The sequence below is a fragment of the Thermobia domestica genome, chromosome 9, assembly GCF_964235325.1.
Source record: "Thermobia domestica chromosome 9, izTheDome1.hap1.1, whole genome shotgun sequence".
Taxonomy (NCBI): Eukaryota; Metazoa; Arthropoda; class Insecta; order Zygentoma; family Lepismatidae; genus Thermobia; species Thermobia domestica.
Genome location: NC_137462.1, coordinates 99120920 through 99357240, shown reverse-complemented (window position 1 = coordinate 99357240; position 236321 = coordinate 99120920). Strand labels below are relative to the sequence as shown.

General features: G+C 36.6%; 2 protein-coding genes across 4 annotated transcripts; both read right to left on the bottom strand.

Moving 5' to 3' along the window:
• Positions 1–12607: 12607 nt before the first annotated feature.
• LOC145694881 (uncharacterized) lies at positions 12608–60951 on the bottom strand. Of its 2 annotated transcripts, XM_081771596.1 has the most exons (4): positions 60731–60951; positions 25752–26192; positions 21323–21373; positions 12608–14708 (listed from the first exon to the last, which is right to left on the bottom strand). In XM_081771596.1, coding segments are annotated over exons 1-3 (468 nt in total). In that variant the 5' UTR covers positions 60756–60951; the 3' UTR covers positions 12608–14708; positions 21323–21371. The 2 variants fall into 2 exon arrangements, with proteins under 2 accessions (XP_081627722.1, XP_081627720.1); XM_081771594.1 differs by lacking the exon at positions 21323–21373 and having other exon boundaries at positions 60731–60950.
• Positions 60952–118362: 57411 nt separating this feature from the next.
• ksr (kinase suppressor of ras) lies at positions 118363–234584 on the bottom strand. 2 transcript variants are annotated; one of them, XM_081771592.1, is made up of 17 exons: positions 234262–234584; positions 215126–215266; positions 212647–212791; positions 209422–209763; positions 205240–205402; positions 199651–199853; positions 191158–191289; positions 185066–185191; positions 179892–180016; positions 177921–178041; positions 176376–176602; positions 166327–166500; positions 162028–162213; positions 159292–159425; positions 145723–145860; positions 132650–132779; positions 118363–131119 (listed from the first exon to the last, which is right to left on the bottom strand). In XM_081771592.1, exons 1-17 carry the CDS (start codon positions 234418–234420, stop codon positions 130967–130969), a joined length of 2799 nt encoding a protein of 932 aa, XP_081627718.1. In that variant the 5' UTR covers positions 234421–234584; the 3' UTR covers positions 118363–130966. The 2 variants fall into 2 exon arrangements, with proteins under 2 accessions (XP_081627718.1, XP_081627719.1); XM_081771593.1 differs by having other exon boundaries at positions 199651–199805; positions 234262–234583.
• Between the last annotated feature and the right edge of the window lie 1737 nt (positions 234585–236321).

Genomic DNA, 236321 nt, shown 5'->3' with positions numbered 1-236321 from the left:
ACCGGAATAATATTCTTGCGCATCGTGTACTTATAGTATGGGGTTGCGCCACTAGTGCGATGTGGGAAGACCTCTCCTGAGTCAGTATGCCAAGTGGCGTCAACCAACAACGACGCGTGTGTTTTTTCTGGTAGTTCTTTGTGTGTGTCTATAGTGCACTCATGACACGAAGAAATGGCAGATTCTCATGAACAACGTGCGACTGTGAAGTTTTATTTTGCCATGGTGCAAACAGCGTACAAAGAACATATTCTCAATAAAACGCAAGTGTATAAATGGTTTGCTCGGTGTAAAAGGGAGGAAATGGCCAGTGAAAATTAGACCCGTTCCGGTCATTCTTCAGGTGCGCGAGCCGAGAACAACATAGCCAAAATCCGTGATCTCATCAGGAAAGATCGACGCAGAATAATCGACCAACTTAAAGACTTATTCTGGTTATCCTCCAGCTCCGGTCAACACTTTTTGCTCGACAATTTGGGAATGCGACTAGTGGCTGCTAAGTTTTTGCCCAGACTTCGTACCGAAAAGAAATTAGATCGTCGCGTGGAAGCCTTTCGTATAGTGAAGGACGCAGTGACAGGGGATCCAGAGTTTTTCAACAAAATCATCGCAGGTAACGAGTCATGGTGCTATGGGTACGATCCCGAAAATAACAACATTCAAGTCAATGGAAGTCATATGTCCCACCTCGTCTAAAAAAAAGCTCGTAAAGTTAAGTCGAACGTGACGATTTTTTTTAATACTTCAAAGGGATCGTACATTCAGATTTTGTACTTCAAAACCAACAATTCTACTTAGAGGTGTTGAAATGGCTGCGCAGATGTATGGCACGAAACGTCTGGAATTCTGGAATTCCGGCGAATGGTTCCTGGAACATATCAATGCTCCCGCGCACACGGCTCTCAGTGGTAGCCAGTTTTTGGCCTCGACGCAGACGATTACTTGACCCACACGCAGTATTCGCCAGATTTCACTCTCCCGCACTTCTTCCTGTTCCGTCGGATGAAAACGAACTTGAAAGGCACGCGTTCTGCGGATGTCAACGAAGTCAAACGTAATGTCACGACGGCACTAGCAGGTATCAGAGGCCGAATTTTCAAAGTGCTTCCAACAATGAAATGAACATTTAGACAAATGCAATAGTACCAACGGAAAGTACTTTGAGGGCGATTACTGTTTTATTGGAAAAAGGTGTATTAAAAATAAAATAAAATTCATGCTCTTTATCGAGAAATCCCTATTATTTTTAGGTTTTCCTCGAATAATCATCATACTTCCGGTACCTCCACGGTAATCTTATCTGTACCTTAGAAGGAAAAGGTCTGATGTCGACTCTTTTTGAAAAATGGGTTTTTTATTGTGTGTGTAATTTTACGCGCTCTTATCAGTGGTAAGAAGCATGAAATCCAAAACCTTGTGGTCATATAGATAGTGGGTGATAAAAGATCGGATGCCCTGATACTAGGCTCCTGAAAAGAACCATGTGTTTGTTGTGTAAAAATTACAAATATGACAGTTGACCTTATACCTCTGAGATACGGATAGGTAGATATACAAGGTCTGTCCAGAAACTAATGTCAGTGAATTTATTGTGACGTGACTGTACGTCGGAGCGCGGTCTAACCGGTTGAAACTGGCAGTGGGAGAACCCAGCTAAGCACCGCTCCGTCTCTTAGTGTGCTCCGAGCATCCGGAGAGTGAGGACGGGCCTGTCCATGAGGGTTGTTTTTTGATCTTGTGCAAGTGAAAATGTAGCGCTCGTTAGAACAAAGATTTTCGGTCAAGTTTTACGTGAAACTTGGCAAGACCGCTACGGAAACTGTTAGTATGATCAAGACTGCGGCGTGACTTTCAACACGGCATGAGTTTTGGTCTTCAGTGAGCACTTTTGGAACCATTTTTCCGCACACCTTCCGCATGCAGATATGGTTTGTAACAATTTTCATGAACTTGAGTTTTCTCCCTCATCGCGCCACATTGTCAACTGTAGTGGTCGTGGATGGCTGTCCGGCGCGGTCCTCGGCGTCGACCTCTTCCCGGCCTTCGAAAAAGGCCTTGTGCCACTGAAACATTTGCCGATCTGACAAGACATGTTCTTTGCACGCAAATCTTTGTTCTAACGAGCGCTGCATTTTCACTTGCACAAGATCAAAAAACATTCGACATTAAAAACAGAAACATTCGACAATAAAAGGGTACGTTCGGGTTACCAGCGAAAGAATCACTGAGGTGCTTTGTAGAATTCGTCGACTGGCAGGCTACCACCTCAACGTTGCATAGTCCAGAGATTAAATCTGGCGCAGTCCACTGTGAACCACAAACTCCCAAAGTGCTACATTGCCGAACATAAAACAAGCAGTAGGAAATTCAGTTGTTGAACCGAAGTTGAGGGGATCAGAATGGAATATTGTTGTAACATTGGATGCCTAAATTTATCTTGGGTAAGAGTACCATTCGGGTAGTGTCGTACCGTGACACTTCTGGCAAAAGGATGCATTGAGCTTTACCGCTAGTGCAGAGAAAGTTTCTCGCAGGGAATTGTGATTGTCATCGGATACGGTTATGAGGGGAAGTTGAGGCACCTCGGTGTACAAAAATATGAAGCGAATGCTGGCTACTTCCAGCAATCCATCATGACGCCAGTCTATCAGAAAGACGTCTTTCGTTTGTGCGAAGCCAACAAAAGCCAAATGGACAAAGCGTCCACTCATCCCCTTCGATTTTATTATGACATTCTTATCAAAAATCCTGACGCCAGCTCGTCTCCGTTTCATCAATTGATTTCTGCGCATTTGGACTGTTAGAACGACGTCTACAACATAGTCCTCACCACCTATGGAAAACCTGTAGAGGAATGGGATGCCTGTGCTTCATTATAGTTTGTTGCAGTGGAAATTGTGATGTCGGGCATCAATCCATATGCTGGTGGTACCATAAAACAGAACTGCTGGCGACGGCATGACTTTCCATAGTGTAAGTACACTTTAAAAGTCTGTCGGATACAAACCGAACAAACTTATGTACGATCCTGTTTTGGGAGTTAAAGGTTAAATTTAGTATTTATTTGTTTCTTTTGAACAAAAATAAAATCACAAACTCTCACTATGCAAAAGAATAACATCATGCGTGGGCGCCCGCAGAAGGGAGCAATTGCCCCTCCCTGGATTTTCGAAACAGGTTAACATATATGGGCTCTTCTGGTTTGCTTTTAAAATCAACATTTAAATAAATGATTAGAAGTAACAAAATTTTGTTGAGCCCATTCCCAAGATTTTAACCTACTCCCCTCCCCCGTGTGATGTTCTGAATTTTTCTCAGTAATGATTATAATCACCCTGATGAATGCAATGGCAAGTATTTTGAATGATAGTATCCGTCAGTTGAGTTGAAAAGATAACTTCGCTCTTTGTTGTTTCTTTTATAGACGTGACGTTATACTATGTGCTTAAATATTTGATCAGTTTGACATGAAAGATTATGTGCACACGTCTCTTAAGATGATTGTGTGTGAGAGAGTGGAATATATCTAGACCTCGGGTGTATAAGGCAATAACCCACAGTTTCCTTATTTTTGGAAAAATGAAGTTGAATGTTTAAGTACGCTGCATGTACAAAATCTGCTGCAGGAAGTACTCAGTTTACAGTTTCATCAAGAACATATATCTCTTGTTCTTATTTTATTTGATTTTATTTTTATTTATTTATTTATTTTTGTCAATTTAGCATTCGAATTATAAATGATACAAAAGGCAAATTAAAATACGTAGTTTGTTACTAGCTATTGATGGTTAGCACCATTTACGTGCATATGCATAGTAAGGTATCACCTTCTACAAGAAATGTATAGTTGTAGACGTTTCAATTCGAATTTTTATTTAACATCTGTAAACACATGTGGTACAGACCGGGATAGAGAGGGGAAAAGAATCGGCCCTGATCTATTTGAAGGTCCATCCCAGCATTTACTTGGTGTAACCAACGAAAAAATAGTATTATGAATAGTACAGATTACATTGTTTTGTACACACCGCGTGCGTGGGTTTTCTCGGGGTTCTCCCGTTTCCTCCCACTTTCTTCATTCCACCATTTCATCCATTACTCATCATCACCGTCTCCTTTAGCCTAACCGGCATAACCATGGGACGTAAAACTCAAAGATTTCATTGTTTTGTACGTTTGATGTCAAAGCAATGGTGTAGTTTCCGACTGAAGAATTAGATTTGCCAGATACTAGTTAGCAATCCTTAATCTAGAACTAATGGAAAAGAGACACTTTACATATTCTAATCTCTATTATAGTACTACCCTGAGATACAGAATCTGACAAGTTTTCACTTCAAATTAATACTATAAGCACATTTGCACTTGTGATAGTGTATTTTCAGTACGCATCTACGTTCATAACTAACGTTTGTATACGATTCAGAATAACAAAAATCTAATGTTTTTATATGTGAATAACTGAGACATAGCTAGCTAAATATTCTGCATGTACAAGGAAATAACCAACAGAATTCGTGCATGTATAATGTGATAATCCACATTATAAAGATTTTTCAATAACATTTAGTGAATCGTTTGAGATGATGCTGATGATTCCGCTTCCACCTCAGGAGCATAATCCGGATCGTCTGGATCACTGACAGCGCTAATATCGCTTAAAATGTCCATCATATCAGCAATTTCTTCCGATAGAACAGCATGCTGCTTGAAGTACAACGCCATATTCCACTACATATTGTCACCTTATACGTGTGTAAACCTCGAAAGAGTGGTTTTTCTTTCCCTACCATCTATATATGAAATTCAAAAATGTTTCACCTTGAACAGACGGAGAAGAGGCTTGTCGCCTTGTTCATTCATAGAACTAAAATTTTCGTGATTTGTGGTTTATCACCTTTTACACCTGAGGTGTATGTGTATATATATATATATATATATATATATATACACCTCAGGTGACAGAGGTCATATATATACAGAGGGGGAGAGATGTGTGCATGTTTTCCCCCCACCCCACCCTTGGAAGAAATCCAGCGGGCGCCCAGGACATCATGACATCTACTTCTATCACTCACATGGGAACTTTTTCTGGTGTCACACGAAATGTGGAATGAGACTATGATCAATCGATTTGTGTTAGTGAACAAGAAAATCCATAGACGGGAAATCCCTCGATCGCAACATTCTGTATTTATAGGGGGGAGGAGTAGGGGCGTTGTGGATAATGAGACGAAATATGGCGCGAGTTCGATGAAAATATGCGTAGAAGCGCAGTTCAACATATACTATAATGTACATTACACTCGACAATATTCTTTCGAGTGAGGACAGAGGCATAACACGTAACGACAGAAGAGAAGGGCGGGTAGCGTGGAGTATAGCGTAGGGGAAATGTTCCATAGAAGGTATGAACATATACGAGCCGGATGTGAGGGGAATAGCATAATAATATATCATGGGCATGGTCAAGTGCATGGGTGGAGAGTAGAAAGGCAAGGGGGCAACGGCCCCAACTTTCCTGAACTGATCTTTCAATGTATAGTGGTGTATTGGACTTCGCAGTTCATTCACACAGGGGCGTATATTGTTGTCTTACTTTTATGTCAACATCATCATCATCATAAACTTATGCAATAAAATGAAATTTTTGAGTTCTACGTCCCACGGCTAGGCTAAAGGAGACGGTGATGATGAGCAATGAATGAAATGGTGGAATGAAGAAAGTGGGAGGAAACGGGAGAACCCCGAAGAAACCCACGCACACGGTTTGTCCACCACAAAGTTCACTTGATGGGAGCAGGGTTTGAGCCACCGCGGACCCCTCATAAACATATGAAAATGAATGCCTACATGTATACAACAGTGTATACACATAAGACGTTACGAGGGGAGGGGGTCCGGACCCTACGGACAATCCCCTCCATAGCTCTCTTTCATATCTACTTCACGGTGTTGTCTACAAGCTGTCTATAGTTTGTGATTGATTACTTGACCCTGTATTATTACTGTAACATTTCCCTGACGTCTTGCTTCTCCGTTTTCCTCAATTATATGACCATTTTTACTTGCGCCGTTTCGTGTTACTTGCCACGGTGTTACTTGCCACTATTGGAATTTCGTGTTACTTGCCACGGTTACCTTATCGCATATTTATCTATCTATGACAGCGTGTCCGTTGCCACGCACCTGCATCTAGATATGACCTTGAGGGGGTGGAATTAATTTCCCTGTGTTGTTTTATCTTGGCTGGAAAGCTCATTATAGTTTCTTATAACAGCGAAACACACTTCCTTCCACAATTTCTTCTTTATATATATATTTCTTCTTTAATGAGGCGTTTCTCTATTCCCTCAATTAATTTTTCATAGTCTTTATCACTAATTAAAGACATGCTAGTCACAAATCAAAGAATGTATTTCCATTACGAACACTTCTTTTCACGCGCTACACACGGAACGAACTGTTACGTGAAAAAGCTTGTAGAAAACGTTTATTTCTTACCTTTCTATTTGGAGATATCTCGACAACTCTTCTGTTGCCGCCGCCTCAGTGAGCGGACTCCCATAAGATTCAATGCATTTTTAGATGTTGCGCAACTGTTCCGTCGCCGAGCTGTTGCCCTGCTGTCCCCTGCTTAGCAACACCTCGGCAACTTTTCTGTCGCCGTCGTCTCAGTGAGCGGACTCCCATATGACTCAATGCATTTAGCCCGAGCAACAAGATAGTTGCCCGACAAAATGTTGCCAGTGAACGGTAGGCCTAAGGCAACAGCATGACGACGAAACAGTTGGGCAACATCTAAAAATGCATTGAGTCTTATGGGAGTCCGCGCACTGCGGCGACGGCGACAAAAAAGTTGCCGAGGTACATCCAAGCAGAGAGATAAAAAAAAATAGATGTTTCGAATTACTGAAGAACTTCAATTGTTTGTGTAGATTTGCAAGAATATTCCTTTCATCAGAATCTTGTTTTGTTTCTTTTATTTCGTGCGAGTTTTATGAGTTTTGGGACACGCATAAATGTAACAAGGTTCCTATTTCTTAAATCAGAAATTTGCTTTGTTTCTTGTGTTTCAGGTGATTGCCTTGCTTTGAAAATTGCTTGGGAAACTACTCCTACTCCCTCAAGGTCAAATATAGATGCAGATGCGTGGCAACGGACACGCTGTCATAGACAGATAAGTATGCGATAAGATAACCGTGGCAAGTAACACGAAATTCCAATAGTGGCAAGTAACACGCAAACTACTTGCGCTTATCCGCCCCCTCCTCTGTCGTTATGTGCAACGCCCTTGCCCTCACTTGTCAAAGTATTGTTGAACATAATGTCACATTTTGCTTCTATGCATATTTTCACCGAACTCGCTCCATATTTTGTCTCATTATCTATAACGTGTTATGTTGCCAATGTCCCTACTCCCCACATAAGTGCGGAACGATTGTGATCGAGGATTTTTCCCGCCTATGGATTTTCTTGTTCACTAACACAAATCGATTCACCATAGTCTCGTTCCACATTTCGTGTGACACCAGAAAAAGTTCCCTAGTGAAAAGAAAACCTGTCCAGGGTCCTTACAGATCCGAAAATCAGAGAGAGTGGGAAAGTAAGGCAAAACGAAATGGTATTTAAAAAATAGGAAAAAATGATACTTAAACTGGAAATAAGGAAATTGGGGACTTTTGCTTACGAAATGAAGAATTTTGATTATTTGTTGAGTTAAGCCAATGATTTTTGATATACAGTTTACTTTGGTTAGTTTATGTGTTGCTTATCCACTGTTAACCAAGCCTTTATTTAGCTCGTACAGACATTCTTCATTAGTTTACCTTTATATTATTAAATGCCACGGGTCAAAGAAAATGGTTTAAAAAAAAGATAAAGAAATATTTTGTATAAACCCTGTCTATGGAGTCTTAGTTCAAAAGGCGACTTTGAACAAGAATCTAAGTACATAAGCCTTTGGTGGAATCTTTTAACATTATTAAGTGAGCCAAAAGTAGCCTTACAGGTGTTTCACGTTTTATATATATATATATTTTCTAAACAGTAATTCCAAGCCAATGTTTTATATCCTTTATTTACATATAAACTAATTATTTGCTGAGCAAAACTATATATTTTCGTTAAAATTCAACACGTGTTACAGTTTCGCCAACTAACTCTTTGCTTCATCAGACACTATGTGATACAGGATAACTGTACAACAGGATAACAATGGTTGTATGTATATACGATTGTACAGTTATCCTGGATCACATAGTGTCTGATGAAGCCAAAGAGTTAGTTGGCGAAACTGTAACACGTGTTGAATTTTAACGAAAATATATAGTTTTGCTCAGCAAATAATTAGTTTATAAAGCAAAGCTTCTACTTATGGGAAATATCACCTTTATTTACGTTTTAGAAATGTTATTAAGCTATTTGGAAGATGACTCCGATCACTGATTGCAGTTTTGCTAACTGATGCGTGAACAAATCGGTTTGGAGCCAGACTTTCTGGATGAGATTGTCTGCTTAGATAAGACTTATTTCAAATTTTCACGTGAACAGTCATAACTGCTTGTACTAGCCCGATGACAATCCTCATGTTACCATCATTTCTCAGCTGAACAAGCCTGGTATCACAGAGTGGAGTATATTGTTCAGTGGAAGTTTTGTCAAGCCAGTTTTCTTTCATGGTACTGTGGAGAGGCGAATTACCCAGAAATGCTTCATGACTGATAATGCCACAATTCAGAACCAGAACTAACTTCTTGAACTGTTCTTTCTAATGGAGAAAGGTAAAGCCATTAATGTTTATAATTTCGTTGATTCAATGAACAAATTTTCAGCACATACGTCAGGGATAATTAAGAGTAGGAAACACGCATAAAATGACCTACATTGGTATACAATAATTGTTTAATTCTTTACATAAAATGGTAATATGGGATTTATAACAAAATACTTTGGATTGAGTAATAATTACCTGTACCTTGGGCAGAAAGTGCTCATACATGTGCACTATACTTAGTAGAATGTTAATATCATATTAACAGAAGAAGAATGTTTTTAAGATATGTAAAGTATTATTATGGGATAGTTGTTGCTATGTACATGTTTATGGATACCTAGTCAGCAAGTTTGTGTGCTTGACAGTTTTAAGGAAAAGATATTATAAAGTATATCAACTAATAAACCATTTTTAGCACCGTTCATAGACGTTATCATTCTTATTAAAAAGGTGAGATTAATAGTATATAATTATTGAAGCTAATTTTTACATGCTAAAGGAATACTACCACTCGAAATTTGTATATCTTACTTAACCGAACCAGGTTAACGACTATCCAGTGATAAGTCGTTGTAAAAATTTTGGTTTACCTCACCCGGGATATACTGTAAATTCTCATCCCGAAGCATAGTAGGAGCGAATTTACTTTTTTAGTTAATGAATACAAATTTGACCGTATTGAGAAGTGGTAGAATAATTGTAAGAAAAATGGTCAACGAAACAACGGAGCATGAATTAAATAATAGTGACAACGGTGAAACTAGTGTAACCCCAGGATTGACATCGGAAGACCGAATCTTGTTAGCTTTACAGCGACAATTGATTCAGATGTCTACCGAGATAAAGCAGACCATAGAACAGAACTCCGAAAAATCCAATAAGCAATACGAAGAATTAAAGCATACGATAGAACATAACTCTGAAGAATTAAGTAGACGAATAGAACAGAAGTCTGATGAATCTAACAAGCAATATGAAGAATTAAGTAGACGAATGGAACAGAAGTTCGACGAATCTAACAGGCAATATGAAGAATTAAGTAGACGGATAGAACAGAAGTCAGATGAAACGAGACAGACAATTGTCCAGGTGGTGAATGACATATCCTCACAGTTCGAGGAAAGGTTAAAAAGAATATCCGAAGATTGTCAGGAGAAGCACAATCACCAAAACCAAGAAATCAGTGCTGTAAAAAAAGATTTAGAAGTAATAGAATCTTCCGTTCAACAGCAAAAGATCCAGGTCTTCAACAATTCTAACAATATACGTGTAAATACGCAATTGTTAGCTACTATACAGGAAGAGATTAGAACGCTACAGGTTAAGGACAACACATACCGTAATAACTTGGGTAGTGATCGCTTGGAGTTTCCCCACTCACCAGTGATGAACTCACCTTCGCCGGTGTCTGATGAGGATATTATATTGGAAGAAATACATCCGAAGAGTACAGATGGGCGAAACATAGATGGTGTAACAACACATCACGTAATGGATAGGAACTATCACTCAACAAGTACACGGAATGATAAAAGGAAGGTAAAGCTAAGTGTTAAGATGAGTGAAATACGAGCTATGAGCAAATTCAGTGGTAAGTGTAACGAGAATGCTACTTCTTTCTTAGAAAAATTCCAGGATGAGTGCAATATTATGTGTATAGATAGATCACAATATATGAAATTAATCCCTCATGTATTACTCCCACCTTGTTCATTATGGTTTAAAGCAGTACGTGATCACATCAGTACATATGATGAATTCAAAGCGGCACTGATCGCAAATTATGAAAATGACTTTTTGCTGGCAAATAGAGATGCCACTATTAGAAATCAACACTTCAATCCTCGATTGCATAAATCTGTTGTAGAGTTTGTTGTAAATACATACAACGAATTAAAGGTCGTTAATCCATTGCAATCGGAATCGAGAATAATAGCATCGATTCGAAATTTGCTTCCATTTAAGTTACAACAGATCTTATTTTCCACACAGTGTATGAGTTTCAACCATTTATTAATGCTTGTCCAATGCTATGAAACTCAATACCATGCCATGAATCAACAAACAGGAATGGGTAAAAATAAGAATAATTCAGATCATTTTGTGCCTGTTCGGAATTTAGATATCCGAAGTGTGAATAATACGAAACCTAACCTAAGCCGAGTATATTCTAGCAATCAAAACGCGCAAAATAGGCAAAGTTATGTAGGGAATCCGCCTAACCTAACTAATCATGGTAATCATGATGTCAGATCACCCAACAGCAGTAGATATAAAAACAATCGAAGTACTGAGCGAAATTACAGGAATACAACGAACTACGTGGATAGACGTAATTGGAGAACAAGAGATGGCATTTCATATCAAAATCAGAATCACGACGTAATACATGTACAAAATAGTACGGAACCTAATCATGATTGCGCAGTACAATGTACTTTATTAGAATCGTATGCAAGTACGAATGTAACCTGATTACCGTTAATGAAATTTGGTTAAACCCATATCAGCTATAGATTTTCATGAACATTTATTTTATTTTTATTCAATTTAATTCTCTTTAATTCTCATTAATCAATGATAATTCTCAAATGTTTTTAATATATGTAAGAATTATAATTTAATTCATAAATGATTAAAAGCAAAGATTATTTATATTAGATTGATTTGTGTTGAAAACTTAATTGTCAAAGATTATGTTAAGAATAAGATCCATTCTATAAAACTAATTATTCAACGACTATCTTGAATGAGATTCTTCTATGTTTTGATACCTTAGGAATCCAATGTTTATTTTAAAACATCTAACTTATTTATTATATAATGCGCCCTGACTATTTGTAACTCATGTTTGTCCCTTACGATTTTTGAATTCGCACCCTTCAACGATTAATTAAATGAGCGACGATATTTTTTAATAAGAAAATATAATAATAATATAGTGAATAATAATGAAATAAATATAATTATTGTAATAAAAGATAAGTATTGATGAAGTGTAAGATTTGTTAATATATATATGTGAAATGTAATGAAGAGATATACGAGGTGCGATCAAAATGTGATGGACATATGCAATGTAAGAACACTATTGTAAACGGACCAGTGGTTCTTGAAGATAAAAGCCAAGCTCACTCATGACTTTTATATTCAGTCCAATTGTCGGGCGACATTTTATATAACAAAATACTTTGGATTGAGTAATAATTACCTGTACCTTGGGCAGAAAGTGCTCATACATGTGCACTATACTTAGTAGAATATCATATTAACAGAAGAAGAATGTTTTTAAGATATGTAAAGTATTATTATGGGATAGTTGTTGCTATGTACATGTTTATGGATACCTAGTCAGCAAGTTTGTGTGCTTGACAGTTTTAAGGAAAAGATATTATAAAGTATATCAACTAATAAACCATTTTTAGCACCGTTCATAGACGTTATCATTCTTATTAAAAAGGTGAGATTAATAGTATATAATTATTGAAGCTAATTTTTACATGCTAAAGGAATACTACCACTCGAAATTTGTATATCTTACTTAGCCGAACCAGGTTAACGACTATCCACGATAAGTCGTTATAGATTATGTAAAGAATTATTTATTGCATATCAATTTAGAAATACAAACATTTCCGATGCAGAACACAGAAAAATCAGTATTTGCGTCAGCGTTCTTTCGCGACCAGAGAAGCAGGTTCTCAATACTTTTGTACAAACAGTTGTAATCTATTGGGAACCCTGACTCCAACTCATGGAATTGAAAATACTGCATACGTCTTCTCTCATGTAATTTTTGTGGGTTGCAAAATCCAGTAATTATATTCAATATTCTGTTTTCTTTGGTTTTTAATTCTCATTCTGTACTTCAACTACAGTTTATCTCACTTTGACAGATCAATGGACATAATACTTTGTATCATAAGATAATATACTTCAAAAGCGAAATAGAGGCTAACACAAGATGTAACTCACATTAATAACAATTTTAAACAATAAAACAAAATTCTTCAATACTAAAATACATATGACAACATTCTTCTCAATTGAACGAATTTTATTGCATATTTATATTTCAATCATAGAGCTTCATCTTTCTATGATGGCGCAAATAACAATTTTATAAAGAAATAATAATTTAGGCTACATATCACAGCAACATCTTGATTATTTATTGTTAAACTCTTATTAATCATTCTGTCAACAATTTTGTTAACTTCTCATCTTAAAATTTCGAACCACTAAAATCAGTAAACAATGTACAACAGCTTTACAATATGTCTTCAACATTTTTATGCATTTGCTTTGATATACACAAATATAGATTTTCAAAAATACATTTATGTAATATCTTTCTACAGAACTATTATCTTGTGTATTGTACGGCAGAAGAGGAACACATGTTGTGCATTATTCTTAAGATAACAGAAACTTTTGCTGTGCCTGAATCTGTATCCTTAAGGATTCTGAAGGCCCAACTGTTGTTGTGCGTGGCCACCAAGACATTATAAGAGGGCAGAATGGTACAGATTCAACCGCAGCTTTTGCTAAGGATTCTTACTTTATAATTGCTATGTGGACCATACTTATAGCGTATTAATTTTATTTAAAATAAATCTTCCAAAGAAGTTAAAAATGAGTGTTTTCTAACAAATTTCATTTTTGTATATTGAAAAATTGAGTTCTGCAGACGTTAATACTGCAACTAACATGAGTATTAATTTCAAACATAAAGATTTAGCAAAATATGAACATTGTAGGAAAGATTTCTGAAATAAAATTCTTTGTCGTTTGTGAAAAATAAATTTAAATTTGCCAGCATTTAATATAGTAGCTTCATTTCTTAGTAAGAACTAAAAAGAACTCTTGCTCTGTTGGTAAATAAATAGACGAGTAGTGGAATTTAAATTAAGATGAGCATTATAAAAACAAACCTGTTCCTGTATCAATCTATTTGTTCGTGGCACATGTTTGATTGTACTAATTTTTATAAGCATTAACACAGTTCATTATTACGTGACATTAAACATTCCAATGCTTAAATATTACTGCAATTGAGGAATATATAAAAATATTAAGTACAATTTCTTAGTAATTGTCACGTGGCAAACATTCTATATAAATGGTAAAATTGCTGGTGTTGAAACTATATCTGTATGGTAGGAAAGGTATTAGAGTTATAACAGAAAAAAGTAGAAATTCTCAATTTTGGATCCTAGACAACTTTCTCAGCTTTGCATGGCTAGAATATCACAGTATATGGAATATAAATAATAATAATTTGTGATAATTATAACAATCATAAAACTTACATAAATTGTTTGTTCTAGTGCTGAATAAATTTTACAAGTAACAGAAACTTGAGATTAAAAAATATTACATTTTTTTTCTCTCTATATATAAAGTAGATTTAAAGAATATAAACAAGCAACACCATTTTATCATAGTAATCGTATTCTTTGTTCTAATGTAATCAATAACTTAATTAAAAAATCATTGAAACAAGTATTCCTCGTTTTAATCAACGCATCTAATTGTAGTATCATCAACTATCATGGGAGTATCATAAAAAAAGGACATATTTTTCAAACTGTATTAATAAAAATATTAATTAATAAGGCATATAGCGTAATTGACTTGCCATTTCTTAAACATTTCTCACCATGTTTCAGGATAATATAACTGGTTAATTGCATAGACGGTTCTTCTTCTTCTTGCATTTTATATACAAACAAAATCAAGTATGTTTTTGTTACTTAAGTACCATGTTCTGAGGACAGAGTATTCTAATTTATAACACCTCGAAATCATAATTGGCTGGCAGCAAAATAAAGTAAGAAAGAAGCAACGAATTGGTGCACAGATGTCTTCAAGCTTCGCCATATTGGGCAGAGTAAATACATGGTTCTTCTAAAAACATCATCTTTTTAAACTGGAAAAAAAGAAATTAATATGAAATATCAATATAATATTCTTTTAAATTTTACGTTTATTAAATTATTTTTAACGATACTCTATAATATTATTAGCGTTTAACTTTTAAAAAAAAGTGTTCAAAAGATGAAACATACGCCACTCGATAGATCTTTCTGAACTGAACAAGGTGATATGCATGCATATTTTCGAAATACACTCAGCCCTAGCCAGAAGGCATTAGGTTTGGCAACATCGCACGGAAACGAATGCTGAATTGCATTCTAATCCGTTCCTATTATTATTATTATTACTATTATTATTATTATTATTATTATTATTATTATTATTATTATTATTATTTGTTTTATTATTATTATTATTACCGGTACTACTTCTGCTATGGTCTGTATAAGTACAAGGGCAAACTTATTTTAATGAAAGAAGTTTAATGAAAATTTTAAAAAATAATCGTTAAATCACTTTTTGAATATTATTTTAATCTTATTTTAACGAAAGAAGTATTATAAAAATTTTTAAAAATAATAACAAAAACTTTCCTAACGCAAGACTTGAACCCACGCCAACAACGATATTCCTTACTAGTATGTTGCACTAGGCCACTCGGCTATAGGGCCGACAGCAGCTAGCGTTTACTTTGTGCTATATGTAGGTCATGACTCGTGATCGCGATATAAACGTCGTTCATTTTTCCTACATTGTTGCCAAGCGTAACCCCATTCACAATGCCTTATGGCTAGAGTTCAGTGTATTTCGAAAATATGCGATATGCATGAATGTAATAGCTCAGGCGTAGTTTACGAGAACCATGTCACTTATTGAGGTGAAGCATACTTAAATAACATTATTAAACTCTTCATTATAACAGTAGCAAGACAACAGTAAATAGTATGATTAATGAGATTTACTCTAAAAATTACACAGTCAGAAAAAATAAATAAATAAATAAAATAAAGTTCTGTGCAGCGAACCTCAGAGTATGAATTCGATATATTTTGTTAAAAATCCAAATTTCGAATCCCCAGGACGATTGACCGTGCCAATATTTTGAGCAATTTTGGATAGGGAGATACAGGACCACAGCCATACAAAAAAAAAGTGCAGTGGACCCCAAGGTATGTATGGATTCGATGTATTTTATTACAGAGAATCCAAATTTCGAATTTTTTGGGCGATTTTGAATAGGGAAGAGATACGTTTCTCGCCCATAAAACAAAATTGACGCGGTCAATCGTCCTAAGGTTTCGAAATTTGGATTCCATGTAACAAAATACATCGAATTCATACCCTGGGGTCCGGTGCACTGAACTTTTTTTTAATGGCTGTGTTACATGTATACTTCCTATTTAAAATTGCTCCAGTTTTTCACTCATTAAAAAATTGACACGGTCAATCGTCCTGGCCGGCCTTCAGGTTGGTTTAAAGGGATGAGTTTTGCCGATAGATGTCACTACAGTCTTCATATCTCGTGTATTTTTTTACCTTTCACGAAAATTTACAATTTCTCTTACAAATTTCAACCTAGAGACTTCAAACTTTTCCCTAATAGCATGTTGGTTTGCAGCAAGTCTTTCACTATATTTGATTTTAACTTCGTAGACTTTCCGTGAACTGTACACCTGCTGCAGACGTTATGAAAGAGTTACCCGCAAATGTCGTAAGTTGATTTTCACTTGCTAGATTTTACTTGACTCGGAGGCTTGCTGCAACTTTGTAGCAAGTGTGTCAGTTCTAGTTTTTACCAATAGGTGGCACAAAAGTCTAATCTTAGAAATCTTCCCGCCAGGCCGCCATTTGTAGTAGGTGCGAAGTGTGTAAAATATTAAAACAAGTGGATAATGAAGATAATTACGTAAGTATCCAGTATGTAGAAATAATATATATTTTAAACGTGTATTCTTTGACAAAGTGGTTGAGAAAAATATACTGTGTCATTGTTCGTATACAGTAAATGTTCGGTTTGTAAAAGGCATGCAATGCAATGCAAGTATATACCTGCAGAAGACTTACTACACTCACTTGCTGAAGACCTGCTATAGACTTGCAATGCAAGTATATACTTGCAGAAGACTTACTACAAAATTGCTGTTGATTTGCAGTGCAAGTGGTATCCTTGCAGACTTGAGTCAAACCTGCACTAACTTTCGGACGACTTGCTGTGCACTTGCAGTAGGCTTGATGTGCAAGTAAACCTCTCGCAGTAACTTGCTTTGCAAACTTACCATATACTTGCAATGCAGGCCTGCTGCAAGTTCGAAGAACGTCAACTAGGAAGTTTGCATTAAACTTGCATCAAACTTGCAGAGTTGCATCACAAGTCCGCTGCAATTTTGCCAGATTTGAATTGCAAATGTGCTGCAAGTTTGCTGCAAGTCATTTTTGCTATCTGGGTTAGAGAAGGAACTTCACAACTTATTGAAGGCAACAATCCGTGCCGATTTTTTATTTAGAATTTTCTTCATTGTTGAAACAGTATATTGTTAAAGATTTGGATATCCAATTTCAACAATAAAACCATTTCAACAATGAAGAAAATTTTAAAAAATCGGGACGGATTGTTGCCTTCGACAGGTAATGAAGTTCCTTCTTTAAAAGTTTGAAGTCTGTAGTTTGAAATTTGTAAGAGAAATCGTGAATTTTCGTGAAAGGTTAAAAATACACGAGAGATATACGAGGACTGTAGTAACATCTATCGGCAAAACTTGTTCCTTTAAACCAACCTTAAGCCGATTGGACCGATTGCTCCCAATCGGACGCCGCGCAAGTGCCGTCTAGTCTACTGTCTAGTCTAATCTACTCTCCAATGTCGTTTTAACAGCATAATAGCTCCAGAGTAAACAAGTATGTTGTGATCCCTATGACTAAATTTTGCTCCTAATATATGTAATTAACACATGCCATTCTGTTCGCGACTCCCCCAATGCTTGCGGGGCCCCCGGCCAAGTGGCTATGGTACCGTTAAGATGGCTCTGCTACTCTCAGTTGTCAAGTACACACAACAACATATTGCAATACAGGTACGTCGTACGTCTATGGATTCCACAAGAGAGGGTATGGTCTCTCCCGAATAAGTAAATAAATAATTTGTATTAAGTTTCCGGGCATAAGCAAATATTTTCTGAATTTAATGCTGCAGTAGTTTCTTTCTTTATTTACGATTACAACTTCAGTTGTAAAAATAAATATTATGTCCAGCGAGTTTCTGCACACCAGTTACACTCCCTCAAATTTCCTTACACCCACCCCTGGGAGTAAAAATATTGTTTTCTTTGAGTTTCTGTAAAAATGTACATCATTATTTTGGGTGTACACCCTCTTTTATTTTGAACACCCTATTAAGTAAAAGTTCCTGTCGTTCTTACTGATTATGCCATATGATACTACCATGAATACCGAAATGGTATCAAATAAATCATAATCAGAGCGACTTTGCATATTCTTTCTTATTATAGCTATATTAAAAATACAAAACCAGAGGAAAAACTGCCCTCTCCTGCGAAAAATCCCGTGGATGTATTCTTTTTTTTAAAAAAAAAAATCAAGTCAGGGAAACCAAATGTATGCCAGTACGTACTGAATAGGTAGCTGCTTATGAAGGTTTCTCTTCTAACTCGAATATTCCAAGAGCTCTTTCGTGGCTAAGCGGTTAGCGTAGTGCCTTTGGCGTGGATGACCCGGGTTCCGTTCCCGGCAGAGCTCATGTAATTCGGATTCCACGTTACTCAGTAGTTCCTGTCTCATATTGCTTGGCTGCTGAAAGGGACGTTAGCTTAAACTTAAAATCGACTCAACTCAACTAGAATAATCCAATGGAAAATGTCATCCATCTTCCATCAGTTCCTTAATGTTTGTGATCGTCCCATCACCATTTCATGTCGTCTGTAGTTGGTAATGATTTCAAGGTATCTTTCATAAGCGTATCTACCTACGATGTTCTCACTAGCGTATATTAGGTTTTCCTTTCAAAAAGATACAGCTGCCGAAACAGCTAAAGATACCGAATCAGCATTTCGGTTGACATATTCGAAATATTAATTATTATTATTATAAAAATATTGCCCGAGTAGAGACAGAACCCAGTACCGTTACAGAAATGGCGCCCGAACAGGGACATACAAGGATCGAACCTGATCACGTTACAGAAATGGCTACCCAAACAGGAACAAACCAGAACCCAAAACCATTCGCGTTACAAACGTTAACAGTGATCAGTGGAGTATTTAAGGGAGGGCTTCCGGGCTTGCTCCTATATATTGTCAATATCTTGAAAAAACGCAAACAAAATTTGACGGTGAATGGGGTCTTAGTCACACACTTGTCGGAATAACGTTGCTTGATTGAGTGCCAGTGATACTTTAAATTTCTTTGTTTTACTCTGTTAGCACTACTTCCTCGCGTCATCCCTTTACTCACTGCAAATAGTGAGTCAGGCCTTGTGTTGTACCTCGCTGTCAATCAAATTCTAGCAGTTTATTGCATATATGTAATGTCTCCTGAGTAAAGTTAATAATTTATGTAAGAAAATATGAATGTATACCACGTCATGACAATAATAACATAGTTTCTTTTTATATCAAATTTTATTGGTAATTCCTGGAAGAATAACTCACTGTAACAAAATAGTTGATCATACAGCATAAAGTAACGTTTTCTTTCGTTACTCTTTCCGGCCGCTGTGCAATTTGTAAAGTTTAAGTTATAATTGTGCTATTAGTTTAAGTGCACATCTTGATAGATATGGACGATATAATGTTAGCGTGTAACAGTTGTTTCTGTTCTAAATAAAAACTTGAATGAAGTTTATCAACCTCTCTTCTTTGTACACATACGAAAATTCTTAAAAGTGATAAATGCAGAATGGCAGTATATAATGTAAACTACAATAACTTGATCAGAGTTAGCAACCTTGCTTACAATGTTAAGGCTTACGAAACAAGTCTATACGTAATAAATAGTGTGTGACCAGGATGTGGAAAAGTGGGATAGGAGAGAGGATAAAACGGTGCTGTGTTGAGGAGTGTGGTATTTAGAAGTGTCAATTTTAAAGGAAATGACCAGTTACGTTTTCCTTGGTACCTAGCAAACAAATAATATGAACAAAGCAAATAATTTTGTATTCATAAAGTTTCAATGTATGTGTAAAATAATTAAAAATCAGTAACCGGATGTTCTTTCCTATGTATAAATATATCATGTAAATTCTCAGAAATTACTAACACTTCTAAAATATGAAGTATTTTATCAACATACCGTACACCCGGTGGAAGTGTTACAACTCAAGAAATGTAAATTTTGAGTTTCATCGCTCAAAAGAGAATAGAGAGAGAAAAGCGAGCTCTACCTAGTGGTATTTTCGCATAAACGTAAAACTCTTAGATGGAGGGAGCGCTTTTGATATAGTCGTGTTCCACAAATGTGTAATTTTGATTTGTAACCGTCTTCCACCGGGTGTGCGATATAATAATAGTTAGTATGTTAGTATTACTAAGAAACTAATATAGCAAATAGCTCAGGTACTTAGTTACCACTAATCCCTTACAAGAAAATCTTGGTTTACCTGTACTTGATCTTATTACGAAAAAGCAAGACAATATTCTGTAAATAATAATAATTTTAACGTTCAACGTTCGTTAAAGATCGAATTTTTGCTCTAACGATGACTTTTTACGTAGTTTTAATGTACATGAAATACTTCTCAATATAATATAATCCAAACTATTGCAGATTTTATTTATTTATTGTTTAATGGACTATCTTATAATTTATACCAGTAAGTTAAAGGTGTTCTAGTGCACACACAGCACTTCAGTACGATAGATCTAATTCACCTCAAACCCGAACCGCAAAGCATATCAGTTATTTTATTGTGTTCCTCAGTCCTAGATGACTCCCTTATCCTGTATTTTGCTGCAAAATGATGGTAAACGACAGTGATAACTTTTATTTTCATTAGTTAAATCAGGCAATAAGCTTTTTTCTTTTATATATATATATATATATATATATATATATATATATATATATATATATATATATATATATATATATATATATAGGGTGTTTCAAAACAACACCGACAACATTTGGGAGGTGATTCCTGACACCAAGATAAGACAAAAAGTATAGACCAACCTGGATGCACAAATGCTTCCTTTCGGAGTTATAGGCTGCCGAAAACATGAAAAAATGAACTTTAGAAGTCCATAGCTCCAATACTATAGGATCTACCGTAGTCGGGTCAAGACTGCACTTAGAAACTATGTGCGCTATCCAAAACTATGTTTCAGAATCCTAAGGTACTCACGCAACAATTTTTATAGAGGCAGTTTGACTACGGGCATATAATTTGAAGTACTCACTAAGTATCTGTATAAAAGTTGTTACGAAAGTATCGCAGGATTTCGAAACATGGATATTTGAATAGGCAGGTTGGTCTATACTTTTTATTTTATCTTGGTGTCAGAAATCACCTCCTACATGTTGTTGGTGTTGGTGTTGTTTTTTCCTTATTAAAAAGAACAAACTGTAAATAGTGGGAGCACCTCTATGTATTACGTTAATTTGTTAAGTAATAGTATTAATCAATCCTAGTTAAATACCAAATACTCTTACCGTTGTTGCTGTAATAATAATCTTGGAAAAGATGAATCTCAAAAGAAAATCCTTTGAAAATAAAGAGATAAATTAAAGATAACGTTATTAAATAAACTAAAATACCAACATAATAAAAGTTATAAAATTAACAAAATATATGTAGAAGAAGAATCAAAATTATATATAAAAAGTAGCGCATTCACTTGACAAAAGTAAAAAAATGAGAAAAATAAGGAATCAAGAGTTGTTAATGTAATTAACATGTTGCTGATAGATTAGTATTTGTCGGTAGAACGAATATTTCCATTATTCTAATCAGGAAATGTGCAGAAAAACTGAAGTGTGTAGGAGGACGTGGAAATAGGGTTAATATGAAAATTAATTATTGTGTAGAGAAGGAAACGCTCCGTAATGTAGCTACAGCTTTTAGTGTGAATGCGTCTCAGATAAGGGAAACATTAATATTGCGCATCTTATTTCGGGAAACACTGCAGTACCAAATTTATGTGAGAGAGTAATTGTAAAATGTTTTCTTTTCTTTGTTTTTTTCACCCTTGAGTATGTAGAGTTGCAAATTTTATTTGTATTTATATATTGGTCAACTTGTACGTACCAGTTGAGACGCTGTCTATCCTTGCAAATTAGCAGAAGATAGTTTTTGAATTTTCTGTTAATAAGAATCAGTATACATTTCTCGTTAAATCGTAGAAAAATGTCAAACTAATATGCTTGATGTATAATAAAAATGGTTTAACAAATTTGAAAAATAATTTTGTTTTTCAAAACTGGTAAAGAAAAGTTGTCTCTCTGTCAAACACCCTACAGAGAAGCATGTGCCAGTGCACATGGCTTTGTAGTGTTCCCACTCACTGAAACAAACTGGCAGAGATTCAGAAAGTTACTTGGAAAATGTTTCAGCAGTGATACCATACTTAGCGCAATTGTACTATTTTAAACACGGCATACACTTCACTCTTTCTTTTAGATGTTCATACATGTTTCAAGTTACATTATTAAAGGAATAACAAAATTTTAAATTAATAAATAGCTTTAATTCATATAAATCTTCCACTATTTAGGTTTGGCTTCCCGTTAACTGCAATACCGGAGTATGATAACACTGTGCGGAAGACTAAAGCGAGAGCGAGAGGTTTTATAGTCTGCCGTTTTTTTTTTAAACCGTTAGCAAAATTTGCGTGTGTGTTTATTATGTATTATACGGAAATCATACCATTAGATGAGTTCAACCCGATTTTATTGAACAACATGTCTAAACTGGTGGATAAAAATTAGTATTGAGTTGGAAAAATAGCCAGTTTTTAAAGTTTGCTTTTACAATGAGGGACGTGCAAATACTCCCGGTAAGAAATAGCATTTTCTACTTTAAGGGGTGTAGCAAGTTGAAAGATACAAAGGAAGTAAATTATTAATTTAATCCAAAAATATTCAACGTATTTACTGTATGTACCAGACTGGTTTAATCATTAAGAATTTGGTTGATACAAATTAAGTCTTCACACGTTATATACAATAGTGCATTCTTGGTAAAATAGCAATTTCAAACGAAATTTTGTTAGTCAGCAAGAACTTAACTTACGAACATCGAGGCTATATGAGCAATGGATGTACAGTTTAATATTGGTTCCGATCCAAAGGCACTCCCACACAGGGGAATTAAGCCAGGTAGTCCTGTACCAAAGACAAAACGCTAAGCACGTTTGTTGGAGAAAGTTCGCTCTGACGAAATTATTGCCTTTAATTCAAACCTATTATTGCTCGGACTATCTATGGCGTACGCTAATTCAAAGAAGACATCGACAGTTGCATCAAACGTAAGAAGCGCGTAAAATCATTTTATGAAATAAGAAGTTACAACTGTCAATTTTAATGGCTGTTAAAAAATCCATATTCGAAGTCGTTCTAAGAAAATTATGTTTCAAACTTCCAGAAATGTCAATTAATACAGAGCTTCTAGAATTTTGTTCGCCCTGACATTTACGTAAGAAAGTGAAAGCATCAAGCTCATACATAGATAGGTTCTGGATGTCAATGCGATATTTTACAAACTATGTGATAGTTAATTTTCATATAGTGAAATCGCGGTGACAGTTAACACGTGAATTTCAAGTTAGTTGTATGCCCACATTTTCGTAACATGAATACTGATAAAAGACTGTTAAATACAAATAATTCCAAATAAAATAAATAAGTAAAATAAACATGTTAGTCAGAAAACTGAAATATATTATTATAAACTGTAAATTGATGTTTTTGTAATAAAGATTTAAATAATTGTAAATTAAATTCTAACTCTAATAATTGAGGTTTACAAGGAGCAGAAAGCAGAATTTTAGTTGCGAAACTTAATGCCACTCTACTTATGCTTACTACATCAAAATTGCTTGTATGTATATTGTGTTAGGAATGTTTATGCTCTTGTGAACTACAGAGTGTACATCCTTATTTGATTAGAGCATTGAGAGAGGGGGGATGTACTAAATACTATAAAATTGGGCTTAAAGAACACACTAACAAGGTGAAATTGACTGAGAGTTAAAGCAAATAGTCGTAGCTTTTCGTCGACCACTTTCTCTGCTTTCCAAAACTTCGTTGTGACCAGGAGGCTAGTAAGCACACACATTTTTTGTGAGGATGATTCCAGGTTCGGTTCTTGATTAACCCTTTCCGGATCCTGGCTTTTTGGGCTATTTTTTAGACTTTCAGTCAAGCAGGTACTGTATCGTCACTATTTATCCTAGGATCATGTTTCATACCTCATTCTCTTCAGAATAGAGCTGGCTTTCAAATGGTACTACTTGCATGCTCATACCATATACCAGAAGCTGAAAAAAATGTCAAAGTGAAAATTTCGGAGGGAAAATTTTTTCTCGAACTTTGCCCCCCCCTAGAGCCACCCTGTGTGATCGTAGCCATCTAAAAAAAAATCTGAGAAATAGTACTTGATATACTGAATGTGTGTGCCAAATTTCAAGTTTCTATCTTGAATAGTAAGGGCGGGAGAATTTTTATCAAAAATTCCCACAATGCCCCAAATTACCATAAAACACTATGATCTCAGGGAAAAAATCCTGAGACATCCCTAATTACCCTAGGACTATAATCCGCCAATCATTCTCTTCAGAATAGAACTGTCTTTCAGGCGGTACCATTCACATGTCTCCATCATGTATCTAAGGCGGGAAATTCCTGAAAAAAGGGATTTTTGGGGGCTAAATTTCCTTTTTTTCAACTTTTAGCCCCTCTGGACCCCCCTGTTTTAACGCAGAAATCTAAAAAAAATGTTAAATACTACTCGGTGGACTGAATGTTTGTGCATAATTTCAATCTTCTAGGTGCAAAAATAAGCCCGCCAAAAAAAAAAATCAGAAAATTCCCCCATGTTACCCTATACAGAAGTATATTTTGAAAAAAATTCACTGAGACGTCCCTAATTACCCTAGAATAATAATTCGACCGTCATTCTCTTCAGAATGGAACTGCCTTTCAAACGGTATGACTCACGTGTCTTCATCATGTATGTAAGGCGGGAAAATGACGAAAAACGAGATTTGGGGGGGAAAAATCCCTTTTTTCAATTTTTCCCCCTCTGGACCCCCTGTTTTATTGCAGAGATCTGAAAAAACTGAGAAATACTACTAGATGGGCTGAATTTTTGTGCACAATTTCAATCTTCTAGGTGCAAAAGTAAGCCCGCCAAAAAAAATATATACCCACCATGTCCCATTTTTCCCTATATAGAAGTATATTTTTTCAAAAAAACCCTGAGACGTCCCTAATTACCCTAGAATAATAATTCGACCGTCATTCTCTTCAGAATGGAACTGCCTTTCAGACGGTATGACTCACGTGTCCCCATCATGTATGTAAGGCGGGAAAATGACGAAAAACGGGATTTTGGAGTAAAAAATCCTTTTTTTTTTTTTTACTCTTTGCCCCTCTGGTTCCTTCCTGTTTTAGCACTGACATCGGAACAAAAAATCTGGTAAATACTACTCGGAGGACTGAATGTTTGTGCAAAATTTCAATCTTCTACGTAGAAAAATAAGCCCGCCAAAAAATATTGAACATAGGCTTAGAAAATGAGAAAAAATTTTGACTTATGACGTTGTCACCTCCTATGTCTGGACGCAGGACGGTCTGAAACCATACGTAATGTCTTCTACAAGGCCTCTGGACTTGGAAAACAAACAAAAAAAAAAAAAAAAACGGACGAAAAAGCTCAAATAGAAGAGAAATAACGCAATGTACTATGAAAAACGCGTATGGTACAAAATTGTACCATAGGATTCCCAAGGGGTTAAGATACTTTGCCTCAAGTAGTAATTCGGATGCATCGTACTTTAAACAGTAAGTCCCGTCTCATATGACTTCAGTGCTAAAGAAAAGAAAAAGTACCAGTACATAGAATGGCTTTTAATATACTTACAGTTCAGAAGACCTTTTGCCTTCCCAAAGATAGAACTTTGTGTTTCTTTCGTGCCCTCTGCCACTTTCTCTGCGGTGCTCTTAACAGCCTGCTGGGCCGCTTCTCTCTTCTCGTCGACGAACTTATCAGCTTTCTCCACTGTTTCATTAACTGTCTTTTCTGCCTCGGACAGCTTTTCGTCGACCACTTTTTCTGCCTTCTCCATTTGTTCGTTAACTGCCTGCTCTGCTGCTAATTCAGCGTCAGCTGCGGCCATCAACGCCGCTTTCTCCGCCTCGTCCTTTGTTTCCAGGAGAGTGCTCTGAGCTTTCTTTGCCTGCTCTTCCAGAAGCTTCTGTCCTTTATCCTTGGTGTCTACCGCCAATTCCTCTGCTTCTTGTTTTTTACGGTCGAAAAGGGACTCTGCCTTCTGGGTGATCCCCTGGCCAAGACCCTTCAAAGCTGTTAAGATACAAAAATTTTAAATTAATATAATTGCCTGTTGTCATATATAACAAAACAAATTTAACAATAGTATCAGATACACAGTGTGTAGTGTGTATGTGTATGTATGTTTTAATAAATCCCAGAATTAATGGCAAAGTAATAAAAATCGTAGGATGTTTGAGAAACAACTTTAAATTCAAAAGTAGTATAATTAATAATTGAACAAGTATCTTAACACGCTTGTAATAATTAGAAACCGGATGTTTCGGCACAAAACGAATGGAAAATGGGCAGGCAAATAGCCACTTATAATTTAATAAAAAAGGCTCTAAAATCGAACTTGAACTAATAAATACTTAAATTAAGCTATGTATAATGTTAAAAGAATTAGAAACACATCCGACCGTTGTTTCTTGAGAACATCTTTTTCTAAAGTAAGAAGCATGAATTTTTTTCCATGTATATTTAATAAAGAAACTATTTACAGCATTTTTATCTTTTATATGGCGAGGCGAAACTATTTACAGCGAGGCTATACGAGACGTGGAACCACAATATGGCGGATCTAGAAGGTAAAAACTGGGGGGAACAGCCAGAACACCCCCCAAACCGAAAGTTTATTTTACACTTTGCTGAGAAGTGCCTAGTTTCGAAGATAAAGGTAAGTTTTTAGACAATTTTGTGATAATGACGCCAGATTTGCTACTCCTTGATCATCAACAAACAAACGCAGTCAATGTGTTAATTACATCGAAACAAGAGAAAATTTTATTTTGTACTTTACTGAGATAAATACATGCATTTTCCTTGTTTCAATGTAAGGAACACGTTGACTTGAGTTTGATTGTTGATACTCGCAGTATACCCAATCTGACGTCATTATCCCTAAATTGACTAAATCTACTGTATCTCTGAAACTAGACATTTTTCAGCAAAGTGCAAAATAAACTTTTCTCTTGTTTTGATATGAGGAACATGACTGTGAGGTATGCTGTTTTATATATATCCTACCCCCGAAAAGTTTCCGTACAAAGTAGGTTTATGTATACTTTACGTGTATTCGAGAAAAAGCAAAGATATATCAATGGAATTTATTTTTTATCTGGAACCTACAATATGTATTTGAGAGGAAAATACAGAAATTTAACAGAAATTGACCATTGTTTTGTCAAAAAAAAAATCTTTGATTCACCAAAGTAGCCTTCATGTGCTGTGATAACAGCTTTACAGATTTGGGCATTCGGCGTATTAGTTTCTGTAGTTTCGGGCTTGATTGCTGTCCAGGCTTTGCGAAAACAAACAAATAAGTGTTTCTCGCTAGAGGGACGCATCTTTCGAACTGCCCTATCAAGCTCATCCCACAGTAGCTCAATTGGATTACAATCCGGTGATTGTGGGGGCCACCATCTCCCTGTTGCTCTTTTGCTGACAAATACCCAGTAGCGTCATTTTAGATTTGGCTTGGGGAGGCAAGACCCCTTGATATAGAGGCTAAGTAAAATTTTGCGTTTTTTACTGACACTACTATTCTATTGATAAAATCTATATAAATCTCAAACTCAGGGGGGAATGCTCCTCCCTGACCCCCCTAAATGACGCCCCTGCAAATACCCTCTACAACGTCGGGATGTGTTTTTTGAGTCATTTTCTTGCTGCATGATGAACCCACGACCAATGAGCCTCTTCCCAGATGGCACTGCGTGTCTGATCAAAATCTGATGGTACTGTTCTTTCTGCATTGTACCCTGTATTTGCACTAAATCCCCCACCAAAGTAACCCCACACCATCACAGAACTACTCCCGTGCTTTACCGTTGACAAAATACACGATGGAAGCAGTCTTTCGCCCTTGGAGCGACGCGCGAAAACCCTGCGTCTATGACTGAAGAGTTCAAACTTTGATTCATCAGTAAATAAGCACTTGTTCCAGTGCTCTGGCCCCCAGCTTGCAAATTTTCTTGCCCACAGCAATATCTTCTTTTTGTTTTGAGGGCGCAAGAGCGGTTTCCTAGTTGCCACACGACCGTTTAGTCCCGCATTAACTAACCGCGTCCGGACAGTTTCATAGCTGCTCGGCGTTTCGCAAGTTTCGTTCACTTCAGCTTGTATTTGGGGCACTGTTTTCAACCTGTCGCGTTTGCTTGTCACTATAATGTACTTGTCCTCCCTTGTAGTAGTAGCTCTACGACTTCCAGATCTTGCTCGAGAGCGATTTTCCCCTGTTTCAGCAAATCGTTTTAAGGTATCACGCACTGTAGTATGGGGTATTTTCACTTTTGCGGCTATAGCCTTTTTCACGTAAAGTAACTATTTTTAATTTCCTTTCAATGCCCAATTCTCTTTTCGTACGGGGCATTATGCTGACTAATAGGGAACACTTTACATCTCACTTCAACACACACATAACAACTAGCGTGCAATAGACAACTCCCAAGAGTGAGATCTGAGAGAGAAGTAGACAGAGCAGCTTGAGAGATGCCTATGAGGCATTTATTGTGTGTTCGACCTTCAATTTGCAGTGTAATGGCCGTTTTGTATCGCACGCGTACGTAATGCATCACAACGGCGCGATATTTAAGTTTATTTTTAATTCATCCACAACAGGCCAAGACCTTTTCTCCCGTCGGGTTCTAATGTTTCACCTTTCATTTGTGAGCAAATTGTCATGCATTCTTATGTTACATTTTGAAAATTTCTTTATTTCGTGTTTGTCCGGAAACTTTTCGGGGGTAGTATATATATATATATATATATATATATATATATATATATATATATATATATATATATATATATATATATATATATATTATTTTAAAAAATGAAAAAGATCTTGTTTGTGTTTGCACCACGGGGAACTGTTTGAAATGAATCTATGGATTTATACCCAAATAAGAAAATTGCCTTCCACTAGAAACTTTTATATGCATGTCAATACAATTTTGAAGAAGTGCTGATTTCCCAATTAGCAAAAAACAGAGAGATGAGCGCCTATTTTCTTCCCTTCTGGAGAGAAATCGCAGTGTATATATATATATATATATATATATATATATATATATATATATATATATATATATATATATATATATATATATACAAAATCGTACCTAAACCATAGTCTGAGAGGTAAACCATAAATTCAATGCTCACCCACAGGAAATCGAATTTAGGAAACTGTGCGCTAGTTCACAAAAACTACTTGAAATAGTTTAAACAGTTGGTAACTTTAAGAAGTTGTATGCACGGAAGTCATGTTTTATCAAAGGTTGCACCCAGCAACTGCAGGAAGTAAATCTTGGAGGTTACAATCATTGAGAAGGATGGATACCCCAGGTATAGCATAAATTCGTAGGGAAAATAAAGTTGCAAATGGATTCTGTGAATATGATTTATGTGTGTGTGTGTGTGTGTGTGTGTGTGTGTGTGTGTGTGTGTGTGTGTGTGTGTGTGTGTGTGTGTGTGTGTGTGTGTTAAACTATCATTGAAAATCTTGCCGATTGTATTTTTTCATTCCTCTCTCTCTTTCAAACGATTTTTTTTACCTATTCTTAATAGAACCAACCATTGTTGCTTCTTGCTTGTTCTTTACGTTCTGCATAGGCATTGGGTTATCGGGCGTTCTAAAAATGGCGCTCACGGACCATTTTTCTACAAGTTAAAATAAAGCCAAAAATATTTGTATACTTTTCAAGCCCTCGTCTGGAGACACAATTTGCACTATGTGGCAACGTCGCAAATAAAGAACCACAGATCAAATAATTATATCGATTCCTTCCAGATGGCAGCTAAAGTCGATATTGATTGACACTAGCATCACTTATTAGTGTAGCAATCGATTCAAATGCTTATTGTATTCGTATAGGGATGCTAATGGCTCCAAGTTAATCTGCGATGTTGCCATATTGTGAAATTTTGATTTCCCATAGCGGCTGAAAGAGGCGCCGCAGGACACACCATCATATAACATTTTCGCTTTATTTAGTGTAGAATAGTGTTCTGTGGTCCGTGGGCGCATTTCTAGAACACCCGATATATATGTATGTATGTTAACAATTTTAAACGATATCAGAAAAAGCTGCAATTAGATGAATATTAAATGGCTTGCACAAGTGAATATTTCGCTAATGTGTTCTTCATTACTCAGTTCTTTCCAATGGCGAAGCGTACTATAAGGCTCTGAGGCTTACCCTGTTTTCTGCCGTATATTTTCTTTATCTTTGATTTCTTATTAAATAAAGTCAATATTTCAAATTTCGGGTTTTTCGGTAAAATAAATAGTAGGTTGGAAACACTTGGAGACTCTTCTGTTTGAGCCTCACCACCTCGCTAGACAGGCTTACAGGCTATGCTGCTCAGGGAGCGAAGCTATTATTGCTAGGCATTGCACGCATTCTTGGGAAGGTGTGAAGGCTCGCCTCTGGGAATTTACTTTTAGCGTTGAAGGTATCTTTCAATACTCGTATGTTATAAAATGACTTCCTTAATATAGAGTAAGAAGTTTCTGTGTAGAATTATGTATTTCTATTAGTGATAACTTGTAGGTTTATACTCTCAGGAGTTATTCAGAGTAGCTGTTTTCTTTTCTACATGGGGCCTCCTGGTCCATAATATCTTGTAAAATATGTCTTTTACATTAAACATAAATGTATATATTTAACAAACGCTACCATACAGAATAAAATAATAATATTTGTGTGTAATTTTAGTGGAGTTTTCCATTTCATAGAATCAGTGGGGTATTTACGATTTTGTTTCGAGAGGCTTTGCAATTTCGGGAGGGGCATGGCTAACTGTATTCCTGGAAATTTGAAAATTCTGCGCAATAAAATTTCGGTGAGTTCTTGAGCTCTGAGGCCACTCCCTTAAATATACTACTGCATAGAGTATACTATTAAGTACCTTACGTTGATTCAAATGAAGTTCCTTCTGAGCATTAACATTTCTAGTGCAGTCATTACCACGTGATGCATTAATTAAATGCAGGATTGTACTTACTTTAAAGTGGGAGATGCAAGTAACAAATGCTTATCCAAGAAATTTGACAGTTAACTGTAAGAATGTACTTACTTTTTCTCTCCCTCCTTTTTCAAATATGCAGGAAATGAAAACTTTCAAGTGAGGAGGAAATTCCCTTCATCTCTCCCCTGCAAATCCCAGACAAAAGACAATATGAACTGCACTTCAAACTATTTGTAGTGGAGCTAAAGGGAAATATTAGTTTATCGGGCCTACCTTACTTGTGAGATTACGCTTCGCCACTGGTTCTTTTATACTAATTCAAAATCTATCCTTTATTTGAACTCAATATTTTAAATCCAATCCATATACTCTTAACTAGAGGGGAAAGAAAAGAAACTAGCCATGCTGCATTACTTATTGATCCCCCTTAACTAGTTCTGTTAGCCAAATAGGCTTTAACATACGTTGAGATAGAATATAAAAATGAAATGAAATATTTAAGTTTAACGTCCCACGGTTATGCCGGTTAGGCTAAAGGAGACGGTGATGATGAGAAATGAGTGAAATGGTGGAATGAAGAAAGTGGGAGGAAACGGGAGAACCCCGAGAAAACCCACGAGCACGGTGTTTGTCCACCACAAAATCCATACGGCGCAAGCTGGGATCGAACCAGGGACCCCAAGCACCGGAGGTGAACACTCTACCACTGAGCCCCACACCCCCGTTGAGATAGAATACTTACATGTACACTACATATGTCTCTTTAAATAAAATTAATGAAATCTTTCAGTTTAACGCTCCACGATTATGTCATTTAGGTTAAGAGAAACGGATGATTAAGGCAAGTGAATGATGATGAAGAATTGGTGGAGTAAGAATATGGGAAGAAACGGGAGAACCTCGAGAAAACCCTCGGACACGATGTTGTCCACCGCAAACTTGGCTGAGGATCAAATCAGGAACCCCATGCACCAGAGTTAAGCGTTCTACCATTGAGCTTCCGTGCCCTCCTTTATTATTATTATTATTATTATTATTATTATTATTATTATTATTATTATTATTATTATTTTGCGTTTTGCGACATGAGGATTCAAGCCCCATTTCAGTCGGTCTCGAACACGTGAGTAAAACAAAGGAATCAATAACTGAATAAAGCTGTTGAGACTCAACTACCAATGTCTTGCAATGTAGAATATGAATGGAACCGATTTATTCATACACTCACCAACAAAAGACGTATGAAGGAATTAACAATATCTTCGTCCGCTCTATTTTTGGAGAATTTACTCTCAATGAATATAAACTTTCCCCCCCCCCCCCCTCTTTGCTTTATTGATGGGAAACATACAAGATTTCTAAGAATTGAAAGAAAAAATAGGTCACCACAATCGAATGAGTAGGCAGACAGATATAAATTCAACATCAACAACATAGGAATAACATTGTTTAAATATGGACAGAACTACAGAAGTTTCCAATATAGGTAGGTGGCCAACTTGCCGAATAATAAATACTCTGGTGAAATGCAAGTTATGTAAAAGTGAGCTCAAATTATTACTTAGGAGATACAATACGTCTCAGACAGGAGTTTAATAGACGTCCTTTGAAACACCCTGCTATTGCTTTACTGAAAAATCTGAGCATGCTTTCGCACTTCCGTTAACTGTTGACAAATTGTACTAAACATGCATACATTATAAACACGCAATGCACAAAACCAAAAGACCTCAAGGTCAAAGATTCCTTTGTACTCATAGGGCTACAAAGAGAACATGGCTATTGATTGGTGAGGGACTTGTGCGCACTAACCCAATTCTCCTAAGTACGTGCCAAGCTTTATTGACTGCGCTACAAGTTGCTCACAGCCGGACACCGTATTTATGTTTACAAAAGGTGTCATATGTACAGGGTTAATTTCCTTTTGTCACGCTAATTCTAATTCTGTCAAAAAAAAAAAAAAAAAAAAAACGCTACAAACAGTTTGAAGTATGCAACGGATTTGTGATTCAATGATAAAACTCTCGTGCAACTAACTGCACGACAGATTTTGGTAGCGTTCAAATGACCAATTGATTTGAACGTAGATTACGGTAATTTTCAAGGACTAAATATTTTTATAATTTCTCGTTAATTTATAATAAAGAATATAGACAGCCTTGTAAGAAAGTTACGTTTAATTTGTGTTTAAGACTAAATATTATAAGATTACTATTTAACAACCCCTAAAACATTTAGAACATTAATAAGTATAAATGTGTTTTGTAAAATTGTAGCATTAATATTTTTCCGATATTCCAAACTCCCTAAGTAGTGCCATGCAAATCAGATATTTTAATGACAATTGGCTTCTGTCGTAACTTTAGTGACGATCGTCTTCTTATTCCTTGCCACAATTCGTTTTAATAACCTTCTGTCTCAGTCTGACAGGGGGGTGTTCGATATGGCTGATGACTTATCGAACTTCGGGAGTGAAAATTTATCGAATTGTCATCGGTTACTCGAAAGCGTTCGAGTATTTGAAATAATTGAAGTTTCGGGTATTATTAAAATTTCGAGTACTACCGAAGTTTTGGGTATTATCGAAATTTCGAGTATTATCGAAAATTCGAGTATTATCGAAGTTTCGGGTATTATCGAAAGTTCGAATATTATCGAAGTTTCGGGTATTATCGAAAATTCGGGTATCGAGTTTGTGGGAAGAAACTTTTCTCACTTCATTCAAGAGAGACATCTTTTAAAATAAACACCCTGCATATATATAGTACATGTACATCTATGATAACCTCGATTGCATTGTTTCTTCTAAACACTCCGATAATACTGAACTTTTCAAAATATTCAAACAACTCGATAAATTGCGATCATACTGGGACACAACGCAATCGTATTTGCTGGTTTCAAACAATTCGAGACACACGAACAGTTCGACTGTCTCAAACTCGTCGAATGTTTCTAACATTTCGAATGTCTCGAATACTTCGAGTGCAATGAAAGTTTCGAGTGTCTCGAATATTTTGAGAGTCTCGATCACTTCGGGTGTCTCGAACACCTAGAGAATCTCAAACATTTCGAGAATCTCGAAAGATCGATAATTCGATAAAATCAAAATTCTTTATCGACGAAACGGTTTTGAAATTTTATCGAATTGTGATCGATTACTCGATTACCGGAACAGCCCTAGTCTGACAGTGTTGTCTTTCAATCACTGTAATGTTTCGCAGACGTTGTTTTCTCACAACTCTCTGCCAACATAACATTCGAGACAGTGGCTCTCGATACCCTCATAACACTTGTCACTTTCGTTACAAACGCTCCCACAAATCAGGTACCAACAGTCTGTGTTCGTTGAAAGTAGTGGCGTACGCAAGGAGGATTTTTCGGTATTTAAATCTCCTCTGTGAGCAAGAAATGGGAAAATAAACGTGTATTATACTTAGATAGTCCCTCCATTTGTATTTAGATAGGCCCTCCAAGAGTGCAATTTATTCTAAAATTTTAGCTGCTAATGGGCATAAATGATGAAATTATGGCATAATAAAGATTTGGGAAAAGTGAACCCACACAATGGTAACGTATTTAAGCAATCTACAAGATATTTTAGTAAAATTATACACACTACGGAGTCTATTGAAAGGCATTATCATAAATACTGTAAGTAATGCAGTGTTACCAACTTGGTATGCACTTTTTAAATTTTCAAATTTCATTACGTCATGTTATTATGGTCAACAAAAATATGTCTATTGCATAGCAGTATTACAAACATTAAGAGTTATTTGAGAAAATGGATTGTTACAACTTTTGATCCATAAATTGTAAAATACGTCAAAACAAGAATTTCTTTTTCACAATAGTTTTTCAAAATATTGAAACTAAAATATTGAAACTATTTTTTCAAAATAGTTTCACAAGAGGAGTGTTGTAACTTCAAGTACAGTAATATGTACACAACAGTGTTGTCGGAATAAAACATTAATTTTCAATAGTTTTGTGAAGAATACTTCGTACGAAAAAGTTTTCAAACTCATATAACACATTTCACATGTCAAAATATTTCAGGCATACAGCAAAACTCGTAGAATATAATAGTAAATGAAACAAAATAATCATCAAAGAATCAGGCCAAGGAGAGAGAGTAATGTGAAAATCTGTTTACCAGTTCTCGCCGTGGTCTGGAGATTAACGTACCGGATTTCCACATAGCAGATTAGGGTTCAAATTTTATCCCATTCTTTTTTTTTTTTTTTTTTTTTTTTTTTTAACATTCGGTTTTTCGTTTCATAAAAACACTGTAGAAAAATAGGAAACTTGATACTTACGTGAAATGTCGCCAAATACTACAATTGAACAAGTTATGTTAAATTGAAGTAATAACTTTGCTACGTTGTAATATAAGTAAAAGCATGGGCGGCGATTAGGGGGCAAAGGGGGCAGTCGGAATAAAACATTAATTTTCAATAGTTTTGTGAAGAATACTTCGTACGAAAAAGTTTTCAAACTCATATAACACATTTCACATGTCAAAATATTTCAGGCATACAGCAAAACTCGTAGAATATAATAGTAAATGAAACAAAATAATCATCAAAGAATCAGGCCAAGGAGAGAGAGTAATGTGAAAATCTGTTTACCAGTTCTCGCCGTGGTCTGGAGATTAACGTACCGGATTTCCACATAGCAGATTAGGGTTCAAATTTTATCCCATTCTTTTTTTTTTTTTTTTAACATTCGGTTTTTCGTTTCATAAAAACACTGTAGAAAAATAGGAAACTTGATACTTACGTGAAATGTCGCCAAATACTACAATTGAACAAGTTATGTTAAATTGAAGTAATAACTTTGCTACGTTGTAATATAAGTAAAAGCATGGGCGGCGATTAGGGGGCAAAGGGGGCAGTTGCCCCCTACTTTTTTGAAGTAACCCATTAATGTATATAATTTCATTTGGAAATTAAAGTTTTCGTATGTATTACTGTTTCATAGAAAAAACATAGTGCCATATAATATTTGCCGTTGCGTGAGTACGTATTGGTTTTCTTCCTGTGAAGTTAAGAAAGCTACAAGAATTGTGTTTTAATTGCCACGGAAAATAACCCAAAAATTGACCTATTGGAGCACAACAATTCCAGCATTCATGGATATAGAAGCAAAACTTGTTAAATCCATTTTTCAATTTTCTCAGAAAATGAAGAAGTGACGCCCTTTTGTTTCAGAATTGTTGAACAGTTTTTTTTTTTTTTTTTTTTTTTTTTTGTTTAGTGGTCACTACTTAATACAAATGAGTGAAATCAACCACTAAACAAAACAAAACAAAAAAAAGTTGTTCAACAATTCTGAAAACACGAGGGCGTTACTTTTTCTTCGTTCCCAGATAAAATTAGAAATTGGATTTAGCAGGGTTTGCTTCTATACCCCTTTCTTACAAGGGCTTGATATGTTAGTCAGCCGCTTTAAAACTAACTGAGAGAACGTTTCGCAAAAAAAAAAAAAAAAAAAGTATTTCACAAGGTATTCTTTAATTGCACATAAACTGACAGTTCCTAAAATGTCTTTTCGTCTTTGTAAAGTAAGGAATATTGATTAAAAAGAGCGTAATAAGAAACAACTACCTTTTTCATTGTTTTGTAGTGTAATATACGAGTGAGTGGTGTGTTTAGGTGTGCACGAGTGTATATACAATGAAATTTAGTGAATTCAACACAATTCTAGGTTTTAGGATTATTTTCTAGTGGAGTGATTCTAAGTATTATTGTGTTTTAATGTGTTCCAAGAAAGTGAAAACTGCACCTAATGGCAACGAACATATTTCGGGAAGCTACAAAAGCAAATATTGCTTTAAATGTCGCAGCATATGCTTGTAGTATTTACTGTCTTTCATTTTCTAAGAGTAATAACATAAATTTAATAGCATGTGTGGAATTAAAAATTAAGTTGTTCATTAATCCCCAGTTTCAATATAACTTCTACAAAACAAGACTCGTTATTCATTACTATGTTTAATATTATTTTTCTGTTTATTTGTTTTGTAAATTTGTTATTAAATAATCTGATTACACAATTTTCCAGACAAAATTTTAAGATGTTCATGAGCATGGAACCAAATCCCTTCTTACACCTTCGTTGTTTAAGAGTACAAAGGGATAGTACCTACTTACGTTGCTCTTGTCTATTTACTTAATAAAATATGAAATGCGATATACGGTATTTTAACCAAAAAAGATAGTATCCTATTAGTTATACAACCTTTCGTCAAACAGTGTTAGAAATAACCAGGGAAACTAACAATGATATACAAATATTCAGATCATGTCTTCCCCCCCACTTTTAACTCCAATCGCCGCCACTGAGTAAAAGTACCATGTATGTGTAAGTTTTGAACAAGGTACAAAACAAAGTATCTTCACAGTAATTAGAGTGTTCAAATGACAAAGTGAAAAATATCCAGAAATGTTACGTAGGACATTCTTAGGTGCCAACAGTGAAGTAATTCACAGTTGTGAAGTTTGGGTGCATAAAGGAACAGGAAAAGATTCGATGTAACCCAATGTAACAACTTTCTTTTAAGTTGTTACACCTTATATGGAATTTCTTTAAAGTAAGTAATCAGCAAGGCCGTATTGGCCAGGCGGGAAACCGGGAAATTTCCCGGTGGGCCTTGGATGGTGAATTTTTAGTGGGCCCTCCGCCTTGTAGGCACACGTTCAGTCAGCTAATCCTAGACCAGCGTTGCCAGCCCATGACGTTGGAAACAGCCTTTCACATTTTTCGTTATTCAGCCCTTGAAAGGTTGCTGATTTTTCACTCTGCTTTATAATTTTGCTAATATTGAAGTATTCAGCTAAATTGAAATCTCAAATGATGCCATAATTTGAAACTAAATAATAATTTACATTTTACAGCAACAATATTTTCTGTACAGAAAATGTACAGGACCGGATTAAGACTATTGGAGGCCCTGGAGCGGGAAAATACCAGTGGCCCATCAAATCCTTTATGATGACCCTCTTTCAACAAGTTCAAAAGGGTCCATGTATTATATATAAGCGACTCATGTCGTATTTAATCTTTTATGGTTAAAATGTTTTCAGTAATTTTTAAAATTTTTCGGGACAATTTTGGTCACGGAGTCCTGGAGCAAAAAATAAAAACAATTCAATTTTTTTTAAAGAGGAAAATATTTATATCTTTAGAGGAAAATCACAAGAGCAACCACTATGTTACAGGTAAGTAGCTTCTTAAACGATGTATTTTAAAACGCATGTTAAGGGCCTTATGCAGGTGCAAATTTAACTAAGCTTTCTTTCCTTTCCGCCAAAGTGCTTAAAGGAAATAAATAAAATTCATTCATTCATACGTTACTTTAAAATGATCTACCTACGTATGGGTTTTCCTACTTAGGACTGTGTCGTTCAGTGTGAAATAAGTCCTTCATGCGTCCATGATTTTAGCTTATGCGAAATAAGTACAATATACTATACTGTGTTGGGAAACAGATTTTTTGGGAAAAAATGGACAAGATAATTTGTGCTTAAGTGAATTTTAAGAAGACGAACTATTAAAATGTTTTTGTTAGAATAACTTGGCCTAAGAGACAAGATTACCAAATGAACAAGATCCTTAATTATTTAAAGCGTGATAAAGTGGGGAATATAAAGAGGATCCAGGCTGGCGAAAGGAGGAACGGAGGCAGCCATAACAAGTGGAAAAGTTAATCAGCCATGTGGGTAAGAGGACTCCACACACTCATGTAAAATAATTTCCTATTTGTAAAACTTAGCTAAAAAAAAAAAAAAAAAAAAAAAAAAAACTCTAAACAAAGAAAGTTAGATCTCCTTGCAAAATCAGTTTGGTAACCAAAATTTATATTTTGTTAATATTCTCTCATTTTTTGTATATCTTAATAAATTCATTCTGTGTAAATAAAATTAAAAATTAAATATTTTTTTGCTAAAATTAAATTCTTTTACTAACTTCCATTAAAAAAAATTAAAACAAATCCTCAATAATTATATAACAGCATAGGATACTGTCTACCAATACCTCAAAAAGTTTATACTATCATTTTTATTAATAAATACATTTGCTTTGAGTCGTGCGCACCAGTATCAGAATTTTGTGTGTCCTTTTTTATACCTGTGTTAAATGGGCCTCTACTGCGTGAAACAGGAAGATTCTAAGATTATGAGTTAAAACACTGCAACAAGGTAAGGAACGATTCTCAATCGTTCAATGATTCTGTGACATTTATAAGTTTCCAGAATATATAAACTATTTTTTTTTTTTTTTTAATGTACGTTGTACAGTATAACATGTGATTCGGAACTGTGACTTCGATTAATTCGAATCACAGATTTCCCTCAGCAAATACGTTAATCTAATTTATTCATGTCGACACGATGACACAGACGCTTAACGCTTTCATTGTTATGAGCGACGAACAATTTTAATCATTATTGTGACATTGGTGAAAGAGTGCTAGGACCAGTTTTTTGAAGACAAGGTGATTCTAAGAACTTTGGAGAATATTTGAATAGAGTGAGTTTTAGTGAAGCGCGTGGTTTCAGAGACGTTTATTTTGAAGTTTTACAAATGTCAGGTATCTACTGTCAATACAGGACAATGGAGAAGTGTTGCATTTGTGTAAATTATAAATTACTTCTGATGATTCATATATCCTGTATGTGTATATGCAACAAGAGCGCCTATAACAGGTTCATAGCACAGGTGCGCCACTATTATTTTAGGGGGAGATGTAAAGTAATGGAGCTTGTGCAGATGATTGTATAGTTGCAAGAGAAGATTGGGGTTTGGGCATTACGTCAGATAAATCAGTGTCAAGGAAGAAGTAACTGCCTAATTAAATCTGCATTTTAAGACTTTTCAGCATACTTGACCCGAGTGACACTCAAGGATACCCTTTCATTGTTAGGGGGAGGGAAGCATTACGTACATGTGATTGTGGCTCCTAGAAAGTACCTTCCCGGTGGGTCCTTGGGTTGCAGTACGGCCCAGGTAGTCAGTAATGCGCTTCAAGATATATTTCATATGGCACTAAAACCCACATGTAATAAAAGTATGGGTAGGTTCCCAGACGTCTTCATTCCACTGTATTCATCATGCGTCAAGAAGAAGATACTTTTATGCTTTCCCCTGACACAGTAATTGGAGAAGACATTATGTAATTAAAATACAAATCAATGCGTCGGTAATTTTTTCGGATGTGATACGTACGATGTGTCCGAATATTCCAGTTGGATTCTTTAGTTACACAAGAAAGATGACTAGTAATGGTGAATAAGAATATATGTATAGTATGTAATAGTGTTGCAGACTTTAAGAGTAATTTGGAAAAAACGAAACGATCTAGCCTTGATTCTTGATTGGAATGGATCGGATCTGAAATCTTTACAAAATTACTGAAATATAATTTTATACTTGTTTTGTCAGCCGACATATTTTCGCATTTGAAATTAGGACTGGGAGAGTCCCCTTTAGAACGACTTTAATCGGAACAACTACCATGCTGCTGAAACCTTCCGCGAATGCTTCCGCATCCGGCAAATAGTACTAACTTCCACATATCTTTTCTCGTATTAAACATAACTCTCCTGCCGAACTTACATTCCTAAACATCAAATAAAAACTTCAAATTATCATTTCTTACCTCATTCCTCCTGTAAATTTTCCTGATTTTTTTAAAAAGCGGAGGGGTAACTCTAAACTTAACCCAAAAAAAGAAAGAAATACTAGAAATGGGTAAGGTTCGAACCATAGCTTACCGCGAAACGTTAGAACGTTAACCCCCAGACACGGCAAGAAGTAATAAATGTTGGTCATTTTAGTGATTTTCACGTCATCCTCTAACTTTAGTATGATTCGTTCATGATTGTTTTATTTAATTCACGATACTGCATTTTTTACACTTGAAATATTTTGACATGAAAAATGGTTATATTAGCCTGGAAACTATTCCGTTCGAAATATTCAATACAAACTTCTTTTTTTTTTTTTTTTTAATTCTGACAACGCTGTTAAGTCAGTGTACATAATGTTGTACTTGAGATTAGAATAGTCCTCTTTGAAACTACTTTTGTGAAAACCAATTACTTGTTTTGGTGTATTTTGCATTTATGATTCAAAGCTGTAGCAGTCCATCTCCTCAAATAACTCTTGAAGTTTGCAACGTTGCTACACATTAGATATATATTTTTGTTCGCCATTATGTAGTCATCTTACATACCAAGTGACATAACGTAGTGCCATTTGAAAATGGAAAATGAATACCAACTTGGCAACAACTGCATTACTTGCAGCATTTGTAATAATGTTTTTGGATAGCCCTTTTAGTACTTTATAACGTTACTGAAATTTCTTGTCAATTGCTTAAATACATTTGAAATTATTTGAACTTATCTTAAAATGTTTCTTTGTAAGGGAACACTTTTCTCAAATCTTTATTGTGCCATATGTTCATTATATATGCCCATTGGCAGGTACAACTTTGGAATATGTAATACCTTTGGAGAGGTTATCTAAATCTGTTTTCAGATTATGTAAAACCTTTTTCAGAGTTGGGAAGCATTCCTTGGTTAGCCGTATTTTGAGTGTCGCGTAACTAAAAAACTTATTTCACAACCAGCTGAGCTCGAGGCTCTATAGGAACATATGTGGGATTATCACCGCAGTGACAGAGTACTCACCTCTGATGCAAAGGGTCTGTGGTTCGATCCCAGCTCGCGTCAGTGGGCTCCTTTGTGATGGACAATCATCGTGTTCGTGAGTTTTCTCGGAGCGGTCATGATTCTTTCCATTTTTTCCCTAAGCCTCCGTGAATGAACGTGCGATGTTAAACTTTTTTTAAAAAAAATAGGGTGAATTCCTACTCGGCTGATTTAATGTTCCCCAACCGATCTCCATGCTTTAAAAAATCTTTAAGATCTACAATTTCATCCTGTGATCTCCCTTCCCTCTAGTTACGCCTATGTTTGTCACATGAAAGAGTACATTTCGAATTTTGTACTTTCGTTGACCGTACTTGAACTTGAGTTGACAATACCGTACCTAACATTCTCCTCACGTATTAAAACTGTGGAAACCATGTAATAAACACATATGGTAATGTAAAATAAAGTAAAAGGTTAATCTCCTTACGAGCAAGTCAAGCATTACATACTGATGATTAGAAACGAGAAAAAAAAAGCAACAAAAAAATCAAGTTTTCCTCCATCAGAGTCCTGTAAGTTGTAACCAGTGTGTTTCGAAATTACTACTGTACATACACAACAATTTTTCCAGTGCATATTTTACTTGAACAAAGCAGATAGCATTTGCAGCTGGAGGCAAGATATCCAAGAAAGTTCGTTGATGCTATCACGTCATACGGCCGTCAAAAAATATTAAGACTCAGACGAAATTCGATCGAATGACTAGGTTGCCTACGCATGACCTTAATGAGAGTTTTTCGTGCGGTACACCACCACAAGTATAGGTTTTTAAATCCCACCCATATGTATGCATTACGTAAATTGCTTTCTTTCATCTTTAGCTCTTATGCAGTTGGCGCTTCGAATATGAAGAATGCCCAGAGTCCAAATATATGTATATAAACTTTTAACCGAATTTTACAGAATAGAAAAATAAATCAAATTTATATAAGATATAGCGTTAGATTGCTTTGCATGTGTTATGCTTTCGAAATACATACTTCAAATATAAAGTTTGTGGCAAGACTATATATAAAGAAAACTATTTTGACACCAGTGACAAGTCTCTTACACGAACTAGAAAGTTCCTAGATAACTACTCCCCTCTCATATTTTTATTGTTCTGTTAATATTGTTTTGGTATATCCATTGATTAAGTATAAAACTAATATTCTAACTTTTCTGAACTTATTAATTTCAAAATAAATTTTCTTTTAAAAGAAAATAATATAATAAATTGTTTTCAGTCAAAATGTGTATAAAAAGATTTTCTCTGAAAATCTTCCTGCACATAATTCGTCGAAGGAATTCCAGTGCAGACATAGATACGTGCAACTTTTTAATGACTTTCAGATCTTTAATTTCCTGATTTAATTTTCTATCCTAACTTGTTTGATGAATAAATTACTCTCTCTAACTTACTCTTTCTACTTTATTTCCCAGAATACATTCTTCACAAATAATGCTTATTTACAATAGTGTACGCAAGGGGGATCAGCGTTTCTTTTTTTTTTAAAAAAAAAAAAAGAAAAAAACTTGAGCAAGATGATATGCAAAAATATACACTTATCATATCAAAGTATACATACAAACGCATGAAATGATATGAACTTAGGAGCTTGAAGGATCTTCTCCCTTGATGAACGTTACTTACTGCTTGTTTAATATCCTATTTAAAAAAAAAAAAAACTAATATTGCTTTTCTTTTCGTCAAGTTTTCCAAAACTTCATTTCCGTTCCAACTTCCTAATTTCCTCTGTTATTCTCTATATCCAGATTAGAAAGTTTTGCATTAGATTTCTTTTCATATCTTTTCTTTTCCTTTTCGCAGAAACATTAACTTAGCACAGTTATTAGCAAACAATAGTGGACACCTACCTTTCTCCTAACTTTAGGTTAGTTGATTTGGAGTTCAGCACCGAGATTATATAAGACATAGCTTAACGTAGGATCCGAACGACACAAGCTTGCGCTGAAGGCAAGTACCCTAGTCATATAGCCACAAAAGAGTTATTTAATTGTTCATATGACAATAACTGCATTGACAAATTTCAGTACAATTTTCAAGAGACGAATTGACCTATGTTATCTCAACGTCAAAGTTAACCACTGTACACCCACTTGAATTTGTTTGCTCCGAAGCTATCGGCATCGAAATATTGAGGACATAGTGGGAGTATTCATTTTTGTTGACAAGTTTACAATAGAATATTTGATAAAACATTTTCTTACTTTTTATTCAAGAAACTTGAAATTTTTTTTCCTTTGAAAATGTTCCTCTCATCAATCATATTATTGCTTTTATTTCTTGTTTATGTTTCATAGACATAAAATTAGAAGTATTCCATTTTACTGTAATACACTACCGTGGGGGACACGATGGTTCAGTGGCAGAGCGCTTATCTCTGATGCTAGGGGTCTGTGACTCGATTTTAGGCCGTGGGGTTTGTAGTTGACAATATCCTGGTTTCATGGGTTTTCTCAGGATTCTGCAATTTCCTTCAATATTTTCATTCAACCAATTCTTTCATAATGATTCACCTTCACTAAGCGCCCGTTTCTTTCAATCTAAATTAACGGCATAACCGTAGGGTGTTAAAAGATTTCAATGCTTCTTTGTAATACATTCCCACCCTTGAAGCTCTATATGACCGGCACGATTCGTTTCCAATTCTCATTGCAACATATATATAATAAAAAAAAAAGTTAAAAGAATAAGTTATAGAACTATTGGGCTAAATTTCTGACCTTGTTCTTTATCTTTGTCCTTAGTAAACGTAAAAACCACATTTACCAATCACTTATGATTTAATAGTAGATTTTCTCTAGTGTCCTTTCTACGTATAAATGATTACAACAAAGGAAATAATAGGGTAATTTTATAATGATTTTCATCCAGATATTAGTATTTCTATTTTCCTGATCGTTCTCCTTCCAAACTTATTTCCCACTCACTAATTTAACTTCTATTGTTATCTTAGATGTTATTAAGCTTGTAATTTTTTCTATACCTACAATACTTGATAATCAGTTTTATTATTGTAACCAACACGCTCTGCAGAGCAGATCTTCCTTCTAGTGTGTTCCCTTTTAATTTTTCTTTCTCCTGAAACTCTTTTTACATTGATTCGACTAGTTATTCTTTACTTATCCCTTCATCCAATATAACAAACTTTTTTATTGTCTGTTTCGCATTTTCTTCCTTTTTATTCAACTTAAATATGTGCTTCTGATGCGGAACCACTAATGATCGAAAATCCTGATATATATATACAAGATGTCTCAACAGTCCCCTGACATACGGTAATTCTGTTATTATCAGAGTTACAACAAAATGTAAGAGGGGAAACCGTTTCCAAATATAATGCTTTCAATCTAAAATGAAGGATTTTTTAAAATGGCCAGCCTCCATTTTAAGCATGCCCCCATTCACCATACTTTTACAAAATATATTCACCTCTCGGTAAATGACAGAGTTGCATTTTCATTTAACATTGGGCGCATAAAGAGTGTACAGCCCAAACGGCTTCCCCGATTTAAAAAAAAAAAAAATCCTTCACTTTAGATTGAAAACATCATATTTGGAGATGGTTTCCCCGTTACATTTTGTTGTAACTCTCATAATAACAGTTACCCTACGTGAGGCGTCTTTCGAGACACCCTGTATTTTAAAATATTTTTATGTAGGTTCAACACAAGATAACTACGCAATTAGGCTATATATAAAGGGTCTGTAGTTATTAGAGCCTTCTAAATAGCCTTAGTTATTAATTAATTTAGCCTTCTTATTTAATATTAACCTAAATATTACTATATATTGGGGACTGTATAATATGTTCAATAATATACAACTGATGAAAAGAGCATTCTTATTGATATTTGGTTAGTACAAATGCATATTATGTTCAGCACAACAGCAATATGCATATGTTCTGGATTTCATGTGGGAAGGAGATCAGTGTTTTCAACATGCATGAATAGTTGCTATAAAAATCGAAGTACACTGTAACATTTCCAAAGAGGGCACAAGATCATAAAGACCACTCTTTTAGCTTTATTTCCTTGCTCTCCCTATGTCTAGAATTTCCCATTAGGAACATATACTATTTACCTCATATGACATACCACATTTTGTACGCATTTACTATTACTCATCTTCTTCTTTGTTTTATCCTAACTAAAATCAGTAATGTTTTCTTGAAACATTCCGGAAGAGCACAAATGCTGGTAAAGCAATGAATATAAAGAGCCAAGTGTTGTGCTGTAAATGAATCTCGCGTATTCAATGACCTTCTCAAGTGTTCCGCATGGCTCTGTGATGAGCTGATGTGATAGGCAACTCAGTTAACTCAGTTAAATGCCGCCAACACATCGTCCCGGTTGATATGTTGTCCTTGCGACTGCTATTTAGCACGCACTTAACTAAATTTCCGTACGCAAAGCTAAAGGAAAAAATGCGCACACCCCATGTTGTGTCATATTTTCTATGTAGGCAACACATCAATACAACTACATTACAAGGAGTAGTCTAATATTTAAGGATATTCGCCAAACGCTTCGTTACTGTGCGTGATTTATACAATACATGAAACTATAAATTCCTTATTTAGTCATAGGAACAATAGCTTTTCAAACGGCGTGCGTTTAACAGATGATGCATGGTCAGCATGTCAATTCTGGAAACCGTTTTCTTTTCTCTGTATCTAGACTGGAGTTCACTACTCCCCTCTCTCGGTCTCCACGGAAATCAAACCGAAAATTATATATCAAAAACGACATTATATATATATATATATATATATATATATATATATATATATATATATATATATATATATATATATATGTGTGTGTGTGTGTGTGTGTGTGTGTGTGTGTGTCGAGATAGTTACTGCATAATAATGGAAGGCGCGTTCAACATTCTACGAATTATTTCTCATTTTATTGTCAACATATTATGAACAATAAGAATAATTGCTTTGTTTGTTTTCTCAGAAACCCAAACTAGTTCCATTTCGTTACGAACTGTCTTGATTCGCGGAAATTGTGAAGATCGGTAGCCCTAATGGATACGATCAGCGCTCAAAAAAGATTGTAAGAAAGATTGAATCCGGAATAATGAATTCATTGCATTATTTCTTTATTCTCGTTCACTGCCCTTTATTTCAAATCGTCTTCAAGACGATATAACAAACGATAAGCTATATGTTGATTTTAAATGAATATATGAAATCATAAGATTATTTTCAAAACGATTCCTGTACATAGAAATAATTAAATTTAATTTCTCCTTTGAAATATATAAGTTATATTAGGGTGGTCCTTATTTTATGAATTTCGACCTTTTTTGAGTCGCCCCCTAAAACTGTTCCATATCAAATCAAAGGCTCATGAGAAAAATTAGCTTAATTGAATAATTTTAATGCAATACACTATATTGGGAAAAGGTGCCTTGTATGTTCAGAACGGGTAGACGAAGTGACACCGTATCTTAGATAGGAGTAATGGAGATAGGACCGGATCTATTACTCTATAACCATCATGGAGGCCATCTTGTCCGCCACCTTGGATTCAAGTTTAAAATTTTTAATAGAAGGAGGGTCATAAGACATAACATTTTGGAGTCGCTTTTCACAATAAACAGATATCTTATCTTACTTCCAAGTCATTTTTAATCATTTAATAGTTATTACCTTCACAATAACTTGCATGTTTCTTCATTTATAACTATCTTTTTTCAAACTTACCAGTTACCTTTGCTTTATATTGTACGGTATATGTAAATGCATTCAAAACTTAAGATCGCTTGGGGCACCATTTAATATTATTTAACTGAGCTATCGTTTCTCATGGATTACTTTGGTCTAATATGGAGACATTTTAGGGGAGTGAAACTTTAAAAACTCGAAGTTAAAAATAAGGGCGCCAGGCGTGGACTAGTAGTTAGCGGCCGGCCATCCTGAATTAAATTTTATAGCGAGGTTCCAGTTTCAAACCTGCAACCAACTATCTTGAACTGAAATTCTACAGCGAGGTTCCAATTTCAAACCCGTGGCCGGCTATCCTGATTACAATTTTTCGGCAAGATTCCATTCTCACACCTGCCGCCGGCCATCCTGATTAAAGCTTTTCAGCGGAGTTTTCAACTTCAAACCCGCATCCAACGATCCTAAATGAAGTTTTTCAGCGAGGTTCCAGCTTTACATCTGCGGCCAGCCATCTTGACTGAAATTTTCCAATTTCTTACAGCTGGCCAATCTGATTGAAGCTTTGCAAAGGTTTTGCTCGGTTTCACCACAGAAATGTCGGCTGGTGCCTTTAAATATATGTTCTGGTAAACTTCTACTTTATTTTTCATTGTACGTTAATTTTCCAGTGGAAACTGGTCTTGAACGATTGATGTTTCTGGGAATTTATTTAACACATAAGTATCGAGCAAGGTCTCTTTTTCCTTCTTTTTTACTGGTCCTTTTATTGATTAATTTGCTTCTTATAATTTATCGACCTATTCACTTCCTGTTAATCCACTTCCATGACACACTTATATTCATATATATATATGCATGTATTGTTTTATTCGCTAATTCACCAGTATTCATGCTGCGCGTAAATGTAAAATCAATCATATATTGCCTTCGATTCAAAGGGAATAGTTTGTCACGTGCAGTAAAATTGGACACTGTGACTCGTAATAGATGCACTACAATGTACAGGTACTGTAAGTCTTTGCTGAAAACTTCACTCCCACCATTACCTAAGTTTACATGAATTTCTCTTGACCAAACTTACATATCGGATTCGCCCATAACAATGACAACAATAAGAAGAAGGGGGAGTAATTTGATTGTAACCATTTTGTTTTCAACAGAACAATAGCGTAATGATATCAGAATGCATGGATCCTTATTTCCGGTTACGTCATCGTAATTACAGAGTACAGCAAACGAGTTGGCTTGCGGCGTCTGTTTCAAGGTGAACAAGACTGGCTGGAACATCCAAATACGTGCTTGTCTCATACTTTCCCACTCATCGTGTTCGCCAGTCATGGCGCGAAGCGTTTCAGTATTCAGTATGAGTTATGTACGCAGTATCTTTTTTTGGAGTTGGGAACGAGTAAGGTTTATACTGGAATCTAAAAAACAGTAGAATCGTTTTTTTTCCTTCTGTGTTGCCTAGGGGTACGCTGGAACGGGCTGTTTATATTTGTTTCGGATCCTTTGTTAAAGTAATTTTCATATGGAAATAAATAACTTATTTGTCTCCTATGTCGCTTCTACAATTTAAAGGCTGCTTAAAGTGTTTGTGCGTTATAATATTGAATTACCTTTGAAATATTTGGCGCATGCCCAACGATATTCTGATTCGTTAGGTTTTTTTCCGTATTTTGTTTATTGTCGTACCGGCAATACTTTCTGATACAAAGCGAGTTTCATTCCACACACTTGACTTCATCAACAGAATTAGTGCGAGTCATATTTCGTTTTTTTTAATTGTTTTTACTTTTCCTTATGATAAAGAAGGATTTTTCTTATAATGACAATTATTGGTAATATAAGTATTGTGTGTAAGTTGATTTAAGTAGTCATAAAAGTAGTTTGTTTATTATTTATAGAAGGAGTCGGGGACTTAAAAAATATATATCATGGTCAGGATTTTATTAAAAGAACTTACACAGCAAAAATTGTTGGTATTAATACAATTCAGTTTTGGAACAGGTCAGTGGTTCCAGAATGAATAACACTTCAGCACATTATTACAACACTAAGGCCCGATGTTGCAGTTAACACTGGTCCGGTTTAGCCGGATTGATAGACCCGGTGTTGAACAGTGTGTGAAAATAACGAATTTATTTTTACTTTGAAAATTAAAAAGCTGTAGTATTTTGTTTCTGTTATCATATACTTTCATTTGTTTTTATCTGATACTATTACCATACTGAGGAAAAAACGTATATGGCGTACGTAAAAACGTAGATTATATGTGTAAATCCTGCAGTTTTTAGACTTAAGCTGGATCACTAGGTATTCTCAGTACTATGCTAAACGCTTCTTGAATAGTGCGGCGTTGCCAGATAGTGTCGCATGATTACTGATCCCAGGTAATAAAGGGAGTAATCATGGAATTCTGCTTAGGTACTTACTGGAAAAAATATTTTTCGATCCTTACCGCGATTCCCCTTCTCGAACTGCAACGCTAGAATCCAGGAATTTTCTTATTGTGACTAATACAGTAAACGTACAAATTTGGCAACAACGCATTATGGCGTTCTGCGCAAGTTTCGTCTCAAAATCTATTTCCTTAAATGTAAATTCATATTTAAATAAAATATGAAACATAACGCGAAAAACGATCAAACAATATATTTCGTGATAAGATTGTTACTTTAAAATACTTTACACATACAAATAAGCATTTCATGAAACGGAGCACTTCTAGTAAGATCTAACAGCAAGTGCCATCTTGTGTGCTCATTGTAAATTGAATCAAATATTTTCTTTCATTTGTTACATTTTTCGATATCAGGAAACAACCAAATGAATCAGTGTCTTGTGCTGTAGCTGAAACAATACTCTATCTTATAGTACGATATTTATAATATGTAACGTTTCATTGCGCAGTAGTTAAGGGAATGAGCTAAAATATATACTGATTTCCGGGTGGTGATCTACCTTAACGTACAGCAAACGTGTAACTGAAAAAGTATATTTCATACGTTCTTTCCGTACAAGTGTTCCGAATAAACGTACTTTCCGTACGAATGAAAGAACTGTAGATAGGTGGTCAGGATCTCACATACAAATGGACGTATGAAACATACATATATGTATCTAATACGGAAGACTGTTAGATGCCATACATCCTGCAACAACATGATGTAACATCTAAGCGGGAAAGGTATGTAGCATATGGATAACATACGCTTCGTACTGACTTCCGCAGTAAACATAAGAATTCCATATATTTGTACAATATACCGTTATTCGGATTACATATTTTTCTCAGCGCACCTGTGAATAATGTATGTAATTATAATATTCAGTATATCGGTCATGTCTTAGTTATTGTATTTGTCATTGATAGGTTGGAAAAGAGCTCCAAGAATGAGCTCGAAATGTACCGAATTATTAAACAATTGTTTTGAGGACGAATACTGTCTATTTTATTATTATTATTATCATAATATCTGTCCTCTCACGCCCGTTCAATATTAGTGAACAGGCACTAATATCTTTGAGAGAAATGTAGGAGCAAATGATCAATTTTGACATGAAACATTATATTCTTTATTGATAACAACGAAGCAAAAAAAAAAAAAACTTTCTACGAAATGTTATAGTCGAGAGTAGCGATGGCCACATTTTTTCGAAAAATACTTTTTCGAATAATGGCTTTTTCGAAAACGAAAACGAAAAACGAAAAATTCTTCGAAAAACAAAAAAATTTCGAAAAAACGAAAAACGAAAAATTTTTCAAAAAAACGAAAATTTTTCGAAAAAAAAATCGAAAAAGCGAAAAACGAAAAAACGAAAAATGAAATTTCCGAAAATCGAAAAAGAGATTTTTCGAAAAAGGCCATCCCTGGTCAAGAGTATGGTTGCCCTCAAAACGGGACGAGATAGCGTTCTTCCTATAGAAACATATTTTTCGGGGCGAAACATCGCTTTCACGACACTATTTCGAGACAAGAAATTCTTCACTTTTGTCTCGTAAAACATCAGAAAGGACATCTTTAACATGCCTATTAGATGACAACATAAAGCATTTCTTATGAGATTCTGTTTAAATTTTGGGAAGAAATTTTATTAAACAAAATCCCTTAAGAACTCCTTATTAAACAAACTTCCTTATAAAAAGTTTTCCAAAATATGTTTATAGATTTAATTATGTAATCCGATAAAATCTTTCTTTATATATATATATATATTCATGTAACGTGGGTTCCTGTCACCACGGCATGGCGCGTCCTCAGGTTGCGGATCGAGGAGAAGGCCTCTAGATATAGAGGTTAGCTGCGAATATACTGAATAAGCAGTCGCGGACAGCCGACTAGGAGTCGTCCTCCAGCTTGGGGGTTTAGGTAAGGCTAACAACCTCATCCTGTAAAAAAAAAAAAAAAAGTTCAGAAATATTCACAAAAGCCTCGGACAAGGACTGATAACTTGGCACGACCTCAGCAAAAGAAAATGGACATGAGATTCGGAACATGGAATACTAGAAGTCTTTATAGGGCAGACGCGTTAAAATCCGTAACGAGTGAGTTAGAGAAATAAAGGATGGACCTAGTAGGAGTTCAGGAAATCAGATGAGAAGGAAATGGATCTGTGAATTCCGGAAATTTTACGTTCTTTTACGGGGAAGGAAATAAAAATCACCAGTTAGGAACAGAGTTTTTCGTTCATAAACGTATATTACCAGCAATTAAACGGGTTGAATTTGTCACTGACAGACTTTATTACTCTTAAAGGACGGTGGTGTGATATTATTGTTTTAAATGTACATGCCCAACTGAAGATAAGGATAACGATATAAAAGACAATTTTTCCGAAGAAGTGGAACGAATATTTGACCAACTCCCGCGATACCATATGAAAATTCTATTAGGAGATTTCAATGCGAAGGTAGGATGAGAGGATATTTTCAAACCGATTATAGGGAACGAAAGTCTGCATAAGGAAAGTAATGACAACGGTGTTAGACTTGTGAACTTTGCAACATACAAAAACCTAATCGTGAAGAGTACAAAATTCCCACATCGCGACGTTCATAAATACACTTGGACATCACCAGACGGGAAAACACATAATCAAATTGATCACGTTTTAATAGATAGAAGAAGATAATCTAGCATAATTGATGTCCGATCGTTTAGAGGGGCTGATTGTGACACTGACCACTACCTGGTAGCAGCGATAATACGAGAGAGGTTATCGCTGAATAAAGGTAATATTCATTGTCCGAAAACGGAGAGATTCAATTTAAAGAAATTAGAAGAGAGCCAGGTAAGAGAGAAATACCAGATTGAAGTTTCGAATAGATTCTCGGCTTTAGAAGATTCGGAGTGCACTAGTGTTGAGGATACCTGGATTGAAATTAAGAGATAGCATTAAAATTTCAGCAAAAGAAAAATCGGGACACGCGGAAATATGTAGGAACAAACCATTGTTCGACCAGGAATGCATAAAACTAGCAGAGAAGAGAAAACGGGCAAAATTACGCTGGCTACAAAATCCGAATGAAATAACTACACAAAATTTCGCAGATATCAGGCGGGGAACTTCCAAAACTTTTAGAACAAAGAAACGCGATTTTTTGAAAGCTAAAATTAAGGAACTTGAAGATAATAGTAAAAATAAAAACACCCGGGACATGTATAAGGGAATCGACGAATTTAAGAAAGGCTATCAACCTCGTGCTTATATATTAAAGAAATCTAACGGTACAGTTCTCACTGACACGGATAGCATCTTAAATAGATGGAAAGATTTCTTTGACGATTTGCTTGGAGAAAACTAGTGTGCGTGGAGAAAAGGAGATACACACCGCAGAACCTTATATTCCAGAACCCAACGAATAAAAGTAGAAACGGCTATAAAGAAATTAAAGAAACACAATTCCGGTGTAGATGAAATTCCGGCTGAGTTAATTTTAGCTGAAGGCGAAAAATTGTGGAACAAGATACACAAACTCATTCTCCTTATCTGGAACAAGGAAGAATTGCCACAAGAGTGGAAAGAATCAATCATTGTTCCAATTTATAAGAAAGGCGACAAAACTGACTGTAATAATTATCGAAGCATTTCTCTTCTGTCAACATCCTATAAAATCCTTTCAAATATTTTATTAGCAAGACTGACCCCATACGCAGATGAAATTATTGGAGATTATCAGTGCGGATTCAGACGAAATCGATCAACTATCGACCAAATATTTACCATTCGCCAAATACTCGTAAAAAAGTGGGAATACAATACCCCGGTACATCAACTATTTATTGATTTTAGAAAGGCGTACGACTCGGTTAGGAGAGAAACATTATACAACGTTCTTACAGAACTCGGAATACCGAGAAAGCTAATTAGATTAATTAAGATATGTTTAAATGAATCCCAAAGTAAAGTCCGGGTAGGAAATTTTTTGTCCACGAGCTTTCACGTCGAAAATGGTCTGAAACAAGGATGTGCGTTGTCGCCATTATTATTTAACTTCGTTCTGGAATACGCTATAAGGAAAATCAAAGATAGCAACCAGGGCCTACAGTTGAACGGTATTCACCAGGTTATGGCATATGCTGATGATGTAAATTTAATAGGGGAAGATAGGAGAGCAATAGAAAGAAATGCAGAGATCTTATTAAACGCTTGCAGGGACATGGGTTTAGAAGTAAATGCAGAGAAAACTAAATACATGGAAGTGCGTCGGGACCGGAATACAGCAAATTATGGATGCGTTAAAATATTAAGTAATACTTTTGATAAAGTGGATAGTTTCAAATATCCAGGATCAATATTAACAGACGAAAATCATATTCATGGAGAAATTAAATTTCGACTAAAAGCAGGGAATTCGTGTTACTATTCAGTTCAAAATCTCTTGTCGTCGCGAATTCTGTCGAGGAATTTGAAGCTTAAAATATATAAAACGATAATCATGCCTGTTGTTCTGTATGTCTGCGAAACATGGTCACTTAGTCTGAGGGAAGAACATAGACTGAAAGTATTTGAGAACAAGATCCTGAGACGAATATTCGGACCCAAGAGGAACGGAAATGGGGAATGGCGGAAACTTCATAACGAGGAACTACATAATTTATACGGTTCACCCAACATTGTTAGAGTCGTCAAGTCTAGGAGGCTTAGGTGGGCGGGTCATGTAGCTAGAATGGAAGAAAGTAGAAACGCTTTAAAGTCTTGACTGGAAGACCAATCGGAAAACGACCATTAGGAAGACCTCGGCGCAGATGGGAGGACAATATTAAGATTGATCTCGCAGATATTGGAATACAAAGTAGAAACTGGATGCAGTTAGCTAAGGATAGAAGTCAGTGGAGAGCTTTTGTGAACGCGGCATTGAACCTCCGGGTTCCATAGGCCATAGAGTTATATAGGCCTAATGAATGTATGTGTGTGTGTTATATTCACGCCTGGAGCAATTTTAACCAACTTTGTAAACATATTACTAACAGTCTAGAAAAGAGTACTATCGGGGTAAGACCCACCTAGCACGCCTAAGAGGAAGGGGAAGAGGGAAATATAAAAATGATGGTGTGCAACACGTGTATTTGAACGGAGCGGCAAAAAAAGCATAAATTATGCAAAATTAAAGTAGTACTTAATATTGGAACCTGATTTCAGAATGATGATTAGACTTAATAATTTGACCTGCCTATCAGGGGCGTATGCAGGAATTTATTTCGGGACGGGTCTAAAGCGTTTTAGGGGGTCCAAATACAATTTGAGGCTAAATTATATGAAAATTTCTACAATTGCCCCTAAAAGTAGACTACATTTACAAAAAAGTCGGGATTTCGGGGGGGGGGGGGGTCCGGACCCCCAGGACCCACTCCCTGCGTACACCCATGCTGCCTATGGCATAGTACATTGTATTGCATTATTACTGTCACTGTCTGTATTAGTTGCAAGCGGAGAGCGTAGATTTTTAAAACTAAGTATTATTAAAACTTATTTTCGCTTTATCACGGCTGCAACTGGATTGGAAAGATTTGGCATTAGTTCAATTGAACATATGTGGGCACGATGACTCATTGGTACAGCGCTTACCTCTGATGCATTGGGTCACTGGTTCGATTCTGGCCAAGTAAATTTGTGGTGGATAATATCGTGTCTGTGTTTTTTCGGGTACTCCCGTTTCCTTCCACATTCTCATTACACCAAAATTCCCATCATCATTCACTTGCCTTAATCATCCGTCTCCTTTAGCCTAAAGGGCATGTGCGTGGGACGTTAAACAGAGAAATTCCATTTCACTTTTTTTTTTTCAATTGAGCGTGAATTGGGACAACGTTTGGACTACTCTGGCCTTATTTGTGTAATGCATTTCCTTATTTTGTAAGTATGAAAGCAAGAAAAGTTCCTATTTTAAAACAATACAGTAATGATTCACTTATACGACACTGTAATTAAGAATATGTGCTTTTATGAATTTTATTTCACAGGATGAGAAATCAACACGAGGCTGGAACTCTTTGTATTCAATTGGCAGCTTCGACGAGAACTTGATGTGATGTGATTGACGTAGCATACTTCTCATAAGCTTTACGATGACTTTATACGTTCTCACCGATACTAACAACTTATTATTATTATTATTATTATTATTATTATTATTATTATTATTATTATTATTATTATTATTATTATTATTATTATTCGGTGTATTCTATATTTTCGTTAAAGGGCTAAAATTATGAGGAGGTGATGAGAGGTACTTGAGAATTGTGGGTTTTGAGATGTGTTTTTTCTGGAAGAAGAGGGATGGCAAATGATACTACAGAACAGGGCGGCAAATTACCTAGGGCTGGCAATGTCTTTTGGCTCTAAATAAGAAATCAACAAGATTGTGAAAATATTTAAAACTTGTTAATAGTCAACATTCTTGGTGCCAATAAAGTTAACTCGCGAAAAATGGATGAATATTTTTCCTCATTAAAATGGTTCGACAAGAGAAAAGGAGTAAACTAGGGTGACTAGATGTCCTGCTCTTGGCCGGACAGTCCGGCTTTTGGAGGTCCTGTCCTGAGTCCGGCTTAGTAGTCTAACCGGACACCCATTTGTCCTGCTTTTCAGTTGTCTCATTATAAATGTTTAACTTTTCATTATTCAGAATTCAAGGTATTTCAGGAAGTAGCAGCTTCAGATATGTTCAAGAACTGTATAACTGTTAAAAAAAAGGTATATAAAACTCATCGAACATGCGAAAACACCAAGCAAAAAAGGTTTTTAGGATTTGAAGAAAGTCGGTTCACGTAGATATTCTTTCCATGCATAGTAGTAAAGCTTACTGCGAAAGAGTATTTTCATTAATGAATACTGCTTGGACAAAAGAACGTAACCGACTTAATGTACCCACAGTTAAGTCCGAACTTCAAGTTTGTTTCAACTTTGAAGAAGAAAGTAAGAATGGAACATGCAGTGATTGAATTGCCATATGTGGGGAAAATGTTTACAAATTCATAAAGTTCGGCTTTCCAGTCAATGTGTCCGGCCTTTTAATTATTGCCTTCTAGCCACCCTAGAGTAAACTGAAGACTACATCGAAACGAAGAGAATTGGCCATCAGGACCGAGAGAATGGGTGTGGTTGACACATTATGACCAAATAATATTACAAGATATAGAGAGAAAAAATTGCAAGGAAGTAAAAATGGATAGGGAAGAATGAAAAGCTGTATGAATCAAATTGAGGGATTGTTGACCTAAGAAAAAGAAGAGAAAAAAGAAGAAGAAGAAAAGGACATTAAGATTAAATTAATACAAAACGGTGCATCGGATAATATATAAAATGAAGATTTTTATGCACTGATTACATATCATATGGCTAATTATTTACATATTTTAATTTTGTACCAATTAACATGCTGATCGAGTTTCCGTAGCATTATGCTTCGTTTCTCTTCTTCGCGGCCTTTTTTTTTTTTTTTTTTTTTTTACAACGTTTGTAAAGGGCGATGACTTCAATCCTTGACGTCTGTATCTTGAGAATTGTAATCGATTTTTTGGTTTTATTTAAACAAACTCGGAATCGTGGCGGAGAATTTGTTCGTTATTTAAACGATCAACAAAAGCTTTGTCAATAATAACTGAAGTTTACATCTGCCATACATTAATATCAATGTAACAAACATATTATTAAAAGTATGTATATATAAAAATTAATTATAAAAAGATATTTTGATCAAAAAGGTAATAATTGTATAATTGTTGCAAGTAATATTGTATATACAGAAAAAAATGAGTTCTTTTACGGTTTAACCCCCCCACAATTATGACCGTTAAGCTAAGGGAGACGATTGTAACGGAAGTGAATGATGATGGAAGCATTGGTGGAATGATAATGTGAGAGGAAACGGACCCGAGAAAACCCACAGACGCGATGTTGTCCACCACAAACTTACTTGACCGGGAATCGAATCAGGAACCCCATGCACCAGAGTTAAGAACTCTACCACTGAACTATCGCGTCCCCTTGTATATATTGAATCTGAGTTTCTGGGTTTTATTTATGTAATACAATACCAAGGTTATGAAGGAGTGTTGATTCCGAACCACGACCGAGGCTTAACTCGCTAACAGCGGCTGCGACGACCTTTCTGCAAGACCAAAATCTCATATACCTTCCCCACCACACAATATCGCCTTTAACAGAGCTGGAATGTAGGACCATACTACTAGTCCCAGCATGCATTGTATTTATTAATACAATTCCTGGCGGAGCTCATGTGGTTCGGATTCCACGTTAGTCAGTAGGTCCACGTCTCATATAACCTCGATGTTGAACGAGACGTTAAACTCCAACTCAACTCAACTCAACTTATTATTACAATTAAAATAAAATTCATTGAACACATTTCAAATAATAAAAAGAGAAACAGTTCATTAGTTAAAATATGCTGATGAAGTTTAGTTTCATGGTGTTCAGTTCAGAATTATTATTTACCCTTGATTATAAGGTTTTGATAGTAATAATTTTAAAAAGTATAGTATGAAAATTGCTCACATTGTCACAGCAAAATAGAAATCATTAATATAATCTTTACAAACATTATATGATGCTTTACTAGCTTTTCCAGATCGCTGCCAGATCTTAATTGAGAATCTGAATAAAAAGAAAGGATATATAATGCCTTAAAGAATTTCTCCACAACAATTTCATTGACCGGGCATTTATCCTTTGCCATTACGTAAACCCACATAACACAGTCGTATTGCGGGTTGCATACAAGCAAAGCCTTAGAAATAACCCAATAAGAAAGTTGTATAACGTTTGATCTCTCCGATCCTCTTCCATTCCAACCACAAATCGAAAAAAAAAAACTGCTTCATATACGCTTGGTATAATTACGTACTTTTGTTGCAATTGATCTTGGGTTCGATTCCTGGTAAAAGCCTAGAAATTTCGGTGTTGTCTCAGCATCATGAGGAAATTGGAGAATCTCTGTAATTACGAGGCCAATGATTCACTATCTAAAAAGTCCGAAATAGCGTTGATTAGAGTACTGAAAGCCAACTAACTAGTTATAACCATTTGTCGATTCTAACTAAGAAACTTACTTTTATTACATAAATCCGTAAAGTCTATGAGTTTCATTCAACAGTTCATTTGCATGTTTAGTCTCGGGACTCATATGCATTTCCTTCGTATATACTACATATGATATAATTTTTTGCATGAGGAAAAAGTAACATATACACATATGTTACTTTTGACACAAAATATTAATGAGTTTTCCAGTTACAAATTTCGTGTAGAGCACTTTGCCTTGCGTGTATTTGAGCTGTCACGAAGCATATATAGCCTAGTTGTATTAAATTATAAGAAGGTAACAATTTTAAGTGTTTTTTTTTTTAAAAAAAAAAGTATGCCACAAGGTTTTTCAGTGACTTGCAAGGAAAAATCATAAAATATATTTGAGGTACTGTGCAATAATGGAGTTGAACAAGCATGTTACGTCCTTCTTTCGAAATGGAACTTCGCCCAGTGTTTATTTCAGAAACAATATTCCGGGGAACACACTTGGTATTCCAGGAGGGCACTGCTGATACTATTCTATTTATTGTTATATTATAGACGTATTATTTTGGTCTTCTCCGGGGGACACTCTCAGAGCTCCAGGGGGCAATGCCTCCCAAAAAACAGGTCTGGAAGAAACACTGACTTCGCCAATGCGATAATAGAGAATGTAAATGGAGGACCTATGTGCATGCGCGTCCGAAGGGGGGCGGCCCCCCTGGCTCATGAAACTGTATTCGTAACATACCAAACCACGTATATTAAATACCAGAAATATCAGACGTAAGCAACCATGGAGATGCCCTCCTAGAAAATTTTCTTCGGGCACCACTGTCTATATATGAATCGAGCTTCTAACTTTCGAATTTTGTTTCTTCCTAATTAAATACACCTTCTTTACAAGTACATTGTCTGATATCCAAATATTACTGTAAAGCTTAAGTTACAAATTAGAAATGACTTGCATGTCTAGAAAAGAATTTAAATATTTTAAATAAAAGTTAACCGAAATATCTTAAAAAGAAAGCAGGAAATGTCCATCTAGTCATCAGTTTGAAATTCAATGGAATTTTCGAGCTTTGTGCCCTTATCCAACACTGAGATTATGAAGGACAGAACCTACTATTGACGAGGGCTCCACACCATGACCGGGACTTAAATTTGGCAGTAGGCGGGTGGGCAGACCATCATCGTAGACCACTTCCCATCGCACAATATCACCAGCAAGTGACCACGCCACCGGCCCTATCTTCATCAGTTTGCAGTGTTTGGATAGCACTCTATTCTTACAAGTGGTCAGCTTTAAATAAATGTTTTAAAGCGATAGTTCTCTTCAAATAACATCAAATAGTAAGTTTTGGCACCAGTTCTCAATTAAAAAAAAAAAAAAAAAAAAAAATACCATCGACATGTAATGCTAAACTGTACCTGATACAAATAGAGAACACGCCCATTTATGAGAAAAAGAATAAAATATAAGTCGTCACTACCGATCTTTGACATTACAAAGCAACATGCAAAATGCAAAATTTAAGTGCTTTAATTTTGTACTTTAAAGACAATGCAAGTATTTCTTTGTTATATAGTTGTTCTTTTTTAAAATAAAAGTAACAATTAAAAAAATAGAAAACAAACATACCGCCAAATCCGCCTGATCCAAACATTTTGGTTTTCTTGTTGAGTAATTCAAGAACAAGTTATTTGTAATTGAAATAAATGCGAATGCAATTATGCAAACACTTTTTTTTCTTTTTTTTATAAAATGCGCGTTGACGTCCCTTTTCTTCGTAGACCAAAGACTTCCTGCAATGCACAACTGCAATATTCGTTTTCTTGCACTTTTCCCACCGATTGTAAAATTTGTCTGCGCAGGCGCAGCATGTAAGGGGAAGCCAAAATTCCCCTTCACAACCTTGGAAACATTGATCTGTTGCAGATTTTTTCTTTCTTTTTTTTATTTTTTTTTAAAGTTTTGGTATTTCGATATAAAGATAGTATTATTACTTTTTTTCTTTCAATTTTTTTCTGACCCGTTCCGCCTTGAAGAGGGATAGGTTACACAAAGAATAGTATACAAATTCCTTAAGCATTACATTTTTAAGACGAATAACCTATATAAGCGCCACCTTTCTCTTGAGCGGTTTAAAGCAAATGGTTACATTGAAGTATGAACTCTTTATTATAATCCACCGTAATTTTACAGTTGAGTTACTGTGATGATACAACAGCTGGTATGATTAATGAACAAGAACTTAGTCAAGCGTTTAATACAAGTGTGTGGATTCTGCAATTGACGCTGCTAAGCACATGGATTATATATTCCTCCCACGTACTCAAATCCTCCAGCTTAAGCATGTAAAGTGCATAAACAGCCTTAGAGCCTCACGCAAATTTGTTCAGATAAGGAAACTCTTATTGCTTACTAATCCATATTCAAATTATTTGTGCACGAATATTGAATTTTGCGTTTCGTGGCGCAGGCAGGATTTTTGTACTCATATCTCTTTCGAATTTGTCAGACATCTCATGAAGGACACTCTTGAGATCAGTGGCGTAGGCAGAATTTTGTCTAAGAGGTATTAAAGTACAAAATTTCATTTCATTTTAGGATACGTATGATCTTTTATATTTATCCTAATATAGCAAATGTTTGTTTTTTTTTCCATAATTTCTTGCTCAAGTGGGATTAAAGTCTCAAAACCCTCCCTTGTGTAGGCCACTGCTTGAAATGCTATATTTAGCTCATTCTTTCAATCATCGGAAGTGAAGATTCTAAAATTTAGCTCTTAACTAGTGAAGCTATATTGCGGAAATGAGGTTCTCTTGCAATGAACATGTTATCATTCATTCATTGGTGTGGGAGTCCTGCCTTCGATTTCTGATGGCAACTGAGTTGTAGCTCCACGTTTCATCCAGCTTCGATGCTAAAAATGGTGTCTAAATTGCAAAATAATTAACTAAGTAGTAATATATTCATAAGCTTGAAAGTTTATTGCAGTCTTTTTTTTTAAGTTTTTTCTGGGGGGATGGGGGATAACTTGTTATAATCCTGCAAGTATACAATACAGCTTTGTCACAGTTAAGCAATCCTGAGGAATTATTTTCCCAAATGAAGTAGGGTAATCACTGGGAACTCAAGTGAAGGTTATTAACATAATTCACAACCTCTTCCAGCACAAATTCATATTTCTTGTGACCTCATTTTTTACTCATAAAATTTTCTTCGATGAATTATTCATATAGAATACATAGGTAGTATCAGTATTATTTATATATACAGAGTACTAAGATGATAGTGTGCAAACAATGTGTAATGAACATGAGCCGTAAGCAATTTCTCTGTAACTATGGGGGGGGAGGCATTCAGATGTCTGTTTGGATACAGACAAGGATCTAAGACGGCATGTATGATGATCTTAAGGTAAATTGAATTATTGCATATTTATAAAAAAATACATGTAACAATATACATATAACAAACGATACATATAAAAATACATATTCATAAAAATACATGGGGGCCCACATGAGTATTGGTAATTAAATGTGGGGGCCTTATTTCTATACCTCATTGACCGATCAAAGAATATGCTATGACAAGTAGCGTAACTAACAAGCCCGCAAGACACGCAAGGCGAGGGGACCAGAGCAAAAAGGGGAGCCGTTTTAGTTTCGAACTAGCCTTTGGCCAGCTAGGGGCTCCGCCCCCAGACCCCCGAGTTTCTCGGCCTACGGCCTCGCATTTCCTATCTATCGTCCTTTGCATCAACAGTGAATTTCGTGAATTTGCTCTTCATATTTCCTGAATTTGCCCATCTGGGGGCTTTGCTCCAACACGTTGTCTTTGCTCGGCCTACGGCCTCGCACCACTTGAACCCACAATTCTATCGCTTGTTTTCCTATTTCAACTATCTAAAAGATAAGATTTTGTATCCCAAGAAAACGTCCATTTAAATAGCATGGGAATTTCTTCATCCCCCTTTAGACCCCTAAAAAATTAAAAATATTCAGTTTTGGCAATTTTCCTGTTGGTTAGTCCTGGAGGGCTATAATCATACCAAATTTCATGATTCTAATCCTGCCGGAAGTACCTTAACATTTTGGGGTGTAGAAGACGTCCCTTATAAATAATATTGGAAAGATTTTTCAGTTCCCCATAAAACCACTCTATGGTTGGAAATTTTTATTTCTGATGATTCATTCAGGCAACGCTAACGAAAACGTACAAGCATACCGAATTTAAACTTTTTATTCCAATTCTAAGTACCTAAAACATGAAATTATAGGTCCCAAAACAGACCCATTTAAATAACATGGGGACATTCTTCGTTACCTCTTTAGACTCTCTAAAAATTAAAAATATTCACTTTTGGCAATTTTCCCGTGGGTTTGTCCCGAAAAGCTATAATCATGTCAAATTTAATCATTGTAGTCCTACAGGAAGTGCCCAATAATTTGGGGCTGTAAAGATGACCCAAATAAATAACATGGGGAAGATTTTTCAGTTCCCTATAAAACTACTCTAAAGTTGATTTTTTTAATTTTTACTGATTTACTTAGGTAGTGCTAACGAAAACGTACAAGCATACCAAATTTCAACTTTTTATTCCAATCCTAAGTACCTAACACATGAGATTACAGGTCCAAAAAAGGCCCATTCAAATAGCGTGGGGAAATTCTTCATCCGCTCTTTAGACCCCCTAAAAATTAAAAATATTCACTTTTGGCAATTTTCCTGTGGGTTTTTCCCGAAAAGCTATAACCATGTCAAATTTAATCATTGTAGCCCTGCAGTAGGTGCTCAATAATTTGAGGGTGTAAAAGGTGTCCCATATAAATAACATGGGAAAGATTTTTCAGTTCCCTATAAAACCACTCTAAAGTTGGAATTTTTTACTTTTGGCAATTTTTCTGTCGGTTAGTCCTGGAAGGCTACAATCATGCCAAATTTCATTATTCTAATCTTGCCGGAAGTGCCTAAACATTTTGAGGTATAGAAGACGTCCCATATAAATAACATTGGAAAGATTTTCAGTTCCCCATGAAACCACTTTACGGTTAGAAATTTTCATTTCTGATGATTCACTTAGATAAAACTAACGAAAACGTACAAGCATACCGAATTTGAAGTTTTTATTCCAATTCTAAGTACCTAAAACATGAGATTATAGGTCCAGAAAAAGTCTCATTTACATAACATGGGGAAATTCTTCATCCCCTCTTTAGACCCCCTAAAAATTAAAAATATTCACTTTTGGCAATTTTCCTGTGGGTTTGTCCCGAAAATCTATAATCATGTCAAATTTAATCATTGTAGCCCTGCAGTAAGTGCTCAATAATTTGAGGGTGTAAAAGGTGTCCCATATAAATAACATGGGAAAGATTTTTCAGTTCCCTATAAAACCACTCTAAAGTTGGAATTTTTTACTTTTGGCAATTTTTCTGTCGGTTAGTCCTGGAAGGCTACAATCATGCCAAATTTCATCATTCTAATCTTGCCGGAAGTGCCTAAACATTTTGGGGTATAGAAGACGTCCCATATAAATAACATTGGAAAGATTTTTCAGTTCCCCATGAAACCACTTTACGGTTAGAAATTTTCATTTCTGATGATTCACTTAGGTAAAGTTAACGAAAACGTACAAGCATACCGAATTTGAAGTTTTTATTCCAATTCTAAGTACCTAAAACGTGAGATTATAGGTTTAGAAAAAGTCTCATTTAAATAACATGGGGAAATTCTTCATCCCCTCTTTAGACCCCCTAAAAATTAAAAATATTCACTTTTGGCAATTTTCCTGTGGGTTTGTCCCGAAAAGCTATAACCATGTCAAATTTAATTATTGTTGCCCTGCAGGAAGTGCTCAATAATTTGAGGGTGTAAAAGGTGTCCCATATAAATAACATGGGAAAGATTTTTCAGTTCCCTATAAAACCACTCTAAAGTTGGAATTTTTTACTTTTGGCAATTTTTCTGTCGGTTAGTCCTGGAAGGCTACAATCATGCCAAATTTCATCATTCTAATCTTGCCGGAAGTGCCTAAACATTTTGGGGTATAGAAGACGTCCCATATAAATAACATTGGAAAGATTTTTCAGTTCCCCATGAAACCACTTTACGGTTAGAAATTTTCATTTCTGATGATTCACTTAGGTAAAGTTAACGAAAACATACAAGCATACCGAATTTGAAGTTTTTATTCCAATTCTAAGTACCTAAAACGTGAGATTATAGGTTTAGAAAAAGTCTCATTTAAATTACATGGGGAAATTCTTCATCCCCTCTTTAGACCCCCCTAAAAATTAAAAATATTCACTTTTGGCAATTTTCCTGTGGGTTTGTCCCGAAAATCTATAATCATGTCAAATTTAATCATTGTAGCCCTGCAGTAAGTGCTCAATAATTTGAGGGTGTAAAAGGTGTCCCATATAAATAACATGGGAAAGATTTTTCAGTTCCCTATAAAACCACTCTAAGGTCGGAATTTTTTACTTGTACTCATTTACTTAGGTAGTGCTAACGAAAATGTGTAAGTATACCGAATTTCAAGTTTCTATTCCAATTCTAAGTACCTAAAACATGAGATTATAAGTAAAAAAAAAGGTTCATTTTTATAACGTGGGGAAATTTTTCATCCCCTCTTTAGTCCCCCTAAAAATTAAAAATATTCACTTTTGACAATTTTCCTGTGGGTTAGTTCCGGAAAGCTACAATCATGCCAAATTTAATCATTGTAGCCCTACAGGAAGTGCTCAATAATTTATGTCAGCTCATGTAGTTTTATATATAGTTAGGATATTAACTTTATGATGTTAGAATGTTAAAATTATGTTATATATATATATATATATATATATATATATATATATATATATATATATATAAAATGTGATGTTGCAACTACATCTCATTTTTGCTTGTGAAGACTGCAACGTCTGACCCATTATTCAATAAACTAAAAGCCGAGAAAACATACACTGACCAATAAAAACGTTACAATCACTCCAGAGGTAAGGAAAGTCACATCGGTAAACGTATGTATTTTCGACACGATGTAGGGGTTCAAAAGTTACGAATCCATATCGTTGACAGAGGTAATCTATCCACAGGAAAAGTTAGAAATCAACCATTTCCGGTTTTCACGTTGATCACTGTAGAAAAAACATCGGAAATGGATAGCGAGAACCGTTTTTCTGCGTTCCAAGAATACAGTCCATTTCAGCTTTAATCTCTCTCTCTCTCTCTCTCTCTAAAAGCAGAAGTGGTAGAAATATACCACTTCCGTTTCCAATATTAATTATTGAGTAAATATCACGCCATACAAACCAACGTAACACTGCTACTTTTTAAACATTATATAGTGTTCTATAGTAAGTATTCTTAGTGTCCTTTCGAAGTCCGGAGATTAACGCGAGTGTTTTCTTTAAGATTGAGTCTGAGCTCAGTTCCTAATGGAAACACAAAACCCCGAATAAAAAAAAGTATAACTCGGTAGTAGGTCCCGTAGCATACAGCCTCGATGTTCAAACTCCATTTAATCAATGTATTAAGCCTAATTTTTCATATATTTTTGTAGTAATAATATTCCTTGCATCTTTTAAAGCATGCTTACTTCCAAGTGAACACTATATTAAAGTAAAAGAAAAAAGAAAACAAAATGGAGGAATTCCAATGGCGGTTAAGAAATGCCAAATCAAATATTTTTTCTAGACTTGATGCCAAGTCTCCTTGATAGGAATTTAGATGCATTTTTTTTTCGTTGCGAATCCTTTAGTGTCAGACACATGTGTAATACAATTTTCCTCACCCCTTTATACATTCTGTACGGTGGAATCAACGAAATCTTGACTGACATTGATATATGTTAGTTGGCAAGCTATCTTGATAAGTGGCAAGCATTATATATATATATATATATATATATATATATATATATATATATATATATATATATATATATATATATATATATATATATATATATATATATATATATATATATATAATTAGGTACTACATCCAATTCGGAAGATATTTTGCTCTGAGTAAAAGGATGTCTTTTTTTGCTGAACAATGTAGTGTACACTTTATATTAAAAGTAGTTTTTTTTTCTTTGTTGATAATATTTTTAGAGTATGTTCTATATTGTTCATAATCTTATTAAATAACAATAAAATAATATATTCTTTTCATGTTTTAAATAATTTATATTCTGTAGAACAATTTTGTTTAGATGTCACTTGCAGATTCAAAACTCTTGTCTATATGTGCTAGCCCGCTGAACAAATTTCTTTAACTTAAGATGTATACTTGTGTTCTTCGGAAGCAGATGTTTCATAGCTTTATGGTTTAATCATTGATATTTTCTGTTGGTTCAGTGCAGTTTACTTCAGCAGTAGTCCAGTAAACCATACTATCTAACAAATTCTACAGCTTCATCGTTGTAGAACCAAAATAATAATAATAATAATAATAATAATAATAATAATAATAATAATAATAATAATAATAATAATAATAATAATAATAATAATAATAACTTGATCCTACCCCGGATCAGTCTGAGCAATCTCGCACTAGTTTTGCACAACCTACTTTTAGGAGATAATCAAGTTTTATGTTATCTTTCTGTCCTTTTCTAGGCCTACCTAGAGATATCTCACCCAAAACTTCCCAACAAGAACTCAATACACCTCACGCAACGAGCGACCTGTACAGACTACCTTAAATTAGTGACGTATTTTGTGAACTACCGAGACAACTGACGGCAACCCTGCAACATTAATAAAGAAATTTAATATGACCGTATAAACTAATTCAAATTAATAACTTTACAGTTTATTTATCTTCTTTCAGTGGTGCAAGTATTTCTGTGTTATTTGCAAACGTCAATATGCAGGGGTGCCCACAAGGGGGGGCTATGACGCAAACTGCGTCATTGAAATATTTGGGGGGGGTAAAAATCTATATAAATATGCTTGAGGGTGTGTAAAAATTAATCGAAAAGATTTTTTTTTTTCATGGAAGAACATCTACGGATAGACAATTGAGGGGGGTGCGTCATGGACATGAGGGGGGGGTGGGCACCATTGCAATATGTATTAAGTAAGAGTTTTGTACACAATCCCTCTCGCTTTCTTAGAAATTGACGACTAGGGGTGTTCGGAATTGTGATATCAATTTCGAAATTTAGAATATCCATAATTCCGAAATTTTTCGTAATTTCGAAGTTCCGCAATTATGACATTCTGAGATTCCGGAATTCCGACCTTCCGAAATTTCGGATGAATTTTCGAGTTTCCGGAACTCCGAGTTTTCGAAATTCTGAAGTTCCAGGCTAAAGCTTCTCTGATTACAGAATGAAAATTTCCATTCCTGAATCTGGAACACCCTACTTAGAATTTCTAGGCCTAGGAGTAAGTACCGAAAAAAAAAAACTCGTATCAATAAATTGAATTACAGACTTGTACCCTCTTTCTTTTTCTTTGTGCCTGTATTTTAAAAATTTTCATATATGTATATTATTGGTAGGATAATCTAATATGGGAAACAAAATAACAATGTTCCTTCAAGTAAACTGCCATGTGCCTCTCATTTAGACGGTAAAATTTAAGACAACATTATAAAAGATCGAAACTGAACGGTAGTGACACGAAACATTAAACTCAAATTAATCAATATTCACATGACTGTTGCTAGCCTACATGAACACGTGAAAAGGAAATTAATTATATTTGAAGATCAATAATCACATTAAATTTTGACAACTTGACTTCATAAAATACTTTCAACAACAGAATGCCTGGAAACGAAGTAGTAAGAAGAATACGTGTGATTTGCCATTTCGATTTACTCAACTAACTACAGAACGTGAAAGATAGAATTTAGATTATCTTCACAAAGATTTAATTAAATATTTGTCTGGTTTATATGTTGTGTAATTTGGCTGGTTTCAGATAAAAAAAATATATATATATATATATATATATATGCATAAAATAAAAATAAAGCATAAAATTTGTAGATACTGCCATGCCACGGCTGTAAATTTCCGTCACAATAAAATGAATCGCTGTTTGATGGCTGGAAAATGGTAAAAATAAAAACTTTAAGTTTTACGACCCATGGTCATGTCGGCTAGGCTAAAGGAGAAGGTGATGATGAGAAATGAATGAAATGGTGGAATGAAGAAAGTGAGAAGGAACTGGAGAACCCCGAGAAAATCCACGCACACGGTGTTTGTCCATCACAAAGCCCACATGGCGCGAACTGGATCAAAGTAAGAACCCCATGCACCAGAGGTGAACGCTCTACCACTGAGTCATCGCGACCTCCTGGCTTGAAGGTGGTATTAACTCTTCGTGGGCATGTGGCTAATGTATATGGTCCTAGGTTTGATGCCCAGTGAAGACAAAATCTCGGATACAATCCTAAGAAGTTGTTGGACTCAAGCTGAAAACAGTAAGCCTCGTTTCATATAACATCGGGGCTGAAGTGAAACGTTAAATTCTAAGGAATCAATTAATTAATCAATGGACGATTGTAGATTTGGTGGTAATGCTCTCTACACAGTTAAAAAAAAAAAAAAAAAAAAAAAAAAAAAACTGCACTTTCTAATTGAACACAATGACGGTGCTACCCGAGTTGTTTTAAATTTTGAGACATATCTAGTGCTACTTCAACTCAATCGGATTTTAGAGTAAATTGTTAAAATTGTGGTGGTTAAATGAACTATCTGAAATGATGATTGGTAGTCCCGTTTTTAGTTCCATACAATTTATTTCGAAATTATCGAGATCAGATCGAAATTTGGTTCCTCGAGGCCGAGGCCGAGGCCGAGATTATAGACTATTATTTCTTGATTGAGACGAGACCGAGACGATGATTTTGGACTCAAAACGAGACCGAAACTGCTATTTGTCGACCGAGATTGTGTGTAGTCTCGTCTCGTCTTGTCACCATCCCTACTACCATTTCTGTTGTAATAGAATAATAAAGACGGAGATGTAAAGGTCTTAAATCCATATCAAAAACCTTCTCGATTTGTATTACTCTTTTTCGTCTATGTGGATCGGTGTTGAAATTGGAAATCTTAAATTTCCCCACTTTTAATTTGTGTTCGTGCTTATCTAAAGTATTCTCTGGATTTATAGATTCTATTTTATGTGCCAGATCTTCCAAACGCATCCAACCCGTTTCATATGGGTAAAAATACAATATCGATCCAACGGGCAAGCGTTCAGAATCGATTCCATTTTGTGAATACTGGTCTACATTGTCTGTTGAGGAGCACCATTTTGGAAGAATTACATCAAAACGATATTCAGTATTTCATTGATAGTGTACGATATCTTTCACGGTCATTCAAGAGCTAGTTCAATGATTTCGGTCAATTTTACCTTGAACTTGAACCTTTTACGTTTTTTGAAACTGTTGATCAGGTTTTATTGGATTCTCTAAGGATAGCATATGATTAGCTGACAATCGTGTTTTGTACCTATGATCGTACCCAAAGGGTACATATTGGCGAGCCAAAATCCCTTCCTTGAACTTCCAAGTTTACCTAGCATAAGATAGCATATCGATTTGACTCGTCACTTTCCCCCAAATTTTTGTGGGCATCATCTTATGTAAATTGTCGCTCTAATTTTGAAACTCTGCTTTGCGAAACCGGCAAGGGAAAAGCTACACGATCCATTCTCTATCCTTTGATTTCTACTTCTTTTCCGCAAGACGCTGCTGTAGTAGAAGTTATTCCTATGAGCTAAGAAAATATTCTTAGGAAAGATTATTTCTAACAGGGGTCAGGAACGGGAGTACAACACGGATATGTTGTACTACAACTACAACTTTGACGAAGTGGTGCAGAGTACACATTTAATTTCTTGATTTTTTAAAAATATATCTTTCCCAAAATGAGGAACATTCCTTCGCCTTTGAAAACAGTTACTATTAATTTCTTCTATTCCAACTCCAATGGATACTACATATCTACCTACAGAAGAACAGCAACTTTTGAAAGCAAACAATGAGACAAGAATTCACTCATTATTGCAATCTTCTTCTGTAATTTTACTTTACTCAGTTATTTTATGGCGCATAATCTCTCTCGTTGACATGATTCACCTGTGAAATGGACTATGATCTATAGATGATTGATTTAAAAAAAAAAAAAAAAAGACTTCGTTTTCACTTCGTACTGGCATTTTCTGTAAGTTATGTTATAATGAAATGCCCTTTATAACATACACATTAACACAACTAAATGCAGGATTGGCTAGAAAATTAAGTTTACACTACATTTGAGAGAAACGATCAAGCGGAACAGACTTGCAGAATCAATAAGACTGCTTCTCTACTTCTCTATAAAGTTCTCTCGCTCTTGGCGTAATAAACGTCAGTCCTTAAGCTGAGACCCTGTTTACGGTTCAAGATCCGCGAGGAGGATTTTTGATGTGCAAAGTAGACGGAGTTTGCTGCTCACATCGATCCAGCCAAGAATGTAGGTCGTTGGGATTGGCAACAAAATGGTACGAGAATATGTTTCTTTTCGAGAAAAGAAGGAACTTTTATTCCATAGAGTTTTCACAAAGAAGTCAAAACTATGTATTGATGTGAAAACTTCCAACAGAGAATAGCGAATATCTAAATTATTTATGGTAGTATATTGAGCAATATCACATTTTCATATTTAGTATGTAGGTTTTATCACCCAATTTAAGCAGTGTAATCCTATGTATTAGGGAAAAAACTTTCGACCCCGACTATGACTATTATACTCCATTATCCAATGTGTGAATTGAATACACAGTGCGGTCCATAAGTTCCCGGACTACGGCCATTGAGAGAAAAATAAAAAAGGATGGTATAATTTTTGTAGTTTGCTTATTTAAAATAGGCTCCATTTGAAGCAATACTCTGCTGAGCACGTATTTCCAATTTTTTTTCATGGCTTTCAAAAAATATTCTGCGGGAATCTTGTTTAGCTGGTCGGTCACTGTATTTTTTAAATCTCCTTAATGGTACCGAATATTTCACCCTTTAGTTGCAACTTCACCTTGGGGAACAGAAGATAATCGGGTGAAGACAGGTCTGGAGAGTAAGAGGGATGGTGCAAGATTACGATTTGTTTTTGAACCAGAAACTGTTCAATCGTTGTTGCCGAATGAGCTGGACCCTTTGGGGCCGTTCACATATTACGTAACGCAATTTTACTCTCTCCCTCCCCCTTGTCACACTTCGTAACGATAGGTTGAATCCTCCTCCTTTGTTACATAACACTTTTTGATTTTTTTTACCAATTTGCTCATTTTGCTCATTACAATAAAAATATATTTAATGGTAGTATTTTTTACTACAAAATGCTTGTATTCTGAATATACGGGGTGATCCAAAAGTATGTATACAGTTCCGTACTGATCAACTCATTGCTTTTGATATAATTTCTTACTGATATCCATCAGGAAAACTTAGTTTCTTTATTATTTGTTCTTAATGTATTTTTACTTTTAACTTAAACTCCGAACAGCCGAAGCAAAGAAAACTTTAAACTAAAATGTTGTACTTGATCAATGCAGGGGTGTATACCTACTTTTGGGCCATCCTGTATTTGTAGTATTTTTTTCGCCAACCAATCAAAGTATTAGAAAATGGTAGTAGCGTAATAACATTTTGTACAAGGATGTTTTACCTAAAGGTTGTTTAATTAATTAGTCTGCATACTGTCCTTTTCTCAAGGAGATCACACCCATCCTTTTAGGTCACCGATGATTGGCAAGGAGGAAATACAGGTAAAACAGGATCTAAAGAACTTACATCAACTTCTTTTTCCGAGATCCAGGATCCTTCGTGTATTTGAAGTTCGCCAATGTTGACGATGCAAAGAAGTTTTCTTCCTTGTCGACCACAGATTCGAAGTGGCTGCATACGTGAAAGAGCAAGGACACATCGTTTGTGAACAAGTTTCCAAGCATCTTCTTTGGACTTCACATTACCCCTTTTCAAATTTTGCTTGTTCTAAATCAGTGCCAGAATGCGAATAAACTCGAATTCTCCAGAAATATTCAAATCCGAAAATAACAATAATAATAAATCAGTACGAGATGAATACCCAACGAATTAGATTTTTAATATCTTATTTGGCTATGCAAATCGTGGATCGTTCCGTCGCGGAAAATATTTTTTCACGAAAAAGAGTTTCTTCTGTTTCACATGCGAAACCCCGTAGAAGAATAGAGTGGGTAATGATTAAAATCAAAAGTTTTAAATAATATTTCCAGAAATAGAGATACGAGTGGGAACGTGAGGGCATTTTCAAGCGGGGGTTACAATCACTAACAACTAACTCCAGAAAATGCAATGCTGTGATAGCCACAAAATGGAGGAGTTTTATTGTATTGTAATACACATAGGCTTCGTATTATGCATGATGCAATTTATATAGACTAAAGGTTCGCAATTTCCGAAAACAATAGAAAGGTTTATTTATAAAAAAGAAAAGACATGTTAAATTTGTTACATCATTACATCATATTCATACATCGTTATTATTTGCAAATTTCTGAACTGAATAATATGCTTTAGAAAGTTACAGAGCACGAATTTTGTTTTGAGTATTAAAATTTATCTCTTTATAATATGATGATAACATATTATAAAGTCTCGTTACAGTTTAAATATACATTTTTTTGGTATTTGGAGTAATTTTGTTGTACTACGTAAATGTCGTTTAATTGCCGCGTGTTGTATGCATGAATATTTCTTGTTTGTATAAACATCTGTTTGTTTTGTTTCACAAAGTGTATAGATTTATATATGTATAGGCTTGGAAGGGTTAAAATTTTTTGTGATCTAAATATTTGTTTACAGGATGTTCTTTGATTTAGTCTTATTATTATTCGTAGTTTTTTTTTTTTTTTGTATCCGAAATGTTTCCTGACTTCATGCGGCTGATCCCCCCAAAATAATTCCATAACTGAGGAGTGATTGAACTTTTGCATAGTATATCGATAATAAACTATTTCGTGAAACTGTTTCACGTAACCTAAAGAACGCAAAACATAAAGCAGTCAATTTTTTATTTAATGTTTTAACATGGGTTTGCCAAGACAAATCATCATCGATATAAACACCAAGTAATTTTGTTGCATTATAATACTCAATTTGTTTTTCATTAATGTTTAGCGAAGGGAAGGATGGATTATTTCCTGGAAAACGAAAGTTTATTGCGACTGTTTTATCTGTATTTAGGAGAAGGTTATTTGCATTCAACCAAGTAACTATTTTGCTTATAACCTTTGCTGCCTTTACCAATACTAAATTTGGGTCTTGATCAGTAATAACTATAATTATATCATCAGCATATAACATGCATTATGTGGGGTGTAAAGTTTTTATCAGATCATTTATGTAAATTATGAATAGAGTAGGGCCTAAAATAGAGCTCCGAGGGACACCTCTGGTAATTTTTGTTGATTTTGAGAAGAAAGTGCGGGATCGATTTGATTCAACTTTTGTAATTTGAACAGTTTGGCATCTATTTGTTAGGTAGGATAAAAACCACTGGTTTGCAACGCACAATTTATTTAGCATAATATTGTGACCAATTTTGTCAAATCCTAATAACAAACGACAAACGTCTCAAATCTGTCATGCTAATCCTAATTATAAGCAGTCACGCTTATAGATGTCGCTGTCTGTGGTATCGAGTGTTAAACTGTGCAAGCAAATTGCCAATTTAAAACTATTGTGACAGTTTACTATAATTGTAACTTAAAACTGTATTGTTTCAGTTTAACTATTTCAAAAATAACTATAGTAAATACTGTGAAACCTAATTAATTAAAGCCTTTTAATTAAGCTCGATTTTAACATATAGCTCGAAAGCTCAAGGAAACAACCATTTTTCGTGATGAGATTAGGAAGTGATTTTTCTAACACAAGTCCTCAAAACACTAACATTGCCTATGTAAGGTCTAAGGTTGAATATGCAGGCATAATATGAGTCAACCAGGATTTTATTTCGGGAGGGACCAAGACTACCTAGTACAGTAGTCTGCAAACGACGTGCTATATCATCTGATATGGACAAAATTGAAAGTTTGAAATCTCATCATTACAGAAAATGTAATTATCCCTATCATTAACATGCTAAAAGGCTTAAAATAAATATTCAAGTTCACAATTATTACGACGATATTTCGCACGTTATGTTTCATGCCCTAACGCAGATTAAGAGCACTCTTCACGCACATTGCGTGTATGTGTGTGAGTTTGTATATTTTTAAAGATACTGGATAAATGACAAGCAATAACGATTGTTTGAAATTTCACCAAAATTTGTCTGCAGCGCTGCTGTATAAGATAGGCCAGATTAGTTTTGCAGGGGGGCTGGGCCCCTCAAGCTCATAACTGGTTGCGTTACTGGTTCCAATAGTAAGAAATATATATAAACAAAATCGAAAACATTCAAAATAAATTTGTGCGGTTTTTGACATATAAAGAATCAGGAATATATCTGAAATTTGTGAGATATGAAGATCTTCGAAGTAAATATTCATTACAATCACTTGAAAGTAGGAGAACTCATTGCATTTTATCTTTCTTATCTACATAAAATAATTCATAGTGCAATAGATTCAGAATATTTGTTATCAGAAATTAAACTTCACGTCCAAATAGAGTAACGAGACCCCATAACGGAATATTCCATCTCTCAGGGCAAAGGAGTAATGCATTGAATGTATCGCCTGTCATAAAAATGTTTTTATTGTATAGTAAGATGCCATGAGGGCACCCAGGTATAGACATTTTCAGTTAAAGTCAGAATTTTATTCTAAATAAATGAGCTTCTATATTGTGCTATATGTATTTTAAAGTATTTTGCAATCGTATTATTATGTTATCTATGTGTATTTTAAAGTATATTATTATGATGGAAAATTGTAATTAGGCATTTGCCTGTTGTTTTCTGAAATAAATAAATAACATCTAGATTAGAGCTTTCCTTGTTAAAATATGACCGCTACGCCACTACTCATAGTCTATCTGCATATTATCTATAAAAAATCCCAATAAGAGGTGTCACCGGTTATTACATAATACAGCGCGGACTGGGAGGCTTTGCCTAATTTAAATCTATTTTTTTTAAAGAGCAAAACAGGAATCATTTGATATCAAGTACGTACTATATGAATAAAATGTGGAGACATACAAATATGTATATATAATTGATTTCATTTTGAGTTTAACGTTCCGTTCAGCAGCGAGGCTATATGAGACGTGGATCTACAGTTTAACGTGGGACGTGGGACGTCAGCTTCCGCCGGGAATCGAACCCGGGTCTTCCACGCCTATATACACAGAAGATACAACTTTGGCCAAAAGCATTTCAAATAAAAATAAATAATTTAGAAACATACGTACTTACCTGTTACTGGAGCCTTCAAACAGTTGATATCTTGATCTGCATCCGCACAGGAGGACGATTTCTTTCCAAATGTGGACAGTGGTCAACCACAACCCGTAGTTGTATTAAAGAATAAATTCTCCTAATGGAAAATGTACACTTCTTTAAACTCGTGCTGTTGAGTAATATTTTGTCCACAGTTATTTGCTATACAAGTCATTTGACGACCTCCTTCAGATATGCTAATTACGAGACAGCTCCTACACGGTGATTAGTGGAAGCGGGAAAATTGATTTTAATGATCTGTTAACTTTTTCTGTCCTTTTCATTTATAATGCATCAGTCACACCTCGCCTTCTACGTTCCATACAAAATCCGAAAAATGCAACTAACAATTAACAATATTGGTGCAAGGGGATAAAAGTTACGTAATGTAATTTACACAATGTCCAATAGTGGAAAGTTTTAGTGGTCCTGTGAGGGTCAGAGGAAAAGACTGACGAAATTCATTAGGAACATATTTTTTTCAATATATAATGTAAATAGTAAATTATATCTTGAATAGCAAGTCGGCCAATAACTGATACAAGCTTTTTTCCAATAGTATACGTAGGCCTGCTCTTTATTTCATACCAAATAGTATTAAGGTAGGTTACGTTTTATTTTCCGGTCCACAAATATTTAGATTGTTTGGTGACACTTCTATTTGCATCATATGTTTCTTTAAGAGAATTTCTGTACGTGTGTGTTGTATTTAAGACTAAACTCTTGATATGTGGTGCATTTACCCTGGGCATGATTTTACTGCTTGCGTACATTGAACAAAAACTTAATAAGCAAGGTGAAAAGAATTTGTGAAAGTGAATAATAATAATAAACATGATTAAAATCAGAGTAATCGATCTCCAAGCTTTCAGTATGATGATGTAATAGACACATTCGCTCAAAAAGAAGAAAATAAAAAAAGAGGAAGTAATTTAAATTTATTTTATACAGAAATCTGTTTTTGGACAATAACAACACATTTTCTTACACTGTTTCATAATTTTTTTCTTCTTACTTTACATTTATAATTTTAGTGAAGATAATATTTTTTTAAAGTGGTTTTACTTCTTGTAATCAAAATCATCATTTTAGGCTATTTTACAGCAGAAAACACAAATTTCAACAATAAAAACAATTATTATAACCCGTGTGAAGTTGGCCTCTTACTTTCAAATTTCGACTCCAAACCAAAATCAATTGTTTGTTATATTCGTTTTAGTGACAATTTTAGTGTTTGAATATTCATACTATTACGGACCAACGGACGAGAACTCAAAACGAATTTATATTATGTTCATATTACATTAGTGTATGTTGTAAATATAAAACTGATCATTCTCTGTAACTTTATTAGGAAAAAAAGAAAAACGTAAATTTATAACAATTTATATCTTATCTTACACGAGATTAAAACTGAAAATTCGTTAAGATTTATACGAAGACGCTTAAACAAAGGTATCCATAATATACTGTATATACGAAATTCGGGATAGCGGTAAATGTAGGCTTACCGCTGAGTATCCTATTGGTATCAAGTATTGTATTATGTGGGTTATTATACGACTCTTCCTATTATTGCTAACTTTGACTGTGTTGCGACTTTTAAATGCATTATTTTTATCGTTAGCATGGTAACGAGAGTTGATCAGTTATCAAGGATTCTCTTAATAATATACAATTCAACATGCTCCTTCGATAGCGGCACTTTGCACTTTTTTTAAAAATCTATTGTGTTAAAATTTTGTATATAGAGGTGAAGGATGGCAAACACCTTTCGGCCAAGGGAAGGTAAAATATAAAATCGGACACATACCATAATGCAGCATTTACTGAAAAACAGTTATTTCTTTTACATGCTTTTCTTTCCCCACAGTGGTTCAACCGAGAGATTAAATCTTGCAACCTTAATTGAACTCATTTCCCGACGTCATACAATCAGGCCTATATCCACCGAGACCCCCTAAATTTTTACTACCTCACATAAATTCCCGATGCACGATGCCGCCAGCAGTCCACCGAACACAAAGGATGACCTGGTGCAGTGCTGGTTTGAAACCGGTTCATGGGATGCTAACCAATGATGACGGCGTCATGGAGCTTCGTTCAGGACCCACTTCTCATCACATGTCAACACACAGCCCACAAATGGCTCCTTCCTCAGACGAGACAGTAAAGAAACATAGGTGTCTGCTCGCGTTGCCTTCTGGCCCGCAGTCAAATATGTGGGACCCATCAACCCAACTTGTAGTGCTTCCCAAATTGATGGAGGTTTCTCCACTCACACTGAATTGTAGTCCCAGTTCTTCACATGTCTGGCCATTGTTCGCCTCAATTGCTGCCTAAAGATCTTTATTTTGTACATGTGTTGGTCTTCCGGCACGTGATGCCTCTTCGAGTGTCGCCGTCCGTAACCGTCTTTAAACTTGTTAAATCACCGCTGCACTGTCCGCGTAGTCACAACATCCTCACCAAATGTCTGGCATATCTTCTGCCCCGCTGCAGCGGCGTTTGATTCCAGTTGGAACTCGTACAGCATACACAGATCTCACAAAAAGCGACAGAACTTTGTTGATTACCTTTATACCTTTGTGCCGAATTCAATTTTCCATGTCTATGGGAAATTCCGTATCGGCTTTTGAATCGTGACGTAATGTTGATCTTGTTACCTAATTTTCCTCCTTCCAGGAAGAAATTTCCAGATTTCGGATGTTTTCATTTACTTGTATCACAAATCCTACATTTGTATCAAATTTTACTCTAGCAAACAAACAGAAAAGTAAACTAATAAAAACAGTGTAAAAAAAGTAAAATAAAATAAATATTTTAAAAAAAAACATACTTTCCTTAAAATATATGTCCCTAAAAAGTAAAAAAAAAATAGTTTAAAAAATAGTTTAATTTTCCTTTTAGTAATATCCGTAACAGCAGTGCTAGAGACTTATAGGTCAAAAATATCCGTTATGTAACATTGTAGAAGCATGTTATGCCCATTGCCGGACTAGCCAAGTTAAGGGCCCTTGGCGCGAATCCTTAAAGTGGCGGCGATGGACGTTAAAAGTGGGGGGGCAAGACATGATCTGAATATTTTTGTATCAATCTGTTTCCCTGGTTGTTTCTAACATTTTGTTTGCCGAAAGGTTGTATAACTAATAGGATACTATCTTCTTCAGTTAAAATACTGTATATCGTATTTCATAAAATTGACAAGAGCAACGCAAGTAAGTACTAGCCCTTTGTACTCTTAAACAACGAAGCGTAAGAAGAAATTTGATTCCTTGCTCATGAACATCTTAAAATTCTGTCTGGAAAATTATGTAATCAGATTATTTAATAACAAAATTTGCAAAACAAATAAATAGAAAGGGTAATATTAATCATAGTAATGAATAATGAGGCTTATTTTGTAGAAGTTACATTGACTGGGGATTAATGAACAACTTAATTTTTAATTCCACACGTGCTATTAAATGTATGTTATTACTCTCAGAAAATGAAAGACAGTAATACTACAAGCATATGCTACATTCAAAGAAATATTTACTTTTGCTAACTAACTAACTCTATGGCCTATGGAACCCGCAGATTCAATGCCGCGTTCACAAAAGCTCTCCACTGACTTCTATCCTTAGCCAACTGGATCCAGTTTCTATTTTGTATTCCTATTTCTGCGAGATCCATCTTAATATTATCCTCCCATCTTCGCCTAGGTCTTCCAGATGGTCGTTTTCCGTTTGGTTTTCCAGTCAAGACTTTGAAAGCGTTTCTACTTTCTTCCATCCTAGCTATATGACCGGCCCACCTAAGCCTCCTAGACTTGATGACCCTAACAATGTTTGGTAAACCGTATAGATTATGTAGTTCCTCGGTATGAAGTTTCCGCCATTCCCCATTCCCGTTCCTCTTCGGTGCGAATATTCGTCTCAGGATTTTGTTCTCAAATACTTTCAGTCTGTTCTTCTCTCAGAGTGAGCGACCATGTTTCGCAACCATACAGAACAATAGGCATGATTATCATTTTATATATTTTAAGCTTCAAATTCCTCGACAGATATATACTTTTGCAGCTTTCCGAAACATGTTCGTTGCCATTAGGTGCAGTTTTCACTTTTTTGGACCACATCAAAACACGATGCTTAGAATCACTCCACACTCTAGTTATACAAAATAATCCTAAAACCTAGATTTATGTTGAATTCACTAAATTTAATTGTATATACTCTCGTACACCCCTAAACACACCACTTCACTTGTATATTACACTGCAAAACTACAGAAAAGATAGAAGTTGTTTCATATTACTCTCTTTTTAATTAATATTCTTTACTATTAGGAAGAAGAAAACGCATTTTAGGAACTGTCAGATTTGTGCAATTAAAGAACAACTTTATTTTATTTTATTTTATTTTTTATTTTTATTTTTATTTTTATTTATTTATTTTATTATTATTATTATTATTATTATTATTATTATTATTATTATTTATTTTATTTATTTATTTATTTATTTATTTATTTTTTTGCGAAATTTTCTCTTAACTAGTTTTAAAGCGGCTGACTAACATATCGAGCCCTTGTCAGAAGAAGGGAAAGTATGCTGGAATTGTTGTGCTCCAATAGGTTAATTTTTGGGTTATTTTCGGTGGCAATTAAAACCCAATTCCTGTAGCTTTCCTAACTCCATGGAAAGACAACCAATATGTACTCACGCAACGGCAAATATTATATGGCACCATTTTTTCTATGAACTAGTAATACATACAAAAACTTTACATTTCCATATATATAAACTTAACACGTCAGTTGCAAAATATGATAAGTTACAAAATCATATTTTCTGTATTAAATGAATATGTACTACAAAAACAGATCGCAAAAAAGGTTACAATAATACTGAGATAATCAAACGCAATCCTGAAGTTATTTCAGTTACTTTGACAGTTTTAACGTACTTCTTCACTTGATGATGCAATCAAATCAATTACTTTTTCTTTGTCTACATTCTGGAATAAATCTTTTTATGTAAACATAAAACGTAAAGGAGACAAATTGTTTTGACTTATCGGTGTACGCATGAGACAACAGCTGAAAGTGAATAAGCGCAAGGATCCGTTACGGACTAGAGGGGTCCTTTGCTAAGTATGAAGTTTTACTGAATTTCTTTGACGATTTGTTTAACGCGCAGCCAAAAACTAATAGACCCTATGTGTGGAGAAAGGAAAATGCACCCGCAGAACTGTGTATTCTAGAACCTAACCGAATAGAAGTAGAAATCGCTATAAAGAAATTAAAGAAACTCAAATCTCCGGGTGTAGACGAAATTCCGGCTGAATTAATTTTAGCTTTAGGCAAAAAATTGTGGAACAAGATACACAAACTCATTCTCCTTATCTGGAACAAGAAAGAATTTCCGCAAGAGTGGAAAGAATTGTTCCAACCAAAGAAAGGCGACAAAACTGACTAATAATTATCGAGGCATTTCTCTTCTGTCAACATTCTATAAAATTCTCTCAAAAATTCTATTAGCAAAATTGACCCAATACGCAGATGAAATTATTGGAGAATATCAGTGCGGATTTAGACGAAATCGATCAACTATCCACCAAATATTTACCACTCGACAAATACTCGAAAGGAAGTGGGAATTAGGGGTGCTCGGAATTCGATTTCGTATTCCGGAATTCATCTAATTCCGGAATACTCCGAAAATTCCGGAACATTCCAAAATTTTGGAATTGTGGAATGCTCAAAAGTATGAATTTCGGAACTGTTTTCAAGACTGAAATTTTGAAGCTCACTGTTGATTTCGGAATCGTAATATTAATATTAGTTCGAAGTTTAAATATAAAAGTTCGAAACAGTCCTGCGGCAGTGGTTCTCAAACGTTGTTACAAGGCTTTAATTCCACAAATTTACTCGCAAATACTTTCTCGTTTTCACTTTGGTATAAGTTATGCATTCTCTTATTTACAGTTATTGGAATATCGTACAGCTTTCATCAAACGAAGTTATTTTATCTTTAGCTTTTACAATTTCTTTTCAATGATTACCATTTTGTATTTTGCAATACCAACAACGAAACAATTTACACGTTTGGCATTACAAAATATTTGTTTTACTATTAAGCAAACAATACAAGCGCACACGAAACATTTGTAGTCATCTCATTTGAAATTATATTAATGAACTTTTAATCTAAAGTACAAGGAGTACACATGAATAATACATATTCACGAAAATTTTGACAACTGAAACCCTGAAATGGTATAACTGATGCTACTCGAGATGTCATCAAATAATGCAACAAAAATGTAAATGTAAATTACTATTGAAAGAAAGAGCAAAATTTCTGTGCTACAAAATAATACTGTTAGAGAACAATGATGTCGATAGAATGTTATAAGAGCATGTATTAAATGTCAATTTTCATATAAATGCCCAGATGATTTTTTTTAATTAGAGGAAAGTAGACTTAAGACGATATTAGACAAGGCAATTTTTTTATGCAATCTTGCATGCTAGGAGCCATGCATTTAAATTATTTCTTGTAATAAAAATTAGAATTCAACTTTCCATGGTAGATTGCACATGTTCTATCTCCGAACAAAGTAAAACATGTGCCATTTACCATGGAAAGTAGAATGTTAATTATTATTACACGAAATAATTTGAACGCATGACTCTTAGCATGCAAAATTGCATAGAAAATTGCATCGCATAAAATGGGCTTTAGGGACTTATAGCATAACAAACTTCTTTTATATCATTGATCTTTTTTATCTGATTTATCTGAGAAATCAGGAGAAAGAAAGTTTTCGCCAACTTTTCTACTCAAGGAAAGTAAGACATCAATTTTTGTAAAGATCGATTTACGCGAAGTACGAATAGTTTTTGATACAAATTAATTATTTCGTAAGGGCGAAATATAAACATTAGGCTAATGCTTTTAATATGAATATTAACATTTACAAAATGATTTCTTTCATTTTTAACGTTTACCATCGCTACTCACAATTTCGGATATACTAATAGTACATTTACCTTTCTTGTTGTTAGTCGTTGGTGCAGACCCTTTCATTTGAATGCATAACTACCCTTCATATTGCAGTTTTGTATGAAAATGTACATATTCTGTTGGCTTGTATCAATGTAATTGTTTAAAGAAAGTAACATGCTTTTATATATATATAAAAAAGATACTTTTTTGAAAGATTAACCAAACTAAAGGGAAGAACTAACTCGAATTTCTAAGTTCCAATTTCTGCACCAAAATCACGGGATTTGCACTGAATCACTTATGATTGAGACTTTAAAGATAACCAGACAAAGTTCCAAATCTTATGCGCAATCGTTCACAGTGAACGGATCTAGAGAATGAAACAAATCAGTTGCCGTGGACTAAAGCTCCTTCCTTCGGCACAGCGGAATCAATATCCAGTTTCAAAGCTAAGCTTTGCGCACAGGTCTCAGTTCGGGGTAACAGCAAAAAATATTTTTTCAATAAGAAGTTCCGAAATTCCGAAACGTTCCGGTATTGCGGAATGTTCCGGAATTCCGGAACGTCTTGCAACTGTTCCGATTCCGGAATTGGAATTTCCGTTCCGAAAAATTCCGGAATTACGAACAGCCCTAGTGGGAATACAATATCCCGGTACATAATTATTTATTGATTTTAGAAAGGCGTACGACTCGGTTAAGAGATAAACATTGTACAACATTCTTACAGAATTTGGAATACCAAAAAAGGTAATTAGATTAATTAAGATATGTTTAAATGAATCCCAAAGTAAAGTCCGGGTAGGAAAATTTTTATCCACGAGCTTTTACGTCGAGAATGGCCTGAAACAAGGCTGTGTGTTGTTGTCACTATTATTCAACTTTGTCCTGGAATACGCTATAAGGAAAATCAAAGATAGCAACCAGGGCCTAGAGTTGAACGTTGTGCACCAGGTTATGGCGTATGCTGCTGATGTAAATTTAATAGGGTATGATAGGAGAACAATAGAAAGAAATGCAGAGATCTTATTAAACGCTTGCAGGGACATGGGTTTAGAAGTAGATGCAGAAAAAACTAAATACATGGAAGTTGTTCTATATGGTTGCGAAACATGGTCGCTTATTCTGAGGGACGAACGTAGACTGAAAGTATTTGAGAACAAGATCCTGAGACGAATATTCGAACCCAAGAGAAACGGGAATTGGGATGGCGGAAACTTCATAACGAGGAACTACATAATTTATATGTTTTACCAAACACTGTTAGAGTCATCAAGTCTAGGAGGCTTAGGTGGGCAGGTCATGTGGCCAGGATGGAAAGAAGCAGGTCCGTATCCACGGGGGGGGCTGCCCCTCTAAATTTTTCTTGGCCCCCTAAAATTTTCATGGAAGGCTTGCAAAATAACTTGATTAATTCTATGTGTAAACACTAAGAATAAAATGCAATATAAAAGAGATTATTCCAAGAATTTTTCCATTTTAACTATTTGATGAACACTTCTAAACGTAAAGGAGTTAAAAAGTAAAGTTTATCAGTCTTCTCGAATCTCGATATGAAATGATAATACTTATTGAAGCAAGTTTTTACGAAAAGAAGGAATATGTTCATAATACTCCATGCCACAGTTGTAATAGCGATCTGGAAGGTAGGAGACGAAGTGTGAAGTGCTTGCTGCAAGCCAAATCATAAAAACAGGAGCAGGAACAAAGCGTTTATCTTTTGTCGATTGCAGTAACGGCGGTAAGTTATTGTTATTCTATTGTGTAGTTGTAGTACATACATGCATTGTAAAATCCTCATCAACAGCAAACCTTAGATTAACTGTGGAACAATTAGTTGTGAATTGAATTAAGAGCTCCGAGTCCGTTAAAGGCGATTGATTCTAGTAGGGTCCAAATTATTGTGCTGTGATATGTAAAACAAGAACTGTGGTGGAACATTCACCGAAAAAGTAATGGTTGCAAAGACTTTCATATTTGTTCTTGTAGAAGAATAAAGTTAAGCTAAATTACCTTAATTAGATGAGTAACTGAGCAAGTGCACATATTTAACGTTTAAGTTTAAGAATTAAACTCCGGGTTGTGGAGCCAGGACTAGTAAAAATTTGCAAGATTGAGAGGAGAAATTAAGCAGCAAAATGTTTTGTATTGTACTTGGAGTGGGGGATCCCGTGGAAGTAGCTAGTTTTCATATAAAAACGTAAATTGGAACTATTTCTTAGTCGCGTACGCGTAATAATGTTATAATTCAACATGAAAGAAGCAGTGATGCCTTTACTCGATACTAGATGAGTGTAGCGTTTTGCTTACGTTGAGAAAAATCCGTTCTCTGGACAGTGGTATATTGTACAAATATACGGAATCCTCTTGCTTACTACAAAAATCAGAACGGAGCATACGTTATCCGTATGCTACATAGGCACTGCCCTTAAGTGTTACATCATGCCGTTGCAGGATGTTTGATGTCTAACAGTACATACATATATGTATGTTACCTTCGTCAGCTGTATGTTATATACACGTCCATTTGTATGTGAGATCCTGACCGCCTATATTGTTTCATACGGAAAGTATGTATAGATGGAGCACTTGTACAGAAAGTATGCGTCTAAAGTTATACGCTTGCTATACATTAAGTCCAAAAACTACAGGATTTACAAATGTAATCTACGATATTACGTATGCCGCATACATTTTTTCCCAGTGTAGCTTTGAATAACATTATAGTATTTTTTGAAGCTGTTTTGGTATGTGTCTTCTTGGTATAGTGTGCAGGTGGTTCATTTATATAAAACGAGTTTAATTTAAGATTTTAAACAAGAACTTAGTATAAATATTAAAAAAAAATACAACAGTAATTGTAACCAAGGGAATTACTTCAAAGTTACCCTTCCACCTAATTTCCAACAAAAAACATAATAAAATCTACAATTATCAATTTCTACTTAAACTTTACGGGGGAGGAACCACAATTACATATGGAAATCCATTGTTAACTTAAAGGGGAGACTGGCGGGCCGCGTGGAGCACGGTTGAGGGTAGTTAATGGGGAGTTCGGAGTTGAGAGGGAAGAACGAGTGCAGCGAGAAGCCGAAGTAAGGTGGGATAACGCACTACTAGGTTACTTAGGTTAGGTTATGTCTACTTCGCACTTACCTTAGTACGTACTTAGGATTGCAGAGCTCTCCTATCTCAAGCAGAAACTCGTGAACGATTGTTGGTGGTCTTTGTTCTTTCATTCATTAAGCCATGAATATTCAAAAGATTAACCCTTGTTCGGGCAAGATATTTTTATAACGTAGACGGGCAACTGGGGCCTCACCAACTCTATTAGCCTTACCAACTCGATATGTTCATGACTTTAACACACTTGCAGGCATGTTTACTCGAAAATTATCCACAATCCAACCGTCCTGAACCTAGAGACAAGTAGTTCCCTCTACTTGCGAATTAGTCCCGTCTTTATAACCGCTTATCAAAAGGTATTACACATAAATTACGCTTAACTTACATGTTATCAAGCACACAAGCAATCAAATTATCAAATTCTTCTAGGTAAATTTTCAAAATTTTGATAAAAATGAAAGGGCAACTTTGCAATTTAACCCTAAACAAGTGCCTAAGTAAAGTTGAATTTCCTTATTTCACAATAGATCATCTCTGGTTCTTAATCCTAATGTTAGTATTACATGTAGGACTATTAAAACATTTATATTTTAATTCTAATTCGTGTAGTTAGTAATACCCATTTAATAAAATTCACGTTTTTTTTTTTATGTAGGCCTAGATTACAGAATGTTAACTTAAAGTTTGTGTGTAGAGGGAATAATAGAATTAAGTAAAAGTAAAATACTTAAACATTCAAGAGCAGATACGATGAATTGCTGATGTTACTATTTGATTAACTATAATATGGTTGGTTCGGGCCCCCTCTACATTTTTGAGCTGGCTACGGGCCTGGAAGAAAGTAGGAATGCTTTCAAAGTTTTAACTGGAAGACCAATCGGAAAACAACCATTGGGAAGTCCTAGGCGCAGATGAGAGGTCAATATTAAGATGGATCTCGCAGAAATAGGAATACAGAGTAAAAACTAGATCCAGTTAGCTAAGGATAGAAGTCAGTGGAGAGCTTTTCTGAACGCGGCATTGAACCAGGCACGTAGCCAAGGGGGGGGGTCCGGGGGGTCCGGACCCCCCCTTCGAGACGAGAAATTAAAAAAATAAGGAAGGATGAAAAAATAAAATGAGAAAAAGAAGGATCGCGTTAAAACTTTTTTAAAAAATCAGGAAGCTTTTGGTTACTTTTTCTTAAAACACAATAACACGGTGAGCAAGGCTATGTGATAATATGTATATAAAAAAAATATCGCGTAACAGTTTCAACACAATAACTGTCTTCATCAGACTTCCACTCCTACTGGCTGCTTGGGAGTTGGTCATTACATATATACTCTCCGGATAATTAAGTTGATCTCCGGAAAGTATATAAGTGATGACCAACTCCCAAGCAACCAGAAGGAGTGGAAGTATGATGAAGATACAGTTATTGTGTTTAAACTGTTACGTGATAGTGTTTTTTACATATTATCACACAGCCTTGCTCAGTGTGTTATTTGTATTAGTACAAAATGGAAACAAGGCCTGATAGAATAGTTACTCTTTCTTATGAGGAGATTTGTATTACTTGGCGAGGTGATCGAGATATCCTGGAAGAGTCAGGAAATTTGAAATTTCTAGAAAAGTTACGGAATTCTCAGAATTTCTATAAGAGTTACGGAATTCTCAGAATTTCTGCTACTAGTCAGGGGAATTTGAAGGGAGATTTCAAGCTTCCGAAAGTATAGTAACGTGGACATTTTTTATCATAAATTTTCGTCATCGCAACTTTGCAGTATCAAACATGATATTTCAAAAACAATTTGCTACTGCTCCTTTAACCTGTCATTGGAACAGACAATAGTTGACGGAATAATTAAAACAAACATTTATATGTAAAGAAAGTTCCGTTAACATTTGATTCAACAGAAAAAGGAACGCAGATGATGTAAAATATTGTACAAGACATTATCGAGTATGCACTTTTTATAATAGTGAATATGTACTTTTTATAATAGTTGAGGTCATAATGAAAGGAAAATTGTTATATTTGAATGAACAGAGGAAGGATGTAAATATTGTAAAATCTTTTTCAGCACGTTTATTATTATTATTATTATTATTATTATTATTATTATTATTATTATTATTATTATTATTATTATTATTATTATTATTATTATTATTATTATTATTATTATTTTACTCGAGATTACTCATAGTTTGTTATTAAAATACTTACTAACATATTCTAATTTTATTTTCCTAACAAACCAATATATGTTGATAGTAAAGTAGTTTAGATTGCTCGAGCTCCTGGGCATTCAGAATTTCATGTCACGCTTCCCCCCAGGGGCGGATCCAGGACCGACTTCTGGGAGGGGCGGTGGGTTGTCATACTGCTACTTTTAAGGGCTTCAAACTTTGGGATGGGTTTTATTTATATATGTAAAATAAGAAAGTTTCCTCTTTTGGGGGGGCGATCGCCCCGATCGCCCCCCCTGGATCCGCCCCTGCTTCCCCCCGTTACGAAATCCTGGCTGAACGAACCAATATATGTTCCAGTAAAATAGTTTAGAATGATCGAGCCCCTGTTGTGATGACCACAATATCTCATGTCACGGACCCCCCCCCTTCACGAAATCCTGGCTACGTGCCTGATTGAACCTCCAGGTTCCGTAGGCCATTGAGTTAGAAGTTTTACTGACTCGAGGGTCCGTTCTGATATAAGCGAGGGAGTCCCGAGAAAACTTCTTACGGAATCACGAACTTAGGCTTCTGCAACCTTTTTGATAGGAAGATTCAAGAAAGCATTCGCGATCGCAAAAAAATTAGACCAAGGTCTAGGTACAGGTCCTGCGCCTCGTGATCCCTGCGATGGCCCCGTGGGCCTCGGTCTCTTGGCGATCGCCAAGTAGCCAACGTGGCCAGTCTGGCACTGGTTATGCCAAGGAAGGAAAATTGATAGTTTAGGAGAGCATGGCAGCGGCCATCTTGGATTCAGATTCTTTTTCTCAATGAGAACGGGGATATGTGAAACGTCATTTTGGTCTAGAATTCTACGATCCTTTATTCGGTAAATCTTATTGACTCGATGTTGATAATTTATGATTTACCACAACTTATAATATTAATTCATAATTTCAGTTTTATTGCCTTGAGAAAAATACACCTGAAAGACGATTTTTGGTAGGGTAAAATGAAGAAATGTCGAATCAATAGTTTTCGGAGTCGCTAAGCTAATTGGTGACAATCTCGATGCGGTTTAAGCCATTCAGCCCCAGTAGAGGTAAGGAGCACTAGCGCCCGTAGAGGGTGTGGGAAAGAAGAGCGTGTAAAAATATTTTTTTGAGAAATTATCGATATTAATGTAAAATCCATATTTTGGGTGACGCTGAAATGAATAGTAAAACTTCAGATGATGTTTATGTGCACGTTCAGCCCCATTAGCGCCATATGGGGGAAAACGGTGATATGTAAAAATAATTGAAACCGACCGATATTAGTGTCGAATTCATAGTTTTGCGGGTCGCTCAGATCAACAGTCACACTTCTGATACCGTGAAAGTCTGAATTCAGCTCTCATCCGCATGGGGTGAGAATGCGTGAAAAATATAATATCTAAGATGACCGACATTATTGTCAAATCCATCGTCAGATAGGGACCGGAGGGCATTAAAACGGATTGTAGCAGCTAAAAAGAAGACCACTGCAATGAAAAGTATGTCTGAACTCAATTCCGGCCTACAGAACCCGGTTTCATCGAAAACAGTGCGACGAGAACTACATAAAATGAAAATTCATGGCAGGGCCGCTATCGCCAAACCCCTGGTCACAGCAGTAAATCCGAAGAGACGCATCCAGTGGTGCAAGGACCACAAGACGTGGAATCATGAGCAGTGGAAACATGTAATGTGGTCCGATGAATCGACCTTCACCTTGTTTCCAACAACCGGTCGTGTTTACGTATGGAGAACACCGTCGCAGGCCTGTGATACAGACTGTCTGCTCCCAACTGTAAAGCATGGAGTGGTTCTGTTGCAGTATGGGCAGTGGTGTCGTGGTTTTCTGCAGGTCCCATCATAGCCCTGCATAGAATGATGAATGCTAAGGTGTATGAGGCCATTTTGGGGGATCAGGTTCTACCCATGGCCCAAATATTGTTCCCTGATGGTGATGGCATCTACCAAGATGATTTGGCACCCTGTCACGCTGCAAAAACGGTGAAATTGTTTTTTGAGGAGCATGAACAAGAGCTATCACACCTCCCCTGGGTCCCACAATAACCAGATCTGAACATCATTGAGCTATTGTGGTCTGAGTTAGAAAGGCATGTTCGGTCTCATTACCCTCCACCAGCATCCCTTAAGGAACTGGAGCATGTTTTGGAGGAACAATGGTACAAAATTCCACACACCACGATTCAGAAGCTGTATACGTCCATTCCACGTCGGATCCAAGCTGTTTTGGACGCAAAAGGAGATCCCACACCATACTAGGTATGATTTTCACACTTTTGCAAATGTTTTAGATTTTTTGTTCAACCCCTGTATAATATATATATATATGATGTATACCAAATCAAACCACTTGGCGTAACAAATCATTTGAGGGCCTGAGTCCCTCCAACGCCATCTATCAGCGACTAGCTGGACTACATCCAACCTAGCGACGAGCGCGTCGGGTTCTTTCTAGACCTAGTGGCCGTCACGTCTTTTGTTCACGTGAATCGAATCCGGGATCACGTGGATGTGAGTTCAACGCTCTAACTACTAGCCTACGGTGTCCCCATATAATTACAGTATATGATTATACTGGGTGTTAATATGCACAGCTAACAACGCTTGAGAGGTGAATCTACTCATAGAAACAACAAAAAAATGCCAGTAAATTCCTGGGAATGCTTAGTTTTGGTTATAGGTTGCCCAAAGCATGGAAAAATGAACTTTAGACATGAATATCTCCAACACTGCTAACTACTTGTCTTAGATTTGTTATCTGCTCTATCCAAAAATGTATGATTGAAAATCTTAGTGGCAGCGCAAGGGATTCCCCTATATGATGTCGGATATTCCGTTAAGAAAAGTGGATCCTATTTACAACGAATCGAACAGCGTCCCAGCAAGTAACGAAATTTCGTTGACAGAACATCGATATCTTGATCATAATTAAGACGGTGAAGAGGTTTTGGTGTGTTGTGCATAGCTGCATAACTACAGAAAAAATTATTGTATTTGATAAAGCGAAATTAAATAAAATCTTCAGTGTAATGTCTCACTATCATACCCTGTGAATTAAAGGAGACAGACATTTATAATATTTAATGATTATGAAAGAATTGGCTCAATTATATGCGAGAAGATGGGAGCATCCCCCCAAAAAAACGGGCACATTATTCTCCACCACAAACTCACTTGGCCTGGGTTTGAAAGGGGAACCCCTTTGTGAACGGGGGGAAGAATTAATGTATGTGATGCATAATTTTGAATAATAATTAATTTACGAGAATGCTAATGTGGGAGGAAACATCACACACAAGCGAATAATTACTATGATAATGCACACCCTTCCACTCACAAAGTTTAAACTAGGTCAGTCGGTAGAGTCTGAATTATTAATAACAAAATTTTGAAAAGTTAATCTAGAAAATATGTAGCATGAAACTCTTGATTTCAGGGATGCGCAGTTTTAACATCCACCCTGAGTGTGAAAATTACCAACAGTTATATGAAACATGCTCATCGCATTCACGGTTTAGGTATAATCCCGGCATCTGGCCTGAAAAGAAGACATAAGGACAGGAAATTGTAACACATACCTGACGGCCAAGCTGTCTGAAGAAAAAGAGAATCCAAAATTTTCGCTCCAATCCTTTTAATGCGTAGAACGAACATTCCAATTATGCACATATAATTTGATACAACGCACTCGCGCGCAGCCTCGAAAATGAGACAAGAAAAAAAATTTAATTCTGAATAACACTTATAGGGAAGCGGAGCTCTCGCTTATCGTACTGTTCGTGCACATAGTTAAACTACTTTCACTGTTGTCTTCATTCTTGAAGTGTCCATCTGAGTTCATTCCGACTTTACTGCACTACGACGTCGATTCCTTCGGCTCCCTATCGTTGACGGCCAAGGTTGTCTTGGGTTACCATATCCCCTCTTCTTCTGGATTTCTGGATCTCAGCTATTCTCCTTCCGCCGGTGTTGGTCAGCAATAGCAGCTGGGTCTCGTTACTCCAGTGGCGGCTGTGAAGGCTGTCCTGCTCACGTTACTATTAATCTCTTATTCGCAGCATCACGAAAGCACTTAAAATATCAAAACTATTTACACGAAAGATTAGTACAAGGCTATTGGCTTAGTCTCTTGTACGCGTGTACTATCTGATCGACACAAGCTGCGAAGTATAGACGCACGAGCCTAAAATGACTGGCGCACTAAGTTTGTCAGGACCAATAAATTAGTACTTTTTTAAATATTCACTACGAATAAAATAAGAACATGCTCTCCTGAGCTTGGAATATGAATCTCATGTATAGTTTCGGCAAAGCACTTCACAGGTTAAGATAAAAGCTGTCACTTCAAAACTGAATTCGCCACACATGCTCTCAACACCACCAAAACTATCAAACGACCATCTTCGAAAACCGAATTAGTCGCGACCGATGCGTATGCTTCTAAAACTATCAAACAACTGTCCAGAACCGAATTTGTAGCAAAACGATGTGTATGCTCTCGAAACTATCTATCAACTGTCACTAGTGTTCTCCACTCTTTGGTTTTATTCCAACGGCAGTTCATTGTCTGTTTGAACTCCGCGTCGGGTCAAACCACTTTCAATCACTTCTACCAAAATAGGTAGGGTCGGTATTACCCTCACAGGAAGCCTTCCTGTGACCTACTTAACTTTTAAAATCAACAGGTTGGTTTACTTTTATGCGTTTTTTAGCTTACACCAATTAAACTGTTTTATGTCACTATATGCATTCGCTAGCTTATTTAATAAGCTTTTATTTGATGTATATCACTCACAAGCACTATATCCTGTTAACTTGCAATGTTTAGTTAAACACAAAAAAAATAATATTAAACTTGTCACTAGTCATGTTCGTGGACCTGTCGTGACGTGTGCTGCCATCTAGTTATGAATTACTTAAACTCTTGTCCAAGTGACGTTTAGAATGGCATAAACCTGGAATGTTTATTTTTAATGTTTTTAACTTTAGAATGGTTCTCGGCGTAAATGACATAATATAAACAAACTACACATATTATATAATTTTAGAACAGTTCATATAGGCTGTCATGATCTGGCACCTGAAAACAAGGATTGATTCTTGGTTTGAGGGTTCCCTTCTCTAACATCCAGCATTGGTATATGATCGAGGTTTAAAAAAAACTAGGTTTGTGTTTGCCCATAGGTCACCTCTCAAAACCATCAACCAGGCTTATGATTGCTATTAGAACAAGCCATTAATATTATAACAAATAAAATATCGATTTAAATATATCTAAATACTACGGATTCATCCAGAAAGTTTATTTACACATTACTAAAACATACTCTTGTAGCAGACCATGCAGGGGAAGGCAGACGAAAATTACCACACACCAGAGACATCTGACGGATGTTTCTGAATTATTACAACTAGGACCAAAGTGGACTCTTCCAAAATTTCAAATTTTTCAAACTTCTCCTCTCAGGCAGAAGTTCGTTGGTAAAGCGACGCATCTTGTATCTGGGACGTGAAAAAGAGGTGTGGCTTGCAAAGTTCACACTCTATTGTATCGTCAATTTGCCACGGATACGCTAAAATTTTTGCTTGCCTCGAACTCATTGTGACCATCGACTTGCCGTCTCCACAGTACAATACACTAAACCAATAATATATATACATAAAATACTAATATGTCGTCTGCTCCCGCTGCTACATATGCAAATCATATAGAATTAATATGCTAATTTTACTAATTAAAAGATTAAATATTCCCACAATATAGCAAAAATTTAATATGCAAATAATATATAAAAACACTGTTAATGTGCTGTTCACATTATTCCCCTCCTAAGGAAATGCAACCGTTAATTGCTTAATCGATGCATTTTCTCTGAAGTGGAGACAATACATTTTACGCAAATATCATACATGATCCGTATATTCCTAACATTAAACAAAATATTCCTAACCTACGTAAATATATTCGCACAATAATGAAAAAGAAAGAAAAAAAACTAGTTATCAATACTACATAAACAATACACAACCTATTTATATACAAAACACCATTCAGCGCAACAACTCTCTTGTGCCAGCGGTGAAAAGGTGCGACTGTGAATGATGGGATCATTCAGCTTTCCTTCCTGTATGACGCGTTTTGTTTACATTTCCTCTTCTACGACGTCATCGGGTCAGCTGGTTCCTGCTGAGGCGCGGCTTCGCGCTGTACATACCTCTTCAAGTGGAACACGTTTCTTTTCATTTTTATTTCTTTCGTCTCAGGATCACCGAGAGTAAACACATTGTTATTGGATGTGGCAGGGATCGTGCAAGGTCCCGTGTAAAGGAGGAGCATCTTCTTAGTTATGCCCGAGAAAGCGTCAGACTTTGGAAAAGCTCTGACCAGTACTAGTTCTCCAACCTCGAAACGCGCTGGCTCGCGACGTTTATCAAAGGCCTTTTTTTCTTCTCAGTGCAGACTTTCGTGCTGCTAACTCCGCGTAGTACTGTAATGACTTGTGTCTCTCTACTTCTGGGATCTCAAATATCTTGGTCAATTCTCTTGATGGTGATTCTCCCAGGTGCACTTGGTATGGACTCAAACCAGTCGACAGATGTATACTTGAATTGAGACACTTTTCTATTTTCTCTAGGTGTTTGGGCCATTCTTTCTGCTTGTCATGGCACAGTTTTCTTAACATTCTCACTGTCGATTTCACACCCACCTCGGCCATGTTTCCTTGAGAATAGTACGGGGTACTATAGATGGGCTTAAGGTTTAATTCCGAGAGTTCCTTCTTCCACTTAGCACTTGAGAACTGCGTCCCATTGTCTGTCAAAATAATCTCGGCGGACGGGCACAGTTTCAGGAACTCCTTCAGCTTCTTCAACGCTGTATCTGTGGTGGCTCTTCTGCAAGCGTATAATCCAATCAATTTCGGGAAAGCATCCACGCACACCAGAATGTAGCTCACGTTGCCTACCCCCAAGGGGAAATGCCCCAACCAGTCCAGGCATATCATATACCCAGGACTGCGCACTAAAACTGGGTTCAGAGGTCCTGAACGATACATGTGGGGGGGGGGCTGCTTTCTGGCACAAACCACATGAAGCTGAGAATTTCTTGATGGCACTTCTCATCTTCGGCCATACGAAGTACTCTGTTAGCATTGTCACGAGTTTACTAGCAGACAGGTGTCCTCGCTCATTGTGGTAGTATTCCAACAATGGCTGCACAAGTACTTCCGGTATGCAAATCCGTAGACCAGACCGGTCACGTTTACATAGCCGTCCATTTGACAGTAAGTACTGGTGATGTTCACTGGCGGTTTTCCCAGAGTTTTCCTGACTCTGCAGCTTTCTCTTGACGTCGCCAAATACAGGGTCAGATGTTTGCAGCTCTGGCAACACTGCAATCAATTCTCTCATCTGACTAGGAATGTGTGTCAGAATAGTCATGAGAGATTCGTTCAAAACAAGCTTCTTTGCCTTATCAAATTGCACACCTGTATTTGGTGGGTACCTAGATTGATAATCGCTCAAGTTGTCCTTTGAATTCACATACTGAAACTCGAATGATAACATACTCAAAGTAAGCACCCAACGCATGCGACGCTGTGAAGTTAACCTACATAACAGCAAGAAACGAATAGATTGATGGTCGCTGCGAATTTTGAAATGGTTTCCAACTAAATAGTGTTTGAACTTGTTGACCCCATCTATTACTCCTGTCATTTCCTTCTCAGAAATTCCATAGTTCCTTTCTGCCGCATTGAAGATGCGTGACGTCATCCCAATTACACGGACCTCACCATCATCATCCAATTGATAAAGATGTGACGAACAGCTGACGTCGGATGCATCGCATTCCAAGATCAGCTGTCTGTCAGGGAGTGGCTTCTTTAGCACTACTTTTTCTGTAAAGACTTCACGTATCCTTTGAAACGCTTCGTCGTGACAGGGAAGCCATTTAAATTTCACTCCCTTCTTTAGCAACTGAAATAAGGGATACAATATTTCTGAATACTGCGTACTGAATATTCTATAAAATTGGCAGTACCCAATAAAACTTCTTAATTCTTTTACATTTCTGGGCTTTCTGAACTTCATGACCTTCTCTAGTTTCTCCTGCGACTTCTCAATTCCAGCAGGCGAAAGATCATAACCTAAAATTGAAATCCTACGGCGTGCAAACTGACACTTTTTAAGTCTTAGTGTGAGACCTCCTAACTTCAACTTTCCTAAGACTACATCTAGGTGGCGCATGTGTTCTTCAAAAGAAAATGACGATATCGTCACGTCGTCCACATAGTGGCCGCAGAAATCACGACACTCTTCTCCGAGAATGGTATTGATCGCACGCACACATGAAGCTAAGCTCTGCTTCGTGCCAAATAGTAATTTCTTAAAAACATACGTTATTCCACCGTGAAGGAAACCTAAATATTTCTGGCTATTTTCTTCTACGAGGATTTGTTGGAAGGAATCCACTACATCTAGGCTGCTGAAGCAGCGCCATTCACAAAGATCCTGAAGAGTACTAAGTGCAGGGATTGGCTGATCGAATTCGCAACGCGTAATTGATCCGAGCTTGCGCGCATCCAGGCATATACGTAATGACCCATTCTTCTTCGGTACTATGACCAGCGGACTTAGATAAGAAGTGGGATGCTTCTTTATGATTCCCCACGCCATCCATCGATTAATAGTGTTCGTAACGGCAGTTCTGTGACGTAACGGGTACGGGTACATTCGGGTCTTCATTGGTCGGTCATCGGTCACTTCTATTGTGTGGTGGTAGTCCTTTACTGTACCGGGCTTCTCATCAAAGATCTCCCTATGTTTGTAGAGCACGGCGTACAACTTCTGTTTCTCATCCCCACTCAAATAAGTATACATTTCGACGTGGTCTCTAATGTCATTGGGTGTAGCCAGGGTTCGAACCTTCGCCCACTCCTGTAGCGAGTACACAACATTTGCAAGTTCGGCTGCGGTTGGGAATTTCCCATCGTCCAACCGGCTGCGCAGAGTAGCCAACTCTTGCTGGTGGCATCCATCTGCCGATGCTAGCGCGAACTGCGGCGTAGTCAGCGGTCCTATCCTTGACGCGCACATACTACTTACAGTGGGATTATATAAATCAACCACATCATCTTCGAACTCCCAGGATAATTTTCTTATAACTAGTTCTTCTTCGACCTCTATGTCACGAAAAGAAACTTCTATGTGGTGGGGGTGATTCAACAAAAGGACCTTCCTTTCATAGTCTAATATTGCCCTACTTTCTACAAAGAACTGTGAACCCAAAATGAGTTCACGGTTGAGCCCTTTCACAATTATTGCTGAAGTATAGAACTCCTTTCCCGCAATAATTAGTTCTAATAACACTTGACCAATGATCGACGCAACGGAACGACCGAACGCAGAACTGACACGTATATGGGATGATTTAATAAACGCTGGTGGGGGGTCACGCTGTCTTATTGTTTCACAACATTGGAGCGAGATCGCAGAAATACTTGCTCCGCTATCCAATAATGCCAGAATTTTGTTTTCAAACAAACCTACTTCTACTTCTGGTAGTGTCACTAAATTATCTGTAGGTAGTTTCTCATTTGACGTATCTAAAAGGTCCCTAAAAATCGCATTCGTCTCATCGAACAAATTCCTATCAATTTTAATTTTGTCCCCAATTCTTTTCAAAGACATAATTTCAGAATGACGAATGTCGTCGTTTCCTCCACGATTGAAATGTGTGGTGCATATAATTCTTTTACAAGTATCACAGTCCTCATTCTCTAGTGTCTCTATAATTTTCACATAAGTCTCACAACTATCTTCTTCCTTTTCTTCTAATGCATGACTATGTTCCACTACACTATTACGCATATTCCCAGTATTAAAGTTCGCCGGTTCTCCAAGAATATTCAACACGCTAGTATTCATGGTACCGTTCTGAGAACATGCGGACAGTTCTCAGTTTCTCTGATTGCTCCCTGGGCTATTCGCACGGGAATTGCCACGAGATGAGACTTGTCTCGTTGACTGAGTAGCCCTCTGGTCGTGAACACGGAGCTGGTTCACCTCCGCAGCATAGTCACTATTTCGATTGTTGTCTCGTTGCAGCAGGTTACCACGACCCCGGTTCCTACCTCGCCTTTGCCCTCTGTTGCTTTGGTTCCCAGTTCGAGACCCTCCATCGTCACGAGACTGACCATTGGAGTTTCTCGAACGCCAATTGCAGTTTTGATTGCTGTCTCGATTACTATAGCCTCTCCTGTTACCCCTAGTCTGATAAGGTTCAGTGTCCCTATGGAACCTCCTGTTTTTCGTGGGGTTACTCGGCCTACTGTTCCTTGGTAGGGGGAAGAGCGCCCTGTTTCTTCTTCAATTGTGAGGGCACTGATTCCCCTCCTGTTATTTGAAATCGGTGGCTGGTAGGTGGACTGCAGCTCACCTACTATACTTAGCAACTCGTCTATAGGGCGCGGTTTCGAAGAAACTATGCACCTATAGATCGAAAACGGCAACTGTCGCGGTAATACCCTCAATAATACTTGGGGAGGCAAAGGGGGGTCGAGAATACTGTTAGTGTGCAGTAACTCCAACAAGTATTCTGTGGGTTTCTTGCTGCCCCGTGTCTCGAATCTCGAAGTGAGGATGGAAGCACGGAGGTTTGCTAGTTTCTCTTCGCTTAAATAGGCCACCTTGAAATGCTTCACGAGGTCTTGATAGCTCCGGCACTTCCCTAATGTGACCTGCACCCACTGTCTCGATATCCCACGAAAACAGTGGGATGAAAATGCAAGACGCCTCTCTTCAGGCACACCAGTCAAGTCAAAGTAATTTTCTAATTCGACCAAAAAGTGGTGGGCCTGCACTTCTGATTCTGAACCAGAAAAAGTGGGAAGAGATAAATCTCTATGCAGTAGCCCTAACGCAGATGCTACTTGACACGTAGAGACATTACCACTACTATTGTTGGTGTTATTGTTGTTGATGGGAGGGGCAACCTGCTCATCTGAACTCTCACGTCTTGAGAGCTCAGGGGACTGTCTCGCATGGCTCGGTCCAGCGACCGGCGTGTCAACTCCTTCATGTGAAACAGAGGCTGTGTTTTGCCAGCTGGAACTGCTCTCTCGCACCGACTCCCTTAACAGTTCCAACTGTTCCTCCCATCTCATTTCCGCACGTCTTAATTTTGACTGTAAGTGCCCTACGGAGCTCTCCACGGTGGCCTTGACACGGTCTACCTCGCTCGAGAGAGCGGTAAGATTCTCGCCCACTCTCTTCATGTCACCACGTAAATGGTTGACATCACGAGAGACCTGCGCTAGATCCGAACCAAGGACCTCGGATATTTCACCTATCCTACTCTCAGTATTGACCTCCAGTTGGTTCACTCTTTCTTCAGTAGCCTCTACAGAAGTTTTCAGCTCCTGGCAGGATGCTGCGATCCGTGACTCAAGAGCTTCCGCTGAGGAATCAATCCTGGCCTCCAGCTCTGAGACATTTTGAAGCATTTCCTGCCTGAAACTGGCAGTAATGTGCTTCTCGACAGCTTCTAACCTCTCTAGCATAACTCTACTAGAGTTCTCCTGCCTGTGCGCTATCTCTACTAACGTCTTCTCCTGTGCCCTTTCTTGCTTCTCTAGTTTCTTCTCGTGTTTTTCTAATTTCTCGGCAATTTCTAACAGTGACCTTTCCTGGGTTTTTTCTTGCTTTTCTAATTTATCTGAAATTTCTAAAAGTGACTTTTCTTGCTTCCCTGAAATTTCTAATAACGTCTTCTCTTGTTTCTCTGCCATCTCTCTAATCATAGTAAATAGCGACGCGAGACACGGGTCAGTACCGGTGTTAGTGACTTGCGCTGAGGTGGACGGAATCGGTTCCCTAACCTGCTCCGGTTCGTTTACTCTTTCAGTGTGTACTGTACTTTCTCCAGGCGGAACTACTTCCTGGAGAGAAGTATTTACAACGTTAATTGCAACACCTACGGTGTCCTGATACTCCGACGGGAACTCCATAACCTGCGCAAATTGATCTTGTACTAAACTGTTGTCAGCGGAACCCTCCATTTCTCTAGCTTTTCTACGCGTTAAAACCATAAATGTGTTATACCACTAATAGTAACACTAAACAAAAATATTCTCTAATGTGCCTAGCTATTCTCTAATTCTCTAATAAATTATTCCCCTCCAAAAGCTCTAAAGATTTCAACACACTTTAAAAGAAATGCACATATAACACAAAAGCAATAACACAAATAACGCACCAATAAGCTAACACAAATATATTATAAACTTTCTGGATGGCTTCCCGCGACAACCTGAAAGAAAACATATACTGACTCGCGTCTGGCTTGTCCTAATAACCGTGAATCCGTTGGGTAATTTTCTCCTCTCGTTGTGGCATCATATTTCAAATAAACAGACAAATGAAAACTTTAAACTTAACTTTCTTGCCACAACGTTAACTATCCAAAACAACTTTACAAGGGACATAGATACCAAAGTTACACTCAGGATGGTGTGCGCCGTGCCCCACGCGAACGGCAGCCAAGTTCTTTGTGAACGGGGGGAAGAATTAATGTATGTGATGCATAATTTTGAATAATAATTAATTTACGAGAATGCTAATGTGGGAGGAAACATCACACACAAGCGAATAATTACTATGATAATGCTCACCCTTCCACTCACAAAGTTTAAACTAGGTCAGTCGGTAGAGTCTGAATTATTAATAACAAAATTTTGAAAAGTTAATCTAGAAAATATGTAGCATGAAACTCTTGATTTCAGGGATGCGCAGTTTTAACATCAACCTGAGTGTGAAAATTACCAACAGTTATATGAAACATGCTCATCGCATTCACGATTTAGGTATAATCCCGGCATCTGGCCTGAAAAGAAGACATAAGGACAGGAAATTGTAACACATACCTGACGGCCAAGCTGTCTGAAGAAAAAGAGAATCCAAAATTTTCGCTCCAATCCTTTTAATGCGTAGAACGAACATTCCAATTATGCACATATAATTTGATACAACGCACTCGCGCGCAGCCTCGAAAATGAGACAAGAAAAAAATTTTTAATTCTGAATAACACTTATAGGGAAGCGGAGCTCTCGCTTATCGTACTGTTCGTGCACATAGTTAAACTACTTTCACTGTTGTCTTCATTCTTGAAGTGTCCATCTGAGTTCATTCCGACTTTACTGCACTACGACGTCGATTCCTTCGGCTCCCTATCGTTGACGGCCAAGGTTGTCTTGGGTTACCATATCCCCTCTTCTTCTGGATTTCTGGATCTCAGCTATTCTCCTTCCGCCGGTGTCGGTCAGCAATAGCAGCTGGGTCTCGTTACTCCAGTGGCGGCTGTGAAGGCTGTCCTGCTCACGTTACTATTAATCTCTTATTCGCAGCATCACGAAAGCACTTAAAATATCAAAACTATTTACACGAAAGATTAGTACAAGGCTATTGGCTTAGTCTCTTGTACGCGTGTACTATCTGATCGACACAAGCTGCGAAGTATAGACGCACGGGCCTAAAATGACTGGCGCACTAAGTTTGTCAGGACCAATAAATTAGTACTTTTTTAAATATTCACTACGAATAAAATAAGAACATGCTCTCCTGAGCTTGGAATATGAATCTCATGTATAGTTTCGGCAAAGCACTTCACAGGTTAAGATAAAAGCTGTCACTTCAAAACTGAATTCGCCACACATGCTCTCAACACCACCAAAACTATCAAACGACCATCTTCGAAAACCGAATTAGTCGCGACCGATGCGTATGCTTCTAAAACTATCAAACAACTGTCCAGAACCGAATTTGTAGCAAAACGATGTGTATGCTCTCGAAACTATCTATCAACTGTCACTAGTGTTCTCCACTCTTTGGTTTTATTAAAACCACTTTCAATCACTTCTACCAAAATAGGTAGGGTCGGTATTACCCTCACAGGAAGCCCTCACAGGAACTTTTAAAATCAACAGGTTGGTTTACTTTTATGCGTTTTTTAGCTTACACCAATTAAACTGTTTTATGTCACTATATGCATTCGCTAGCTTATTTAATAAGCTTTTATTTGATGTATATCACTCACAAGCACTATATCCTGTTAACTTGCAATGTTTAGTTAAACACAAAAAAATAATATTAAACTTGTCACTAGTCATGTTCGTGGACCTGTCGTGACGTGTGCTGCCATCTAGTTATGAATTACTTAAACTCTTGTCCAAGTGACGTTTAGAATGGCATAAACCTGGAATGTTTATTTTTAATGTTTTTAACTTTAGAATGGTTCTCGGCGTAAATGACATAATATAAACAAACTACACATATTATATAATTTTAGAACAGTTCCTATAGGCTGTCATGATCTGGCACCTGAAAACAAGGATTGATTCTTGGTTTGAGGGTTCCCTTCTCTAACATCCAGCATTGGTATATGATCGAGGTTTAAAAAAAAACTAGGTTTGTGTTCGCCCATAGGTCACCTCTCAAAACCATCAACCAGGCTTATGATTGCTATTAGAACAAGCCATTAATATTATAACAAATAAAATATCGATTTAAATATATCTAAATACTACGGATTCATCCAGAAAGTTTATTTACACATTACTAAAACATACTCTTGTAGCAGACCATGCAGGGGAAGGCAGACGAAAATTACCACACACCAGAGACATCTGACGGATGTTTCTGAATTATTACAACTAGGACCAAAGTGGACTCTTCCAAAATTTCAAATTTTTCAAACTTCTCCTCTCAGGCAGAAGTTCGTTGGTAAAGCGACGCATCTTGTATCTGGGACGTGAAAAAGAGGTGTGGCTTGCAAAGTTCACACTCTATTGTATCGTCAATTTGCCACGGATACGCTAAAATTTTTGCTTGCCTCGAACTCATTGTGACCATCGACTTGCCGTCTCCACAGTATCAGTGTATGTTCCTCACAAATAACACACTAGGAAGTGTGACTATCTCTGCTTATAGACGAGGTTTGGAGCTCATGTTTACTATATCAAAATAGGGTGGCTACAATGGATAACTGTACATATCCAAGCTGCATTAGAACAAAGCCCCAACAGAGAAGCAAGCTTTCTTAAAGTTTTTTTTTCTGAGGGCTTCTCTGCCTCTACGAAAAGCAAACTAGCGTATATGAAGCTCAAATGTTCTATCTTGTCCATTATAATATGTAAATCATATTAAAATATCTCTGTCCCAGTGTCATGTCCAGTCCTGTTGTTAATCTACATATAATCAAATACACTAAACCAATAATATATATACATAAAATACTAATATGTCGTCTGCTCCCGCTGCTACATATGCAAATCATATAGAATTAATATGCTAATTTTACTAATTAAAAGATTAAATATTCCCACAATATAGCAAAAATTTAATATGCAAATAATATATAAAAACACTGTTAATGTGCTGTTCACACCTTGCAGTAGAGATGAACACTACCACTGACTCATCTCATGCATCTCTTCTTCCCCTTCTCCGTAGAGAACAAAAAGTTATTGGCAACGAATGGCAGGCATAGGCGCCGGAACCTGGGGGCTCAGACCCTTCAGCCCCCCCCCAATATTACCGATGAGGGGGCTGAGCCCCCCAATATTTCAGTTATGTTTTCGTGTCCTTATTTCTTCAAAATTCTTTCTCCAGACAGTTTTAGAAAATAACTTCTGAGGTGCGTTTTCTTTTTCAGAATATAATTTTTAGTTTTCTTTAGTAAACTTACAAGGGAACCTATCCAAGTGCAACTCTGACTTCGAGTCGAGACTATGACCGTTGGATACCTTGTCCCAAAAGAACATAACACGAAAAGGGATACATCCTCGATCGCAACCGTTGCGGAGATATAAACGTGAAAAGTTAGAAATTGAGCTCCATACTATACATTACAAAGTGAGAGCCCAGCACCATTTGAATGAAAAATTTGTGTCCCAAGAGCACTCGAAGGGTCCCAGGCGGGGTCCAACTCAAAATTTGCAAATGGAACCTGTGGTCAAGTAGCATATTGTATGAAAGCTATTGTTAAATAAAAGAAGATAGAACAAATCTCAACTCTGTACGATAACCCTGTGCAAACGGGCAAGTGGTCAAAATGTCAATACAACCTACATCAGAAAATCTATGGCCACGCTTCTAAATCCGTTAAGTTGCGACAATAACAAAACAGAAAAACACATTTAAAAGTGCAAGGTATTGAAGTAAAGCAAATTGCTGCAGTTTCTCACAGAGTCGCACAACGGACCTTATTCAAGTATAAGTGTGACTTCTAATGACCAATGGACCATAGAGTAACCACCATCATTGATTTCGTGTCCTAGAAGAGAAAGGATATATTGTCAATCGCAACCGTCGTGAAGGGTGAGGTCAAAAGGCAACGGTATATGCTAGGGGCAATCGGGACCCCAGATTCACAGATTGCACCGTGAAATTTCTAGCGGAGGATTTGCTGAACGAGAAACATGATGGTACAGACGAATAGGAGTGACCTTGAAACTGTGAGGCAACTTGGAGAGGAGTGGGGTTGGAGAAAACTGGAATAATGGTGCAGAAATAAAATATATCGGAGGATGCGTTTGAGAGAGAGACTCTGCAGCAATTTGCTTTACTGCTACCTTGCACTTTTAAACGTATTTTCTTTTTTGTTATTGTCGCAACTTAACGGATTTAGAAGCGTGGCCATAGATATTCTGATGTAGGTTGTATTGACATTTTGACCACTTGCCCGTTTGCACAGGGTTATCGTACAGAGTTGAGATTTGTTCTATCTTCTTTTATTTAACAATAGCTTTCATACAATATGCTACTTGACCACAGGTTCCATTTGCAAATTTTGAGTTGGACCCCGCCTGGGACCCTTCGAGTGCTCTTGGGACACAAATTTTTCATTCAAATGGTGCTGGGCTCTCACGCTAATTTGATATGTATTTGCTGAGTTTCCTTACCCGACCGTTTCCGAAAAATCTGACCGGGAATCCGACTTTGTAATGTATAGTATGGAGATCAATTTATAACTTTTCACGCTTATATCCTCGCAACGGTTGCGATCGAGGATGTATCCCTTTTCGTGTTATGTTCTTTTGGGACAAGGTATCCAACGGCCATAGTCTCGACTCGAAGTCAGAGTTACACTTGGATAGGTTCCCTCGTTAGTGTCGCCAAACAACATTTTTTCCGTTTCAGAACTTTTATTGAAAAGAGGAAAGAGAATACTATTTTTCTCCCGCTCCCAGCTTCAATTCTTACTGGTGACTGTATTGGTGAACATTGTCCTCCTGGAGCATCAAAACAGAGAGAGAGAGAAAAAAAAATTGCCGTCGTTTTATTACTATATCAGCGGATGTAAAGGACAAGTATAGTGGGCCTTTCTTTCTAGGAATTCTGGAAGCCCTCTGAACTTTCCCTGTTAGCAGTTGCAACACATGGTGGTTTATATAGGGTTTATGAACACTAGTTGCAGAAAATCAACCCTGCTTCCCTTTCTTCTGATTTTTTTCTTTCTATATTTTCAAATATTGAGTTTTTGTCATTTTGTGGAGATAACGCAGTCAGTAATAACGTACTCCGATGTGTTTTCTTCCAAAGATTTCATGTTGTGTCGGAGTGTTAGTTTATCGATAGTGTTGACAGAAAAAATAAAACATTATTGTGGTGACGTGTTATGGTTTCATTTTTCTGGAAGAGGAAGAGTGTGAATTTTAGTGAAGTGTTTATTTTATTTATTCACTCATTCATTATTTGCGGGTAAATAGTGTTAATTGAACATTTGAAAAATGGATCGTTTTATAGTGAGAATGAAAAAAAAAGTGCAAAATGAATCTTCTATTTCAGTAATTGTCAATATTGATAGTAGTGCTTCTGTTGTTGAGGAAGAGAGAGAGGAAATTTCAATGCCGTCTTCATCTACAGACAGATCTATACCAAATAAAAGAACCTTTCAGGTACATTGGGGTGAGAAGTTTCCTTGGTTGTTTTATGACGCTAAAGTAGACGCGGAATTTTGTAAAATTTGCAAAGACGCATATGAGAAAAAACTTTTGAGGTCTTCATCAAAAATGGAGTTAAGCTTTATTGAAACTGGCTTCCGCAATTGGAAGAAAGCGCTGGAAAGAATTAGAAAACATGAAAGCTCTGATTGTCATCGAGAATCGTTTTCAAAGCTTCATGTTCTGGATAGCAAGATCAATGTATCTTCCCAGCTCTCTGATGGTAAAAGAATTCAGATGGAAGAGAGTAGAATGGCCCTACTGAAGATACTTTCTCCTTTGCGTTATTTGGCTGTTCAGGGACTAGCTATAAGAGGTCATACTGACGAGAAAAACAATTTCAATCAATCATTTGCTCCGATTCAGAAGTGAAGACAGCCCTATCCTTAAATTGTGGTTTGACCGAGAGAGAGAGAGAATGGATATCACACGATATATGTAACGAAATGTTTTCAATCATGAGTAATGCTGTAGTGATGCAACTTGTTCCACTATAAAATCCACAAAGTATTACGCTTTGATTATTGACGAAACAGCAGATATCTCAGTGAAAGAACAGATTTCCTTTTGCTTTAGAATGGTCACCAACGATCTTGAAATCGATTAAATTTTTCTAGGCTTTTACTCAACAAATGACACACATTGAGAAACTCTTTTCAAAATAATTCAAGATGTTCTTCTACGTTTCAGTCTGGAAATAACGTATTGTAGAGGCCAATGTTATGATGGCGCTTCCAATATGGCTGACGTACGTGGAGGTCTTCAAGCAAAAATTTCTCAATTAGAATCGAGGGCTCCTTATGTACATTGCGTTGCTCACTCTCTTAGCTTGGTTGTTCAAGATACTTTAAGAAATGTGACAGGCTGTCGAAATGTCCTCAATCTGGTTAAGGAAATAATTGTTTTTGTAAAACATTTCCCTAAGAGACTAGCTTTCTTTCATCAACTACAAAGTGAAAATGATAAGTCGATTAATTTACGACCGTTTTGTCCAACAAGAATGACAGTACGCCATGTCTCTCTTCAGTCGTGTTACCTTAACTACCATGAGCTTATGGATTTCATGTCAGAGCAATCTTAATCAGGTAAGTCAGATGCTGGTGCCAAAGCACATGGCTTCCTGGTTCAAATGCACTCGTTCGATTTCTGTTTTCATCTCGCATTGCTAATGAAGCTGTTTTGTTACATAGATAGCACAAACACAGCATTACAAAAAAAAAAAAAAAAAACTTTATGTATTCAAGATGCTGTAAATATGATTTCAAGCCTACAGCTCACATTGCAGAATTTCCGAACAGATACTGAATTTGACAAGTTCTGGGCAGATGTAGTAGGAAAAGCAAACGAACTTGGGCTTTCAGAACCAGCTCTCCCGCAACCAAGAAAACTTTCAAAACGGATCAATCAAGGTGATAATCCCCATGAATATAAAAACCCACAGCAGCTATATTGTCAACAATATTTTGAAACTATTGCCACAGCAGTACAGTGTTTAGAATAACGGCTTGATACTAAAATAAAACATTTTCTAGGACTCTGTGAACGGTTTATCATTGGTGAAACAAATGATGTTAGTGCTCTAGACGAATTTTACAAAGACGATATAGATATAAAACGGCTCAAGCTGCATCGTGATATGTTACTTGATCTTCGCAAAACACAAATTAGCTCCCAACCTTTCCGAAGTTTCGCGTGTGTTCTTGGCTTCTTAAAGCAAAACACTTATCTTCAAACCATGTTGCCAGAAATCGTTAAGTTCGTTCGATTATTTTTTACGCTACCATCCACTTGTTGCACAGCGGAGAGATCCTTTTCTTCTTTAAGACGACTAAAGTCCTATCTACGATCTACCATGGGACAAAAACTGCTCAACGCGTTAGCAATTTTAAATTGTCATCAAGAACTTTCTGCAGCACTCGATCTTGATCTTATTGCAGACGAATTTATAATTAACACTGAAATTCGCAGGCAAACCTTTGCTATGAAAAAGAAGTACCCTCCGTTTGCCACCTACAAATCTAAACCTGGATGGAAGAAAATCAACTAAATACAAGTAAGTTAATATTAACACAATATTACAATTTAATAAGAGATTTAAAATTTGGTAGTCGTATCTTTTCCTACATCTATTTTATTGTCTCATTGTATCACTCAAACATTGGAAATATTCAAACATTTTTTTTTTTTTTTTTTGGTATCTCTCTCCCAGCAAAAATGTGTGTATTGTTACGGGAGAGAACACTCCCTTTTACAGACACCTTTCATATATGAACAAATAGTCGTGTCCCATTGATGTCCGTTATTAAGAGGTTTAACTGAACCTATTATGAGATAAAAGGCTAAACAGTTTATTGGTTATAGCGAATTCTTAGCCATTGTCGTTTCTGAATTGTTGCAACTGTATTGCTGAATTGACTTATCATTCATCGTATCTTTTCAGCAGCAAGGCTATATGAGACGTGGATCTACAATTTAAGCTGAAATCCGACCCACTGTAGTTCAATGCTCTCACCGGGAATCGAACCCGGGACTCCGTGTACCAAATGCACGCGCTATCACTAGACCAAAGGGGAGGGCTGAAACTGCATTGTGGCGAGCTGTCAGTAGTCCATTATTTTCGCACCGGGGGAGGAGGGTGCTTAGGCTACAATGTGTCTAAATCCACTCTGATTAAAACCAACTAACCCTACATCCATTGTTCCTATTTAGAGTAGTTGAGCCCCCTCAATGTTTTCTTCGTGTCGGCGCCTATGATGGCAGGTGATGACACATGAAAGCAACAAAACTAATTGTGGAACAAACAGTTGAAATGGATGTGTTATGAGGGTGGACATCTCGAAAAGGAAGTATGCAATGTTTATGAACGGTATACCAGGTAAACAAGGTTGGGAACCACTGTTTTTTAAACTTATAGATAAAAAATGCTGAAATTTTGTGTCGTGCAAATATTGGTAGGAGGGGACATAGTTTTGGCATACTCTATGTTATATGTAAAACGTAAACCTACAATATCACACTTATTAAGCAGTGTTACAAACTTAAGAACCCTGCAAATCACAAACATTAAATTTTGGAGGCTTCTACAACAGCAATAGGGACACAAATGGGTTAATGCACATCCAAACTACATGGGTGTCGAATACTACGGTCATTAACGTATTCATTCATTAACGTATTCAAACAAGTAGGAAGAAAGTTTTAAAGCACTGAAAATTTGACTTTTTTCAAATAACTTTATTTCGATGAGTATCAAATCCAATTTCGTAAATAGTTTTCAGTAAACATAAAAGTCATGATGCCGTTTATGGCAATTTTATTTCTTAAACTATTCCGGAGATACGAAAAAAGTGGTTCAACTTGATAAATTGCTTTAAAATGGCATATCAGCGGGAGCTTTTAAAAACAATTTTTGATTTACTTTGCTTAACATTACAAGAATCCCGCTGAAAGATGTAATTACGACGAATTTTCGGAATTACATAACTTTGGGCAGTCTGCGAACTTTACCGTTATTTGGGATACAGAGCCAGTTCTACCGTATGTGCAACACGTACATTTTCAAGGGACGTCAAAATTTATCATAACTATATTATTTAAAATAAGTATTTCTTGTTGGAAATAGACTTAATGATGACGGTAATCAAAGGACCCGCTCAGAGCTTATGAAAATCCAGTTTCTGTTAAATTGGCTGGTTTTGCAGTATGTTGCGTATTTTGGTCCCCTGATGAAAAGTCTCAATGGGCACAAAGCCCAAAAACTCCACATTTTTTATATATCCGCTGATTATTATCGTCACTTAAAAGCATACACTCTCTCGTAAACTGAAAATAATAATTAAGTCGACATGTTATCTATGAAGTATGAACGAGTCTCAGTAGGGTATACTAGAGCGTTTGGGGTCGCTGATTCCGAATCCGAGCTCGGTTAACCTCCATCACATCTGGTTCACGGTCATTTGAAGGTCAAATCGAGAGGGAAACGTTGCAAAAATCTGAACAAAAAGTTTTTTTTTTTTTTTGAGTCCCTGGATCCAATAGTCATTTTCCTGACACAACAAGGTCATTTCAAGGTCACTGCGGGATCATTTTTACCATCAACTTGAAAAAACACCGGAAAAATATGAAAAAATCATAGATAAGGTTTTAGGGTAAATGAAAAAACTTTATTTAGATCATGAAAGTACTGGTATTTTTGAATTAGATAGAAATAAGTTTGAGCAAGGATAGTTACGTTTTAGAATTTTTTAAAGATTTATAAATGGTACTCGATATTAGCTTTGGATACGCTTTGCAGTGAATGATGATTATCAGCCATGGAAGCAGATAATCCGATATTAGGGTTTTATTGCACTTGTAAGCCTGGTGCTAGGACATTAGGTTGTTGTGCATACGTAGTCAGTATCCTATGGCTTTTAGGATGGGCTCACATCAATAATAAATCAAATACCCTAGTCGAGGTGTACTGGAAGCATACAAGATGCTGGTAATCGTCATGTGAACAACGATCGAAATGAAGGTGAAATACTGTAAGTTAAGTTCAAGAATAATGAGATGTAGAATAAATCTTTATTGGGGAAGACGACACTACAAATGACTGACTGGAAAACTACATGTAAATGGACAATATTACTGGTTCGATTAACGCCGGCCTCGAACCTATAATTTTTGAACCTATATATAGCTACCCTAAAAACCTATCTATATTTTTTTCAGATTTTTTCGACAGTTTTTCTAGTTTGAGCTTGAAATAACCCTAAAATGGCATCGAAATGACCTTATCGATTCAAGAAAATGGCATAATCGGATCCAGGGACTCAAAAAACATTTTTGTTCAGATTTTAGCAACGTTCCCTCTCTATTTTGACCTTCAAACGGCCTTGAACTTGATGTGATGGAAATTAACCAGCCTCGGATTCGAAATCAGCGACCCCAAAAATCCTACTATGCCAGAGTGAGACTAGTTCATACTTCATGGATAAAATGTCGACTTAATTAGTAGTTTTAATTTACATGGGAGCGCGTGCCTTTAAGTAACGGTAATAATCAGCGGATATCTGAAAAACGTGGGGGGGTGGAGGGTTTGAGCTTCGTGTCCATTGAGACTTTTCATCAGGAGACCAAAATACACAACATACTGCAATACAAGCCAATTTAACGGAAACCCGATTTACATAACCTCTGAGCGGGATCCTTTACTAAGCAGACATATTTGAATACAAGAACTCAGTTCTCGAACAGTAGCGAAAACCTGTTCCATTTAGTTAATTATCACAGTTTTGATGTTAAAACTAGGCTTGTCTTTTGTCACAAAAAGTTCCTTACCATTAAAGGAGGAAACATTTTTTTAAATCAACAGATATAGAAGGAAAATCAAGAAATGAAGGTAAATGTGCCAATTACACTGGAATTGCAAACTGATATATTGAGATTGAATTCTATAGAAAGGATTACAATCTTTCCTCTGCAGGTGTGTTTGCTTTATCTTTCACTAACATAATAAATTATTATTTAAAGAAAAAACAGACACAACAAGAATGTATTTGTAGTGTTTATGCCTTTCTGAGTGCGAGTGCCTTTCCCGCCCCTTCGTTGTTCATGATGGGGTAGTACTTAAAATCGTGGCTTTTAAGACTTGTTCTTTCTGGAGAAAGGATGGCAGCAATGTCGTCATTGCACGTGGCGGCAAATTGCCTAGGACCGGCCCTGTTACTATATCTCCAGGACAATTTTAGGTATCGAATTGCTTTTAAACGGTATTATGATCTTCATACCTATTGAAAAAAAAAACTAAAAAAGAAAAAAAATGACCTATTGAAAGTCATCTATACAATTGGATGAGATACTTGTCCAAGCAGTTTTTCGAAATAAAGGCTTTAGGGGGAAAAAAGTGTAATTTTCAATCCCTTCATTCAAAATTCGGGATGATATAACCATATTATTAGGCATTAAAATACTTTGGAAGTGCATTGTACCGCTGTCTCACTTGTATTATTACTGTTATAGAGGAGATCAGAATTTGAATGTTTGTGGTACTGTAGCGTCCTTAGTCTGCAACACTGAATATCAAAGATGGTATTACATGTTTTCGTTTATCATGTAGATTTGATATATGTAGTAGTAACCTGACGCAGTGCCCATAACTTTATATTGGGTTGGCAAGACTTAATCTGGTGATATCATAGGGTAATCCAAATTACAGTATGTTCCCCTACCGATATCTGTATGTTACGAAATTTCAGCGTTTTGCATCCACTAGTTTAAAAAGTTACAAGAGCACATCAAAGATGGTCTACCCTGTACATACTAGCTGAAATGGACGCCCTTCGCACGGAGAGGATAGTTTATTCAATGTATTATATTTGAAAATAAAGAAATTAAAATAAATACATAAGGAAGAGCAACCCCTTCGGCGTTGTCCGTCGATACGACTTAAATAAATAAAAAAAGAGCACCCCCCTTTGGTGTTCAATTCGCCTGTCAATTCCCAGGCCAGCTGACATGTTCCTTTTCACCAAAACTTGGGCTTACATGACATCAGCACTGTCACTAATCAGCATGGCGATCCCAAAAACTATGGATTCAACACTGATATCGGTCGGTGATCGGTGGATTCGACTGATCGGTCATCATTTTTGACATCTTTCCCCCACCGATAAGGATACAGGCTAACGTTGGACTTGAATGACGTCAGAGTGTCTCAATAACTTCTAACCCGAAAATCGAAAAAGTGGGTGAAGAAATTAGTGAAATAATTAACGAAGAGCACGCCTTTGGGGTTTCTGTTAATTCCCGGGTCAGTTGATGTATCTGTTTTTGCCTGAACTTGGGCTTAAATGTCATCATGAGTCACCAAACAGTTTAGCGACCCCGAAAACTATGGATTCGACACTAATATCCGTCGGGAGCACCCTCGTGGCTATATGGTTAGTGTACGGACTTTTGGTGCGGCTCGATTCCCGGGGGAAGTACATGTGATTTGAATCCCCCGTTAATCTGTAGGTTCAGGTCCCGTTAACTACAATCTTTCACACTAATATGAATACACTTTTACCACTCCCAATCTCCCCTGACCCGATTCGAAAATCGAAAAAAAAAAATGCTTCGTACATATTAGATCTGTCCGTGTACCAAACTTGATGGCTCTAGGTTACTTCCTCGTATGCAAACAACTTTAATGACAAACATATTACTTCATATATCGAATCTGCTACCCTGAATATCCATGAGAGATTTAGCAACACAGCGTAAGTCACGATGTTTGATGTTACTTTGTTCTGACTTGCCTTTTTCTGGTGTTCTCATTGTTTCACAGGACAGTCCCTTTAAGCGCCTGATCTTACGTACAATGTAATCACTCTCTCGCCAAGACTGAATAAATATTCCGCTTTCTACCTTCTTGCGGCTAGTGGTTGAGGAGGAAATAGGGTTAAGCCTCTAAGCTCTGTGGTGATGCGTGCTGCACACGAGCAAGCTGGGTGAGCTTCTTCGTAGCTAGGTGGTTAGCGTGAGAGACCCGAGTTCGATTCCCGGCGGGAGCTCATGTGGTTATAACCGCTACCAGGTTATAGAAGGATTTTTTGTGGACACACTGTATATTTCGTAAAGACAGTGATTATTATTTTCGATTTGTACTTTATTCTGCAACGCACATAAGTTCTTTCTTTGGTGGGAATTGCTTCTTTCCCACACAATTGGACAAAGAAGTCTTTCATAATTTTTTCATATATATATTTAAAACATTGCTTTTGCTGAGAACATTTCAGTTAGTGACTAACCATTTCAGTGTTTCTCCCTGACTTATTATATGCACAGTATATATTCTATAGTTATTGGGAACTGAATTAAGTGCTTTCTTTAATCACTTATGGAAACATTATAATAGATTAGAGAAATACGGGCTGACCAGATGTTCCAGCAACCAAAGTGGCACCAACTGCGTTGTTTCGTAGTCCCTTATCTGTACTTTCTCACGCCAGTGTTATCGCCGTGTCTAGTGCATTATAGGCAGTTGACTAAAATTTAACATAAATTGTTTTCTATATTTTGTTTGTATGTGCATACAGGTGAGTTAACTGAGTGATTTTTGAAATGAACTGCCAACACTTTTCCGTTGACCATTGCAACCCGTAGCTTGAGCTTGGATGCTCGAGGAGTTCGACTCCGGTGTTGTACGCAGCCACCACGCACGTTGCGTGGGTTAAGTTTTGTGAAGGGGCACAAGCTATTTAGCCGGTGAAGGACGATTTCTTACGGCTAGCCCCAACTAGTGAAATCCCAGGTCCGCAGACCTTGTGCGTTTAAAAAGTTATATACGCGCCCTCCAATATCAGTATTCCACTGTGGAGATCTTCTTTTCATTTATTTGCTGAAGATTCACCTTTACGCTGCAGGACTGTTCAGCGTAACAACGGGATTCATCGTGGGACGATCCAGACGACTTTTCCCCAGTGCTAATCCCCCAAGTGTGTCAATGGTGTGAGAGAAGAATTTGTAGTGATATCTGAATCGTAATCATATATATATATAAAGGGCTATATTACCCGAAAAGGGCAAAGTGTGATTTCAGCAACGAAAATTGTTATATTTCCTCAGTGTTCAGTGTTGTGTCCATTCCTCTTTGCTATTTTTTTTAATAGTGTTCTAATAAATAAGTATAGTGTTGTTTAATCCAGTGTGTTTTCGTTGTTTGTATGAGTGATGTTTGTGTGCGTTATGGTCTGGATGACCGTCTGATTGTCCGTGAGGTTTTCGAGACGAGACACCCGAACCTCTCGGCGCCTAATGCTCATCTCATTATTGAGACCGACGAGCTTTTTGGAAACAGTTTGTAACCTTTCTTGGAGAGGTCCTTCATCGTCCTGTCCAGGTAAGTTAAAGTATCAGGAGTATACTTATTGGTAGTACCACGAGCCACGGACAGCGAACAGAATACGGAGCGGTTACAAATAAATGTTCGCTCGAACAGTGACTCGAACTGAGGACGGTTACAAATAAAAAGCCGCCCGAACAGCGACACGAACATCCTTCCGATTACAAATAAATGGCCGCCCGAACAGCGACACGAACTCAGGGCAACTACAGTTGGTTATAAATAAATTCCGCCCGAACAGTGACTACAACTGAGATTGGTTACATGGTTCGGATTCCATTTAATAAGTAGGTCCCGTCTGACATAACCTCGCTGCTGAAAGGGACGTTAAACTCAAAATCAACTCAACTCAACGAGCAAGCTGGGAGAGATTCGTTCTGCGAGTAGCAGAAAAAAAGACAGACTCTCAGAAACGAGAGAGCACCGCAGTACATTTTTGAAGCAAAAATGTTTGCTTGCTGTGGAAGGGCTCGCTTTCATTAATTATGGGTACTTTTGGCACATAATAGCATACATCTGTTCGAATTGCTCGGAGCAAAGTTCGGTACTAATGATTTCACCATCCGAAGCGAACTTATGGTGAATTAACCCACCAAAATTCCACCAGATGCAGTGTGTCATCTTGTGTTCAAAACATATGTGTTTCCATCACAGATTACTGTTCTATTCAGGAAACGATTTTTCATAATTACTGCACACATCCACTCGCTTCAGAGTTTGAGTTGAAGTCAATTGGTAAGAGACAATTCGCCAGGTAAGGATACTTTTGTCGATAAGCTGAAGTTGACGATCTTCACTAAACAGTGAGATAACTAGCTCTCCTGATATCCTTAGTGTGTTAATACAGAGGTTGATTCATTTATATTGAGCCGAAGTTAATGAGCAACTGTACTGTGCATAAGCAACTCATCGCCGTAAGATCAGCCACGAGGCAACCAATAGTATCTCGCTAGTCACGCAGTAGAACAGTGTTTTCGAGCGTAATCTGATGCCGCCAAAACTGATATTTGACATTTTCCGATGCTAAGTTCACGGCGTCGCACATTTAAAAAATTGTAAGGTGCGTAATTTTCATGTTACAGAGCCCTGAGCCCACCACTCCGACGCGAGCAGCTAGAAACCGGCCTCCCGTGAAGAGTACCCCACCACTATTGAGTGTGATTTGGCGTATGGCGACCTCCGAAAATCCCTACACAGCATGGGATAGCCAGCAAATACCGCACATCACAGGCGACAATCAACTGCGCCATTCACAGGAATTTACGCCTTATGGTCGTTCGCAAGAGCAGTTTGCACGCCCTGAAACTATGCCATGTGGCTGAGCGAAAAAGGAATTGCACGAGGCTGTATGAACGTCATCTCGCAGGTGATCGGTGGAAGTTTGCTCTTACCCTTGATGAAGCGTCGATACTGTGGTAAAGTTCTTATCATTACATACGGAACTGTTGACGTCAAGGGCCGAAGCAGGTTCTTCCGCCAGTGTGCAGAGAGTTTGCCAAAAGGGTTCGTGATTGTAGCTAGTTTCTCGTACAAGGGCAAATTGCGTCTCCGAAACATAGAGAAAAACGTCAAAATCATTGCTGCGCACTACCAGATTCATATTCTGACTGAAATGTACTAGCATGAATTGTACGGACAAGAGGTGAACCAGTTTGAATTCCATCAAGACAAGGCATACAGTCTCATATCAAAAACATCGCTGCAATCTATCGCCGTATGGAACAGGTAATTTGAATTTTATCAATTTCCTTTTCAGTCAAAATGCCAGCCCAATGGACGATTGTGCCTTCGAAGTCCTCAAGCAGCACCTGTCCCCTCATCAAATTACACCTTCATCGGCCTATGGAAAGCCTGTAAAGAGGAGTGGGATGCAATGCCCATGGTCCAGCTGCAATGGACACTTCGATGTTGGTCAAGTCTGTAGAGATGGCCTGCAAATCAAAAACAGCCGCTAGTTGAGACTTAGATTTCGGCTCTGAAACTAATATCCCTAAAATTTAGTTTCAGTTATTTACCAGCTGAAATAAATGTACCGGTATTTTAAATTACTAGGATGAGCTGGTATACTAGCTCTGCCACACTAGCGACTGGCCGAACTGGAAATTTTTGTACGCCTTCCGACGGTCACAACGCAAGATCCATTACTATAAAGAAATGAAATTTTTGAGTTTTACACCCCACGGTTATGCCGGTTAGGCTAAAGGAGACGGTGATGATGAGATGAATGAAATGGTGGAATAAAGAAAGTGGGAGGAAACGGGAGAACCCCGAGAAAACCCACGCACACGGTGTTTGTCCGCCACAAAGTTCACTTGGTGGGAGCAGGATATGAACCCGGGACCCCAAGCACCAGAAGTGAACGCTCTACCACTGAGCCACCGCGGCCCCTCATTACTACAAAGAACTTAGGTATTTAAAAAAACTTCGCATTAAAAAGAAAGAAGTTTCGTTTTCTAATTGCTAACGTTGAGTGGAACATAAACAAATCAGATACAAATATCACTTACGCAGTCATACAGTGAAACAGGTATTCTTTGTTCATATCAAATATACATATATACGAGTAAATTGTGTACAGATTTTCTGGAAAAGGATATTTAAATAATACATCCAAGGTAAATTACGTTTAAAATAAATAATATTTAGCATTGATACAACGGTATATCTAACGATGTCCACCATTATCATCCCACTGGAAAAACTGAAACAACACAATAGTACAAAAAGAGGAATGGATAAGGTGGTACAAATACAATAACATATTTTTTTTCCATATACATACACATAATAATAATAATAATAGTTTTAAAGCCATATGATTGTAACTTGTACTTGAAAAAATATTTTCAAAATTTGATAAACGATTAAATAAGCCATTTACAAGAAACAAGGTTTTTGTATGCAGGAGAATTACTAGTATCATTAAAAAGCTTCAACAACGTCTCGTAAAACAAGATCTTTACGAGAAAAAAATAATAATCATAAAGCAGAACAATTAATTTATAAATACAAAATAAATTAGGAAAGTTGCAACATCATAATAAAACAAACTGGTTGTCCATGACAAATGATTTTAAAAATGTATACAGCAAATACAAATTGTAAACACATTTTAACCGTTATGAGGATAACACTACGTACTCTTTCGACATTGTAATCAGGTAAATATTCTTTCACTTACTGAATGAATATACAATTATATTCTAACAACTGAAAAATCACTGTCAACAACAATTTATATAGTATATGTTTGCATCAAATACTTTCATTAATAATATTTCTATCATCACAAGATATCACTGTGAGAACGACGAAGACTGTAGTAGTGTGAAATATTTAGCTGAACATTTATGTTAACTACAGGAAGGAAAATAGAAATTACTAATGCAATTATGGCACTTCTGGTTGCTTACATTCTTTCATTGGTTTAACTTCGAGTATGGGAAGAAATAGAATTACGAATACATATTTTTTTTTCTAAACACACAAAGTCTAAAAAGCATTCTTTTCTAATCCCACCCAGATACTTTTTCTTTTAAATTTCTTATTCACTCAGAACTGAGTAAATAGAAAATTAATCCCAACTGCTTCGTGCGTGGCTACCAGTACTGATTTTAGTTTTAAAATATGACTTTTGAAACCGCCATTTAGTGTGTTCGTAATAATGTTAATTGATTTTGTAGATTTGATATTTTGTCATTATCAGATATGTAACTTACAGCACTTGGAAAGGTGATACAATTTGCCATATCAAAACGCCTAACATCCTAAATCCACGCCTGATTCCTGCTTATACATATGTCCATAAAGTCTACGGCTAATGGAGATGCTTTCTGGTAGTTTGATTTCCAAAAACTGGCTTGGAAGAAGGGATCTGTGAAGTAAGCACAATAGCCGTCTGTACTAAATCAATGTCCTCTGCCCTATTAGGAATTTTGAAATCTTAGGTGTTAGCTGTGAAAATCTGAATTATTTCTGAAAAAACACGGGTCCTCACATGTTGAAACTGCATTCAGTGGTATAGGCTTCAGCTGGCGATGATATTAGATTAAGGAGATACTAATACATGAAGAAAATTAAGAAAATTTGATATATATAAAATTTAACAAACAATAAATTGAAAATTAGTGTTAATGTCTTTGTTATTTTTTTCTTTAAATATATACTAACAAAAAATGTACATGATTGGTATATTTTGATGATTAATAGTTGGTTTGTTTTGGTTATTTATTCATTAACAGAACTTCAAATGTTTTTTTATGAACTTCAACAACAAATGTTTTTTATCTTTTTAAATAGCAATAAGTTGTTCTCTAATCCTCCCACTGGTTAAACTTTACTGTACAGTCGCCAGCAAAATAATATTTTCACTTATGCACCCTAACTTTGTCAGTACTTTCATAAGCGGTTCGGCATTTTCAGTAGACTGTGTTCTATCTGTGCCAAATAAATATGAATTCGTTTGAAAGTAACTGACACGAATTATACAAGTGGGGTGAATATTTTTTTCTCACGATGACTATACGGTCAGCAGAATTCATTCATTTTTTTAAAGTGCTGTTAATACCTCTGGCATCCACTCAACAATAGAAAATTATTTTTTTTCTGTATTGTGCAGTATATTATTATATAATTTACATAAAATAACGGACTTATAATAATATATTCTCCATGTTAATTATATTCGCTATTCTGGAGAAGTGAAGAAAGTAATCTGTTAATTAAGACACCTAGTATATAAAAAAAAATGTCGAAATAACTCAACGTTCCGGAGTTGTGATTCCAGAATAAATATTATAACAATCGAGTCTGTCTTCTATATAAAGATTTTCAGCCCGCGATCAGTGTTATAACTCACAAATGTGATTAAAGCAGTACTTTTTCTTTCGAAAAAAAAAAGCGCATTATATTTTACCTTCAGCATTAACTGAAGCTTTCGTCTCAGGATGATGGCAATAGGCAAGAAACTTTAACCGTGTTTTGAGCGTGGACGATCAAAACGACCCATATATATTTTTAAAGACTAGTATCAAGTGGTCAAATTATCGTTGTTAGAAACTATTAACATTATTTTTTCTAGTTGTGCTGAAACTTAATACATTATACCTTCGATTATAATCTATATTAATCATAACACGTGAATAAAATATGAAATGGGCTTCATACTTGTGTATTTGCAGATTCAGTATCAGTCAAATAAGGACGTGGACACGACGGTGAGATATGATCTCGTTGTTGGTTTACCAAGCCTTTGTATCATTACGCTATGCTTGTACACGATGCCTGTCTTAATTCTTAATATGAGCAAGTATATTATTCGACAAGCATATTATTTGAGCCAAATTCAAGGAAAATTATAATAGGTAGTAATACAAGTTTATTATGGAAAATTTACATAGTACAAACTTTCCTTCTCGAAAAAAAATATATTATGCACTAGTACCGTGATATGGCGAAGAAGAAACATACATAGACAGCATGACTACTGCACCCTGTTTTCTCGTCATGGGATGGGTAAGTACCCTACTATTGGTCTTGGGATTGCCACGACTTGTTTATTTGGATCTTCTGAATTTGCTTTACAGATAAGATTGGATTAAACCAAACATGCCTAGTATTTGAAGCCCCATGTAATAGGTTAAGCCAATCAGACTCTACCAGGGGCGGATCCAGGACCGACTTCTGAGGGGGCGGTGGGTTGTCATACTGCTACTTTTAAGGGCTCCAAACTTAGGGATGGGTTTTATTTATATATATAAAATAAGAAAGTTTCCTCTTCTGGGGGGGGGGGAGAATGCCCCGATCGCTCCCACCCTGGATCCGCCCCTGGACTCTACAGCCCTAGTATCCGAACCACCAGACTCTAGATTGGCCTTAGTGTCTCCCATTTCTACCTACTGGTTGAGGAAGCCTCTCTAGCGAGTACTGGTCTACCAACAAGCAGTGTTGTCCACCAAGCGTTATAAGGCAAGTTCACTTCCAGCTTGGAGTACAAGATCTCCAAGTTATAGTTATTGACTCCAGAATACAAACCCGGGACCTCCAGATTACCCGTCTGCGTAGTCGTACATTATACACTTCCCAGCCCAGGTAATTGCCAATTTTTTAAGTTCAAAATAACCAAACATAAACCTGTATACACAGTTTTTCAATTTACTAAATTTTGTTCACATCAATGTGTGAAAACCAATACAATATGAGTTTTCCTCACACACCGTATATATACATTATTTTGAAAAGTGGTGAATTCGTGTAAAGATAACCAAACAAGTATTTTGTTAATAATACAAACAAAGTAACGAAAAATTAACGAGCATTAACATTGTTTGAACAAATTACATACTATTCAAGTATAAAATAATGCTTTATCTCAATTGTTTCTATACTATTAGTATTATCAAGAAAGTATAATCTCAAGCTTCCTACAGTTTTGGTCAATCATGAAATTCAATAATTCAGTTAATGCCTGTTTATTCGATCAGAATAATACACGGACCTTGAACATTAACTGGTCATCCTTTTATATTTTTAACGAGCAGCTGTTAAAAAAGGACAGCTTTCTCTGTAATGATTGTTTTGTTTTGAAGTGAAAACGAGAAGGAAATTCTAGAGTAAGATTAACAGACAATTTAATGTTTACAGTATTCAATTGGACTTCTTTTTCTATTTTAATATCGCGTATGAAAGAAGTACTTCGTACTCACTGAAATTCTAAATGGAGCACACTGAAAATTATGCGCAAGAAATGGTGCATGGAACCGAAATTTCAGCTGCGATGCATAATATAAATCCTTAAACGACTTATTGATACTATGTGTATCATACAAAATTCATCAGGCACATACAGTTGATTCCTGCCAGAAATTCCACTTAATTATCAATATAAGTTTCGTACATTATAATATACATATGAAATTCATAAGAATGAACAGAATGTTATAACTGGCATTCTGCGATGAAATCTCAAAATAAATTATAAGTATTAAAAGCATAAACTATAATCAAACTGTGATATTTTGTGCATGAATTATACTTAATTATCAAAATTCATATATTAAGACAACTATTTGTAATTTTGAACATATACCATCAGAATTTATAATGTACACACATTTTTCATATCTATACTTAAGCCTTAGTACACATACATAAGTATGTATATTAATAATTTACCCAACGAGCGGTCCCTGGTTCGATTCCCGGTGGAGACACTCGGTTTAAAAGGTGTAACAGTTTTACAGGCCAGCCATCCTGAGTGGTTTTTTTCCTGGGTTTCACTCATTCAGACCAGGCAAATGCCGGGATGGTACCTAACATAATAGTCCCAGGCCACTTCCTTCCTTCCCCATTCCTTTTTTCCTCTCCAATTTCCCAGACAGTGTGATCGCCGAGGAACGTCATCCCTTGTATATATGACAGGCTAATATGGTCATAGACGCCGAAAGCCCAGAAATCTAATTCCTAATCCTAATTTACCCAATTTTCTTTCTTTTTTTAAAAAAAAAAAAAATAGTTACACTAATTTGACTTAGCAGATCCACGTCTTAACAGAGAATCAAATGGCGAACTCCATGTAATGGTAACAATGTAAACACTGTACACGAAAATCTTGAACATTTATGAAGATTAAAAACCATTACCCGTCAAATGGATGAAAACATCAATACACCAGAAAATACAGAGCATTGAAGATTCAGAAACGAATTCAGAAGAACGCACTCTTATTAAACTACTGACTTTGATACCTAATGTCTTAACGTATAATGCGAATACCACTCACTGGTAAGTATGAAATCCTCAAATTTTAATCAGAGAAGAAATTTATTATAGCTAATACAAAGGGAAAATAAATAAACAGGTCTCCTATATATATATAAAAAAAGCCATAATCCTCTTATTTACATTCACAAAAGTTGATTCCATCTGCTCATGGAACTCAATTTATACAAATATATTTTATTTTCGTTAAATTCTCCAAAATAGCATATGAAACTGAAAGTAAGTGGAAAACTCGTAGAGATTAGACGAAAGGAAACACTTAAATGTGACCTTCTAACAGGGAGACTTATGGAAGTGTCACTCACCGATTTGAATGAAACTGCACATTTGTAGAACATCGAAAAATAATCGACACATATTTTTTTGTTTCAGCAATGGTGAAGATTTAAGGGTAGAAAACATTCTTTGAACGCTAGGGGTGATCCCCAAACATAGACAGAAAACAACCATTTAATATAGAAGAAACTATACTGCCAGGGGCGTTTTAGGACAGATGATTCAGAATCTGACGTCTAAATTACAAAATTCAAAATGGCGGATCCAATATAGTGATTACAATTACAAAATGTCTTCTGGTTTGAAATTCTCTGCACTTAGCCAAGAACAATTATAGTTGGCAGGGGTTACCACGAGAAGATTGTAGACCGATTTGAAATCCCCTTTCTATTAAAGTTAGTCTCTGCACCTCTCCTATTTAGTCTCTGCACCGGGTGCTTATATATAGTGAGTTCCCTTGCCTCTCACTATGTCAGAACTTCAGATATTCTCAATTGTTATAATTAAAATTTATTGAGAAAACGCTTCTCAGTAATATTTCATAAAAAAAAAAAAAAAAAAGTTGGCATGAACATTGTAAAACGCTTCACAGTAATGACATTTCGAAGAAAAATGTTGGCATAACGATGCATGAACATTGTTTACACCAAGGTGCTATAGTGAGAAATGCAGAAACTCGCTTTAATCAAGCATCCCATTAAAATGAGTACAGAAAAAGGTTCAAATTGATCTACAATCTCCTCGCGGTAATCTTTGCCAACTATAATTGTTCTTGGCTAACTGCAGAGAATTTCAAACCAGAAGACATTTTGTAATTGTAATCACTATATTGGATCCGCCATTTTGAATTTTGTAATTTTGACGTCAGATTCTGAATCAGCTGTCTCACAACCCCCATAGCAATATGTTTTCTTATAAATTAAATGGTTGTTTTTCTGTCTATGCTTAGATACCACCCGTAACGTTCAAAAGGTGGTTTCCACTCTTAAATCTTCATCATTGCCGAAACAAAAAAATACGTGTCGATTATGTTTCGATGTTCTACAAGTGTGCAAAATTGCATTCAAATCGGTGAGTGACACTTCCGTAAGTTTCCTTGTAAGACGAGAATGTTATAACTGGCATTCTATGATGAAATTTCAACATAAATGGCAAAAAAATAAAAGCATAACTACAATAAACGAGAGGAAACGTGTACAGAAGTTCTAAATAAAGAATGTACAGTGAAAATCTGTAACTACTTATTCTTCCAATCTTCCGAAAAAGAAGCACCAACAACGTAACAAAATGAAAAACAAATTAAACGGGCATACTGAAATTTTTCAACTCTGAGTGAAATTATTTGATAGTTTCAAAAATCATGAAAATTAATTTTAAAAAATATATATACTTCACTCGATTTGCAGTTGCTCTTTTATTCTCATTAACCTTCAAAAATATTGTGTGGTGGCCCACACAATTTTCAGAAGCCTTATGAAAACAATATTACATATTGTAATCGTCTTGTTCAAAGTAAATTGTAATCCTATATTCTAGGATTCTAAATTGTAATTATTCTAGGATTCTACGAAAATTCACAAAAGAAACGAACTACTTGAAATTAGGAGGGAAGCCACTGTTGGATGGCTGGATTACAGAAACGTTATGATGAAAAATTGAGATATCAGATACCCAGAGAGGTGCAAGAACTTATCCTCCGTGGTGTAATATTAACACGGAACAAAAGTAAAAGAATATTCTCTGTACATTCAAAGCTATAAAGTAAAACACAAGCATTGCTGTATTAACACAGATATAGACAGGATAAACAATTGGTGAACATACTTCCCTACAAGGATCGAATATAATCAAAAGTAAACAAAACAGCAAAAAATAAGGAACCAGACATGAACAATTTTACGCACAGAACCCACTATGCATTAAGTCCGCTGGCAAAACTACAAAAGATTACATTCCTTGAACAGTGCACAATTTACATTTTACAGAATATCAAAACATAATTATCCACTAATACACGTTATTGTGATAAGCCTCGCAACAGCATCCTCAAACATTCGCCGAGATTACAGACAAAAGATCTTCAGTTCCTTACCAGAGGGTAGCGTTCCCAAAACTGATGCAACGTTCCCTCTTTGTACTGCCATACTGATGCGTTGCAGTAGAAAAGAGGTTGCTCTAGCGTCTCCTGACGATAAATAATAGCGATGACCAACTTCTTTTATAAAGTTAAGGCCTTCGGGACCCCATGAACCACCCGATTCGACAGCTATAGCGACAAAATGATATTTGTCGAGTAAATTGCTATATTCCTGCGCTTTTCTGTTTCCCGGCGAGCAGCCACGTTGCCAGCTTGTGCTGAGGAAGAATGCAGATTTAAAGGGGCGAAGGTGTCGGAACAAGTAAAATCCCATAGAAGTGCTTTTCCTTTCTTCCACGGTATTAGGGCAGGGGCGTCATTTAGGGGGGGCAGGGAGGGGCATTTGCCCCCCCCTGAGTTTGAGATGTATATAGATTTTATCAATAGAATAGTAGTAATACAGTGAAACACGCGAAATTTTACTTATATCAAGGGGTCTTCCCCCCCCCCCCCAAGCAAAATCTGAAATGACGCTCCTGTATTAGGGTCATACCATCTGGTCTCTTGCCGTCTGCACGACTGCATCCCAACGGTTCACATATAGAAGGAACGCCTGCTGAAATTAGTGCCCTCATGATAATGTCGTTGACACTGGAGTGGCGTGAATGTCTGCCCGCACTATTGGCACAGGAGAGTCCATGAAGGCTCTTCTTGTCTACGATACTTCTACAGGCAGGACATCTGTGTTGCTTGCAAACATCTGCTCCCAAACGCAGTGCACTGGCAATTCGAAAACTGTCATTAGGAAGATGTAATCCTAAAGAAGGTGACGGGATAGCATGGAGCCAAGCGCCTGCTTCTGGAGATGATGTAGCTAGAAGTCTGGCCTTATCTTCTGGGTTATCGGATGACTGAAGTAGAGCTGAAAAGTGATTATTTATAAGAGGATCGTCCCAAGACGATTGTAGTCCTCTCTTATCAAGGTCAGGGGGATCTGATCCTACTATAGATGACCACTTAGCAATGCTATCGTTGACATCCGAATCCGATACTAGGCTAAGATCTTGTTGGAGAATGGTCTCGATCAATGCCTTAGCGCCATAGAATGAAGACAGAAAGGATGAAATAGCCAGATCCATGGCGCGACAAATGCCGAGGCCTCCGTGGTTAACAGGAAGGGACGCCTGCAACCAAGAGTTATTGTTGAGTGAACAATTCAGGATAGATTCTAGACCGGTTTTTAAGGTGTTGTCATAGCATTCCAGTAGATCAGCATCCCACCAAGAAGGAGCACAGCGAAGAAAGTATAGCAGCCTTGGCATGGACAATGAGGCACGTAGTAGGTAAAAGGCAGAGTGAGCTGAAATCACGGATACACGAGTAAAGAAGTATTCTAATTTAGAAATTTTGTCTTTTAATATTGTTCGTCTTGTCTCATTAGATAATGCTGCTCCTAATAAGCTGGCGTCATCTGTGGAAATTCTTTGAATCCCAGGCGCGGCTTCGTCAAACAGCTTGAAGAGGTTATTAGACTGCTCATTGGAAACTCCGAGAAAGCTGACCTCACATTTGGAGAAATTCATTTGCAATCCGATCTCCTTAGTCCGTCTACGGATCATTTCTAATGTCTCTAGTACTGTATCCTTGTCTCCAGCTATAGTCTCGTCATCCAAATACCATATGTTCAGTTCTGTATTGATACTATTAACGATGGATTGTAAAGTTAGTGCGAACAAACCAGGGCCAAGAGGGTCGCCTTGTTGTACGCCATGCTGAGAGAGGATTATTTCATCTCCTAAGTATAAGTTGCTCGGTTGCGAGTAGCACAGATGTACGTATCGATAAATTGATGGAAAACTGTTTTTTACCTGTATGAGCATAGAGTCACGATTCAACTTGTTAAATGCGTTTCTGAAGTCTATTTTTAGAAACACTTTCTCCTGCTGGTGTGGAAAAGAGTAGTACATACGAGCAGCGTGGACTGCTGCTTCTGCTCCATGTGAGACGCAAACTCCCAGTTGGTGTGGCAGGGGTGCCCACAGAGGGGGGCTATGACGCAAACTGCGTCATTGAAATATTTGGGGGGGTAAAAATCTATATAAATATGTTTGAGGGGGTGTAAAAATTAATCGAAAGGAAGATTTTTTTCATGGAAGAACACCTACGGATAGACAATTGGGGAGGGGGTGCGTCATGGACATAAGGGGGGGTGGGCACCACTGGGTGTGGGGATAGAAAATGTGTTAGAGGTTCTCTAATTCTATGGCAAATGATTTTGGCTGATAATCTCCTCCACACATTGCCTATTGCGATAGGACGAATGCCGCCACTTTTCTTCCTCAAAGCTATTAGTGATGCTCCAAAGAAAATAGGTCTAATTTCCGTGGGCACATCACCGGAAATAATCACGTGGAGAAAATCGCAGATGGCGTTAATCAGGTGGTCTTTAGTTTTGCAGTCTTGGAAGAGTAGGAGGTTCTTTAATATTGAAGGACGGAGACTGTCCATACCTCCTGATGACCCGGAAGGAAATGATTTAAGTGCCTTCGTAAACTCGTCAGCTGATACTCTAGGCACTACAATACTGGGCTCAATGAGATCGGGAGGTTCAAAAGAGTGGCTGTGAGCCGGATGTTTCTCTTTTAATGCTTCTAATACAGTTCCATTCGGAGAAGCTATAGTATCTTCTGAGATGAGAAGCCGTACTGCGTTGCGGACATCACCATCTACTAATTTGTTCCCGACGTTCTTAATGTTAAAAGTGGAATTTACTGGTCGTCGAGCTTTGAAGGATTTTTTACTGTGATTAGGAAGGGCTTCGCAACGAGAATCAGACAACATCGCACTCTTTGTTTAACCCATGATGTTAAATTATTCACTTTGTCAGCTTTTGATGGCACGCACAGTGTAACGTAAGGAAAAAAGAAGAGATCCATCCAAGCTTCTGAGTCGTTTGTACGTACAATCTGTTGCAATACCTCGCACAGAGAGTCTGCCACTGTAGCTCTAGCCCCTCGAGGTACCCTGCGCAACATCGGAATAGAAGACTTTAATCTTGCTAGATGCTTATTGCATTTGGAGATCAAAAGTTAAATATGTGATCTAGTTTTATTCTAAACGATTTGGCATACGCTATGACTGGATGCTCATTAAAGCTTAAACTAGTGACGTAATTTTGAGAACTTATTGATATGCAGTTTCTACTTTCTCTGTGAAACTGAGAGGGACTTTAGATTCTAATTTTACTTATTCCTTCTATAAAACTATTTTAACGTAATTTTGATATTTATAAGTTATACTGTGAGCAAGTAGCTTATGCGCATGCTTTGTGTGTGAATTGTCTCGGATAAGATTGCCGGTAGGAATAATTGTCTTAAAAACAATCTCGAGTAATGGTTTGGATGCCACTTTAAGCTGTAGGTCTCGTGTCACATAGCCTTGATGATGAAAAGACGTTAAAACTCCAGTGATCATTCAACCAACTATAAATAATGGTATAATAGTTACACTAATGTAGAAACGCAACTCAGTATTACACAGCAGAAGATCTAAATAACTTAACCACCAATCATACCCATTAACACACACACACACACGCACACACACACACTAGCCTACAACCTTATGACGGAATGAAAGGCTTTTAGAATTCACTCTCTTAATGAGCTTTCAATATACTCGGACAGTACGCTTTAACAATACAGAAACTTGTTTATCTTAACATACCATGAAAATCGAATCAATGCCTACAATAATTAATTTTGGATTTAATTATGGAAAGACAAGGAGAGAGAGAGAAAGAGGCGTCTATTTGAAGAAAAATGTTCTTTTTCATTGTAATATTTGCCTATTAGTACACGAATAAGTCACACACATACCAACAATTCTGAATTTCAAACCACAACGAGGATCCATTTCAGTATGAGATTAAGAATTAGACTGTTATTGAAAGGTAATAAAAATTAGAATGGATGCAAATATTCTTTGATGTGAAACTGATAATTATTTTCGATTTCAATAACAGTGATAGACTTTACTTTCGCAATTACTACCACCACGAATCAGCGATTACTTTCATCTTGATATCAAGCAATATCATTCTGATTTTTCTCCTCTTTCTTAACCAACCTAATTTCTTCGCTCACTTTGAAGATCCTTGAGTATTCAAGAATTCTGAAACTTCAGGTAAGTAAACGAAAAAAATATGTTTCGTGTGCTGAATGACCAATCAGAAAGTATATCGTGTCCCAAATGAAACATTCAAATTATTTACACGTTAAAACTCAATTTGCCTTTCTAACTGCTATTACTTTCTTTCTAATAATGCTTTTAGACTTCATGTGTCATTCAAGTAGCTAATGACTGATGTCTTTCTACAGCGCTAGTTAAAAACAGAAAGTGAAGAAATTTCTCGTATATTTTAAGCAATTATTTAAAGTAGAATTTATCACGCATTCATTAAACATTTCCATCACAGGAAACATACCTGCTTCTTTTTTTTCAAAACATTCACGTCGCGATCTGTAAATACATATGGTGATCACAATATGAATTAATACAACTGCATTTCACATGTACTTCGACTGCATCACAACCATGAAATTATACTAATTTCTAAAAGTTCTACATACTACAGAATTCTTCACACTTATTTTTCTTACAGCTTGTAAAAGTTTCAGACATTAATTACATTTCTACATAGAATATACCCTTACACGCACTCGTATATACAGCACGCAACATTTCGTACGTAAACGCAAGTTCATGTTTCTGAAATAACGCTAGGAAGTGCAAAATGACAAGTAAAATCGTAACTACTTTTCATAATCCAATCATTCGCTCTTCTTACAACCTTTACAAGCTATACAAACCTACATTATTGCTCGATGCATTCTAATGACTTCCTGTTCTATTCTTGACCGACGAGCTACAATGTATCTATCTACATTCTACCTGAATTATCATATGACACCAAATGAACTGGTACTTGCGAATTGTGACAAACTCTTCAATGCTATTACATTTAGAAGAATGACAAACACTTTGAATAAGTTTCGCGTGCCGTGTTGCATAAAGCAAAGCTGGAAACTGCTTAAAACACTGACTCTGCTGAGCGAGAAAGATGAATAGGATGTGATGGACTACGAGCCAGACGTCTTTTGGGTAACTTCTCTAGTGTCTTCAATAATGCACTAAAATCCAGCCTATCACTTGGTTTATAAGACCAGCATCTCATGAGTATATCCTGTAATTATATATATACATACATAAGGAAGACGTAATTAATTTAAATTTTCTGCAGAGACAATGTACAGCATGGGCTATTAACTCAGTTAACACTAAATGTTATTCAGCTCTCAAGAAACAAAAATAACAGTATCTGATTAACATAAACAATATGTTGTGGTGTGATTCGTAAATTTTGTAAAATTTGTAATTAAGTTAGTTTACAACGAACAGAAAGTTATCAAAGGATGAACGTGTGTTCGTAGTTTAAAAGTGGAAATTACATGACCACAATTACCAAGATCTCACTCCAATCAAGTTTTCTGTCCGAAGAATACTGTGTAAGAGATTTTTTCTTTATTTTTTTCTTAAAAAAATTACAGATCTCGAGCATTTAAAAGACCGTACTATGAATTTGATAAATTATCACCCAATACCATTAGTGATGTAATACATTCTTTTATTATTAGATGTGATCTGTTCCTTGAAAATAATGGAAGACATTTTGAAGACTTAAGTTAGGTAATTTAACTTAGTGTTATGATACAACCTACATAGTTTAGCAGTTGAGAAACAGTTCACATCAAATGACGGGACCGATGGTGGTTCGGTAAAACCGGAATAAAAGTTTTTTGATATACTGCACTGTATATTTGATATATTTTCAGCGTGACAAGACGTTGTTGGCAACACATGATGCCTTCAAAACTAAGTATTAGAATTGAATATTGCTAAACCAAACCATACGACTAAAATAACGAAGTTTAATTCAGTTTCTGAAAAAATTTCATACTCATATTTTCTTTTGGATTTTCTTTGGTATGATGACCATATGATTCGAACAATTGTTCCCAATATTAGTTTCAATAAAAAATAAATACATAACATTTTTAAAAAGTGCAAAACAGAGCAAGTACCGAGGTTTCGAAGATATATGGAGCTCATTCCTTATTTAATTATACTTTACCCAGAAAATATGAAGCATTTTCATGAACCATTTACTACTTTCCAATACTTTCAGTATTTTCCAGAATCATAGGATCCATGCAAAAGCCATATTTTTTTGTACAATCATCAGAAGAGAGAAACTCAGCACAGGTTTCTGCTGTTAACTTTTCTTGCGGCAATACCTCAGATGTATGTGCCATCTTTAGTATAGTTTTATGTTTATTATAGATCCTCAGAAAATATATATACTGCTAAAGAATTAATTAAAAATTATAGTGAAATTGCGGTGTAACGCAACTATTCAACGGAACCAACATAATTCAACGGAATTACTTCAAAACTTAAGAATTAAAGGTTTCAAATTCCAATGAATCAGTAAAGGTACATGGATTTACGACGGAATAATTCAGTCTCTTATAGTAATTTAACTACTAAAATTCTAAACTCTCACGTGAGCACCGAAATCAATGACACAAAAATAAATTCGCAAGAGGACATCAAACAAGAGTTAACATTACACGAATATTTCATTTTTTTCCTCAATTCGATTTAGTGCAAATTAATAAAGTTCTTATCAAACCTATTACAATAATACACTTACTTTGACATCTCGAGATGCCTGAAGGTTTGCTAACGACTGTTTCATTCCTTTCCCAACCTGCCAGATGATAGCTTCTGGTGGATGGCCTTTAAATGGCCACTCACCACATAATAATTCATACCACACAGTACTGAAAAAGAAAATATGAACATATTATATACCTGTACAATTAATTACTTATCAGGAAAATAGTGAAAACGTTAACTCTAGACTTTTTCGTTAAATACATCTTTAGATAGGGACGGAACGAAAATAAAAACAGAGAAATAGCCTGAAGTGTTCAAACTGGACGCGTTACAGCTAATTCTTTGTTTTCGATATTTTCCTTTCCTTTCTCACTATTTTTCTTAAACTGAAGAACGTTTAGCGAAAGGACTCCTGAAACACTACTGCACTAAAATCATCGTAAACAAATACACCAACTAAAAGTATCAACGCTTTTTTTCTTTTTCCAAAACACAGCGAATATGGAATTCAATGACTGAGCACCGAATAAACACTTCGGTGTAAGATAAACACTTTTAAGGTTATAAATGCAGTTTTGGAACACCGTATTATAAATACCTTGACCGCCTTTGAAACAAAGCTCTTTGAGAGTTGGCTAATGTTTCGGTTGTTTTCATTCAATATTCTGGCCCTCTATTATGCAGATTTAAAACAGTTTTGGAACCGAAATTTCTATCTCTTCTGCCGTGCCATCTGGTAGTCTGGGGTCGACGTGATTGTTGAGGTATTTGCCGGTATGCTGCCCAATCTGTGACTGTGAACATGGGGAGCTGGTTGATCGGTAGGTAGCGGACATACCGCGATGGTTTGTAGCACCGGGTCAATGATCTGACTGTATTGCAGTTATTAAGTGGGGACCATCCATAAAGATGATGTTAGCTGTAAGAGCCATGCCCAGTACGCCCGGGAGGCCTCCATTCCTGGGATACTGGGTGGGGTCAACTGGAGCCACAGGGCTGAAGTCAAGCCTGTTCAGCGCCTGATGGAGGATCTCTCCGTTGGCATTGAATGCTCTTGAATTCCACGTAGGATACTTGCAATCAATATCTCCCGCAATTAGAACTCGGTGACCCAGTTGCCGTAGCACGTGTATTGCTTCCTTGGTGGACTATAGGCACTGATGAGTTGTACAGGTTCGTCTGGCGAATGGATCATTATTCCCGTAGCCTCAAGGGATTGGAACTGAGGAAGAGAGAGAGAGAGAGGATCGTTGAGGAATGGCGGTTTTGATAATAGCTGTTTCGCCCATTCTGGTGCGTCGGTCGTTACGATAGCTAGAGAGAGAAGTTGTTAATTTGACAGGAGTAGCGAGATTTCAGGTGGGATCTGGTGATGAGAGCGACATCAATTCGCCCTCGGAGAAAAGTCCTCAAAATTAACTTTTTGCTCTCGGATGCCAGTCGCGTTCCAAGGATGACCCTGAGGTCATGGGATATTTTCCGTTTACAGGGTGTCTACTATTGCAGACAAATAAAATTCCCTGACTTTTCCAGATTTTCCAGACCACAACAGAAAAATTTTCGAGACTATATTTTAGTGAAGTTAAGTACCCGCTATTCTCTAAACACTTGTTGTTTTATAATATCTGTTCTCTTAGTTGCAATAGCTGTTATAAAAATATGAACAACGCTAAAATATGTACATATTTATTTCTGGCAAGAAAAATATTGTTAAATATAATGTATTTTTTGATATATATATATATATATATATATATATATATATTTCAAATACAAAAAGTGTGAATGACAAAACACATGATAATACACAAAAATGTGTATTAAGATTTTACATTTCATACTACGTACTTGTGAGGTACACTCAGTTACATAAACTGGACTATTCAAGTGATTTACTTCGATTTTTTATTATTCCAGAATATGAAGTAGGCTAATACATATATGACAACGCACACAAATATATGGACATACAAATACTGACAAACATTGTGGATTTTAGTATTCTAGATTATAGAAGTATTTTATATTTCGTATTTCTATGTAGAATACTAAATACAGAATATTTTTATAATCTAGAACACTAAAATCTACATGAGATTTCCAATTATGACCACGTTACTGGATCTTTCTCTGAAGATTTTTCATATGCTTATCAACTTCATTTGTTTCTTTTGCTGCCTTCTCAAGGAATTTTTCCTTCTTTTTCTTCAGTTCTTCCAACTCTTGAGCTGTTCGCTTTCTTTCTTTCAAACGATTTTTCGCTGCCTCAGCTGTTGTCTGCTTCCTTCTGAGAGCCTCTTTCCATTTGGAATTTGTATTTCTTGCTGCATGAATTAACTGTTTTGAGATTGGCATTACCTGAACCCTCCGTGGAATGTGACAGCATCATGTACTATTTTCTGCGAAATTAAAGACTCTTCGTATACACTATCCACAAGAAACTCCTTATTCAACGAAAAACTACGTTCAATGGAAGCGTTTCCGTGTGATAACACTCGAATTTTCTTGGTGAACGCTGAAAAGTTGTTGCTGGTGTTAGTATTGTCAAGAATGAAGAACTACAAGTGATCTAAACGATCCCTAGTCACGTCAAAATTCTTCAGTCTTGTGCAGGGATGTAATGGGGCGTATACGGGAGTATACGGCGTATACCCACCTAATAATCTTATAGTCCAGCGTATACTCACCTCAAATTTATGAGAGAACGAACATATACGGGATAAGTACATGCTATATTTTCGAGAACGGTCGAGCGTATACCTACGAAAAATTGTAGCAATGCATCACTGGTCTTGTGGTAACTAAATCTTGAGTATAAATTTCACTGTAGAGTCGTTTTACTTCATCAACAGCAGGACCAGACAAATGGTGATTCTCTACAAGCACTTCCAATGCTATGGTTATTTCTTCTTCCTCAAATCTCTTGTTTAAAATTGAAGTACGAGAGTCGCATGCAGCACCATAAGTAAGTCTGTATTTCAATGGCAATTTATACAGAATCTTCTTACAAAAACCTGGTAAAACATGCAAACAATCCGTCCGAAAATGAAAGATATCCAGTTCAGATAACTTCTCTGATTTTAATGTTGTACGTTTTGCAAATCCGACACCAATCTGCTTAGCCGAACACATATCCATACTATCATCTTCTAGGCAAACTTTCATCAGGTCTTCAGAACCTGCTGCTTCAATCAGGATAGGCTTCCAATTATCGCTACATTAAAATCAACAAGATCAGAACAAGTGTTATTTAGGACGTTATCGGGGATCACCGGTTTCAATAGCCTAGCTACACCCCTGGACATGAGGATCATATTTTAACGTGGAGATCAGAAACCACTAGCTCCAGACGCAAGGGTTGCCAATTCCTTTCAGAAATCCTCCATTATAACTTCTGCTGTAGCGAAAAATTGTTTTCCAAACATTGTAAAATGTATAAAAAATGAAATAAATCTAATTTTACCAAAAATTTCCAGAAATTATAAAATTCCTGGTCTTTTCCAGGTTTTCCATTCAATGGTTGCGTCTGAGGTCATGGGATATTTTCAGTTTATTGTGTGCCAGCATTCTTCATCATGGTAGAAAACTTGGTCAACGGGTTCGGCAATGGAATGATTTGTCGCAGTGCAGTCTTCAATTTTTTTTAGGAAGCTGCTGTTGCTAAGCTCCTGCAGCACGCTTAGTACATCTCGGATTGTGGATCGCACGGAGGTGTCTGTGGAATCTAGTGTCTTGGTGGTGTCTGTGTCGTTGGTTCTTTCCTGGCGTTTGTCCTTGGTGTTCGGATTGATCCTGGATTGGTTGTCGTTGAAGTTCCTATGTTGCTGGCTTTGTTCTGTTACTTGGTCTGTGTGAGATAATCTTGGCGTAGCTGTTGTTCTTGGTGCTAGTTGTGTTCCGCTGGTTGTTTGTGGGGAAAGAGGCAGTATTTTTCTGCTGCTGAACCCGTTTGGCTTTGGGTATATTGAGAGTTGAACATCCCATGTAATTAGCGGGGTAGGGGGTTTCCACAATTTGCGCACTTGGCAAGGGTGTGCCGAGTCGTTTTGGTGCATTCTGTTGTGGAACAATCTCTTGCACATTTGACGCATCTCTCGTTTGCGCGGCAAGTGGAAATGTCCAAGTCTGACAGTGGCAGCACTGCAGGATGATTTGATTCGATATAGCTCCATTGTCACCCTGTAACTGAGGAGATAATTGAGGTCATAGATGTCGCTGTTGGTGGTATTCTTCACCAGGGTTTCTAGGAATAAAGGGTAGACCAGCCTCTACCCGTCTGATTCAGTGCGTCCTTTGAGATGAGTACCCGCTACGGGAGTATACTCTAGATCTCTGAGGTCATGAAGGATGTCTTCTGGTGGTGTATCGATAGGAAGTTTCCGAATGACGACTTTCATGGGCCTAGCCGTCTTCGGTAGCTCTGAGGCATATGGGTAGCCGTACTGGACACAGAATGTTTCCATTTTGTCGTAATCTTGTTATGTTCTGTTGATGAATTTTTACATTGTCCTGAGTTCTAAATAGTTTGAGGCGAGTCTGACACATTGCTGACAGGCTCTTCCCAAATGCAAACTTACTGAACATGCTATAGATATATACCGGCGGTATCTTGCTGGCACGGATTAGTTGATTTCTTCTTGCGTGGAAGAATTCACTTGGTTGGATCTCATCTGTTGGTGCTAAGAGACAGTGTTGGGCAAATTTCAATTGAATTAACAATTAACAATTAATCTGTAAATTTAATTGTTAATTGCAATTAACAATTGAAATAAGTAATGGTTAATTGTTAATTGCAGTTGGCCATTGAAAAAGGAGAATCAATTGCAATTGATCAATTGATTGAAAGTAATTGCAATGGAAAGTAATTGCAATTGAATTCTGTAATTCAATTGCAATTGAAATTAATTGGCAATTGATTCAATTGCAATTGATTTCCACAGCAATTACTTTCAATTGATTGATCAATTGCAATTGATTTTCACTGATTAATTTTCAACACTGTAGTTCAGAGAGGGCGTGGGGCAATGAAAACTTTAGCCACGACCAATTGACTCACCACCCGTCGTGACCCACGACCCACCGTGACCCACTCTGACCCACCACCCACCATAAACCACTCTTACCCACTGTGACCCACAGACCCACTAAAACCCATTGTCATCAACTCTGACCCATGATTCACGCCCTCTTCTCTACTGACTAAAGAGTTTCAACTTGTAATAAAACAAGCCTATAAAATTATCACTCATCGGAGTTTGAATTTCTACGACCAATCGCTCAAGCACCGCACTAATACAATAACGGCGAATCTGAACTTTCTAATATAAATAAAATAGAGTTTGTTCGTGTGTCTGTCTGTCTATCTTTGTGCGGTCTGTGGACGAGACGAGTGGACCGAAACTTTTCAAAATTTGGTCACGGGTAGCTTGGTCTAGGAACCAGACCGAGAAGAAGAGTTTTTTTTTTTAATTCCTTACTAGGGGGTCTCCAGGGGACGTTTACCGGGACCGGCCTGGGGACCAGAAAAGTCGACCGAGAGTTACCAAATTTTGGTCAAATATACCTTGGTCCAGGTCCCACACCAAGGAAAAGCGTTTTCAACAAAATTCGAACCAGGGGGTCTCAGGGGGGCGTTTACCGGGACATGTAAAAGTAGAACGATATCAGTCTCGATTTCATAGTTTTCGCGGTCGCTGAGATCCATGGTGAAACTCCGATCGCATTAACTTCCAAATTCACCGTGTTCGGCTGCGGGCCGTGGGTCTACGGGGGGGGGGGGGGATACCGAAACGTAAAAGTAATCCAAAATGACCGATATTATTGTCAAATCCATAGTTTTCGCGGTTGCTGATATCAATGGCGACACTACCATTAGCGATGACTTTCAAATTCATCCACCGTTGTATGCGGGCCTTGGGTCACCAGAGGGGGGAATTCCGAGACATGTAAAAATAATCGAAAATGACCGATATTAATGTCAAATCCATAGTTTTCGGGATAGCTGAGCTCAATGGTGAAACTCAAGACCGCGTTTACTTTCATATTTAGCCCCCATCAGCTAAGAAAGGGGGGCATTATAAAGGGGATCACGAGACATGTAAAAATAATCCACAATGACCGATGTCAAATCCGTAGTTTTCGCGGTGGCTGAGATGAATGGTGATACTTCCACAGGCGTTGACTTCCAAATACAGCCCCCATCGGCTGTGGGCCAGAGGCATTGTTTTTTTCAAAATTGGAACCAGAGGATTATAGGGACTTTTACCGGCATATGTAAAAAGTAGTAGAAAATGACAAATGTTAGTGTCACATTCGTAGTTTTCGCGGTATTGGTTGGGGGTTGGTGGGGGCCAGAGGAGATTTTTTCACAATACGAACCAAGGGGGTCTGAGGGGTGGTTCACCGGGACATGTAAAAGTAGTAGAATTTGTGTCGAATCCATATTTATTGGGGTTGCTCAGACGTATAGTGACACCCCCGATAGTGTATATGATCAAATTCAGCCCCCATCGGCCTTCTCAATGAAAACACATATACGTTGTTGGATATATATTCACACAAAATATATCCAATTTTAGAAATGTTTCTTATTTGTTCTCCCGTTGTTCAGTTCGTTTACATTGATATTTTATCTGATCCATGCGAAGAACGGGCATAACAGTTAGTACGAAATGGTAAAGTGTTTGTTATGGAACAAATTACAATGAATTCAACTATATAGATAATAATTATAATTAATAATTATTTCCTTGTTGAATTATAAATACTTTTCAGTGGAAAACTGAATAAAATTTAAAAGTCCCAAATCAACGTAAAGTAGACCAACGTAAAGGAGAAATGTATAAAATTTTCCATATAATTAAGCTTACAAACTTAAATGGAAATTTAGCTTAATTACATGGAAACTTTTTGTGTCGTTTTGTGCGCCTATTTCCTCGTTTTCTGCGTCACCGGAAATGGGTCAATGTTATCCTACAAATATGGCGGAACAAGTTAATGCTGTTCCGTCAGGAACGATTTCGAGATCGTTTCCTTCACATCATCTTGTGCGTGTTTTCTACCGTTTTGTAAACCTATTTCCACGTTTTGTGAATCAATGGTAGTGGGTCAAAATGGGCATTCAATGTGGGAAGAAAAATGATCCTTTCTCCCACCAGTATCAAATTTCAAGGTCGCTTTTTCGCATTGTTTAGTGCATGTTTTTACCGTTTCTGCGCATATTTTCACGTTTTGTAGGCCAACGAAAGTGGGTCAAAGACAACCTACAAATATGGCAGAAAAAGACATATTCATTTCCCCTTTCAAGGTCCATTTTGACCCTCTCCCACTGATGCACAAAGCGACACAAATCATGCATAAAAAATGTGAAGAAAACGACCTCGACATTCGATGATGACTGAACAGCATTAAGTTATTCCGCTATACTTGTAGGCCATTTTGACCCATTTTTGTTGTCGCACTAAAGTGGAAATAGGAGCACAAAACAGTACAAAGCAGGCACTATACGATGCGAAAGAAACGACCTCCAAATTCGATAGTGGCGGAACAATGGCTCTATTTCCTCACATATTGATGGACCATTTAGACGCATTTCTGGTGATGCTCAAAACGTGGAAGTAGGCGAACAGAACGGTACAAAATAGGCACTAAACGATGCGAAAGAACCAACCCCGAAATTCGATAGTGGCGGAACAGTGAGCCATTTAACTCCCACTTTAAAGCCCCGTTTAACTCACCTCGGGTGATGCACAAGACGAGAAATAGGCACAGAAAACTTTTAAAAAAGGGCACTAAACGATGCGAAAGTAACGATCTAGAAATTCGATAGTGTCGGAACAGTGGGTCATTTTCGTCACACCTTGGAAGCTCATCTTGACACACTTCTGGTGACGAACAAAACGTGGAAATAGGGGCACAAAACGTAACAAAACAGACACTAGTCAATGCGAAAGGAAGGACCACGAAATTTGGTAGTGGCGTAGCAGTGGGTCATTTTCGTCCCACATTCGAGGCCCATTTTGACCGTCTTCCAGTGACGCACAAAACGTCGAAATACGCGCACAAAAGGGTACGCGATGTGAAATTAACGACCTCGAAATTCGATAGTGGCGGAACAGTGGGTCATTTTCGTCCCATCTTGGAAGCCCATTTTGACCCACTTCTGGTGACGCACAAAACGTAAAAATGGGGCCACGAAACAGCACGAAAATTCAGTAGTCGATGCAAAAGGAAGGACCTCGAAATTCGGTAGTGGCGGAGAAGTGGGTCATTTTCGTCCCACCTTCGAGGCCCATTTTGACCGTCTTCCAGTGACGCACAAAACGTCGAAATAGGCGCACAAAAGGGTACGCGGTGTGAAATTAACGACCTCGAAATTCGATAGTAGCGGAACTCTTGGTCATTTTCGTCCCATCTTGGAAGCCCATTTTGACCCACTTCCGTTGACGCACAAAACGTGGAAATAAGGGCACGAAACGGCACGAAACATTCACTAGTCGATGCGAAAGGAAGAACCTCAAAATTCGGTAGTGGCGGAGGAGTGGGTCAATTTCGTCCCACCTTTGAGGCCCATTTTGACCGTCTTCCAGTGACGCACAAAACGTCGAAATAGACGCACAAAAGGGTACGCGGTGTGAAATTAACGACCTCGAAATTCGATAGTAGCGGAACTCTTGCTCATTTTCGTCCCACCTTGGGGACTCATTTTAACCCACTTCCCATGACGCACAAAACGGAAGTAGACGCACAAAACGGCACAAAACGATGTGAAGGAAACGACCTCGAAATTCATTGGTGGCGGAAGAGCAATAATTTGTTCCGCCATATTTGTAGGCCCATTTTGATCCACTTCCGGTGATGCACAAAATGTGGGAAAAGGCGCACAAAGCGACACAAAACACGCACAAAAGATGCAAAACAAAGTACCTCGAAATTCGTTGGTGGTGGAACAAGTTAATGACGCCGTGAGCACCAATATAAGTATATACTGTAGTTCTTACCAGGGGCGCGGTGGGTCAGTGGTAGAACGTTCACCTCCGATGCTTGAGGTCCCTGGTTCGATCCCAGCTCGCGCAGTTTGGACTTTGTGGTAGACAAACACCGTGCTCGTGGATTTTCTCGGGGTTCTCCCGTTTCCTCCCACTTTCTTCATTTCATTCAATTCCCATCATCACCGTCTCCTTTAGCCTAACCGGAATAAGCGTGGGACGTAAAACTAAAGATTTCATATCATTTTTTGTAGTTCTTACCATCAAGGCTGAGAACTGCACGGTCCAATTTTTTTAGCCAAAGTAGAAGCCCAACCGAAATAGTGATGTCAACCGGCCCGGCTCGGTTCAGCTGAGCGTACAGCTTGAGCTGGCTTGGTTGGGATTACCCATCGACTGGGCTCAATTGAGCTAATGGCTTGAACCGGCTCGGTAAAGACGAGTCATCGACTTGGCTCGAACCAGCTCCGTTGAAACGAGTCCATAGGCTGGGTTCGAGTTAGCTTAACTGAGCCAATAGCTCGAACCGGCTCGGTTGGGGTAAGCAATCACTCGGTTCGGTTCGGCTCGAGCTGGCTCGGTTGGATGAGCTGTTGGCTCGGCTCACTTCTCGGTTCGGCTCGATAAGTGAATGAGCTGTGAGCGAGCCGCTTGAGTCGTTGACAACCCTAAACCCAGGTCGAGCAGTTTTAAACATGTTTGGCTGGAGTCCCATAACTTCTAACAATTTTTGGCTGGAGTCCCATAACTTCTAACAATTTTTGGCTCGAGCCCGAATACTTACTCCTCCTGAACTCAAACCAAGAACCTCGTGACTGATGTCCTTGCCTCCTGAAGATTTCTTGACTACCGAGATCGACAGTTAACTAATTTGTAGTATTCCGATACAAACCGTCTATATTCCATGTTTATACAGGTACACGGTGTTATAATAATAATTAGTTATAGTAGTAGTAGTAGTATCATTGATAATTATATTGTCTATGTAGGATACTTGAAGATAGTAGTACTTGGAACTACACAAAGGATTTAGCTCGAATTGGCTCGACTCGACTGGAAACTCGATCCGTATTCGAGTCGAGTTGGGGGAAATTTTTCGAGCCGAGATCTCGAGTCGAATTCAAAGATGTCGGCTTCGAGTCGAGTCGAGTTTTAAAGAAAACTCGCTCGAACTCGCTCGTGCTCATTCCTATTGTATGCATGACGGGCATATAGAGTTCTTTCGAGGGGGATAGAACCATAAACATAATATATTTAAAAAATACTTAGTTTCACTGCTTTCTTCCCAGGGGGGAAAGGGATGGTAGGTATCCAGCATTTCTTATAAGTACCTTATTTGAAATATGTAAAACAGTAACAAGTGGACAATACAAAATACACACATCTTCTTATCTTCAATTTTAATTGCTGATTTCAATTGCAATTAACAATTACAATTAACAATTACAAGTTTCAATTGTCAATTGCAATTAACAATTGAATGTTTCAATTGCACCCTTTGCAATTGACAATTAACAATTAAAAGATTCAATTGCCTGGTGACCAATTAACAATTGATGAAAATTTAATTGCAAATTTTATGATTGAATTCAATTGCAATTGAAATTAATTGTCAATTACAAATTGAAATCAATTGCAATTGAAATCAATTGCAATTGATTTTCAGAGCAATTACTTTCAATTGATTGATCAATTGCAATTGATTTCAATTGATTTTGCCCAACACTGCTAAGAGAGCGTATTTGATTTTGCTCTGGTTTTTGAAGTTCACTAATGATGTTATAATTCCTTTGTTGGCATGCTTTGCACGCTTTTTAGGTTGTTGGAAACACTCATTAATAGATTTGTTTGAGTCATTGGCTTCCTCCTCCATGTCGACGTTGTTCTCGTCGGGTTGTTTGGGGGAAGCAGCGGCCTGAAGTTCTTATGGACTATTCTGGTTAGTGACATACTAGAAAGTGGTGATGTCACTTCTTGTAGTTCCTCTACACTCAGGGGGGCCTGTTTGTGGCCCCTTACTTGACCCAGACTGCTGAATTTAATGGATTTTGGTTGTTCCGGCTCACTAGCTGTGAGGAGTGGTCTCCGGATTGGGGGGAGGGAGACTGAGAAGTCTGAAAAAAGAGCTTGTCCTGTCTGGCTGAGTTCCAAGGGAGGGTTCCTTTAGGGACAGGTTGCTTCATGACGTAGTTGTTTAATGTGGCTTTCCGTAGAAGATTCAGTGTACTAATTGTCGGAATGATGACTGTATTCCTTAAAAGGGGCCGAAATTCACACACTGATCTTGATTGTTGGGATCTTTCACTAGTCAACTTCAATGTCCCTAAAAAGTCACTATGACTGTGATCTTGACACTGATTATGTAGGAATTGTAAGCTTTGGCACTGGTAAGGGCCTGATCCTCTTGGACTAACCTTGGGAATGCGGCTCTAATAAGAGCCAGAAGCCTAGTGAAATATATTCATGGCTCTAATAAGGCCAGCGCTTACTTGATTTCTGTAGCTGCAGTAATGTTCTACTTCGATTTTGAGAGATTTTAGGCTTGCTCTCTGTATGCGCACTCTTTTCAAGCCTTGTTATTTTTATTTACTATTATGACCCCTGATTTATACTTTGATTCAATGAGCAACGTTTACTTGTGCTCTCCAGCACAAAATAATGAGTCGAAGCTCACTGACCATTTCCTTATATACCCCTTGGCACCGGAAAGTTGGTTCGTGATTGGCCGGCAAAGGTGTGTGATTCCGACCAATCAGAATGCTTGGTTGTTTACTGTGTACTATTTTGGGTAAAATAAGAAATTTAACAAAAACTGTTATGACTGCTCAAGATGACGTCTAGTGAGGGTGATGTGTTTTGGTGCTAGCTACTGCTAAACTACAACATGAAGATGCACACTGTCACTTTCAACACACTAAATGTACTGTGATGCGTATGAAATATCTGAACTATAGTTAATTATGAATTTGCAACAGTTTCAATAAAGGATAGCATTTATTTCCTCTGTAATATATTGAACTTCAGGAATAAACACACGCATTACACGTCACTTGCAACAACATCTGGGAGTAGATAAAGATCTTTTTCTTACATTCATTCAGTCGTAGAGTTCCATACATGCAAACGTTTGGAATAACTCCATACCTATCCTCTATACTTTCTTGCAATATTTTTTTTTTCTTCTTTCTTATTTCTCGAAAATCCTTCAGTTTTAGAGTAAGAAATTTTTACCACAACCATAATTCTTAGAGGTATTTAATTTGTGATTAGTTTAATTTTATTACTTCAGCGTTGCATGCAGACCATTGGTTTGTAAGAACATGTCATAGGTATTTTCAGTATTCAGATTACCAAAAACGTTCGTATTCTCATCATCTCATGCATAAACCATGATACATACAATACCTTCAAACGAGGGGAAAAAATTAAAATTATGAATCATTAACCAAATCAGATTGCAACGAAATTAACGTGTATTCACTTCCATTTTAGTTCAGATATGGCAGAATCATTACAATATTAATATTCTTTAATATGATCCTAACGCACAGAAGCGTTACTACTTTTTTAAGTTCGATAAGGTATCAAAGAATATTTCCTATTATTGGAGTAATCAATCAATTCCAACAGTTTGGAAGGTTACATTAGGTATTGTAAATATTTACATTTCACACTTAACAAAACTTCGTCAGGGGCGACCCCCAATTCCTATTATACCTGATTTAGAATCAGCTTACAAACCTATCATTCAAAGTACGTACTGAAGCCAAGGTCTCTTACGTTGCTCTACAACCCACGAGAAACAATTCCCGACATCAATGAATTCAAGAAATAAAACCATTGTTTCCACTCTCCTGCAATTCACAACCATTTGGTAATGTCCTGTACATTTACAGATAATGAGGACATTGGAATTTTGAAACAAAGGTAATGAAAAATTACTGAATCTGATTGTACATAAATAAGACCCAATAGCAGTCCTTTTATTACTGTGTAGAAAGCAAAATAAGAGAATAAATAATTAGATTTTCAGAAATTAACTTCACTAAAAAGGTTAACATCAAAAGTGATATTACATAGCCCTTTCCTGTACCATATAATTTAATAATTAAAAACTTACCCAAAAGCATATACGTCCGACGTTTTCGTGAAGGGTAATTCTTCTTCTTCATGCTTTTGATTAACCCGTAGACTACGAATGATTTCCGGTGACAAATAACACAACCATCCAGGCGGAATACTTAATCCATCCCGTTTCCTGAAGGAAAGAAGAACTTCCTTAACACAATATCTTTCTAGAAACAATTAACTCCCTAGCAATGAACCGGTACTCTGTTCATAAATGCATTTTCATTTTTTTTTTTAACATTACATGGATTTAAAACATAATTTCGTTACACACACTGATAATGCAAAATGGTAAAAATAAAATCAATCTAACCCATATCTTCTATTTATATATGCTAGTTCAGATCATGAAGTTATATGAAGATTCATGGTTTGGAATTAAAACACTAAGAAAACACAAAACAGTGCATATCCATTGTTTAATAATGTGATAAGTTGAAAAAACATGTAATCTTACAAGTTTATAATTCGCAACAGCAACTCTAGATGTGTTTCTTCACTGATGAACATAATTCTACAAAATTAGTTCTACAGTGTTCTGTCGTGACAAAGAAGTTCTACTGCAAGGTATTTGCAGTAGTAGTTCGTTCAAGTTGCTCACGTACAGAGTATGTACTGAGCTCATCATGTTTCAACTAGGCATACGAAAAAAGAGAAAATGAAATTTTGAGAAATGAAAACCTATTTCATGTGAGTTTTCCAAAGCTACTGACGAAGCCAACTGGGATTGCTGAAACAGTAGTGGAATGAAAGTGCATTTGGATTCAGTAAAATGTTAATTATATAAATATGCGTCATTTTATATCCTTATATAAGTAATTCTTCAATAGTTCGGCCAAATTCAACATGAAGGAATAATGACTTTTTGAAGAGTGTAGAGGGTGAAGATTTTGAATCTGGTATTTTGTAAGATGTGAATCCTAGCTATCTACCTAATGCATGAGCTTAAAATTCCACGACAGATATTTACTATTTTATTATAATTAAAAGAGCAGAATCAGCGCACACTGAACAAACCTGATCGTTTGTTTCAGACTGTAATTAACCATACTTTGTAGGTTGTTCCCGTTATTCTGTGTATTAGACTGACGGCGGAAATTCTAGCGCATAATTCAAAGATTGCTCTCCAATTTTTATCTAAGTAACTTATGTTAATGTTCAGTTCAGATTTTTTGATCTTGAAGTAGAATTCAAAATTTTTCCTTTGTTGGAGAGGTAGATTTCTTCAATATCTTCGAAAGCTAAATGCTATACATGTAATCCAGTATTTGTCTTTGAAAACTCCAAGAATGAGACAGCGGTAGAAGTCTGCTATGCTTTGATCTCTAACATGCTTCTAATTCGAACTTGTGTATTTCCTATTGTTATGCTAAGATATGATTTAAACAGATACATGTAGTCTGATACATTTCAACAGTCAAGACAGTTTACAAGAGACACTTTGATAGTCTGTGCAATATTTCTCAACATTGATAGGAGGAATTATAAGAGTTTCGATTTACCAGATAAATATATACAGGGTGGACAATTTATCTGGAACATCCGTGATAACTGAGAAACCAGCAGAGGGAGATAAGCGAAACTTTGCATGAAGCAACTATAAGGAGGAGGACATCGTTATACGTATCGAACACCACAACCCAGTGAACAGTGTTGAAATCCCAGTATAAAGTTATTTTTTTTAAATGGCACTACGTCAGATTATTACATATTTCAAATCAACATGTTAAACGAAAACTTAAAAAATACATTATTCAGTGTTGCAAACTAAGGATGTTATAATACCACAAACATACAAAGTTTGTAAGCCTCTTTCACACATACAGCATAACAGAGATGGACAAAACAATGCACATCGGAAGTACCTTAGCGTTGGATACTATGGTCATGGTATGATTTGTTTTGAATAAATAGCAACAAAGTTGCAAGGACTTGAAAATTTGAATTTTTTTCGAACGCTTTATTTCGAAAAAATGCTTCAATAAGTATCATATCCAGTTCCTTGTTTGGTTTGCAATGGATGTGTAAATAATTTTGCCGTTTACAGCACTTCGGTATCTCAAACCGTTCCGGAGATATGATAAACATTGCTGAAGTTTGCAACACCGCTTAAATCATGTAATTGCGAGGACTTGTTGTAATTGCATCTACTAAAAATTATTCTGCAATGCTATAAAAGAGAAGGAAAACAACAATTAGTTTAAATATTGTCTAGAAATACGGCTTTTTCAGCAGTGTTGCGAACTTTTTCAATGTTTATCATATCTCCGGAACGGTTTAAGATATCAAAGTGCTGTAAACGGCAAAGTGACTAGCTTGCCAATTGCAAACCACGCAAGTAATTAGATATGATACTTACCTAAGCATGTTTTCGCCTTTAAAAAAAATTTAAAGTTTCAAGCCCTTGAAATTTCGTTGCTATTCATTCAAAACAAGTCACACCATGACCATAGTATCCAACGTTAAGGTACTTCTGATGTGCATTGTCTTGTCCATCTATGTTGTGCTGTATGTGTGAGAGAGGCTTCCAAACTCTGTATGTTTATGATATTATAACATCCTTAGTTTGCAACACTGAATAATAAATATGGCATTTTTAAGTTTTCGTTTAACATGTTAATTTGAAATATGTAATAATCTGACGTAGTGCCATTTGAAAAAAATTACTTTATACTGGGATGGTAATACTGTTCACTGGGTGGTATTGTTTAATATGTAAAACGATGCCCCCCTTCTTATAGTTGCTTCGTACAAAGTTTCGTTTTTCCCCTCTTCTGGTTTGTCCGTTATCACGACTGTTTCAGATAAACTGTCCACCCTTGTAAGGAATCCTATGTGAGTATAAAGAGAATCTAGTCACTTTTTTTTTTATACGAATTCTTTACTCTCTAATAACAACTGGGCTTTGAATTTGCTAACTAGTAAGATGGCATAAGATGTAACTAGTTTGAATAAAAACGGAATATCTTATTTTTGATGAGATTTTTTCTACAAACTTTAATAATTCTTCTAAGAAATTTTACAGGGTGGGACCACTTATCTTGATATACCGGGACTGAGGTAAAACTTCATTCAGAAGGCCGGTACAGGATTCGGTTCCGGTACCTCCGGATTAAGAGGGGGGAAAAACACTAACCGCTCATCTCCGCATACGTGTAGTATGAAAGTTACTAACTCTTTTGCAAACGATCTTCATTTTCCTTATATTGTTTATAAAAGAAAGAAAGAAAGGACATGTACAGTTGTTCAAAACTATTGCACCCATCTATAGTTTAAAAGGCCATATTCTGGGAATCGTACGTAGGAAATTCAAATACCAGGGTTGGATTTTTAGTAATGGCAACAACGGTATATCTTGAGAAGTAAAGTACTTAACAAGGTTCGAAGTTTTACAGGCCCCCGATTGTAACGTTACTTCTTCTGCTACGTTACATTCCTGATTCCAAATGTATATATTGAATATTTATACAGATCACGAGATTATCATGAATCACATAACCAGGGTGGATTGATTTAAATCAGTCTGATTTAAATCACGATTTAAATCAAGATTTAAATCACTTGATTTTTTAAATAAAAATCGTTGATTTAAATCAAATTCCGAAATAAAATAATTTAAAGTGAAAATAAGTAAAATCCCGTTTCTGTTCTGTTATTTCGGTTACGGAAGTTAATAATCATAATACAATGAGACTCAAATGTACAGCATGTACAGCATAGTATGAAAACAAGTGTCATGCACAGGATGATTAGGAAAAATCCCGTTTTGAACGGGTAATGGAGCAATCCTGCTTTCTTCTCTTCGTAACAATGAGTTTGGGTTTTTAAATCGTTAACTATTCCAACGGGGAAATCACCATCGACATTTAAGACGAAAATTCTTTCGTGTGCGCGTCTGCTTGCTTGTGCCCAGATAATAGGGCGTCCTACCCCCCTCTCCGATTTTTTTTTCTTTTTAAGATTTATAACTTTAGGCGAAATTTATGCATTCCGACTCAAGCTAGTTCCAATTTTTTAAAAATATGCCCCTACCAAATATCAGTAAGTTTTGTGAAAAAAAAGTGTCATTTTGATAAACAGGGTGCGAATTACCGGGGGGGATGAGGGGGATTTCCCCCCTCAATCACATTTTGTTCCCCCTCCCAAAGAAGTCAGCTGAAGTATCCCCACCGGGGATGCTCGCTTTCCCCCTCAAACTATGCTTAGTATAACTCCAAATTTCACTGATTTTTGTTATTTCTTGTAAATTTAATCTTCTAGCTGTATTTCGAAATGATCGATGTAAACTGTTCAGTTTTGGTCATTTCTACTTACCACCTAATTACCCACTATTTTCAACGTTGTTTAGTAGAACTATATTATTATGACTACGGTTGTTACTTGCAACTGTACCTTCGTACCCTTCAGTTCGTCATCGTTTGTGAATTTGAATGTACTAATTGCGTATAACAAAGCCACATATAGATTTATAAATGTTCTTAGCGGTTGGCCAAGAAGAAGTAAACAAATAGCTTCTTCTACCATACTTGGCGAAGTTCGGATATGTCATATTCATCCTCTATATTTGTATCGATTATCATCTTATTTTAATTTTTGTTATAACATGTTATTTCATTTTCCAGTGTACTCTTTGTTAGCACATGGTCTTCATTCCCTAGTAGGTTGTGTGTATGGAACTCAAAAGTTGCATTTAATTTGTGATAATTAGCATAGTAATCACTGCTTTTACAGTTTACGGAAATGAACTTTTGAAACTGTACTCAAAATCTGAGATATAGGTATTCTCTCGTAAGTATATGTTAACGTACACGCTGGGGGATACGCTCCTAGTGAGCAGACATGTTAATGAAGGTGATTTTTAGGTGAATAAGCGAATAATTCAAGATTTGTTTCAGCATTTGTTAATACGACTGGTTCTCCGTGTCATTGTCCGTGTCTGTATAAGCATTTCAACTGGAGCGGGTTTTTTTAAAGTTAACCCTTCATTTTTCCATCTTTTCGCTGTACAGTTTGCTGTCCACGCAATTAATGTCTGAAGAACTTCAGTGTAAGGTTTTACTTTATTTGAATAGCGTAGCCCATAGTGAATCAACTCATCTTCAACCTAACAGTAAAGTAATTTTTAAGTGTTGACTTTCCGTGCCCATCACGGAATCGATATTTGGAGAAAAAAAGTCGTGATGAGCACAGCTTTAGCGGGAAGTAGAAGCACAAGCTCGAATTTGAATTGAGAGATTTTAAATATTTGGCCTTCGATTTGACCTTGATGTGAGAAATCGGGACCAGCAACAATCCATTTCTTATTTGATAGGCTAATATCTAGATTTTCTTTATATATATATATATATATATATATATATATATATATATATATATATATATATATATATATATATATATATATAAAGACCAGGTTTAACTGATAATTTTAGTGGTTTTCACAAGACTGAAGTAGGTTTCTTTTCGCAACCTGTATGTATTAATGCAAAGTGGAAGCTTTCAATATGAGTGGAAAAATTAACATATGCTTGTGATCATGACTATCGCTCGAGCCAAATTATTAACTAAATAAACCTTAGAGAGCTACGGTGACAAGAGTGAGTACAACATTAAAACAGGTTCAGAAAGGTTTAGTGGGGTGTGTGTATGTCAGACAATATACACCCTTCATTCCAAAAGAAACCGAACGTTTTAAAAAAACAAAAAAGCAATGTACATTTTGGAACAAATCATTTTTATTAATCAATGTATTCCCCTTCTGCATCGATACACATATTTGCACGCTCCAACAAGTTGTCAAACGACTTCTCCATGTCCTTTATTGGAATGGTCTTTAGGACGGCGGTCGTCGCCTTCTCAATGGCATCAACCGATGCGTGCCACTTTCCTTTCATCGCCAAATGCAGTTTCGGGAACAGATAAAAATCGCACGGAGCGAGATCTGGTGAATAGGGCGGATGATGCAACCGAATAATGTGATTTTGACCAAAAATTCAGTTACAAGTCGCGAACGATGTGATGGTGCATTATCGTCCAAAAGAGTCCAACTGCCGATTTCGCGATATTCGGGCCGAATACGACGAATTCTTGCCAGCAAACGCTTCATGACGCCCAAGTAAAACTCTCAAGTGACTGTCTGGCCGGGCTGAACAAATTCTTTGTGGATAATTCCTTTTGAATCGTAAAAACAAATCAGCATCACCTTAACTTTTGACTTCACCAAGCGACTTTTTTTGGGTGTTCATCCGGCACTTTGCCGCTTTGTTTCGGGCTCATATTCAAAACTCCACGTCTCGTCACTAGTTACAATCGATTTCAAGAAGTTTCGATCCTGCCGAGCACTTTTAACGATGTCTTTGCAATGCGCAATTCGATCAATTTTTTGGTCTTCGGTGAGTTTGTGTGGTACAAACCGCGAATTAACCTTCTTAAGGCCCAAAACTTCGGTCAAAATGCGGTATGCGGTTGTTTGAGGAATGCCTAATTCCATTTCAATAACTTTCACCGACGATTTTTTGTTATGTTTGATGAATTCACGCACTTTTTCGATGTTTTCTTCCGATAATCCGGTTCTGGGACGGCCTGATCTTTCGTCATCATCCAGCGTCTCTCTACCCGATTTGAATCGCCTGAACCACTCGTAAACTTGCGTACGGGATAGACACTCATCACCATATGCATTTTGTAGCATTTGGTGCGTTTCACTAAAAGTTTTACCCAGTTTAACACAAAACTCAATTGCAGCTCGTTGTTTGAAACTCATTTTCCGACCGATGTACACAACACACTGACAGTTGAAACGCAATAACTTTGTTGGCGTGCATCCAAATGTCATGACATTTATACCAGTTGTCAATGAGGGACTACGCCATCTACCGGTAAAATATTACAACAGATGGCACTAGTGGTACTATTTGTTTCCAAAGTTCGGTTTCTTTTGGAATGGAGGGTGTATATGTGCATAGTTATTGTCGGTAGATTTATTAAATTAATAAATCTCTTATTTATTACAGATGTCTCTCTCTCTCTCTCTCACACACACACACACACACACACATATATATATATATATATATATATATATAAGGGGTAAGGCATTTATTGTCTCATTTTGAAATTTGAACCTTCAGACTATGTCCTTTGACCTAATTTTAGCCCCCCCCCCCCCAATATAGATGATCTAATTCGCACACTGTTGATAAATATTGCTGTACTTTTTCCTTAATGTTTAACCTTTTAAATTATATTACCTATTTTTATTCTATTAAAAATCGAATCTTCATTATTCGATTAAAAAAGTACCAACAAACCTTTTTTACTTCGTTTTTTCTTTCAAGACTGGAGGCATTCTAGAACATGTTACATATGCTTTCACACCTTTCTGCGTCGAGACATAGTGTGTGGTGACATCATAAATTTAAAAAGATATTTTTTGTTCTGCCTATTATTCTTATTTTTTTGGCGAGCTTACATTTTGCATTCAAAAGACTGAAATTTTGCACAATCGTTCAGTGCACCCCTTAATATTTTTCAGATGTTTTCAGATCTCTGCGTGAAACCATGGGGGGGGGGGTCCAGAGAGGAAAATGTAATATATATATATATATATATATATTAACAAAATAGCTTTTTTCGCTATTCAGATGGAGACATATGAATTGTACCGTTTGAAAGGCTGTTCTATTCTGAAGAGAATTATGAACGAACCATGATCCGAGGATAAATAGGGATGTTTCAGGAAACTGTTAACTGAGATCCTGTTTTATACATGAATCTAGGGTATTTGGGGGATATTATTTTTCGCGGGCTTACTTTTGCACCTAGAAGATTAAAATTTTGCACATTTATTCAATGCACCCCTTAGCATTTTTCAGTGTTTCAGATCTCTACCGTAAAACAGGGGGTTGGTCCACAGGGGTAAAAAGTAAAAAGTAAAAAAGGATATTTTTAACAGAAAATCCCTTTTTTCGTGATTTTTCCGCCCCAGATTCACGATGGAGACATTTGAATGGTACGATTAAAAATCTTTTTTATTCTGAAGAGAATAGTACAAATTTTTATGTCTGAGGAAATTTTTATATTACATGCGGGTTATCTGGGGCATTGTGGGGATGTTCTTAACTCATTGTTAAATATTTTCTCCGCCCTGACTATTCAAGATAGCTTGAAATTTTATACACACATTTAGTACACCCCTTACTATTTCCCAGTTGATTTTGAGGTATGTGCGTTAATACAAGGGAGTCCAGAGGGGATCAAAATTAAAAAAAAAAAAAAAATGTCTGGGAAATTTTTATATTACATGCGGGTTATCTGGGGCATTGTGGGGATGTTCTTAACTCATTGTTAAATATTTTCTCCGCCCTGACTATTCAAGATAGCTTGAAATTTTATACACACATTTAGTACACCCCTTACTATTTCCCAGTTGATTTTGAGGTATGTGCGTTAATACAAGGGAGTCCAGAGGGGATCAAAATTAAAAAAAAAAAAAAAAATCAGAAAAATCCCATTTTCTTTCAAAATTTCTCACTTCAAGGACATGACAGGGAAATGTGAATGTTACCGTTTCAAAGGCTATTTTATTCTGAAGAGAATGAGGTATGAATCATGATCCTAGGATAAATAGGGATGATGATGTAGCTGCTTGACTCAAAGTTTATAATTTACCTTTTAAAAAAAGCCTTTAAAAGGGTTAAGAAACAGTGTTTGTGATTGATATAGATTAACAATTGGGGATTAATTCAAAATTCAACCCTTATACCTTCATTTAAATGGCATAATTAGCATTTAATACTAATTCCTACTGCTTTTTCTTAAGTTCGCGACTTGTAATTTACGAGGAGAAAGATTTGATTTAAATCAAAAAAATCGATTTAAATCAAAAAAATCAACAAAAATGATTTTTTAAAAAAAAATCATGATTTTTTTCCACCCTGCACATAACACAATTATTCACATTTGAATATATATATTTACTTTCAACATATATCGTGTTTGTCACATTAAAATATTATACATTCAATCTTTACAAGATGGTTCTTCGTTTTATCTATCTGTTTAGTTACCATAACAACGACATCAAACAGTTAAACAAGTTGTCTTAACAACGAAATTAAGAAAATATCTCAATATGATACAAACATTTAAATTATTTCTTTATATTTTTCTTCTTAATTGCTTGAGCCTTTAAAATAGCACTTTTGCCCGTAAATATAAACAATACTTAGAAAGTACATACAAATTATACATTATCGTTGTATGTATGGCTCCCGAACTATGGGACTTCTTTAAATTGATCACAAAGGAAGAATCCTGGACTGTTCAACATTTCATATACAATAGCTACCTTACTGTTTCAATAGCCTTCATATATATAAAAATTACAATTCATAAAATATTATTTTCATTTTATCTCAATATCATTCTTATATTTATTCAATAATCAATTTTATTTTAATTCTATAAAATTATCGATGGTAAAGACATTCAAAATGTGATAAGTTTGTTGGTTATTTTTAGGTCCTAAATAAATTCCTTAATTCAATGCCATTTATAGTCGTTAAGAATAAAGTTGATGTGAGTTAAAATACAACGTAACATGTTTCATTTATTCGGGCATATTTAACATAAATTTGATAGACAATATTTGCATTGATGCATAGATGTAATAGCATAGGATTCCGAAGAAGTACGAATTACAAATGAAATCATAACAATATTCAAAGTACGAATTACAAATGAAATCATAACAATATTCAAAGTGAAACAAAACAAAAACTAATAATATCACAGAAAGAATAATCACACTATATTATTTGTTGCTATCATTTAAAGGATTTGAAGCATTGTCATTTACGTTTAAATCACTGTTTTTATATTCTTGCGAATAAATTGCTAACGTGGCTTTAACCCGTTCCACGTCAACCACATTTAGGTTAAGTTGCATTACCAAATGATTCGATTAATTTGCATTGAATAACGTAATCTTGAGTACAGTCCGGTATGTTATTTACTTCACCAATTCTTTGGTTTCTATTTTGAAAATTTCTGCCACCTATGTAATTACCACGAAATCTGAGAGTTCGTGAAAAATTAGCTTGATTATTTACATTATTCCTAAAAGCTATATAATTATTATTTCTATTTCTTCTGAAATTAGGTTCGGTCATATTGCCATTACGAGAAAATCTAACATTACCTCTCGTATTAAGATTACAATCTTCTCTAACATTGATATTTCGAACAGGAACATAGCTTGATTTCTGTTATTATTACCTTGCAATCTAGTCTGACTTTCATAATTTTGAACTATCATTATTAAGTGATTAAAATTAATATTTTGCGAAGAGATCAATACTTGCTGTAGCGTAAACGGTAATATTATTCTTATTGATGCGATAATACGTGATTCCTGCTGATATGGATTGATCTGTTTCAAGTCATTATACGCAGAGATTACAAAATCTGTAAGGCTTTTGTCTACTTTAGGATCAAAACGTCGATTTATAATTTGACATCCCGATCTCCTAACATAAAATCATTTTCGAAATTCGCTACAGCGCATTTTTAAAATCGGAATAATTACGCAGACTACCGCTGATTGCTTTGTACCATACCGAACAAGGTGGTAACAAAATGTGCGGTAAGATTTTGAGAAAGTTAGCCCTATCTATTCCAATTAGTTCACACTCTTCCTCAAATTTCTCTAAAAATGTACTCGCTGGGATGTCCTCAGATCTGCCGCTGAATTTAGTTAGTGATCTTGTTTCACTGAATTTCACGCGACTATTATTATTATTAAATACCTTAGATGTCGAGGTTTTACATGTGTACGGTTCCTGCGACGTGGTCTCCTTTCTTCGTCGCCAGTACTTGATATGGTATCTTCCCTTTCAGAATAGACTTCTGATGAGTTGTCTTCTTCACAGGGTCTTGACCCATTTCCCCTATGTTCTTCATACACAACGTTGAGGGCAGGATCAGGATTACACTAGGCCGTACTGATTTTCTCTTTGATGGTATTAATCTCTTCTTGTAGTCTTCGAATTTGGTCCGTATGTTCGTTGACTTGTGTTTCGACTACATCAACAGTACTTCTCATCACTGCAAAGCTATGAATAATTTGTTCCATCCTATTGTCGGTTATTTCCAATTTGTTATTTATCTACTGCGTTACTTGTTCCAATCTGGAATACATCTGCTGTCCTATTTGTTGTGTCACTTGTTCCAATCTGGAATCCATCTGCTGTCCTATTTGTTATGCCACTCGTTCTAATTTGGTATCCAATTTGAAATCCATCTGTTGTGTCATGGAATTCATCCGCTGTCCTAGATGTCGTAAAAGATTAATTACATCCGTTAAAGTCTCAAATTCTGGTATATCAACATCTTCAACTCCTGTATTGGTATTCATTTTAGGTCTTCGGTATATTTTTCTTTTATTGCGTAGTAAAAGATAATCCGTGATGCTAAGTGGGATAGTTTACTAATACTTCTGACTAATCTCAAAGTTCCACGGTTTCGGCACCATATAAATATGTAACGTTACTTCCTCTGCTACGTTACATTCCCTGATTCCAAATGTATATATTGAATATTTATACAGATCACGAGATTATTATGAATCACATAACACAATTATTCACTTTTGAATATATATATTCACCTTCAACATATATCGTGTTTGTAAAATATTATACATTCGGTCTTTATAAGGTGGTTCTTCGTTCTATCTATCTTTTTTAGTTACCATAACAACGACATCAAACAGATTAACAAGTTGTCTTAGCAACGAAATTAAGAAAATATCTCAATATGATACAAACATTTAAATTATTTCTTTATATTTTTCTTCTTAATTGCTTGTGCCTTTAAAATAGCACTTTTGCCCGTAAATATAAACAATACTTAAAAAGTAGATACAAATTATACATTATCGTTGTACGATGTAATCACCAGCACTGTGAATCACGCGTTCCCATCGATGTGAAAGCCGCTGGATGCCGTTGGCAGTGCCTAATCTCTGGATAGTGCGGATGGAGCGATCGGTCGCCCGGAGGAGATCATTAACTGTACGGAAGCGTGTCCCACGAAGTGGTTCTTTCATCTTCGAGAAGAAGTCGTAGTCGCAGGGACTTAAATCTGGAGAATACGGGGGTGATATAGCACTTCCCAACCCCAACGATGCAACAAATCAGTGACCGCACCTGCTGAATGTGCCTTTGCATTGTCATACAGAATGACGGGAGGGTTCGTCAAGAAGTGGCGTCGTATTTTCGTCTTACAGCTGCTTGCAGATTGTTTTGCAAAATATTGCAGTAATACTCTGCACTAACGGTGTGTCCTTGGGAGACGGTATGGTTTATGATTACATCAACCCAGTCGTATGCAATGATGAGCATAGCTTTCACATTGGTTGAGGTATTCCGAACTTTTGTTTTTCTCGGTGACCCAGAATGACGCCATTCGTTTGATTGCCGTTTCGGCTGTGGTTCATACGCTCTGGTCTAGGTCTCATCAACAGCAATGATCCGCCGTAAAAAGGCCTCGCCTTCCGTTGATACCGCTCTAAGCGTGTTCGAGCGGCATCATATCGCAGCCACTTGTGTTGTTCAGTCAGATCATGTGGAACCCAACTTGAGGCGATTTTACGCAATCCCAGGTTGTTCTTCAGAATTATCAGCACAGTTGAATGTCTAGTCCTGTATCGTTGGCCAATTGACGAATCGTGGCGTTCCTATCCGCTAGCACTAACGCGTTCACGTTGTGCACATCATCTTCACTTACAGGAGGATGGTCGGGGCGAGGCATGTCTGTGACATTTTGTCGTCCGTCATTACAGGCTTTGACCCACCTTGCTACTGTACGGTATGGTAATGCACTTGAACCGCAAACATCTTGCAATACTTCGTAGCACTGTTTTGCATTCCTACCTCTAGAGCATTCAATTTTCAACTAGCTTCTCTAATCTTGCTTCGGAGCGTGACTGTATTCAGCGAGCAATCACGCAGAGTGAATGTAGTCCACAAGTACTCACTCAGGACTGACTTCTAACTGCTGGCGCTGCGCGCGCATGGAGGGGAGGGCAGGCGAGTTCATGTGCTCTGAGGGAGAGTCGGCAACTAACCTACTGTTGGTATGAATTATAATGGATTGCTTTGTCACCAAGTATATGTATAATAATGTTGCCATTACTAAAAATCCAACCCCTGTATTTCAACTCCTACATTATAATCTCAATTGGCCAAAGAAAGTCCAATTTGTTTTCTAATTCCATTGTAGAAAAAAAAAGGCTTCTCAGAGAGAGATGGCTGGCCAGGTTGTTTTTTTTCTTTCTTTTTTTTCTTTTTTTTTTTTTTTTTTTTTTTTCCGTTGTGTCCTTACAAGGAGAAATCCATATATTTCAAGTTACATATAGCACTGAACAATACTTTGTGCACTGTACATCTCTACTATACTTGATATGAATAAGAGACAATATAGCTCTGTAAATATTAAAACACGCAGAATGGAATATATCTCTTTGCAATACTGGTCTAATTAATATTACATAGCTTACCTGTTGTCATAGCAAAGTTTGGTAACACTAAAGAGGCCGAAGTCAGTAATTACCACCTTTCCATTTTCTAGGAAGATGTTCTTACTTTTTAAATCCTTATGTACAATACCTCTCGCGTGAAGATAACCCATTCCCTAGAAAAGAAATCATATTGATATTTAGTGTGTCTTAAATTGATCAATGTATTGTCTGCATCCACATATAGTTATAAAAATAATTGAAATACCTTAATAAAATACACTGTTCTGATTAACGCAGCGTTGGACAATCTTGTAACCTGTAGTACAATTTGTACTGGTCGGGCCAAAAAAGTGATGACGCATTGTCAACTAGGAAGACTGCGTCGTTATTTGGGAGCAGTATCTTTACTAGCTCACCCGAATGTTCACTGGCAATAATTCGTCCTTTGAGACTAATTATACAGGGTTCCTACTGATCTGGAGAATCTATTTCCCTGACTTTTCCTGACCTTTGGCAGGAAATTCCCTGACTTTCATGACAGGTGTCGGATAATGCTGACATATAAATAAAGAATAAATAACAGTGAGTATTTATATATAAGAACATTTATTCTATAGAGACAAATAGTAATAAATTGCTCATACGTACAACAATAAAAAAGTAGCAATAAAACCAAATAGGTATTACAATGGTTGGTTACGCTGAAATTGGTGTACAATTAATGTTAGAAAAAAATATATTTTATAAAATTTCGCTAACTTTCCCAGATTTGCAGTCTTTTTCCCTGAGTTTTCCCTTACTTCTCTGATTTCTCTGACCAGTAGGAACCCTGTTATAGGACCAACAGAATACGAGAAAGTTCTGTTTCCAAGAGAAAGCCGCTTCTATGTTTAACGGTCGGGAGCAGGCAGTCTGAAGCATATGCTTCCTTGGGCCAGATATAAACTTAGTCTATTTTTCTAAATAAGATTCATTAAATATAATAATCTCATCAAATCAACGGCTGCCCATGTTTTGTGTTCTCGGTGCCATCTTGTTCGGGCTACTCCCGGCTAAGTTAAGTTTGTGGTGGACAACATCAGGTCCGTAAGTTTTCTCGGAGTATTTCGCTTCCGCCCACTTTCTCATTCCACCAATTCTTCACTTGCCTTAATCATCGTCTCCCTTAGCCTAAAGAGCATAATCGTGGAATGTTAAACTGAAATATTTCATTTCATTTCTTGTTCCCGTAACTGCGTTGGAAGATGTTTCAAAACCCCAACTCGATTGCGAGCATTTAGATTATGTAGCTCTCGTCGTTCCAAATTCCGATTGTTCTGCAATCAGTTATGACGCATTGGTTCTAGAAACCTTTTCTAACACTGTTCTTCAGTGGTCTGTGATCATTATCACCTAGACTTTCATTCCGTCTACTATTTCTTTTCTCTGGTGGTGTCTTGTCACGACTTCTGTACACAGATAAACAATATATACAGACAGTTAAACTCTGCGAGAAACTTCAAATTTCACGTGATCAGTACACAGCAGCGCCTCTTAGTTGCGACGACGGAACTAATTTTTGATTTGACGTTAGCTGTGTGTAAATTTTGAAGCGGTCGTGGACTCTTGACGTGCACAGACAAGAAATTAAGCGGGAAAATTAATGTCCAAACCTTGATATAATAGTCCAGGAAACTGAAATGAAATAAATATGTGGTTGCTTTTTAGTTACTAATGGCTACACTAGCAGAAACAAACAGGTGGCAGAGAGAAATAGAGCAGAGTTAATTTTCTACCTGATCTATCCGCACTGACTCTGATACTCACAGACAAGCGAAGTTACTCTGAGCAAGTGCATGTGCAACCATATGCTGATTAACTGAGACCACCCATGAAGCGCAAAAACTGATACCAATGCCAACTTCTTGCAACGAAATGAATGTTGATTTGTTCTCTCGCCATGCAGTCAATGAAAACGAATTTCAACAGTACATTTAGAAAGATGGTTGTCTGTATGTATTTGACAGTGGTTCTGTATTCCTTTATCATCATAAACATTGTTGCTAATAATATAGCAAACTCTATTGGCTGTTTTCGATACTTTTTTCTCCACCTAATCGCGCACCCACTATTTGCCCTGTGAAAATCGAGATATCTCTCATTTTACAGCATCGATGTCTGGCCTATTGCACGCTATAACGATATCTAAGTAGTATCGATGATCGATAAAGTTGATATGTCTCCCCATCTTCAATTTCTTAGCTTTTGTAAATAGAAGTTAGTAACGCAACCCAATTACTGGTATTCATCACTGACTTCTCTGTAACTTACTGGAAGGTAGGTTTTCCTTTCATAATGCCCACATAAAACAGAAAATATTCTTTTAAAGAATAAAAACCTTCCTGTAGTAAGATACATCTTTCAATGAAGGAATATCATATTTATTTATTCACCCGGTCATGTAGGTTTGCAGGTTTATCAGGTTTATTTATTTTTATAGATAACTTCTATATACTAAGCTTAACTATTGAAGCGTCTTAATTTTTGACGTAAGTAAAGAGTTTAGTTCAACAAATGGATGCAACTTTTTACCATCAGTACACGATATGTAATTAGTGAAATGTGAAAGCTCTAATTAATTTCAACTGTAACAAAACTAACGTTTTTAATTAAGAAGAAAAAGAAGAAAATACAGTGACACTGTTAAAATAGCCTCTGCTGATTACCAATAATTTAGTTACTTATTATTCTCAGTAACGAAAGAAAGAAAGAAAGGAAAAAAGAACAAATAATTACCTGAGATATCTGTTGTGCAACTATAGTGGTTTTATTCATGTTAAATTTATCCTTTCTTAGATGAATGTGTGTATAAAGAGTCATTCCTTTACACATACTTGTAACTATAGCTAACCTTGGCAATTTCATACAGGCACCCATGAAAAGAACTAAATTCTCGTGTCTGGTTTTACGAAATGTTGCAACCTGCAAGAAATAATAATAATAATAATAATAATAATAATAATAATAATAATAATAATAATAATAATAATAATAATAATAATAATAATAATAATAATAATTCGAGGGTCATTTAACTCGAAGTGGCAACATAGTTGTGAAATGAAATGTAGTGAATCACTCACCTCAAGAAGCTTACAGTCATTCGATGTGGTTTCCGCCAGCCTGTTGAACCCTTCGCCAGATGTTTGGTAACCGTTGAATACCTGTCAAAGCCTCACTTTGTGGGAGGGTGTTGACAGTGCACCAAAGGAACGAACAATGCTGGGAATGTCTCTGAAATATTTGCCCCTGAGAGGTTCTTTCAGTTTTGGGAAAAGATCAAAATCGCAGGGGCTCATATCCGGGGAGTATAGCGAATGCCCCAGTACCTCCCAACCCCATTGTCGTAACAGAGTCCGTACTGGATTGGCTGCATGGCATCTGGCATTGTCGTATAGAAGAATTGGTCCAGATTCCAGGAGGTGTGGACGTTTGCGCCGCAATGCTGGTCGCAAATGGTAACTGAGTATGCAGCATTGACGGTAACGTCCGGTGGAACTTGATGTGACAGGATAATGCCTTTGTAATCGTATGACATTACCATCACCTTCACGTTTGCTGGCTCTTACCTAATCATTTTCGGTCGTGGAGATTTTGGGAGGCGCCATTCACTCGACTGACGTTTTCAATTCAGACTCGTAGGATCTTCCCCACGTTTCGTCACTTGCACTAATGCTTTGCAAGTATTCATCACCTTCCTCATTGTAACGTTGAAGGCGTAGATGCGCAAATTCCCACCTATGCCACTTTCGAGCCTCGGTCAGAGCATGGAGTACCCATCTGGCTGCAATTTTCCGTATGCCAAGATCTTGTGTTAGCATGCGGAACACTGATCCGGAAGAAATGTTCAGCTCCTGCGCCAATTCACTACAAGTCCAGCGTCGATCACCATCAAGTAGTGTCCGTAGTCTTGCAAGATGAATTTCATCCGTAGCCGTTCGCATATGCCCTCCACCGTGCATTTTGACTGTTGACTGTCGTCCCGCCTAAAATGCTGAACCCATCTCGCCAATGTCCCATACGGTAGAGCACCTTCACCAGGTCTTTACTAATCCTCTGTGAATCGTCCTAGCACTTTGCTCTCGTGTCACCTGGAATTACATAAACACACGTTGTTCTGCACGCGTGAACATTGCGTTAAGGCGGTATTTTACACAATAATCACTTTAACAATGTCTACTCGCCACACGCACCGTAATATGGGACCGCAGCAGCGTTGAACTGATTCGTACACATCTACAGAACACACTACGTTTGTCATTTATCTCCTGCCCACACGACACTCCAATAGTAGCAGTGTTGCCAGTTCGAGTTAAATGACCCTCGTAATAATGAATTACTATATGTTACATTTCTATTTAGTACAGAAAAAATATTTTAATATGACTCAAGACTAAAGGAAAGCTACACTGTTTACTTTTCTTAACAATCCTGTAACTCTTGAGACAATTAAATAAATAAATCAAATCCACAATCAACATACATTAAAAATTAAACTTCCCCCTTATGTTAGGGAGATGAAACTCGGTATATAAACTAATTTTAAAAACAGATGGTGATACGCATGTCCTACACTCTGGAAACAAACAAAAAAAAAAAAAAAAAAAACTGTGGGGATAAGACATCCCTAGCATCCTTAGGGAGGTGGGAACGGGTGACGTGTAAAAATAATCGAAAACGATCGACATTAGTGTCAAATCCATAGTTTTCAGGGTTGCTAAGCTGATTGATAATAGTCCAATGACGTGAGTTGTCAGTTTGGGGTCGTTCCAGAGTGAGGGCTGTTTTACACGCACTCCCTGAGAACAGTTCTGTGAACTCGGACTATGTTCCACTTCCAATTTTAATCCATGCTTGTTGTTCCACTTGCGTAAACATCTCGTAAGGACAGACGAAAGGGTTATTTCTGATATTGGAAGGAAGACACACACAAAGTTCCATTAAATTCGCGTAAGTTTCACGAGGGTTATCGTGGAATAGACGGACATATACAAGTGTCAATTAAATCGAATAGTAGATAGTTCGCTAACGCTCGCATCAATTAAATCAAAAGCCAAAAGAAGTATATTGACCCAGACACATGTGTACATTATGTCAGCATGCTGCACACTTTCAAGCTTCAACGAAATTGTACAACAGCTATTTCAACAAAGGCACTGACAATGATACTCATCTCAAGTACCAACCTGATAATGCTACACAACGAACTCATCTACCTGATCTCAGTGTATGAGATTATCTTCCAGTACACCGGACAGTGAAGTAACGAAAATGAAACAACATTTTAAAAACGTATATTATTGTTTTAATCTGAAGACTGAACAAGTGAGTCTCGTTGCATGGTGTGAAACTAGGGTAAACTTTCAACTCTGCAAATTCAATACTAAAACCGGAAAAGTACATCTGCAACTTTCGGTTGCACCACAGGGATAAGGACAGACATGGAACTCTTCTTCGGACGCTCAATCCATAGCAAAACAGTTTCTCGGCATTTCTCACAATTATCACTATACAGGAACCAATATTGAAACCGGAGGTAGTTTTACTACTTCCGGTTCCAGTAGGAAAATAAGAATGAGAGAATCTTATTTATGAGATTATGAATCTATATCAAACAGACACTTCTTGCTCTCTTACCATTTTTAAGTCTATGGAAATCAAGTTAAACTGGGAGAGAGAGAGATTTCTACCACTTCTGACTGCAAAAGAAGAATAAAGTTGAAGAAGAACCCCTTGCTGTACTGAATCAATATCGAAAACTTCGTCTTGCTATATATTACCGTTTCCTCACTGTCACCTAATGTTGAAACCGGAAATCTTAGGTTTTCGTACTTTCCTTTTGAATAGAAAGATACAAAGTCGAGATGGAATTTATCCTTGAAAAGATAAGTCGATACAAAAAGCCACTTCTTTTTATTTATTACTATTTTTGCTCTACTGAGATCAATATAGAAGCTGGAAGTTGTAGTGATTTGTAACAAATTTGCTTTTAGTAGAGAGATAAGAGTGAAGACATTATCTTCTCTCAGAACTCTGAATTGCATACAGAAAGTAGCTTCTCGCTATCTATTACCGTTTTTGCTCTATGGCGATTAATGTTAAAACCGAAAATCTCTATTTCTCCTACTTCTGCATTGAAGGTTAAGGAAGGATATGGAACTTATTGTTGGGACGCTCAATCAGTTTCAGAAAACCGCTTCTCTATACTTCTTACCATATATGCTCTAATGGAAATCAATATTGAAACCAGCAGAAGAAGCAAATTTCTACCACTTCCGGTTTTAGGAGATGGTATATTCTCTTGAAACGCTGAGTCGATTCCTGAATACCGTTTGTCTCTATTGTTCTTTCTATTCTATAGCGATCAATGTGAGACAGGAAACAGTCGATTTCTACCACTTCCGGTTTGAAAAGGGGATTAATGGAGAGATGGAATCTATTGTTAGGACGCTCAATCGATCAAAAAAGCTTCTCGATATATCTTATAGTTTTCCCTCTCTTTTCACTGGTACCTGTCGACAGACAGGACATACTTGTTCTATAGGACTTCCGATGCTTATACATAGCACAGTTAAGAAGTTAAAAATGATAAACTATACTGGAAATGATAAATTGGTGGAACAATACGGTAGCGAAAAAATGAGAATACCCACAGAAAACCCATGCCTACAAGATTTAAAATCTAATATAAGATCTTGCAGAGCAAAGCAAAATTATTCCCTCACAAGCCACGCGCACTAATGGGTAACTCAAGGATGCGATTTCCCTTTGAACGTATTCCACTAACGATGAGAAGACAGGCATAAGGGAAGTTATAGTCCATCTACATATTAATGGCAACTATTTTAGACAAACTACCAAAAAGCTGCTGTCACCTTTCACAAGTCTAGGAACAACTTAAACGATAAAGTTCCCTGTTATTGTACCTACTTTCATAATTTAACAATGGAACTAATAAACAAATCATGGTGTTCATATTTAACACGCTCAAAAACAAGGAGACATATCAGGTATCTTTATCATACGTGTACTTACTTCAAGTTTAAACGCCTCTAGCGTTTTGTCATCGTCTAAATAGTCCATATTTAAAACTTTAATAGCAACATCTCCATGCCAATTTCCTCGATATACAGTTCCAAATCGTCCTGTTCCGATAGGTTCGCCAATCTTGAGTTCATCAAATGGAATGTCCCATTCTCTTAATGACAACTGAAAATAAATAACTAGTGAGTATAAGCAGTAAACAATAAACAATATCATGTAATAGTAACGAAAAAATTTTGCCTTGAATATCAGTTTTCATAAAGTGTAAATATAATTTTTACCAATATACTTTTGTTATAGTTGTTCATGTTCACAATGAAGTGTTAGTGCTCATATATCATAGGAATGTTAATACGATCGAAACAATCACCAGTATTTTCATAGAACTTTAGTAGCTATACTTACTAGCAAGGTACTTTTATAGACTACGCAAATGAATTACACGTGAAGAGACTACCAATTAATGATTTCTTCAGTTCCACTCCTTTATCATCAAACTGAGATCAAGCACTTTTTTCTTCAAGATCTTAAAATGAAGTTTAATACATATTTTTCTTATTACTGATATGTATTATGATATACAAGATTTGACAATAACATTCCAGGACTGGTGCTGGTATTTGTATCTACTAATAACAGAAAATTGTTTATTATGCTATAATCATATTTTGCTGAACATGTGAAGGTCTGGCGAAGAGAAGAGCTGTTTAAGAACGTGTCCTGAAAGGCTGTTATCGAAGACACCCTGGCTTTCACTATTGTGGATTCTTACATGGATCAAAGGGTAAACATTAAGTTTTGCTCTAAGTTAGGGAAATCAACATCAGAGACTTAGAATACGATCAAAACTAATTGCAAGAATGGTAGTCGAATATTTGAATGATACCCCGATTTCGTAATGGACATAAAGACGTTTCTGATGATCCCAAAAGTAGACATTCGACAATCAGGCATATGAAGGATACTGTGAAGCGAATTCGCAACCTGCTGAAGTCAGACCGTCGTATGATCATTTCCATAATGGAGAGTGTGATGCAGACCAACCACGAATCTGAGGAAAAAGAAAAATGATTTGAGCGAGATTAGTACCTCATTCTCTAACCGCAAAGCAAAACGCTTAGAGTTGAATAAGTTCTTTGAGTCGCATCCTTTAATGTTGCATCATATCGTCACCCAGGCGGCGAAACCTAATGTTATTAACAAAAAGCCAAATCATGGAGTGAAGGGGGGGGGGGGGAATTCACCACACTCCGAAACGATTCGCCTCCGAAAATCAAGGATAAATACGGTGCTAATATCTCTTTCGAAAGTTAAGTCATCATTCGTAAGGAATGGGTTCTTGAGCGTGCAACAACCAACGATTCCTTCTATAGCCATGTTCTTGATCGCTTGCGAAAGCGAAAATGAAATGAAATGAAATCTTTGAGTTTTACGTCCCACGGTTATGCCGGTTAGGCTAAAGGAGATGGTGATTATGGGAAATGAATGAAATAGTGGAATGAAGAAAATGGGAGGAAACGGGAGAACCCCGAGAAAACCCACACACACGGTGTTTGTTCACCACAAAGTTCACTTGGCGGGAGCAGGGTTTGAATCCGGGACCCCATACACCAGAGGTGAACACTCTACCACTGAGCCACCGCGGTCCCTACTTGCGAAAGCGAGTTCATCGGTGAGACCACACTTGCTAATCCTGGATGACAATGCTCTTCCTCACTCTGAAGTAATAGAGTTTACTATTCACTCAGAACAGTTTGTTTTTTAAATTCTTCTTTGAAGAGCGGGATGCCCAGGTTCACCTATTCCCACTCAAACTGACAGTGAAGCGGCACATTTCACGACTGTTCAGGGTATTCATATATCTGTGATGACACAACTCAACCATATTACAGAGAAGGACTTCAAAATCAGTTTAAACGCCTCGTAAAACGGGGTAATTGTGCACTGAGAACACTACCTTGAATAATCCTCATGTGATTATCACAGAATCTGCTACGAGGTTACCCGATTTTATAACACAAAACATATATTTAGACAAAAGGATCGATCATGCATGAAAATTACTGTTTTCAGCATACTTACAGAAGGTCAATTCACCTAAGGTGGCCAATATTACAGAGCTGATGACGAGCACAGCATAGAAGGAACCAGAAGTCCGTGAATCTAGTAGTGAGTCACGTACAACGCTGTGTGGAAATTGTTGTGGTGAACAGCTATTGTGTCTGTTAAAGTGACACCTTAACAGAGGGTAAGGGGAGGGTACATATGTGAACTTTCCGATGCACAATCCAGTGCGTCAGTGATTATAAAAATGTCTGCGGCAAGGGACAACAATATCAGCAGGCGTACAGTAGAAAGAGCAAGCCAGCGCTGTAAAAGCACCGGCCCTAAATATCAAGATCAAGTCGTGAGAGTGAAAAAAACGGCATGTCCAGCTAAGACACTACGCCTTGCGAGAAATATCAGGGCATCAGTTGTGAAGGAAAACCTACCCACCCAAAGCAACCTTATCACTTCATGTAGCATATCACAAAGCACAGTGTCGTATCATAAAGGAAAATTTGGGACTGAAAAAACGTAATACGGTGATGGGGCATAAGTTATCACCAAGGCATATTCAAGAGAGATTCACGAACACAAGAAAGTTGTATGAACAGTACCTCTCAGGTGACAATGGCAGTGGGCTGTCATTCTGAATGAAGCCTGCATCTACCTGTATGACATCAATAAGCCCATGGCCATTTTTCATTCACCACATGATGCGAAGGGCCGTAGCGAGTTTGTCCGTGAATGTCACGAGAAGTTTTCGAAAGGCTTCATGGAGGTCGCAGGTTTCTGCGCCCGTGGGAAATTGCCAATGCATCGTGTGGATTCGAAGGCCAAGGTGAATGCAGCCTACTTTCAAACGAACATCATGGATCCCTTATACACAACGCAAATCCCACAGTTGTATGGCAGGGACACCCGAAAGGTGTGGATGCATATCGACAAAGCATCCAGTCATACTGCTCGCAGTTCTGTCGGGTAATATCGGCGTATGGCCACGGAGACTGCTGTGTCTGTTATACCCTTCTCGTCCATACCTGTGAAGTCACCAGATGCGTCGCCGATGAATTTCTACGCCTTTGGCCTTCTGAAACAAGGCCTCGCGCGAATGCGTCCCACCACCATAGCGTGGCCCTGGAAAGCTTGTCAAGCGGTGTGTTCTACAATTCCGCTCACACACCTTCGACGCGCACTGCTTCAGTGGAAATTACGTTGCAGGGCAATAGTCCAGGCTCGTGGCCACCATATCAAGCTCAACCGTTGGTGGAGGAAGGGATTGTCGTGAGCAGGTGAGCGCACAAACCTTGGCCATCTTAGGTGAATTGACCTTCTGTACTTTTATTATGAACAGAATATAACACAATTATATACATTTTTTCGTGGTAAAGAATACTGAGCATTAAAGACGGGCATTGTAATGCGTTTTCATGGTCTGTAGAATTACCTCCCGCATGATATGAACAATCACATTTTCATATTAAACGACTAGTTGTTTACTTTTTTCAACACATTAAATATACGACATCACATTTATAATCATCCGACGAGGTACTTTTTTACGTTTAACGACACTAATCAACAGAGATGCCAGTCAACTCACAAAGGTAAAGGTCGGCCAATCACAATTGCAGGTTAATATCAGATACTACTATTTCCAATAGCGAACTAAAATAGTCAGTTAACTTACATACACTGTTTCTCAGTCAACGAGGATTTCCGTTGTTAAATAAGTTTCTGGAATCAACTTATTCCGGTCAGGACAGTTTCAGATTTGCTTTTTACACTAATTCAAAACTTCAATTTTAGACCAAAGATCTTTTGCTTGAGGTGTATGCTCTAAGAATCTTCTAAGAAGTGACAAGTCTAGCTCTCAAGGATTTACTTTATTGCAATTATTTTTTATTAATAACTTGTTATAATCAGGGTTGAAAAAGTTTTTTTTTTTTAAAAAAAAAAAAAGAACAAAACGTGTTTAAAAAAAGGAAAAGATGTTCAAAATGTTTTAAAACACACACGAAAAAACACATGTTTTAAACATTTTAAACAGTTTAAAACGATTTTAAACCTTTTGAACACTTTAAAACATGATTTTAAACATATATTTCAAAATCGTGTAATAACTTATTCGTTAACATTTTTTGCTCTTTACTTACAACCACTGATGTTATCCTAATTTTTTAACAACCGGTTCTGTATATATATATATAACTCTCTTAGGAAACAAACTGTATAAGGTAAACAAAAGTAATTTTTTACTCGATACCCCAAATGACAAGACGACACCTAGACAGCATCCTAATAGAAGGTAGTGTGACGAAATTAGGTACTACTGAGATTATCTTGGAAACAAATTACCCAAGACAGATAGTTGGCAAAAAGTATTGGAAAGACCGTAATCCAGCAATGGATCGACAAGTGTTGATAATGATATGTATGCGATTCAAATATGAATAACCCTCACTGCTACACTCGTGTGATCCTAGTTCTCATTCTTGATATCTAAGCATTTGAGATTAATAAATAAACCGCTTATACTTTGTTCTGCGGAATCACGTGTTTAATCCTTCTGCTGTAAGAATTTCTAAAAACAAAGATAGTTAAACTAAAATTTACTGTTCTTGGGTGTAACTGAGTAAAATTTACTGTTATGTCACGGTATAACAAACGGTTCTGCGAATTTGAAATATTTCAACAATCAGTTCTAGTGAACCGGCTGAATAGCACCACTGCTTGTAAACCGAAATTTATATTTATTTTATCCTGGTTAAGACTACATTGTGTTAGGTACAGAATATTTCCGTATAGATTAGTAATTCTCAACTTATTTCATATCACTATCCCTTTTATTAACCCCTCTTGCCAGAGACTTTCATAAGTACTTTCTTCGTTGTAATAAGTTTTTAGGTAGATTTTAAAATTACCTACTACGGAGATTTCATACAATCTATTAATATACATGGTGAAACAAAAGTCCTCACCACCCTTACAACGATATTGTCTATCTTTGCAAATACTTTCTACGTATTGTTTATAGTTACGGGCAAAAGTGCTATTTTGAAGGCACAAGCACTTAAGAAAAAGAAAGATATAAGGAAATAATTTAAATGTTGGTATCTTATTAAACAATATTTTGTTAATTTGGTTGCTATGACGACTTGTTTATCTTTTTGATGACGTTCCTATGGCAATGTAGAAAAAAAAGATATAAAGAAAAGAACGAAGTGCCATATTGTGTAGATTGGTTGTACGATATTGAAATGAAACAATATGATATATTTTGAAAGTGAATTCCATGGTTATGCCGGTTAGGCTAAAGGAGACGGTGATGATGAGAGATGAGTGAAATGGTGGAATGAAGAAAGTGGGAGAAAACGGGAGAACCCTGAGAAAACCAAAGAGGACGGTGTTTGTCCACCATAAAGTCCACACGGCGCGAGCTGGGATCGAACCAGGGACCCCAAGCACCGGAGGTGAACGCTCTACCACTGAGCCACCGCGCCACATCAATCCAGAATAATTTCGTAAACCGTATAAATATACATTAGAATCAGGGAAAGTAACGTAAGCAAAAATAATTAACGTTACATATTTTTATGGTGCCGAAATCGTGGAACTTTGAGATTAAGTCAGAAGTTTAGTAAATTATCTCATCACGGATTACACTCTATTGCGTAATAAAAGAAAGATTTATAGAGAAACTAAAATGGATACCAATTCAAGAGTTGAAGATGTCGATATTCCAGCAATTGAGACTTCAACAGACGTAATTAATCTTCTACGACAGCTAGGACAACAGATGAATTCCATGACACAACAAATTGATTCCAAATTGGATACCAGATTGGAACAAGTGGCACAGCAAATAGGACAGCAAATTGATTCCAAGTTGGATACGAGATTGGAACAAGTGACACAACTAATAGGACAACAGATGGATTCCAGATTGGAACATGTAACATAGCAGATAAATACTAAATTGGAAATAACCGACAATAGGATGGAACAAATTATTCATAGCTTTGCAGTAGTGAAAAGTACTGTTGATGTAGTTAAAACGCAAATAAACGAACATACAAACCAAATTCGAACACTGAGAAAATCAGTACGGCCCAGTGTAATCCTGATCCTGCCTTCAACGTTGTCTATGAAGAACGTAGGAGAAATGTGTCAAGACCCTGAGAAGAAGACAACAACTCGTCAGAAGTCTATTCTGAAAGGGGAGATACCATATCAAATACTGACGACGAAGAAAGGAGACCACGTCGCAGGAACCGTACACATGTAAAACCTCGACATCTAAGGTATTTTAATAATAATAACAGTCGTGTGAAATTCAGTGAAATAAGATCATTAACTAAATTCAGCAGCAGATCTGAGGACATCTCAGCGAGTACATTTTTAGAGAAATTTGAGGAAGAGTGTGAACTAATTGGAATAGATAAAGCTAACTTTCTCAAAATCTTACCGCATATTTTGTTACCACCTTGTTCGGTATCGTACAAAGGAATAAGAGGTAGTCTGCGTAATTATTATGATTTTTAAAAATGCGTTGTTAGCAAATTTCGAGAACGATTTTTTGTTAGCAGATCGAGATGATCAAATTAGAAACAGACGTTTTGATCCTAAAGTAGACAAAAGCCTTACAGATTTTGTAATCTCTGCGTATAATGACTTGAAACAGATCAATCCATATCAGCAGGAATCAAGTATTATTGTGTCAATAAGAATATTATTATCGTTTAGGCTACAGCAAGTATCGATTTCTTCGCAATGTATTAATTTTAATCACTTAATAATAATAGTTCAAAATTATGAAAGTCAGACTAGATTGCAAGATAATAATAACAGAAATCAAGCTAACTATGTTCCTGTTCGAAATATCAATGTTATAGAAGACTGTAATCATAATACGAGAGGTAATGTTAGATTTTCTCGTAATGGCAATATGACCGAACCTAATTTCAGAAGAAACCTAAATAATAATCGTACCGTTTTCAGGGATAATGTATATAATCGACCTAATTTCTCTAATTTCTACCGAAATGCTAGATTTCGTAATAATTACATAGGTGGCAGAAATTTTCGAAATAGAAACCAAAGAATTGGTGAAGTAAACAACATACCGGACTGTACTCAAGATTGTGCTATTCAATGCAACCTAATCGAATCTTTTGGCAATCCCAACTTAACCTAAATGTGGTTGACGTGGAATGGGTAAAGCCACGTTAGCAAATTTATTCGTAAAAATATAAAAACAGTGATTTAAACTTAAATGACAATGCTTCAAATCCTTTAAGTGATAGCAACAACTAATATAGTGTGATTATTCTTTTTTGTGATATTAATTAGTTTTTGTTTTGTTTCACTTTGAATGTTATGATTTCATTGTAATTTTTACTTCGTTCACATTCTATGCAATTACATCTATGCAACAATACAAATATTGTCTATCAAATTTATGCTAACTATGCCCGTATAAATGAAATAGGTTATGTTGTATTTCAGCTTATACCAACTTTGTTGTTAATATGTATAAATTTCATTGAGTTAAAGAATCTAATTAGGACCTAAAAGTAACCGACAAATTTACCACATTTTGAATATGTCCTTCTCGTAGGTAATTTTATTGAATTAAAATAAAATTGATTATGGAATAAATGTAAGAATGGCATTGAGATAAAATGAAAATAATATATATTATTTTATGAATTGTAATATTGTATATACGAAGGCTTTTCAAAAAATAAAGCAACTGTTGTATATGAAATGTCTAACGGTCCAGGATTCTTCCTTTAATTGTGATCAATTTAAAGGAGACCCATAGTTCGGGAGCCATTATACAACGATATTGTCTATCTTTGCAAATACTTTCTAAGTATTGTTTATAGTTATGGACAAAAGTGCTATTTTGAAGGCACAAGCACTTAAGAAGAAAGATATAAAGAAATAATTTAAATGTTGGTATCTTATTAAAAAATATTTTGTTAATTTGGTTGCTATGACGACTTGTTTATCTTTTTGATGTTGCTATGGCAATGTAAACAAAGATATAAAGAAAAGAACGAAGTGCCATATTGTGTAGATTGATTGTATGATATTGTAATGTAACAATACGATATATTTTGAAAGTGAATATATACGTTCTTAAGTGAATAACTGTGTTGTGCAATCCAGAATAATTTCGTAATCCGTATAAATATATATTAGAATCAGGGAAAGTAACGTAAGCAAAAATAATTAACGTTACTCCCTTGTGTGTTGAGAACGGATTGAGGGAGAATGATGAAACTTGGAAGTCGTCTGACACATCGGATTGTGCCATCAAGCATCATGGCGGCCATCTTTGATTGGTATTCGAAATTTCAAATGCAACGTTACATTTTGTAAGGCCAGAAGTTTACCAGAAATAAGCTTGCCCGTTTAATTTAGTCCTCAAACAAGTCATTTCGGAGTTACTGCTTCTGAAAGTTTTCTAATTATGCCCTTAGGGGCTAAGCTCACGTTTCGTGAAGGCAGATGAGATTTTAGTTGGAAAATTTGATTACTATTTCAAAACACTGATGCTAATAAAATTATTTTAAAATGATAAAATTTCGGGAAGTAATGTCTGAAGCACACTTTAAGTTGTGCTAACTTAGGAATATTTTCTGCAAGCCTATGTATTTTTTTTTAAGTCAAAAATATATTGAAGAAAAGTAACGTTTGGGACGCTCAGAGCATAATGGATCCAAGTCCATTTTCAATAAGGTTCAGTTTTGCTCAGCAAATGAATTTTATTTCAAAACATCTTCGCAGTCAAGATTCCGAAATAAATGTAACTAAAACACGTGAAAGGGCGTGGGATAGTTTCATATGACAGCCACTAGACAGGGGTGCAGTAAGGCAGCCGCCCCCCACACCCATTTTTAATTTCAAATTTTGGGGGCAGTACGGCAGTTTTAGAAACCTTTTGATAAGAAAGTCCAACAGAACAAGTTTGAGTTCCTTACACCGAATAAATACGGAGGAAATATAGATGATCAAAACTGGAAAGTTGCTTAGGCCCAATTTCCAGAATTTTAAGCAAGCCCGAAACTCGAAAGTAGAGACACTTTTGGAATTTACCAAAAACTATACAAGGAAGCAGTATAGGCCTATAGCTCCTTACGGCCAATACAAATGGATTATAACTGATTAAAGTCCGTATTTATTCGTTGTAACGATTTTAATTTTTTTCCGTGGACTTTGCTCAGCAAAGGGTTTTTAAATCTGCATTACTGCTCCCAAAATCTGAAATTCAGGCTAAAGGGCGGATGACGTCTAAACGGACGCATCTCTCTAGGGAAATCATATAAAACTCTAGATTACACCTTGTCACGTAGTTTTTCTTTATTTCATTTCGAATTCTTTCTTTGTATGTATGTATGTATGCATGTAGAATGAGAACAAACATGTAGTATACCAATGAATCCCTGCGATATTTTAATTTCAGAATTGTATTTTAGCAAAGAACTCTTTGTTTTCTGAATACAACACAGAAACTTGTTTCCATGAAAATTCTTTTTTTAATATCGGTTCTAGAAGTAGTCCAACCTTCGACTACTACACTTTCTCGCAAGTTAACTGATAAGCATTTAAAAAAGACAGTAAATGTTAAAAACAAGAGGAAAAAAGAGACAAAATAAATTGTAGATCACCACATTGACTTGCTATAGCTATGAGAAATCAGAACATTCACATAAGAAAATAATCTTTTGAATGGGAAGCACTTTTTGATAATTTTCTTTCTCTAGCAGATTTTTTTAAAATGAAATAAAATAAAAATAAACATATGTTTAAAACAAGTCTTAAAAAATACACGTGTTTAAAACAAGTTATAATCATTTGTTTTTAACAAAACAACCCTGCTTATAATAGTAATAGTACTTGTATATTACTTTAAATATAAGACCACTACATACATACGTATCTTCTCTATACTAATATTTTTAATTAAGTACATATAAAACACTTACACTATTTTGTCGAGGCCATGGTCTCTCTACTGGTTCTCCATCTGATACCTGACTATCTTGGGAATCAACTCGAAACGCAAGGGTTCTTTCGGAATCTGTGCTCCCTGAACCTGATGTTCCAGACACTGTTTTATCACTATCATTTGACTTCTGGGTTTCCACCATTTCATTGCTGGGAGCAAGTGGGTGGGTTTCCAATGTGACATCTTTTTCAGAGTTTACCACATCTGAGCATTGAAAAGGTGAAAGATGAGTTTTACTTGCTTTGATACTTAAAGAAACACTAGAATTAAACTCAAATAGAGAACATGATAGTAGAAAAGAATTATTCGCATAATATGATAAATTTTTATCTATATTTATAACGATTTTTGGTGTTTACGGTCTGTATTCCGCGTTCAGTCTAAATAGTAACCTGTAAGTTCTCATTAAGTTCCAAGGAAAAGAAAATCAGTCTCTGATATAGAATGTACATTTGTTACCACAAAAGCACATTACTCATACTCATTAATAAGACACTAATAAACAAAGTGTTAAGCGGTCAATAAAGACTATACTTTATTGTTTTAAAGAAAATTACATCATCTCTATTTAGGCAAACTGACTCAGATTGATTAATTCATTCTTAGGCTGCCACAGTCGTACTCTTTTTTTTTTTTTTGGGGGGGGGGAGAGAATATGGATACTAATAACTTAAAATGACTTAAAGTATCATTACATACTCCTCGATATAATCTTTTAAATCATTAGCAAGAACTGAATCATGAGATATTCACTTATCCGGATATATTATAATGCACTTATCTATTAGATATGAGGTTAAAAAAAAATAGGAATTATATTTCTGGGCATTCGGCATTTATGGCCATTTAAACCGGTTAGGTAAGAGGGATGACGTCCCTCAGTGATCATATAACTTGGGGAAGAAGTCTGGTGTGAATGAGGAAAACCCAGGAAAAACTTCAAACCGGGACCGCTCACACTAAAAACGAGAACGTTAGCGACTACGCTACATGGGGTTAAAAAAAAGAAAAGGCAAGAAGAAGAAAAAGCAGTCACTGTTCACGGTTGATAGAGTAATTACAGCAGAATTCTACCATGCTAATCTTTGGGTAAGTATCATGTTACCTTATGCATTCTACATTTTATGTAGTTCGATTAATTAAATATGAATTACTAAGTAGTCATAATACATGCATGCTCCAGGTTTATGATACAGATTCAATTTCTACATATACCGGTAGTTATATTGTATAATTCCGATTTTGGACAAAAAGTCTTGAGCACTCGGCATTTTTAGGTGCGTTGTAGCACATAAAGAAACAGGAGCTAACGAGTTAAACGCTTCAAATTTGTTACAAATTTACATGTCCTGGTTTTTCCATATGATTACATATATGAAAACACATTTTACTGAATAAAATAGCTCTGAAATGCAAGTATTACACATTAAATAGAATTAAACAACACAAATTATTTTACGCTGACATAAAGAATGACAATTAATCATCAAAGGCGTATAAATTTCAAATGAAAATTTCATACCTGGAAAATGGAACTGTTGATGCCTAGATCCTGATCCTGGAGGAGTTTGAGTGACCATCAGTGCTGGACTAGAGGGTGTTGAGCTGTTGCAACTTGATGTATTGGAACTAGAATCAGGACCCTAAAAAATTAATTTAAAGATAGTTCGAAGTTCAGTACACGTTACCTAACATTGACAAGGAGGAAGAAAATGACTTATTAATGGTACTCAAAACATCTCGATAATATAATACACATAAGAATATTTTCGAATATAAAAAGATTGGGCAGAAAAGTTAAACAACATAGATTAATATTACGTAATGGTAATTCATCTCGTTTGAGCTGCATTAAAATTTTAACAATATGTTTAACAACGAGTGTTCATAAAACATTGCTTTAGTGTTTGTGCGGCACAGCATTTAATTTTTTTTTTTTTTTTAATTTATTTATTTTCAAATAATGTATATTTTAAGTGCACCACAGCTATGAATAAAACAAACTTTCTTAGAATACTTGTAAAAAAAATACATATATTCGGATACTTATCTAAACAACCGAAACAACTGATGAAAAATGCAATTTACCTGCTTAATGCGGCGTGGTGCAATCGTTAACTTGAATAACTGCTTTGATTTGTAGTGGAATAGAGGCATGTAAGTCGATTTACGGTACCATTCTTCATCAAGTGCAGCACTCAGTCTTGTCCGTGAAGATGGCATATATGCTCCAGAATTTGAGCTCCAGAAATGGCCACAAGTGTCCAGATAATGTTGAAGTCTGAAGACTGGGCGAGCCAGGGATTCATGAAAGCATGCCTCGACAGCTCGATCGGTGTGAATTGGCGCACATTTATCTTGAAAAATAAAGCTTCAGGGAGTCGCCATATTTCAACGTAAGGAAAGGCCATTTCGGAGTGTAAATTTCTTTTGGCGTCTACCATACAGGATCACGGCTTATTGTTGGAAAAAAGGTGGAGAATGACTCATCGGACAATATTACGCATTTCCAATCACTGGCAATCCTCTTTACAAGTTCTTGGCAACATTTTCTAAGCACTAAAGCGGTGCTGGCTGTGATCGGCAATTTGGAAATTGCAATCCGACCGCGGATGTTCTGGTTATGCAATTCACATCGGACCACGATTGTCTCAATAAGACTGTTCCAAATGCTGACTTGGGTTGCGTAGTCACTTCTGCCGCATTCCCTTTGTTGTCTTCGATAAAAAATTCTCTTCAATGTTCGGCGATCCCTGCCACAGACGCTTGTCTTCCGTCCACTATTACTCTTCGCCGATATTGCTTTGCCACGAGTTATATACATGTCATCACCTTGGGCACTGCTCCTCGCCTCACCTAACACACTGGTCACATTGGATAAATTGTGCCAACTACGTACCGCACCCACAACTTAGTGTCTTTGAAAATCAGAGAGGTTCCATGTTGCATCACTATCTGCCAGTTTCAACACACGTCTCCGTCCTACCTCGCCTGACAAACTACAAACGATCACCCAATGCACCATTAACAGTGGTCAGGTGCTACACACGCAGTCTCAATGTAAGTACCTCACACATCTTACGTGTTGTAAACTACAGGCTATTTCCATTATTTTGCTAACCAACTGTATATTACCAACACACAAAATATTATTTTTCTTAAAAAAAAAAAAAAAAAAAAAGTTTAACGTCCCACGATTATGCTCCTCACTTAACTAAGACTATAATGATGAAATGGCTGATCATGATAGAATGACGACAGTGCAAGGAAACAGGAAAATCCAGAAGAAACCCACGCATACAGTGTTTGTCTAACACAAAGCCAGTTGACGCGAGGCTGGTATCGAACCACAGGGACCCAACGCACTACAGGTCAACACTGTACTACTGAGCCACCGATGCCCAATAATAATAATAATAATAATAATAATAATAATAATAATAATAATAATAATAATAATAATAATAATAATAATAAAATTATGTACACTTACCGGAAACGGTGGAATGCTAATTGATGGTTGCGGATGTGACTTCTTTCGACTCCTACTAATGCTTGCCAAAAAGTTTGAGGGGTGACTCCCAGTATACGTTGTTCTTCCCAGAATAGGAGATTCGTCTGAAAATTAATAGAACTTTTAGTGACGAAGACATAATTGCAGAACAACATTTTGATGTAGTAACAAAGGTGTAATAAGAAGCTAATACGAAGGCGCAAACTGACAAGGAACGGACATGAACCTGTCATCCGGACATCCGAATCAACCTAGCCCATTCGATAAACATAACAAAGATTTGTACAGACACAAAAAATTAGGTGCCATGGACAACGGAGTAAGTCCCTGGGGTCCATTAACCCTGTTAGTGTAAGAAAATCGTAGACTCGCAGTGAAATAAGTATTGCATCAACACTGTTCATTGGAAAGTCATGGTTTATAGTTTATTCTCTTCAGCATGAAACAAGCTTTCTAGAGGTGCTATGTATTGGGGCCCATAACATACTAGAACAGGATAAATTGGGAGAATGTCGGGAAAAATCCCCCCAGAAGTCCCTCCCATCAACTTTGGACCCCTCTGGAGTGCTCCGGATAAAAGTACACAATCCAAATGTACCTCAAAAAATAGTATAGGATATAAGAAATGACTGTTCCAAGTACTGTATTGATAGATGGAATAGATATGACGGAAAACCTTGTGTACCAATACATGCCTTCCCCTCATACCTATTTTGTCCATCAATACAAAACTTGGTACACACATTTCTTATTCGCTATAGTATTTTTTGAGATACATTTGAATTGTGTGCTTTTACCCAGAGCCACTCTAGAGGGATCCAAAATTGATGGGAGGGACTCCTGGAGGGAATTTTCCCGACATTCTCCCAATTTACCGTTCTAGTAAGTTATGGGTCCCAATACATAGCATCTCTGGAAAGCTTGTTTCATGCTGAAGAGAAAGAACTATAAACCATGTCTTTCCAATGAACAATGTTCATGCAATAGTTTTTTCACTGCGAGTCGAGGATTTTCTTTATACTAACATGGTTAATAGGCCCCAGGAACTTACTCCGCTATCCATGGCATCTAATTTTTTGTGCATGAACGTATCTTTGTTATGTTTATCGAATGAACTAGGTTTGATTCGGATTTCCGGATGACATGTTCACGTCCGTTCCTCGTGAGAAATGATCTTATAATGTCTCTCCTGCTGAGAAGACTCGCACTTACAAAACTGAATATTCGTACAATGTTTGTACATTGTTACCAAACTTATCCGTTGCAAATCAATGAAAAAACTACACCCTCGAATGCGCCCTATTTTACCTGGAAGTTCGGTTACGCTCTTAGCTTATACTCCTCCGTTTTACATTTTTTTTAAATACTTTGATGAAAAGGGAAAACTATGCTATGTACAGTGCCTGTGCCTGAGATATCTTGTACATACATAAAAATGGATGTATGTATGTATGTTCCAGCATAATTGCTGGAACAATTTCAACCAAAACTGGTACACGTACAACTTGGAAAGAATACCGTGGGGATAAGATTCCGTCTAGTACACGCAGGGAGAGTACGAAAGGGTGACCTGCACAAATGATCGAAAATGTCCGATATTAGTGTCGAATACATAGTTTTCGGGGTCGCCGCGATGAATTGTGACACACTCGATGCCGTTTAATTCTAAGTTCAGTCCCCATCCACACATCTGGAGGAGGGAGAATTATATGTAAAATAATCGAAAACGTCCGATATTAGTATTGAATCAATAGTTTTCACAATCGCTAAATGAACTAGTGACAGTCTCGATGCCGTTTAAGTACATGTTCAGTCCCCTGTAGTTGAGTAAGATTCCCTAACGCTCCCAAGATGTGGGAAGGGAGAAACGAGTAAAAATAAATAAATAAATAAATAAATAAATAAATAAATAAATAAATAAAAAGATCGATATTAATGCCGAATCAATAGTTTCGAGGTCGCTGAGACGAACTGACATTCCCAACGCCGTCTAAGTCCACGTTCAGCCCACACTATCACCCCTAGGGATGGGAACGAGGTGACACGTAAAAATAATGGAAAACTACCGATATTAGTGTCGAATCCATAGTTTTCTGGGTCGCCGAGATGAATAGTCAAACTCCTAATACCGTTGAAATCCAAATTCTGCTCCCATCGGCATGGGAGGTGAGAACGGGTGAAAAATAAATCGTAACTTCTGTCGAATCCAGAGTTCTGAGAGTCACTAAGCTGTTGAGTGAATACCTATGATATTTAAGGTCAAGTTTAGCTAAGAACGGGCATGTGGGCTGGCAGGTAAGAACGGGCATATGGGCTGGCTCGGCAATTTACAGAGGCAACGCCGAAGACGTTGCTCGTTGTAATTTAGTTCATTCAATTTTTTACTTTTTGACAGTCGTTAGGCGTTGCTCGTTGTAATTTAGTTCACTCAATTCTTTACTTTTTGACAGTCGTTATTTATTCTGCTTAGTTTATTTTCTGCGGCGTTGCGCATGTCATCTGGAGAAGAATTAACAAGAGCAACACCAAAGGCGCTATTCGTTATTTATTCTACTAAATTCTTAGGCGCTATCTATATAAATAAAGATGGATGAATGTGTGCGTCTGTGTGTGTGTGAATGCATGTTCCACCACAACTCTGAAACGTCTGGTGTTATATCAACCAAACTTGGTACACACATGATTTACAATATGGGAAAAAACACTGTAAAGTAAAACCCTTCTAGCTCCACTAGGGGTGGGATTTAAAAAAAAAAAAAAAAAAAAAAAAAAAGTGGGTTTTTATCATGTCACTTCGATTGAAGCTTTATTCTATGAGACATGGTATTTGAAAATTAATGCCAAAAGTAGAATATCTTATGGATTAATGCCAAAAGTAGAGTATCTTATGAATTTTTATCATTACAGTTTCAATGAAATGTTTATCCTAAGGAGGTAGGGAATTCAAATATTTACCATACACCTAGATTATTCTAACCCTCAGCTAGTATTTTAATAACAACTTTGGTGTGCATGGCATAAATATTTCACGGGCGGTAAAGCAGAAAGAAAATGCAGTTTTAACGATAAAAATATATTTCTGACGTAGCGCTTGTTGGAGAACAAAGGTGTCTTTCAGACAAAAGAAGCGATCAGGTGTTATATGAAAGACTTTTCATCTTTACAAAATTTTGTATTAGGCTATAAAGACTTATCTGATATTGCTAGAGAAAACTGCTAGTCCGAAAACGATTGTCATTTTGCTTTTTATCGACTTTAATATACAGGCACGTTGCTTAACTCCGGAAAATCTGCAGGTGCAAATACCAATTTTACTACTTGTCTGTTTTGTAAGTGCTATCAAACTTTGCATACTCACTATACTACAGGGTGAGACAAAAGTCCGGCACTACCTTTTTAATTTGAAAACAGCGTAACAGTGGACGATGATAATCGGATAAAGATAATAGAAGCACACTAGATATAGTGTGTATCATAACGACCATCTTGAATTTAGCTTCGAAGTTGCAAAAGAGAAGAAGGATGAGCTTTTATATTGCCTAAAAATTTAGTTATTTTTTACTTATCGGTATTTGTTGAAGAAGTATCAATTGTTGAAGTTTATACGGTATCTTACAAAATATGCTCTATGTATTGCCTAGAATGTCAAACTACGCAAGACATTTCTGTCAACACACAGAAACATGCACAAACGTTGCAGGTTCACAAAGTCAGATGCTTACATAATCAGTTGCTGGAGATGCTGGATATTGGTGATTTTTTCTTGATAAACTATAGCTTTCAGATGGCTCCAAAAGTAAAAATCGAGAAGTGTACGAGCTGGGAAACGAAGTGGTCACTCGATGGATTATTTTTGACCAATAGAGTGCCCAAGGAACTGCTCGTCTAGTCACTCTGTGACACACAGACTAAAGTGTGGAGGCACACTATCCTGATGGAAAAGGCTGGAAAATTGTTTTCGAGGTTCAGACGTGTCAGAAACATCTGATTCTGAAACATATCCATATTAATCGGTTACATGGGATCTTTATGCACCAGGTCTCACAGCCTACATTCCACTATATTCACCTGTGTGGGTCACCCTTGGTTAAGAGCTGCTGCATTTGTAGTTTGCAAGAAGGAAGCCAATTGTTCGTATCCAACACTCGGGAATATGAATCCCTTAAGTTCGGGTACTGCATTTAAAGTTCTTGACAAAGGATATCATGACTGCCTACTACTGTGTCTTCGGAGTCCGGAACGTTTTCTGTCTATCACGGGTCCTGTCTCTTTAAAACTTCTGTAAACCACCGCAAAACTGTGGTATGTCCGATTCCTTATCTATTTAGATGCCGAGCGTTTATAATCCGCTGCAGTGTCCTTGATACTGCGCCCCATTTATCAGAACAATTATAATCCATTTATGCAGAGTTAGAGCAGATTATATCACCTAAGGAAAAAAAAACTCACTACATGATGACATACAAAACTTAAAAAGCCGACGAACTGATCAACATATGCTGGTAAGTAAAAAATTACTGCATATTCATATTTCTGAGTATAAACTTTTTTCAAACCGTTTCTCCGTAAATTTGAGGGGGCCCATTCAGATGCAGAAGGTATATATATATATATATATATATATATATATATATATATATATATATATATATATATATATATGAGGATCTTAAGATAAATTGCATTCAAATTATGCCAAATAATGTATATTCATAAATACAATAGGGGGCCCACATGAGCTTCGGAGGGGCCCAGGCCCCCACGGCCCCCCAGGATTGGCACCCTTGACGATATGCTAAATGCACTTCTTTCCATTGAAACTTGTAGCTAAATCCAAGATAGTCGCCATGATGTATATACTCATATTTGAGTTCCCCATTCCTTTTACTCATATCTCACGTATCATCGTCTTTCGTCACCCCGTTTTCAAATTTAAAGGAAAATTTTTGATTTACGCTATATTTTACAACAAAAATAACTCAGGGTTGAGAAATTTCTTTCCCTTCTGATGTTTACTATTCAAACCATTGGAAATAAAGTATAAAAGCAGACAACAAGGCTGTGAAGACTAAGTTTGAATTAAATTTTTAACCCTTACTGTTTTTTAACATCGATAAAGCATCCATTACATAGAAAATGTTTAATTTACATACCATCTTTTCCTCCATGGACCCAAAAGGCAAATTCGTGTAGAAGCTCTTGAGGCAATCCACAAGATGGGGGAACTTTAGGTTCACAGTCTCTATGGCATTTAAATTTACATTCTTTACATTTTAGGCCTGCAAGAAAGAATATGTTGTTCTTATACAAATCTAACATTGCATGTAGGTATTAATTTTAAATCAACAGATTATGTTTTGAAGAAATTAGATGTAAAAAGAGCAGATTCTTCTACCTTTCGTATATGGTATCGGTGGACTATGAACTTCGTTATATATGATGCAGAAAACATGAGTTATCAACTATGAACCATCATACTTTACCACACATATTGGCACATTTTCTTAAGATTAATTAACATTCAGCTACAAAGTGTCCTGGAAATACTAAAAAGATTTTTATATTCCTAGTGTAATTTCGCAACCAATCCTGTTTCTGTTGACGGGTAGACAGTGAAGAGGTTGGGATTCATGAATATCTTTATTTTTATTCAATTTAGGAATTACTGTGTGGGAAAAGGACTAAGCTAAATAAAATGTTTTTAAAAAATATATTTGTAAGACTCTTCACTACTGATTAGCCGTCGAAGGCAATAGGATTGGTTGCCGAAATCACACTACGAACATAAAAAATGCATTTAGTATTCCCAGGGCATATTATAAGTGTTAGTGAATAAAAAACTACAGTATATATTTAACGAAAAAATTGATGCATTTTTAATACTATTTAAAAAGTGATAATATGGATCCACTTGTTTATTGCGTCTTTAAGAGGGAGGTTGTTGCCAATATTCTGAAATATTTCAGATACTTATTATTCTAAAATAGGACTCTCATTCATATGTTGTTTAAACGAACATGTCTAAAATCATCTGTATAAACTAATGCATATGTAAGACATGGAGGACAGGAATTTTATAAAGGACATGACGGTGTAATGTGACTAAGAGTTCATAGAGCAACCTTTGATCTTCATAAACATTCAGCAGTAAATATAGGGTTTTCAAAAAAAATTGTCGCGATTTGGTGATTCGCAAGTTTGTCTTTAGTATTCAGTTTGACCTTACAGCAGCCAGCAGAATAATGACTACAGTATCAGTTCAAAATACCTTTTAATTGTTAACATAAAAAGAAACCTGTCATGGATTTTCAGTGTATTAAATAGTTTGCAATAATTCGATAACATTATACTGTATTAATATTTTCTTTGATTTTGTATAGATGTATGTTATTTGTAAAATTACCTTCAAGAGAAGAAGTATTGTCCATGTGAGACGCACTTTAATAAAAATAATAATAATAATAATAATAATAATAATAATAATAATAATAATTATAATAATTATAAAATCTATATTCTTTTACCACGGAATCTGTGCTTTTTTTTTTTTTTTTTTTTAACAAAAATAGCAAATTTATCAAGTGGTCAATTGTTCAATTTTAGAACTACTGAGTCGATCTTCATGTGTTGAGAAAGGTTAACACGCAATAAACAAGGCAGATCCGTATTACCACCTTTTAGACAGTATTTCATGTTTCACATAAAAATCTCATCATTAGACAGATGAAAACTCGAACCCGCTTTCCAACTGAATGCTCCAATCCCTGAGCTGCATACCTCATATGTTTTTCATACCTCCTGTTTATTTCTCTACGCAAATCAACCACTTTTAATGCAGATATTCGTATTTTATGTACACACTGGTATTAAGAATTATTAAGTCTCGAAACAGTTTTCGCGTAATGAAAAAAAAAAGTATCATAAAGAAGTACAGAGTTGTTCTAAATTTTCCGTAATCGTAGAAGATATAAGAAGCGTCCAAAAAGAAACGAGCCGAAGGCTGTCATGTGCACACCGGTCATAGAATGGTAATATTGTTGCATGTGCAACAAATAGGCGTTTCGATAAGAGCGCGGAAGTTCACAAACAATCGCTAGAGGGTTGTATGTGCAAGACATTTGACTTATAAAGCCAGCAGAAGCAGACGCCAATTGTCCAGTGCGATCAGTCGTGTTGTGAGCACTGCAACAGTGAAACGGAGGCGTCAAGGGAAGAGCAAAGAGTAGAGATGCAAGGGCTCGGAAAAAAACCGGCTTTTTTGGAAAAAACTCGGTTTTTTCTGCTTTGCTTTTTTGCTTGGGAAATTTTGGGCTTTTTTCAAAATACTGCTTTAAATTGATAAAACAGACTTTGTATCGCTTCTCTATAACACAAAAAATCATTTAATTAGTGGTTGATGCTGATAATAATATAAAACATCGAAAATAAACTATGAATTTCAAAAAAATATTTCAAACAATTTTTCTTCAACATATTTACATTATGAATTCCACAGGATTAACCAATGTATATAATAAGAATTTTTTAACCTCCTATATACAAAAGTAAGCAGAGTTGGCGAGAACCGTGGTTGTTTTTGAAAATGCCAAAAACCCGTTTTTTGGGGGATGTTTAAACCAGGCTTTTTTGGTTTAAACCAGGCTTTTTTGAATTAGATTTTTTGCTTTATGTATTTATATTACATATTCACAGAAATAAGTTTGTTTCGCCTTGATGTTATTATGCAACAGCGGGGTTATGCCGGAAGAACTCCCATAAGCTTAAAGAAGTGCGGTCAGTAAATTTCTTAAGTTGTGAATCTCCCGCCCTAGCCATTGGGAAAATCCCGTCATTACTTGAAATGTAAGACAATAACGGGAAATCCTGTTATTGCTTTGCATGTAAAATTTAAAGGTCAACGTACCATAATCAGTACGCTAAAACTGAGGTATTAAATTACAAATTTAGTACCGGTACGTAGATATCATTGAAAGTCCAATCCAAGCTAATGTTGGAAGCTACGTAGGCAATCGATAAATTTTGCCAATTTCTATCAATATATTTAAGCAATATTGGCTTCTTTATAAAACAACACGCATTTAGGCATGCAGAAATATACAATTTGGTTTGTTTCGTATATTTAGGCTTAACATCCTTACAAAATACCGAGGTTATCAAGGAGAAGACTTTCGCTTAAACTGACATCCGAACCGCTACTTGGGTTACGCATGAAAGAAGGTTTGTGGTTCGACCGAGAATTGAACATGGGACACCTTGATTAAAAGGTGAAAGGGAAATAAAACTATTGCAGGTGGTTTGATATCTGGAAACGTCACCATGAAGTTCACACGATTCGCATTTTTCATTCTTTTTACTTTTGTGGTTTAAACCAGTTATTAAAAAAAAAAAAAAGTTGGTGTAAACCAGCCAACCCTAAAAGTAAACACTTCTTTTTAAAGAATACACAAATAACTAGCAAAATAGTATGTAGTATTTTTACTTCAAAATATTTCATACCCTCTTTTTGAAACAAAATAAAATTAAAATAAAACATAAGAGAAATACTTAGATTGATTTGATACACTTAAAGGCTGCACATCTAGAGCTTTTGGTTCTGTATATTCTTGAAATTCTACAGTTAAGTTTTATAGAACCACCATCACAGTTTACCCAATCCTCAAGTTTTCTGAATTTTTAACAAGAGGGATTCAACATATCATTACGGAACTGCCCCCTCCCGCCAAAAAAAAAAAAAAAAAGACTACGGAATATATTTAAGTTAAGCTAAATACAACTGCACAACAAACATGTCTGAGTGATTAGCTTTTGAGCTTCTATCGGGAAGTCCGGGATTCAACCAGCATTCGACCATTCTGACAAAGCTTTTCTTTATTCCATCTGTGAATGTAGAAATAGTGCGTATACTGTGAGTTGGCCGACTTCCTTTCTTATTGTTTTTAAATAGTTATTATTACTAATTACCACCAGTGACGGTTTTGCGAAGGTTAGGGGGGCGGTCTTTCGGACTGAAGCCCGTTCCCCAAAGTTACGGAATGTCTGCAACAAACGAAATATCTATTATTTATGCCTTTACTCATAAACTTTAAGCTCCCGTCAAATAAAAATTACGAATGTTTAAAAAAACTAAACATTAATAAGAAACCCTTCCCAAAATACTTTTCTAAATCCGCCACTGATTCTCAGTATAAAATGATTTTTAAAGTTGTATCCGGAAGATTATTGCTAAACATATAAACGAAACGAAATATTAGTTATGCCTGTACTCATAAACTTCAAGCACTTCCCAAATAAAATTAGGACTTTTTAGGAAACGAAACAATCAGAAAAACCTCTCCTAAAGTACTTTTCTAAATCCGCTACTGATTATTTGTATACATTGGTATTCAAGGTTGTGTCCGGAAAATTATTGCTAAATCACTTCACAGCTACAGTATAACAGAAATGTGGAAATACGGTTTGACGGATATATTGGAAAACGTACGCTTTGACGGATAAACAGAAAAACGGGCAAGTTTAACTTTTGCGCTAGAAGCTAGAGTACTAAAAGCTCTTAGAAATGAAACACGAATGACAAACTAAAGAAGAAAAGAGATGTCGATAACTCAAAAGTTAAAATAAAGTTAAATAGCCTCTAAAATTACCCTCAAATACTACATTCTTCATGTTAGCTTTAATTCGTAAAACATGTGCTCCATCCATGTTGATGGTGAATTTCAGAGCGAAATATCACATTCAGGTCATGGAATTCTTATCTAACTATAGAATATACTATAAGAAAGCTATTTAGATAGAAAAATTATGAAGTTGAAAGAAGCCAAAATTTCCAAAATTCTCGTTTTTTTTCCAAAAAAGCCGGCTTTTTATGTGAAAAAAACCATCGATTCAAAAAAGCCGGCTTTTTTGCATCTCTAGCAAAGAGGTTTTGTTCGTTTTCTGACGGCGGAAGGAGTAGAGGAAACAAGACATTCATCGAAGAATGTCACAAGTGTACGGTAAACACTGCATGTCCCTTGCAAGGGTCAAGGAGTGGCACAAGCGTTTCAGGAAAGGACGGGTGTCGTTAGCCGATGATGCGCGGTCTGGAACATCATACCACATTACCGATGACATCGTGCAGCTGATTGATGCACTCGTTACCCAGGACCGCAGAGTTACAGTGAAAGCTATAGCCGCCGAGACCCCCTTAAAAAGGCTCTGAGGAGCAAACGATTCACCTCGGACGACGATGCCCAGCATACGTCTGGAACTATTTTGCAACGCAGCCAGGGAATTCTATGAGACAGCCAGCCATTCACTAGGGATGGCCACAAAGTTCCGGTTCCGGCGGAACCGGTTCCGCGGTTCTTGGAGATCCGGTTTTCAGAACCGGTTCTGGAACCGGTTCCGGACCTGGATCCGAAACCCGGTTCCAGAACCGGATCTTAGGAACCGGTTCCAGACCTGGATCCGAAAACCCGGTTCCAGAACCGGATCTTAGGAACCGGTTCCAGATCTGGATCTGAAAACCCGGTTCCAGAACCGGATCTTAGGAACCGGTTCCAGACCTGGATCCGAAAGCCCCCAAAGACCCGTAAAGGAGGCATAAAGTTCGCCTTCAAAAATAATGCAAAAACAATGCGCTTGTGCCTTCCTCGCCCAGACCCGCTTGTGCCCCCAGAAAAAAATTTTGGTCCACCAGTGGGTGTTTAGCCAAATGAGTTGGCCAGTTTGCCTGTTTAACCAATGAGTTTGCCAGTTACCCAGTTTATTTAGCCAAATGAGACAAGCTGCCGCCGCCTGGGCGCTTGCCTGTCGCTTCCACCATTTCATCTAGCATACTGTTCACAGCTTGCCAGCAGCTCGGGTTTAGCGTAGGGATGGTCACAAAGTTTCGGTTCCAGCGGAACCGGTTCTGTTTCAGAACCGGTTCCAGACCTGGATCCGAAGAACCGGTTCTAGACCTGGATCCGAAAAACCGGTTCCCGACCTGGATCCGAAAAACCGGATCTTCTAGAACCGGATCCGTTCAGACCCGAAAACCGGTTCCACTAGGCACCGGTTCTGGTCATCCCTACCATTCACCGCCTTGTGTCGCAGTGGGACAAGTACCTCAACAGTCAGAGCCAATACTTCTAACATACGGGTAAGAGTTTCTGTTCCTTGGCCTCCGGCTCGTTTCTTCTTGAACGCTCCGAACTTTCACAATACAGTGAACTTAACGTGTTACGGTTATTAAACTTGAAGAATAGAAAGTACATAAACATACCTATAAACATTTGCTTGTAGCAATGATCACACGTTGTTACCTTAAAAGTTTTCGTAAATCTATGAGCTATCACATGACCCATACTTCGAGAGATCGTAGGTGTCCTTGGAGACTTTGGTACTTGCAATGTCGCTACAAAAGAAAATAAACTATTAACAAGAAAGCAATCTAACTACATTAAATATAAACATTAAAAGAATACATCTCTATGATGTACTAAAATGTTTGCATTAAACCACGCTTCACACACATGTTTGCACAATTTAATAATGGAGAAAGTATTTAAATTGTCAAATATCGATGTTAAATCTAATTAACATTAAGTGTACTTTCAGAATTAGTTCTAAATGTAAATTATGCACTTCAAACATTGAATCAAAATATTAACATTTTTATTAAGATCATTGTATTAAATAAATAAATACAACTTACTAGAAAAAAAAGAAAGAAAAGGATCGGAGGATAAAGATAGGAGAAAAATACTCGAGAAAAGGATGGAATGGAGTCAAGTACTCGAAACTCAATTATGATCGTGTCCAATTACGTGACGTTACAACAAAGCAACTTACCTTGTGCCCCCTCCCCCCATTTTTTTCTTTTAACTGAATATTTCCTTCCTCGCTGGAACTTCAGCAGTACAATTTTTGCTGCATCATCGGATCCTTTCCGGTCAGCAGCAAAAATTATGCTGACAACGTTCCCAGTGACGAAGGAAATATTCAATTACAAGAAAAAGACGGAGGCACAAGGTAAGTTGCTTTGTTATGAACATGTGCCCTATAGCTTTTACCCATAGATATACTTGATATTGTGGTCTCGTAAAGGGTGGAAAGGACTTTGCGATGAAAGACAAAACTCACGTGACGGATAGGGCGAAAAACAGAATTACAAGTGAGGTGAAATATTATATATACTACCCCGACATACGTAAAATTTGTGGTGTTGGTAACCTCCCGCTCCACAATCAGTAAAGCCAAAGCTGACAATCTTTCCTGCCCTATTGATTATCTCAGATAGTACAGAATACGTGTAAATTTTTACTAAAAGATATTTCACAATTGCTAATACATCTTGCAACAGTCAAGAAAATCCGAACACCAACTCTCAGATTTAGAAATACAAGTCCATAATGCACAATGAAGCGAAACAGGTCCTCTGATGTCGAAAACTTAACATCAGCCCTTGCCTTGAGTATTCGGCACCCCATTACTTCACTGAACATCTCCAAGCTATCCAAATCTGTATCATCAAAGGTTCCCTCTCTGTTTCACGCTATTTTAATTGGTTGTACACGTCAGTTTCTTTATGTATAAAAGAATGCCAAAACTAGAGCCCAGTTTTCTCAAACGGATACATCTGTTTTCCATTTCTGTGCGTATTTTGTCAATTAACTTTTCATTGGTCGTAGTAATTCGTCTTCTGCTCTATATCCTCTGCTGTTTCTCCAGGTATTTTCTTCTTCCTCTACCGTCTCTCAACCTGGACATAACATGTACTGCAATTTCTTTGCTTCTTCAAGAGAATTATTGCATATGGCATTACTGTTTTCTGAGAAATACTCAAAGTTTGAACATCTTGAGCAGCTTTACGGAAATTCATAGTGTAGTCCTGAAGCTTTTCTAAACCCGGTCAATCTTGGCAAGTATATTATTCAGACCCGAAGAACCAACAATTAAAATGTTAAAATCCAATGCAACAACTGAACTGCTTCACTTAATTTTCATCCTGATCATCTGTAACATTTTCCAATAGTTCACCAAGTGTTCTAGTTCATTATACTCTGACACTCAACGAGTTTCTGACTCGGGTTTCACTGATACACCAAAAGAAGTTCTCAGTCTCTCCCATCGAAAAATTGACCGCGAAAAATAACATATATAGCCTGCACAGTACTGAAAAGTGTCACACCTGCTACCTCTGTATAGATTGCACAGTTAACAACTGTATCTTTTGCGGTAAGGGCGGCAAGTCTTTGTTGCACTCCTGATTTGTAGCCAGATATTGCAAATGAATTTTCGTAATACTGCAATCAACAATCTTCGAAAGGTAATTTATCCTTTTACAGTTGTTGCAATATTATGTCTCCATTTTTTATTTTTTTACGGGCTTGAATGAACCCGCAGAAATACTAGTTCTCAACTATGTTTTGTTTTCCTCAACGTTTATATCTACATATCTAATGATATCTGACATTTCATCTTGGTGAACGGCATTAGGAATTGAATCAAACATTGTTCCATAGTATTTAGTCTTCTAGAAGTCATACACAAGTTTTTTCTCCAAATGTAAAAGCTAAAACTCATTTTACTGTTTTTTTAAGCCATCCATGACTGGATCGATAAGTGGTACTTTCTCCGTGGTCTCTTAGGGGAAATTCTGTTTGACTAAATATTTTATGCAGCATAACACACTTAAGCCCTTGTCCTCTTCAGCAATTTGATCTCAAAGTTGCGAAGCTATTATACTTCTTTTATTTAGTTATTTGGTCTAGGAATTAATTCGTGCGGTTTTTAATAAAAATTGAAGCTTTATTTCAAAAACAAAGTAAATGAATACGTTAACAAAAATATTGTCCATCGCTAGCCACTACTTTCTCCCATCTTTCAGGCAATTTACGGATTCCGTGTCGAAAGAATTCCTCATCTTTTGACGCAATATAATCAAAGATCCATTTTTTGATACTTTCTGAAGAAGTGAACCGCTGTCCAATCAAATCGTTATTCATGCAATCGATCAAGTAGTAGTCAGACGGAGCAGTGTCTGGTGAATATCGCGGGTGGAGTAACACTTTCAATCCGACATTTTCCAAATAGGTTTTGACCGGTTTTGCGACATGTGGTCGAGCGTTATCATCTTGATAAATAAGTTTATTATGCCTGTTATTCCATTCTGGTCGTTTTCAGGCCAGAGCTTGCTTCAAACGCATTAATTGTTGTCGATAGCGGTGTCCATTAATAGTTTCACCAAGTTTCAGAAGTTTATAGTACACCACACGTTTCAAATCCCACCATATATACAGCATAACCTTTGCACAGTGAATATCTCGTTTCGGTTGTGAAGGACCTGGTTCACCTTGCTTCACCCAGGCCTTTTTTCGTTTAGGATTCTCGTAATGAATCCACTTCTCATCACCAGTTACAATTCGATGCAAAAATCCCTTCCTTTTCTGTCTTTGAAGCAGCAATTCGCAAACGGTTTTTCTTCTTTCAACGTCTTTCTTTTCAATGCATGTGAAACCCAATAAGACATCTTTTGAATCATTCCTATGGCTTTGAGACGTTTGGAAACTGTTGTTTGCTCAACTCCAAATGCTTCTGCAAGTTCGTCCTGCGTTTGACACGAATCCTGATCAAGCAATGCTCTCAATTCTTCATCTTTAAATTCTTTTGGCTGTCCAAATTGCTTTTGGTCTTCCAAGCTGAAATCACCACCTTTAAACCGTGCAAACCACTTCTGACACGTTCGCTCAGCTAGAGCATGGTCACCAAACACTTCCACTAAAATATTATGACTTGCGGTAGCACTTTTCTTCATGTTAAAGCAATGAAGAATAACTCCCCGCAAAAACACTTTATCAGGCACAAAATGCGCCATTTTCAGTTGAAGAAAAAATGTTGTTGTTTCCGCTTCAAGCAACTGACATATACTAAACAAGATGCTCAATAACAGTAGTTTTCAACGCATGTTTGGATCAACGAAACTATGGGACAATAAGCTAGTTACGCCATCTTTTGTAAAACCGCACGAATTAATTCCTAGACCAAATATTTATCGGACTCCTATCCATGTTGTAGAAGAATTTCCATGCCTTTGGGAATTCTCATGTCCAGTGTTTTTCTCCATCTATTAACATTCGCCCAACGGAGATAGGGTCATTTTTGACCCATTTTTTTTTATTTAACTTTTTTCCTATTTCTTCTTCCTTTTTCCGGTCATCGGCTTAGGTATGCTTCTTTTAACCTACGTCTACCATGTAGTAATACTTCTATTACCCTAACATTCTTTATTTGTCAACTACAAATAAACAATTCTTTGTCTGGGTCTTGAATGACCCGGGCTTCGCTGTTTACGTGAAAGATGTTTTATTCGTCTTGTCTACCTCACACCGTCCGATTTGTTGCCATTTTACTCACTCTGCATGATCACTTCTACCTACGATCACTTGCTCATTCCCTTAGCATGCTACAACGTCAGCAGTGCTAACAGGTGGCAAAAAATTCCCACAAAACGGGAAATTCATTTCAGTGGTGGGAATGCGGAATATTTTCTTCCAAATATGTAGGATATGAGATAATTTACTTCAAAATATGTACCAATGAAAACGCACGGTAATATATATGCATATCTGGGTGTGTTTGTGTGCGTTATATATTTGCGGGAAACATTGAATCATATTGGAAAATTTCATGTCTATACGGACCGGAAATTTCCTTTTATGAACTGGTAACACTGCCTGTCAGAGTAAATATCAAATATTTTAGTCCAATTTCATTAATGCAGACGAAGAATTTAAATAAACTGTGCGCGTCTGTTCTCTGTGCGGTAATAATGTACGAGCAAAGGTTTTTGAAAGCTTCAGATGAGATGTTTCGTGAACAGATTAGACAGCAACAAGAAAGTGCTGAAGCTATCATAGTCTGGGTTCAGACTGCCCCCCATTTTTACCTTCTAGATCCGCCACTGAAGACCAATATTCTCACCACTAATATCAAACTTTAAATTAATTGAAAATCTAGTAATAATACTATGTTCTCCTTAAAAAACAATTAAAATATTGATGGGTGAAAAATGACCCTATGTTCGTCGGATATGTTATTTCTAGTATCTTCGCTGAGCGAGTGTTAAAACCACTTTTAGTTTTCAGATAACAGTCACTGACTACATATGGAAAAAGTAGACACGAAAAACGAACTGCTGCGTCCTTTACAGGGAATACACCAACAAAGATCGACTCACCTTACCTCCTTTTCCCAATTGTTTTGTAAACCACACTGAACATATAGTTGCATCTACATATACAAAATGCACTTATATTAAGTATCCCTCCAAATAAAATTGGGGGCGGAAATCAAATGTCTCTCTCCCAGTGACAAAAGGAAGAACTTAATTAACTCTTTATATGCAAACTAAATTGAATGTTCATTATGTCAACATTTGATTTTAGGATGAAAATTACTGGTAAAGAGGAAGAAATATAGACCTAACGACAGAGAAGAGGCACAAATTTACGAATTATATTCACGCAAAGAAAGAAAAGAAGACATTCCTATCTAGCTATACAAGTATTTGATTCGCAATTAAGGGCCTCATTTAGGAGTTTGCTGGTAGCCATATTATTTCCAAATTAAATTAAATTAAATTTTGAAAATGAGTTACAGATTATAAAGATATACAGTAAACTCTGACGTCATAATTTTAAAAGGAGTTGAATGAAAATTCACTAAAAATTATCAGATTAGTAGCAAGAAAGAAACGTTACAGTAGATCAGAAATAAATGTAATTGTGGATACGATACAAAGTGCATATTAAATTTTATTTTGAAATTCATTCCTACTTATGTAACATTAATCTGTCGCTCCAGGATACTGTGCCCGGCGACAGATGTCCAATCCTCCAGCCCTTCTAGTTACGGCACTGTTTGAAAATTACTTTTACTCTTTACAAAGAATTCAAGATTATTGTAGATGTAACAAGCAATCAAAGGAGAACTCTCTTGAAATAAATTCCGGCGTACGTGCCTGCATCAACGTACTGCAAGATAGACTGCTATTCTTCTTTGAAACAGACACCATGTCCCGGGACGTCAGATGGATGACAGGGGTACTATGTCATAAAGCTGACACTCGTTGAAAGAAACAAAATCAGGTTAAAGTTTGCCGAAGTCTGGACATGAATTCTATAGAAAATATTTTAAATCTTTTACAGCTAAAATTGAAGAAACGGCCATCCAGAAGAACGGTACTTGAGATCCTTTGTTACGAAATATACCACCTGTCACAGGATGTTAGAGATGACTTACCGACTACCATGGTACGTAAAACTGCATCTTTACGTGCTACCAAAGGGAGCTTCTAAAGTACTAACTACAGAATAAGAATGCTAGTTCCGTAAATTGGTATGCAGCAATGGCTATAAGCTTATTTCTAAGGTGTCTTACTTATGTCAGTATATGAATTAAAGTATAAAACGTGTGTGAAACAATACTGACAAATATTAAATATAACAATAATATCAACAAACTAACACATTAGAACTATTATTTTCAATTTTTTCTTGTCCTTACATGAGTAAATAAGTTAGTATAATTGAATGTACAATATTGTTATGCACTTACATAAACTCGTACAACAATGACAATAAATAATAAATAAATAAATAATTTTTTAAAAACTGGAAGAAAGAAACCATCCAGCACTTGTACAATACCGATATTTGACTGGCGGCATCGAAAATATTAAGACTGTTTAAATCTCAGTAACGATGGTAAACTATCAGCAGGATCCAAAAATTTCATGTTAAGTAGGGACAATACTAAGTACAGAGTGTTTCAAAAGTCCCATACCACACCTTTTAAAATCCGTACGGATATATTTATATTGAACTTGATGTAGGAAATATACAATAGGGCTAGGGGCAAACCTTTTGAATGGTGGTTCGCGGACGGCCACCATCTTGATTTTTTTTTTTTTATTTATTTCAAACGATAGGTGGATTATGTGATACATGATCTTAGGCTAGCATTTGCTCACGATGTCAAATCTGAAATCAGATTTTATGTATCTTTATTTGGTGGAACGTTATGGGCAACGACAATTGATGTTTACCTGTTACACAATATGCTCCATACGTGCTCCTTTTTGATTTCATGAAACTTCAACTACGGAACGATACCTAGGACCAGATACTGCCAGGTCTACTGTCGGGATATGGTACATTTCCCAATTTTTTAAAAAGACGATGCGCCTCCCCACTTTGGCATCCGGGTGCGTCAGTACCTGAATGAACAATTTCCCGGGGCATGGATTGGTCACTGTGGGTAAGTTGAATGGCCTGCCCGATCACCAGACCTCACTCTAATGGACTTCTACCTTTGGAAACATATTAAGGCTATGGTGTATGGTGTGAAAATTTGTGATCATCATCTTGAGCAACGTATTACTACTGCCTGTACGCGGATTTCCCCAGCTATCCTGCTCCACATTCACAGCAATTGGGAGAGTCGTCTGCACACGTGCATTACCCAGCACGGAGCACACGTGAAGCACGTTGTGTAACAGGAAAACCTCAACTGTTGTTGTCCATAACTTCTCACCAAATAAATATACATAAAATCTGATTTCAGATTTGATATCCTGAGCAAATTCTAGCCTCAGGTCATGTATCACATGACCCACCTATCGTTTGAAATTAAAAAAAAAACTGAAATTCAAGATGGCGGCCGTCCGCGAACCATCATCCAAAAGGTTTGCTCCTAGCTCTATTGTTTATTTCCTACATCAAATTCAATATAAACACATTCGTACGGATTTCAAAAGGGATGGTGAGGGACTTTTGAAACATCCTGCATAACTAAGTTCTCTTCAGAAACCGGGTGACCGATGTTAGTTTTACCTATTTCCATTTTTAAACTGGAATGTAGAGAAGATTGTCGTAATTTGTTTTGAAAACGGTTCTCGGCGGCTTATAACTTGTAAGAAAGCGTTTTCCGCACAACGTTTATTGGGTATTTTCTGCTTCCTCCAAGGTCCCATACATAATGGGCATATTTATGATCACCACTGTTTCACATTTTAAATGACTCTTGTATAATTCGTCACATTCTTCATACTGCCATCTACATCATTCGTATAAAACATACCCTTCAACATGGATGAAATTTCGTGTCAGGAGCAAATAGCATATTAGTGATAACTTCGTTAAACCCTTACCCATAGAACTCAAATATTTTGCTTATCTTGTTTTGCTGTAATTAAAGAATATATTGCTAGAAATTGTTTTGAAAACACCTAGTAATAAAAATTTAAACTCTCTCACATCGTAACGACGTCGTTACTTTATCCTATAGAGAATAAAATGAAGCTGATACGCCCTGACCTTACATACAGTTTCACTTGCAGACTCCTGTTAACTATAAGACATATTTTATTACCAGTATTAAAAATAAGTTACATTAGATCTATATGCCCTGTAAACTTAATTAAAAAATAATTTTAAAAAACGTTATTATGAATTCGACTGAATGAAGATTTTTTTTCCTTTTTAACTAAGCATACGCAACAAACCCGGAAAAAAAAGATAGGCTACAACTGCATGACTTTTCCTATTTCTACTATTATTTCCAAAGTTTAATCAAACAGAAAAAAATCTCAACTGGTAAATCCAGAACCTCCCAGTTACAAGATTATTACATTAACGTCTGCACTTCCGCGTTCAGTAAAACCACACTAATAATTCCTAAAACTAAACTGGTAACATGCTTTAGTAACACTTACACTTATAACTTCCATCATCGCTGTCAGCTGCGTTGTACGGTGGCGACTTCACTGGGCTTGAAAGTAGAGGTGAATTGTGGCCTGACTGTCCATGGTCCAGATTGGGTCCTGGCTCTGTGGGTAACCTCCCGCGTCTTTTCGGCAACTGCTCCATGCTATGACCCAGCCAAATCGTATTATGCTTTGTCCGCATCAGCAAGTATCTAATAGTGGTTTATAGGTAGGGAAAGTGCACCCAAAAAAAGTGCACAAGCAAAAAAAGTACGCGAAGAGAGAATATCGACAGGCGAAGAAAATAGGAAACAAAGTAGTTGCATGCACAACAAAAGACAGGAGATTTAAGACAAAAATCACACACCCATACACAATATGAATTACGCAATAACAAATGTTAAACATCCCGAATCAACAAATTAATTATAAATTAGTAAATATGAGAACAGTTGATGAGAACAACAGTTATTACGACGAAAGTATTGAAACGTTTGAACATGTTAATTATATCCAAGAAACCAATTCCACAAAAATTAGTTGAATTATAAAATTTACCGTTGGTTATGTAATGATAAATAAGTTGAAAGGCAGTTTTAATGAAAAATAAGGGGAAAGAAGGAAAAGACAAAAATACGAACATTAATAGGAACTCCCACACGAGAATAAATCATAAATGATACAGCTACATTATTTGAACATGCTTACATAATAGAACGATATTAAACAAAAATCACCTGAAATACGTTATTTTATACGATAACGCACAACTTCTATATAAACTATGTAGTACTTAAGTTCGAAATGATAACCTACTAAGATATTCATAATTCACAATGTCACTACCCTTTTTTTTCATTACAAATCGAAAAACGGTAAAGAATTCCGCTAAGGAAATATTTCAAATTTTATGTTAATTTGAAGCTAAATCTTGTATAATAAAACGCAATATATGCAAGAATGATAGGCTATACAGAGGTTGATTTATTGATATTAAGCCGAAGACAATGTGTAACTGTACTGCGCATGCGCAACTCATCGCCGTGAGATTGCCACGAGGCAAGCAATAGTATCTCGTTAGTCACGCATTAGAGTAATTTGGTCAAGCGTAGTCTGATGCCGCCGAAACTGAACAGATTCTGGGAGGGGTTCATTGTGGCTCTTTCCGAAGCTAAGTCCACAGCGCTGCGCATCGTAGAAATGTGTCAAGTGAATAATTTTCATAGGTCGTGCCACGGTGATTCCCATTACACGGAAATATGCGGCACAGAGTCCTGAGCCCACCACATCAACGCAAGCAGCTACAAACCGGCCTCCCCTGAGGAACACCCTGCCGCTATTAAGTGTGGCTCGGCGTATGGTAACGTCTGAAAATTTCCACACACTGCATGCGATGGCCAACAAATGCCGCACATCGCAGGCGACAATCAACTGCGCCATTCACAGGAATTTACAGAAGAGAGAGAGAGAGAGAGAGCGAGAACTGCAGTAAGCTGCATGAAAGTCATCTCGCGGCTGATCGGTGGAAATTCATTGTTATCTTTGATAAGGTGTCGATTTACCTTACAGACTGTGGTGAGGTTTGTGTCATTATATACAGGCCCGTTAACGCCAAGGGACGAAGCACGTTCTTCCGCCAGTGCGCAGAAAGTTTGCCAAAAAGATTTATTATTATGGTCGGTTTCTCGTTTAAGGGCAAACTGCGTCTCCGAAAGATGGAGTGAAACATCAAAATCAATGCTGTGTACTACCAGACTCATATCCTGATTGAAATGTATCAGCATGAAATCCTAGCACTGCACGGACGAGACATGAACCAGGTTGAATTGCACCAACACAAGGCATTCACCTACACGGGCGCATAGAAACAATACTGAAATTCTATCGCCATATGGAACAGAACACTAGAAATTTGGCAATTTTCCTTCTTTGGCTCCCTGTCAAAGAGTCCAGATGCCAGTCCGATGGACTATTGTGCTTTCTGACTCATCAAGCGGCGCCTGTCCCATCGTCGAGTCTGCAGTCTCTGGCCTATAAAAAGCCTGTAGCGAGGAGTGGGATGTAATACCCATGGTCCAACTGCAACACAGTCTCCTGCAACGGAAGCTCCGACACCGGACAATAGACGGTAAAAGTAGCTTGCAGATCGAATACAACCGGTACTGCAAACACAGCATTTACTACGGCACACGAACATTCGGCTCAATATAAATGAATCAACCTCAGTATTTCATATTCGAAGTAACGGATACTTCATTTCGACCATCACTGCTTTAAAGTTCTTGGAAATGCTTCGAAATCTTCATTTTAACAAAATACTGCAGCTCTTATTTCTACCCAGGTATCAAATCAACTACGAAAGAGAATTGTATATATATATATTCCTAAGGTAACTGGTTTTGAATCTATGATGTGGTACTTATGTAGATGTATAAAGGATATTATTGAACTCTTATCGACAAATTTTTAAGAGGTGATTCCTCACATCGAAATAAAAAAAAAATGTGGGGAAAAGTGCACAGTTTTGTAGCTAGGGATGCGTGAAAAAATACATCGCAGCACGCGTTATTTTGAACATGAGAAACTTCGTAGTTGGCGTTTCTTAACACTTCCGAGGCATTCCTCGCTCACTGTTGTCAAAGTTTACTGTTTGCCTACTTTGGACATCTTTATGTCCGTGCATATCTAGGAATTATTCTGGAAGCCAGTCGGAGAATTATGCCCTGTAAGGGATCCCTAGCGCACCATTGCACCTTGCTGAAATATGCACTTTCGAATGGCGTAAGTAACTTTTTTTACGCCGATATGAACCGCCACTCCATGGTTCCTCATGTTCGAAATAACGCATGTTGCAATTTAATTTTTTAGACGGCTTTGAAACTATGCAGTTTTCCGCACAGATCCATATGAACTTTTTTTTTCTTTCTTAATTTTGATAAGAATCACCTCTTAAAGTTTGTCGGTATAGTTCATTAACACCCTGCATAAGTATATATGTAAGATGTTACTGTATAAGTCATATGTTAATTCAATCGCCACTTACCAGAAGAATGAATGATTAGATATACACTACTAATAAAGATGTTAGCACAAGTAAATTTAGTGCTTTTACTATTTTAGGAAGATTGTTATTTCTAGTCAGTTACTGCAAGCAAAACAGAAGTATTAGGAATTTATTTTAATTGCAGACTGTGAAAAAGATTTAGTTTATTGTCTCACAGTTACACCCTTAGGTTCTACAGTTACACACTAAGGTAAATACTATGATACATGCACGTGAATTATGATGAAATTATTGGTGAAATGATAAAAGCAGAAGCAGACGAGAAGAAAAAATAATTAAAGGACAAGTTTTTCTTTACAAGTGAAGAATGAAGATCGAAATATGTAACACTGTGAGTCATAGGGAAACACGATTATACCCTCAGACCGACGAAGGCTTTTCGAGTCTGCTTGAAGAATTCTTGTGAAATTAACGGAATAAATAATAAAACAAAATACTGAATATATTCAATGTTAGTTTTTTATTAATATATTACACATGTGTTAATACTGTAGTGCATTTTATATCCCATATATATCGATGCACATATAGCAACTGCAGAAAAAGTACTTTTCATCCCTTAGCCACAACTTCCTCATTTTCCTTTAATATAACGGATATATCGTACCACGGACGAGATGGTCTCACAAATCTCATGATCTTACCCCTATTATGAATAAGAACGTTGTATTACGACTCGTTTTATTTCATTTTCGTGAAAAAGGGGAAAACTTCTGGTAAAGTTGCTAGGAAATAGTTTCGAAGTCCGTTCAAACAACCGACATTCCATTCCAAAGGCAAAAGTGTAATTTCTTTGCCAGTTCGTAAGGCCAATTAATCCAAGACGGTTTCGGCGAAATATACCGAAGTTAATATCCACCATATCGTACTTCCTGCGAATCCAACTTCGACCCATTAAACTACTGCTCTCCTTATATCTGCTAATGGACGCTACAGGATACATATTACTAAATTAAAATTAAGTACTAACTTTGTATCCCCAAAAGAATATTATATTATATTAAAAAATATGATATATATATTTTTAAAATGATTTCCCCTAAAAAAATTATGTAGTAATATTTTAAACATTGCACCATAAAAACGTTTATAACAGCTATTGTCAAAGATATATAAAAGCACTGTTTAAGATATCAAATGGATTCACGGATCAAAATACTCTTACCGTCACGTGATGCTATTTTCCCCACATACAGTTTGTCTTCTATGCCCCCCCCCCCAAATAATAATAATAATAATAATAATAATAATAATAAAAAGATTTGAACAAGTCTAAAGTGCACCGCAAAGTTGTATTTAAATGACTGCTGTTGGAAAATTGCTTATACTGACAACAACGAAACCATCAACCTTCTGCCTGTGTAGAAAGCAATATCGTTCCTAGCATAACGTGACGTGACAGCTGTCCTTCATATAGAACAGTGAAATCGTATGTAGCATAGTTTAGGAAGGGAAACAGGAGCACCGAAGATGAGAAGAAGTGTAGAAAACTCAAAACAGTGGTGACCCTGGAAAACGTGAATCGGGTGCACGATATGTTTCTCGCAAACAGGCGATCTGGTGTCACGTATTGCAGAGAACCTAGGAATCAGTGTGGAGCATAAGAATTACATCGTGAATGAAGAACTAGCTATAAAAAATAAATAAATAAAATAAAATAAAATAAAAACAAAAAAAAAACGGTAAAGTAGGTGCCAAAACTTCTCTCAGCTGACTTTAAGTGAACAAGACGAGTGTATGTACAGATTGTTGCACCGTTTTTCAGTAAGTGGTTCCTATTTTATTAAGCAAATTGTTAATTTGATGAAACTACTACATGTGTATGATCCTGAGATCAAATGTCAGTCTTTGCGGCGGTGCCATACTGGATTACCTAAGGCCGAAGAAATGTCGGAAAGGAAAATCCGCAAGGAAAATGATGGGGGTCATTTTTGAGGGAACCGTGAGGAAATGATAGTAAGCGAATATCTGGAAAAAGGTACTACATTAAACGCTGAACGATATGTGAACCTGCTGGACAAATTGCATGCGACGTTGAAAGAAAAGACGTGAGAAAAACTGTCCAAACGCATCACCTTTTTGCAAGACAATGCTCCTTGCTATGAAGCTACCATCACAATGCGTAAACTGTGTGAATTGAGTAGGTGAAGAGTTCGATATTATTCACCATCCCTCTATTCTCCGGATCTGGCTCCCTCAGACTATCATCTTTGGGAACTTAAGATGCACCTGAAAGGTACTGAATTTAGAGACACGAATGACGTCATAGCAGCTGTAGAGACATGGTCTGCAGCACAAGAAAAAATGTTTTATCATCATGGGATAGAATTGCTGCAGGATTTTGTACCGTGTGTTAACCTGAAAGGGAACTGCATTGAATAAAATGCTATCACTGTTTACCTTGCGTTATGTTTTCATTCTAAGGCCGGAAACTTATCCAATCCCCTTCGTATTATAGCTATTATACATTATACAACAAATAATATAACTCAATTATAAAACTAAAAGTATTTTAAAAAAATGGAAATACGTACCTAATAATATTAGTTTCAGTATTCTCAATTCTATTTGCCAACTGTGACTCATGTGACTTGGATTTTGTCAAAGGATATGATTCAGGAATCAAACTCCCTGGAAGTCCAGTCTGATGTTTCTTGCGAGGTGGAGGTGTAGTTGGAAACTTTACTTTCTCTCCGCCTGTGAAATGATTACAATTTATTATCATAAGAATGAAAATAATAGCTCATATATAATGATATCAGATAAATCAGAAACAGAAACCATAGAGTGAGATTCATGCAAATTAAATTTAATATATATTCATAACTATTATTTCGCATATACTGTAACTGACATTTTGTACGAAAAAATGACATACATTCAGTTTTTGTCCTGATTTCGATGTTTAGCATAAGAATATTACACCATACATTACCATTAGTATAATCGTAGAATTTTACTGGAAAATTTCATTTCAACAGCTAATTCGTTCTCACATATTTTCTGATTTTGTTTTAATATCTTTTACAAAACGTTACCACGCAACTCATTCCTTGTACGTGTAAATTCTGTTTCTGGTGTAAACTGACTTAGTCATCTCAAATTGTTAATGAAGTTTGTGCTCACCATAAGCACCTGACTAGAAAAATCTTGACCGTAGATATTTCAGCAATTATATATTGCTTTCATCAGTACTTATCTTTTAAGAAATCCACGTTCTTCCCAACTAAATTCTCTGGTAAGCGTTGGCATACATATAAAGTTTGTAGACTTTTTATTTACAAGTTTGAACAGATTTTATATATATATACGGAGGCCCAGATGTATAATATGTTAGCTTTCTTTTTCTTTATCTCCTAGTCTAAATACAGTTAAAAGAGAAAGCTACACAAAAGTAAAACGAAGAAACCCAAGACCAATGTTTCATTAAACCCTGAAGTGTTGATTTATAAAGTAAAACTGTGAAACGCATAGCTGAGAAAAAGGCAATTCAGTTTACATTGTTTATACAGTGCAGAGAAGATAACGATATTGCAATTCTAAAAGTAACGATTTCTTAAAGGACATGTATTGTTGAAATCAATACGTGATTGCTGAAACGTCTACGATCAAGATTTTTCCAATCGAAAACTTATGGCGACTACGAAGTTCGTTAATATTAGATATGAATCCTATTAATTGAGTAATATTTTCTCAGTTTGATATATATATATATATATATATATATATATATATATATATATATTTGGTCTAGGAATTAATTCGTGCGGGTGGACAAGAGATGGCGCAACGAACGGAGCGTCCCACAGTTCCGTGTATCCACACATGTGTTGCAAACCCCTGTCATCGCGTATCGTTCGTAGTATAGGGCAGTGGATTAAAGCGTCAACAACACCAGTTTGTAGTTAAGTGAACATGGCGCAATTTGTGCCTGATAAAGTGTTTTTGCGGGGTGTCCTGCTGCATTACTTTAACATGCAGAAAAGTGCGACTGAAAGTCATCGTATTTTGGTGGAAGTGTATGGTGACCATGCTCTAGCTGAGCGAACGTGTCAGAAGTGGTTTGCACGGTTTAGAAGTGGTGATTTCGGCTTGGCAGACCAAGAGCGAGCTGGACAGCCAAAAAAATTTCAAGACGAAGAATTGACAGCATTGCTCGAGCAGGATTCGTGTCAAACGCAGGAACAACTTGCAGCAGCATTAGGCGTTGATCAAACAACAGTCTCCAAACGCTTGAAAGCCATGGGAATGATTCAAAAGATGTCACATTGGGTTCCACATGAATTGAAAGACAGAGACGTTGAAAGACGAAAAACCATTTGCGAATTGCTGCTTCAACGACAGAGCAGAAAGGGGTTTCTGCATCGAATTATTACGGGTGATGAGAAGTGGATCCATTACGAGAACCCTAAACGAAAAAAGGCCTGGGTGAAAACAGGTGAACCAGGTCCATCACAACCAAAACGAGATATTCACTGTGCAAAGGTTATGCTGTGCATATGGTGGGATATGAAAGGTGTGGTGTACTATGAGCTGCTGCAACCGGGTGAAACTATGAATGGAGAACGTTATCGACGACAATTAATGCGTTTGAAGCAAGCTCTGGCCAGAACACGACCAGAATGGGAGAACAGACATGATAAACTTATTGTTCAACATGATAACGCTCGCCCACATGTCGCAAAACCGGTCAAAACCTATTTAGAAAATGTCGGATGGGAAGTTTTACCCCACCCGCCGTATTCACCAGACGTTGCTCCTTCGGACTACTACTTGTTCGATTGCATGAACAACGATTTGATTGGACAGCGGTTTACTTCTTCAGAAGATATCGAAACATGGGTCTCTGACTGGATCGCTTCCAAGGATGAGGACTTCTTTCGCCACGGAATCCGTACATTGCCTGACAGATGGGCGAAAGTGGTGGCTAGCGATGGACAATATTTTTCTTAAGGTATTTATGTATTTTGTGTTTGTACTACAGCTTCAATGTGTGCGTACCAACCGCACGAATTAATTCCTAGACCAAATATATATATATAAAAGAACGTCACAATTATTTGTTGCCAAGTACTGTAACTCCAAATAAAATTACTTCTGACTTTCTAGACTGGAATTCAACATTTCTTTAAGCAGTTCCCTAATTTCCTCAGGATAATAACCCAACACCGTATAAATACTGTTCCTTGCCGAAAATCGATCTAGACACCACATGCACCGAAGATATTCGGCTACAGCGAATCACCACTTTATGTGACTACTTAAAATTAACATTTCGAAGATCACTACTGCCACAAGGATTCTGACAGGCCAGAAGGAATGTTAAAGGTGTAATTATAGTCACCAGCCTGGTTTTCATTGCCGTTATTTCTAATTTTCTTACAGGACTGATTTACCTCCGCTTTATGAAAATCAATGAAATCACTACGTGATCAGCCCCATCAAACGTAAGCATACTAATTATACATATGTGTGAAATTTCATTACCTGTTATGTGTTAACACAATTAATAACACGAACAGTTACTCACGTAAAAAAACTCATATAATGATATAAATAGTTTCATGAAACGGTTCTCTATCAATTAACAAAATACTCGAAACAGTTTCTATGCATAATTTCGAACTCTGAAAACTACTGAATTTCTTAATTGTAGTGATAATTTATTCGCCTTTCACGTAAATAATTGTGTAGTCATGATCAACTGCACATCCTGAAAACACGTCCCATGATTGTTAGTAAACTTATACAGCACAGCTTTCTGAAAATGGTACGATATCAAGTGAGTACATTAAAGCAATTTACTAATATACATATTTCTTTTATAAGGATGGGACGATGGCTCAGCGATAGGGCGCTTACTCTGGTGCTTGGGGTCCCTGGTTCGATCCCCGGCTAAGTAAATTTGTGATGGACAACGTCGTGTCCATGGATTTTCTCGGAGTACTAGTTTCCTCCCACACTGTCATTCTATCAATTATTCCATCATCACTTACCTGAATCATCCGTCTGCCTTAGCCTTACACGTACAATTGTGGGACGTTAAGTTTACAGATTTCATTTCATTTCTTTTCTTTTATACAATGACGTTGTTTCTTATATCTATTACCTGTTTAAGTCAGTGTTCGAACTGATGATTATAAACTCTATACTGATCACTACAGAACAAAGCTAAACCGATTTAATGAATGAACATCAAACAGAAATCGTTGGTTCTCCATTTCAGGTGTAAGGAATAATTTTTTCTCATCCCTTCCATGTTTACAGGAACAACTTTAATTAGAAACAATCAAAATCTATTGTGCAGGCATAATAACTTTATCATAGCTAAGTATCACATCCATGCGTAGAAATAATGTGTTTTCACAAGAATGAATCTCTCTCTCTCTCCTTTCATCTGATCTTGCCTCAAACCAACTTTAGTTTTATGTTTTGTTTAAAATTTAATTATTAGAAATCATTTTAAAACAGAAATTTCATATTATTATTTTAAACGTATTCTCCTAATGTTTAACTTTCAAATTAGACCTAAAATGCAGATGGTATGTCATTATTTTAACAAAATTATTACTTATAGTATCTGCGAAAAATTTACTGGACATGAAATGGAAATTATGTATATAGAAACTCATGGCAAATATGTTATCATTAGTACGCAAAGAATTCTTGAAAGCTACTTTAAGACAACGGATATTTAAGTTATTGAAAAATCTTACTTTTTCCTTTAATGACTGGAGGAGTAGTAGGTGGTGTGTACTGATGATTCTGCACTCCATGAGGATAGATCGGAGGAGACAAAGGTGCTCGATTATAGTGTGTTGGTGTAGAATGTGGAAGCGAGGTGGTAGACGACGATGATGATGCAGTAATGCTTGACGTTGATCCAGTACTTCCTTGAAGACATTCTTCAGATGGCACGGAAGAACGAGCAGCACGTGTGCGTGGAGGCCTTGGAGAAGTGCGTTCTGACCCACCACCTCCTTCCACATGATCCCACGAATCCCAGTACAATGGTAACTCAGACGTTTCATTAGGCTTTTCACCACGTAGCAGAATTTCTGAAAGAAACAGAATTCCAGACATTCATATAGCACAGTATTCAATCACGGTTCCCACTTATTTGGCAAGTACGGCTTCTCTGACTTTTCCAAGTTTCCCAAGTGACGATTTACAAATTTCCAGGTTTATATAATGTAAAAAAGCAACTATATTTATTTCGACCAGGGGGTTCCTCATCTACCATGTACCTCATGGTTTCAAGCCAATTTACACCCAGATAACAGTTTATCAATTTACTTTATCTGATCTAGTCCCAATTATATCTACTTCATGTTAATTGCATTTTAAGTTGATTCTACTAATTTCTTTTGCACTATGCCTTTTTGTGGAAATTACGTTTCTAACAACTTTTTCAACAAGCACTATACAGGGTGGTCTGGAAGTGTGCGTACCCCTAATTGGTGTTTTTTGACTGTTCTAGGTTTTACCCACATTTGTTTGGTAACATTGCTATCCATGTTCATTTGTTTTCTGCTTTACTGTTTTCCACCGTTTCCTGGTCGCTGGATTGGAAGAGGTGTATCTTCACCAGCTCCTTTTGCCTGGCCTCCAAGAAGTCCCGATCTGACGACACCAGACAATGCCCTCTGGGATTTCATAACGCAACAAGTAAGAAACACTCGATATCACACAACGCAGGAATTACGAGCAGCTGTGGAACACACCTTCACCCTCGTGTCTCCGCAAAACATCTGCGAGAACTTGGCGCAGAATTCAACTGTGTTACGACATAGATGGTGATCATACCGATATTTATGACTCATAAGACATCAAGGTAACTGTGTACAGATATTCTACAATAACTAACACTATTCTATATTGAAATTAAAAGGGGGATACGACCATTTTTGGACCACCACCCTGTACTTATTCTGAGCTTTTTTACAAAATTTCTCAACGGTTAACTTCATATCTGTTAACAGTGCGTAATCGTTTACTAGTTCCCAGTCTTTAGAAAACGAATGCCGGATAAGCGTCAATGGGAACCTTAAAATTGCGATCTGGCTTGAAAGAGTAATAATTATTACATACCTCAGTCAAGATAATCTCTGTTCCGGTATCTAGTATTTTAAAAGGAAAGAAAATAAATTCAAATAAATAAATAAATAAATAATACTCTTAGTGGTCGGAGAATTTAATATTTAATACTTCTAATACAGGGAAGAAATCTATCGATGTGACTCTTAAATATGGAGAGGCTAAGATTCTGTACGCAACAATGTAGGAGTGCAAGAAATGTAAATAACCATATAAAAGAAATTCGAATATGTTACTTGAATACTGAATATTTATTGTATATATATCCAGAAAACTATATATTAAAATATAATAGGAACACTTGAACGCATTAAGCGTGATATTAAAATCACGGATGATTAAACCTCTTAAAATTTTATGACTATTATTATGCCCTGACGCTGGTATTCTCACACTTCGACTTACTTAAATACTCTGAGATCCGCGGTGGTTCAGTGGTAGAGCGTTCACATCTGGTGCATTGGGTCTTTGGTTCGATCCTAGCTCGTGCTAAGTGAACTTTGGTGGACAAACATCGTGTACGTGGGTTTTCTCAGGGTTTTCCCGTTTCCTCTCACTTTCTTCATTCCACTATTTTCTTAATTTCTCATCATCACAGTATCCTTTATCCTAGCCGGCATAATCGTGGGACGTAAAATTGAAAGACTTCATTTCATTTTCATTTAAATATTCTGATATTCACTTCACAATTGGGAGGGAGTATAACTTAGAGGAATCAGTGATTATCCAAGACTGCGATGAACTCCACTCCTTGCTATGATGATTCTACTAGGCCTCCAAGTGACTTGAAGATAAATGGCGGGACTACCACAATTGTCTTAACACTTCGACAGCCATCTTACAGTTGGCGAACAACACAGGAAACAATTCAACTTTTCCCGCAATGGAAAACCATTAACTACCATTTTAGCGCGTTTTAACTATATTGTCTATATAAAATAGCGAATAGCACTGCACTATATTCAATAAGTCTACATGAAGACAGACCTGACGAGATTTCTGTATCGACAGTACAGGGATACATTATCTCTGAGAAATAGCAAGTTTCTCAGCGTTGGATTTGGACGTTAGTGAAACGGAAAATTCTAGTGTTGGTAGTATCCTCGGAAAATTCTAGTGTTGGTAGTATCCTCCTTAAGATGTTACTAGTAGACATGAAAATCCATATATTAATGTACGGCAATAGCCCTTAGACAGATACGCTTGGTTCGAGTAACAATGAAAATCACTACGCGTTTACCTTCTTGAGTAAAAACATTTCTCCCTGTTCACAGTCGCCTATAAATATTTCCAACTGACTGCAATAGAAGATTAAGGAGTTGATAAAAGTTTTAGATGAACGATACATGAAAATATTGTTCGAAAAATAATAATAAATTGATAATTCTGAATATGTTCTTGTTCGTTTGATTTTCTGCGCACTTACGCTTTGGGTTTCACAAAACACTTGTGCTTCCACGCTTTTGTCTTATCAACTGTTCGCTGCCAACAAACGTCTGGAGAAGCACCTGGCTGGTCTCTTGAATAAAAACTACATTGTTCGTTGGGAAAAGGAAACAAAGAAAATTAATGATTTCAGAATGTTTAAGCTTCTGCGTTTCTCACACAAAATAAGAAATGTTACCAAGAAACAAATGTTGGTTGAAAATACATTGTACACTCGGTTAAAAATCACGTAACCGTGGATCGGTTGTGTCAAACCATATTCTCCTTACTTGTAAAATGAACATACCATATTAAATAAGTACTATACCATAATCCACACATAATTGGTGTAATCAACTAATTTTAGTATTACTGTAAAGTGAAATAAGATACTAACGAATCAAAATGAATATTTTTACCTGTGTATTTCTTCAGATTATGAAGAGCGCGGCTCAGCCGTCGGTGTTCCTCTTCTTTGGCACTGTTTTCACAAAGCAAATTTCGCAACTCTCTATCAGATTTTTCTTGAAGCGCTTCCAACGACTTAATCTTTTTGCAAATTATCTGCAACACAAAGAGAAACTCTGTACAACATTTTCGAGCTTTAATGAAATCTAAGTCTTCTCTGGTGCAATTAATAGCATATGTATAATTTTAAGAATATTACAGTCAGGCTCGGACAAGACTCAAATTTACTCTCTTTCCCATTTCTAATTGTAAAAGTAGCGATTTTAACAAAATAATAATAATAATAATAATAATAATAACAATAAAAAAGATCCAATACCACGCAACAATACTCTATGCTTTGATCTACATAACTGTGTATTTCCGATAGCTCGAAAAATGTGTGGGGAAATCTAAGGACCATGGCAGTACAAGGCCTAACTTGAATAATTTACATTACATCGACTGCTCTCTGATGAGACTGGTATTGTCAGCAATGGCATTAAAAAACCTTCTCTCGCTGAAACGTTCGAACACACAGAAATTTAAATCAGGCTATAGCTTACATATTTCCTTTCTTATATACTGAAGAATATAACTTCCAAATTTCACAAATACGAGCATGGACAGAGCATGGACAAAATATTAACATAACAATGGTATTGCAGAATACCAGGATGCAGGTGCCCTAATCGTTCCCAACCTTAATAGAATCGTCCCCATGCTTAAGGACTGAAAGCAGATAGCCTAAATTGTAGGCTTCTTTGAAGATGTTCATCAAATGTAACTCATCCTGCGTTGGAGACTAAAGTGAAAATATCTAAGTGATTTCATATGACCACAACATATTTTCATTGCTTAATGCTTATTCACTGGTAATCCAGTTCCTGTAAACACCGCAACACTTTTTTTTTTTTTTTTTTTTTGGTCATTCGCTAATGTCAGGGAAAGGTTACCGATAGCAGCGCTGCAATGAATATCATTTTCTTGGAGTTCCCACCACCGTTGCATTATTTCTGTAGAAATGGGGTTTTCTAGGTTGCACCAGCTATGTGGTCACTTCCGTAGCAATTGTCCTACCTGCGGTATTAATCCGCTTTAGCTACTCCTATCCCAATCGGAGCTCATAATTATGTTTCGCGGAATAGATTTTCCCAATCACACTGTATGCTTGCATAATAATTGACACGGAAGCTAGTGATATCCACAGAACACGTGCACCAACAACCTACTCTCTCCCCTGAAAGTCTGTTGTGTCAGACATAATGGAATGAATTTCTTCCTCTGTTTATATTTATTTATTTATTTATTATTATTATTATTATTATTATTATTATTAATATGTATGAAGGTAAGAACGAGTGTTAGTTTTTAGCTCTATAACTGCGTGAATATTATTTCTTATAGTGGTGTTACAAATTAATTTCATTTAATACAATTTTAGGACCAAGAAGCATATGTTACGTCGATGAAGAAGAAATAAAACATATAGAGACGTAAGATTTGACATCAATTCATTTTTCCGAAGCAGCTTACAGAAGCAAAAGTGGAAGAAATATAAGGAAAACAATAAAAAGATATAATTCAACTGTCTACTTGTAAAATACAATCTACTTAGTAACTGCTACCTACTTAGGACAAAACATTACGAACTGTGAGCTCGACTTAAAAAATAAATAAATAAATAGATACGACCTATTATTTTTTAGTTTAGAAAATATAAAAGGATGAGCAAATGTCTTTCTTAAAGACTCAACCATTCATATAAATTCATTGCCAGGGCTTGAAAAATCCACTTTCCTGCTCACCAGTGGCGAGTACTTTTTTTACATTTGGCGAGTAAAGTCCGATCAATTAAGATGAAACAGAATGTGCAACATTTGATCTGGCTAGTAGTAGATTTTTTTCTTTTTTTTCTGCTGACTAGTGCTTGCAAGCGAGATTTTTCAAGCCATGTTTATTGCTCAGATATATATATTAATCTACATAAGACACTCATACTGCACTAACGAGTCTGCACATTAAACTCAAATGAAAAAATCCATATGGAAGAATTCCTTTAATAAGACAGATTACTTTTGATGTCAGAGCACGCAAAATCCAGAACAGATCGCACTTCTTAGAACACAACTAAATGCTCATAATATTGAACAGCTAAATAATATTTATTGAAAATACAAAAGCCAATTTTCATCAAAGCAAAGTCCACAAAGAAGAGTTTACAAAGGATGTCACTGAAATATAATTTGACAATTCCTCTCTTTTTCCTTCGCGCTCAAAACTACATATTTCATGCTATTCTACAGTAACTCATGGTGTAGATGATCTTAGTCAACATTTGACACTTGAATGACAAATAAGACAATTAATATACTATGAAAGTCAACCAGTATAAACATTAGAAACAACAGAGCGAAAACAAAGTAAAACATTATTATAGAAATTGCTTACCTCTGTAGAATCCTTGCTAAGCCCAACAACTTGTAACCACTGTTCTAAGGACGGGTAGCACATCAAGTTACATGGAATATCTTCATCCTTTAATCTTGCTCTCGCTACTAGTTGTCTTGAGAACAATTTTATTAATTTTCCCTGTAAGGAAAAATATAGAATATTGTAGTTATGCAAACACAAACAAGTTTTCAATATTTGAGAAACTCTGATTAGTTCCAGACTGACAATTACACTTTAATTACTAATGCCCTATTTATACAAGAACACTGAAATAACAGTTCTAAAACTATAGAATTGATCTGCATCTTGTTTAAATTCATAATTTTTTAAAAATATTATAAGATCATTTTAAGACTTAATTATTGATCCTTGCAATTCTTTCTCTGACGCATTGTTACATTTTCATAGCTTTTGGGAAGCAAGCTGGATGGCAACGATACTTAAATTTTACATTAAGTTGTTTAGTTTATTCTTCAGAGATCGATAAACTAATCTGTGTTTAGACACCATTACTTTATTATAGAAAAGAAATCATCAATATGCAAAGTTTTTTGATTTGAACAAGAAGTATGGATACAAACCGGGGAAAGAGTACAGAACAAACGGCGAAACATAGTCTGGAATCGATTTAAGCGCATTTAAATACGCAATTATGATTTTTATTTATTTGTAATTAGCTGAAAAACACGTTCTTTGCATGGGGCTGTATTTGAAAGTTAACGCCTGTGGGAGTATCACCATTCACCCCAGCGATCGCGAAAACTATGGATTTGACACTAATATCGATCGTTTTGGATTATTTTTACGTGCCTCGGTAACCCCCTCTCCCCCGCGCAGGTGAACCCGGCCCGCATGCAATGGTAGCTGAATTTTAAAGTCATCGCTAATGGAAATGTCAAAACTGATCTCAGCGACTGCAAAAACTATGAATATGTCATTAATATCGGTTATTTTGGATTATTCTTTACATGTCTCGGTATCCCCCCAATGGTGACCTCCAGCACGCAGCCGAATGGGGTGAATTTAGAAGTTAATGCGATCGGAGTTTCACCACTGATCTCAGCTACCACGAAAACTATAAATTCGACACTAATATCGGTCATTTTCTACTGCTTTTACATGTCTCGGTAAACGCCCCCTGAGACCCCCTGGTTCGAAATTAAAAAAAAAAAAAAAACTCTTCGTCTTGGTCTGGAGCCTAGGCCAAGGTACCCATGACCCAAATTTAGTAACTCTTGGTCCACTCGTCTGGTTCCCAGGCCACACACAGACAGACAAACAAACTCTTTATTTTATTTATATTAGATATTATTATTATTTATATTATATTAGATATTTATTATTTATATTAGATAAGATACAATAAAACTAACAAACACAATATGTATGTAAGTTTGGCATCAATAGGTCAAATATTAGTGGACCGATTTCAATGAGACCATCAACGTTTCACTAAAAACTGCAATGTTTATAGGCTACCTATGACTAGGCTCTCACTGCATGGAACTATCGACAAAGTTTAACGTGTAAAACGGAATGCGAAAATACTTCTTTTGAATCAGAAAATACAAATATTCATAATCCCAAAGTGCAAAATGACAAATGCAGGGGGAGAGGGAAGATTCTTTTGAACCGCTAGAAGTATAGACGCGAACTTTGGATATAGGGATTGCTATATACAATGTACATCGCATTCTCTTACAAGAATTTTATAAACAGACCCGAAAGAGTTGGAAAAGACGCAAAAATCAATATGGTGGGCGGAAAAAAGGAGAGGGAATCTGAACAAAAAGAATGTAATTTCGTACAAACGGTCTTTTCTGATACGAAGAATACAAATAAGTCATTCTCTTCGCATATATGGGAAACCTCGGAGGAATAAAATACTAATGCAATATATGTAGACGAAGTGGGTAAGATAACATTAAAATTATATATATATATATATATATATATATATATATATATATATATATATATACAGGGTGGGCCATTTTAATTAATCCACGGAAATATCTGAAAAATGATAAAACATAGAAGAAATGTTTGAAGTACACGTTATATATTGCTAAGGGGGAAAACCAATTCTGCCAAAAGTACCCCTCCTCGCCCCCCGTAAATGGGGGTAACGGGGGGTAACTTTGAAATGTCAAATGGGAACATGGGTCGAGTAATACCTCGTTCGAAAGGTCTTGGAAAACTAAGTAACGCTGTACCAAAAGATGTTTCATATTGTGCACCAGTTTCAAAATGGCCGCCATGATATGGTTCGGAAACTCCAGTACCCGTAGTATTAAAACCATGGAAGGTAAATGAATGGAACAAAATTGAAATACGTAAATATCATAGGATGATCCCTGTGATCTCAGTGGCCTCCCTGAAGGGGTCTTGGGAGCTAACTTCAAAATTTCAATGTCCGACCGGACAACGGTTCGGGCGTACGCTTGACCTACCCAATGCTGTTTGGAAGGCAGACTTCATGGATAGAGAATTGGTGCACTGAGTTAATGCGGATGGCCACAGTTACATTTTGAGTAACTATTAGCGGCCTTTTGAGAACACTGCCATTTCACCTCAATCGTTTTCTCCTGCAAGATGTTTGATTTTGCAAGATTTATCGAACGAGGTACCACTCGACTCATGTTACTATTTGAAATTTTGAAGTTAGCTCCCAAGACCCCTTCAGGGAGGCCACTGGGATCACAGGGATCATCCTATGATATTTACGTATTTCAATTTTGTTCCATTCATTTACCTTAAATGGTTTTCATACTACGGGTACTGGAGTTTCCGAACTATATCATGGCGGCCATTTTGAAACTGGTGCACAATATGAAACATCTTTTGGTACAGCGTTACTTAGTTTTCCAATACCTTTCGAACGAGGTATTACTCGACCCATGTTCCCATTTGACATTTCAAAGTTACCCCCCGTTACCCCCATTTACGGGGGGCGAGGAGGGGTACTTTTGGCAGAATTGGTTTTCCCCCTTAGCAATATATAACGTGTACTTCAAACATTTCTTCTATGTTTTATCATTTTTCAGATATTTCCGTGGATTAATTAAAATGGCCCACCCTGTATATAACGTCCCACGGTTATCCTTTCAGTTAAGGGAATGGTTGATTAATTAAAGTGAATAGTTATGAAAGAATTGGTAGAATGATAATATACGAGAAAATGTGAAAAACTACGCACATGATTATGTCCACCACAATCTTACATGGGCTGGGATAGAACCAGGGACCCCAGGTATCAGAGAAGAGCTCACTATTACTAAGCAATCGTGACCCCCAACGTAAAGTTTGTGTGTGTGTGTGTTATTACATGTTACTCCTCAACCTTTGCATATAGCCCTACAATTCTGTATAGGAGCGTTTCCCCACGAACATCTCATTTGCTTCCATGTATTTTGTTAATTCAACCGGGATTCATATAGTAAACCATTATACCCAAGAACATGATCGATGGTCAATGTCATCAATCTACTAAAGATTTCTCATAAACTTGTGGAAATAGCTATTGCAGCAGAATTTCAATCCAATACCAACAGGAAACCTATTAATTGATGAACTCTTAGGACCAGGTTTGACTTAACGTAAAAACACCCGGAAAAAACATAAACAGCAACTCGTCCAACATTCCGTTGATATCACACCGTCATCATCGTCTGCCCCAAAAGGGTAAACAGAGTGGGGAAAGGATAAGTAAAAAGAAATTTTCGGCTGCAGTACAAGCTCTTCAGAAATCTGTTGAATACATGGAGAATGAAATTATACACAAATACACTGCTATAATTTTAATGGCAACACGAGTAATGTAAAAATTGTGGACAAATCAACCGAACTGAAAAAATTCATACTGCTGTGTATAAAGATTACTTCTGATATTTATTTTAAAACCTATAAATGAACTGTGAATTATAACATTGCCTCCATCCAAACTGTATGGTTTTCTCGTTTATAAGCACTACAGACTAAAAGTCTTATCATTGCTAATAGAATGTAAGGAACAGAGATGCAAAATAGCCGACTATGAAATGAAGTGACTACTTTTTTTAAATTTTATTATTATTATTATTATTATTATTCAAGTATGCTGAGAACTGAACCGGGCAACAAAGTGCTACAAAATGTTTGTACTTGGCTCAAATTGCCACAGAAGGTTGCACAAGCTCTGATTAGGATGTTTCATTGTTGCGAACCTGATCTTGAGCAGACTGGCTATCTTCATTGGTTTTCAGTCATTGGTTGCCAGCAAGTTTAATTTATGAAACTCAAGAAATCACAGGTGCCGTCTTAGCTGCCCTACCACCTTGTTAAGTATAAAAGTTATACATCTTGACATGTGTTTTACAGGCTGCCTAAATTCAAACTGGCAAGTAATAAAGTACTACCTTATACCGGTGGTTTCCAACATTTTTAAATGACGACACACCTTACTGAATGCCTACGACACTGCAAAACATTTGTTTTACTTTTAATAATAATAATAATAATAATATAAATTGGCCTATATAGCCTTTAAGTTTCAATAAAAGAGTGGTTATATAGTACTCTGCTGCCGCTGGAGGCGTCGTTCACTGGTAGTCTATTTAAAAAGCCATTTTATCAATTATTAAATGCTTCATTACTTTTAAATTCTAAAATTTCGCGACACACCTTGTGGAAAGCGCAACACACTGGTTAAGAACACTACCCTGAATAGTGGTGTAGCCGGGAAGTTTTCTCGAGGGGCATGATTTTTTTCAGGAGGCCGGGCTTTTTACATACTAAAACCAAACCAAAAATCTTCTTTCAGAATATGAAAACATTAGTAACTCACCAATCGTACATACTACACATTATTATGGGTCTTGTTAGTGAGTGTTAACTCACAGGTTGTAGGAAATGTACGAATAAACTATTTCTCATGGAAGTTCACTTATTTAGCTGTGCTTATATTCGCATAAATAGATAAAATAATATCCAAACCCAACACACTTTTGCAACAGTATAGTAAAATCCGCAACTACGTGCATCCAATTAGGGAAATGAGAGTACTGGTTAATTCAGTTGTTTTGATTATTTTAACGCTGAGTGATTTAATTTATTTATATATATATATATATATATATATATATATATATATATATATATATTATTTTTTTCTTTTTTTCACATCCTATTGCGGAGTGGGTCATAATTCATGAAGGGGTTGCAACACGTGATATTTCTCATGAAAATAGGAATGTTTCTTGTGATCGCCGTAGCAGAAGTATGGGGAAAATGTCTTAACCAGCATTTGCCTCTTATTTTGCACATTATATCAAGTACATGTCCAGGAAGTGCGAGATGAAAAAAATCACAGTTGTCTTAACACAAAGAGCGTATCGCCGCCAGTTTTATGTCAGGGATGCAGCTTCTGAATCAAGAATTTGTGATTTGAATGGACCTTTCAGAGTATGGTTCGGTTGATTTGCCAGGTCGGGGAAGGAGACCAAGCTCGGCAAGAACACATGCAGCAATTTAACGGGTTCGGAGGAGTGTCGAAGAAGCACCAGAGAATTCCACACGAAAACAGGCTGGCCACGCAAGATGGAGTCGAACGATACTGCGCCGCATTTTAAAACATAATTTGCACCTCCATCCCAATAAAGTGCAACAATTACAACAAAAGGATTATGGAAAACGACCCAGATTTGCTACGCGCATTCAGGAGTTGGTTCGCGAGAACGCAGATTTTCCTGACAATTTGACTGAGTGACGAAGCACGCTTCCACCTTCAAGGATACGTAAACAAACATAATTGTATGTTTTGGGGTACTGAGAATCCACAGGTTACTTACAAACGTCCACCACATCCTGTGAAGTGCATGGTATCGTGTGGTATAACGTTCCAGATAATCACAGGGCCATACTTCTTTGAAGATGACAATGGCAATGCAGTGACTATCATCGGTGCTCATTACCCGACGATGATTCAAGAAGTTTTGTGCTCTGCAGTACAGAACATGCCAGATGTTTGGTTGAAGATAACGTCATAGTTCACACATCCAGGAATACAAACACACTTCTGCAAACCATTTCTCGACATCGAATTATTTTACAAGACATTCCTTGGCCACAACGATCACCAGATTTTTACCTTTGGGGCCACCTCAAAGAACGAGTATATGCCCATAAATCTCAAACAATATAGGAACTCAAGAACATCCGTGCGGGAATCCAACCGAGAACTCCAACAAATTTGAGAAGTGTAATGATGAATGCTATAGCAAAAGCTTATGCATGCGAACTGAGTTGTGGTTGACATTTACATGAAATTACTTTTCACATGTACACTCATGTCCAAAATTATTATTCTGTCGCATGTCTATAAATATGTTGTTGTAGGAATATAATTTGATAACGAATTCGCCCGGTATTTCTTATAATGTTAATGTATGTACAGTCGGCAAAGATATATATGTGGCAAATTTCGTTTCAAAAGAGCAGTAAATAAGAACAACAAAACGAAAATAAAACTTTCTTGTCCATTTAGCAACATGTTGTTTTATTCTAATTTTCGTATTTACAATTCTTTTTCTAGGAAATTTACGACAAATATACATTTCCCAATTATACACATAGCATTAGTATTAAAAGTACCCAGCAAAATCATTATCAAATTATATTCTTACAAGAAGACAGTTATAGATATGCGACATCATTTTGGACATGAGTGTACATGACACAAATCTCCCATATGTAATGTATGTTATACCACCATTTCAATATATATTGCTAACATAGCTAGGAGTTATGTTGTTTTGAAACTCTTTCGTGACTTATGACCCACTATATATGTACGTTAAAAAAAAAAAAAAACCGACGTAAGAATGATGGGTTTTGTTTTTTACTTTCAAGTTAGCTTCTAAAGCATTATAGAAAATTATTAACAAGGTATTTACAGAGCATCATGTTGACTGTCTATTCATATTTTTCAATAATTTTATTTTCTTAACCATTTCTTCTTCGAATACAAAGACCCAAACATATTTTTACATGTGAAATATCTGGAATTAAACTGAAAATACACTTGAGCTTAGAAAGAGCGGACAAAGCAAGGAGTTTCGGAAACTATATGCGGACAGAAATTATTTAAAGGATTGGAGCGCAACACTGTTACCAAAGAAAATGAAAAAAAAAAAAAACAGCACGCTGAGCATTTGGAGAAAAAAAATTACGCCGTTTGTTACCATAGCGCCAAGAGGAAATAAAAACTGGCCTAACGCAATCGAACTACATTTACGGGAACGTTCAACGAAGTACTGATTCCTCATCCTGAAGTTATTCTACAGAAGTGAGAGCGATGGCTGGATTTTTTTTTTTTTTTTTTAATGTTTTAACTATCACTGTTTTTCCCATGATCATGTTTCTTTTAAATCTTTTGTCCTCCTTCGTGACTAAGCAGTTAGCATACGCGCCTTTGACATGGGAGACTCAAGTTCGATTCCTGGCGGAAGCTCATGTGGTTCGTATCCCACGTGAAGCTGTGGGTTCGTTTATATAGCTTTGCTGCTGAAAAGGATGCTAGACTTAAAAGTAAACAATCAATAATGTTTTAAATCCTCTAAGATTACCCCACTCCACGAAAATTTTATCAGGAATTATGATTCTCTGATGTGTTAACGAGGAAGATACCAGCGAGAATCGAACTTTTAAATTAAAATTCAAGCGGATCAGTACTTTTTTTATTCATTCAAGCCTGTGTACTTATGTTCTTCATATAGTTATCAAGATTTCTGAAGGATATATCGTCGTATGAGAGCCGGAGGAATGTAACTCCAAAAATGGGATCTTCGTTTTCTTGGATGTATGTACACCTTGTCTCAAAAAGGTTGAGCGCATTCTTTATTGGTGTTTTGAGGCAAAAATTTTCTAAGTCCAGCTTCGGGTATCTTCGGGAAAAAGTAAGCCAGGTTCGAACCTCCAAGCCAGCCTTTGCAATCGGGAAAAAGTTTGCAGATGTGTTTTTCTTCTTTTAAATATAATAAGACTTGTTACCAAGTGTTTAAAAAAGCAACATTGATTGAAATACTTAATGATACAATATTTCGAAACCTTGCACGTGCTTGTTTGTCATTTAGCTCTCTATACGTAATGGAGCATTTACATACGTTAAAGAATCTTTCCATATGTAAAAGAATGCTCAAAGTTAAGAAATAGAACATAATTATCGCCTGAGTACTAAAATAAAAGTCAAAGTAGAACAGAAACAGCGTTTGTAATGGATATGAATGTCATAATTATCTTGAGATCAGTTATACATCGCTAGAAGCTTAATTCTAGAAGTCGTTGTGTTGGCTCATTGGTAAGCTGTCGGATTTCAAATCATAAGGTTGTGAGTTCGAATCCTGTCTGGGTCAGTACTTTTTTTAAAATTATATTTTCCGCAATGCATGAAAAATTATATAAAATAATTATATTAAAATACATAAGTTGTTTATATATAACATAATAATTGCAGAACATAGTAATTATTATGTTTAAAATATAACATCTGAGATAATTTTCACAGTAGGTCGTTATTATATATGAGAATGTTAAATACAAGTTAGGAAAATCGTTTAATAGCAATAAATAAGTTATGTAGTGTATTTATTTGCAGCTATTTGTCATACAGATTTAACTTCTCAATATTCTCATTACAGTATGTTATTTATATTCGTGAAATACAGTATATTCCTACGGATATAGAAAGTGTATAAACAGAGTATCCAAAGTCGTATCCTGCTTCAAGACACATAGCTTTTCCCGATCCCCTTAACGTCACGGGAAGAAACACAAATTCTCTTTAGAACGGAATGTCGTTACTTAGAGTCTCATTCGAATACGTTGAATATGCTTTTGTGTACTCATCTCTCTCTCTCTCTCTCTTTCTTTCTCTCTCTCTCTCTCTCTCTCTCTTTCGCTTTGTTTATGTGTGTGTGTGTGTGTTGCAGAATATCCCAAGTTGAATACAACATTTGCAAAGTATATGAGCATCATTGTCATCGAATACCAGAAATTGAAAGTCGTGTTTCTTCAGGTTAGGTTTGCGTGTTCATGTTAGCTCACTGGTAGAGTACGGACTTGCCACTGAAGAGGTCTTGAGTTCAAAGCCTACAGCTAATTATCATTCTTTTGTTAGTAGGATTGCACAGAAATCGGATACAAGGAGTGGTTTACTTCTAGAAATATTTTCAGAAGCGTTTAGGTAGCCCTGAAAAGGGCTGTTTTCGGGAGTTAAGGCGGGGTCATTAATATTGTGTCCAAGACCCTTCTGAATTTATTACACGCTCCATTCTTCTGGGCATGGAATCTATTACATGGGTGACAAATCCATCTCCTTCCCCTACCTCCAGCCATGCTTCGGAAACAAGATGCCATAGGTCATCCTGAGTTCTTGGTGGATCTGCCTCAGGCCAACTTTCCCTTAGAGTACGCTTCACTTCTGCTCACATATTTTCCATGAGATTGAGGTCTGCTCCACGAGGCGGCCAGTCGATTAAATCAATCTCAGGGTGCCCTGCGAACCATTCCTGAACCACACGGGAATTATGTATTGGCGACTGGTATTGCTGGAACTGAATTACACCATCAGGCTGAAACAGATGGCACCATGATATTACTGATAATGTCTAAGTACTGAGCATTGTCCAGATGTCCTTCAATTCTATGAAGCTGTCCTGCTCCGCGACTGGAAATCCAACCCCAACATAAAATAGATACATGGCCACTGCGATTGCAAGCAGCCACATATCCATGGTCATATCGGGTGCTTCTCGGACGATACACAAAACGGCGTCCCTCCTTTGATGTTGTGAATATGGATTCATCTGAGAAAACTACGTTTTCCCAATTGAGACCCACATTCGCCTGTGCAAACGCGAGACGGTAAATTTTGTGGTCGTCTTAGAGTTTTTCCTTCACGGCAGCAACATGGCCACGTAACCCAGCATGACGAAGCCTTCGCAGAGCTGTATGCTTACTACCAGGAAAGAGAGAAGCTTCCCTTATCTGTCTAGACGTCCTTAGTGGGTCTAACCGGGCTTCGTTTACTAATCTCGCATCTTGGGCTTCGGTTGACACATGCGGACGACCAGGAGATCGTAAATTACCAGTCTGACCTGTAGCACCATATTTCCGAATCCATTGCCTTCCTGTAGAGGCCGGGACACCTACTCGCCTGCTAGCTGCAGTTGCAGAATAACCTTCCAACTCCCATAAAGTAATTACTGCTGTACGTCTATCCATAGTTACCAATGTTCTGAGCTGTGAGAAGAAAGCAATAGGTAAAAGCTAGTACCTGACGTGTGATTGGTTACTTGCACGACACGCCTATTGTGGGGAACAGCGTTGCCAGATCTAGCATAATGATGCTAGATCTAGCATAATTTGCATGTCTCTAGCACCTAGCATCTTGCTTTTAGCATCCTGCCCAAATCTAGCACAATTTCAGCAAGTTATCAAAAAGCCGTAAAACCTGGAGAAGTTGGTCGTGGGAAGAAAAAGAACGGCAGAAATGTATCCTCTTCCATTGATTCATACACTCGGTAAACCATACAGGCAGTCTTATTTTCCTAAGTAAGTTCGGAACGGCTTTGGGCTTTTTTTTTTTTTTTTTTTATTTTTTGTGGCTCCACCCAGGGTTTTCTAATCCTTTAACTCCGAGGCATGGGCGGAGCTATGGGGGCCATTCTCCCCCCAACTTTTTGACAACTTCACCATCTTTACTTCTGATCACATTTATTCCTGAAATGACAGCTCCGAGACCGACCAAAAATCTGCCCCCTCCCCCAGCAGACGATTCCCAACTCCGCTTATGCTGCGAAGTAATTTTCTTTCAAAATATGTAAACAAAAACTTTGCATTCATTTATACGATATATGGCCATAGAGTTAGTTAGTTGGTAGAGTTGTTTAAAAATGAATTTAAATCAAAGAGGTATGATATAAAACTAATGAGAACTGTATATAGAAATACTAGAAAAATACACATGAAACAAAACCTGCACATTGAAATACAATTAAAATTAAAACCTAATGAGATACCTAAGCATGGTGTAATTTAGTGCAGCAATGCCCGGTTCAATCTTCATGACGAATATTATCAAGCCGTTTTCAACTGATAAGCGATTTCTTATCTTTGTTTTAATGTTTACCATAAAAAAAAAAAAAAAAAAAAAAAAAACTTTCGCACAAGTACGATATAGCAAATGGAATTATTACTTTTAAAGCAGCAATCACCAGACCAGGATATTCTTCTCTCCTCATCAGGCAGAACTTGTCCAAGTATTCGTTACAGAAAACCAGTTGCAAAGACTTGTCGCATGATCATTCTATTATTTGGTCAAGAAGTTGTGGGCTTAGATCGGATACGTTAATGGCCTCTTCAATGAAGGAGTTTAACATCCATCTTGAACCAGCACCTTCGTCGTTGGGAATATAGATATTACAGTTACTGTATCCACTGTCAGTGCCGGGCGCCGAAGAGGGGCCACACATTTCGGAGGAAGTGTGTTACTCAAGTTAGGAAAGTGCATGTGCACATGTGTAAAATAGAAGGAAAAACGTAATAAAATGTGCTCAAAATTAAGGAAAGGTAGGGTTTATTTTGAAAATGTTATTGAGCTTCGTGCCAACCATGGTGGCGCTTCGTAGCTAGTCTGTCGACGTCACTCATATATACGGTGACATCGTACTATACTCTCGCCCCGGGCAATGATTTTCCATGGCACTGTTCACTATAAACAAAAAAAATGGATTCTACTATTATAGAAATAGGTATGTTAAAAATCCCACACAAGCTTATTATAAAACAAATTATAAAAGGGTCGCTGGCAAGAGCGTGTGATAAAAGGGGATCGTGATAGGAATTAGATTGAGAACCACTGGCCTAGAGTAATTTTAACCACATTTCTTATAGTTTCAAAAAGAGTGCTGTCGGGTTATCTATGGTGAATGGGAGGGGGATACATATAAAAGATTGCTAGAAAATGATCGATATTAGATTCATAGTTTTCGGGGTCGCTTAGATAAATAGTGAGACTTTCAATTTCGCTTAACTCCGATTAAGCTCTCATTAGTAGGGATGGGCACGAACGACTTTTCTTTGAAACTCGACTCGACTCGAAACAGACATCTTTGAGGTCTACTCTTGGACTCGGCGCGAAAAATATCTTCCAACTCGACTCGGATTAGAGTCAAATCGAACCAAAACGAGCCAAATCCTGTGTGTAGTCCTACCTAGACAATACATAGACAATAATTATTCTATCATCAATTATACTACTGTTACTACAAATAATAATAATAATAATAATAATAATAATAATAATAATAATAATAATAATAATAATAATAATAATAATAATAATAATAATTATTATTATTATTATTATTATTATTATTATTATTATTATTATGACAACACCGTGTACAAACATGAACGATAGATGGTTAGTAAAGGAATACTAAAAGCTAGTTGACTGCCGACGTCGGTAGTCATGAAGTCTATAAGGCAAGGACATCGTTCATTACCCTAAGCTGTAAGCGTCGGTGGACTACAGATGGTCAACTATTAACCTCTCGCCAGAAATTGGTGGCCCCGCAGCGACGATCCGTGATGGCCCAAGTTCCATATTGAAAACTTTACTACCAGCGGCAGAGACGCGATGAAACACCAACGAACCACAAAATTACTCTCCCAAAATATGTTAAAATGCCTATATGTGTGATTTGTTTATATTTAGGTGAAACAAAAAAACACAAAACAAATACCCCGGGGTGAACGCGAACTATCAATATTACGATTACTAGGCACGTGTTGTTCTGACTTCCCCACGGAAACGATCATAAAAAGCTTGGTTGTTGAAGGATAAATCATTGACGTCTTAATTTAGCCAATCAGACAAACCCCTACATCTCGAGTTCTAGGAGGTCATACCGTGAACCGTTTCAGATTTATTGCTTTCTGGTGGAGTACTATCCATGCGCAAAATTTGAGCATAATAGCCGACATGCATCTTCGGTGCCTCTTATCTTTAGTACAATTTTAACCAGAGATGGTGTGGGTCAATGAAAATTTGATCCACGACCCACCATGACCCACTATGACCCACCACCCAAATGACCCATTGGCCCACTCTGACCCATCAACCATCGTGATCCACTCTGGCCCACCACCAACTATGAACCACTCTGAACCATTGCGACCAACTCCGACCCACCAAAACCCATCGACATCAACTCTGACCGATGACCCACGTCCTCCTCTCCATTGACTAAAGAGATTACACTTGTAATAAAACAAGACTGTGAAATTATCACTTATCGGAGTTTGAATTTCTACCGTCATTGGCTCAAGCACCTCTTTGTTACAATACTGGTGGGTCTGACCTTTACGATATATAATGGCAAAGTGTTTCTCATCTTCCGAATTAAAATGAATTTAAATTTATCATATGTAATTATTTCTTTGTTGCCTTACAGACACATTTCAGTAGAAAATAGGGTGAAATTTAAAAGTTTCGAATCAAGGAAAAGTAGACCAACGTAAAAAAAAAAAAAAAAAAAAAAAAAAAAAAAAAAAAGAGAGAGAGAGAGAAACTAATTTTCTATATAATTAAGCATGCCGTACTAATTGGAAATGCCCATGTAATTAAGTTTAGAATACAAATTTTATAGTCATTTTTCTCTAACTTTATGGCTTGATTGCCTTATGCTCGGAACGCTCCATATATTAAACACCAGCTTCAGCAATTATAAATAGAAAGCAGTGGGTATAAAATTCAAAAAGAACTTTAGTTTGCATTACTCATTTTTTTTCTCAACTAATATCAATCGTTTTCGATTATTTTTACAAATCAACCCACTACCAATTTCCAATATATAGAAAATGCACCCCCGTCCCCCCGCTCATAAAAGACAATTTTAAAAAATGCCAGGGCATATTCTCTTTATTTTTAATAAAGAGTTATATGCTGAATTTCAGCTCTCAGTTGAACGGCTTGTGAGATACTAAATTTTTCGCAAAAATTCGGACTTCTACTCCCCCTAAGGATATGTATTATAATGAAAGTGACACGCGTATGATAACTTCCCAGTTGGGATTGGAGCCTGATTATATACCAAACGTCAATTCATTTGCCTTTGCAATTTGACCGTGATGATTACGCAGACATAGTTACTTTCAATTTTTTATGATACATATCCTTATTTCATATGTTACAGATGATTCAAAAATACTTTTTCAAGCAGTTAGCTCCTCTAGAATCTCACAGGCTGCATCCCAAAATCCAACTCCTACTATCCTATGACAATCCAAAAGTGACTGAACTTTTTTTATTAGGAACAAATGACAAAAGAAAAATGGAGATCTTGAAAATAAAATGTAGAAAAGCTCGGTGCCCCCAATAACTCCATATTTCTCCGCCCCTTCATTCCGAACTTAAAAATAAAACTTAATTCGAATATGGTTAATTAGTGAATTAATTACAGTTAAATTCCACTCACTACATGCTACAGCTACAACTATGTAAGAAAAAATAACAACTGTGAAACATATTCTGAATTACTATTACATTTCTTACGCTATTATTAAACATATTAGAATAGTAAAAGAGGATTGCTCGTGAAATAGTATATTTGCTCATGATTTTTAACTTTTTCATACGGAAAAAATTAAAATATTATTCAAGTTTTAAAATTTGCACTCTGCAAATATTTTGCCCTCTAGGCAATGGGACTAATGTGGACTAATGGGAAATGCTGCACTGTTAGCGGCGCTGAAAACTTATGATTCGATTCTAATATCGGTTGATTTCGATATCTTTATGTCGCTACGTAACCACCCTGGGTGCTAATGGGAGCTTAATTGGACTTGAATTGAAAGTAGAGCTATTCACCTAAGCGACCACGAAACTATGGATTCAATAATAATATCGACCCGTTTCTAGCATTTTTGATATGTATCCCGACAGTACTCTTTTTCCAGACTGTAAGAAATATAGTTAAAATTGCTCTAGATATATCAGAATTATGTTGAAACACACACATAAATCCACTTTTATATTCTGTATAAATAGAGAGAGAGTGAGCGAGCGAGCGAGCGAGAGAGGGCGACTCAAGGCATCACCACTTCCACATTGCAAAAGCATATATCAGGAATTGAATTGAAAATCTATGTAAAGACTTTCTGCTGTGGCATGCTTCATAAGGACAATTCCAGTCTGCTCACGTGACCTTTGGGGTTCATGAATTTTTTTGCGAGCGTTCCGACTTTGGATTCTCTGTTTATACCCTCTGTTTATGCATCGAATAACTTTTCAAGAACATAAATGACATTCTATATTATGAATGTTGAGAATTACTCTCTATATGACAAATAGCTGCAAATAAATACACTACATGATTTATTTATTGCTATTGAACGAGTTTCTTAACTTGTATTTACATCCCCATATATAATACCGACCTACTGTGAAAATTATTTCAGATGTTATATTTTAAACATAATAATTACTATGTTCTGCAATTATTATGTTATATATAAACAACTTATGTATTTTAATATAATTATTTTATATAATTTTTCATGCATTGCGGAAAATATAATTTTAAAAAAAGTACTGACCCAGACAGGATTCGAACTCACAACCTTATGATTTGAAATCCGACAGCTTACCAATGAGCCAACACAACGACTTCTAGAATTAAGCTTCTAGCGATATATAACGGATCTCAAGATAATTATGACATTCATATCCATTACAAACGCTGTTTCTGTTCTACTTTGACTTTTATTTTAGTACTCAGGCGATAATTATGTTCTATTTCTTAACTTTGAGCATTCTTTTACATATGGAAAGATTCTTTAACGTATGTAAATGCTCCATTACGTATAGAGAGCTAAATGACAAACAAGCACGTGCAAGGTTTCGAAATATTGTATCATTAAGTATTTCAATCAATGTTGCTTTTTTAAACACTTGGTAACAAGTCTTATTATATTTAAAAGAAGAAAAACACATCTGCAAACTTTTTCCCGATTGCAAAGGCTGGCTTGGAGGTTCGAACCTGGCTTACTTTTTCCCGAAGATACCCGAAGCTGGACTTAGAAAATTTTTGCCTCAAAACACCAATAAAGAATGCGCTCAACCTTTTTGAGACAAGGTGTACATAATTCTGAGAGCCCCACTTGGTGTCAAATCGACGTAACTCCATCTCTCACTTACGAACTAATCTTAGGGCCACATGCATAGTCGACCGCGTAGGGGTCCCCTAGACGAACCGTACCTGTGGGATACTTCAACCTTCCCCTTTACTGTGCAATGCATAAAGCTTCTAAAGTGATCCCTCAGGTACGATTAACACTGAGGGCTGATTGGTCTAGTCACACCTCGAGCGAGGCTAAAATTTTGTCAAAAAAAAAAAAAAAAAAAAAAAAAAAAAAGTCGAAGGTAAAACTCCGAAGCTCAATTCTACTATGCTAAAGCATTAACATCGTAACAAGCAGCAACTGCATAGATACAATGTATGCTATATCAAAAAAATGAAATAAATGTTCTGAACTTCGTTCTTGCAAAGGCGGAAAAATAACTGTGTAGATTAGGAACACAGTTCTCTTTAAATTTTCAGGTAAAGTCTGTTAACTTGCAAAAAGATATAAGGTGGATATAGAAAAGCGGAAAAATAACGGTGTAGATTAGGAATACAGTTCTTTTTTTAATTTTCAGGTAAAGTTTGTTAACTCGCAAAAATAAAATAAATGAATAAATTAATAAGGAGGATATGTAGCTAGAAAACGTGTGAGGCCGTAGCTTTACAATAGAGATCCCACTAGAATTAAATTACATATACAACGTACTTTTTTTTTTGTTGTTGTTGTTGTTGTTGACAAAATCAACCCATAGTATTTTCGAGAATGTATTTTCTAAACAATTTTTCAGTAAAGGTTAACCTTAGGAGGGCATAAAAGTTATGTCTACAAATACAGTATTGTTTGGGAAAATTCCATGTACATAGCATAAAACTTATTATCTACTTATTCCAAGAGTATTATCAACTAATTGCGTACAATTATATAAGACACATGTACTTAGCTAATACATATAGTGAAAGCCACACGTCTCAAAACCACGCACCAAACTTTGCAATCTGCTCATTACAAGCTTTTTTTTTTTTTTTTTTTTTTTTCATTTATTATGGTTTATGCCAAGGTGAAGCTCGAGGGTTAAGGCGAGTTTTCATGTGTCCTTTACCTCCGCGAGTTGCGAGCGATTGTGCTAAACAGCCAATGAAATCATGCATCGGAGATGGCGCGCTACACTCGCGTCAGAGTAGAAATTTGTTCAATTCTGACGGAAGTAGCGCGCGTACACTGCGTAAAATTTATCCGGATCGGATTTTAATTCAAAGAAAAGGTTCCTGTATATTCCGTATGCTCGTCGAAGCTGGAAAATGGGGTGAATCCACCACATTTTCCTAACATACTTTCGACGGCGGCGTTTTGAAATACAATGTGTTCCAGCTAAAACGATAGCTCTCCTTCGGGAATCCATTATCACAAACTGAAGTCGCAAACTTTCTATTTTACGCATGCGCATTACCTAGCGAGTAGTAATTTGGTGCAATACAGGCACGGATGTATGAAAACGAAAATAATTTACGGTGAATGCGCTACATGTGATGCTTCCGTTCTAACGCGGGCATGAAAATCCGCCTTTATAGTCGAGGTGCGTCCGTAGGGAACGGGCGAATTTGCGATGGTGGTTATACATGTAAGCGAATTATGGATTCACTCGAACAGACGGTTCTACGAAATAGAAAATTTATAGGTAAAATACGATGTGAAGCCCTACACTTTTCGTGAAGGAATGAGAGTGTGAATATAAGTAATTACCATCAATGACAGCATACTGAAATGAATTTTGCGTGATAATGAAAGTATTCTATGGGTAAGTTTGCTCTTCCACTATCCTCGTATATACGTATACCCCATTGCTTACGCGCCTGCTCCATATGAACGCACCCGCTCGTTATCACTCGGGGCCCCTGATGCGCTACTACCCTAACTCAGTTAGATAGCATTAGTGCTTTTGGCCACGTAGCACAAGTTGATTCGTGTCGTATGTACTGTAGTTTTTATGCTATACGTCCACGTCTTTATACTGAGCAATCCTGAAGTCAATCTGCAAGTAGTAATGGAGCTCTTCATTTAGAGCATGCTCTGCTAAAAGAAATACAAAGCTTTAACCTAACCTGAAAGTGTAAGAAATGTGTCAAAATTTGGTAGAACCGTCTGCTCAAGTATTGCTTAATACTGTACTAGGGTATTATTTACGTGGTGGTTGGAAACATGAGAACGTAAGAATTTATCGTTTAGGTTATTTTTGAATAGTGCGCAGTCTGCAACACTTAAGCTTTTGAAGGTACTAATTTTGCACAGTAATAAATATAAATGAACACCTATTTCAGTGAAGTGCAACCGCAGAGATAAAAAAAAAATAATAATAATAATAATAATTATGATTAACAGTTAAGAGTGAGTGATGAAAGTGAAATAAGAGTAATTCTACGTAAGGCATATTAAAATAACAACAAATCACTAGCAATACAACGAGAAAACACCTTAATGTGAATCTTATCCAGACCCGCCATGTAAATAATAAAATGCAGATTTCCTAGTACAGGCACCTGTAGATGAAAATTTACACAATCCTCTGTGATATACAGTCACTCATTTTAACCCTAGTACTGCTCTTGTAATGTTTTGACATTAGTAACATTACAATTGTAAATATAACATTCAGATTTCTTACATTATGTAGAAATGCTCCGACAGTGAAAACTAATATTAGAGAATCTTCCTTCACATGCATGCACTCACTCATTTTAACAGTAAAATTATCATTATCATGACACACTATCTTGCACTAGTATCAATGATGTGATTCGAAATTATCGACTCAAAGCATTAAAGTCGTATGACTGAAAAATATGTACAACGGTCACTAGATTCTAAATCATAGCAGTTCGCAACTGCGAAATTAGGATGAGAATGTCGTAAACAGGCAATTCTTTTGAGAAATAATTATTTACAATATTAAAAGATATGTAAATACTTACCTCTAATGTCCGAATTTCTTGTTGTGTTAATTCTGCACTTGTAACGCAAAGTGTTCTCAATCCTTCCAAGCGATCAGCCGAAACGTCAATCATTGACTGCACCACAGATAAGGATTCTAATGCACGTCTAGTCTCTAGTTCTGCTTCCCCGTCTGCCATGTTATATTCACAGCTATCTTTTTGAAAGTTCCACTTGCAAATACATCGCACAAACAATAAATAGCAATTGAGTGAATACGAATACGTTTGCACATATGCCGTAAGTAACCAATCTATACCAGCCTATCCTTGGTAGCCATCTTGTAAACCCACTGGTACTACCAGGTCGTACCGAAAGAAAGTTTGGTAAATCCTATCCACAAAATACTTGGGTATTAAATGTTAATCTTCGTTGAAGCAAGGTCGTACATATTAAGAATACCGAAAACATAAGACAATACTCACAATGTTACGACAATTTTTCATCTATCCTTCAAAGCCGTGATACTCAAGAGTAAAAGTTTGAAACAAACAGCAAGAAAGATTCCGTAGCGGTCTATGTCAACGTAACGCAAAATTGGCGTTGTAGTTTGTAACTTTGTTGTAAATGGGTTAGAGGTCTGCATTAGAGCCCAGCCCGTGAATTTATAATGTGAGGCCCGACCCGAGTCCGAAATACGTATGTTGTAGCATTTAGGCCCGAGCTCGTGTGATAATCAAATGAGCCCGAATTACAGAAACTTAATAATTAATTCAAAATTGTATTTTTACTTACAGTAATAAGAGGTTTAATTTCCCAGTTGTGCGTTCCAGAAACAACGGTCCAATAAATATCGTTGTATAGTACATTTACAAAGTTATGCCCGAAAAGGTCTGAGAAATACGGTTGCATATTTAAAAATTTACTGCCCGAGCCAGAAGTGATATATGCTTTGCCGGCCCGAGCTCGTGCAGATCTCCAAAACGGGTGCGCTCATTTGAGGTTTGTTAGAGCGCGCTCGTTTTTCGTGACTTTTATCATGAACTAACTCGTTTTGAGAAATGTGGGCGTGAGTTGATTTTGACTCGAAATATAGGTGAGTTTGAGCGTAAAGCACTCTCAATTTTACGCTCAACATCGGATATTATTATTTTCATAAAATAATGTAATTATCCATTTATACGGTTGCTGTTGTCCGATCTCTGAGAATAGATTTTGAATACCAATTTTTCATTAAACAAATAATTATAGGAAGGTTCATAGGCGCCGACACGAAGAAAACATTGGGAGGGGGGCTCAATAACTGTAAACAGAAACAAGGGATTTGTTAGATGTAGGATTAGTTGGTTAAAAACCAACTGGGAACAATCAGTGGTGGATTTAGACACCTTACAGTTTGAGCTCCCCTCTTCTGGTTAACAGTTTTTATTCATTTTCTCCCTATTTACGTTCCTCGTTTCTGTGCGCTAATAATGAACTACTGAAAGCTCTTCACAATGCAATTGCAGCCCTCCCCGCTGGTCCAGTGGCTAGCGCGCGGGCCTTTGGTGCACAGAGTCCCGGGTTCGATTCCCAGTAGGAAAGCATTGAACGACAGTGGGTTGAATTCTATCTTAAATCGTAGGTCCACGTCTCATATAGCCTCGCTGCTGAAAAGCTACGCTAAATGATAATCAACTCAGCTCAACAATATAATTCCAACAATTCAGAAACAACAATGGCTAAGAATTCACTATGACCAATAAACTGTTTAGCCTTTTATCACATAATAGATTCAGTTAATTTTCCAAATACAATGAAATCTTTCAATAATGATTATCAATGGGGCATAACTATTTGTCCGTAAAAGGGAGTGTTCTCTGTCATAACAACACATATTTTTGCTGAGAGGGACCAAGAAGTTTGTTCACATTATGGAGGTGTCCGTTAAGAGAGGTTTCACTGTATTAACATTTCCAATATTTGAATGATACAATAAGACTTCCTTCGCCTAAATTAACTTGTAAAATAGATGTACAATTAAGACAAGACTGCCAAATTTTACATATCTAATTAAATTGTAACATTATTTTTAATCTAACCTTACCTGTATTTAGTTTAT

Coding starts and splice junctions, on each gene's coding strand:
- LOC145694881 (XM_081771594.1), bottom strand. CDS start 60,755: ATGTTTGGATCAGGCGGATTTGGCG. Junction 26,193..60,730: donor TGGATCAGGCGGATTTGGCG/GTATGTTTGTTT, acceptor GTATCTTAACAG/CTTTGAAGGGTCTTGGCCAG.
- ksr (XM_081771592.1), bottom strand. CDS start 234,420: ATGGCAGACGGGGAAGCAGAACTAGAGACTAGACGTGCATTAGAATCC. Junction 191,290..199,650: donor CGATGATGGAAGTTATAAGT/GTAAGTGTTACT, acceptor TTTCTTTTGTAG/CGACATTGCAAGTACCAAAG. Junction 159,426..162,027: donor TTGCACAACAGATATCTCAG/GTAATTATTTGT, acceptor TTTCTTTTCTAG/GGAATGGGTTATCTTCACGC.